The sequence below is a fragment of the Crinia signifera genome, chromosome 1, assembly GCF_055691185.1.
Source record: "Crinia signifera chromosome 1, ASM5569118v1, whole genome shotgun sequence".
NCBI classification, from domain to species: Eukaryota; Metazoa; Chordata; class Amphibia; order Anura; family Myobatrachidae; genus Crinia; species Crinia signifera.
Window position 1 is genome coordinate 39998487 of NC_139217.1, and position 247370 is coordinate 40245856.

General features: G+C 47.7%; 4 protein-coding genes and 2 long non-coding RNA genes across 9 annotated transcripts in view; 3 read left to right on the top strand and 3 right to left on the bottom strand.

Annotated features, from left to right (window-relative positions):
- Window positions 1-13659: 13659 nt before the first annotated feature.
- On the top strand, window positions 13660-29590 carry ANKRD53 (ankyrin repeat domain 53). The gene is made up of 7 exons (XM_083186011.1): window positions 13660-13851; window positions 15373-15543; window positions 21878-22077; window positions 25040-25204; window positions 27578-27698; window positions 27741-27791; window positions 28877-29590. Exons 1-7 carry the CDS (start codon window positions 13660-13662, stop codon window positions 29489-29491), a joined length of 1515 nt encoding a protein of 504 aa, XP_083042137.1. The 3' UTR covers window positions 29492-29590.
- A 1960-nt stretch (window positions 29591-31550) lies between these two features.
- Window positions 31551-44721, bottom strand: TEX261 (testis expressed 261). The gene is made up of 6 exons (XM_083186782.1): window positions 43927-44721; window positions 36456-36535; window positions 36169-36322; window positions 35811-35878; window positions 32770-32872; window positions 31551-31937 (listed from the first exon to the last, which is right to left on the bottom strand). Exons 1-6 carry the CDS (start codon window positions 43994-43996, stop codon window positions 31822-31824), a joined length of 591 nt encoding a protein of 196 aa, XP_083042908.1. The 5' UTR covers window positions 43997-44721; the 3' UTR covers window positions 31551-31821.
- A 132-nt stretch (window positions 44722-44853) lies between these two features.
- On the top strand, window positions 44854-75155 carry LOC146080094 (uncharacterized). Its single transcript, XR_014474827.1, has 5 exons — window positions 44854-44968; window positions 59999-60131; window positions 62383-62570; window positions 69335-69484; window positions 71207-75155. It is a non-coding gene; the product is annotated as an uncharacterized LOC146080094 (long non-coding RNA).
- LOC146080139 (uncharacterized) lies at window positions 71555-202233 on the bottom strand. Of its 3 annotated transcripts, none has more exons than XR_014474837.1 (3): window positions 201305-202233; window positions 127180-127691; window positions 71555-73838 (listed from the first exon to the last, which is right to left on the bottom strand). It is a non-coding gene; the product is annotated as an uncharacterized LOC146080139 (long non-coding RNA). The 3 variants fall into 3 exon arrangements; XR_014474830.1 differs by having other exon boundaries at window positions 127180-127695; XR_014474834.1 differs by lacking the exon at window positions 201305-202233 and adding an exon at window positions 137772-138240 and having other exon boundaries at window positions 127180-127695.
- A 1094-nt stretch (window positions 202234-203327) lies between these two features.
- Window positions 203328-223540, top strand: NAGK (N-acetylglucosamine kinase). Of its 2 annotated transcripts, none has more exons than XM_083187415.1 (10): window positions 203328-203476; window positions 207812-207896; window positions 209389-209487; window positions 213829-213970; window positions 214053-214163; window positions 216600-216712; window positions 216972-217059; window positions 217669-217766; window positions 222524-222602; window positions 222764-223540. In XM_083187415.1, the coding sequence occupies exons 1-10, from the start codon at window positions 203418-203420 to the stop codon at window positions 222952-222954; spliced, it is 1065 nt and encodes a 354-aa protein (XP_083043541.1). In that variant the 5' UTR covers window positions 203328-203417; the 3' UTR covers window positions 222955-223540. The 2 variants fall into 2 exon arrangements, with proteins under 2 accessions (XP_083043541.1, XP_083043628.1); XM_083187502.1 differs by lacking the exon at window positions 203328-203476 and adding an exon at window positions 203514-204425.
- Window positions 223541-235179: 11639 nt separating this feature from the next.
- The window catches only part of PAIP2B (poly(A) binding protein interacting protein 2B), a 13220-nt gene continuing 1029 nt past the window's right edge, over window positions 235180-247370 (bottom strand). The window contains exons 2-4 of the mRNA XM_083187627.1: window positions 240620-240771; window positions 237688-237864; window positions 235180-236452 (exon numbers count right to left, since the gene is read on the bottom strand). Coding sequence (XP_083043753.1) covers window positions 236396-236452; window positions 237688-237864; window positions 240620-240763 — 378 coding nt within the window. The 5' untranslated portion in view covers window positions 240764-240771 and the 3' untranslated portion in view covers window positions 235180-236395. The remainder of the gene's footprint in view (window positions 236453-237687; window positions 237865-240619; window positions 240772-247370) is intronic.

The following is a 247370-nucleotide window of genomic DNA, read 5'->3' on the forward strand; positions in this document are numbered from 1 at the left end:
AGCCCTGGGGCCAGATACACTAAGCTTCAAAAGTGATAAAATGGAGGGTGATAAACAACCAACCAATCAGCTCCTAACTGGGAATACTTAGGAATACCAATTCCAACTACTGAATCATAATATTGGTAGCTATAACTCAGTGAGAGAGAGTTATACTACAATATTAATACCAATAAAATACAATCTTAGCAATTTTTGACTCAGTGAGAGAGAGTCATATTGCTATTGCTAAATATCCTTGCTTGCCATCATTCACACATAAAAGTGAACACAAAAAGGGCAAACAGCCCAGATCATGCATTAATATACGTAGCAAATAGCTCAGTGAGAGAGAGCTATTTTGCACTTGTATTTACACACAAAATAATACCATACGATTAATAGTGATATCCCTTATATATTGCAATAATGGCTCTGTGAGAGAGGGTCATACTGCAAGATACTTAATTTGGAGGAATTAAAACCTCAGTATCACAAACGGTAGCAGGTACAGCCCCAAAGGGGCATATCAGCCTAGAGGGTGCAGTTATTTGAGTAGCCAATAAGCTCAGTGAGAGAGAGCTATATTGCACTCGAAACCTGCACAGAGAAAAGTGGTATAAAAAGTGGATATTTATGTGATTAATCCAATAAAAACACTCAAGGGAATTTAACCCCAATGTACGGTTTAGATTGGACTATCATATGACCAACTTAATAAAAGTACGGTACAGTGGCAACCTACTGGGAAAAGGGAATTTAACCCCAATAATCAAAAACAGTAGTAGGTGCAACTCAGTGAGAGTGAGTAGCATCGGTGAGAGAGAACCACAATATCCAAGTTTAAATCGAGGGAATTCAACCCCAGCATTGCAATATTAGTGAATGCAACTCAGTGAGAGTGAGAGGCATCACAATACTCAAATATTGGAGTCACTATAATCCACATATAAAATAATCCTCCAAAGGGCATCATAACGCAGATGGGAAAAACACAAAACAGTATACCAGGGTTGCCGACCCTCCCGGAATTTGCGGGAGTCTCCCGAAAATCGGGTCCTTCCTCCCGGCCCCCGGAAGGGTGGGCAACCCTCCCGGAATCAGGGGGACCCCCACTGAGCCCACCGATCGCGGCATTTATATGCCGCAATCCGCGGGTCTCAGGGGAGGGGGCGGAGCTAAAACGGCACAATCGTGACGTTTTAGCCCCGCCCCCTCCTTGGATATCAGTTATTTAGGCTATTTCCCATAATGGGGGCAGGGCTTAATGACGTCACGGTTAAGCCCCGCCCCAAAAAATCGTAATGAAAGCTTCCTCTCCGGGCTTCTCCCGGAGAGGATTTTATGAATGTCGGCAACCCTGCAGTATACGGCTCAGTGAGAGAGAGCTGGACTGTATATAAACCTGCATATAAAGAAACTACCGTATGGAAAAAATTTTGTGTGACCAATGTAATTATATGATACTAAATCTGCATTCTTTTGAAGTCAAAGATAAATCTCTCTGGAAATAAAGAGTATACTAAAGGATACATAATCAGATGGTAGTTAATCACCTGAATAACAAAAATAAAAAGGAGACCAGGAATACAGCAATAAAACTGTCTGGGAAATAACACTCCGATTAAGACAATATTAAATCCTTAAAAAATCACTCCCAGTATTTACAAAACCCTGTGAGAGGGGGTTAGTCTCCAACAGGTAATACACTGAACATCTCCTCTGTACTGCAGAGCATTACATCTATTGTGTGGGATTGATTTGTACTTCTAGGTAATACACTGAACATCTCCTCTGTACTGCAGAGCATTACATCTATTGTGTGGGATTGATTTGTACTTCTAGGTAATACACTGAACATCTCCTCTGTGTACTTTACAACAGTACCTAGCATGTGTGTAGGGAGGAATTTATTTTTATTCTAGGTGATATATAGAATCCTGGAATGCTAGTTTTGTTTTTCTAAGCCACTTTTATTGCTATGTGTTGTAGGGGGTGGGGACTAAACGAGTGGATTCCAATTATTGGGAATTGGGAACTCATGCATTGTTAGAGTAGTTAAGTAGTCATTGCATACGGCTGTGGCCGGATAGGCTGTGGGCCGATTTTATCTGTGGGCCTAGATTGAAGTGGGCCGTTATTAAAGTGGGAAAACTGATTCATAACTACAGCGTTATACCAGCGTTAACCGAAGTGAAACTGAAGGACAAAACAACAACGGAGAAAACCAAAGTCTACTTTGAGTGAGTTAAATACATTCACACTACTCCGGCCTGCTTGATCTGGCAATTCAACCATAACATCAGCATTTTACATTTGCAAACAACTTTTACTATCACTGTTAAAGCTTGTACTTGCACTGTCTGTTTGGAAAATGACCAGCTGTACCTCTAATGACCTCACCTCTCCTGCTCTTCCATTGATAGTAGGTGTCCTCTTTCTCTATACATCCTCTCTGGGTGAGCTTATGTGCTCACTCAACTTCCACTATCACATCTATGCTGATAACAGTGAAATCTACCTCTCCTCTCATGATCTCTCTCCCTCTATCCTCACTCATATCTCTAACTGTCTCTCTGCTGTCTACTCTTGGATGACCCAGCGCTTTTTTAGACTTAAAATATCAAAGACTAAGCTGTCATCTTCCCACCCTCCTGCATAAAACCTGACCATCGCTTATCCTTACCTACTGTTTATGCTCACTTCTTTACCTTCTGTGTCACCCCTGTCTGTCTATCCCTCCCCTTTAGAATGTAAGCTCTCACGAGCAGGGTCCTCTCTCCTCATGTGCCTTTCTTAGAATATATAAACCTCTGCCACCCTGATGATTGCTTCAGTGTCCTGTCCCCTGATGCAACTATCTATATTAACCATGTACTTGTCCTAAACTGTCTTGTACTGTAATTAGGTATGTGTTTTTGATTATAACTATGCTCTGTAAAGCGCTGCGGAATCTGTGTGCGCTATATAAGAAACTGTTAATAAATAAATAAATAAATAGGAGGCCAAAACCTCATGAAAAGGATTTACAAAACCCTGTGAGAGGGGGCTAGTAAACCTAGGAGGTATAAACCCTATGGAAAAAGGGTGATATATCAGAAAAAAGAACCTAACTCAGACACAACGTCTTTTTGTAAGCCAGCAAAAGGGGAACTCTTTTAAATCCCTATATTCACCATCCCTACTTTTTCGTGTAATAGCACATTACACTATATGTTGTATGTTTGTATGTGCATTTGAAAATTTCACAAGCAACTAGGGGAGACCACCACACGGATTCTATATGTTAAAAAATCCTGACAGGTTGTTCATCTCCCTTTTTTACCCTGAACAAAATTAATAAAGTTTAAAGTTTTAAAAAATAGAATATTTCTATTCCTTTTTGAAATATTCTTCTCTTAAGGTGTGCATCCACAGTGCAATTCTTTCTCTTTTTGAACCTGTACTCCAAACCTATTGCCCGGATAGCACCCGCTGCCTAATAAACAACATTTAAAGGCCAGCCCCTAAATAAGATTCAGGGGATATTCTCAAATTTAAGTGTGTGCGGACTCCTAATTCCCCTTCCCCTACCCCCCCTATTGCATACCTATCTGACATGTCACAGACTGTGTTTGAAAAATGTGAGGTAGGAGGTAGGAGCTCATCGGATGGTTGTTTCCTAGCAGGGCGCCCAGTTTCACTACGTACGGTACGGTAGTGAAATCGCATCGCATTTTTCTATGTAATTTATTCACTGCTACCCCCCCCTCCCCCCACCGCAAAATCACATGCGATTGTATAGGGTGCGATGCCGTTTTCTTTACTATACAGTTGTATCAGATGCAATGAGATTGAGGCACCCCCCCCCCCAGTATCCACGCCACCCCGAAGCGTGGCGAGCGCAGCGAGTAACGCGTCCTCCCGACTTTTTCATACCCCCACTATCCACGTCGGCGAGGAGTTGATTTTATATATTGACTGATTTTGCGAGCATAGCGAGCCCAGCGAGCGGACATGGATTACATTACATGTAATTCGTGTCCCCTCGCTGGGCTCGCTATGCTCGCAAAATCAATCAATATATAAAAACAACTCCTCGCCGACGTGGATAGTGGGGGTATGAAAAAGTCGGGAGGACGCGTTACTCGCTGCGCTCGCCACGCTTCGGGGTGGCGTGGATACTGGGGGGGGGGGGTGCCTCAATCTCATTGCATCTGATACAACTGTATAGTAAGGAAAACGGCATTGCACCCTATACAATCGCACCGCCCGGGAGGAAAAGATAGCAGTGAATACATTACATAGGAAAATCGCATCGCACGCAAAAATGGCATGCGATGCGATTATCTTACGCAGAATCGCCCGCTAAGCTATTTGCTTAGTGGGCTCCCTGCTAGGAAACAAGTACCGGTTTCCTGCTCCTGTCAGGCTTTACAGGGCCCCATTTTGTGACACTTCCTTAGAACTTTCCCAGTAGTTGCTTGGGAACTATGTCCGCCGATGAGGTAAAACCCATTAGCAGTAAATACCAGGAGCAGGGTATATTTTGACACAAATCCTGTCACAGAGCACACTCATGCTGATTGCATCTGCACTTAAGATGATACATACATCGGGTCGGAAGCGCTGACATTATGGATGGATAAACATCCACCAATCAATCAATAGCAGATGTAGGGAACGGGCCATTTATCCGCCGTCCCTGTTGAATTGTGCGCACAGTAATAGCTGCTGATCAGGATGAATATCCATCAGAATGCCTGCACTCCGGATCTTGTCAATAATAAAGAAATTGCTCATTCGGTGCCTGCGATGATTAAAGGTTATGAAGGTTTAAATGTCACCAGCTTGTCACCAGGTAGACGTAGCTGGATATTAGTAAGGGGGATGTAAATGGGGGCTGCGAAGGTGAGAAGGTCATCTGAGGAGACCGAAGCTCTGGGGTTTTACTCTGTTCAAAACTAAGTTTAGGCCACTTTATCCACAGTTAGAGGGCCAGATGCACAAAACGTCAACAGTGATAAAATGGAGAGTGATAAACAACCAACCAATCAGCTCCTGCCTGACATTTTTCAAACACAGTCTGTAACATGGCAGGTAGGAGCTGATTGGCTGGCTGTTTATCACTCTCCATTTTATCACATTTGAAGCTTAGTGCATCTGGCCCCTAGTCCTGGCTCCTATTGGTGAATGTAATAATATCATACCCTCCAACTGTACCGAATTTGCCAGTACAGTACCGTTTTTGAACGGTCTGTACCGGCAAATTAAAACTGTACAGAATGTACCGATTTTTTTATCAGCTCCTGTCTGACATTTTTCAAACACAAACTGTGACATGGCAGGTAGGAGCTGAATGCCTATGCAGACATTCTGTTATTCTTAGCTTAGAACTAGCTCTAACCCTCATTGCAGCCTAACCCTAACTTCATATGTTGACATTGTGACTACCAACATTAACAATGTCTTGGTCAGTATTGTGTATATCGATTATCGACATGTTATCTGTGGACATTATAAACATATCAACATTCAGAATATGCTGCTGGTTACTATGGGGGCCGGGTGCCACGCAGATGGGGGGGAAGGGAACGGGCGCCCTGCCGCTTACCTGCTCATGGGGGGGGGGGGGCTGATGCGGCGTCCGCTGCTGAGTCCGGGGGGGAGCTTGAAGCAGCCGTTGCCACTGCAGGGTCGGGGGGGGGGGGGCTTGAATCTTGTCCGGGGGGGAGGATGTGGCCGCCGCTGCTGAGTAGAGGGGGAGCTTGAAGCGGCTGCCACCGCAGAGTCCGGGGATGTGTGGGTTCTGCTCATATGGTTTCAAGTGGGGGGGGGGGACAGCTGCTCCCATGTTACCCTCCAGTGGCCAGTGCCCTAGGCAAATACCTAAGGCTACACAACACTTTTGTTGGTAAGCTGCTCAATCAGAGGTGTGTCAGTCAGGTGCCAAAAGGGAGGGGTAATTCTGTCTAGGAAAAAACATTTGGTATCCCAATTGCACACTGAGTGAAACATAACTACATAATAATCAGATAACATACCTAAGGCTGCCTAGTGGTGGCACCGGCCCTGACAATGGGGGGTATTCAATCCTGCCCGAAATTTTTGTCAGGCGAAAAAATTGCCAAGATTCACCTTTTCAGTATTCAATCACAGGCATTTTGGCCCTTATTTTGGTACATTTTCACCCATGCCTTTTCACCTTTTTTTGTGTGGGGGCAAAAACGGCCGCAAAAATGGGAGAAAATGGCTGCAAATTTGCCAAAACCACGTGAATTCAGCACTGGGATTGAAAATATGAATAGAAAACGGTCAAAAACAGGAGTTTTTCACCTGCTATAAAATTTCAGCCAGGATTGAATACCCCCTTTGTGTTACAGCACCTGTTTCCTGTGCACCAGCCTTCCTACAGTCACTGCGTCCCTCTGTGCATTGTTGCAGAGCTGTGTACTTATAGTTTTAAATCCATTAAGTGCTTACTACCTGGTTGCTCGGAGACTGTGTTTGTGTGATTGCCGGCTGTGTACAGCCTGTCCTTTAGCTCCCAGTGTCTGCCCTGGCTGCATTAACCCTGCGTAATGTACCACCGCCCACAACCTGTGACAAGACCCACCACAATCATGCCCCAGAGGTAAGCGAGTGATAAATATTGTTAACTAGGTTGTCAGACACCAAATGATTGGGCAGTCTATTAACTGACTGTCTGACTGTCCACGGTTGGGTTTTTGTTTTTACCTGTTAAAGGTGCTGAACATATTTCAAATGCGGTTGCAAAGTGGCCATGGCACGCAAATCGGTCAATGCTTTCTTACTAGGGATGGGTAATCATATGATGTTTCATCGGTAAGGTAACATCGGATTTATGGTTCCAATGTTCGATGTTTAACCCTGCAATGTTAAGGATCCAATGTTTCATCAACATCGCTAGATTTCTCCCCCGATGTTTTTCTCAATCTTCCAATGTTTTTTCTTTTGTGTGTCAATGTGTGCTGCTTTCAATGCTTTGCAGCCAGCTCACTCTCTCCTTGATTTATATTCATTAAAAACTTAAGAGACTGATAAAAAAAACATTAACAAACATGACAGTATCACTGCTGGCTGGGCTTTCATATGTGTGTGTGGCTGTGTGCTGCTGCTGCTGTGGGTGGTAGCTGACAGTGAAAGACAGTCTGGCCAGCCATTCAGCAGCAGCACACAGGACAGCCCCACCCCTGCCTCACTGCAACTGGTGCTGTTAGTGAGTCACTGTCGCTGTCTGCTGTGGTGGTTCTAGCACAGGTCTGGTTTGCATATCAGTGCTGATATACAGACCACACTGTGCTAGAAGCAGTACAGCAGACAGCGACACTCCATGCAGGGAAGAGGAATTGCATGGGTTTTCAAAGATAGTGGGTGCTAGAATGAACTGTATAATATGATAGTCACTGGTAGTGACATTGTGGTGAACTCCCTTCATATTTATTTATTTATTAATAGTTTCTTATATAGTGCAGCATATTCACTTGCGCTTTACAATAGGAGACAGTGATACAACAAACTGGGTATTTACAGTCAGTCAAAGGTATGAGGGCCCTGCTCGCAAGCTTACAATCTATCAATTGATTTATTATTATGCAGCAAGCATATCACAGCACCTTACAAAGGGCCTGATTCAGTTGTGGATGCAGACATTTGCACCGTTTATTTCTTTGAAATGCAATGTCAGTCACACTGCACATGTGCAGTGATTTATTAGTAACAGCGGACGCAGATACTGAGTGACAGGTACAGTAGTTTCTATTTGAGGGAGGGGATGGGGGCTGGTTTGTCAAATGCAGACGTGTTTCAAACCTTAATTTGCAGTTGCACTGGCTCCAGCGTCTTTGTTCTGATGGTTATTCTGAGCAACAATGTAGTATGTTCTATGTTGCACTGTGTGTACAGTTTTTTTGCTATTTTCTATGATCAACATAAGTTATTAGCCTGTTGCTACAGTTAAAAATCTAGGTAAAAATAGCAGATTGTGAGTTTTTGAGTGTTTTTTTTCCTTCCGTAACAAATTTGATTTACCACAAAACATGAATCATATATCCATTGTTAGTGTATAAACTGTAAGCCACCAACAAGATAAACTTAATAGAGGGGTTATTTATCATTTCAGAAGCTTATTAGTGTATTATATGCTTTAGTAACCAGTTTATTTAAAAAAATATCGAAACATCGGTTAACATCGGGTTCACAGTACCAATGTTTAGGTCTAAATGATGTTTTGCAACCAATGTTGAAAAACATCATTTGACCAATGTTTTCTTTCGATGTCCCATCCCTATTTCTTACTGCGCATGCGTCGGAGCCGCAGTGACTGAATTGCGATGGTGTTTGCACCAAGGAATTAGCTGCAAAGTGAGTGTCAGGAAGACGGTGTTTGCAGTGGGAACGGGGAGTGGGCGAGTAATGGACGGCCAGATGCCATCTTCTGGGCGTGCATACATTAGCAGTTGTGATCTTAATTGCTACTGGAATCTCCTCTGCATCCAAGAGTAGCTCAGTATGTCAAACACTGTAACAAGGAGACCATCCCCATTGGACCATCGCGACTGGTGTCATTTCCATAGCTGTGCTGCCTGATCGGCAGCGATGGGTAGCATGGTATACACTCGGGGAGAACGCAGGGAATTAGAAGGAGATCCTACTTTAGGTTTCTGAAAAGTGACCTGAATCTGTTCAGCTTGGTAAACTGCGAAGTTCATCTAAAACACCACGTTCCACACGTCCGAACCCCACCCCCTACCCCCACCCCGCCACCTAATCCCCTCGGTACCATGCGAGGGGATGTGTAATGAAAACTCATCAACCTTGTATGCCTCCGCTGCAGGAGAAATCATTTGGAGGTCTCCGCCTTCGCAAATAGAAGTCCCTGACTGGCCGAAAATGGGGCCAAACTCTCATTATTGAGAGAGAACTAGAATCACCCCCTAGATGAATTGTTTGTGTCTATATTAGATAACGCAATGATTTGGCGGAAAATGATGTGACCACGCCAGGTAACCGGTTAAAGAATATTGCTTGACACAAATAATGTATATTCTGGTCCCAAAGAACCAGCCAGTTGGTCGGCATATTGGCCGGTCCGATCCAGCCTAAGCTACGGTAATTCTTTTGTCATTTTCTCCCACTTACATTTAAAACAATACCGGTCCCACATTTTTTTTTAACCCGTTATTCTGCAATTAGCCAAATTTAAACACAGTAATGATGTCTAATTATTGAACCAATTAAGCCAATTGAAACTTGAAAAAAATAGTCATGGGGGGGTTTATCCACTGGGTTCTGCAACAGGCGGGTCATTAAGAGCTGATCGCTATTGTGTGAATTTGCAAGGCGATGGATTATTGAACAAATGCTTATGCATACAGATTGCAGTGTGCCTGCGCAAGGCCAAACGGAGTCAGAAATCAGATATTAATTTTTCCGCCGTCCTCTCGCAACCTGACTGACAGGAAGCTGCCGTTTGTGGGTAGTAACCGTCCGTTCTCTGAGAGTGTTGTGAACAACGCAGGCAGGTGAGGATGTGTGACACTTGCACAGACTGGGAAAGTCAGTCAGCGGTGAGTCAGTTAGATTTGCAGATGGCCGCCGACCGGTGAGATTTTCCCAAGCTATTTGCAGACTTGCACAGGGCGGGTTGTCACTTTGGTTCTAATTCTGGTTGGCTTGCTAAGCAGTGGTAGTTCGCCTTGTAACGCTGTTATCATCTTCGCAGTTCACACACGTGTTTTCTTAGCCACAGCCAGGTTACTTCATATGGAGAGTTACCAGTGCGACCTCCCTGTGACCTCTGTAATCCCTCGGCTGCCTCAGGCTCTGTGTGGGGGATTACAGGGAATATATGGTAATGAGGGGCACAGTGTACGTCATACAGGGAATTCCATTAACCCAGGATTACCTAATGCTCATGGGCAAAAACACCAGCCCGGACCCCCACGGCTGTATTGTTCCTCAATTTGTGTTTTCTGATCAGAATGGATTGTTAGCTCTTCAGGCGGTGCCATGAATGCTCAGTCCTGCATTTACCAGAACCACTGTGTATGGATTATCCCAGTTACTCGCTGCACAGTCAGGGTGCCACCAGCAGTAACACATAAATACAATGGGCCGGATTTATAGCAATACACTAATGTCGCCATACGTGCAATTTTGAACTCAGAGGATGTGCAAAAATATGCGAATGTACCAACCGGTGGGACTTGTACAGAGGCGCCCACCAGATCTTCCACAGCTGTTGCCACTGCATACATTCATGTTACATCTGCCCCACCTGCAGTGCATGGTTTTGTCCATTAGCAAACCAAATGTGCTTTGCAAAAAAACCTGAATCCCCCCCATAGTGTGCAAATGGATTGAGGTGTCCGTGGTTGAAATGGGGGTTTCTGGGGAGGTCACCATGCATCTGTAGGGAGGGTCAGAAGGTAGCATGGCGCCCAGTAAGATCTATTGATGTAAAATGAATGGTTATCCGTCTAGTGTGGAGAGAGAGTATCTAGGGGAAGCCCAACATCTCTTGGAAAGTTGGGTCAATGGATAGACTGTGTCTAGTTAGTCACTCAATAGGTCCATGCTTTATAGTCGACATGTAATAGGTCGACATGGTCAAAAGTTTGATGGGTAAAAGGTTGACTGTTTTGAAGGTCAACGGGACCAGGGCCTTGAGAGGTGATGTAACTTATTTAACCCTGCACCCCAACCCCCCGCCACCCCACACACACACACACACACACACACACTCTCCCCTGACCTGCAAACTATAAATATGTGCCCTATCTATCATACTTTATAAAAGGTCGGTGGTGTCATAAGGAATGGGCATAGTCACACAATAGTACCCCAAATCAAATGACACCACATAGTAGCACAATCATATTCACACAGTACACCACATTTAGTGCCCCTGATTCATATTTCCCCAAAAAGTAGTGCCTCTTATTCACATTGTGACACACAGTTGTGCCCTTTATTCATGTTACACTCCACAGTGGCATTCTTTATAAATGAATGCCACACAGCAGTGTCACTTCTACACAATGTACTAGTAGTGTACCCTTACACATAATCTCCACTTTACACAAAATGTCCACAGTAATAGTTCCCCTTACACATAATGCCCACAGTAGTGCCCCTTATACACATATCTGCCTCTGTCACTCCAGTAGCTCACTGCCCTCCAGCAGCTTCATGACTGTGCACCTGCAGCAGCTTCCCCTTTTCTCTGTGTCCCCTGTCACCTTGTTTTCAGAATGCACAGAGCCTGCTCCTCAAAGTGGCTCAGCGGTGGTGACAGTATGACATAACATATGCAGCACCTGGATAGATGGATGTGCATACAGTGAGGCGCCATCAGGCAGCATGGTTCTGAGAAAACGTGTGAAATGCAGATATAAACGTGTTATCGACCGTGTTGCTAGAGCTAATAATGCTTAAATACACCGATAATTTCCCAAATGTTTATGGTAGCTGCTACTGCGGCATATAGGGTTAGGCGGAAAGGCACCACAGTGTTCGGTTGTGTCATCTCTCCCACTGTCCTTGTGCCACTGTGTTAGATGAAGAGCCGTGAGGTAAATGGCGAATATCGAAGCATGCCTTCCAATCGTCCCGATGACAGCGGGACAGTCCCCCTATTTGGACACTGTGCCGATGACCCTCCCATGGGTGGCAATGTCCAGCGGGCGGGGGCAGTTGGGGGGATCTGGAGATCACTGCTGCTCACTGCTCAGGCCAATTAATCAAAGAGAATGGATGACCATGATATGTAAAAACATCGATGGTCATCCATTGAATAGATATACACTATCGATGGTAAGTTTCACTTTTGCCATCAATGGCAAACATCGATGGCCATCCCTAGACGGCACCGCTTCACTCCAGGGAGGGACGGAGCTGGGGGCTGACCAGACGCTAGGGGAGTGCCGAGAAAATGATAAAAAAATGGGGGTCGCTGTGTGAGGCCATGGCCATCTACCCGAAGCCACGCCCACCTGCCCCTTAGCTCTGCCCCTTCGACACGGCAGTACAAAAGTTAGGAGGTATGTCAAAGCCAGATTTACACACACACATTATATATATATATATATATATATATATATACTCCAAATGAAGGCACTCCACACGATTCAATGCAGTTAAGATGCTGTATTTCAGATGCTCATTTCGCCAAGTACAAGCACTTTCAGAGCCTCCGCTCCGTCATCAGGGCAATGGCAACAGCGTTTTCACACAAAGCATAGACAACAGTGTATCCCCAACATGCCCCACCAGATAAAACACATTTATACGTTACCGCCATCTCCTCTCCTCCCTGCACGGCGCCGGCGTCTGCTTACCGGAAGTCTCAGACCCGAACTTCCGGTTTCGGGGGCGGGTGTTCTGGACGCACCTGCTTGTGCGTTCCAGCAACATTAGTTCCGCGTTCCACCGGCCTTCCTGGTCTCACAGAACTCCCTGGATAGGCCAAATCGACGGGCATTGCTGCAGGAGTACAGGCAGGCAAAGCGGAGTATCTGTAACACATATAAATGAAGACAATATAAATGACAAAAGTAAACATTAATAAATCAAATTAATAACATGAAAAATAAAAAATAATAAACTAATAAAAAAGTTTACAAAATCAATTTATGAACAGGCTGTCACAGTTGTAAGAGTACTTATACCAAACTGTTCCAATTAATTTTATCATTAATGCCATATGGTTTAATGGTGTTAAGACGCAATATCCACTGTGTCTCTCTAATCAACAGGGCCCTTGCCCTGTCACCACCCCTCAGACTCAGGGGGATATGATCAATGATAAAGTACTTAAGGGACTCTAGCTTGTGTCCCTGTTCTAAGAAATGTCGTGGAACCGGCTGGTCCACCACTTTACCCTTCAGTGTACTGCCTATAGCCGATCTATGTGCGGCCATCCTCTCCTTAAACTTCCTTGTGGTCTGTCCCACATAAAGTAGGCCACAGGGACAAATTATAATGTACACCACAAAAGAGGAATTACATGTCAACACAGATCGGATATCATATGTTTTTTCATGATGGGGATGTTTAAAAAATTTTACAAGGCACCATAAATTTACAGGTGGCACAGTCATAACAACTGTAGCAACCTGGAGGTTTCCTATACACATTGGGGTGTGGGGGTGGATCACTCTCAGTTACATCGGCCTTCATTAGTCTGTCCCTAAGGTTGCGCCCCCGGGTATAGGCCAACAGTGGCCTCTTGTTGATCAATGCAGGGAGATCTCTATCTGTGGCCACTATAGGCCATAATGCCTTAGTGGCCCGTCTAATGATTGGACTAGTTAGAGAGAATTCATTAACCCAAGGAATGACATCGGGCTTTTCCTTCTTTTTAGGTTTGAAAAGCTCCTCTCGCTGCATTGTGAGGACACGATCCTTTTGAGATAGGAGATTTTGCATCTCATAACCCCTATCACTGAATTTCTTTATCATTTTGTCCAGTTCATTGGGCAGGCACTCAGCTTCACTTGTGATGCGTGCCACTCGCATCATTTGTGATAGCGGTAAGCTTTTTTTGAGTGACGGTGGGTGGTGACTCGTTGCTCTAAGTAAAGTATTTCTATCAGTCGCTTTAGAGAATACACTAGTGCAAATTTTTCCATCTTTAACTGAAATGGATACATCAAGGAAGTTGGCTTGGGTCATACTATGACTGAATGTGAACTTGATATAAGGGCTAACCGCATTAATCTGGTTCATACAGTTGATGAAGGACTCCTCCCCACCCGCCCACACCAGGAACACATCATCTATGTATCTGGTGTACATGACGATGTGTTCACTAATGTGGGCGGGCGCAAAGAAGAGATCCTCCTCCACCTCAAACATGTATATGTTAGCGTAAGAGGGGGCCACGGAAGATCCCATGGCACACCCTCTACGCTGCACATAAAACATGCCGTCAAACAGGAAATAATTGCGACACAAAGTAAGCTCCAGAAGCTTAAGAAACAATGTATGATCAAACAAGGCAGGATCAAGATTCTTAAGTAGAAAATTTTTCATAGCCCTGAGGCCCCCCTCATGCAGGATGGACGTGTACAAACTGCACACATCCAAGCAGCAGAGAAGGGCCCCAGGGGGAAGCACGACCAACTCTTCCAATTTTTTTAGGAAGGTGGTAGTGTCCTTAAGAAACGTTTTTTGCAGAGGCAGCAACGGCTGCAGGATGCTGTCCAACAATTGTGAAACTGGCTGCAGTAAAGAATTACAGGCGGAGATTATAGGCCTCCCGGGCGGTTTAATTGGATCTTTGTGCAACTTAGGCAACGTATAGATCACCGGGACCACAGGGTATTGCACCTGTAATGCTTTCAGGACCTTTTTTGGGATCAACAGTTCACGACATGCGGTTTCCAAGATATTAAACAGTTCCTGTTGATAGCCAGATGTTGGGTCTCGACTCAAGCGTGAATATACCTCCACATCTGCAAGCTGATTGGAAATCTCCGATTTGTAATCCGACTTAAATTATAGGAATTATAAAAAAATGACTATGGGTGGTCAGGTGTATGGAAATAAAATACAAATTTAATTGTAATATTAATAAAACATTAAAAACATGTATTATTCGAGTAAAAAAAGACATTCAAGTCAATAGTCACACTTAATTTCCACAATGCTGGGATATGAAAAGCCTCACAGGCAGTATTGTGCGTGGATCCGTGAGGTGGGCCAAATTATTGTCATCCACCCTTTTTTATAAAAGGGACTCAGGAAATAAGGTAGTCCAGAAGTCCTCATCCACTGGTGATGCCGGGCCTTTTAGGAGTTGGCGTACCTCCAGAAAAACAATCTTGTGTCTCGGGGTGGATTTTGTGGACCAGTATTAATCCTGAGGAGAGGTGTCCTGTTGTAGGAGGACCGTGCGATGGTTAGGCAAAATTTGGAAAATCCCACAGGGTTGGAAGCAAATGGATCCTCTGGCCAGGGTGCAGGTGATACCTGACGTCAGTAGGGGTGAAGCACCTTACGCGTTTCGCTGCTTTCTGCAGCTTTCTCATAGACCATATTTATAATATATTCTTTGTATTTTCATATAATGTTTTCAGTCAGAACTCTGGAGAATACTGGAGTATGACAGGAAAGGCTCCGCCTGCTGTCTCCCCTCACCACGAGTCACTGCCTCCCTTATCCTACTTGCTAGTACTACCACATGAAATATACACGAACTGGCTAACGCTGTTAAAATTCTAATGCTGATTCACTGTAGGTTGTTCTTGCTCCACCCACTTCATTTTCTGCTGATGTGCGTATCCTCAAAACCACCCCAAACACACCACAACAAATACCACTTTACTTTTTAATGTCACTTTTATTATTATTAATAACATAATTGTCAGCATTTACTGTATACAATAGTTTCAGTGTATTTCCTACAGAAGGATTGCAGCAGACCCACAGACGGGGGAAGCACAGAGGACCACTTCAGGCACGGCGAATGACCAGCTCATGGCAGCCTCTGTTGGGAATATGGCCTGGCTGGCGCTTTCTATTAAGACAGCTGAGTCGCAGATGAAGATGGACGGAGAGGTGAGGGGGGTGTCACAGCTCATCTGCCTGCAGCACATTAAATAATTACCAGGAGCCCGGCTGCAGGCAGACAGAGCGGTGAGGGGGTGTTACATTACATTATATAATAACCAGGAGACCGGCTGCAGGCAGACAGAGAGGTGAGTGGGTGTCACAGTACATTATATGATAACAGGAGCCTGGCTGCAGGCAGAGAGGTGAGGGGGTGTCACAGTACATTATATAATAACCAGGAGACCGGCTGCAGACAGGCAGGCGGAGAGGTGAGGGGGTGTCACAGTACATTATATAATAACAAGGAGACCGGCTGCAGGCAGGCAGAGAGGTGAGGGGGTGTCACAGTACATTATATGATAACCAGGAGACCGGCTGCGGGCAGGCAGAGAGGTGAGGGGGTGTCACAGTACATTATATAATAACCAGGAAACCGGATGCAGGCAGGCAGAGAGGTGAGGGGGTGTCACAGTACATTATATGATAACCAGGAGACTGGCTGCGGGCAGGCAGAGAGGTGAGGGGGTGTCACAGTACATTATATAACAACCAGGAGACAGGCTGCGGGCAGGCAAAGAGGTGAGGGGGTGTCACAGTACATTATATAATAATTACCAGGAGACCGGCTGTGGCAAGGCAAGGAGGTGAGGGGGTGTCACAGTACATTATATAATAACCAGGCGACCGGCTGCAGGCAGGCAGAGAGGTGAGGGGGTGTCACAGTACATTATATAATAACCAGGAGACCGGATGCAGGCAGGCAGAGAGGTGAGGGGGTGTCACAGTACATTATATGATAACCAGGAGACTGGCTGCGGGCAGGCAGAGAGGTGAGAGGGTGTCACAGTACATTATATAACAACCAGGAGACAGGCTGCGGGCAGGCAGAGAGGTGAGGGGGTGTCACAGTACATTATATAATAATTACCAGGAGACCGGCTGTGGCAAGGCAAGGAGGTGAGGGGGTGTCACAGTACATTATATAATAACCAGGCGACCGGCTGCAGGCAGGCAGAGAGGTGAGGGGGTGTCACAGTACATTATATAATAACCAGGAGACCGGATGCAGCCAGGCAGAGGTGAGGGGATGTCACAGTACATTATATAATAACCAGGAGACCGGCTGCAGGCAGGCAGAGAGGTGAGGGGGTGTCACAGTACATTATATAATAACCAGGAGACCGGCTGCGGGCCGGCAGAGAGGTGAGGGGTGTCACAGTACATTATATAATAACCAGGAGACTGGCTGTGGCAAGGCAGGGAGGTGAGGGGGTGTCACAGTACATTATATAATAACCAGGCGACCGACTGCAGGCAGGCAGAGAGGTGAGGGGGTGTCACAGTACATTATATAATAACCAGGAGACCGGATGCAGCCAGGCAGAGGTGAGGGGATGTCACAGTACATTATATAATAACCAGGAGACCGGATGCAGCCAGGCAGAGGTGAGGGGATGTCACAGTACATTATATAATAACCAGGAGACCGGCTGCAGTCAGGCAGAGAGGTGAGGGGGTGTCACAGTACATTATATAATAACCAGGAGACCGGTTGCAGACAGGCAGGGAGGTGATGGGGTGTCACAGTACATTATATAATAACCAGGAGACCGGCTGCAGCCAGGCAGAGGTGAGGGGATGTCACAGTACATTATATAATAACCAGGAGACCGGCTGCAGCCAGGCAGAGGTGAGGGGATGTCACAGTACATTATATAATAACCAGGAGACCGGCTGCAGGCAGGCAGATAGGTGAGGGGGTGTCACAGTACATTATATGATAACCAGGAGACCGGCTGCAGGCAGACAGAGAGGTGAGGGGGTGTCACAGTACATTATATAATAATTACCAGGAGACCGGCTGCAGGCAGGCAGAGAGGTGAGGGGGTGTCACAGTACATTATATGATAACCATATATGATAACCAGGAGACCGGCTGCAGGCAGGCAGAGAGGTGAGGGGGTGTCACAGTACATTATATAATAACCAGGAGACCGGCTGCAGGCAGGCAGAGAGGTGAGGGGGTGTCACAGTACATTATATAATAACCAGGAGACCGGCTACAGGCAGGCAGAGAGGTGAGGGGGTGTCACAGTACATTATATGATAACCAGGAGACCGGCTGAAGGCAGGCAGAGAGGTGAGGGGGTGTCACAGTACATTATATAATAATTACCAGGAGACCGGCTGTGGCAAGGCAGAGAGGTGAGGGGGTGTCACAGTACATTATATAATAACTTTTTTTATTCTACGTGTACTCCAATTGGGAACGGCGAAGGCCCGACATTTGGCGAGCGGAGTGAGCAATACGAGGGGATGCAGTACACTTGTACATGGTCCACGTGCTCAGGCGTCGACATTGACACCTAAAAAAAACTCCACACGTCTGGCTTTTCCATGTCAACCTTTTGCCATTGTCGACCGTGGGCATGTCAATCTTTTTGGAGTCGACCTACTTTCCCCCTTGCAGAACATTACATGATAACTAGGCGGCCAGCGCAGCCTCCAGGGTCTACGCCTAACACTGTGGGATAAATGCCGTAAAGTCACGATAATCCGCTCTGCCCACCCCGGTAATCTGCTGCCATCTGCTTTCCCTACATTATATGATTTCACATTTACCAGACACAATGCTGATTGGCAGAAGCTTTCTGGAGTTTATTTAGCTATGGAGAGGATGTATTCCTGTCCAGCCGATTTACTGCACTATATTATAGTACTGATGTGTTATTGGGTGCTGACATCACAATAGGTAGTACTATAGAATGGTGGTGGCAACAACAAGCAGGGGGCCCAGTGTATCTGGGGGCCCAGTGTATCTGGGGGCCCTGCAGTGATCACAATGTGCTGTTTGCATATGACACTTATCTCTGCACAATTAGTGACACCTTGGCAGCAGTGCATTAAATAGATCGAGTCACCAGAATGATGGTTCCGGTATCTCACCCCTCCGGCGACCTCTGACCTGGCCGTACTGGGTCTGCCTTAAACTGATGCGAGACTACTCCTGGCAGGTGCGCTGCGTATCCTGAAGATTTCATGGAGCCACAATATCTCATTCAGGAACATGAGGGAACAGACGTCAGAAAGCAGGGGCAGGTCTGGCAAGGAACACGTAGCACCCTCCTCACCAGTGGCGGAACATGTGGGTTATGGGCCCTGGTGCAAAAATATAATTTGGGCGCCCTTTCAGCACCCCAACCAAAGTTCACGATATGAAACATGGCAGAGGGTGACAGGTGGAGGCAGAGGGTGACAGGGAGAGGCAGAGGCTGACAGGGAGAGGCAGAGGGTGACAGGGAGAGGCAGAGGGTGACAGGGAGAGGCAGAGGGTGACAGGTGGAGGCAGAGGGTGACAGGTGGAGGCAGAGGGTGACAGGTGGAGGCAGAGGGTGACAGGGAGAGGCAGAGGGTGACAGGTGGAGGCAGAGGGTGACAGGGAGAGGTAGAGGGTGACAGGTGGAGGCAGAGGGTGACAGGGAGAGGCAGAGGGTGACAGGTGGAGGCAGAGAGTGACAGGTGGAGGCAGAGGGTGACAGGTGGAGGCCGAGGGTGACAGGTGGAGGCCGAGGGTGACAGGTGGAGGCAGAGGGTGACAGGTGGAGGCAAAGGGTGACAGGGTGAGGCAGATGGTGACAGGTGGAGGCAGAGGGTGACAGGGTGAGGCAGAGGGTGACAGGTGGAGGCAGAGGGTGACAGGTGGAGGCAGAGGGTGACAGGGTGAGGCAGAGGGTGACAGGTGGAGGCAGAGGGTGACAGGTGGAGGCAGAGGGTGACAGGTGGAGGCAGAGGGTGACAGGTGGAGGCAGAGGGTGACAGGGTGAGGCAGATGTTGACAGGTGGAGGCAGAGGGTGACAGGGAGAAGCAGAGGGTGACAGGTGGAGGCAGAAGGTGACAGGGAAAGGCAGAGGGTGACAGGTGGAGGCAGAGGGTGACAGGTGGTGGCAGAGGGTGACAGGTGGAGGCAAAGGGTGACAGGGTGAGGCAGATGGTGACAGGTGGAGGCAGAGGGTGACAGGGTGAGGCAAATGGTGACAGGTGGAGGCAGATGGTGACAGGTGGAGTCAGAGGGTGACAGGGTGAAGCAGAGGGTGACAGGTGGATGCAGAAGGTGACAGGTGGAGGCAGAAGGTGACAGGTGGAGGCAGAAGGTGACAGGGAAAGGCAGAGGGTGACAGAAGGAGGCAGAGGGTGACAGGGAGAGGCAGAGGGTGACAGTGAGAGGCAGAGGGTGACAGGGAGAGGCAGATGGTGACAGGGAGAGGCAGATGGTGACAGGTGGAAGCAGAGGGTGACAGGGAGAGGCAGAGAATGACAGGGAGAGGCAGAGGGTGACAGGGAGAGGCAGAGGGTGACAGGGAGAAGCAGAGGGTGACAGGGAGAGGCAGGGGTGACAGTCTTCTGCAGCACAGAACAGGGCCCTGCTCACAAGAGCTTCCATTCTAAAAAGGGAGGGTGGTGCAGTGGTGGTACTGCTAGCAGGCGGTGCCATCTCCACAGGCCAAAGGTGTCACTGGTGTAATCTCAGTGGTCAGACCTTTATCCCTTTCATGTCTAATGCAGCCCACACACGCACCGATTCCAGCGTGCGTTGTGGGCTTAACTAGCACACACAGCATCGCATCGTATGCCTTGTGCATACGATGTGCATGCGATGCGATGCTGTGCTAGAAAAAGCTAGTACAAAAAGTATGTGCAGCACATACTTTTTGTACTGTACGATGAGGTGCCGCGGGAGCGCGCACCCCATCGTACAGCATCGCACTGCCGGCATCGGCGCGTGTGTGGGCTGCATAACATTTAGTCAGGCTCAACAGCCCTAGCGCTAGTAGCAGATCCGGTGGTGAGACACTTTAAAATAAGAACATTATCATCATTCAACATTCAATGTAGATCATTTTTTTATAAAAATTAAATTTTAAAAATGTAAACATTTAAACCAGACTGTGTGAAATGCAAGAGATTTGTATAGAATTGGTAATACGCCCTGAAAACACATGAAGGGGGTCACCACCGCTTGATACCGTTTTTCTCAGAATTTCTCTCCATTACCACAGACAGCACAGCTTGTCCTGCTACCCAGTAATAGAAAAGCAGGGTACATGCTGCACAATATGCTCTGTGAGTAGTATTAACGATTTCCCTTGAACTTCGAGGGTGAGGGCAGCAAGCCATGCGAGGGGACGCAGTGTGCTTTTTTTATTGTCCATGTCAACTGTGTCGACATTCAGGTCGTCCTTACTCTTGTCGACCCTATGACCCAAGCCCCTCATTAACGACCCACCGCTCATGGTTAACTATATTAAGAATACACACTGGATGATATTACAAACGATATAGCTCCAGAGGGCCAAATGGGTGATATTGTGTAATATAACAAGTGTGCTCAGCTTAAGGCAGCAGCAGCGTAAAGCATTCCGCTAAGAATTCCGGTTTCCATTGTCTTCTAAGCAGGTTGCACACACATACAGTACCTCACCCATTCTCCACACACCATTCCCTAGTCTATCCTCCAGTTATACGCCCCACTACACTAGATTGTAAACTCTCACGGGCAGGGCCCTCCGCCCTCATGTTTCTCACCCTGGGGCAGATGTACTAAGCCTTGTGAAGTGATCAAAAGGAAGGTGATAATGCAGCAGCCAATCAGTTCCTAACTGTTATTTTTCAAACTATCAGTAGCTGATTGTCTTCTGTGTTATCCCTTCCTCTTTATCACCTCACAGGCTTAATGCATCTGCCACCTTGGGAGATGGGAGTTCTATGTCACATGGGATGTTGTTAATTGACAACCAATCAGATACTATGTATAATCTTCTAGAAAGTGCTAAATATATAAATAGTAGATTCTAATTTGTTGCCCATAGCAACATCCCATGTGAAGCAGATCTCCCATCTTAGTAAATGTCCCCCGATGTCTCTAGTGCACTCCTCCTCAGTCAGTGATTCTGATCCCTACCATTGCCAGGCAGGTTATGATGTCATGGTGTGATATTTGCCCCCTGTACTATATGAAGTTATACAGTACTAGTAGGCCCGCTCAAAGCAAATGCTTCGATAGCTAGTGTGCTACCCTGTGATTGCCTCTGTTCGCGCATGCGTGAGAGAGAAAGAGATGTAGTTTCACTAGCTGCCAGCCAATGGCAGGGTTTTGGAGACACAGAAACGGACACTAGACATATATATAGATGATTTTATATTGGCATATTTATTATAACTTCTCCGTGTGTGGCGTGACAGACCTGTACAGGTGCATTATATATAATAATAATAATAGTGTTGTTAAATCGACCCAGAGAGATTGACGCCACTGAGGGATGCTTCTGTGTTTGTGGGCAGGGATTTACAGCTTTGCACATGGCCGCTCTTCACGGCCACCTCCAGTGCTTACAGCTGCTCATTCAGGGCTACAACATGGACGTGAACTTGCCCAGCAGACTCGGACTGAGACCTCTGCACTTGGTTTTAAGTAGAAAGAATGGCGACCGGACGCTGGCGTGTGTGCGGTATTTATTACTGCAAGGAGCAGATGTGAACGCGTAAGTCATGCCATAGATATCGTCTACATTGCCAAATATGTACCGCACTCTGAGGAGGGAATGCTGAGACTGGGAGCAGGAGTGCTTATACTGGGAGGGGAAGTGACAGCAGACTGGGAGCAGGAGTGCTTATACTGGGAGAGGAAGTGACAGCAGACTGGGAGCAGGAGTGCTTATACTGGGAGAGGAAGTGACAGCAGACTGGGAGCAGGAGTGCTTATACTGGGAGGGGAAGTGACAGCAGACTGGGAGCAGGAGTGCTTATACTGGGAGGGGAAGTGGCAGCAGACTGGGAGCAGGAGTGCTTATACTGGGAGGGAAAGTGGCAGCAGACTGGGAGCAGGAGTGCTTATACTGAGAGGGGAAGTGGCAGCAGACTGGGAGCAGGAGTGCTTATACTGGGAGGGGAAGTGACAGCAGACTGGGAGCAGGAGTGCTTATACTGGGAGTGGAAGTGGCAGCAGGAGTGCTTATACTGGGAGGGAAAGTGACAGCAGACTGGGAGCAGGGTGCTGGGACTGGGAGGGGAATGACAGCAGACTGGGAGCAGGGTGCTGGGACTGGGAGGGGAAGTGACAGCAGACTGGGAGCAGGAGTGCTTATACTGGGAGGGGAAGTGACAGCAGACTGGGAACAGGAGTGCTTATACTGGGAGGGGAAGTGACAGCAGACTGGGAGCAGGAGTGCTTATACTGGGAGTGGAAGTGGCAGCAGACTGGGAGCAGGAGTGCTTATACTGGGAGGGGAAGTGGCAGCAGACTGGGAGCAGGAGTGCTTGTACTGGAAGGCGAAGAGGCAGCAGACTGGGAGCAGGAGTGCTTATACTGGGAGGGGAAGTGACAGCAGACTGGGAGCAGGAGTGCTTATACTGGGAGGGGAAGTGACAGCAGACTGGGAGCAGGAGTGCTTATACTGGGAGGGGAAGTGACAGCAGACTGGGAGCAGGAGTGCTTATACTGGGAGGGGAAGTGACAGCAGACTGGGAGCAGGAGTGCTTATACTGGGAGGGGAAGTGACAGCAGACTGGGAGCAGGAGTGCTTATACTGGGAGGGGAAGTGACAGCAGACTGGGAGCAGGAGTGCTTATACTGGGAGGGGAAGTGACAGCAGACTGGGAGCAGGAGTGCTTATACTGGGAGGGGAAGTGACAGCAGACTGGGAGCAGGAGTGCTTATACTGGGAGGGGAAGTGACAGCAGACTGGGAGCAGGAGTGCTTATACTGGGAGAGGAAGTGACAGCAGACTGGGAGCAGGAGTGCTTATACTGGGAGGGGAAGTGACAGCAGACTGGGAGCAGGAGTGCTTATACTGGGAGGGGAAGTGGCAGCAGACTGGGAGCAGGAGTGTTTATACTGGGAGGGGAAGTGACAGCAGACTGGGAGCAGGAGTGCTTATACTGGGAGGGGAATGACAGCAGACTGGGAGCAGGAGTGCTTATACTGGGAGGGGAAGTGGCAGCAGACTGGGAGCAGGAGTGCTTATACTGGGAGGGGAATGACAGGAGACTGGGAGCAGGGTGCTAGGACTGTGAATGACAGCAGACTGGGAGCTGGGACTGGGAGCAGGGATGCTTGGATTAGATGAAAAAGTGACAGTAGGCTGGGAGCAGGGACGTTGGGACTAGGAGCAGAGATTTTAGGACTGTGAGTGGGAAGGGACAACAGCCTGGAAGCAAGGATCAGGACACTGGAGAATAGACTGGGAGCAGAGGTGCTGGGACTGAGGGCCTTATTCTATTTGACTCTTTCTGACAAAATCCTTCTTAAGCCCTGTACACACGCTTAGATTTTTGCCTGTTTTCGATTCGATTTTGCTTATAGAAGCAAAATCAAATCGAATCCTAATCGAAATCGTATGGTTTTTGTGTCACTTTTGATCTGCTTTCGATTCGATGCGCGCTCCCGTTTTCACCAAATCGAACACAAAAATCTTCTATGCAGCCAAGGAAATCTCAATTCGATCCAGTAAATAGAATGAGTACATTGTGCCTACATTGTGAAATCCAAATCGAATCGAATGCAAAAGTACAGATCTAATGCTAAATCTAATGGGAAGATCCAATGCCAGATCTAATAGAAAATCGAATCTAACATCAAATCTAAAGCAAATCTAAGCATGTATACAGGGCTTTAGATGGACAAAACCATGTGCACTACACGTGGGGCAGATGTAAAATATGCAGAGAGAATTAGATTTCGGTGAGTTATTTTGTTTCTGTGCAGGGTAAATACTGGCTGCTTTATTGTTACACTGCAATATAGATCTCACTTTGAAGTAAAACCCCACCCAAATCTAATTCTCTCTGCACAAGTAACATCTGCCCCCCTGCAGTGCACATGGTTTTGTCGATCTAAGAAGGATTTTGTCAGAAAGAGCGAACTAGAATAGGGCCCTGAGAGAGGAAGGAAGATGTGCTCTGAACAGGGAGGAACAAAGGTGCTGGATGAGGGAGAGGACAGACTGGTAGTAACACCAGGGCCAGATGTATCAAGCTCCAAAAAGTGATAAAATGGAGAGTGATAAATAGCCAGCCAATCAGCTCCTCCCTGCCATGATACAGGCTGTGTTCGTAAAATGACAGATAGGAGCTGATTGGCTGGTTGTTTATCACTCTCTATTGTACCACTTTTTGAAGCTTGATACACCTGGTCCTGAGTCACTCCCATGAGGTTTCCCTGCTGCAGATTCTCCATGGGTCGGAGGAGCATGTGATGTCCTCCTCCAATCACAGCTCAGCACATGCTCCTCTCATCCTTCAGAGTCTCAAGGCATTTACCCAATAGAGTACAGGTTCTCACACTTGTCCTCAGAGCCCCACACAGTTCATGTTTTCCAGGCACTGAGAAGACAGGTCCTGACTGAATTATAACTCTCCCTTGTGTGTTATAGGTATCTACCCCAGCTCACCCCACACTGTACTTTTGTTAAACCACAAAAAAAAACATTAATTGTATTTAATTAGACAGTGCAAGAGCAACATGACCGCCCTTCACAAAGCCGCCGCTGAGGGTCTGGAGGATTGCATGGTGGTCTTGGTGGAAGCCGGAGCAGATGTCCACGCTAAGGATTCCGAGGGCAACAAACCCATTGACTTATGCAAAGTCTGGTGCAACCGCTCCTGTGCCAGGTGGGTGTTGAGCGCAGACTAGCCTGACTGACACTTGTAGCCTAGGATCAGCTTTAGGACAAAAAGCTGAGACTGCAGTCTGTTAAGCTGCTGTGACCTCACCTGGTCTGTGTCAGAATCCTAGTAGTTCAGCTAAATAATACAAAGACACATAATCAATGTATAATATAGTTAATAATAAGGTACTCTTTACCTAGCACGGCGCCCATCGCGACCATCGCATGCACTAAAAAACGGGTGCGATGCGATGCCCGCGATGGCCGCGATTTCCCATAGGGACCAATGTTAAAAATCAGATTGGTCGCGATTTTAGTGTTAAAAGTCAGATTGGTCGCGATTTTTACATAGGAATCAATGTTAAATGGGCCACAGAGCCCTAATAGTCCCCCTGAAGTGTGAAATGGCCCCCACAATTTTTAACGCCACCCCACGATCAACGTGAACCCGAAGCGTGGCGAGCGCAGCGAGCCCGCGAGGGGCGGCGGTACGCGTCCTCCGACCTTTTCATACCCCCACTATCCACGTCGGCGTGGAGTTGAGAATAGAATAGTGTGGCGAGCGCAGCGAGCCACCGAGCCCGAAGCGTGGCGAGCGCAGCGAGCCCCGCAAAGGGAACGCGGATACCTTCACAGGTAAACGCGTCCCCTCGCGGGCTTCACAGGTGTCCGCGTCGCCACGGACACCTGTGAAGCCCGTGAGGGGACGCGTATAACTGTGAAGGTATCCGCGTGCGCTCGCCACGCTTCGGGCTCGGTGGCTCGCCACACTATTCTATTCTCAACTCCACGCCGACGTGGATAGTGGGGGTATGAAAAGGTCGGAGGACGCGTACCGCTGCGCTCGCCACGCTTCGGGTTCACGTTGATCGTGGGGTGGCGTTAAAAATTGTGGGGGCCATTTCACACTTCAGGGGGACTATTAGGGCTCTGTGGCCCATTTAACATTGTTTCCTATGTAAAAATCGCGGGCATTGAGCCAATTAACGCTAAAATCGCGACCAATCTGACTTTTAACATTGATCCCTATGGGAAAATCGCGGGCATCGCGTCGCACCCGTTTTTTATTTACCCGCGATGCCCGCGATTTTTTACCCCCGACGCCCGCGATTGTAATCGCGGGCGCCGTGCTAGGTAAAGAGTACCAATAATAATGTAGCCCTCTGGTCCTCCTGGTATACTAATTGAAAAAAAAAAAAAAAAGACCCACCCAGAATAGTGGCACCCAGCACGTATTTCCACAAGATGGATGCTACACTACTACTATAGAGCATGTGCTGCTCTGTCAGGGTGGAACACCACTGCTGGAGTGGCGAAGAGCAAGCTGGGCCCAGGAGGGCATAAAGGAGGGGTTTTGCCGCCATAACAGGAAATAGATAGAAGAGCTGCAATACAGGTAAAATAACACCTGTAGCGGCTGGGCCGCAGTGTAAGGCAGCACATTCCCTATACTGGCCAAGTTCGGAATACTCTGTGGCGGGACTTCACGCATGTGAAATGGGGCCTTATGTCCACTAGCCAACCCCACCTGTAAATGACATTTTGTGGGTGTGACCATGTGGCACATTGGGGGCAGTCCTGTCAGGCTGCTCTCAGCCTTTCCCGGCACTGTATGGATGCCCATACACAGAATAAATGGCGCCAGCATCACCGTTCCCACAGCCATTCCGCATCAAAATAGGAGTCACTTAGTACATGATGCTGCAATTTAAATCCGCAACTTGGGCATCTCAATACTGAGGAATTGGCATATTTAGCCACAGCCACTGTGTACAGGATGGCACCGAGATAACATTAACAAACAACTCTTTTGTTCTCGATCCCTTAGCAGAACATAATGTAGAAGTAACTAATGAGAAGCAGCTTAAACTGTAGACTGTACTACAGTTCTAGGGGAGTGTAGCTTATAGGTGTCGGGGAGGGGGAAGGAGAGTGTAGCAGATGGGTGTCCGGGAGGGGGAAAGGGAGTGTAGCAGCTTAAAATGTAGACTGTACTACAGTTCTAGTGGAGCACGAAGGAGAATGGAGATTGGTTTTGGGGTGCAGAAAGGATAGTGTAGCAGATGGGTGTCAGGGAGGGGGAAGGAGAGTGTAGCAGATGGGTGTCAGGAAGGGGGAAGGGGAGTGTAGTAGATTGGTGTCAGGGTGCAGGAAGTGGCAGTGGATTAGAGCAGTGGGGAATGGAAGATATTTTCCAAAATTGGCAATACAGTCCACTGACGGTGAAGCACAGCTCACGAAATGGGAGTTGGGAGCCAGCTCAGCTCACAAAATGGCCGCGGGTTGTGCGGCAAATAGAAAAAAAAATGGTTAAGTAATGCTGAAATTCTAAGTTCACCTCTCAGGAAGTAAAACAAACCATAAGCTTTGTTTCCAGGTACCTCAGCCACGTCATGTGGAAGAGAGACAAGAAGAATTTTGCTCAGGAAATGAAAAAGGTGGAAATACTGAAGAGAACCATACAGGAGAAAGAGAAAGATGGCTCCTTCAGCACGAAGGTGAGAGTTTATGTAAGCTTCATCTTCTATTGTCCGTTACAGAAAAACACAAAAAGGAAACTAAGAGAACAGATTACAATATCCCCACCACAGGTATTGGGGGTAATAATCCCTGACACCGTGACCTGTGGAATACGTACAAAGCTATACAGGTTACATACAGAAGCACATACTGTACTTCCACACTAACTGACAGTGGAAGAATGGATACATTCCAGGACAAGGGTGGGCATGTCCCACGCATGCACAGGGCCAGCAACAGAAATCGTGGGGCCCAATACATCCATGTTTTTGGGGCTCCCTATCCATCCCGGGAAGTAATGGCTCCCTTGTATCTTTCCCAGCTTCACCCCGCACCTGTCTTTCCAGAACCATCCCTTTCCCTCTGGCCTCCCTCCATCCCCTCATCTCACCGGTCTCCCAGCTTCTCCTCCTCCCTGTGACTCTTAACCCCATTATCCTCTGTCTCTCCAACACACCCCCCCCCCCCACAGTGCTTCCCCATGCAACTTCATCTCCAGCCTTTCTAAACCACCACCAGACCTGTATGTCTCCCTAGTATACACAACTCCTGCTACATGCTTCTAGATTCTGCTGCTTCATCTTCAGTTCTCACACAGCTCAGCTCTACTGCTGTCTAGCAGCATATGACCTGCGTACTGAGGGACCGATTCAGCCCTAATCGCAGGGCTGCAAGTTCACAGCCCTGGTGATTATAAGAAGGCCGGGCATCAGTGAGCACCCGTTGCAGCCACAGGGTGCACAAGCAGCACAGAATATGGAGATGTGACAGGGAAAGTGATGTGATGTTAGGAGGGGAAGGGAGGCAATAGGAAGCCATAGACTGAACATTATATAGTGGAAGCAGTAGGGACCCCAGCAGCACAGAGTATCAGGCGATGACTGACGGGTCAGTGAGGACAGGGGCAGTGACATGATGTGAGGATTGGAACGGAGGCAGCAGGAAGCCACAGACAGAGACAATGCAAGGAGGTGAATGGAGGCCAGGTGGAGCTTCTAGTTAGGTGCTGGAAGAGCACAGAGCAGTGATGTGAGGCTCATATGAAGCAGGTATGGGAGTCTGTGGTGTCCAATCCACCATAGAATGAATCAAAGATCAAGCATGCGTTTATTAGGTCTTATTATTTGCACATTTGTAAATGCATCTGTCTTTATAGAAGTTGCAGAAACCCCTCAGGATTGGTCAGGAGCTGCATGTCTGCCACTCTGGGAACAGCAACAGAAATACAGCATCTTCCAACACCGGCAACATCAGAGATGACGGAACCAAACCCAAGTCTAGGAGGAAAGTCCCATCACAAAGCACAGAGAGAGAACATTCCCATCCGGAACAGTCCTGTAGCTGGAACCCGAGCACCAACCCTTCCACATCACCCATCACAGATATCTACCGGATTAACACGCTGCGGCTGGGCACACACCCAGATGGCGCCAATGTAGACTTCAGCTCCAGCGTTTTGCTCACCAAAGATGATCAGGAACATCCACAAATCCGGACAAATGCAGGAGAAATCCTCTCTAAGCCAAAACTGCCCTACGAGACCATCCAGAGGAGTCTGTTCCCTACGAGGGGGCCACAGGACAGGATCCACATGCCACAGGAGTTCAGGGCCCGCCACGTGTTTGATGTGCAGAGAAAGCAGCAGCCGCTGGAGGGGCAAAGGCTTGACTCCGAAATCGCTTTTCACCTGCGGCAGAACCTGGACACAAAGATCTGTGAGTGGCAGAGGCACCGCCACCAGTCACCTGGGCTTACAGAACCAGCGCTGTAGGTGGCAGATGTCACCCCCACATGCCACGCCAATACGAAGGGGATCTCACATAAGCTTGGAGGCTGACATTTTATATGCAGAATATGTATACATACACACACACACACACACACACACACACACACACACTACAATATAGTCCGGAAGGAACTATCCAATAATCATCATATAAAACTGTAAATATAAACAATCACATTGTAGTGAAAGCGGCCTGTGCGTGTATTACCTCAGAGCAGCCCTTCCCAGGCCGCCATGTTTAGTTATTAATTAAGTGGTGTCTACAGAGTAGACTATAACAAGGCCTACTTAATAAAGTATTGCTATATGACCTTATTTACTGTAACCCATAGCAACCAGGCCGATACTAGCTTTGTTCATTGATCATTGTTCTATATTAAAGCAATGTTCTTCTCAAATGTGATCGGTTAAACCACCATGTTATTAACGAAGCCAGAAATATCAGCAAAATATTCACCCGCCCAATCTGTGTTCAGACCACAGAGCCTGGCACATAATACACCGCAGTGACCAAAGGTGCCTATAGATGGAAGGATTTGAAGGACATGCATTGCATTGCAACCTGCAGCTGTCAAAATGGATAGTTACAGGAGGCGGAAGGGACCTCTCATACATTATCCAGCATGACTGGCGTGCTATTTTTAGATAGTAGCACCGATATAGATGAATGCCGTCCCCTTCATACATGGGGGAGAAGCGTTCTCAGTGCACATAACGTACCACTTCTCCCCTATATTGACATATCATACATCTCCCCCATGGGAGGGACAGAACCTGTTAGAGATTTATCAAGGTGGGGATTATTACGCTCCTATTTTTATTGTTTGAGACTGGACAAACTCCTAAAATAATTACTGTTGACACCTATACTTTGGGAGTGATTTATACAGTATGTACAGATTCGTTCACTCATCTTTGCTGTAGTCACGCCAAACCGCCCCTCTTGGCAGACTAGATCAGGCGAGAGTGTTCTAGCGCCAGGTGTTTTTGCCTCATTCTTTTACGAAAATGGGCCTTAGTCGCAATGTGACTAAACACACGCAGGACACTTGTATATCTGTGTGCTACTGAATCTGTGCACAAAGTGCTGCAATGTAACAGGCACGCATTTTTTTTCCAGTGCAAGTTCTGCCCTGCTCTGTGTAGACTCAGTCGCACATTGCGTTGAAACTAAAGCTGTGTACACACGATGCGATATATTGCTCGGTGTCTCCTGTTCATCAGCGACCAGAGATGGTCACTGATGAACAGGAAACTCGGCCGGGGGAGCTGCAGAGGGAAACAGCTCCTGCGACCATTAGGAGGCTGAACACGGGAGCGTGCACCCGCAAAGATACCGAAAATGCCCAATGTTTGCACAGGACCTGGCGGCTCACTCAGACGCCACATGGCGTAATGAGGCTAGATGTAGGAGGACACATCGGTCTGTCAATACAAACACATTTCCCTTACCCCTGAATTCTACATAATTTCACTCACCGCTGGCATAAAGTGTATCAAGCACAGAAGTATCTCCGTACAGCTCTCAAAACCAACACATCAACCAAAATATTTGTTTTCTCAGGTTCATTTCCAAGCTGGCTCCCGGAACGTATAAAACTTTAGATAAAAAACATATTTACAGCCTTCTTTCAGATGGTCCTTCCCCAAACACGATGACTCTGCCCATGAGACGTATGTACTAAGAAATAGGGATTTTATTTCACAGGAGAACTGGCTAGTACAGCAGATTGACAATTATTGGCAAAGTCCAATTCGCACCATGCTGAGAACACTAAAACTACACATTTGTTTTTCTCATTTCGGCGGAGCGGAGGGATAATAAATCGGTGATGCGCTGAAAATGGAGAGGACCCCCGAAAAATCTATTGGCACTAAATTCTTCAAAAAAAGAACTAGAGCTTGCGATCTATATCCTGTAGAATCTGATATATTTCATTGCACTTAGTATTCCTATGATTAGATTCTCTGGTAAGTTCACTCACTGGTTATGGTCTAAAAAGCACGTTTTGTTTTGTTCTGAGATATTGCAGCGATAGAGGCAGCAAATCGGCACCCGGTTCCGACCCTGGTTACAGGTGGCAACGCCACCTGTTCTCGCTGCCAGTCCCGTTCAGCCCAGGTCCTCATCCTATCGCAGCTTAGGCATTCTGGATGACGATCCTTTGGACAATAAAGCTCTTCTGTCAATGTCTGAAAGACCACTAGTGGCCCCCACGCATACCCCAGCTCTCGTCCGCTTGCTCCGTCTCGTGATTCAGCATGGCTGCCAGGTGCAGGTCGGTGGCAAATGATCCCGGCAACCGTTGAGCTCAGTACATCTTCTGCCGGCTGGGTAGGATGGCCTCTTTGATGAAGGAGAAGATGACGAGTATTCCTGAGCGTTTCCCTCGCTTGCCCTTCGTAAAATAGTTTGACACCACGTCATCTGTTGGTGAGACAGGGAACAATTACACTTCTAGCCAGAAAGCAACCGTGCATTACTCATAACACAACCTTTTATAGGTTACACTCAATGGACGAAGGAAACTGGTGCGAGCACAGGTCTATGCGAAAAACATTTCCTATATTGGGGTTCCTACGATGCTCTAAAGAACATTCCCACCACTCTGGATGCACTCAATCCCATCGATGCGGGATCATACTCCCTATGTAACCCCACACAGTCGATGGTGGTGATGTCAATAAAACCTAAGTAGCCCCCAACCATCACTGGCTAAGCTATCGATAATTTATTAACATTGGTTTTTATCAGTCATCCACTGATGGTTCAGTTGTTGTTGGCCATCGAAGGTCTGTCTCAACAACTACAGATATGGGAGCTGGACAATGCTTAGAAGAGGAGGACTGGATTTGCACACACAAATGAAATGAATATGGGCCTTCCTGTACAAGTGATGTCTCACAAGTGACCTGGGGAACCAATGGGCACTCCAGAGATTCACTATAAAACTACTTGAATGCTGTGGGGATTGTAGCACAATGTGGTTTGTATTTCAGCACGGATGTACAGACCAGACATGTGCTAGAAGCATCACAGCAGAGAGCGACACCTCAGGCAGAGAAGAGGAACTGCATGGGTGTTTAAAAGAGGCCAGGTGCTAGAATGACCCCTAAAGTACATGCACATGAAGCGGGCAGTGTGGTGGTCTCATGTACAGTAACAAGCCCATAATTCATGTTGAAGGAAACAGAACACTGTAAAACAAAGATATCCCACCCATCCCCCTTTCCCCCCGATAAGTAAATGCAACTCTTACCGCCATGTTGGACTGTGGATGGCAGCACGTTCTCCCCCGCCGACAGCGAGACAAAGAAAGCGAATGGGATGAGCCAGAGGCAGAATGTGAAGTAGGCCAGGACCTGCAGACAGACACACAGCTGTTACCTGCCAGCTACACACGACTGGTGAACAAACAGGTACAATAGGAAGCAACACTAACCATCGCCTACTAGGATACATTGGTCAGACAGTGACAGCAATGTTCTGATTGGCTCAGACGCACACTTGTACCTTTGAGCACACAACGCGTCCAATAAGACGCACAACATGATACAGCCATCATTCTTGTCACCAGATGCCATCATCAACCAACAGGTTACAGAACCAGACTGTATTTATAACACGCTCATTGGGGGAGATGGCCACAGTCACTGTACGTGCAGCCAGCCCAGCTGGTCTCCGGACGGCTAGTAATCTCAGCCATGATTATGGGAATGGTGTTCAGACCAATTATTGCAATAAGTGTCCTTGACGGATTACAACTAAATCTCCTGTTGAGCTATGTGCGTCTGGAGAAAGAGGATTGTGATAATGCAGAGGGGTTATATATACTATGTACACAGACGCACGCTTTTATGCAGTGTCCTTATACACAGGGGGACTGTAGCTTCAGGAGGTATACATGGCTTCCCTGCTGTTATACACCGGGGCCACAACTGGACATTAGCTGAGAGATATATACATGATATATACACATGCACAACTCCCTTGCCACGCCTACAACAGCCATGACATATAGCTCCCTTGCCACCCCGAAACACCAGCAATGATGAATAGCTCCCATGCCACGCTCATACACCAGCCACGATATATACTATAGCTCACTTGCATCTCCCATACACCAGCCATGACATATAGTTCCCCAGCCAAGCCTATTCACCAGCCATGACCTATAGCTCCCTAACCTCCCCCGCACACCACCTTCTGTCGTAGCTAGAAATTAAATGCTTGTAATGTCTTTATGTAATATGTAATGTCTCCCTCCCCCCTTTTCATCCCTGCTTGATGCTGCACTGTAATCCACAAAAAATTCCTAGTCTGCGCAAGCACACATGGCCAATAAAGTTGATTCTATTCTCTATTCTATGACATATAGCTCCCTAGACACGCCCATACACGACCCATGACATATAGCTCCCTTGCCACACCCATACACCAGCCATGACATATAGCTCCCTTGCCTCACCCATACACCAGCCATGACATATAGCTCCCTAGACACGCCCATAAACCACCCATGACACATAGCTCCCAAGACACGCCCATAAACCACCCATGACATATAGCTCCCTGGCCACGCCCATACACCAGCCATGACATATAGCTCCCTAGACACGCCCATACACCACCCTTGCCACATAGCTCCCTTGCCACCCCCAAACACCAGCCATGACATATAGCTCCCCTGCCACGCCCATACACCAGCCATGACATATAGCTCCCCTGCCACCCCCAAACACCAGCCATGACATATAGCTCCCCTGCCACGCCCATACACCAGCCATGACATATAGCTTCCTAGACAAGCCCATACACCACCCATGACATATAGCTCCCTTGCCACCCCAAACACCAGCCATTACATATTGTTCCCTTGCCACCCCCAAACACCACCTATGACATATAGCTCCCTTGCCATGCCCATACACCAGCAATGACAAATATCTCCCTATACACGCCCATACACCACCCATGACATATAGCTCCCTTGCCTCGCCCATACACCTGCCACGATATATAGCTCCCTAGACACGCCCATACACCACCCATGACATATAGCTCCCTAGACACGGCCATACACCACCCGTAACATATAGCTCCCTATACACGCCCATACACCACCCATGACATATAGCTCCCTTGCCTCGCCCATACACCCGCCATGATATATAGCTCCCTTGCCACACCCATACACCACCCATGACATATAGCTCCCTAGACACGCCCATACACCACCCATGACATATAGCTCCCTTGCCACCCCCAAACACCAGCCATGACATATAGCTCCCTTGCCACACCCATACACCACCCATGACATATAGCTCCCTAGACACGCCCATACACCACCCATGACATATAGCTCCCTTGCCAACCCCAAACACCAGCCATGACATATAGCTCCCTTGCCATGCCCATACACCAGCCATGACATATCTCCCTATACACACCCATACACCACCCATGACATATAGCTCCCTTGCCTCGCCTATACACCCGCCATGATATATAGCTCCCTAGACACGCCCATACACCACCCATGACATATAGCTCCCTAGACACGCCCATACACCACCCACCACCCGTAACATATAGCTCCCTATACACGCCCATACATCACCCATGACATATAGCTCCCTTGCCTCACCCATACACCCGCCATGATATATAGCTCCCTTGCCACACCCATACACCACCCATGACATATAGCTCCCTAGACACACCCATATACCAACCATGACATATAGCTCCCTTGCCACACCCATACACCAGCCATGATATATAGCTCCCTTGCCATGCCCATACACCAGCCATGATATATAGCTCCCTTGCCACGCCAATACACAAGCCATGATATATAGCTCCCTTGCCATGCCCATACACCAGCCATGATATATAGCTCCCTTGACACGCCAATACACAAGCCATGATATATAGCTCCCTTGCCATGCCCATACACCAGCCATGATATATAGCTCCCTTGACACGCCAATACACAAGCCATGATATATAGCTCCCTTGCCACGCCAATACACAAGCCATGATATATAGCTCCCTTGCCACGCCAATACACCAGCCATGACATATAGCTCCCTTACCACACTGGCCCTCTCACTACAAAACTAGAAAATCCCTGAACGCTGCTAACATTTATGTGATTGATGTTCATGTTACCGCTGTCCCTTACATGTGACCTCTACACAGCGACTGCCACAATGTTATGGGCTAAACTCATTAATTAGAATTCTGTAAGGGAAGTGTACGTGGGCGTTGTGGTGCCCGGCTGGGCGTACATACCTCTGAGAATGGGTAATATTCTTCTGCAAAGTGCTGGAAAGCCAAGTAATGATTCAGCACCACAAGAGCTGGAAGAGAGAGACAGCAGATCATGTACCAATGAGACTGTGTGTAATCACTATATCTGTGCTTAGAGCTCTCCTGGAGAGAGTCGGGCAGAACGGGTTACCGCATCGCTGGTGTGTCCCTAATCCGACCAACTGTGCTCACACACGGGGCGGCACAGCCCATCATGCCTGCAGAGGAGGTAGGGGAACACCCCTTGTATAATACACTCAAATGGCACCGGCTCACTTCTATCGCATGGGGCAATAGCCGGGAATCAGAGGAATACCTCCGGGTCGCAGGCTGCACTCACCGCAGGAGAGAATGAAGTTGGGAGAGGTCAGCATGATGAACGGGAAGGTCTGCAATAGCCCGAAGTATACCACATTGGTGAAGAGTCCAACGCCGATCATAACCCCGGGGAACCTCTCAAACAGGTACAGACCGACCAGCACAGCTGTAGAAAACTAGAAACAAGGAGTAAACGCACGCTGTAGGTGGCGACACAAATCTGACCAATCACAGAGAAGCACATACATAATTCCTGCTCTCTTCTCTATGCACCGAGCACAATGATGGTGGGGGCATGTGTGAACTTACCCAGATCATGTACTTAATGATCCTACTGGTGGCCACCGTATACTCCTCTATTAGCTCGGCTAAGTAGTACAGGCCAGCGGCTGCAAAGAGAAGAGACGGGATTATGATCAGTGATACAATATATGCTGATAATACACACAAGGCATTCATAAACTGCAGCATATTACACCAAGCATGGGGTATCTGGGCCCATGTCTGCTGGCTGCACCGATAGGAGGGTGGATAGGGCTTATATACATTGGCTTGGACCGTGTGAGGTCAGTAGGGCGGTTATCCTGTGACTGGTGTGGGGAACAAGCCAGTGTTCATTCTAGCACCCAGGCCCTATCACAACACCTGCAGTTTCTCTTTCCTGCCAGGGGTGTCACTCTCTGCTCACATTGATGCTGCAGGACTTACGCCCAATTACATCCCCGCCACCTATGGGGGACATATTATGTGATATCTCTCACCATGAAACTTACTGTACTGAACAAAAGAGAACACTACAAGCTATGGTCCAGCAAGTCTAGAAGATGATGAGTTTGTCAGACTCTAATGAACTAGGATATGGTTATGATGCATTTCATGGCACTACAACTCAATGGAGGGGACATGGTCACTGTGCGGCCGCCTTTATCCGAGAACATCCATCAATGCGGACAGCGCATAAAAGCCACCGTACGCACAACATAGGGGTAGATGTATGAAGCAGTGAAAGGGAGGAGAAGTGGCCCATTGCAACCAATCAGCTGCACTGTATAATTTTATATTATGCAAATTATAGATGTTACTTCAGTGCTGATTGGTTGGCATGGGCTAGACTATGTAAAGAGTAAGGGGTCATATGGTCCCTGCGGTGCTTAACCCTCAGGCTGCTCACCATGGTTATACAACTAGGTTTTCTAGGATAGACGAGAGTAAAGTCTACATTGCACTAAAAGACACAATGGACGATTCATGTAGATTTCCAAATGTCTCTTAGGGTTAAATGTACAGTATGAAGCTTGGAGAAGTGGTATCTATCCCCAGAAAGGTCGTTGTGTACAAGGTGATAAGGCTCCAGCCAATCAGCTTCTGTCAATTTACATATTGGAGCCGATTGGCTGGTGCCTTATCATCTTGCACATAATGTTCTTCATGGGGGATACACACCACTTCTCCAAGCTTCATACCTTTACCCCTCAGTCACCTGATGAGTGGCTCTACTACATGAGGACAAACATCCAGCCTGCATCTACAAGTGGAGGCTACACAGCAAGTAAATGAAGGTGCATCTCTGCGTACAGACAAGAGTGTGCTAGAAAGCAGAGCGGACAGTGACACCCCAGGCAGGAAAGAGGAACTGCACGTGTTTTGAAGGCTGCTATAATGAACACTACAACCCTATGTGGTAACTCCTATAAGCCAGACACAGTGGGTGACCTTTACGATAATGGTTTCTCACCATTACGATAATGGTTTCTGTTGAGACGGTGTCTGGACTGCACACCCTAGCTGCTTATAATGGGATTTGCTACCCGAGAATTAAGGGACCCATACACTTCAATGATGTCTGACCCTGAAGTCAGATGCAATTTCCCTTAAACTCCCCCCTGGACCTTGCCGGGAGTGATTCCATCCGATTTATAAACAGTATTTAATAAAGGTTAAGAAAATACACACCACACCCGTTTAGTTTAAATGCTTTTTTTTTTTAATAGGAATTTTATTTTTTAAAAGAACTGTTCAATATTCTGCCAACATGGCAAATGGCTGCGCAATTTAAATTCTTGCCACCAACATGGCATGTACAAAACACAAAATACGTTATAAAAGTACTTAAAAAGTTGTATAATTACATTGAGGAGGATATTTAATCCTGGGTCACGACTGTCGGGCTGGCCCGACAGCCGTGACCCTGTCCCGTTCTCAGCTGGCTCGACGGTGAATTGGCAGGTGGGATTTAATGCCCCGCCTGTTGAACGTCAAAAAGGTGGCATGGTCGCGAGGTATGGCCGTGGATCGGCAAAGTCCGGCCGGGAGCTCGACAATCCACGGCCGGGCAAGTTCTGCCGAGATCCCTGTTCAATGCTGTTGGGAAAGACAGCATTGAATAGGGCCCCACCGCTATTTCCCCCATCGGGAATAGCGGCGGGTGATTGAATACCCCCCATGAATGTGTTGCCAACAACTTGGTGTATACAAAAGACACAAAGTTATAAAAAAAAAATACTTTAACCTTTTGTTTTAGATAGCTGTGCAATTACAATTTTTAAATGTGTCGCCACCAACATGGCATATACAAAACTGCAAAAAGGGGAATGGGTAAAAACTGGAACGGGCCAGAACCCCGCAACACCGGACTTCATCAATCTCTATCATTCCTGAGCTTGTAGTGTCCGGTGCGGGGGAGGGGGCCTGTTACACCTGTCACCACAATATAATAAGTTTAAAAACTACCCAACAAACGGCAAGGTAGGGTAGGAACCAAACATTGTAAGGGTTTCACCTCTATGGCGCAGGGCACCCCCAAACCACTACACAAATAATGATTAGCAGTGAGGTATCAGAGTGTTAGGTAAGTGACAGTAAGTGGTAAATGGGTGTGTGCAATGTTAGGGACCTACCAGATGAGGTTACCTTGACGTTTGGTGGGTAGTCTCCTAATATTGGCCAATTTTATGCCAAAAACCTCATGTTTGATACAGAATTATTACATTTAATGCAATGGCTGTACGGCGCAGCTGCTCTCATTTCCATGTAATGAGAATGGTTTCTATGCAAGTTATTTATAATATTTCCTGTTTGTCTGGTTTTAAAGATTTCAAATCACTGTAGAAGTTCAATGAGGTTGTAGCTATGAAAGCACAGGGGCCTCGGGTTATATAATCTATACCAGCACTCACTGAACAAGCTCAGGTTACGAAGGCTGCATGCTGGTAGGTACAGTATGCAGCAGGCCAGTAAGGTAGAACAAGCCGGTAAGAACAGTATGCTGCACGCCTTTAGGTACAGTAAGCTGCAGGCCGGTCGGTACAGTAAGTCAGTACAGTAAGCCGCAGGCCGGTAGGTACAGTAAGTCAGTAGGTACAGTAAGCTGTAGGCCGGTCGGTACAGCAAGTAAGTACAGTAAGCCGCAGGCCGGTAGGTACAGTAAGCTGTAGGCCGGTCGGTACAGTAAGTCAGTACAGTAAGCCGCAGGCCGGTAGGTACAGTAAGTCAGTAGGTACAGTAAGCTGTAGGCCGGTCGGTACAGCAAGTCAGTACAGTAAGCCGCAGGCCGGTAGGTACAGTAAGCTGTAGGCCGGTCAGTACAGTAAGCCGCAGGCCGGTAGGTACAGTAAGTCAGTACGTACAGTAAGCCATAGGCCGGTCGGTACAGTAAGCCAGTACAGTAAGCCGCAGGCCGGTAGGTACAGTAAGCCAGTAGGTACAGTAAGCCGTAGGCCGGTCGGTACAGTAAGCTGCAGGACAGAAGGTACAGTAAGCCGTAGGCCAGTCGGTACAATAAGCTGCAGGCCAGTAGGTACACTAAGCCGTAGGCCGGTCGGTTCAGTAAGCCAGTAGGTACAGTAAGCCGCAGGCCAGTAGGTACAGTAAGCCAGTACAGTAAGCTGCAGGCCAGAAGGTACATTGAACTGTAGGCCGGTCGGTACAGTAAGCCAGTAGGTACAGTAAGCTGCAGGCAAGTAGGTAAATACAGCAAGCCGCAGGCAGGTACAGTAAGCCAGTAGGTACAGTAAGCCGCAGACCGGTAGGTACAGTAAGCAGTAGGCTGGTCTGTACAGTAAGCCAGCACAGTAAGCCATAGGCCGGTCAGTACAGTAAGCCAGTAGGTACAGTAAGCCGCAGGCTGGTAGGTACAGTAAGTCAGTACAGTAAGCCGCAGGCAGGTACAGTAAGTCAATAGGTTCAGTAAGCCGCAGGCCGGCAGGTACAGTAAGTCAGTAGGTTCAGTAAGCCGCAGGCCGGTAGGTACAGTAAGTCAGTAGGTTCAGTAAGCCGCAGGCCGGTAGGTACAGTAAGTCAGTAGGTTCAGTAAGCCGCAGGCCGGTAGGTACAGTAAGCCGCAGGCCGGTAGGTACAATAAGCTGCAGGCCAGTAGGTACACTAAGCCGTAGGCCGGTCGGTTCAGTAAGCCAGTAGGTACAGTAAGCCGTGGCCAGTAGGTACAGTAAGCCAGTACAGTAAGCTGCAGGCCAGAAGGTACATTGAACTGTAGGCCGGTCGGTACAGTAAGCCAGTAGGTACAGTAAGCTGCAGGCAAGTAGGTAAATACAGCAAGCCGCAGGCAGGTACAGTAAGCCAGTAGGTACAGTAAGCCGCAGACCGGTAGGTACAGTAAGCAGTAGGCTGGTCTGTACAGTAAGCCAGCACAGTAAGCCATAGGCCGGTCAGTACAGTAAGCCAGTAGGTACAGTAAGCCGCAGGCTGGTAGGTACAGTAAGTCAGTACAGTAAGCCGCAGGTACAGTAAGTCAATAGGTTCAGTAAGCCGCAGGCCGGCAGGTACAGTAAGTCAGTAGGTTCAGTAAGCCGCAGGCCGGTAGGTACAGTAAGTCAGTAGGTTCAGTAAGCCGCAGGCCGGTAGGTACAGTAAGTCAGTAGGTTCAGTAAGCCGCAGGCCGGTAGGTACAATAAGCTGCAGGCCGGTAGGTACAGTAAGCCGCATGCCAGTAGGTACAGTAAGACGCATGCCAGTAGGTACAGTAAGACGCATGCCAGTAGGTACAGTAAGACGCATGCCAGTAGGTACAGTAAGACGCATGCCAGTAGGTACAGTATGCTGCATGCCGAGGAACACCAAGAAAGCATTTTATACACATTTCACCAGCAACCAAAGCAAATTTTTTTTCTGGGGTGTAATAGGTCTCTATAACAAAAGAATTATTAGTGACGCATTTCAGGGACCTCCTGTCCTCACCCTCTTCAAATACAATAAAGTATATGATCTATCGGAAGCCTCAGCACAGGCCAAGGTCAGCAGTGTGTACCCCTGTACTACTTTTGATTTTTCAGACAATACAAAAGAAGAAGGAGCCGGCTGTCTGCTGTGTGCTCTCCAGCAGTGACCATTATTGATGACATCACAGGCTTGCCACTCCCATAATGCAGTCATTTGCCACCACCTTTATTCATGAAAAGGCACTACATACACTAGGGCTGGGGTAGCCAACCCTAGTCCTCGAGAGCTACCAACAGTGCAGGTTTTGCAGGTCTCCTCACAGAATCACAAGTGAGCTAATAAGCTCCACCTGTGGATCTATTAAAATGTGTCAGTGATTAATGATTGCAGCTGTGCAGCAGCTAGGTTGTCTGGAAAATGTGAACTGTTGGTAGCTCTGGAGGGCTAGGGTTGGCTACCACTGCACTAGGGCAATGAAATTGCAGCAGATTTCCTTTAAGTCCCCAGCAGCTTCCCGGGAGTCTGCATGTCAGATTTTGTAATGGAATGTTTATTTCGCATCAGATATATTGCATGCAATTTATCTTACTGCATACACTTGTACCATACAATTTATCTGATGGGCTGTACTACAGGGTACTATGGGTGCTAGCCTAAATAGGGCTATATAAAGCTATGTAGAAGAGGCTAGTAGCTACCCTACCTAAATAAATTATGGTTATTACATTGAGGGGGATATTCAATACTGGGTCATGACTATCAGGATGGCTGGTAATTCAGAAGAAAATATGACTGGAAAATACTCCTCATTTTCCAGGCGCATTTGGCTGAAGCCTGCATGGGTCACTCAGATCGGTCCGATCAGTGCAGGCTTTTCTGAGTAATAAAATAGAAAAATAAAGAATTTAAAAGACCTGGACATAGTTACAGAAATACAGAGGTAAACAATGCAGAGGTCCCCTTGTATTTCTATAACCAGCACCAGGCTCTTGGCCCGGTCCTGGTTCCCAAAATACAGGGGACAGAAGGAGTAGGGGACCCCCGTATTTCAGAAACCAGCACCGGGCTCAAACAGCCAGCAGTGTCATGCCACAGCTGGGGGACACTTTTTACATAAGGTCCCTCGGCTAAAGCATGATCACCCTGGCTGGCCAGGCAGGGTCCCTGTGGGAGTGGGTCCCCCCTCCAAGGGAACCCACCACCCCTAGGCTGTGGGTGGTGTGCTGATGCCATTGTAATAAAAATATAAAAGCATTGGTGGACAGTGGAAGCAGCAGCCTTATGAGGATTTTCTCCTTTGTCTAAGGCTGCTGATGCCGCCACTGGGTGGACGGAGGTGCGTCCACTGAGCAGAGAGGGAGGAGGCTGGACTCGGAGGAGACCTCGTGGTAGCAATGGCTCACACGGAGGTCTGATGACCTATGATGGATTTCACCTGTTGCAAGTGCGACCTAGGAGGTGCAATGCAATAGGCATGGGAACACGCATTACATCACACCTCTTGTCATGTACATGCAATCTGGGCACTGTACATGCGAATTATCACTGAAATCGCATTTAAATATTGCCCAAATTGCATGTATATCGCCCTAGAGTATACGGCCTAAAGTAAATAAATGCTTTTTTTTTTTTTTTTTTAAAGCCACTAATAGCATAAGCCATCAACACCAGCAAGTCCAAGATACTGGCAGCAGACATGAGAATGTTGCTATGGGTGTAATGTCGACAATATACATACATGAAATTTTAGAACAGTAAAAAGCTGCTTTTGTTCTTATTCGGACACAAACGTTGATATTCTGTAAATGACGACATTTAGCAGGTGTTGACAATTTAACCATGTCTACCTAGTGTTCGGAAACATTGTGACAGAATACAAATACAAAGCCTATTAAAATGCTGCCAATAGCAATGCATATAAAATACCAGAAGACATAGGACATGTAATTAAGCAACTGTAAAACATACTAAAACACTATTCCTAATTATTAATGTAAGAGAAGTAAATAATGCAATCCTAATAAAATAACTCTGTGACGCCACCATTAGAAGGGCCCAGGCAGCAGTAACAATACTCCCCGACAACATGTCAGGAATAGGAAGACTCTTACAATGAAGTAGCAATGTCCTCTATCGCATTTTGCACCCAAATTGGCAGAAACCTGAACCAGTGCTGTAGGAACATCTGCAATACATGCATGACCAGAACACACCAACTACCTCTGTGAGGATAATTTGCAGACTGAGGGGTAGATGTATTAAGCTCGTGAAGTGATAAACTGTCTGGTTTTTATCACCGGCCAATCAGCTCCTACCTGTGAAGTTACAGGCCTGGTTTGAAAAATGACAGGTAGGAGTTGATTGGCTGGTGATAAAAACCAGACACTATCACTTCACCAAGCTTAATAAATCTACCCCTGAATGCCCAGATCAGTACACAGATTTCATATGCCAGTGTGTCTGGGTAAGTAACAGTGCCACAGCGGCGGCCTGGGGAAAGTCTAGTTCCCTGTGATATCAGTACTTGTGTAGTGAACTCTTATCTGCAGCGGATAGCCACGATTACATGTCTCACAGTGCAATAACGTGTACGGGGAGAACTCACCTATTGCCAAGGTGACAAAGGCCACCTGTATGAGCAGAGACAGCCAGCTGAGTACATAGATGAACCACATCTTCCCGGGCACAGGCTGCACACCTCTGGCTCAATACTCTAAGACCCCTCTCCCTACAATATGGGCTGACCGCAAAATTGTTCCCCTTATTCTGGGACCCTCGCCCTCACTGCTCTCTATGGGACACCCCAGTCACTGATCCCTTCTCTATGGGAGACCCCCTCACTGCTCCCTACTCTATGGGACACTACCCTCACTGATCCCTACTCTATGGGTCACCCCCTTCACTGCTCCCTACTCTCCAATGCCCCATTCACTGCTACTTACTCTCTGGAGACCCACCTCAATGCTGTCTGGGAGACACCTCACCTCCCCCCTTCTTTCTCAGAGATCCTCTCACTGCTCCCTACTTACTATATGCAGGACCCCTCACTGCTCCCTTCTTACTATATGCAGGACCCCTCACTGCTCCCTATAGATCCCACAGTTACCCCCCAGCCTCCTCCTGCCTGTGGTCCCCAGCTGCAATTACTACAAGAATTTGCTTCTCACGTGTCTGCCTCACTATGTTACTCACACACCCCGGGTCTCCCGTATGTCACCCCCGCACACAGGTCCTGGTGCCCCTCTCTATACCCGGGGAGCCCTTAATGCCACTCTCACCCCCGGTGCCTCCCAGGTTCTCTCTCCAGCAGGACAGCTGGGCACTAAACTCCTCCAGGAACCATAGAGAGGAGGCGCGACAGTACTTCCGAAGTGCAACTTCCGTACATAGAGCTGCACGGAAGCTCTAAAAAGGCTTTACTGTTCATGACGGCCGCCATCTTTGATGTGGGCAAAACCTGGCTGTGCATATAATGCGGCCCTGTGATTGGCTGGCTTGTTGTCATGGAAGCAGTAGCTTGCCAACTAGGCAGCAAGTTGTCCTAGCTCCACTCCCTCCCTCAATGTTTGCTGTAATGGCGCCAAATGCGTTCATAAGCCATAATGTATTAGAGGACTACAGGAAGCCTGACTGTTCAGTGTAATGCTGTAGGTACCAAGCATAGTTGCCAAGTCAGCTTGAAACAAGCGGATTTGGGCTTGTTTTTTTCGTGAGTTGCTTATTTTTTTGGAGGGTAGCTTGTTGCTTGTTTTGGGGCTTATAATTTTTTTTTAGTAGCTTGTTTTGGGCTTGTTTTATTTTGGGCTTGGTGTTGTTTTTCTCTGTACTTCAGTTATTCAGCACAGAGATAAGGGACAAACACAGGTGAGAACTAGGCTATAGAAATGGTAATGACTCCCATTATCTATGTTGCTGTTTGTGTGTATGCAGTAGGGATAATCTGATTTTAACAATGATGCTTGTAGTAAGATTGTTCTATTTTTTTCTTAAGATGTCCACACATGGTACAATTTAACGGGTGCGATGTGCGCTCCCGCGCACATTGCACAGCACAAAAAGCATGTGCTCACTAGATTGCATTGCATCTCATTGCGTTTCTGTCCTCGCTGGCTTTTACTGTGCATGACAGCATTACACAGATGGGGATGCGCATGCGCAGCAATCATGCAGACAGCTAGACTAGTGGATCTCGTTCTCAGCTGCAACTGCAATTAACATAAAAAATGTTGCATACGGGGAAGACGAAGGCGGGAATGCCACGAACAGGCTGCGAAAGCAACGCGAGCAGACCGCTACAGCAATGCGGTAAATAGTACATCCCGCCCCATGTATGGTAAATATTTCTCAGTGCGTACAAAGGACAATGTTCACTTGAGATTTTTCTTTAGAGAAAAAATGAAAGTAAAATATCTCATATTGGGGCAGTAGTATGAAGGCGCGCTATGGGGAAGAAGGGGGAATCAGCGCATGTTATGTGCACTGATACCGCTTCTCCCCCATGTAAGAAAGAGCCGGTGTGGACAGGCCGATATGTAAGGTAAATGTATGAATGGTCCACAGAGCTGACTGTTCTGCCCCCTGCCGCTATCCGCTTCAACAGCTGCAGGGTGACGAAGCCCTATACCCAAAACAGCGACATTACTGTCCCTGCTGCTGGCTTCGGGCTGCGCTGGGATCTCACGTGAGTAGCGAGATCTTGCGCATGCCCTGGGCATGCGTTCAAGGGGACATCGCCAGAGGGGGGAGTTTGTGCTCCCCCGCTTCGGCAGACAAGATGTTAATAGATCCTTGTCGATGTCCCTTCGTGCTTTACCTCATTAATGAGGTGAAGCATGTAGTGTTATAGTATTCTTTAAAAACCAGTTTTGTGCTGATAAAATATTGTAAAGACATTACAATGTAGCTTGTATAAATAATACGTAAAATATCTATCTGTAATCAAATGTATGTTGGGCTTGTTTTGGGGCTTTTTAGGATTAGGTTGGGCTTGTTTTTTAGTCATCAGTTGCTTGTTTTACATTTCAGAGTTGGCAACACTGGTACCAAGCCTTCAGGGTATATCTGTGTAGTTGCCTAACCTCCTGCATTGTGCAGGAGTCTCCCTGAAATATTAGTAATCTTACTGAAGACTCCAGCAATCTCCCATTTCACCTATCTTATATTATGCAGCTGTTATATTTTGGGGGAAAAAATACATCTGAAATACAGGTTTGCCTCCGAGAGAGGGGCGCTGCTAAAAGGGTGGGAACGGAGGCGGAGCTTCAACACTGTCATTTGTGTGGGGGCGTGGCCATTGCGAATGTGTCATCGTGATGCCCCCTGCATTACAATGCCGATATTTTAGGCATTGCACCGGGGGGGGGGGAGGGGCCACAATGACACGATTTTGCGTTATTACATACCTCCCAACTGTCACGATTACAGCGGGACAGTCCCGATTTTCGGGTCCTGTCCCGCTGTCCCACACGCGGCAGGCATTGTCCCGCTGCGGGGGATGGCAGTTGGGAGACCCCCCAATCTAATAGAATAGACGCTATGCGCACAGCGTCTATTCTCGTATAAAAATGAGGTCGCGGCTAATTAGCACAAGCCGCGCCCTCATTTGCATATGCCCCACCCCCTTGGGGTGTCCCTATTTCCCCAACACAGAAGTTGGGAGGTATGTTATTAGGTCCTGCCGAGGGGGGAATTGTGGTAGTCTAGGGGGATTGCAGGGGACTTGCCCACTTACCAGACCGATCTCTGAGAGCCTCCCGACTATTCTGGGAGGGTAGGCTACACTGCTGAAACTGCCGCTATCCGGGAGGGTTGCCCACCTTTCCGGGGGGCCGGGAGGGAGACCCGATTTTCGGGAGTCTCCCGGCCATTCCGGGAGGGTATGCAACCCTGATTCCAATGGAATCATTAGTGACATTTCCCTGCATTGGTTATAAAGCACAATGATCCCTGTGGCTATACGCATTTCAAATATGGTTTCCAATGGCCACTTAAATGTAACCACTTGTAAAACACAATACATGAACAAGCCCTGACACGTATCAGTGTCTTTTCTTCAACAATTACAGTAGACCTCACCTTACTAAAGACCCCCATATACACTAGGCAATTTGCCTGCAATTTCAGCTGTTTTCCTGTGAATGCGGCAATCGATTGCAGCAAAAGATCTCAAATTGCAGGTGAATGGCAGCAGATTCAATGCAATGGCTGGCTCTATACCAGCGGTTCCCAACCTTTTTTTCCTCTCCTGTACCCCCTGATTAGGCTTTTCATTAATGAGTACCCCTCCTCTCAGTTTGAAATATCCACAGTACTTATAAGTGTAGTGGCAGTGAGTGGTATGTGTGTGTACTTATGCGCATCGTAGTAGTAGTGTGCGGTCAGCTATTGGGTCCCTCTGTGCCTGGCAGCTGGTTCTCGCTAACATCTGTTGGATTAATGCCGCTGCTTCCTCCACCTGTGTCAGTGCATGGGAGATGATTGCTGATGTCTGAGGGCAGTGTGGGTAGCTCCCAGTGGATTACAGGTCGATCGGAAGCACGAGACGATGCTGATGACACTGCCGATGGAACCGGAAGTGACGCAATGTGGTTCATCTCCATGGCAATGGGATACTTCAGGAGACATCTTCTTCTTCCACCATTACCAATATTATTATTAAAGTACCCTCACCTGGTCTGCAGTGTACCCCCAGGGGTACTCACAGCCTAGGTTGGGGACCACTGCTCTATACAATAGGTGGAGGAAAACCATATGCCATCTCCACTGGTGGCATTTTTATTTATAAAGCGCCACAAGTGGTACGCACCGCCGTACATACAGCACACATTACAACAGTACAGGGTACACAAATAAACATAACAGCAACAGAACTAAAACAGAGAACAAGTAACAATTAGCAGCACAATTCATTGTATACAATACAGACAGAATTTGTTTTTTTCGATCCCCCTCCCAATGGGTACTGAAAATCTGTGTGATAGTTTAAACACACAGTTTCAGAAATCCATATGGAAAGGGACAGAAAGAGCCAAAAAATCGGGCGCACAGATACTCAAAAGTAATCAACAGTATTCAATTGTAATTAATAAAGTATTGCTTGCTGCTCTCAACTAAGGCAATCTGTAACCTTAATAATATTACAACTAATAAGAGTTCTTTTTTTCTTTAGTTGTACACAATACAGCTGAGATGCAGGTGTAGATGGTAGATGAGTAAGAGAGCGGAGATGTAGGGAAGCGAGTGAGAAGAGATGCGGGTATAGGTGGTAGGTGAGAGAGCTGAGATGTAGGGAAGTGAGTGAGAAGAGATGCGGGTATAGATGGTAGGTGAGTAAGAGAGCTGAGATGTAGGGAAGTGAATGAGAATAGATGAGGGTATAGATGGTAGGTGAGTAAGAGAGCTGAGATGTAGGGAAGTGAGTGAGAAGAGATGCAGGTATAGATGGTAGGTGAGTAAGAGAGCTGAGATGTAGAGAAGTGAGTGAGAAGAGATGCGGGTATAGATGATAGGTGAGTAAGAGAGCTGAGAAGTGGGGAAGTGAGTGAGAAGAGATGCGGGTATAGATGGTAGGTGAGTAAGAGAGCTGAGATGTAGGGAAGTGAATGAGAATAGATGCTGGTATAGATGGTAGGTGAGTAAGAGAGCTGAGATGTAGGGAAGTGAGTGAGAAGAGATGCAGGTATAGATGGTAGGTGTGTAAGAGAGCTGAGATGTAGGGAAGTGAATGAGAATAGATGCGGGTATAGATGGTAGGTGAGTAAGAGAGATGTGATGTAGGGGAGTGAGTGAGAAGATGATGTGGTTATAGATGGTAGGTGAGTAAGAGAGCTGAGATGTAGGGAAGTGAGAAGAGATGCAGGTATAGATGGTAGGTGAGTAAGAGAGCTGAGATATAGGGAAGTGAGTGAGAAGAGATGTAGGTATAGATGGTAGGTGAGTAAGAGAGCTGAGAAGTGGGGAAGTGAGTGAGAAGAGATGCGGGTATAGATGGTAGTTGAGTAAGAGAGCTGAGATGTAGGGAAGTGAATGAGAATAGATGCTGGTATAGATGGTAGGTGAGTAAGAGAGCTGAGATGTAGGGAAGTGAGTGAGAAGAGATGCAGGTATAGATGGTAGGTGAGTAAGAGAGCTGAGATATAGGGAAGTGAGTGAGAAGAGATGTAGGTATAGATGGTAGGTGTGTAAGAGAGCTGAGATGTAGGGAAGCGAATGAGAATAGATGCGGGTATAGATGGTAGGTGAGTAAGAGGGCGGAGATGTAGGGAAGTGAGTGAGACGAGATGCGGGTATAGATGGTAGGTGAGTAAGAGAGCTGAGATGTAGGGAAGTGAATGAGAATAGATGCGGGTATAGATGGTAGGTGAGTAAGAGAGCTGAGATGTAGGAAAGTGAGTGAGAAGAGATGCAGGTATAGATGGTAGGTGAATAAGAGAGCTAAGATGTAGGGAAATTAGTGAGAAGAGATGTGGGTATAGATGGTAGGTGAGTAAGAGAGCTGAGAAGTGGGGAAGGGAGTGAGAAGAGATGAGGGTATAGATGGTAGGTGAGTAAGAGAGCTGAGATGTAGGGAAGGGAGTGAGAAGAGATGAGGGTATAGATGGTAGGTGAGTAAGAGAGCTGAGATGTAGGGAATGAGTGAGAAGAGATGCGGGTGTAGATGGTAGGTGAGTAAGAGAGCTGAGATGTAGGGAAGTGAGTGAGAAGAGATGCAGGTATAGATGGTAGGTGAGTAAGAGAGCTGAGATGTAGGGAAGTGAGTGAGAAGAGATGCAGGTTTAGATGCTAGGTGAGTAAGAGAGCTGAGATGTAGGGAAGTGAGTGAGAAGAGATGCGGGTGTAGATGGTAGGTGAGTAAGAGAGCTGAGATGTAGATAAGTGAGTGAGAAGAGATGTGGGTATAGATGGTAGGTGAGTAAGAGCTGAGGTATAGGGAAGTGAGTTAGAAGAGATGCGGGTTTAGATGGTAGGTGAGTAAGAGAGCTGAGATGTAGGGAAGTGAGTGAGAAGAGATGCGAGTATAGATGCTAGGGGAGTAAGAGATCTGAGATGTAGGGAAGTGAGTGAGAAGAGATGCGGGCATAGATGGCAGGCGAGTAAGAGCTGAGATGTAGGGAAGTGAGTGAGAAGAGATGCGGGTGTAGATTGTAGGTGAGTAAGAGAAGTGAGATGTAGGGAAGTGAGTGAGAAGAGATGAGGGTATAGATGGTAGGTGAGTAAGAGAGCTGAGACGCAGGGAAGTGAGTGAGAAGAGATGAGGGTATAGATGGCAGGTGAGTAAGAGCTGAGATGTAGGGAAGTGAGTGAGAAGAGATGTGGGTATAGATGGTAGGTGAGTAAGAGAGCTGAGATGTAGGGAAGCGAGTGAGAAGAGATGCGGGTATAGATGGCAGGTGAGTAAGAGCTGAGATGTAGGGAAGTGAGTGAGAAGAGATGTGGGTATAGATGGTAGGTGAGTAAGAGAGCTGAGATGTAGGGAAGCGAGTGAGAAGAGATGCGGATATAGATGGCAGGTGAGTAAGAGCTGAGATGTAGATAAGTGAGTGAGAAGAGATGTGGGTATAGATGGTAGGTGAGTAAGAGAGCTGAGATGTAGGGAAGCGAGTGAGAAGAGATGCGGTATAGATGGTAGGTGAGTAAGAGAGCGGAGATGTAGGGAAGCGAGTGAGAAGAGATGCGGTATAGATGGTAGTTGAGTAAGAGAGCTGAGATGTAGGGAAGTGAGTGAGAAGAGATGCGGGCATAGATGGCAGGCGAGTAAGAGCTGAGATGTAGGGAAGTGAGTGAGAAGAGATGCGGGTGTAGATTGTAGGTGAGTAAGAGAAGTGAGATGTAGGGAAGTGAGTGAGAAGAGATGAGGGTATAGATGGTAGGTGAGTAAGAGAGCTGAGATGTAGGGAAGCGAGTGAGAAGAGATGCGGGTATAGATGGCAGGTGAGTAAGAGCTGAGATGTAGGGAAGTGAGTGAGAAGAGATGTGGGTATAGATGGTAGGTGAGTAAGAGAGCTGAGACGCAGGGAGGTGAGTGAGAAGAGATGAGGGTATAGATGGCAGGTGAGTAAGAGCTGAGATGTAGGGAAGTGAGTGAGAAGAGATGTGGGTATAGATGGTAGGTGAGTAAGAGAGCTGAGATGTAGGGAAACGAGTGAGAAGAGATTCAGGTATAGATGGTAGGTGAGTAAGAGAGCTGAGATGTAGGGAAGTGAGTGAGAAGTGATGCAGGTATAGATGGTAGGTGAGTAAGAGAGCTGAGATGTAGGGAAGTGAGTGAGAAGAGATGCAGGTATAGATGGTAGGTGAGTAAGAGAGCTGAGATGTAGGGAAGTGAGTGAGAAGAGATGCAGGTTTAGATGGTAGGTGAGTAAGAGAGCTGAGATGTAGGGAAGGGAGTGAGAAGAGATGAGGGTATAGATGGTAGGTGAGTAAGAGAACTGAGATGTAGGGAAGTGAGTGAGAAGAGATGCGGGTGTAGATGGTAGGTGAGTAAGAGAGCTGAGATGTAGATAAGTGAGTGAGAAGAGATGTGGGTATAGATGGTAGGTGAGTAAGAGCTGAGGTATAGGGAAGTGAGTTAGAAGAGATGCGGGTTTAGATGGTAGGTGAGTAAGAGAGCTGAGATGTAGGGAAGTGAGTGAGAAGAGATGCGAGTATAGATGCTAGGGGAGTAAGAGAGCTGAGATGTAGGGAAGTGAGTGAGAAGAGATGCGGGCATAGATGGCAGGCGAGTAAGAGCTGAGATGTAGGGAAGTGAGTGAAAAGAGATGCGGGTGTAGATGGTAGGTGAGTAAGAGAAGTGAGATGTAGGGAAGTGAGTAAGAAGAGATGAGGGTATAGATGGTAGGTGAGTAAGAGAGCTGAGACGCAGGGAAGTGAGTGAGAAGAGATGAGGGTATAGATGGCAGGTGAGTAAGAGCTGAGATGTAGGGAAGTGAGTGAGAAGAGATGCGGGTATAGATGGCAGGTGAGTAAGTGCTGAGATGTAGGGAAGGGAGTGAGAAGAGATGTGGGTATAGATGGTAGGTGAGTAAGAGAGCTGAGATGTAGGGAAGCGAGTGAGAAGAGATGCGGGTATAGATGGCAGGTGAGTAAGAGCTGAGATGTAGATAAGTGAGTGAGAAGAGATGTGGGTATAGATGGTAGGTGAGTAAGAGAGCGGAGACAGGGCCGTCTTTTCGTATGCTATAGCTGAGGATCCCCTTTTTCCAGGGATACCAGGATTTTGAAAATTGGGCCTGGGGAACTGGAGATATAAACCTTCAAAGCAGCAGTCCACATCCGACCTGTTAATTGCAATTCCCAGTCATATTTCTCAGGTTCTCTCTGACTTAGAGTTTTTCTGAGAGTATATTCCAAAACCTGGGACTCTCCCCTTTCTGTCGACATTAGCATCTTGTCGCTACCATGCCCAGAACCAGAGATATCAGCCTTCCAGCAGCCAGTCCCTGCTCCAGCTCCAAACGTCTGGTGTACAGTTTTATATTTTTGTCAATGGATTGCTCTGGCTCCTGATCTCTGATCCCCAAGTCCCCAGCACCTCCTGAAAGTTGGGACTCTAAGTTTTTATACTATTGAAGGCTAAGAAATCTATTTCCAGATAATGGCGATATCTGCAGTCAAACAAGCTGCCCTTCCACCGGAAAATGACGAATATTAAGCCCACTCCATTATCCCACCCTCCCCTGCGTATAAAACACCCCTACCTCCCTGGAAGTCATTTACAAGGGACCCTTCATTCAGCTCAGTGCCCCCTTCCACACGTTAGTGTTCTCCCTCCCACCACCTGTGCAGTAAAGGAGTAATTAGCAGAAGTTACTGCTCCAGGTCCTACATGTTGAGTGGAAGATAGAGCACCCCCTGCCACCCGTGGGACATCAAAGCTGCTGCTGATAGCACCCCCCACCCCTAGGAGGGGAGAATGGGTAAGGCCAGGGCCCCAGTGCATTGCTTTGCCCAGGGGCCCACACTGCTGTTAAGACGGCCCTGAGCGGAGATGTAGGGAAGCGAGTGAGAAGAGATGCGGTATAGATGGTAGGTGAGTAAGAGAGCTGAGATGCAGGTAAGGTGCAGGTAAGGAGACCTAAAGGCGAGAAGTGAGCATGGCAGGGATGGTCAGGACATAAGGCAGCAGGTAGAGAGAATTGACAAAGTAGTCCTCTACCTCCTCCTATCCTCCTCTCCCCCCTCCGCCTGCACCCTTGACCCCTAACCATTCTGCACTGTGACCCATGCCACAACACACCCTGCTAGGGGGCAGAAAGCATGCAGAGCAGTACTATTTTTCTGGAAAAACAGGTCCAGGAACTCCGGGTCTGGGGGTGGATCAATTAAATAAAAATAGAGAAAGAGAGAGACATGTATATATTGTATTTAGAAACAAATGCACTCACAGGGGTCTTTAAAATAAAACTTATCTTATGGAAAGTTTAGCCCAGAACAGGTTCAGGAACCCAGTTGCTGATGAGGTCATATTTATGTAGATGTTCAGGAACTGAGTTCCTGCTGGTTCCTGCTGAAAAATAGCACTGATGCAGAGTGAATAGGTATAGCACAGGATCGAGGAACAATGGCTCCTGTACAATAGTCTAGCTCAGATAGTGTCAAAATGATGAGAAGAAAAATAAATATAGAGTTAGGGTAAGAAGTGTGAGAAGCAGGTGTAGAGGGACATATACAGTATACAGTGCAGAATGTGTATTTCAGCACACCCCACCCAAATTTAACTCTCTTTGCACAGGTTACATCTGCCCCACCTGCAGTGCACATGGTTTTGCCCATTTTCCATACAAATTTGTACTGAGCTCAGATCTGAATAAGGCCCATTGTCACAACTGAGGTATTTTATATTATGAATTTGACAATGGTTTCCCTGAGTAACCTTGTCCACATACAGTATGTGGGTAACCTCAAGTGTTGATGCAGAGACCAGAGCCCCGAAGGCGTGACCAATGATGGAGGAGGCAGAAATAAAATCAACTCGGGATTGCCAGAGAGAGGAAACAGTAATAACTGTAATGCTGAATTCACACCTGCTTTGACCCGTTTTTTTTTTAATGTTTCTTAAAATGGGTCAGAGCAAATTAAACCCCATTCACATTGAACCCATTTTCACCCATTCACTGGTACTTGCCAGCGCTGTCTGGGCAGCGGGGTCCATGCATTGCTGGGGAAGCAGCGGGGTCCAATTGGCGAGTGTGCGGTGGGATCCCTGCAGCGTATAGGAAATCTGCGGCGGATGGGAACTAGTAGCGCTACCCTGCCCATTTGCCAAAGGGACCCCGCTGCAAGGACAGCGCTGGCAAGTACCAGGGGAGGGGGGAGACTGATGGAATTGGTAGGAGGTGGAATTGGCAACGTTGATGACCATCGATGATTGGAGATCAATGGGACTGAAGCTAGAAATCAATGTTAGAGATTGATAATATCGCTAGTAACAATTGATGTTTGATAATCGATGTTGGATATCGATGTTAACAATCGATGGTGACAGTCGATGGTAACTATCGATGGTGATAGTCTATGGCAACTATCGACGGTTACAGACGATGGCAACTATCGATAGTTACAGGTGATGACAACTATCGATGGTGGCAATCGATTGTAACTATCGATGGTGGCAGTCGATGACAATTATCGATGGTTGCAGCCGATGGAAACTATCGATGGTGGCAGTCGATGGCAACTATAGATGGTTACAGGCGATGGCAACTATCGATGGTTACAGGTGATGACAACTATCGATGGTGGCAATCGATGGTAACTATCTATAGTGGCAATCGATGGTAACTATCGATGGTTACACGTGATTGCAACTATCGATGGTTACAGGTGATGACTACTATTGATGGTGACAATCGATGGTAACTATCGATGGTGGCAGTCGATGGCAATTATAGATGGTGGCAATCGATGACAACTATCGATGGTGGCCGTCGGTGACAACTATCGATGGTGACAGTCTATGACAACTCTCGATGGCGACAGTCTTTGGCAACTATCAATGGTGACTGCAGATGGCAACTGTCTATTTCGATTATCTGTGGTGACAGTCTATGGCGACTATAGATGTTGACAGTCTATAGAGACAATAGATGGTGAGTCTATGGTGACTATCGATGGTGGCAAGTGATGGCAACTATCGATGGTGATAAGCGATGGCAACTATCGATGGTGATAAGCAATGGTGATAAGCGATATCGATAGGCGATGGCAACTATCGATGGTGATAGGCAATGGCAACAGTCAACTGCAACTACCGATGGCAATTGTCGATGGTGACAGTCGATGGCAATTGTCGATGGCAATTATCGATGGTGACAGTCGATGGCAACTATCGATAATGACAGTCTATGGTAACTATCGATGGTGACCATCTATGGCATCTATCGATGGTGACAGTTTATGGCAACTATCGATGGTAACTATCGATGGTGAAAGTCTTTGTCAACTATCGATGGCGACAGTCTATGGCAACTATCGATGGCGACAGTCTATGTCGATTATCTTGTGGTGACAGTCTATGGCGACTATAGATGTTGACAGTCTATAGAGACAATAGATGGTGAGTCTATGGTGACTATCGATGATGACAAGCGATGGACACTATCGATGGTGACAAGCGATGGTGATAAGCGATGGCAACTATCGATGGTGATAAGCTATGGCAATTATCGATATTGGTAGGCGTTGGCAACTATCGATGGTGATAGGCGATGGCAATTATCGATGGTGACAGTCTTTTGCAACTATCGATGGTGATATTCTATGGCAACTATAGATGGTAATAGTCTATATCAACTATCAATGGTGACAATCTAGCAACTATCAATGATAGAAACATAGAATTTGACGGCAGATAAGAACCATTTGGCCCATCTAGTCTGCCCCTTTTTTTACCCTTCAGGTAATCTCAACCCTTTTTAATCCTTATTTCTTTGTAAGGATAATGATGACAGTCTAGCAGCTATCGATGGGGACAGACTATGGCAACTATCGATGGGGACAGACTATGGCAACTATCGATGGTGACAGTCAATAGGGTACTATTATGTTAGTTGGGCGCCCACTAAGCTATTTGCTTTGTTTTACGTGGCCGCTCGCCATGCTTCGGGCTCGGTGGCTCGCTGCACTCGCCACACTATATAAAATCAACTCCATGCCGACATGGATAGTGGGGGTATGAGCGTAGTAACTATAGTGGGCGCCCAACTAACATAAGTACCGTCTATAGCAACTATCGATGGCAACTTTCGATGGTGACTGTTGATGGCAACTATCGATGGTGACAGTCTAGCAACTATCGATGGTGACAGTCTAGCAACTATCAATGATGACAGTCTAGCAACTATCGATGGGGACAGACTATGGCAACTATCGATGGTGACAGTCAATAGCAACCTTCTATGGCAATTGTCGATGGTGACTGTTGATGGCAACTATTGATGGTGGCAGAGTATGGTAACTATCGATGGCAACTATTGATAGCAACTATCGATGGTGGCAGTCGATGGTAACTATCAATTGTGACAGGCGATGGTGGCAGTCGATGGCAACTATCGATGGTGACAGTCGACGGCAACTATTGATGGTGACAGTCGACGGCAACTATCGATGGTGACAGTCGACAGCAACTATCAATCTTAATAGAATGTGGTAACTATCGATGGCAACTATCGACGGTGACAGTCTATGACAACTATGGATGGTGACAGACTATGGCAACTATCGACTGCAACTGTCGATGGTGACAGTCTATGGCAACTATCAATGGTGATAGGGTACTTGTGTATTATCTGGGCGCCTGATATTTTCATCGGGTCAGGAAAATCGCATCAATCGCATCGCATGCAACCAAATCGCATGCGATGCGATGGACGCGATTTTCCATAGGAATCAATGTTAAATGGTCCCAAATGGTCCCTGAGACCATTAGGGTCAATGTGAAATGCCCCCCAGGCACAGAGCCCGAAGCGTGGCGAGCGGACGCGCATTACTTCACTGGTATTACGCGTCCGCTCGCCACGCTTCGGGCTCGCTGCGCTCGCCACACTATATAAAATCAACTCCACGTCGACGTGGATAGTGGGGGTATGAAAAGGTCGGAGGACGCGTACCGCCGTCCTTCGCGGGCTCGCTGCGCTCGCCACGATTTGGGTTGGCGTTGATGGTGGGGTGGTGTTAACAATGAGAGGGCATACAAACAATGGGGGGGCCTGGGGGGCATTTCACATTGACCCTAATGGTCTCAGGGACAATTTGGGACCATTTAACATTGATTCCTATGGAAAATCGCGTCAATCGCATAGCATGCGATTTGGTTGCATGCGATGCGATTGACGTGATTTTATTGCGGGAAATCGCGTTGATCGCATCACATTGCATGCAAGTCATGCAATTAACAATATCGGGCGCCCAGATAATACACAAGTACCGGTGATAGTCTAGGGAAACTATCGATGGTGATAGTCTATGGAATCTATCGATGGTGATAGTCCATGGCAACTATTGATGACAAATATCGATGGTGATAGTCTAGGGCAACTATCCATTGTGATAGTCCATGTCAACTATCAATGGTGACAGTGCATGGCATCAGAAACAGGAAGTCAGGGATTGGTTGGAAACAACCATGTGACCGAATCCAAGATGGCCGCGCCCATACATGGGAATGGAGAGAACTTACCAAACCAAAGTTTGTATGCAGTGTGGCTGCGGCCTACAGTAATGGCATACTTGCCTACCTGACCCCCCCCCCCACCACCATGCCGGATGACGTGAAATGCCGCGATCGCGTTATTTTAGCTCCACCCCCTCTCCGCGGACGTGCTATTTCAGGTAATTACACCAGCGTTCAAGGGGGGAGCGGGGGCTATTGCCGCAAAGCGGGAGACTTGCCCACCTTCCGGGACCGGGAGAAGGACCCGATTTCCAGGGAGGCTCCTGGCCTTTTCCGGGAGGGTAGGCAAGCCTGAATCATACATTACCAGGGAAGTCCAGGAACAGAGCATTTTCTCCCTCATGGAGAGGGTCAGGTAGGCAAGCATGAGTAATGGCTGAGGACAGTGCTGTATAGAACAGGGTGAAGCAGACACAACAAAGTCAGGAGAGAGTGCTACAGTATGGCAGTGAGCGCTACAGTATGACATGCAGACCAGACACTGGATGGTTAACAGCATGTGTATCAGTATTCACCCTCCTGGGTGTGCAATGCAGAGCAAGCCTGGAGAGACACTTGAGAGGTAGGAATAGCATTTGTTTTACCTAGATCGTGGCAGCCATGTTGTCTGCTCTTGACCATTGGTATGGGCCAGTCCTGGAGAAAAGGAGAGCAATAAAATAAGTACTGACCAATCAGCTCTGCTTTAAGATGATAAAAGCTGATTGGTTGTAATTTATCTCTCTTCATTTCATCTTTCTCCAAGCTGTAATACATCTCCCCCAATAAGTTTCTATAACACCAATAAAGGTTGTGCACTGAGGTCTACTGGTAGTACGTTGTGGAAGGGGAGCTGGGCAGGAGCATTGAGGATAGATTGTAGGGGAGGGAGGTGTTTGTCAGGGAGGCCAGATAAGAGAAGATTACAGTGAGTAGACCAATCTGGAGACCAGTGAGTGGATGAGGGTCTTTGTAGCTTCAGGGTTGAGAAAGGGTCTGATCCTTGAAATATGTTTAGAGATGGAAACAGCAGGACTGTGAGAGAGGGTGAATATGTGGTTTAATGGAGAGGGAGGAATCAAGAATAACTCCAAGGCAGCACACGTGGGGCTCGGGGAGATAATTATGCTGTTAATAGATAGTAAAATTGTGAAAGATGAGGATGGGAAGATGATCAACTCTTGTCAGGGCTCAGGTCTCTGGTGTTCCCGGCTGTGGCAGCAGTGAGCCAGTGGTGGGTTGTGGGAACAGGAACACAGGAGGTCTCAGATAAGGGTAGTTCATATACCACTGGGCACTGCAAGCACAGCTAGGTGGGGGAGTTGACGAGACTCTGATGAGAGGCGCAGAGCCTAACACCACCGACGGTTTTCACCAGGGACCTCCGCAAGGAGGTTTGGTCTCCGATGCATTCGGTGGCGAGGTTGCGGCCCTCTGACCGAGTTCCCCTAACTGGCCAATCACGGGAGATGGTAAGTGATGAGTGCTTGTGTACTTAAGACAATGGTACTTGGGACTTGGACCAAATTAACTAGGAACTGCTGTTGGTTTGAATATATAGATTTGGAGCAGGAGAGAAGTGTCGACGGCCTGGGAGCCATAGATGCTGGTCAAAGGGCCTGGGCGACGGAGGGATGTCGATGGCCTGGAAGCCGTAGGGATATCAACTATGGAGTCGATGATGGTTATGGCTTTGGGAGCCAATAGCAATCTCTGCTGAGGGATGCTGCAATGCTCTGACCTCTTTCCCTGGGAGCTGTAGGTGTTAAGCAGCTTGGAAGGGACCCCCAGTGACACAGAGACGCCTTGATGTACGGCCTGGGGGCTTAGCCCTATATCTGCAGATATATGTAACCAAGATCTCTGTATTATTTGATTATTATGTAGATATTTCTCACTCCGTGTGCAATTGGGATACAAAATGTTTTTTTTCCTAACCAGAATTACCCCTCCCTTTTGGCACCTGAGTGACATCACAATCTGATTGAGCAGCTTACCATCAAATGTGTTGTGTGGTTTGAATATATAGATTGCATCAGCTTTGGAGCAGGAGAGAAGTGTCGACAGCCTGGGAGACAGAGATGCTGGTCGAAGGGCCTGGGAGACGGAGGGATGTCGACGGCCTGGGAGCCGGAGGGATGTCAACTATGGAGTCGATGATGGTAATGTCTTTGGGAGCCAATAGCAATTTCTGCTGAGGGATGCTGCAATGCTCTGACCTCTTTCCCTGGGAGCTGTAGGTGTTAAGCAGCTTGGAAGGTAACCTAGCAGGTGGAGGGTTAACCAGGGAACTTTAGATAACGGCAGCAGCAGATTACTCAGGTGTAACACAGGAACTCTGGAACAGAGAACCTGGAGCCTTAAGCCCCATACACACGGGGGAGATATATTGCTCAGTGTCTCCTTTTCATCAGTGACCAGAGATGGTCGCTGATGAAAGGGAACCTCTGCCAGCGGTGCCGTAGTGGTAATCAGGTGGTCACAGGAGCAAGCTCCTGCGACCAGCGATTAGAACGGGGCTGAAAACGGGAGAGCACACCCGGCGATTTTATCGCCGGTGCACACTTCCATCACTGGCAATATGGTCGCCAGCGACCATATTTCCAGCGATTTTAGCCCCTATCGCCCCCGTGTGTACACAGCTTAAGACCACTGACTTCTGGAGGTACTCCGATCAGACTAGTTCAGTGGTTCCCAACCCTGGTCCTCAAGTACCCCAACCTCTGATTGAGCTGCTTACCAACAAATGTGGGTACTTGTGTATTATCAGGGCGCCCACGATTTACATTGTAGGGCATTGTACAATTAAATATCGGTCGTATCGCATCACATGTGATCATATCGCATGCGATGCGACCCGATTTTTTATTGTACAGCCACCCTGATGGGTGATTACTATATTAAATGCCCCCCCATTGTTAACGCCACCCCCACTATCAACGCCAACCCGAAGCCTGACGAGCGCAGCGAGCCCGCGAGGGGCGGCGGTACACGTCCTCCGTCGGCGTGGAGTTGATTTTATATAGTGTGGGGAACGCAGCGAGCCACCGCCAAGTGTGGCGAGCGGAAGCGGATTACTTCACATGTATTCCGCGTCCCCTCGCTGCCCTCGCCACACTATCTAAAATCAAATCCACGCCGACGTGGATAGTGGGGGTATGAAAAGGTCGGAGGACGCGTACTGCCGCCCCTTGCGGGCTCGCTGCGCTCGCCACGCTTCGGGTTGGCGTTGATAGTGGGGGTGGCTTTAACAATTGGGGGGGGGGGCATTTAACATAGGAATCAGCCATCAGGGTGCCTGTACAATGTAAAATAGGCTATGATCGCATCGCATCACATCGCATGCCATTATAATGGCATGCGATGCAACGCGATATAAAAATTGTACAGTCGGCCCTGAAAACCTCAAATCGCATCCCATCGCATACCTTAATTAGTGGTATGCGATGCGATGGGTGCCCTGATAATACACAAGTACCCAAATGTGTTGTGTAGTTGAGAGAGGCATAGATGGGCCAGCATTAGGAGGGATTGCTGACTCCTGAGTGCCATTGGAGAAGCCAGGGGTAGCTCCAGGTAAGCTGGCTCTCAGCTGTTGTAAGCCATTATCATGTGGCCTTAAGGTGCGTACACACGGGGGCGATTTTGTGTAATATCGCGGGAAATATGGTCGCTTAGCGACCATATTGCCTGCGATGGGAGTGCGCGCTCCCGTTTTTACCCCTGTAGTGATCGCTGGTCGCAGGAACATGCTCCTGCGACCAGCTGATTTCCACTGCCGGGCTCCCCCCGGCAGTTTCTTTTTCATCAGCGACCATCACTGATGAAAAGGAGAAACTGAGCAATATATCTCCCCTGTGTGTACGGGGCTTTACACTGAGCTATTAAGCCCAGACATATATGTTACTGCTAATGGGATGGGTTTGGAAGTGTGATGCCCCCTGTGTTGGTATGGCTGGTCTGCTCCAGGTTGGCACACCCTAACACTTTATTAACACTTATGTTTTCCCTATCACATTGTATATATTTTGTATTATTTTACAATACATAGCACTTATGTGCTTCTTATTAACCCTTACTAACTTTCAATTGTGTGCTGCCGTGGAGTAGTCAGCCTGTGCCGGCATGTTGGGGGCCCACACCGCAGACCCATACCCAATATTAGGGTCCCCCAGTGACACAGAGATGCCTTGATGTACGGCTCCGGCGCTTAGCCCTATATCTGCAGATATATGCAACCAAGATCTCTGTATTATCTGATTATTATGTGTATATTTCTCACTCAATGTGCAATTGGGATACAACATTTTTTTTTTCCTAACCAGAATTACCCCTCCCTTTTGGCACCTGAGTGACATCACAATCTGATTGAGCAGCTTACCATCAAATGTGTTGTGTGGTTTGAATATATAGATTGCATCAGCTTTGGAGCAGGAGAGAAGTGTCGACAGCCTGGGAGACAGAGATGCTGGTCGAAGGGCCTGGGAGACGGAGGGATGTCGACGGCCTGGGAGCCAGAGATGCTGGTCGAAGGGCCTGGGAGACGGAGGGATGTCGACGGCCTGGGAGCCGGAGGGATGTCAACTATGGAGTCGATGATGGTAATGTCTTTGGGAGCCAATAGCAATTTCTGCTGAGGGATGCTGGAATGCTCTGACCTCTTTCCCTGGGAGCTGTAGGTGTTAAGCAGCTTGGAAGGTAACCTAGCAGGTGGAGGGTTAACCAGGGAACTTTAGATAACGGCAGCAGCAGATTACTCAGGTGTAACACAGGAACTCTGGAACAGAGAACCTGGAGCCTTAAGCCCCATACACACGGGGGAGATATATTGCTCAGTGTCTCCTTTTCATCAGTGACCAGAGATGGTCGCTGATGAAAGGGAACCTCTGCCAGCGGTGCCGTAGTGGTAATCAGGTGGTCACAGGAGCAAGCTCCTGCAACCAGCGATTAGAACGGGGCTGAAAACGGGAGAGCACACCCGGCGATTTTATCGCCGGTGCACACTTCCATCACTGGCAATATGGTCGCCAGCGACCATATTTCCAGCGATTTTAGCCCCTATCGCCCCCGTGTGTACACAGCTTAAGACCACTGACTTCTGGAGGTACTCCGATCAGACTAGTTCAGTGGTTCCCAACCCTGGTCCTCAAGTACCCCAACAGTGCACGTTTTCCAGGTCACCCGGCAGGTGCACAGATTATTCAGGCACATTTTAAAAGATCCACAGGTGGAGCTAATTATGTCAATGATTCTGTGTGACCTGCAAAACGTGCACTGTTGGGGGTACTTGAGGACCAGGGTTGGGAACCACTGGACTAGTTGTTCAAGGCGAGGGAGAAGGGCCAGAGGCCTCACCTATATCCCCCCTGCCTGTCTGTGATTGGTTGCAAGTTACAGCATCAATCAACTCCAGGAAGTACCTGTGCACACCTTGATCACAGGTCAGAGTATCAAGGCCACAGGAAAACTATTGGAAGATTCTGCCATGTGACTACAGGTGGGACCAGCTTGGGATCAGTGTGGGATGCTGACTAGGCCCCAGGGAAATGCCATGCAGATCTTGCCACGGGGAACACTTGGGGACAGCGCAGTACAGGTACTTGCACCTCACAACGCACCAGCATGCGGGTAAGGGTCGCAGATGTGAATGCGCGCCGTAATTTCTGACAGGTTAGGTTCAAGAAAGCACTAGAAAGATATAGCGGAGATACAGTTGGAAATACAAGTGAGGAGAGAGTAAGATACTGTAGAAACAGGTGTTTGAACATTGGGATGAGATGAGGTTTAGAGACAGAGGGGCACATTTATCAAGATCGCATTTACAATGCGATCTGGGCGGAATATTACCGCCCAGGATCGCATTGTAAATTGCAATCATATCACCGGGATGTATTACCTGTCAGGGCGCAGGGACAGGGCTCCGAAAGGAGCCCGTCCCTGCGATGCCTGGTGCCGGAAGCCGGGGGGTCTGCGCATGCGCGGTTACGTGCTGACCCCCGCCACCCCGCTGACCGCACTGCCGCTCAGGATGGCGATAGCCCAGGGCTGCGAAGCCGGGCTGCCCGATGTTGATACATTGTGCAGCTTCGCATCCCCCATAGAAACCTATGGGGGATGCGGACGGCGGCGCTGCAGGGAGGATCGCAGCAGGGATCGGAGATTCCTGCTGCGGTCCCCCTTTAATACATTTCAGTGCTACTTAATATTTGCGGTTAACCCCCGAAAACGAATGTTTTCGGGGATTTAGCCGCAAATATTGCTTGACAAATGGGCCCCAGAAAGAGCAGCAGAAATTTGAAATGTAGGAAGTCAGCTTTGAATGACAGCTCAATGATGGTGCATATTTTACCCTTATTTGCATATTCTAAATGACTGTGTCCCCGGGGACTCGTTCTGGTTAACCAGATAGGAAGTGTTTCGTGGCATTGGCAGCCCAGTAGATGGAGTAGCCAAGGAGATAGGGAGCAGTTGAGCACAGAGCCCCGGTCATGGAGAGACCTGCTGTGGCTGCTGGGGACATGCAGACTTGCGACTGCCGGGGTCATGGAGACCTGCAGCAGTGGCCGGGGACATGCGGAGTAGTGGCTTCTGGCACCCGGGAGATGGGGAGCAGCCGCTTCCTGGGAGGGGAGAGCGGCAAGGGTGATAGGGAGCAGCAGCTTCTAACAGCTGGGAGAGGAGCGGCTGGGCACATGAGGAGCAGCGGCTGCCCATGCCCAGGAAATGAGACCTGTAGGAGACACCAGGGAGATGGAGAGCAGGACAACCAGGAAGACATATAGAGGATTCTACCAGGCCACTCAGGTTGTATTACATGGATAAACATGGACCCTTGTGCAGTTCCCCCTACTTCCATCCAGTGGGGGGGGGGGGGGGTGTTGTCAGTTGCAGCCAAAGCAAGAGACAGAAAGATATTCATAAGAAGCTGGTATTTCCGCTCCAGGGTAGAGGGAAGCCTACAGCCCTCAGTGATGAGATCTGACAGCCTCCATGATCAGCAGCAGCTTGTCAAGAGTTGCTCAACTGGGCAGCCCCACCCCCGCCTGCTGAACACCTGTCCCCCGCCCACCTCCTGTCACCCCATCACCTCACCTCTCGCAACCGTCATTTCACCTCCTCTCCTCTTGTCCCATCACCTCTGTAGTCCCGTCACCTCACCTCCTCTCTCAACCATCTCTCACCCATCTCCTCCCATTGGGGTGGGTGTGCGTTTGACCGCGCAGCGTTTACCTGTTCGCTAGACTGTGAACATATGCAGCCTAAGGAACAGGTCTGAATCAGGCCTGTAATTCCTTGTCACATTTGGCTCCGAACATGGGGCCCACATTGCTGGATATTGCAAAACCGCAGGAACCCAACACAGAGATCCTGGTAAGACAGATGAACTGGCAAAAAAAAGAAATCTGGTAACACATTGTGCAGCTGGTTTGGGACAGGGACATCAAGCTCAGATTCAGCTGCTGCATGAGGAAGAGCTGAGAAAAGGTGGGCCGGAGCGGCATCAATTACCACAGCTCACACCAGCTGGTGACATTGAGGCATTCCTTTACATGTTTGAGCGCACCGCCATGTGTTTACAATGGTCCATGTTTGACAGGGGAGGCACAGAGAGTATATGTGGACATGACTGTGGCTGAGGCACGCTCCTACCCGGGCAGTAAGAGACTATAGTCAGCAGGATCGGAGTGACGGGCTCCAGCAAGCCCAAGAATCTCATGACTGGCGGCTGGATGCCTCTGAGGATTCAACTTGCCAAACTACAGTAGCTCGGCTGGCTAGGTCTTGGTTGCAGCCAGATACATATTCTGCAGTGCAAATTGTGGAAATAGTCACACTGGACCAGGCTATGTGGGTGCTAGACCGCACGGTGCAGCACTGTGCGCTTCAGAGTTGGCAGTGATGTAGTAATACTGTAGTTAGACATGATGGGTGGAGTCTACTACTGTCTACTGTATTATACAGCCTGCAGAAAGATTTTAAAGTTACCAAAAAGGTTGTGGCAAATACCAGTCACACTTTTAGTACATAAAGACCCCCTACGACCTGCCCGCCTTCACTAGCGCCGAACTAATAGATGAGTGTAATATGAAATGGGAGTTATTTGCCTCACCATGCCAGGGCTGCCATCAGAAATTTTGGGGCCCGAGACTCATTTCCAGTCCGTCCGTCCCCCCCCCCCCCCCCCCCCGCCTCTCCTCACTTGACTTACCGTAACCCGACTCCTGCTCCTTCATCTCCTCTTCCGGTGTGAGCTGCAGCCTGGAGGTCCCGGAGCGCAGGCTTCTTCAACTCAGGATGCCGGTGGCCAATTAAAATGCAGCACCGGCTGGTGAGCCAATCAGAGCTCCGCTACCAGCAGCCACTCTGATTGGCTGCTGGTACGTGAGCTCTGATTGGCTCAAAAGTCGGTGCAGCATTTTAATTGGCCACCGGCATCCTCAGTTGGAGAAGCCTGCGCTTCGGGACCTGCTTTGTTCGGCGCACTGAGCGCAGCACAGCGGAGGCAGTCAAAGTGGTTGCAGTGGGCAAAATGAGCTGCCCGGGCCCTTCCAGAGGCTGGGGCCTGGGACAGCTGTACCCACAGCAACCCCCTATTGGCGGCCCTGCACCATGCATTCATTCTGGGTGTTCATTAGGGATTGATAGTAAAATAGACAGAAGGCTACCAGATGGAAACCACCAGATGGGTGACAGTGAATAGACAGGGTCAAAAGATTGACGGGTAGTTGGTCAAAATTGACTCAGGTTAACATGATCAGATGATTGACAGATCATTTTTTGTTAGCCTAAACCCTAATACTAAACCCTAGTGCCTAACCCCAACCATCCCCTATAGCAGCCTAAACCTAACCCTCCCCAAGTGCCTTACTCTAACCCTAAAGATCATGAAAAAGCCAAGCATCAAGTTGTTTGTGTGTCGCCCATTTTAATGTTTCCTGTTGCCCTATATCAATGTTGACAATGACCTGCTGACCTTTTGGCCCTGTCATCCTTTTGACTCTGTCCTCCATCTAAGTTTAACCTATTGACTGTCAATATTATCCTGTCGACCAACCATCTGAATATCATTCCAATATTCCTAAAAGCTCATGCATTTTTTTCAATACTAATATTAATTTTTATTGTGTTTATGGTTCAGTGAATACCTGAGTGTATGTACTCTTGCCGAAAACCTGTCTTATAATCTACAGGGGTAGATATAGCCACACCTTATTATGCCTCCATATGGGTGCTACATGACACAGAAGGGATCCTGCTATGTAGGGGCAGAAGTTTATACCAGGCACCCGAAGGCGAAAGAGACAGAAATGCTCTCCCTAGCCCAGTACAGCTGGGGAAACAAAGGAAGAGCAATGTGCCAGTAATACTGGCACGTTCCATCCATTTTTCTCCAGGCTCTTTGTGCAGTCTCTCCAGCCAGCCCCTTTATGTTTCTCCAGCCAGCCCCTTTCTGTCTTGCCAACCAGACCCCTTCCATCTCTCAAGCAGACCCCTTTCTATCTCACCAGCCAACTCCCCTTGGTTTCAACAGCCAGCTCCATTATAACTGTTCAACCAGCTCCCTTTTATATCTACAGCCCCTTTCTGTCTCTTCATCCAACATCAACATGTCTAACTCTTGGGACTCACCAACCAGCAGCCTTATGTCAGTGGCAAACGCAGGATTTTCAGAAGGGGGTTTCCAGAGGGGTGGAGCAAAGCACGGAGATGGACACTTAGGTGACCCAGTATATGCCGGGTCAGTTAAAGTATTATAGATAGACCAAATGTATATAAATAATAATAATAATAATAATACACACACACACACACACACATACATATATATATATATATATATATATACATACATACATAACAGCAGTGTAGACCCCTGGGCATAGCAATATATTGGGGCCCCTACGGATCCTCCAGCGGTAGGGGTGGGGGAAGCTTTGATGTCCCGCGGGTGGTAGGGGGTATTATATCAACCACTCAGCATGTAGGGCCTGGATCAGTAATTTCCACTAATTTCCCCTTTACTGCACAGATGGTGGGAGAAGGGGGCATTGGACTGAATGAAGGGGCCCTGATACATAACTTCCAGGGTGGTAGAGGATGTTTAATATGCAGAGGAGGGGTGTATAGTGGAGTGGGCTTATTATTCATAATTTTCTGGTGGGAGGACAGCTTGCTTGACTGCAGATATCTCCAGTTTGCAGAAACAGATTTCTTAGATTTTAATGGAATTAAAATCTAGAGAATCCCACCTACCAAATGGTATTGGGGACTAGGGGATAGGAATTCAGGAGGCAGAGCAATCTGCCAATGAGTATATAAAACTACATACCAGGTGTGTGGAGCTGGAGCAGTAACCAGCTGCTGGAAGGCTGATATCTCTAGTTCTGGGAACAGTAGAGACAAGCTGCTAGTGTCCCTCAAAGAGGGAGAGTCCTAGCTTTTGGAATATATCCTCAGAAAAACTCTAAGTCAGAAAGAACCTGAAATATCTGACTGGGAAGAGCAATTAACAGGCTTGGATGGGGACCACTGTTTTGAAGTCAGACATCTCCAGTTCCCAAGGGCCGATTTTAAAAATTCTTATACCCATGGAAAGAGGGGACCCTCAGCTTTCAGCCTCGGGCCCTTAGACTCCTGGGAGGGTTTCTGGGTACTCAGAAACCCCCCTGCGTGCGCTACTGTATGTCTCTCCAGCCATCCTGCTTCTGCCTCTCCATCCAGCCCCCTTCTGTGTCTTCAGCCAGCATCCATCTGTGTAACTCTTGGGACTCATCAACCATCCCCCTTCTTCCTCTCCAGCCATCCCCCTTCTTCCTCTCCAGCCAGCCCCCTTCTGTCTCTTCAGCCAGCACCCATCTGTGTAACTCTTGGGACTCATCAACCACCCCCTTCTGTCTCTCCAGCCATCCCCCTTCTTCCTCTCCAGCCAGCCCCCTTCTGTCTCTTCAGCCAGCACCCATCTGTGAAACTCTTGGGACTCACCAACCAGCAGCCTTCTAACTCTTCTGATTCACCAACCAGCCCCCTTCTGCCTCTTCAGTCAGCACCCACCTGTCTAACTCTTGGGACTCACCAACCAGCAGTGGTCTGCCTCTCCAGCCAACAGGCTTCTGCCCCTCCAGGCAGCCCCCCATCTGTCTATTCAGCTCTTGTCCTTTCTGCCTGCTTCTCTTATGTCTTCTGTATAGACATATGAATATCCTTACAATTAAGTAATGATCAAATAGGGTTGAGGTTGCCAAAAAGTGAAAAGGGGCAGACAAGATGGGCCAAACGGTTCTTACCTGCCATCATATTCGATGTTTCCATTCCTTGCTAGATCCTCGGTTATCTCCTGTGTCAATACATTTTATTATTGTACCAGGCATAAGCTGGCGTGTGGCTGGCCAGAAACCACAGATTGATACATCTCCTCCACTGCTGCTTTGGCTGAGCCCTCGTAGAAGAGCAGAAGGGTACATCATCTCAAGTGACTTCCACATAACCTACTGCCAGCTTCCAATATAATGAAGAGGTGAGTCCAGCAGTATAAACTGAACCAGTGGCATGTCCATAAGTCTGAGTGATAGAGTAACACCTTCAGAAAAATGGAGTCCCCCCCAAAGCTGAATGTTTTGACCTGAATCTCCATATTTCATTACGGTGATTGCAGAGCCTATGTGATTTTTATTTAAACAGTGTGATGACATACCAGATGCACCCCAGATCTAGGAGAGGTGAGCGCAGGAGATCAACATATTTTGTTTATTGTACTAATTTTTGAATTTAAGGTTTTAGTGATCACATCTCATGCACCCCAGTGTAAGCCCCTTTAATACAACTTGTGTCAGGGAGTCTCCCAAAAAACGTATCCACCTCCCGGCCCCCCGGAAAGGTGGGAAACCCTCCCGGATTCAGGGGGACCCCACTGCGCCCCCCGGATCGCAGCAATTAAATGCTGCAATCCACGAGTCTCAGAGGAGGGGGCGGAGCTAAAAATGCCACAGTCATGGCATTTTAGCCCCGCCCCCTCCACGGAGATCCGTGAAATAGGCTATTTACATCCTGGGGGCAGGGCTTAATGACGCCACGCTCAAGCCCCGCCCCCCGAACGGCTGCTGAAAGTCTCCTCTCTGGGCTTCTCCCATAGAGGAGAATCTAAAAGTCGGCAACCCTGATCTAATGTGACAGATTAGCACCAGTCACCACTGATTAGTACCAGCTATACCCCTATTTATACTGTATTTTTCAACATACCCTGTACGTTACCTTGTAATTTGTTTTTTGTTTGCTATGTATGGCGCTGCGGACATTTTGCGGCGCCTTATAAATAAATGTACTACTACTACTACTACTACTGATGACATGAAATGTAATTAAAGTTTTTCTAGGTTTTTTCATTAATAGTGTGCTGTTATTCTGGAATATATATATATATATATATATATATATATATATATATATATATATACATATATATGCGATAAACTCAACAACTACTCAACCGATTTCGATGGGGTTTTCACTGAAATGTTCCTTGAGATCCTCAGAGTAACATGTTCATTGGCTAACTAGAAAACAAAATAAAAAATGAGGTGAGGACATCTTGTGGCCAAAAAGTAGAATGTCGACCAATATTAGGTTGACAGGCATTGGGTCGACCACCGACGGTCCAAGAAGTGAAAAACCCATGTCAACCTTTTGACTGTTGACCTAGCCATTGTCAACCTAATGTTAGACCCAATGAATGTCAACCTTATATGTGTTGACCTAACAACCGTATACAGACATTTACGTGAGGGCTTTTCCCAAGTCTATCTCTGGTAGAGAACATGAACCATTGCAACAATTGGAAGCTTGGGTGGAGGCACTTACAGATCTCAGTACTCTATACTAGAGATGTGCAGGCTCTGATTTACTCTGATTTCAAAGCAGGATCTTATTGGCTATCCCAAATCACATGACAGTTGTTGACAGTTGATAACCAATAAGATCCTGCTTTGAAATCAGAGTAAATCAGAGCCTGCACATCTCTATACTATTGTCCTGGGAGCAATGGTTATATACAAATCCCATGGAAAAATATTACATACTGTATTTTATTTACAAAAAATGTTATCCTTAAATAAATTACACACCCTATACTTTGGTTATAGGTTGTTTGGGGAGTTGGAACGTATATCTGTACTGTTTTTTTAGATGTTAGTGGATGTAGCAAATATGGGCGATCTTTAATGTGGCTTAATTTAATCCACAGGTTCTCAAAATCGCTCCTCAGAACCCCACACAGTTCATATTCTCCAGACCGCCTGTGGATTTTTAAAACGTGTAAAATGGTGATACACAGTGTACCGGTTTGAGAACTACTGATTTAACCAAAATCTAAATGTTAGATATATTTTTTATCTTTCAAATAGTCCATCTGTTCATGGGGTCGATTCAATTCAAAGCAATATAAATAGTGCAGGGAAGGAAGTTCCGGAGCTATTCAATTGTCCTCAACCGCGTGTTTAGTCATGAGATGCGGCAATGTCCGACTTTATTGCCTGCCGCAATGCTATTTGAACCGCACTAAAGGCAGAAAACAGCATCATGGCAGTAGTTTAGTTAGATTTCTGACAATTGAATAGCTCAGAGACTTCCTTCATGGTGCTATTTATATAGATTTAAATTGAATTGCCCCTCTTGAATCTAATTAAAATATCATAATAAATTAACCAAAATTATAAAATCCTTCATGGACACTATCCAAATGTCATATTGATTAAGTTTATCCTATATGCCATAACATTCATGAACGTTATATAATACCAAGCATTATCTACATGTCATTTCATCTAAGAACTTTATTCAATACATTAAATTTTCCATGGAGTTATGCACATATTATCATCAATGTTATATGTTAAATGTTATAAATCCATGGATGTTATCAATATGCCATAATATCCCAAAACTTTATCTAATACATTATATCATCAATATACTATATCTAAATGTCTTATCCCCCCACGATATTTATCCAAATGTCTTATTATCAATGAACTTTATTAAATTGTCATATCGTTCAAGAACTTTATCTAATTGTCATATTGTTTAAGAACTTTATCGAAATGTCATATCATCCAAATGTCTTATCAATCATAGAAGTTAAACAAATGTTATATCATCGATGATAGTTATCAAAATGTCTTATTATCCTTGAAAGTTATTTAGATGTTATATCATAAATGGAAGATATTTAAATGTTTTATCTCCCATGGTAATTATCCAGATGTCTTATCACTCAGTAGTTATCCAGATGTCTTATCATCCATGGAAGTTATCCAGATGTTACATCACCCATGGAATTATCCAAATATCTTATCACCTGTGGTAGTTATCCAGATGCTTTATCACCCATGGAATTATCCAAAAATCTTATCATGCCATATCATCCTTGGTAGTTATCCAAATGTTGTCTCACCCATGGTAGTTATCCAGATGTCTTATCATCCATGGAAGTTATCCAAATATCTTATCAACTGTGGTAGCTATCCAGATGTCTTATCATCCATGGAAGTTATCCAGATGTCTTATCATCCATGGAAGTTATCCAAATATCTTATCAACTGTGGTAGCTATCCAGATGTCTTATCATCCATGGAAGTTATCCAAATATCTTATCAACTGTGGTAGCTATCCAGATGTATTATCATCCATGGTAGTTATCCAGATATCTTATCACCCATGGAAGTTATCCAGATATCTTATAAACTTGGGTAGTTATCCAGATGTCTTATCACCCATGGAAGTTATCCAGATGTCTTATCACCCATGGAAGTTATCCAGGTGTCTTATCACCCATGGAAGTTATCCAGATGTCTTATCACACATGGAAGTTATCCAGATGTCTTATCATCCATGGAAGTTATCCAGATGTCTTATCATCCATGGAAGTTATCCAGATGTCTTATCACACATGGAAGTTATCCAGATATCTTATCAACTGTGGAAGTTATCCAGATGTCTTATCACCCATGGAAGTTATCCAGATGTCTTATCACACATGGAAGTTATCCAGATGTCTTATCACCCATGGAAGTTATCCAGATATCTTATAAACTGTGGTAGTTATCCAGATGTCTTATCACCCATGGAAGTTATCCAGATGTCTTATCATCCATGGTAGTTATCCAGATATCTTATCATCCATGGTAGTTATCCAGATATCTTATCACCCATGGAAGTTATCCAGATATCTTATAAACTGTGGTAGTTATCCAGATGTCTTATCACCCATGGAAGTTATCCAGATGTATTATCACCCATGGAAGTTATACAGATGTCTTATCACCCATGGAAGTTATCCAGATGTCTTATCACACATGGAAGTTATCCAGATGTCTTATCACACATGGAAGTTATCCAGATGTCTTATCACACATGGAAGTTATCCAGATGTCTTATCACACATGGAAGTTATCAGATATCTTATCAACTGTGGAAGTTATCCAGATATCTTATCACACATGGAAGTTATCCCAGTGTTTTATAATCCATGGAAGTTATCCAAATAGCAGTTATCCACGAACCTCATCCAGATGTCATATCACCCACAATCTTTATCCAAATGCCATATCACCTAAGAACATTACCTAGATGTCAAATCATCCAAGAACTTCATACAAAGCGTTGATGTATCAAGCGTTGAAAAGAGTGGACAATGCTGTGCCCATTTGTTCCTCTACTTTATCCAATGTTTGTAGAGTTTATGTTGTTGCCCATTGTCGTATGTGCTTTAACCAGTATGCCTGCTTCATGCAAGGTTCATCCATAGTTTCTTCCTTTGAATCAATCTTGTTGTCTTCCCCGAGGTCATTAGACATGTTCTTCACTGTGGTATCATCCTAGAAAATAAAATAAAAAATGAGTTACAGACGGTTAACATATATAATTGTTATAAATATACAAAATATTGTGTGGTAGGCTGTGTACAGAATAGCTGATGTTGTAGCTGATTATAAATCCTTGCAATAGAAGAGAAAGAGACAATATCGATACCAGAGTATAAGGCAGGGTAATATGAAAGCGAGTAGCTCAGAATTGGCCACAGACACATAGAGGCGCCTATTAAAGACCCACTATCCCCTCAATCTCATCTACTATATTGGTGAGTCAGTTTATCTCGTGGTTCCTAGGCACACATATTCTAATGGGAAGATACATGGTGACTTATTGCTTCTTTATGCAGTAAATTGTCTTCATTATAATGGCAGTAAAAAGTATTGATGATCGATATTTTGCTCAAAAACGAACACACCCAAACTTTGGGTTCCGGGTTGAATCGATCTGGTCATAGCTTGTTTCAGATTGCATGTAAGTCCCCCCCTGGATGCAGGCACAATTTCACACTGGAAATTAATTATATTAATTATACAGTAGGAACAAAAACAGGTCCAAATGACACGCTGTCAGCTGTTTTTATGAATTTTAATGGAAATCCAGATTCACATCCCTAAGGGGCCCATTTACTATTGAATATTTAGCCGCAAATATTAAGTATCCCCCGAATATAGGACGGAGGGACCGCAGCAGGATTTCACAAAATCAAACAGAAAAATCTACTGTGCAGCCAAGGAAATATGAAATTCGATCTGGTAAATCCAATGTGTACAATGTACCATGAATGTAAATCGAATTCGATATTGAATGCAAAAGTACAGATATAATGCCAAATCGAATGGAAAGATCTAATGACCTATCTAATAGAAAATCGAATCTAACATCGAATCAAAAGCAAATCGATGTGTGCGTACAGGGCTTGAGTCTGATATGAAAACTCAGCCCCTCTGGACTCAGTATCCGGATGGCTGACAGGCAATGTCCAGGTCAACAGTCAATAATCTGATGTGCTCAAAGTCGAAATTAACATAAGGTCAACACAATCAAAAAGTTGACATGGTCATGGTCAACACAAGAAAAGGTCGACATGAGTTTTTCCTGATTTTTTTTGGTTCATTATTCAAACTTTTTCATATTTTACCATCCAAGTGTTCTGAGCAAAGCGGTAGCGGAGCCGGAGCATGGTGGGGAAAGTGCACCAGGCGCCAACTCGAGAAGTTCATGTAGACCTTGTGTCGACCTTTGGTCAATGCCGACCCTGTGCATGTCAACCTTTTGCTGTCGACCGTGGCGTAACTAAGTTTTGGGCGCCCCCCCCACCGCCCCGCCAAGCACCCCCAATCCCCCGCCTCCCCGCCGCCCATGCAAACCCCCCCCCCCCCCCAATCCCCTGCAGCCTTACCTATCGCGCTGGCCCCGGCGGCTCCGTTCTTCTTCTGCTGAGGACCACCACAAAATGGCCGCCCCCATACAGCAGACAGTTAAAAGAGAACTGTGTGCTATACGGGGGCGGCCATTTTGTGGTGGTCCTCAGCAGAAGAACGGAGCCGCCGGGACCAGCGAGATAGGTAAGTCTGCATGGGAATGGGGGGGGGAGGGGGGTGTAACTATAGCACCGCCGCCCCCGCGCCCCCACATGCACAGCGCCCCCCTGTGGTAGAGGGGGCTGTGGTGCTATAGTTACGCAGCTGGCTGTCGACCTACTGACTGTCAACGTAGACATTGTCTGTGAGCTATACCACACCCTTTGGACACACTGGAATGTCAGGCCACATATAAGAACAATGTGTCCTCCTGCAGTGGGTTTCTGTACCATAGGATATATTATATATTTTCTTTTAACCCCTTGTGACGCTTGTGACACTGATGCCTCGGATTATACACTAGTTTTATTTACAAAATAAAGTCATTAGTTTCTGTCACTTGCGTCAGTGGGTGTGAGGGAAATGGTGAGACGTCTATAGCAGCTCCTGACCCCTCGTTCCCCTCACACTCACACACTATAGCCGCTCAGTCATAGATAATGCTACAAGACACAAAGAGCCCCGCTGCTGGAGGAGACAGCAATACAGATACAATTAGGGCGTCTTGTTCAAATAGTGTCAAAAATGCAGAAGAAAGAGTGTGAAATGTACAGAGGAGAATGATGATTGTGTCACATCTCCAGCTTAGGACCAGGACGGTATCACAAGGTGAAAATGCACTAGGTAGTGTAAGGATAACATTGTCTTATCCTCAGGTACACGTTACATGGTATCTACATACATAACATTGTCTTATACTCAGATACACGTTACATGGTATCTACATACATAACATTGCCTGATGCTCAGATACACGTTACATGGTATCTACATACATAGCATTGTCTTATCCTCAGATACACGTTACATGGTATGTACATACATAACATTGTCTTATCCTCAGATACACGTTACATGGTATGTACATACATACATACATAACATTGCCTGATGCTCAGATACACGTTACATGGTATCTACATGCATAACATTGTCTGACCCTCAGATACACGTTACATGGTATCTACATGCATAACATTGTCTGACCCTCAGATACACGTTACATGGTATCTACATACATAACATTGTCTGATACTCAGATACACGTTACATGGTATGTACATACATAACATTGCCTGACCCTCAGATACACGTTACATGGTATCTACATACATAACACTGTCTGATCCTCAGATACACGTTACATGGTATCTACATACATAACATTCTCTGATCCTCAGATACACGTTACGTGGTATCTACATACATAACATTGCCTGATCCTCAGATACACGTTACATGGTATGTACATACATAACATTGCCTGACCCTCAGATACACGTTACATGGTATCTACATACATAACATTCTCTGATCCTCAGATACACGTTACGTGGTATCTACATACATAACATTGCCTGATCCTCAGATACACGTTACATGGTATGTACATACATAACATTGCCTGACGCTCAGATACACAATACACGTTACACTGTATCAACATACATAACATTGTCTGACCCTCAGATACACGATACACGTTACATGGTACATTTGCAGGATTTTTGTCGGGCAGCACCCACCCTATGGAATGCCCTTCCACGCACACTAAGGGTGCATACACACTGTACAATTTTTTTGACCAATTTGGTTGAAAGACATTTCCATTGAACCCAGTGTCCTGGACTAAAGATGTTGACGAAATATATTGACGACAGACGAAAGAAGAAAGATCTAGCTACAGTTTATAGGCTCTTTTTGAAAGATATTCAAATTGAGCTGCACGCACAGTTGACGAACAATCTTGATGAACAACTGGCGGGTATGCGCATCATCATTCATCGTTTGTTTGTTGACAATATCTTTTGTCAATATCTTTCGTCCAGGACACTGGGTTCAATGGAAATGTCTTTCAACCAAATTGGTCAAAAAAAATTGTACAGTGTGTATGCACCTTTAGACTCTCCTCTAGCCTCCAAACTTTCAAGCGTTCCCTGAAAACTCACCTCTTCAGGCAAGCATATCATATTCAGGAACACCCATTACCTCCAGTAGCATTCATATCTGATTGCATCAGGACTGTCCTGTAATCTGGTGGGACGGCCATGCTATGGAATCCTATCCTTATGTATCCCTCCTATTACCCTTATAGATTGTAAGCTTGCGAGCAGGGCCCTCCTACCTCCATGTTGGTTTGTTTCTACCCAGTTTGTTTAATCACTGTTGTTTCCAATTGTAAAGCGCAACGGAATCTGCTGCGCTACATAAGAAACTGTAAATAAAATAAAATAATCTGTGTTATTTAATAAAGATTATTCTAACTAAAGAGATCTGAAGTTAAGTGCATGGATGTGGTATAAAGAGGAGTTTTTTCAAGGGCATACACCTTAATTTCCTAGTGAAAAAATGGGGATGGGGGGTGCTTATTTTTTGTCTGGCACAGGGCACCATAAAGTCTAGTTATGGCTCTGATGCCAGACCACATGCATGTGGTGCTCAGGGATGCCCACAGGGGGGTGCTGTGGGTACAGCTGGAAGGGCCCGGGCAGCTCATTTTACCCACGGTGCCACCCCCCTACCTCTCCTCGGCCAGGCAGGCACTCACACCACACAGGGCAGCCTGCAGAGCGCCGAGCCCAGAACACAGAGGGGGAGCGATGTTTTCTTTCTGAGCATAATGTTTTCTGTGCATGTGCAGGTTCCCTGGGCAAACGGACTCAGCCTTACATAGTCACTGGCCCGTTCGCACGGGGCATTGCCGGAAGGGGGCCCAGGTGTCTCCCATGGGAATACCCATGAAAATTCTGGGTGTTCCCATGGGTATTTGGGCGGGAGGAGGTGTGCCGGGGGCGGACAGCTGATGTCACATGATGTCAGCCATCTGCCCTGTCTTCAGGGGAATGGCCCCACTGACTTATATTTGCGTGGCCTGAAGAAATCATTCGATGGTCCGCGACCATCGAATGATTTCATCGCCAGCTGGACATGCAAGTGGGTGTGTCTTCCAGACATATGCCCTCACATTGTTGCGGGGAGCGGCGATTCGGTAGGCAGCAGGGCAGGCCCTCCGGGATTCGGTAAACTACGAGCTTCGCGGCAGTGGCGTAACTACATTTTGGGCGCCCCCCCGACGTTAAAGGGAGGGCGCCCAGCCACTCACCCCGCCCGCCGCACCAACCCCCGCAGTCTAGATTCAGATCCGATATATAAGTGGGTACCTGGGGGAGCGGCAGGCGAGGACCGCAGGCGGCGCAGATGGAGACCGGGGGCGCGGCGAATAGGAAGAAATCCTATTCATAAGACCGGGTGGCCGCTGATTGGCTGAGCTCTCAGCCAATCAGCGGCCGCCCGGTCTTTTGAATAAGATTTCTTTATATTCTCCCGCCGCGCCCCCGGTCTCCATCTGCGCCGCCTGCCGCTCCCCCAGGTAGCCGTCAATGCAGGTGGGGGGGACGCTGCTAGGCGGCTGGGGGACACAGAGGCGGCAATTACTTACAGCTGAGCCGGGCAGGGGGAGCCGGGATCTGTCACTGTCAGTACGGAAGGAAAAAAAAAAAACCCATACAATGAATCGGCAGCCTGTGATTGGCTGAGCGCTCTCTCAGCCAGTCAGCAATTGGCTGAGAGAGCGCTCAGCAGCCAATCACAGGCTGCCCATTCATTGTATGGGCTTTTTTTTCCTTCTTCAGTACAGACATCTCCCGGCTTCCCCTGCCCGGCTTAGCTGTAAGTAATTGCCGCAGCTGTGTCACCCGCAGCGTCCGTCCCCCCAGCCGCCTCGCAGCGTCCCCCCCACCTGCACAGGTAAAGACTGGGGATGGTGTGGCGGGCGGCGGGGTGTAACGTAACTGCAGCCCCCGGCGCCCGCACATGCATAGCGCCCCCCCGCGGTCGCGGGGGCTGCGGTGCTATAGTTACGCCCCTGCTTCGCAGCTTACGGTGTCAACCAGAATCAGGGCCATAGATTGTAAGCTCCATTTCACTTAGGAGCCGATTCAGACCCGTTTGTTCCGGGCCTGGTGCAGAGAAGGGCTGTTTGGCGCAATAGAATCCATAATATATGAGGACACATCTGTACATGGACATTATCTGAACAGAATAATGTACAGCATGAATAATATAATACCCATTTCTCACTTACATCTAAACTCCAGGTTATTGAACATGAACGAGCAACCACCCGGCACTTTTTATATACAACCCTGGTAGCTCTCAAGATTTTATCCACTAAGGACCTGGGAGAGCTGCAGTGGAAACGTGTAACCTAGGTCGTTCGTTTCTGATGCAAGGCGGAGATGTCACAGCACAAGTGCCACACCAATTTGCAGGGTGAATGGCACTAATCTGGCAATAACAAAGATCAGTGTCATCATGTTCTGCCAGGACCTTCCCACGAGATCATGTTCTGCCAGGACCTTCCCATGTGATCATGTTTGCCATGACCTTCCCATGTGATCATGTCTGCCAGGACCTTCCCATGGGATCATGTCTGCCAGGACCTTCCCACGAGATCATGTTCTGCCAGGACCTTCCCATGTGATCATGTCTGCCAGGACCTTCCCATGGGATCATGTCTGCCAGGACCTTCCCATGGGATCATGTCTGCCAGGACCTTCCCATGTGATCATGTCTGCCAGGATCTTCCCATGGGATCATGTCTGCCAGGACCTTCCCACGTGATCTTGTTCTGCCAGGACCTTCCCACGTGATCTTGTTCTGCCAGGACCTTCCCACGTGATCATGTCTGCCAGGACCTTCCCACGTGATCATGTCTGCCAGGACCTTCCCACGTGATCATGTCTGCCAGGACCTTCCCACGTGATCATATCTGCCAGGACCTTCCCATGTGATCATGTTCTGCCAGGACCTTCCCATGTGATCATGTTCTGCCAGGACCTTCCCACGTGATCATGTTCTGCCAGGACCTTCCCACATGATCACGTCTGCCAGGACCTTCCCACGTGAACATGTTCTGCCAGGACCTTCCAATGTGATCATATCTGCCAGGACCTTCCCATGAAGAACTTATATTGAACTTTTTATAGCATGGTTCCTTCCTACAGTTGTTTCCCAACCCCAAGACGCACGCACAGTCCAGATACAGTATCCATGCTTGAGCACAGATGGATAAATCCAAATAGCTGAGGTACTAATTAAGTCACATGTGCCCATGTATGACGATCCTTAAAACATGGACTGTCAGTGCGCCTTGAGGACCATGGCTGGGAACCCTTGTTTTACATGATCCGGTCCCATACAGCCAGCAGAATTGATTTGTATCCAGGCCTCAGACTGTCTGCGGCAATATAGTTGGATCTGGGATTTCTCCTCTCGTGAAGGAAGTTCATCAGGTCACAGTGCAGAACAATCATCCCGGGAGGGCATCATTTACATTAATTCTCACCATCTACTCTGCATGACCAACTCAGTTTCCATTTCTGTCTGTCAAGCAGATGTGTGCCAGCGCTGACCTCATTACAGTGCCCGCAGCGACCACGATGCACTGAAATATAAGAAGCAAATGAGAATATTGGCTTTTAACCCCTGCACGACCAGCCTGAACTATACGCCTGGCACCGCAGCTTGGATTAGGTCATGTGTGACTCTGAGCTAATGATATGCAGCGTCAGCAATATGCTTTGGCCTCTAACGGGGATCATGTTTGATGGAAGAAACCGTAATACTACATACAATGAAGTAGGTGAGAACTGTGTTTATCCCAGATATGTACAGTATTAGAAGAGGATTCTATTTCATTGTAGGGATGACCATCGATGGATGCCATCGAACGCAATAGTGCAACTGCACATCGACAGTGTGAAAATATGCAATGGATGACCATCGATGTTTTTACCTATCAATGGTCATGAAATATTTTGACTGATTCACGGTTCTGGGGGGAGGAGCTATGCTCACTGTCCTAGCACTTTGAAAAAAACAAAAGCAAAACACTCGGTTTTTCTGTGCCATCGATGGAGGGAAACCATCTGGCTCTCACCCGTCGATGGCAAAAGTATCAACGTCGGCCATAAACCATCAAACCATCATTCATTTTATTGAAGACTGTGTGGAATATTTATTAAAACTTACAGTAGGCCTTCAAAAAAAAAAAAAAAAAAGATTCCTTATAACTGCAAACAGCAATGACGCCGGATCTTCATTCACCTAAATGTATCATTTCTCAGTGGTCAGGACAGGACAGTGATAAGAGCCTGTCCCAGCAATCAGCAAGGTGTAAAAGTGATCGCATATGCTGACCGCCACTGTGTTATGGCGCATCTGCTGACATCCGTTGGTGCATGTGCAAGCAGGCGGGACCTGGAAAGGAGGGATTCTTTGGATCCCTATGTCTGTATAATGTATTTACCTCTTATTGCTTACAAGCTAATATTTTTTTTACAAAAATAAGCAGTTAAAAAAAATCCTGGTACTTGTGTAGTTTGACGGCGCCCATCGCATCGCATACCATAAGGCATACAATGGTATGCGATGCGACGCGATATTGTACAATGCCATACAATTTTAAAATTGTATGACATTGTATATGGCATACAATGCCATACAATGCGATGCGATTAAACATTGTATAAGCACCCTAATGGTTGCTTACAATGTTAAATGCACCCCCCCGCCACCCCCCCCCCCCCCCACTATAAACGTGAACCCAAAGCATGGCGAGCGCAGCGAGCCCGCGAGGGGCGGCGGTACGCGTCCTCCAACCTTTTCATAACCCCACTATCCACGTCAGCGTGGAGTTGAGAATAGAAAGTGTGGCGAGCGCAGCGAGCCACCGAGCCCGAAGCGTGGCGAGTGGACGCGGATACCTGTGAAGGCCGCGAGGGGACTCCGATACCTGTGAAGGTATCCGCGTCCGCTCGCCACGCTTCGGGTTTGGTGGCTCGCTGCGCTCGCCACACTTTCTATTCTCAACTCCACGCCGACGTGGATAGTTGGGGTATGAAAAGGTCGGAGGACGCGTACTGCTGCCCCTCACGGGCTCGCTGCGCTCGCCATGCTTCGGGTTCACGTTTATAGTGGGGGGGTGGCGTGGGGGTGCATTTAACATTGTAAGCACCCATTACGGTGCTTAAAAGCACCCTTTATGGTGCTTATACAATCTTTCATCGTATAGGGGGCAAAAATCGCGTAGCATCGCATGCCATCGGGTGCATGGCATACGATGCGATGCGATTAAAACATTGCGCGATGGAAATCGGGGGAGCCACCAAAATACACAAGTACCAAAATCCTTTATGGTGAGATTAGCTGCAAGCAGCTGCCGCCGCCCAGGCGATTAATCGACAGACTGCACATGTGTACGTATCGTAATATGCATGGGTGAGGCCATCCTGCAATAAAATCGACTTTTTTCTGCGAGCAGGCAAAAAACCATTCGACCCTCGTTTGACTTTTTCGCCTGTATGCCCACATAGGAATGGATGTGTCAGTGCACATTCGCACAGCGGCAGGCATTCACTCGCCCGGTGAGTGGCATTTAGCCACTTGGTAAGCAGCCAAGCTGAATCACCCCCATAGTTGCCTATCCTCTCACACCTGCCATAAATCTAATCCTCTGGATTCTTCCAATTCTGCCAGGGGTGCCATTAGGGCCGCCATCAGGGGAGTCTGGGGGTACTTGAGTCCCGGGCCCGGACAGAAATGGGGCCCGAAACCAATTGGCAGTGTAGAACCAGTGCTGCACTTTCTAAGCTCACAATCTCCCACTTCATGGTAAGGCTCCTGTCTCTTCCTCCTGGCAGCTGCTCTCTGGTCCATTGCAATGTTTGAGGGCTCAGATCCACACATACTGTAAATGCGGTAGAAGAAGCTGGTACACTGGGCATGTGCAGCAGCTCTGCTCTGTCCCTTACACTGCATGATGTGGTGGCAGCTCTATTGATCATATTATATACCAGTGCTATTGTCATATTTTAAGGCACTTGCCAAGAGGAGGGGGGTTCGGGCAACCAGAACCGTTTGCCTATGTGATTGGTAACAGGAGAGGGTTACCATTACCACTGATGGTTACATTGTTATTGGCATGACGCCCGCTGTTATTGGCATGACGACCGCAGTTGCCATCTTCCATTGGGAACAATAGCTGTTCTGTTGTCGCCATGTCTAAATGATAACAGATTGCAATTATATATTAAGAACAAAAAAAAACAATGTTAAATTAATGATGTAAAGGGGTTAATGAGAAAATAGGGATGACATAAAAGGATTTAATAATGCAGGATGAGGGTAAATGTCTGCATTTCAAAATTCTGTCAAAGTTCTGCACTCGTCTATTTTGTCCTGACTGTCAGATATTATAAAGCAGCATATGCCCTCTAGTGCCAGAGAGAGGTATTGCGGTTCTTTCCCATGACCTATAATTTGCCAAAGATGTAACGGATGTCTGAATGTTACTTATTATTTATGTATTAGGGGTTTTACCAGGGAGAAATCCATTGATAGTCACTTCTCATTGTATAACTTGCCCGTGATACATCATAATATGAAATCCTTAAGCACAAATCAGGTCATCAAAATCACCACAGATAATGGTGCAACATGGCAGCATAGAGGTAAGCACTGCTAACTCACAGCAATCATGGGGCCAGTTTCCTTCTTGTGTCATATTTGCATGTTTCCCATATATTCCCTGCAGTCCAAACAGAGTGATAGGGTTATTGGTTTCTGACAGCATAGATGATAATGTATATTTATTAATATTTCCTAGGGCCGAGTTTCCCAAACTCCACCATTGCAGTCTAGGTTTTCAGGATATCCATGCTTCAATCCAGATAGTTAAAGCAAATTCACTGATGTACTAATTAAAGTAAGTCCATCCTTAAAACCTGGACTGATACATAATACAGCAAATGATGACAGTCCCCATTAATCTCAATGACAAATGCAATGTGACTCACTTTACCAAATTCAGCTTTGTAAGTATGGTGAAGAGGTATTGCCTGATCTGGGGAGGCCAATCCCCAAATCGGTGGGAACCCGGGATTTTGGCATAAAATCGCCATGATTCTGTAATTAATCAGTGCAAGCACAATTGAACAGTGGCAGTTTTTACCTATTGGGATTGCCACCCCTCCCCCCAATCCCCCCCACCCCGGTAAAATATGTCACTGTGCCAGGGTTGACTACTTTTAAAGTCTCATCTCCGGGAGAAGCCCGAAGAGGAGCAGCACTTCGGGGGGCGGGGACTGATGTAGACGTCATCAAGCTCCGCCCCCAGTACTGCAAATCCCACAATTTGCAGGTCTTCGAGGAGGGGGCAGGGCTAAATGACGCAATTTGCAACTTTAGCCCAACCCCCTGAAAAGCTGCAAATTACTGGAAATTAACGCTGCCGCGGGCAGGGGTACCGAGAGGGGGGGGAGCAGGTACAATTTACCTGGGCCTGTCAGGGGGGCCGTGGTCTGGACACACAGTTTTTTGGTGGCGAGAGTGCGCCAGAGTCAGCTGTTCAGCGGCGGCATTGGTAGTGCGGATGTGGGCGGACTTGGGCTGGCGTGGGGGCAACAGCATCACAGAGGTCCTTCTGAGCGTTGTTCGGCTCTCCGACTCCAGGGCCTGCTGAGAGCTAGCCACGTGACTTTGGAGTTCACCGTGGCTCGGCGGCAGGAGTATACTTCGGGTAGGTAGTCCCTGGGTACTGGGAGCAGCTGGGTCAGAGAAAGGCCACCTCCCACCGCTCCCCATCCCAGCCGTCATCAGCAGCAGCAGGTGCCGGTGCCATGTCTCCAGCCCAGCAGTCCAGACCTGGTTCCCCATCCAAGTCCAGGTCACTGTGTTCCAAGGTGGAAGGTGGGTGGCTTGTTGCTCTATGTCTGCTGCCTTCCTGCATGCTGCTGGGGCTGAGATCCAACTCTGGAAGTCAGCATATAACCCCTGGCAGAGCATGAACTGTAACTCCATGGCAACGATCATGTTAATCCCTGGCAAAGCATGTAATCCATGGCAGAGCATGTATACATACCCTACAACATGACCCATTCCATTAGGTACAAAATTCTCTATTCCTGGACTTCCCTGCCAGCGGCAGTTACAGAGGTTGGACTCCAGCACAGTCCAAAATTCAAAGAGAGGGAGTCACATCAACTGCCAGTGAGTCCAGGATAGTGATGTTCAGTGTCATAACTATTGGGCCGCAGCCCCCGCGGTGTTTCTCCCCCAGCTCCCCACTCCTTGTGGGTGCAGCGGGGAGCTGGCAGGGGGGTCCGTGCGGCGCGGGGATACCACTACCTGAGGTCAGGAAGAGGCTGGACTCTGGAGGTCCCTGCGGCTCTGAGAGTATGACGTTGCCCGGGTCCCTGCAGTGAAATGGAAATAACGCCCTACCGCCGTGCAGCGGCGCGGGAAGCGCTTCTGACTTTTAAAACACTGGGCGCATGCTGATTGGCTCAGCCAATCAGTGTGCGACCAGTGTTTTCAAAGTTAGAAGCGCTTCCCGCGCCACCGGGCGGTGGAGATAGTGCATTATTTCCACTTCACTGCAGGGACTCCGGCAACATCATACTCAGCGCCGGGGGGGGGCGAAATTGTCCCAGGGGGGGGGGTTTAGTGTCGGCGGCAAAATTGTCCCGGCGGGGGAGAGCAAAAGTTTTTGTTATACTGCTGGTGATGATGTTTGAGGTGGCAGTTGGTGTGGCTCCCCTTTTTGAATATTGGACTGTGCTGCAGCCCCAACTCTGTAACTGCCACTGGCAGGGAAGTCCAGGAACAGAGCATTTTATACCTAATGGAATGGGCCATGTTGGAGGGTATGTGTAAATCATTTGCAAAGAGCATGTTAACTCCGGGCAGAGCATGTAACCCTTTGCAAAGAGCATGTAACCCCTGGCAGTGCAGGTTTATCCCATGGCAAAGAGCATGTTAACCCCGGGCAGAGCATGTTACTCCGGGCAGAGCAAGTAACCTCTGGCAGAGCAAGTTAATTTCATGGCAAAGAGCATGTTAACCCTTGGCAGAGAATGTTACCCACTGGCAGAGCAGGTTAATCCCATGGCAACGAGCATGTTAACCCCCTAATATGCAATGAGCATTACAGTGTGTGGCATAACGTGTAATGAGCATTATGGCATGTGGTATAATATGTAATGGGTGTGTGACATGTGTAATAGGCATTACAGGGTACATCTTTGTCCGTGTATCCATCTTGGAAGCAGCGGCGTAACAACAGGTCCGCAGAGTGTGCGGGGAGCTCTGTCCATGGGGGCCCCAGGAAATAGTTGTACCGGGGCCCAGGATTTCATCCTTGTAAGTGAAAGTCAGTTGAGACTGACTTTTATTTGCAAGGGCCGGGGAAATCATTCGATGGTCGGCAACCATCAAATGATTTATCCTGCTAGCGGAGGCGTGTGAGGGGGTGTGTTCTCGTACACACCCCCTCGCATGGTACTGAGGGGAATCGGTGGTGGGGGCGGGCAGTACTAGCAGGGCACAGCAATATCAGTATCGCAGCAATGCGCGTGCCCATGCGTATGCATTCCTGGAAGTAGACACGTCCATATTGGTTTTCTGGGTATCTGGATGATAGGTCGACAGTCAATGGGTTGACAACAAAATGTCGACATGCAAAAGGTTGACATTGACAAGTGTATGGGTCATTGAGCCGACCCAATTTAGGTTGACATGCATTGGGTAAAGAAGGGCTTAGGTTAACTGATGAAATAGGTCAACATGGCTAATGTCGACAGGGTTGGAAGTTTGTCAAAAGCATTAGGTACAAAATAGGAAAGTCGACAGTCAAAAAGTCGACGTGTTTTTCACTTTTTTTGGCAAAGTGTACCGTGTCCCCTCGACTTTTTGACTGTCGACCTTCCCATTGTCAACATAATGCTTGTGTTGACCTTCCAACCCTGTCAGTCTAAGCCCTTTTGACCTTCAGTGGTCGACCCAATGGGGGAAATTTACTAAGAATACGAATACGATATTTCATATTTGTATTCTCAATACGAATGAATACGAATGCATACGGCTGTTGTAGCATACGGACCCGGAGCCCCGGACCACGGACACGTGACCCGGGGACTTAACTACGGGCTCAAGATAGGTAAGTATGAGCATACCTCCCAACTTTCCTGTCGCCGGACCCGGGACACTGGCCTAATTTAGGGGCGTGGCCTATACGCGCGGCTCTCTCGCGAGGCCACGCCCCCATTTTGCCGCTATGGGGGCATGACCCAGAGGCTCTGTGAGCCTCTAGCCATTCCCCCAGCCCCCTGGCTGCGGGAATAGATGATGTGCGCATGCGCACAGCGTTTATGCCCCGCTGCTTAGCAGCCGACAGGGGGGACTCCCAACAGCCCCCCTCACCGCGGGACACTGCCGCCCGCGGGTAGGACAGCGGGACAGGCCCTAATAATCGGGACTGTCCCGCTAAAATAGGGACTGTTGGGAGGTATGGTATGAGTATGTGTGGGCTTTGGATGAAATAAAGTTTTATTTTTTAATGGGTGTCAGTGTGTTTATTGTAGAGCGGGTCCGGATCCCCGAGATCCGACAGATCCGAATATCGGGGATCCGGGCCAGATCCGAGCCGGCTCGGGAGTTCCCGCCTGAATTCCGGACCAATAACGAGGCCGAACGTCATCATCGCGCTGTCGGATTCTCGCGGGAGCGGGATCTTATAAAAGATGCACGCGCGCCCCGCCATCTTCACTCCAATCTTGGAGAGGGAAGAGGGTGGTTGGGAAGCTCCGTGTGCTCCGTGCTGTGCTCTGTGCCATGTGCTCCGTGACCTGAACTGTGCCCTCACTGCCCTGTGCTGTACTCCGTGCCATGTGCTCCGTGCTGTGCTGTGCTCCGTGACCTGCCCTCACTGCCCTGTGTTGTAGACTTGAGAGTCAGTGACTGTTTATAGGCCTGAGCCCTGTAGTGTGATTTAACTAACTAGGTGCTGCAGTGCTCACACGCAGGGGCTGCAGTGTCCACTGTCCAGGGGCTGTCCTGTGGCCCGTGCCCTGTTGTGATTTATTTAGCCCTAAGCCCTGTGTTGTGATTTATTTAGCCCTGAACCCTGTGTTTTTTTTGTGATTTAACTAACTAACTCAGTGCTGCAGTGCTCACACACAGGGGCTGCAGTGCTGCTGAGTAGTACACTGTGTACAGGGGCAGCATTAATACAAGGGGCTGTGTCCAGTGTGACGGCCTATATCTTATCCATTGTCCAGTGTCACGAGTCACTCACGACATATATCCTGTGTCCTGTCCTGTGTGCCGACTGACGACATATCCTGTGTCCAGTGTGACGACATATATCCTGTGTCCAGTGTGACGACATATATCCTGTGTCCAGTGTGACGACATATATCCTGTGTCCAGTGTGACGACATATATCCAGTCTCCAGTGTGACGACATATATCCTGTGTCCAGCGTGACATATATCCATTGTCCAGTGTGAAGACATATATCCTGTGTCCAGCGTGACATATATCCATTGTCCAGTGTGACAACATATATCCATTGTCCAGTGTGACGACATATATCCAGTGTCCAGTGTGACAACATATATCCTGTGTCCAGTGTGACGACATATATCCTGTGTCCAGTGTGACGACATATATCCAGTCTCCAGTGTGTACTACTACAGATTTAATTGCTCCTTGGCTGCACATGCCAAACTGCAAAATCAATCCACATTGGGCTCTTGGTACTTGTGTGGAGGTTCTAACAGAGGAGCGCAGCTACAAGGGAGGGGGGGGGGTTATTAAACTGCCACCCTGTCTGCCCCTGTAGTGCTGCTCTGCTTCCAACATGTGCCAGGTTGGAAGTGTAAGGTCCACATGTATGTGATGCCCACTGCTGTCGCCTAGCTTAGTCATCCAGCTACCTCGGGATAACCTTATGGCCCTACTACAGTATATGAAAACGATTTTGTGAGCTGTGAAGTGATCAAAATTGTCTAGAAATGAGTGGAAACTAATGTTATTGAGCTCAATAACACTTTAGGGGCAAAAACAGGCCCGAAAACTATTATTTTAGCAATTTTTAGCATTTTTCCAAATAAATCCAGATCCAAAACCAAAACCCGCAAGGGTGGTTTTGCCAAAACCAATCCAGATCCAAAACACGAAGGGAGATCCAGATCCAAAACCAAAACCCGAAAAAGTGGCCGCCGCACATCTCTAGTTTATTGTACTATTTCTATTACTGTGGAACTACAAGTGCCAGCGGGCCTTTTAATGCCGCGCATGCTGGGACTTACGGTTCTCCAAGTCCCAGAATTCGGGGGAGGCTTGCTGGGACTCATAGTTCCACAGTTTTAGACAATGGTTAATTCTATTTTTTACACTTCAATCAGCCCGGTGCCCACAGCCAGGGGTACCGGGGACAGCACCAGGTTTCAGCCTGGCCAGGTAAGTCCTGGAGGGGGGGGACCCCTTTATTGTAAATGCCAAAAATACGAATACACCAAACAAAAAAGTATTTTACTATGAAAATACGATTTTTTATTATGAATTCACCTTAGTAAATTTCCCCCAATATCTCTAAAATTGCGCTATATTCCAATGGTGGTCGCTTCCAACACTAAGTCCTCTACTAGTAAGGACCAAACAAGACCTACAATACCAATAGTGTTTTCTTAGCGCCCTATAGACTTATTACAATAAGCAATTCACATGGAAAAATACATTTATTCACATACAAAACATTTATTAAAAATCTGATAAAAGATCAGTAAAAATCAGTAATTCCTTTTACACGGCTCCTTTTGGCTGGAGTAATTCACAGTGTGCAACAGTTGTTTAGTAGTTACCCCACGCGTTTCTTTTCAACAAGAAACTTCATCAGGGGAAAACAATTGCTCTTCAGATCAATATATATGCATATATGTAGGGGAGTATTAGTCCTCCTTACCTCCTAACTAGAATTTTATAGGTTCAAAATTGTCTCTCTCCTCCCATTGTGAACATCGATAGTACGGCTTGTTCTAATTCTCCAATAGTAAAATATTTATTACTCCTTAGTGTGGCAATCTCTATGTTTGCTGGTCTCCTGATAAGGCAGGCCTTCATAGAATATGGGAGAATTATTAGAACTTCATAGTTATAAGTGGACAATCTCTTTACGTGAGAAGAATAATGTTCTCCTAGAGAAAGTCGTTCTGTAAAACCGTATTCACTCATTCATGGAATGGATTTAATCTCCAACTCCTCTATTCACCAGTAGTATGTGTGCTCTCCATGGTGTCCAGCTAACAGGTGTGCTTGCCTGCAATCAGCCCCTGCCTGTACAAATGCCTCAGCAAATGTGAAACTCGCGGTGGGCACATCTAAGTGCGCCCACCCAGTTGTGACGTTAGGCAGGACGGAGCGGGCATTGTATATGAAAAACACCCTACCCATTCTTCCTGTAGATATATCTGCAGATCAGTTGATCTACTAGTGTTTACCCAGCTTAACCCCTTGAGATGTAGGTTTTGCTGGGGCAGGACAAACAGCAAAACCCACCACAGAGTCTGGGCCACCCCCCTCCTGCTGCTCCCCCTCCCCCTCATCTCTGCTCCGCCGCCGTTCGCCGGAGCTCCAGTGCCCTGCCGCTGCCCTAGCTGCCGATCATAATAGGTGGCAGGCTCGGGATGTTTGGGTGGCTCGGGAGGACTCAGGTCCCCGAAATCCCGAGCCGCGCTGACCATCTCCGAGCCTGCCGCCTGCCAATTACTAGAACTAATGGCGCCGGTGCTGAGAGGTGAGGGGGATTGATGGGAGGGGACAGCAGAGCGGCCACTGGGTGTGTGTGTGGGGGGGTAACCGGGACAGGTGATACGCCAGTGGTGCACACCTTGACACCACTGGCACACAACTTCATTCTAGTGGTATGCCCGGAAATTTTCCGGGACAGCCCGCTGGGGCAGCGCAGCTGAGCCTGGACAATTTCCGGGCATACCACTCAAGTGGTTAAGGCTGGAAACAAAGAGGTTGTGGCCCACAGCACCAAGCCCTTATATAAAGTCCAGCACAGACACACCTCTGCCACACTATAGGCCGGCTAAATCATGTGATCATCCTACATGCCAGCCCCCTTCCTAGAGGTTTAAATGACCTAATTTCTTACAGCAATAATTCGGTTTCTCTTCCTTTTAAACCGGGTTCATGGGAAGTTCATTCAGGGAAAATGAGGATTATGAGAAACAGCTTTTCCATAGATTAAAACGGGGACTGTGCTGAGAAAGCAGGGACACATGGATATGCCGTGATAGGTCTCGTGACATCTATCCACCCGGGGACCACAGGCTCTGGCCATAAACCAGCTGTGAGTCTGACGTAAACGTCCCATACATTTACCATATCACATCCATAAATTAACGTCCCACTCGTGTCGCATTAAATTCTATAGCGACGTTATCAGGCTGCCAGTGCACCGGGGAAGTGGCAACAGAGTAAGGGCTAGCCCCTCCCCCGGATTGCCTTATACACATTAGACCGCATTAGCAGATCTGACACCCACATAACCGTCACCGCACCTTAATAAAAGGCGACTGGGGCTGGCTGCAGTAAGTACACTGTCAGCATTTATTAGACCGCAGCGCACGTATCATAGCGAAGGAAAGGGGGGGTACACTGGCATTGCCCGGGACCTGGCATGATCTTGGATCTTATTTTGAGGTCTTATTATAACTAGTTCCAGAAACAGGAAGGAATCAGAGCAATACGAACAGGAATGAATTAGTATGACGCCCTCATCCTTGGAATGTGGAAGCTGCTACACCATCAGGCACCAGCCTATACCCGTAGGCCAGAGCTGGCACCTTCTCTCCATAGAACAATAGAAGCAGTTGGCAGAGAAAGCCACAGGTGGCTGTGCCGGGCGCAGAAGGGTTAACCCGTGGCAGCGATGTTTTTTTCATGAGCTACCTTAAAAGGAATCGGTGCCCAGGGAGGCAAGCTGTGTCTTTGTAAGTGCGCTGATGTCTCAGCTCCAGTACATTCTCTCTGGCAATGCGCGGCTCTGAAGCGATGCAGTGCTAATGTATAGTGGCACATTCTGTGACTCAAAGTCACAGGCTGACCCGGCTGGGCTCAGTGACCGTGAGCTGAACTCTGCTGCTCCAGCCCGCGCCTGCGCACACCCTCTGCCCGCCCTGCCAGCCCCCCTCAGCTCCATGGGCAGTACTCGCCCCGCCGCAGAACTTTACAAAAGGTGAGGTCTTGTGGGTGCAGGGGCTGAGGAATCCCTTGTGTGTCCCTCACATTGCTCAGGATCCAGCACAACAAGAGCATCACTCTGAGGAATGGGATGATCATTGGGTCTACAGCAAGTTGGTCGACAATCATTAGGTCAACACCATTAGGTCTACATGGTTCTAGGTCGACATGTGTTTAGATTGACAGGTCATTAGATCGACACAAGCATTAGTTCGACATGGTCTAGGTCGACAGTCAAAAGGTCGACATGGGGGTTTTCACTGTTTATTGACCCGAATGTCGACACAGTCAACATGGTTACTGGTTAAAGTGCACCGCATCCCCTCGCATGTTTCGCTGCGCTCGCAATCCCTGCCCCTATTTATTACACTTACCCCCTTTGGAACCCAGCACCAGATCTGCAGAAATCACGGGAAAATTATCTGGTCGCTATTTTCTTTTTTCCCCTGTGCTCTTAGAGAAATCACTGGGAACATAAAATTCCGCCATACAGTACATGCCTATCTTCCACAAAGGGCAAAACATGTCTACCCTCCTGGGACGGGCAAAACATGCCTACCTACCAGGATGGGGAACTCATGCCTACCCTCCCGGGATGGGAAAATCCTTCCACCCGGAAGCCTTATAGGGTGGCACCGCTAGCCACCCAGAAAAGTGGACAAGTCATCCAGCTAAAATCCTCCACCCAGCCGGCCATTTATTGAGGTCCGGTGACTGGTGGCGTGATTTGCGCTGAATTGTGCCATCTAAGCCACACCCCTCGCTGCATAGTGTTTGTAATATCGGACGCCACATGCCATGCGGTCCCCTATGGTGTGTTCCCTATATCCCATGCCGCCCCCCCCCCACAAACGCACAGCTCACTACTGCGTCGACAGCTCTGCCAGAGGGCAGTATTCAATGCGAAAAATTCGCCGTGTTTTATGGAGAGTTTGTGCTTTTCTCGCCTTGGATGGAGACTTTTGCTCTCCAAAAGCGAGCAACCCTATTCAATGTGAAATATTCGCCGTCTTTTTAAGTAATTTTCGCCGTCTCTCTCCGTGTAGAAATTCTCCATCTTTTGATGGAGAGCAGGAATGTGAACTTTTAAACTAAAAGGGTGTTTTTTTTAATTTTGGTGTCAAAAAATCAGGTTTTTTTTTCTGTGGAGGGCCATGTTATTTTTATTCATGTGCCTATAGCACATGAATATATATTTAATTTTAAAAAAAATATTTTTTTACATTTTTTTTTTTTCTTTTTTTTACACAGTGCAGCCAGCAGGGGGCCAGAGCGCTCGAGCCGCTCATTAGATATTCATATATTCACTGCACCCGAAGCACGTTCGGGTACAGTGAATACTGGGTCCCCCGCTGGCTATAGAGGGGGGCAGCCTGTGCTGCCTGGGTCCCAGGGGGGGCCCCTACCCTCACATATGTTCTGTGGCATCCAGGGAGACTTTAATCTCCCTGGATGCCACGTCCCTGTCAGCTCCCTGCTGCGGACGCTCGTCCGCTGCAGGGGTTAAGACTCGCCGCGAGTGGCGGCGAGTCTTATAAACATTGAATAGTGGCAGCAGGAGAGGCAACGAGCCCTCCGGAACACGGAGAGTGCACGGCGAGCAAAAAAAAATGCTCGCCGTGCACGGAGAATATTACCATTGAATACTGCCCAGAGAGTCAGCACTAACGCAATCTTGCCCATCTCACAAGGGTACTGTACCCTACACTTTTAGCCTCCCTAAATGCCCCTAAAATTTGAGTTCTGGACTGTAAATAGACTTGAGCCAGGAACGGGTTCCACTCAGAACCCCAAAGTGGATATGTAGGTTGACAGGGCTAAGATCAAAAGGATTGGAAGGTCGACACAAGCGTTAGGCCGACTAAGGCAAGGTCGATAGTCTAAAGGTCAACATGAGTTTTTCCCATTTTTTTGAGCCGACATGTGCCGACAGACGGTATTTCATGTCCTACCATCCACTACAGCATTGTGGGAGAATAAAATAGTGTGCCGAGTGCAGTGAGCCAATGTATGCGGTACACTTTGACCACATGCATGTCGACTATGTCGGCATTAGGGACAAAAACCACGAAACACTCATGTTGACCTTTTGACTGTTGACCTTGCCATTGACGACCTAATGCTTGTGTCAACCTTTCAACCCTGTCAACCTTAGCCAGGTCGAACTATTTCAGGTGTCAACCAAAGGCCTGTCGACCTAAACTGGTTTGACCCAATGGCCGATACCTATTCTGAACTGGTGGCACTAGCAGCTGTCCTACAGGAGGAGTGACAGTAGGGGCCAGATGTACTAAGCTTGAAAAGTGATAAAAAGGAGAGAGATAAACCACCAGCCAATCAACTCCTACCTGCCATGTCACAGGCTGTGTTTGAAAAATGTCAGGCAGGAGCTGATTGGCTGGCTGTTTACCACTCTCCGTTTTATCACTTTTCAGGCTTAGTGCATCTGGCCCCTAGGTGAGATAGATGGGGCGCAGAGCCTCCGTCGCTGGCCGAGGGGCCCGGGTTGCTGGAAGTAGGGCACGATCATTAGATACTAGTGCTCGGTCATGTGGGTTAATGAGAGCCAAGCAATGGAGAGGATTTAAGAATCATTTTATGGGTCAGAGATTTGCTGAGCGTCTCAGTGAGGATCAGGCTCTGGAATCGCTGCCTGGCAGCAGGAACGCACCCAGACATAATTCCTACTCCTCAAAGTCCTTTCACTGTTACTTCTAATTGCTTTATTATCCTTAATTATGTCCACTGAAATGATTACATCCAGATCCCGGCCTTCCAGAAAGACGAGGGGAGACGTATACTAGGCTGGCTCCTCTACGCGGTCTCCCCATCCACAATGGAGGTGTTAAGTGATGACAAGTCAGCTCCAATTATGCTCCTGGTCAACATAAGACATCTAATAGCCAGTCTGACTGGCAGCTTATATAACCAATAGCCTTGGGCAGGGTAGAAGGCCCTGCACCCCCTGTCCCAGTCTGTCCCTGCACAGCTACTGTATCTTTTCATACACATTAGTCAGGGACTGTACCCACAGCCAGGGCTCATACACATTAGTCAGTGACTGTACCCACAGCCAGGGCTCATACACGTCACTCAGTGACTGTACCCACAGCCAGGGCTCATACACGTTACTCAGTGACTGTACCCACAGCCAGGGCTCATACACGTTACTCAGTGACTGTACCCACAGCCAGGGCTCATACACGTTACTCAGTGACTGTACCCACAGCCAGGGCTTATACACATTAGTCAGTGACTGTACCCACAGCCAGGGCTCATACACGTTACTCAGTGACTGTACCCACAGCCAGGGCTCTTACACATTAGTCAGTGACTGTACCCACAGCCAGGGCTCACACACATTAGTCAGTGACTGTACCCACAGCCAGGGCTCATACACGTTACTCAGTGACTGTACCCACAGCCAGGGCTCATACACGTTACTCAGTGACTGTACCCACAGCCAGGGCTCATACACGTTACTCAGTGACTGTACCCACAGCCAGGGCTCATACACGTTAGTCAGTGACTGTACCCACAGCCAGGGCTCATACACGTTACTCAGTGACTGTACCCACAGCCAGGGCTCTTACACATTAGTCAGTGACTGTACCCACAGCCAGGGCTCACACACATTAGTCAGTGACTGTACCCACAGCCAGGGCTCATACACGTTACTCAGTGACTGTACCCACAGCCAGGGCTCATACACATTAGTCAGTGACTGTACCCACAGCCAGGGCTCATACACATTATATAAGTGGTGTCTGTGTCCCCCAGGGTACCTGAACAGGTAATAAACCAGGGCTACCTCAGCAACCTGAGCCACCAAATATTATACCAGCACACACTGTGCCCCACATTATATACCAGCAGCCTCTGTGCCCCACATTATATACCAGCACACACTGTGCCCCACATTATATACCAACAGCCTCTGTGCCCCAGGTAATGTACCAGCAGCCTCTGTGTCCCACATTATATACCAGCAGCCTCTGTGTCCCACATTATATACCAGCAGCCTCTGTGTCCCACATTATATACCAGCAGCCTCTGTGCCCCAGGTAATGTACCAGCAGCCTCTGTGTCCCACATTATATACCAGCAGCCTCTGTGTCCCACATTATATACCAGCAGCCTCTGTGTCCCACATTATATACCAGCAGCCTCTGTGCCCCAGGTAATGTACCAGCAGCCTCTGTGCCCCAGGTTATATACCAGCAGCCTCTGTGCCCCAGGTAATGTACCAGCAGCCTCTGTGCCCCAGGTGATATACCAGCTGCCTCTGTGCCCCAGATAATATACCAGCACCCTCTGTGCCCAAGGTGATATACCAGCAGCCTCTGTGCCCCACGTTATATAACAGCAGCCACTGTGCCCCAGGTGATATACCAGCAGCCTCTGTGCCAACAGAAGACCCTGCTCCTGCTTAGCCCAGGAAATCACCTTTGTTCATGTGATAATACAATGCATGATGCCTGGTATTTCGGGCATGTGGCTGTACCCAGCATTTGTCCCACAGAGCACCATCACTCAAACAGGATAATGGGCCATCACCAGGATGGTGCCTCACCTCCAGAGCCACCCTTGACCACTATTACAAGAAGGTGGTGAGTGGCTGAGCCATGCTCTTCTCCCAGCAGCTTTAGCTGAGGCAGTCTTGCCTACTCTCCTGGGGTGACTCGAATATTAGCTAGTGATCTCAGCCAACCAAAAATGTATTCAAGTCTCCTGGAAGGCCCATGTCCATCCAGCACTGTCCACTTCCCAAGTGGGCGGTCTGGGAAGCCAATGACATGATGCGTCATTGTAGCCCCGACCAATTTGCAGTGCTAACTATCCAATTAACTCATCCCTTCAGTGGCGTAACTATAGCTCCGCAGCCCCCGCGGTGGCGGGGGGGCGCAGAGAAATTGGGGGCGCCGCCGGGGGGGCTGCAGGGTTATAGTTACCCGCGGTCTGCATCTCGCCCGGCTCTCTGTCGGGACCTTCCTGACGTCACGGTCCCGGCCGGCTCCTGCTGCAATGAAAACTGACAATTAGAAAATGACTGCCCCCATACTGCAGACAGTTTTCTGTCTGCAGTATGGGGGCAGCCATTTTCTAGAGTCTGTTTTCATTGTAGCAGCAGGAGCCGGCCGGGACCGTGACGTCAGAAGGTCCCGACAGAGAGCCGGGCGAGACGCAGACCGCAGGTAAGAAGGGGGGGCAGGTTAGGTGGGGGGCGCCGAATAAACGTGCGGCGGGGGGGGGGGCGATAAATAGTTAGTTACGCCCCTGCATCCCTTCCTTACCCTGTCCCAGATTTCAGATGGGGCAAGATGGTAGTTGCTTAATTGTAGTGGGCTAAAGGACCTTCCACGCCCAGGGGGAGGAGCAAGGCTGGGGGCTTGCTCCTTCAGTATCCCCGCCACCACTGGTTGTCTTTAGTAACCAGGTAGTGAGCGAAGCGTAGTGGAGCGAGCCACCGCACCCGAAGCGTGGCAAGCGATGCAAGACATAACAGCCTGGTCAGAAACTGCCAAACATCTTCCATTTATAAAGTCAGGTAGTTTGGGCTCTCGCAGCCTGCAGAGACTGTAAACATAAGATGTAAGAGAAGCTGGGAAGTGTAAAGGTCTGCTTGTAGGAAAAATTAAACAGCAATATAATGTATTTATTCCCACATAGTATAGGAAATATGCACATATGTAATGGGATCAGGGAGCCAAGATACAGAGTCAGGCAGCACCCACGCCGATTGCCACCCACCACCCAACCCGGGGACAGCTTCCGCCATGATATGATTGGAGCAGGGCACCGGCGCCCGGGGGGAAGACACAGAGGTCTCAGCAGTGCAGCGCGCCAGCTGGATCTGTACAAACACTAATTTGCTCATAGTAAGTTAAATCCATGAAAATACAGAGCCGTCACCCTTCATTAACCAATGTACATCACTTCTGCTGTGCAGCCATTAACCCCTGCACCGTCACCAGAGCCACCGTCAGATTACATCTGGCTTAGTTTTATTTTCATCTCTTACATATTTGTCGTGTGTAATTTGTCTGTGTGTCCGGGATACGTTCGGACACTGTTGGACCGATTTGGACGAAACCAACGCGAGGTGGCTTGATTGTGTGCAGATTGGGTTCACGGCCCCTATAACCCCAATTCCGACCCTATGGGTCCTAAAAAAAGATCAGCCACTACACAAAGTGTGTCAGGAAAGCAAGGTATGGCAAAATTGCATAACATAGAAGGGGTAGAGGACATGGGGGGCTGATAGAGGGGGGCCCGGGGTACAGTATCCCCTGCGTCCCTTCCTTAATATGGAATGCAGATTGTCCAATCATTCACCCTCTGAGTAAAGCTGGCCATTCACCTAAAGATTTATTGTCCAATCTGGCTGGTTGGAAAAAAAATCTGGTAATATCTGAATGATCGTTTTTGTATAGCATTTCGAAGCAAATGGTCAACTGTCATTTGCTCCCATAAACAACCAGATTTTGGTTCCAACTAGGGTGGCCAATCCCGGGATCGGGATTGGCGGGATTCTGGGACTTTGCCCCAAAAACACCGGGATTTCAATCTAGGGATTGGAGCTGCCCGAATGTTCCGATGCCCGGCCTGCGGCTCTGACTGTCAGAGGTCATGCTGTGCAGGCTGAACAGTCGCTCCGCCCGCCCACAGCAACACTGCACATCGCTCCCCAGCCAGACACCCACCGCCCGCCCGGCACCCAGGCACACATCCAGCAGTTGATGCACTTTCAACTCTCCCCGGCCTAGCTCCCAGACGCCCCGTCTGCCTCACAGGCGGCTCCCACCCTCACCCGGGCAAGATAAATATGCGGGTGACTGGGGCATTTTTTTATTTGGAAAGTCAATCCTGGGATCCTGGGAATCCCGGAATTGAGCATTTTTCAATCCCCAATTCCAGGATTGAAAAAATTCCCCCAGATTGGCTTCCCTAGTTCCAACCAGCCAGATCAGACGTTAAATGTTTAGGTGTATGGCCATCTTAACTCTGTGGTCTTGCAGCTGTGACATGCCCCTGAGGTTGTTGCAACACACCTGTGTTTAAGTATCCACTCCCCTGTTACCACCCACAAGTGTTCCATGGCTGTCACCCTGCAAATAGATCATTAGTGTCCTCATTGTACATATTTATAGTGAAGGATAATGGTTTCCGTCATCGATGTCCAGCATAAACGAATAGTTTCAATTTTTGTTTTTTTCCCCAAGAGGCTGGGGAAGGAGCGTAGCCCTGCCCCTGATACCTGTGAAGCCCCACCCCCCATGTTTTATTGGCATACATGGCGATCAGTAAAAATAATGGATGACCATCAATAGTTAAAAACATCAATGGTCATCCATTGCATAGTTTTACACTATCAATGGCCAGTTGCACTAATGCCATCAATGGCAATGATAGCCATCCCTAGCCACGGCAGTACAACAGGGGGCGTGGTCTCAAGATAGCTGGGCAGTGCAGAGGGGTGGAGGTACAATGTCTGGATTATTGGCATTATAGAGCAAAGGGTGGAGGGGATGCAGTTGAAATCACGGCGGTCGGAATCCCGGCGTTCAAAATACCGATGCCGGAATCCCGACCGCCGAAATCCTGACACTTTCTCCCTCCGTGGGTGTCCATGACACCCATAGAGGGAGAATAAATTAGTGTGCCAAGCGTAGCGAGGCACTGGGCCCGCTGCGTGGCGAGCGCAGCGAGCCCGCAAGGAGGGGTGATCCACGTCCCCCCCCCCCTTGTCGGGATTTCGGTGGTCGGGATTCCGGCGTCGGGATTTTGAATGCCGGGATTCCAACCGCCAGGATTCCAACCGCCGGGATTTCATACCGATCCCGGGTGGAGCCAGGATTGTACAATCCAGCCAAACATGCTATTGCCCTGCCCACTTTAAGTAAGGGGAAAAAGTGAGGGTTTAAGTGTTACGTGTGGCTGACGTGGGGTTCTCCTTGTGGTAAATTCCAGGAGACTTACCCTCTTTTCCGGGAGCCCGGGAATGCCACCCGATCTTCATGAGCCTCCCGTCCATTCTGGGAGAGTAGGCAAGTATCGTTTTTATCCCATGTCACAAAGGCTACTGGCAGTAGGAGCGGTACCGGTGATAGTTCGCACGTGCAAAGCATGTACCACCGCTGGCCTCCAAAAAAGTCAAAATATATTCCTTGCCAAAACCTTTGGACATTACTCTTTAACAAAAGAGAGATTTTAATTGGCCCAATCTTTGCTATCACGTGTACTAAGCTGAAGTTGTCAGAGATCTGCAGAACTTTTTCCGAAGACGGCGGCAGTGGCGGTGAAAATGTTCAGCCTGGAGACTGGCTGTAATTTAGTATTCATCCTCCCTCTAACGCGAGCTGACATGCAAGTTGCATTTGGTACCTTACACATAAGTGATCTGAACTGCCTGCTATTTTAGTTGATGATAATTTGGTCTGTGTTTGGCTACGGTTCATGGTTCGGTCAACTTTTCCTGATATTATATTCCCGTTAGTTCCATAAAGGTTTTGCTGTCAGCTCGGCTCAGTGTTCATTTGCTCATGAACTGTGAATGCACTGCGGCTTGGGACTGGTCCGCGTGAACTGCACAGATCTCTCCAATGGTTAGGGGACTGGAAAAGCAGAGAAGGAGGAGGACGGGGGTGGGGTGGGGGGGCATGGGGAGAAGATAGGGCGCATTGAGGAGGGGGGCTGAGAGCTTGCTCCTTCCTTGAAGCAACAACAAATGAACGAGAGAAATAAGTCGCTGAGATAATACACCAAACGACAAATGATAATTACATGGAGATGAGTACAGATGGGGGGAGAAGGGGAGGGGCGCGTGGCATAGATCTGATGACCCATTCGGGCACTTGCCACGCTTCTATTTATAATATTGCACATTCCTATTTCCTGCTAAACACCAATTGTTGCATAAGACAGTAGAGGCCTCCTACGATGAGAGCGGTTGTCCTTGGTCAGATCTTCACTTGTATTGCAGTTCATAAATATAATTCAGGGTTCACAAACTAAGGGAACAGTCACTTTTGAGCTTGGATTTATGGATTAATGGGGCAGATGTATTAAGCCATAACAAGAGATAAATGCCAGGGTGATAAGGAGAGATAAACGACCAGCCAATCACCTGCTAACTGCCATGTTACAGCCTGTGTTCGAAAAAAGTCAGTTAGGAGCCGATTGGCTGGACGTTTATCTCTCCTTATCACCCTTGCATTTATCTCTTGTTATGGCTTAATACATCTGCCCCATTGTAACTAGAGGTCCATCTGTGCCAAGAGTGGTCTTTATGGGTTATTTGATATTATTTTCATCTCGTACAGGAAAATCTTTCTGAGCTACAGATTTTATACCTTTTACAGTCGCACTTTGTAACCAAATTAACTGGTGGGACCGCATAGACCATCCCCAATCTATGCCCTCTCCTCTATATTCCCTATTCCTTACCACAATCTCACCCTGAGCCATACTCATCCCTGCCCACTGTCCAGCTCTTCTGGATTCTCTACCCCCTGCCCTTCTCAGCAGCGTAGACCATTCCGTCCTCACTCTATACCCCAGTTTAACTCTGATCCAAGCCCAAGTCCTTGTCTGCTCCATATCTCAGACCTTCCACAAGCCTACACCAGTTCTTCCTCATTCCTTACCCCAGTCCTTCCCCACACCATACCACAGTCCATCCCCACAGCATACCACAGTCCTTCCTCACAGCATACCACAGTCCTTCCCCGCAGCACACCACAGTCCTTCCTCACAGCATACCACAGTCCTTCCCCGCAGCATACCACAGTCCTTCCTCACAGCATACCACAGTCCTTCCTCATAGCATACCTCAGTCCTTCCCCACAGCATACCATAGTCTATCCCCCCAGCATACCACAGTCCATTCCCACAGCATACCACAGTCCTTCCCCACAACATACCATAGTCCATCTTCCCAGCATACCACAGTCCATTCCTATAGCATACCACAGTCCTTCCTCACAGCATACCACAGTTCTTCCACACAGCATATCACAGACCTTCTGCTACAGCATACTACAGTCTATCCTCACAGCATACCACAGTTCATCCTCACAGAATACCACAGTCCTTCCCTGCAGCATACCACAGTCCTTCCTCACAGCATACCACAGTCCTTCCCCACAGCATACCACAGTCCATCCTCCCAGCATACCACAGTCCATTCCCACAGCATACCACAGTCCTTCCTCACAGCATACCACAGTTCTTCCACACAGCATATCATAGACCTTCTGCCACAGCATACCACAGTCCTTCCTCACAGCATACCACAGCCCTTCACTACAGAAAACCACAGTCCATCCCCACAGCACACCACAGCCCTTCCTCACAGCATACCACAATTCTTCCACACAGCATATCACAGACCTTCTGCCACAGCATACTACAGTCCCTCCTCACAGCATACCACAGTCCTTCATCACAGAATAACGCAGACCTTCTGCCACAGCATACCACAGTCATTCCTTACAGCATACCACAGCCCTTCACTACAGAAAACCACAGTCCATCCCCACAGCACACCACAGCCCTTCCTCACAGCATACCACATACCTTCCTTGCAGCATAACATAGACCTTCTCCCACAGCATACCACAGTCCTTCCTCAAAGCATACCACAGACCTTCCTCACAGCATACCGCAGACCTTTTGACACAGCATATTACAGTCCTTCACTACAGCAAACCACAGTCCATTCCCACATCATACCACAGTCCACCCCCACAGCAAACCACAGACCTTCTGCAACAGCATACCACAGACCTTCCACCACAGCATATGACAGTCCTTTCCCACGGTGTAGCATAGACCTTCCCCACAGCATGCCACAGTCCTCCCCCCCAGCATAGCACAGTCTGATTTTACTTAATTCCCATAAGTTGTCTGACCCACAGCCATGTCTTTTTCCCATTCGATACCTCTGTCTTATCCCACTCTATACCCCAATCATACTAAATTCTGACCACACTCCTCACCTCCTCTCCTGGAGTAATGTTTATAGCAGAGTTTGGCCAATCTGACCTATGTATCAGCTTTCTGCTCCATTCCTTAGAATTCTAAATGTCTTAAAGCTTGAAGGAGATGTTATAACTCATGTTAGCAAACATGGCCCCAAGCACGTTGCACAGTGGAAAGCTGACAGAGCCATTCACACTTCAGAGGCACTGACATTACAGAGTTACCGCCGGGCCTTCAGGGCACATAGAAACCTGCAACGATGGGAGTCACCTTTATGGGTGACTGGGCCATTCCTGACGCCATTATAGTGACATTTCCATCATGTCAGTGTTCTATGTTGTACGTCAAAGAAAAAGGTTATGTGGAGGACTGTGAAGATCTAGCTAGATGTACAGAATGTATGCATTAATCAGAGATTCAGAGCACCTGGAATGAAATGACACCACCATAATATACTGTAGGGTTGCCATAATGTCCCTACAACCCAAGACACACATGGATTATGGTTCCGTGGCTGACTACATTGAAGTATTTCACCTGGTTTTAATCATCCATAGAACCTGATTAAATCACATATGTATAAAGTGATATTATGGGAACTCTACCATAATAACATAGACAAAGACTCAACGACCCTCCATAGAATACATAGATCATTTTGGCAAATCTTTAATGGGTGCAGCGCAGGCTCCTCCGTCCACAATGCACACCCTGAACCCATGGGAAAATGGCAGAGCGGCCATTTTTCCGGTGATTAGCACATAAGCAGTAGAGATTAGTCACCAGGAACATGGCGGGCACCACAGGGCCAGATTATAATGGGGGCACAAGGGGTCAGTGCCCCTGGGCCCCCCTCTAGCTAGGGGCCCCTTGTGGTTGGCATGTATTTTTCAAAAAAGGTTTTCAGCTAAAGGTTTTGTGCAGGGGAGTGGGGGTAGTGCTGCAGCTTCACCTATCTGCCTACGTGACAATGTTTAATGGTGCTGAGCATCGGGAGCCAAGGCATACTGATTGCACAAGTGTGCAGTGCATTACTGGGAGTTACTTTGCACCAGAGGGCAGAGGCTGAGACGTTTGTGCTGAGCTCTGATTGGTGGAGCTCATTACATGCTTCTCAGGCCCATGGAGAACAGCAGCAGCAGCAGCAGCCTAGTCATGGGAGGGTTTTTAATCAGAGGCAGCACTGGGACAAACACAGACTTTTCATGTGGTATGTATGTATGTATGTATGTATGTATGCATGCATGCATGTGTGTGTGTGTGTGTATATATATATATATACACTATATATATATATATATATATATATATATATATATATATATATATATAAATAGATACGTGGTTATCGGCACAACTAGATACACATGACAACTGCCCGGGTGCTGCACTCAAATGAATGGTCCTATCCTTGAAAACTGAGTAAAATCTGAAATGTTGGAGCTGATTGCGTCTGCATAGTCATTTTTGTGAAGTCCAAAGGAGTGCCACTTACCACACATCTCTCTCTCTCTCTCTCTATCTATAATATATATCTATCTATATTTACTGTATATATATCCCCTGCAGCTACCCATTGACCAAGTTTATACTGCCTTTACTCTGTGTTTTGACAGTGTAATATTCTCCTATGCAGTTTGCGGCCAGTAATGACAAGTGCAAGGGGGCCCCCCTGTCTAAAGTGCCCCGGGCCCCCCGAAGGCTTAATCTGGCACTGGGGCACCATGATTCCACTGCACCGCAGAGAGAAGGGGGCCCACATGGAGTTCCCTTCTCTAAAACTGCCCCTGTTACATTATCACAGTGACCACAATATAATACAGAGAGCATCACAATGACTGCCATATAATGCTGAGAACATCACAGTGACCACCACATAATACAGAGATCATCACAATGATTGCCCTATAATACAGCGACATCACAGTGATTACCCTATAATACAGCGACATCACAGTGATTACCATATAGTACAGAGATCATCACAATGACTGCCATATAATACAGAGATCATCACAGTGATTGCCCTATAATACAGCGACCATCACAGTGATTACCATATAGTACAGAGAGCATCACAGTGACTGCCCTGTAATACATAGAGCCTCACAATGATTGCCATATAATACAGAGAGCATCACAGTGACCACCACATAATACAGAGAGCATCACAGCGATTGTTATGTAATACAGAGAACATCACAGTGACCACCACATAATACAGAGAGCATCACAATGACTGCCATATAATGCAGAGAGCATCACAGTGACGGGTGTGGTATAACACACCGACAGTCGGGATTCCGACAGTCATTAGCCTGATGCCGGAATCTCGACTGCACAGTGAGGGGAGCGCAATGAAGCCCCTTGCGGGCTCGCCACCTATTTTATTCTCCCTCTATGGGGATCGTGGACCCCCACGAGGGAGCAGTCGGGGATCCGACGTCGGAGTAATGACTGTCGGAATGCCGACTGTCTGTGATCGTCCGGCACCCGACAGTGACCACCACATAATACAGAGAGCATCACAGTGACCGCCATATAATACAGAGAGCATCACAGTGACCGCCATATAATACAGAGAGCATCACAGTGACCGCCATATAATACAGAGAGCATCACAGTGATTGCCCTATAATACAGATAGCATCACAGTGATTGTTATGTAATACAGAGAACATCACAGTGACCACCACATAATACAGAGAGCATCACAGTGATTGCCCTATAATACAGATAGCATCACAGTGACTGCCCTGTAATAAAGAGAGCATCACAGTGACCACCACATAATACAGAGAGCATCACAGTGATTGCTATGCAATACAGAGAACATCACAGTGACCACCACATAATACAGAGAGCATCACAATGACTGCCATATAATACAGAGAGCATCACAGTGACCACCACATAATACAGAGACCATCACAGTGACTGCCCTATAATACAGAGTGCATCACAGTGACTGCCCTATAATAAAGAGTGCATCACAGTGACTGCTAAATAATACAGAGAGCATCACAGTAATTGCCATATAAAACAGAGAGCATCACAGTGATCCTTATAGTACAGAGAGCATCACAGTGATTACCATATAGCACAGAGAGCATCACAGTGACTGCCATATAATACAGAGAGCATCACAGTGACTGTCATATAATACAGAGAGCATCACAGTGACCACCACATAATACCATACCTTCCAACATCTGAAGGGCAAAAATCGGTACACATTAAGAAAGGGGGCGTGGCCTCATGGAAAGGAGGCTTGGCATCACAAATAGGGGCGTGGTATTACACATTATACCACACATTGTAATGCCCATTACATATTTTAGTAAACGCTGTAATGCCAATTACACATAAGGCCACAAACATAGGCATAGGGAGTGCAAGCAGCCAAAGATGGCGCCCAGAGCGGCATAGGGGGGCGGGGCTGTTGCGGACGGAGGTCCGGACGGCGGGAAGCTAGGGGGGGCAGGCAGGTATGCCTGACCCCCTTTTCACACCTGGCACGCTGGCCAGCCAGTCAGGGGGAGCGGGGGGAGCCCGGCCGGGAAGGGGTTAAATGCCAGAGCCGGCGGGGGAGGCAGCATTCCTCCACAGAGCACGGCCGGGCAGCAGATCCCACCCACCCATCCCACTTTGCAAGGAGTTAGAGGCCAGGACAGGAGCAGGCATTGCAGGGGTATTACAGTTAGCTTAGGGATATGGGACCGTGCAGTGTGTTATTATGGGACATGTGAGGGTGTAATAAGTAATGGTGTGTTTTTTCTTTTGGTTTGTTAAAAAAAAAAAAAAAAATTTATGAATACAATGTTACTCAAAAAAATAAATATATGTATAAAAAGAAATTAATGAGGGTCAACAAGCATGTAGGAATACAAATGTGTTTAGGCGGGCGGTTGGTAACCACTGGTGAGGGGACGTATTTGTAACAATTATGCAATTCTGTCACAGTTGAATGGTTAATGTATGTCGCAGGGCGGGAAGAAGCGGTGCGCAAGGCATCGGGACAGGAGGAGCCAGCTGAGGTTCGCAGATTCACCCTCGGTCGGGCCGCACGCCAGGCTCTAGCTGTCGACGGCAGGCCGTCCGGCTGCGCGCCAGGCAGGGGGTGATCTGCAGGGGCTGGCCCACAGGGGGGGGCGTAGCCAAGGGCCTACAGCGTAGGCAGGGGGCACACCCCCACATCATAAATCAATGAAGGTCATTGATGGGTAGCTTGCAATACAGAGAGCATCACAGTGACCACCACATAATACAGAGAGCATCACAGTGACCACCACATAATACAGAGAGCATCACAGTGACCACCACATAATACAGAGAGCATCACAGTGACCACCACATAATACAGAGAGCATCACAATGACTGCCATATAATGCAGAGAACATCACAGTCACCACCACATAATACAGAAAGAATCAGAGTGATTGCTATGTTATACAGAGAACATCACAGTGACCACCACATAATACAGAGAGCATCACAGTGACCACCACATAATACAGAGAACATCACAGTGACCACCACATAATACAGAGAGCATCACAGTGACCACCACATAATACAGAGAGCATCACAATGACTGCCATATAATGCAGAGAACATCACAGTGACCACCACATAATACAGAGAGCATCACAGTGATTGCTATGTAATACCGAGAACATCACAGTGACCACCACATAATACAGAGAGCATCAGAGTGATTGCTATGTTATACAGAGAACATCACAGTGACCACCACATAATACAGAGAGCATCAGAGTGACCACCACATAATACAGAGAGCATCACAATGACTGCCATATAATGCAGAGAACATCACAGGGACCACCATACAATATGTGACTAATATATCATTCTGAGAGCATTGAGTGGCCACAATACAATGTCATACAAGCCATATAATATGGAGAGCATCACAGTGACCGCCATATCTTGCAAAGAACATTGTAATCTGATAATTTCCAGCCCTGACTGTCCAGTTTTGACCTTTTATGGTATGGCAGAGGGAGCCCATGGTGTCCATCCTGCTGCTAAGGCGGAAGCCCCCAGCTGGTCCCATATGGTGCTGGTTATGGTATAGTACATTTTGCTGTACTACACTATGCTGCCAGTTCCTGATGTTTTCGTTGGCTTAGAAACTGACTGTTAGTAAATCTCTGGATTCTAAACACATTGACACATGGGGTCCATGAACAATGTCGCACTAAGACATGGGGTTCCAGAACACTGGCACACCAACACATTGGGTCTCAGAGCAATGGAACATTTACACATGGCATCCCAGAACATTGGCACAATGAAACATGCGGACCTGTACAATGTCACACTAACACAAGGGGTCTCGGAACAATGTCACACTGATGCATGGGGTCCCATACAATGGGTCACTAACACAATGGGTCCCATGACAATGGAACATTTATACATGGGATCCAATACCAATAGCACACTGACACATGGGGGCCTCTTATCAATGGCACACTGACACATGGGGGCATTAACACGTGGAGTCCAGAACAATGTCACACTGACACATGAGTTCCCAGGACAATGGCACAATGAGACATGGGGTCTCAGAACATTGTCAAACTGACACATGGGATCCGATAACAATGGCACACTGACACATGGGATCCGATAACAATGGCACACTGACACAAGGGATCCGATAACAATGGCACACTGACACATGGGATCTGATAACAATGGCACACTGACACACTGGGTCCCAGGACAATGTCGGGATCCCGACAGTCATTTCCTCGACTTCGGGATCCCGACTGTCAAAACGCTGACAGCTAGGTGCCTGCTATTTTCCCTCGTGGGGGTCCACGACTCCCATAGAGGGAGAAAAGAATAGGTGGCCACCGTGCCCGCAAGGGGATTTTTTGTGCTCACCATGCTGTCTGAGTCCGGGCAGTCGGGATCCCATCGTCGGGCTAATGACTGTCGGGATCAGGACTGTCGGAACCCTATACCACACTCAATAACACAAGGGGTCCTGTAACAATGACACACCGACAAATGGGCCCCATGACAATGTCACAATGACACATGGGGTCCCGAGACAATGTCACACTGACAACTATGTTCAGGAGACAATGAAGCAATGCTTCTTAGGGTCCCAGAACAAATACACAATAGCATTTGGGGTTGCAGCACAATCTCACCCTTACACCTGGGGTGTCAGAATAATGGCACACTGACATTTGGGGTCCCAGTACAATGACACACTGACACTTGGGGCCCGTAATAATAGCTTACTGTCAGATAAAGTCCTTGAATCACAGACTGCTAAGTGCCACAATCTTAACTAAAAGAAAACCAAACAACATATACACAATATCTATCTATCCATCCATCCATCCTAAGGAAGTGCAGCCATACCCTATTCTACTCTCGCTGCCATTTGAGCCCCCTCCAGTTCTAGTAAGACTGTACATATCCTGGTGCACACTGGTCTGTGACATTAGCCCACAGAGACAGAGAACCGGGCACAGGTCATCACTGTGTTTTCTGGAGACGGTCACTGTGAGGCATTCAGCTGTGGTGCCTCGTGACCAGGCAGCTGTAAGAACCCCACACTTAATCCAGTATGACACTTAGGACAGGCGGCTGCCATCTTGTCTGCGCTCTCTAACCCCAGGCTTACCGCTTAGTGTCTCCCGAGCTTCTCAAATTAGAAAAGTAAACCTTTTCTTTTTAATACTGCTGATTAAATACATCAGCCTCTGGGATACTTGGATGGTACGCTGTGTAGACTAAGCAGAAAATGTCAAGTTATTGATGTGCGGCTATGGGGGCAATGTGCAGGGCTGGACTGGCCATCAGGCAAATGCCAGAAGGGCTGATAGCATGTTGGCTTGGGCTGGTCACATAGGGTTGGCATGTTGCCAATAGGAACCAATCAGATTCTGGGCCAGATTCTCTAAGATTAAAAAGTGATAAAATGGAGAGTGATAAACAGCCAGCCAATCAGCTCCTACCTGCCATGTGACAGACTGTGTTTGAAAAATGTCAGACAGCAGCTGATTGGCTGGCTGTTTATCACTCTCCATTTTATCACTTTTGAAGCTTAGAGAATCTGGCCCTCTATCTTTTATCTTCTAGAAGGTGCTAAATAAATAAGTAGAATGTTATTGGTTGCTATGGGCAACAACATCCCATTCTCAATAGGAATTGTATCTTAGTAAATATACCCCTAAGGGCCTGGTTCAGAGTTGATTGCAAAAGCCAAACCTTTCTCTAATGGAAAAAAAACATTCTGCACTGCAGGTGGGGCAGAAGTAACAGGTGATGGGAGAGTTAGATGTGACCCGGGCAGGGCCGCCACTAGAAATGTTGGGGCCCGGGACTGACCTACAGTCCGGGCCCCCAGCGGCACAGCGCCATATCCCCGTCCGCCCCCACGCGCCTACCAGCACAGCGCGTCCCCCTACCCCTTCCCCATTACTTACCATCACCCGTGTCGTGGCATCACCCTCTGGCTCCTTCAGCCTCCACGGTCAGGTTCGGAGCACACATTGCAGAGTGCAGCCTGCAGAGCACTGAGCCCATCTGTGTCCTAGGCTTGACGCTCTGCAGGCAGCACTGTGTATTGTGCATGCCTGGGGGTCCGCCGGCACCGGGTGGGGGAGGCAGTGTGCGGGTGTGGGGGGGGGTGGCACAGCTGTCCCCATCCAGAGGCCGGGACCCAGTACAGCTGTACCCAGGGCACCCCCCTGTTGGCGGCCCTGGTCCTGTTCACTGCTATGGAGGAGGCAGCAGTGTCACTTCAGTGCTGCCTCCTCCCCCACACCCACATGACGCACCGTCGCTCCTCCCACCCCCGGCTCGCTGACAGCCACAGCTAGCAACCCAGCATTTGTGATCCTGGCATTTGCGATTTGCGACCCGCAAAGGTTCCCGGCATTTTGGAACCTTAAGCTGATTTGGATTGCCCTTTAAAAAGTACAATAACTTTAGAAATACTCCTCAGTGGACATTGGGACATATGACGTCTTATAGAGTGGAGCAACTTTGTTAATGGACCCGTGAATAAGACAGCAGGTAATGGCCAATAATATAACAGTTATGTAAGGGTACCTTCTGCTGTTGCCACGTGCAAGCATTAATGACGGTGACGAACAAAAAAAGCTTTCATTGCCCCCAGACACTGACATTGACGTCTCCGCTCCCAGCACAACACATCCTATTATCCTAGTAGACCTCTATACGCTCTCAGAGATCATACATACCAAAGGTCACGACCCCACAATATTTATCAGCGTTCCGCAAAGTTCTTCGTCTTGACTCGGGGCCCTAGAACTGTACCGCTGTTCCTCGTGAGATAAATGGCAACATTTGACTTTAAAACCCGGCGAGTTCAAGTTTTTCCATCTAATGATCTTTGTCATTTTACTCTTTTACCAGAAAACGTGTTCAGCACTTAAAGAAACGCGTCAGCAGCCTCCCGGCTTGGCAATGAAGTGACCTAAATGGATTCCCAGCTGAGGGTTTTAGGATCATTCTAGGGATGAATTATTTATCGCGCTGAGGCGAGTTCCTGAGCACTTAAAGTTAACTCTTCGAGGGGGCGCAGATTTACCCACAATATGATTCAGAAAAAGAAACATACAGAGGACTTGCTTACCGGATTGTCAATTGGTGTTCCGAAACATCTTATTTAGTACCGTTAAGGGTGAATTTTGTTCCGTCCCCAGGCTTCCCAATAGACTGCATTAAAGGTCGTTTTGTGTGTTTGCTTGTTGTTCTTTTTAATAGGATTCCAATGCGGAACAAAGAGAAAGATTCAGAGCATTCTTCTGACGCTCCAGGCCGGCCCTTACCGCTTCTACATGCGTCAAAACACAGATACACTGTGGCAGGAAGTATATTGGGCTCCGGTGCTGTATCCACAGTCTACAGCAGCGTATAGTGTTACTTATATGTAACTGGGAACAGGATATTCCCCAACGGATTTCTACTGTTAGCAGGGCCTTTGAGACAAAGGGTGGACCCGGGTTAGATAGAGGGGGCATGCCCTTAATAAATGGAAAATGCTGAACAGCTGCTCCATGGCCCTGCGGGCACCTTACACGAAACCGTGCAGAAAACAAATATATATATACAGTATATACTGTATTTGTGCAGAGCAGTAGATAAGAATTACTTGGCCCATGTAGTCTGCCACTAGGTGGAGCCACAATATGCCTAAAAGGGACAGATTGGCATTAGCAGAGGTACCCCTTTCACACCAGCCTAAGGCCCTTATTCTGGTTCATTTTCAGCGGCCGCAAATTTGCACAGGGACCGATGTTCTGTGTACGCGCATTCACAGCAGCATTTCTGCGCATGTGTATACGCTGTGTGTGTGCAAACTCTGCAAAAAGTCTGTTCGCTGGGTGAGCAGGGGGTGGAGAGGGGTGCCGGGCTGGGCCATTAGCATATGTGAAACACCCCCCCCCCCCACGTTTCATGGGTGATCCCATGAAAACGCCGGGCGTGCACATGCTAATGTGTCCGTGAACCACCCTTACATATATGTGCGCCTTTGCCATCATTCGATTGTCGGCGACCATCGAAAGATGGGGGAGGTTCCCACTGGCATGCAAATGGATGTTCATGTAAAACAAGCCTTGCGAATGAATCCCGCTTGCGAATGGGTGTTGCCGGCTAACCATTTGCAATTCACATTACGGTGACTCGCAAGGATGTGATTTCGCATCCGAGCGAGTCAATCAGAATTAAATCCTGGGTCGGGCTTGGGAATAACCCCGCAACTAGCGCTGGTGTGAAAGGTCCCGGGATTTGAAGCCTGCTAGCTAGCAGGGCTACTCCTGTGACCCCCCGCCCCCGCCCCGCACTGCCCGTCACATACCCCACCGCCTGCCAGACTATCTCTCCCCCCTCAAACCAGAAAATGCAGGGACTAGGCTGGTGTGGAAGGGGCCAATCCAGGAATGTCCCTGCATGATCCTGGGACCATATTCCCGGGTAAATCCCTGTATTTTCTGGTGTGAAAGGGGTATAAGACAATGCTGATATGGTGCAAGGTGCCATGCAACACCTACTGTAATACCTGCAGATGGTTCACTGGGGCTTTAAGTGAGCCTAAAATCAGGACACAGTATGCCGGCACTGGTAGTCGCAGCAGAGATGTCCTTATAGAGAACTATTGAGAGCCACTGAAACCTATGGAAAATATATTAAGAGATATCGACAGTACAAGTACAACCCCAAAACTATAAAGAGAGGGAGCCATTTTGTGAGAGAATCTTAAATGAATTAAAGATCAGTTTGGGACTGATTGGTCACATCTGTCAAGTGCTGAAGATAACTGTGCGATTGGATGGGAGATGTTTATTGTTTCTTATCACTAGAAAATCAACGTTAGTCTTCTCTGGATTCAAGAAAGACCAGCAATAGGTTTAGGACCTTATTCTGATTGACTCCGCCCGCTGTACCGGACACCCCCCCCCCCTCGCACGCAGTAACACCATCCGGTGATGTCAGCTGCCGCCCCCTGCATGTCTGCCACGGCCTCATTAGCCTGGGAATGCCCAGCGTTCTCGTGGGGATGCCCATGGAACGCTGGGCATTCCCATATGCTAATGGAGCTGGCTGGCGCCACCACCCTCCTCCGCCCCTGCTCGGCGTGTAGGGTGCGTGCACCCAGCGAACCAAGAGTTTGCCGTGGGTGCACGTACCCTGTGTCTGCACATGCGCAGAAACGCGCACACAAAACATTGGTCCTCCATGCGACCAAATTAATTAATTTGACTTTGTGTATTTCAAGGTTTCTGTTATAGCACAGTGTCCACTTTTCAAAGAGTACTACAAAAACAGAACTTTGTGAATGACAGATCAGTTGGGGTTTTCTATTTCACTCTGTGTATTTATTGTGTGTTTATTTTGAAGCATTTGAGAAACTGCAATTTCCCTGGTTATATCTGAAGCCATGCTAAGATCTGAGTTATTCTCATTGATAATTATTGAGAGCTATTGCCAGGGTCGGATTAAGGTCTGTAGGGGCCCTGGACAACAAAATTGTTGTGCCCCCCCCTCCCCCGGACGGAGGCAGGTGGTACCTGGGCCAGGCAGCGGGGATCCAGGCAGAGGGGTCCGTGCAGTGCTGAGGAGGCAGCGGGGTCCCTGCGGAGGATGGGCTTTCTACTAGTTCCCATCCGCCGCAGGGACCCGCCCACTGACTTCCCATCCACCGCAGGGACCCCGCCACTGACTGCCCAGCCTCCACAGGGACCCCCTGCCCACCCCGCGCTGACCGACCCCACTGCCTGCAGACAGCACCAGCAGCTCAGTGCTCCCCGCAGAGCCCGGTGGCGCCGGCTCCTCCAAGCCACTGCGAGGTCTGCTGCAGTGTAGTTACGCCACACCTTATAACTGTATTGCATACTACAGTATCTGTCATTTTTCAAACCCAGCCTGTAATATGACAGGTAGGAGCTGATTGGCTGGTTGTTCATCACTCTCCACTTTATCACTTTTTGAAGTTTGATACATCTGGCCCAATGACTTGCTCTAGATATGCGCCCTCCTACACCCATTTAGTAAATATACTTGATTTGACTGTTTAAGAAGGCTGCCATGTTGTCATTTTACTATGTATAGCAGTGGTTCTTAAACACAGTCCTCAAGGCACCCCAACACTCCATGTTTTAAGGATATCCCTGCTTGTGCACAGATGGTATAATCATACTGACTGAGGTACTAATTAAGCCACAATTAAGCCAGGAATGGATAGTCTTATAACTTGGACTGTTCCGGTGGAATATGGTCACTAGATCAACCGTATAAAGGTTGACCAATGAAGGTCAACAGGACTTACAGACGGAGCCACTCTCATTAGAGCGTCTCCTGGCGATTCTATCGCCATGCGCTGTCCTCAACCAGAGTCCGACATAATGTGGCGTGCGCGCACGAAGTGCTCACGAGCCCCATTCTGTCAGAAGCCCCTGTAGCTGTCTCCTGCCGCTGTCCGTCTCCCCCGCTCGCTGCCTGCTCCCTGTCTGTCTCCCTGAAGCAGAGATGGGCAGGGAACCACCCAGTCCCCACTCCCCGCCACCTTGCTGATAGGAAGCGCAAGCGAGGGAGCCACTCGTGCATCCCCGTCTGCCGGCCACGCCCCCGCCATCCTCCGCCAGTGCAATGGATATGTCGCGCTGGTGGGCTGGCTGAGGCTGGCTCCATCTGTAGGTTGACACATGACATAAGGTCAACAGGTCCAGAAATTCGACACAAGCATTAGGTCGAAAGTGGGAAGGTCGTGAGTTTTTCACATTTTTTTATCAAAAACAGGCGGTATGTCATACCCTACCATCCACTAGGGTGTGGAAGGAGAATAGAATCATGGCGAGTGCAGCGAGCCTCGCAAGGGGATACGTTAAAAGACACATCAACCTACTGACTGTCAACCTTCCCATTGTCGACCTTCCAAACCCTGTTGACCTATTTCTTGAGTCGATCTAAGCCCTTTCAACCTTAAGTTGTCAACCTTCATAGTGTCGACCCTATGACCCATACCCTATCTGGTGCCTGTGGTCAGGAACCATCTACATATAACTTATCCGAGCCAACACCAAAACCCTAGGTGCCACACAACGTAGGTGCCTCCATAGCATGACCAAACTATGGCCCTCCAGCTATTGTGAAACTACACTTCCCAGCATGCCTTGCCATTGTTTTAGCATTCCCTAATAGCAAAACTGTGCCAAGGTATGATTGGGGTATCATTTTCTAGGATGCAATAATAAAATGATAGAAGAAATCTGATTGGTTGCTATTGACAACATCACCGCTTCATTTTTAGAACATTTAGTTAAGTTCAGTGGTGGAACTTGTGAGTGGTGGGCCCAAGTGTAAACAACAATTCTGCCCATGCTCTCCCCCAACCCAAGTTCCCAATAGGCCACAGCAGTGGGTAACAGAGTAAAGCAGGGGGAGACACAGTAATAGTATGACATAGAGAGGCAGAGGGTGACAATGGAAGGCAATGAGAGGCAGAGGGTGACAATGGAAGGCAATGAGAGGCAGAGGGTGACAATGGAAGACAATGAGAGGCAGAGGGTGACAATGGAAGGCAATGAGAGGCAAAGGGTGACAATGAGAGTCAGAGGGTGACAATGGAAGGCAATGAGAGGCAGATGGTGACAATGGAAGGCAATGAGAGGCAGAGGGTGACAATGGAAGGCAATGAGAGTCAGAGGGTGACAATGAGAGTCAGAGGGTGACAATGAGAGGCAGAGGGTGACAATGAGAGTCAGAGGGTGACAATGGAAGGCAATGAGAGGCAGATGGTGACAATGGAAGGCAATGAGAGGCAGATGGTGACAATGGAAGGCAATGAGAGGCAGAGGGTGACAATGAGAGTCAGAGGGTGACAATGAGAGGCAGAGGGTGACAATGAGAGTCAGAGGGTGACAATGGAAGGCAATGAGAGTCAGAGGGTGACAATGAGAGTCAGAGGGTGACAATGAGAGGCAGAGGGTGACAATGAGAGTCAGAGGGTGACAATGGAAGGCAATGAGAGTCAGAGGGTGACAATGAGAGTCAGAGGGTGACAATGAGAGGCAGAGGGTGACAATGAGAGTCAGAGGGTGACAATGGAAGGCAATGAGAGGCAGATGGTGACAATGGAAGGCAATGAGAGGCAGAGGGTGACAATGAGAGTCAGAGGGTGACAATGAGAGGCAGAGGGTGACAATGAGAGTCAGAGGGTGACAATGGAAGCCAATGAGAGGCAGATGGTGACAATGGAAGGTAATGGAAGGCAGGACAATGGCAGGCAGAGGGTGACAGTGGAAGGCAATGAGAGGCAGAGGGTAACAGTGGAAGGCAATGAGAGGCAGAGGTTGACAGTGGAAGGCAATGAGAGGCAGAGGGTGACAATGAAAGGCAATAAGAGGCAGAGGGTGACCCCCACTATCCACGTCGGCGTGGAGTTGATTTTAGATAGTGTGGGGAGCGCAGCGAGCCACCGAGCCCAAAGCATGGCGAGGGGATGCGGATAACTTTACATGTATTCTGCGCTATCTAAGATCAACTCCACGCCGAGGTGGATAGTAAGGGTATAAAAAGGTTGGAGGATGCGTTCTGCCACCGCTCGTCACGCTTCGGGTGGCGTGGATACTGGGGTTGACGCTAAACAATGGCGTAGGTGCAGGTGCTTACAATTGTAAGCACCAATCACATCACATACTATGCACACATCACATCACATCTTATTGTAAGCACCCATCACATCTCATTGTAAGCACTCATCACATCTCATGGCATGGGTGCTTGTACAATCAAATATCACATCGCATTCCACACATCGCATGGTAAAAACGTACCATGTGATGCAATGACATGCGATTTCACTATGTTTGCGTACGTAAGAAATCAGGGTGTACTGCTAGGAAACAAGTACCTTAATTTTTAATAGACATATACCAATTACAAAAATACACACTGTTAAAAATAAGAAAAATAAAAATTGTTAAAAATAGAGGCAATTAACTGGCATTCAAACTAGACAGATATTCAAATTGAGAGGCAGAACTCTGAGGTTTTGGGCCTTATTCTAGTTCACTCTTTCTGACAAAATCCTTCTTAGATGGACAAAACCATGTGCACTGCAGGTGGGGCAGATGTAAAATGTGCAGAGAGAATTAGATTTGGGTGAGTTATTTTTTTTCTGTGCAGGGTTAATACTGGCTGCTTTATTGTTACACTGCAATATAGATCTCACTTTGAAGTAAAACCCCACCCAAATCTAATTCTCTCTACCCAAGTGACATCTGCCCCACCTGCAGTGCACATGGGCCTTATTTTGGTTCACTCTTTCTGACAAAATCCTTCTTAGATGGACAAAACCATGTGCACTGCAGGGGGGCACATGTTACTTGTGCAGAGAGAGTTAGATTTGGGTGGGGTTTTACTTCAAAGTGAGATCTATATTGCAGTGTAAAAAGAAAGCAGTCTGTATTTACCCTGCACAGAAACAAAATAACTCACCCAAATCTAATTCTCTCTGCACATTTTACATTTGCCCCCCTGCAGTGCACATGGTTTTGTCCATCTAAGAAGGATTTTGTCAGAAAGAGTGAACTAAGATAAGGCCCTTTATGTGGACCCGATGGTCCAATTGTGTATTTTGATTATCACAATGTGGATGTCCACATCCGTGGAGTGTAGTCCAAGGGCCCTTTAAATAAATAGGTAACTCATACAGAGCAAAGTTCAATTTTTTGCTCACTTACATGTGTGTGGATAAATGTCCCCTTTTCAGCAGTTAGTGTGCCTAACTCACCATTGTTCTAGGGGAGCAGCAGAATTATGGCAGCTAGGGTTACTACCTTCCACCCAGGATAACACCGGACCATCCAGTAAGTAAGACTGGAGTCCGGAGGGGTGGCAGTCCTGACATTGTATATTCCGGGAACGCCACCCCTCCTCCGGACTCTGAACACAGGTCTGAATTACCGGACTGTCTGGAGTAATCGGCAGCCCACACTCATGTCTATTAGAGAACACCAGCTAAACCTATTGGACATGGACAGCTCTGCCACCGACCAGCACATCTCCATTTACTATAGAAACTTACACCTTCATTATACCTGTCACTCCCAGCGTTTTTTCAGGCACACCTGTGATTTTTCTTGGCATTCCCATGAAATGGCCTATTACCACCCCCAGACGCCTACTTAATGTCAATCTCCTTGCGTACAGCCAGCCATCAAAAAAAGTAGCAGGATTTTATTGCAGGACAGCCTTGTGTGCAGTCTATCGATTATCGACTGCCGTACAAATTCGCTGCCGTGCGATCAGGTCTGAATTACTCGCCTTGTGTGAGTGACACTTTTGGGGGTATTGTGTAAGTGGCACTATTGCGCTGGTGGCATTATATGTATAAGCAGGAGTATTGGGGGCTTTATGGAGTGTTTGGCATTTTGCATAAGGGGCATTATGCTGTGTGTCATAATGTGTAAGGTGCATTATAGTTTGTGGCATGTTGTGTAAGGGGCATTACAGTGTGTGGCATGTTGTGTAAGGGGCATTACAGTGCGTGGCATGTTGTGTAAGGGGCATTACAGTGTGTGGCATGTTGTGTAAGGGACATTACAGTGTGTGGCATGTTGTGTAAGGGGCTTTACAATGTGTGGCATGTTGTGTAAGGGGTATTACAGTGTGTGGCATGTTGTGTAAAGGACATTACAGTGTGTGGCATAATGTTTAAGGGGCTTTACAATGTGTGGCATAATGTGTAATGGGCATTACGGTTTGTGGAACAATGGGCCTGATTCAGAGTCATTCACCGGGCTGTGAATTGGCAGCCCGAGCAATTATTGAACCACTGCTCGTGCGCACGGTACGCAGTGCACATGCGCGAGCCATCCATCCGAAAGCTGGCTGTTCGCAGGGTGCCCGAGAAAGTGCAGGCATTCCCTGGAAGTTGGGAGGGAGGACTGCTGATGTCATCAGTGGCCTCCTTCTTCCCATGGCCTTCACAACACCGAGTGAGTCTAGACTTACTAGGCACTTACGAGCGGGGGAAAATCATTCGATGGTGAGTTATTTTCCCCCCTAATGCTTGTGACGGCCTTCTAACCATGTCAACCTTAGCCATGTTGACCTATTTCAGGTGTCGACCTTAGCCATGTGGACCTTCTGTGGTCGACCCAATGCATATTGACCTAATATGGGTCAGCCCAATGACCCATACACCCCAGCACATACCCAATGGATTATGTAGAAATCCAATGTTTGTGGTCTTGCTATATTGATCGGTAACCGTTGCCCTGATGGCGAGATATCGGCACATAGAAGTCCTGATAGCTCGCAGTCCGGGTATTCAACAAATCTGGTTCACTCGCCGTTTGCCTCCTCTTCTGTTCCTTGAAGCAAGGGGGAAATGGCGAGTGTGTCCATTAAAATGGCGAGGCTCACCACAAGATGCAGCACTTGCGGCAAACCTCGCCGTTTTAGGGGATCTTCACCGGCCTCACCTGGCGAAGATTCGGCCCTTGCATGGAATACGGCGAGGATGGTTTTTTTTCCAGTGAGGAATCCTCCATGTACAAACCGCCTCGCCAGCAGCATTAAATAACGCTCATTGCCTGATAGTTGAAAACAATACATGGTTATATCATATTTATAGAAATATTCATCCAAAACAAAAATGTTCTAAACATTCAATAATCTGAGTTTTCTTCATACTTAGAACGGTATTCTTATTGACTAAATTTGACCGATTTTAATGCTTAGGGGTCTGTTCATTATAATAAAACAATTATCAGTGTTAATTAAGTTGTGAACTCGCTGCAAGTTCAACGAGATCTTTGGAGGCATTCATCATGTCTCATTAACTTTAGTACCTCTTCCGAAAAACTGCTCTTCCTGTGGAGCCCCTAATTTAAAATATAGCTATATTAAAGAAGCCCTCTCCTTACCGCACCTGATAACAGAGCTGCGAATTTGCAGGCCGGGCGATAAACTTTATACTACGCATGCATACCGCCCATAGTACGGAGGCCGTCCTGCGATAAAATCCTGCTTCTTTTTTTGATTACTGGCCATATGCAAGTTAATTAACCACTTGAGTGGTATGCCTGAAAATTTTCCAGGCTCAGCTGCACTGCCGCAGCCGGCTGTCCCGGAATATTTCCACCATATTGAAGGTGTGCGCCAGTGGTGCCTCCAGCTTTGCACCACTACCGCATCACCTGTCTGCCCCCCCACCACCACCACCCCCACCACCTCCTCTCCCTCCCCTCCCTTCGCTCCCCCTCAACTCCACTCCGGCGATCCTGCACCGGAGCTCACATACCGCTGCCCCCGCCGCCATTAGTTGCAGGGAGCAGGTGGCAGGCATGGGGATGTTCGATGTGGCTTGGGGGGACTCAGAAGTTTGGGTGCCTTTTCAGTCTGAATCAGTCTGTTTCTATCGCACTGGCCGAGTAAGTCTTGAGCTACGCACAGACTGCGCACTAGAAAACCATTCAATTGTGAGTGACTGCGAATGGATTTGCAGCTAATTGCAGTCCTGCAAAGTCTGGCTGAGTGGCGTATACCTGATTGCAGGGCTCTTCAAAGTAAGAGCTGTGCAATCAGGTCTGAATAACCCCCAATGTTCCCAAAGGGATCTGAAAAGATCCTTCTGCTGCACAATCTGCCATGCACTGTAAATGTAGCTTGTGTAGAGATATATAGGTACTCCAGTGCTGCCGAGAGGTCTGCCGGGCCCCGGTAACATTTTGGGGGTGTGGCCTAATCACAGAAGGCATGACCACGCCCCCTTAGAGAAAAATAGTGACAAAAAAATGTTTTATTTTGTTTTACAGCTGCCAAGCAGGGGGACAGCAAACCTCTCAACCAGGGGAAATCCAGGGGCAAGTGGGATTAGAGGGATCACAATCCCCCCTGCTCTATAGTTTCTGCAGCACAGCACACTACAGAGTGTGCTGTGCGGATAACATGAGCGTATCATATCCTGCCCAGGAGGGGGAATGACCAGGGCCCCCGCCAGACCCTTCCATCAAGCCGGGGCCCGGGTAATTAGTATCCCTCCTCCTCTCAGCGGCCATGGTGATCTCACCTATGTTATTAGTTTCATGAATTGCTCTGCTACTGAAAATTACCAATATTAAGGTATGGTTTATAGAAAAAAATGCATTGGAAAGTTGGAGAAGCACCATAGACACAAATGCTGAAGACACTGTACTTAGTTTTACGTGTACGGTACGTACTGCTCCGTGGCACCTGATTGGTTTCCATTAAATTCAATAAATCTGAAATTTACCGAAAAGAACCTTTAGTAAATAGTATAATGTTATTATAGCTCATAGGGTCAAGCCAACTTAGATCAACATTCAATAGGTCAACACCAATCGGTTGACAGGCCATAGGCTGACTGCTTGAAAAGGTCGACACTCAACAAGGCATAGGTCGACAGGGTCGAAAGGTCAACAGAAAAAAGGTCGACGTGAGTTTTTCACATTTCTATGTCTATGTCAACTCACTTCAACATGAACACCGTATAAGCGCACTGCATCCCCTTTTGGGGACGATATTATATCTACCGCTATGTCCACGGGTATAGTTAAGAATGAAAAAACACCTGTTTTGAAAACAAACGTGAAAAACTGATGACGATCTTTTTCATGTCAACCTTTTCCCTTGTCGAGCTATTGCTGGTGTCGACCTTTTGGCCATGTCAACCTAAGCCATGTCTACATTTTAAGGTCGGGCACTTTCACACCGCCACCAGCTCCGCTGTAATTACCTTGGCCTGGGTGCCCAGCTTACACAGATGGTCACTCTGGTAGGTAGATACTTGTGAATAATGAAGCGTCACTCCAGGTACTTAAAGGATGTAAAAATGTACTGTATGTCAACAGTGTGTCGGGCCGGGGACCGTCATCAGGAGAATGGATGACCTGATGACGGGCCCTGGCCCGAAACACTGTTGACATACAGTACATTTTTACATCCTTTAAGTACCTGGAGTGACGCTTCATTATTCACAAGTATATATATATATATATATATATATATATATATATATATATATAAATGGGGGTGCGGCACTCCTTAAGGCTGAATGTCCCAACAGGGGAAAGGGGTTAAATTCCCTTTGGCGGTGCCCTCCAACTGTATGACCACCTGGGGGGTCCAGTAAACACAGGGTGTAGGGGGGGCGGCGGCACTCGCACAACAAAAAGAAAAACACGGAGGCGTGGATATACCAACGTTTCGTGGCTGTGTTGCCACTTTATCAAGGTGCCTAAGATTCTTAGGCACCTTGATAAAGTGGCAACACAGCCACGAAACGTTGGTATATCCACGCCTCCGTGTTTTTCTTTTTGTTGTGCGAGTGCCGCCGCCCCCCCTACACCATATATATATATATATATATATATATATATATATATGGAGATTGGGTCCTGGCACTCATCCAAATGGTATACTGTACATAAACTTCGGTGCCACTCAATCCCAATGGACGATATATATAGAATAGAGCAGAAGGCACTCACAAGAATTTTTAGAACTGCACAGCGGCAGATACAAGTAATAATGGAAAAGCAGACACAAGTGATGTGAGTCAACGTTTCGGCTAGTGGCCCTTTATCAAGACATGATAAAGGGCCACTAGCCCGAATATATATACATGCGGCTACCGTGCATAGTTGCCCAGTCAGCTTATAACAAGCGGATTTGGGCTTGTTATTTTTGTGAGTTGCTTATTTGTTTTGAGGGTTTCTTGTTTTTGGGCTTATAATATGTTTAGTAGCTTGTTTTGGGCTTGGTGTTTTGTTTTGTTTTTGTAATTCAGTCATTCAGCACAAAGATAAGGGACAAACACATACAGGTTTTTATCTATTCTTGGACAGCGAATCCATTTTTATCTGTATGACAGACCCTCTGACATCGAAGGATGTCGTCATAGCGTCATAAGAAGTTTTTTTAAAAACTCTATGCATACCTTCCAAAGCTCAGAGTCTATTACGCCTGAGGAAGTCGTTCATCGACGAAACGCGTTGGGTCTCGACTCACCGGAAATCTCTGTATTACCAACGTATCATTAGTACTGTTAATAGTGTCTGACATCGATTATGTCATCCATGTTTTAAATAAAATTATTTTACAAATTGTAAGAATCTGTACCCACTGTTGAATATCACACTAAGGTGGAGGTTCTCATATAGGCCCTTATTCTGATCGGTGCGGATATTCCCGCTTGCGTACGGCCCGCCGATGTTTATCGTCTGCGCATGTGCAGAGGTCAATCTGCGCACGTGCAGGCGATTTCGCCGCATGGATTCTTTATACGCCGCACAGGGGGCGTAGAGGGGCGTGAGGGGCTACTTAGCCTCATTACCCTATGCATACGCCCCCCGTTTCATGGGCGTTCCCATGCAAACGCGGGGCGTATGCATGGTAATGAGGCCGTGACGCGTGGGTACGGGGCGGGCATCTGACATCGCCGGATGTCAGCTGCCCGCCCCCATACATGATTTCACACGGACAAGTGTCCGTGTGGTCTTGTGTTGCGGGACCTGGTGGAGCGTGCGGCCCTGCATTCGATGTTCGACGACCATCGAATGCAGGGGCAGCTCCCAAGACGGAGGAGGCGTATCCCCGTCCAATTTCATGCGGATCGCCACATATCCGCGTACGGACGGCAGGTGGCGATCCGTATGGAAGGCGGGGATTCGCCTGCACGGTTGCGGCCGCATATTCTGATCGGGCCGCACCGATCAGAATAAGGGCCATAGTGCTCTCTATATCCATTTCTTGTGCACATATCCATTGATGTTGTCCTCCACTAACAGGGAGGTCTTATAGAGTAGCTGCTGACAACAGCGCAAACAAAGGTCTTTCTCTCACATATATATATCTATAAAGAGAGAGAGAGAGAGTTTGCGGCACGGCACTCCTCCTGTCGGTCAGCTGCACCGGTGCCCCTCCACAGTTTGGTAGATATAGGCTGGAATAAGGATGGCTCTCAGGAGTCGGTGTGAAACGTACTGTATTTAGGTGCAGAGAACCCCTTTGTCAAGGTGCTAGTGAGAAGTCACTGAAGTCGGGTTTGTTCTGCCGAGATCCCCTGTTAAATGCTGTCGGGGAAGGCAATCAGCGATCGTTGCGTTGAGTAGTTTGGGTTGTCTATTGTTGTTTTGTTATTGCTTTCATTGGCTTGTGCAAACAATAAGAGCTAAGCCAGCAAAACCAAAGAATCATCACGTTACCCGAAAATCACTTTAATGTCATTGACAATAAAATTTGTGCTGATCAGTATATTAATTAGTTCCTGCAGAAGCGCCTAAATTGTTTTTTAGAATTCTAACTACTGTGCACCTGCTGTAACTTAATAACGCTTCTAGATGGATGGAAAAGGACAAGCTGTAGTTTTATTTATACATTGTCTATGTGTAGGTTCCGCAATGTATAATAAGTTGCATTGATATTAATATTATTTATTTATTTTTGTATTCAACCAATAGGTTGCTTCTATGTTCTTTAACTTCTGATATTTCTGGTATGTCAGTGATATTTTGGCCTTGTTTATCTTAGATTATTCCATTTACATTTATTTTTGATTATTATTACTATTATTATTATTATTACTATTATCGTTATCTTTTGAAGCTTCATTATCTTTTGAAGCTTCCTACCTTTTGACCAAGGCTCCACACTTCCCAATCTGACCTTGTTATACATCCAACTGTACTAACTTTATATTTATCCATTATCTTTTGTTTTAGCGCTATGCTTTCTATCCGCTTTGTAGGCCGTTTTGTTTCCAACCTTCCAACCTAGACCACAAACTGGTGATCATCAGAGAGATGAATGGTGACCACTTTCCTATCTCCAGTGCTGACTTGACACTGGAGATAGGAAAGTGGTCACCATTCACCACCTATTAGATGTTATACAGTATAACATATTACTGAAACAACCACCCATTAGCGAATGAAACATACAGTAAAGCTGATGTTAAGGCTTTTTCTCAAAACACTTGATATTAATTTTAAAAAATCACTACAAATAATGGTAGTAGTCAATAACTTTTGACAAATGGCATAAACATATCATCTATAACAATGCATGAACCATAGAACGTAACCGCATCTAATAAAGGAGTACAATATACCTCCGGCTAACTCTTCATGCAAACATTAAAATAAGTCCATCTATCAACCATTTTCCTACATTTCAATTACACTAAAATGGCATCTGGAGAGAGATAAAGTGAATAGAGATAAATTACTCGCCGGGTGAAGGTTTTCTCGCTGGGTGAAGGCCGGATAGGATGTTATTGTTTATTCCTAGTCTAAATAGTGCTATAAATGCAACAAAAAATGCAGCTTTTATTCATAGGAATACACCCAGTGTCACTTATCTATCCTTACGCCTACATCACTAGTTCGCAGCATTTTACGTTTTCCACACCCGGTTTACACTTTATTCTGCTACCGATTTTCTGGTGACCCAAATTATTCTAGCTTTATTTTGATGACACCCTGTTCATCTTCCTCTATTTAATTTACAGAGGTCTTGTTTTTTTTTTTAAGATTTATATCTATTTTGGATATCTCTTACTAATTGCAAAATAAATAATAATTATTAATAATAATAAAGAACAAAGATAAAATTAAACAAAAACATATTTCTGTATTTTAACAGTTCCTTGTCTACCAATTCCTCAATTTATATTTTTTTGTTTTGGGTAGCTGTTGAAACTGAATTAAGAACAGTATGAAAACTAAGCGCTATAAAATACCATTAAGGCATATAGGAACAGAGTTACATAAACTGCGTTAGTTTGTGTTGCCATTCGCCTTATATTGACTGTTCCATAGTCAATTCGGCAACTTTTAAAAAATTTGGGTTTAGACATTGAAACTTGATGGAAAAAAAACTCCATAATTGTAAAAAAAAAAAAAAAAATGGAATTAAATTTAAAGATTTTTGCGGTTTTAATCCCTCACAGTTTTATGATCACTTTTGTCATTTTGAATGCGGCCATTTTAGGAATGCGCGTGGGGTTAAACTTTTTTTTATTTTTTATTAAAGTATGGCATAACTACTGTAGCGCAATTTTTTATTCTGCTGAACACTTGGAAGTTATGCTGGAATAAGAAGTTGTACTAAATTAATCATGCATGAAATTCAACTTACTGTGAGTTTCCCCATTGAACGCTCACCCACAGGAAGTAAGCAACAGATAAGCACACTGTATTTGTGTGTCCAGGTTTTGTAAATTCAATGTACCCAACTGATACATGTAAAGATAATAAATTGACTCCTAGAAATAAAATGCATATCCTGTTTGGCCAAAAATTGTATTTCCATTGGAACATGCTGTGGTTGTAGCGATATCTTTTACATTTGCATTCCAGAGGATAAACAAACGTCACATTTTTGTTTGTACTGTAAAGGTTTCCCGGACTCATTCCTTGCACGAAGGACACTGGGACATACAGTAGCCAGGGTTCCGCATTTTTACCACCATGTGAAAAAAACGCCAAAAAACAGACACTAAAATTAATTGTAATCCAAGGTGTCATAAAGTAATGTCTTCATCTGTTAATCCATGTAAAAGTTTTTGGTGTAAATGTTAGACATTTACGGTCACAAGAGTTCCCACAGAAGGACCTCTCCCGATAAATCCCGGAAGTCAACTGAGGAGACTGGCTTGTAAGCAGATGTAGTTATAGAGGGCAAGTGAGAGAGAGAGAGGGAGAGAGAGAGGGAAAGAGAGAGAGTCAGAACAAGGGAGGCCGGATAAATATTCGACAACCATCAACTTTTTACAGGAAACTGAGAAAATACATGTTTTCTTTGTAGCATATAATATTTAGCAGCAAGGTAGAAATATGACTTGTAGACTATTTGCGGAATAATTTTACATTTTATGCGTCCTGTATTTAGGGTGACCAACTCATCCCTTTAATTCGGGACACATATTAATTACACAGGTTCTGTGGCTGGCTTTCACCTGGTTTTAAACTGCCACACTTCAAGACTCCATTTCACCTGGTTTTAAACTGCCACAGAACCTGTGTAATTAATATGTGTCCCGGATTAAAGGGATGAGTTGGTCACCCTACATGTATTACATAACATATGTCATTTTCCATCTACTTGCAATGGGAATAAAACATTCCTTTTAATTATGTTCTTAGCTGTAATATCATCGCCAACATAGGCTATTAGTATACAGTTTTCTAAAAGGTTCCTAGACATATTAGGACTAGGTAGACTTGACGTTCCCTGTGATGTACTTTTTTATGGCATTTTTTATTATTATTATTTATTTATTTATTTGCAGTTTCTTATATAGCGCAGCAGATTCCATTACAATGTCTTATATAGCGCAGCAGATTTCGTTACAGTGTCTTATATAGCGCAGCAGATTCCGTTACAGTGTCTTATATAGCGCAGCAGATTCCGTTACAGTGTCTTATATAGCGCAGCAGATTCCGTTACAGTGTCTTATATAGCGCAGCAGATTCCGTTACAGTGTCTTATATAGCGCAGTAGATTCCGTTACAGTGTCTTATATAACGCAGCAGATTCCGTTACAGTGTCTTATATAGTACAGCAGATTTTGTTACAGTGTCTCATATAGCGCAGCAGATGTGTTACAGTGTCTTATATAGCGCAGCAGATGCATTACAGTGTCTTATATAGCGCAGCAGATTGCGTTACAGTTTCTTATATAGCGCAGCAGATTCTGTTGCACTTTACAGTTGTAGACAGTGGTAAAACAAACTGGGTAACAACAGACAGACTTGGCGGTAAAAGGGCCCTGCTGCAAGCTTACAATCTATTATAATACATATTTTATCTCTTCATTCACGCCATAAAGGCCAGAAAGTAAAGTCAATTCTTTAGTATATAAATTAAATGTGTTTGATGGGATAACAATGATAATTCACTATTGTACCATTTGTGGAATGTACACAATGTATACAATAATACACTGAGATTATTATAAGACGGCACTAATGAAAGTAACTCTTTATAACAGGGTAAAGTATAACTAGTGTCTCATTATGGGGGAGATTTTCAAACATTAGAGAGAGGAAACGTACCAAACCAATCAACTCCTGACAGTTTTAAGCATATTTGGAAAATGACAGTTAGGGGTTCATTGGTTGGCATTTAATCTCTTTCCGCTTTATCTCTTTCCATGATTTGACATAGAAGAGTAGCTGTAGCACAGATCTAATGAATACCAACAAAGAAAAAAAAGTTTACAGTCTTATCCTTGTCATCGTGTAAGATAATTATATTAGAAGGTCTGGAACGCCGCTCGCGTATACAGTATATAACGGCAAGAGCTGCGCTTCTCAAACCCCGTCCTCGGGATGCACTACCAGTGCATGTTTTCCAGGTCTCCTCACGGAAGTTCAAATTCAATAATTATAGCCACCTGTAGATTTCTTAAATTAGTCATTCCAGGATACACCTGTGCGCCAGCAAGGACATACGGAAAACATGCGATGTTAGTGTGTGGGCACACTAACACATTCATCATCTTTGAGTGTGAGAGATGTGCAAAATGATACCCTAAAAATGCCAGAGTCGCTCTCATTTGTTATATAAATTCAAATAAAAACCGTTTTGTAATGAAAGATTCTATTTCCTATATGAACAGACAGATGAATCAAAATGTTTGCTTGGCAGTTTTCACACCTAGTTGAACAAATTCCCTTGGCACTCAACGGGTTAATTATTCACCAACACCGTCGTCCGGCAGTGATCTATATTAGGAACAGTTCAGTCATCTAGTGACATTGGCTAAAGTTGTGACGCGACATAACTATTTCCAAGTCATCAACTGAGCAGATTCATGCAGTTAGGAAAAGGTGGAACCATATTATTTACAGGCCACAAGTGTACAGAACGATAGAACATTCTAAACGCTTTCATTCAACCCCTCTAAACTTATACAGCGCGCAATCGGCCTGTGCGCTACTTTCAGCAGCTGATTCCCTATCCCAAACTTTCCGAACAAGCGCCAAAGCTATCGGACAGGCATGACCATGTTCTTTATAGTCAACGATCATCTTGTAGTCAGGACACAAATGCTTATAATAGAAATACTTATTTGAGAGTCGGAGCATTATGACAAAGTTCCCTCATAAGTCTAAACTTTACCAGCCATAACGGATCAGAGATTTAAAAGGCCCTCACAGCACTCCAGTGTCCTCAGTCAGTTTAAAGCAGGATGCACCCTAACGAGTATAATCTCTTTAAGTGCACTAAGGTTCAATTAGAAAACATGTATCAAGGCATGTTGAATTGTCATCTCATCTGATCATCTCCCGGAAGAGAAACAGCTTCAGGGAAGGAGGGTAATAATAGAGATATAGGAACATTGCTGAGACACAGTGATGTTGAGCAGATACATCTCTAAGATCTCCAACAAATCTGTTACAACACGGTTTAATTTAGCTTAATATTTCCACAAAGTCTAGTAAATGAATACAGATACTGCAGATGGCATGAGATTCTTCTGAGGCTTATTTTAAATTGTATCGACATGGTTTGGGCAGTGGTACGCATTGCTAGCATGCAGCCCTGAGGTGGTGAGCTTGGTTCATGACCAAGGCACTATCTTGGTGGAGTTTGTATGTTCTCTCCATGTTAGTATGTGTCAGATTCTCTGGGGCAGGGACTTAAATATTTTGTGGAAAGAGTTGCGTATTATACAGTACGATCGATACATAAATAACTGGTAATAAATTAGCTGTTGTTTATTTATGCTATTGAGCAAAGATCGGACGGTCCACTCAAGATCGGCGGTGACAGACCAAGCGATACGTATGATTTCAAAAGTATGCTACCAAATAACTCATTAATTAAACACAAAAAGTTTGGTGGCAATTTTTTCCCATTGAAAAAAAAAAAATTAAAGAACTTTTCAAAAATGATAATTCGAATTGTCTGCAATTTCAGCAATAGGCATTAGACAAAAAGTTTTAGCCAACCACCATTATTTTCGAGGCATTTGTGTATGGTTTCTGTACTGTATGTACGGTGTTTTGTCTGACATTTATGCTAAATTGTTCTTAAACTGGAAAGTTATGGCTTGTAAAAAAAGGCAACAGTTTTAGGAAATTCTCCTAATATTTGTATCTGTCAATCCTCATCAAGGGTCTAGTAAAAAGCCAAATAAATGTTTCCCAAGAATTAATAGTTTTGTTAGCAAAAATATAAAATATTATGCTCTAAAATCAAATGTATATTCTAATTTTTTTGTATTACTATTTTTTCCCAAATAATAGATCTCTACAACTCTATTTCCAGCACCCTTTTTGTTTGTCATAACCTTAGAGTTTTCATTAAAGTCATTCATGACATAACAAGGTTCAAAATAAAAATATAAATAAATAATATTTGAAGTACAATTAGCATAACATAATATTCTAATTTGTGCTTAATATATAGAGCCATAAAAATGTAATGCTAAAAAATAAAATAGTCTCATTGAAAAGGGTAAATAGAGATATTGCTGATGCATACTCTTCTGAAGCGGTAATTACTTAATTGCGCCTTTTTCACTTCTACACTTTTAAAAATTGTGACTGATCTGCTCTCTGAGTGTCCTAGAGATTTTTTAATTATTTTTTATTTATTTTTGCCAATTTTCCATATGAAACAAAGAAAACACATACAAGTGAAAGACAAATTATAAAAAAAAAAAAATCTGAATCAATTTAATGGTAAATTGGAGACCATTAATGATATTGTTAAAAACAAAAAACCTGAAAGCATTTGTAAGTGTGGGCATCTGAATGTGGTTACATAGCCTTGTAAACTTCAGGCGGATTATCCAAATATTCAACTTTGTTATTGTAAATTGTGTTTGCTCTACCATTTTTTCGGCCTAAAAAATTTAAAAGAAGGGAAGCGACATTCAACAGGCTGTACTACCGTAATTCTCAACAACACAACTGAGATTTTTAATCAAATAAATCAGGTGCTACAGGCGTTCACCCTAATTAAGAAACACTTACAGTATAGTCATAAATTACACTTGTGAGCATATTTATGCAGGTAATAAAATAAATCCATTTATTTTCCAAATTCTTCTTCTTCTTCTTCTTCTTCTTATTATTATTATTATTATTATTATTATTATTAATAATAATAATAATAATAATAATCATAAAAAAATTAATAGCAGCTGGATTATTATTATTTATTAATGTGGTAATTACTAAAGTCTCAGCTATGTGAAAGTATAGATATCAGTAAAGTGAAGACCCAACAATTGCGGTAGAATTCATATTCGACTATCAAAGCACTAAAACAATCACGAGAAACAAACAATACAAAACTGTGTATAATGAACCAAAATTAAGTAAATGCATCATATTTAAACAAAAAACAGCTGGGACATTGTTTATGTCACTCACCACAAGAAAAAAAGAGACAGTTCAGACGCATTATGGTGGCGTTGGCCCCTTTCCGTAGAGTTTACAATGTGTCTCCAAAGTCTACATTCTAGTCTAATAGAAGAGACCAATATATCATTGGATCTGGCTAAATGAGTGATGCTCCAAAGGCAGCCTACCAGCGTGCTCCTATAGTTGGATATCCAATCTTGTACAGAGTTGAGTCTTATTTATTCACCAATAGAAAATTTCTTTGGGCTAGAACCTCCTACTGGCATTCATTATCTCATGGTGCCTTGTCATTATTACTCGAGCTGAACTTTACATGACCCGAAGTACCGCAAAGTACTAAGATAAGCCAACCAGTCCCAACTAGCACGTTACTGTCTTATATGATATATATGATATAAGGCTGGCAGACGGCACTTTACCTACATGTGTACCTTTGTACAATTTTCTGTATTTGCAATGAGGTTTTTGAATTAAATTTTAAATTACGTAAGTTTTGGTTATTGATCTACACATCCATGTTGTCTCACTGTTCCTGAAAAATCTGTTATACAACATTCTTTACTGATTCTACTGATATGTACTACGCTCTACTTTTTGCAGGTCTGCAAAATAAATAGGTAAATACATTTAATTATACTGGTCTGTCGCATTTCTGAAGTAGACAATTTTAAGTTTTTATTGTGTGTTCTACAATGCGTTTATCGGAAGTGTACTGTCAGTTTATTTTATCCTGAAAATGTTAGAAATATATAATTATATCAAAGAGAAAAAGTTGGCAAGGGCTTTACTGCAATCCAAAAGAAAAAAGTAGTGCACCCCCTCCACCACTCAATGTTTTTTCCATAAGATAAAATTATGACTTTGATGTGTTATTTTTCAACAACCTGTGCACTTATCAAACTTCTGAAAACCTGCATCACATGGCACCTAAACACAGAGGTGTTATCATTGTGAAGTAATTTGCTTCACAGATAAATTACTTAGTTGATTTTATCTACTTATATGTATCTCTCTCTCTCTCTGGGCGGGATGTACTAAAGGGAAAATGCGGTAAAACGGGGGTTTTACCGCATTTTCCTATGTACCATTACCCATCAGCCCTGTCTCCGCCGGGCAGGGTATCGCCACCTCTGGGTGGAGATACCCTATAGAAGCCTATGGGCTTCTATTGCCGCCCGCTGCCTGCCGTCCGTGCGACCCCCCCTCCTGTCCTCCATTGATTTCCTCCTCCCCCAGCAGGTGTCACAGCCGGGAGGACATCCGGCTGCAGGGGGGAGGAGGAGACGCCGGGGACACTGACAGCCGCCGGGATGTAAAGGAGACCCCCGCACACCACATTACAGGTATCGCGGGGGTCTCCGTCACCGCACCCTGATGTTAGCCACATATGTTAGTACATATGCTGTAGCATCGTGGCGGCTGGGCGGCAAGGGGCGGTGATGTATATTAATACATCCAGCCCTCTCTCTCTCATACCCCTTTTCCATCTGCAATCCGGATCGCACCAGGAATTTTTTACCCGGCTACAACCTGGGTGCGACCCGGCTTGCAAACCCATTCACACTAGAGTCCCCACCCGGCATAATGCCGGGCGGGTGATGTCATCGGGATGTGGGGTCAGGGAGGCGCTGGGAGATGAAAGCATCTCCCAGCGTCGGCTTTTGCACTGTACTGAATGGGACCCGGGTCGCATCGACCCTGGTTACCTGTTTACACTACACAGTTACCCAGGTTGAACACGTGTTCAACCCTGGTCGCTACCTGGGTAGAAATGACGGGTCTCGCGATCTGGGTTATTTCTACAGGGAGCGTTCCCACCTGCCTAAAATCCTGAGTTTTGCACGTTCCCGTGCAAAAACCCGGGATATTTAGGCTAGTAGAAAAGGGGTATCTCTCTCTCTCTCTCTCTCTCTCTCTCTCTGGTTTTGACAACAAATGTTTTGATTGTTTGATAAAAACCTGTAGAGTGCCGCTGCTTGTTTGGAACCGAATACTATATATATATATATATATATATATATATATATATATATATATATATATATATATATATATATATATATAGAGAGAGAGAGAGAGAGGCGTCACGGCTGCTGGCGGCACTCAAGGAGGTCTTTGCAATATAAAGAAGAAGCTGGAGCCATGAACAGCTGCGTTTCTAACAGTTTCGGTAGTTTATTCCTTCATCAGAGAACAGTTCTCTGCATATCTTCCTTTGGAAGGCACCGGGGGCTGCTGTCCTTTGTACCTTTGAGTGCTAGTTACACACCTTTGGATAGATATATATACACACACACACACACACACACACACACAATGCAGGTATCCTGAGACCTATGGCCTGCAAGAAGGAGGCGGCACTCAGCAGGCTTTGGTATTTAAACCATATTTATAAAGTGCATAAACAGCACCATTTGTTGACGTTTCAAGACTTGTTCAGTCTTTTCATCAGGACGTTGGCTGAAAAGTGCAAAAGTGATGTGCACTTTTCAGCCAACGTCCTGATGAAAAGACGGAACAAGTCTTGAAACTTCGACAAATTATGCTGTTTATATGAAGTATTGCACTTTATATATATATAATTTTTTTTAGATATGAAGTTTTATATATATATATTTTAGATTTTATTTGTACATGATGAAGTAATGCTCAATAGTGAGTTGCATTTATACGTCTAAGTTCCCTTGTTTTTCTAAACGGAGATATATTTGACAATAAACACACTTATAACATTGTGCATTTACCATTTACTATATTGTCATTTAACCTGAACATTTTTGATTTGTAACTATGTAATTTCATTTTTATTTTTTAAAAACGGTGTATACGGTTGGGCAATATTAAAAGATGTCAGGGATATAAAATAATTCATTTTTTAATTATAGAGAAGCATCAAAACTTGTCAAAGTTGAACCTGACATAGACTTTTGCGGTATGTTATTCAATGCCACATTTAAGATTATAATATGGGTTTTCCATGTCTAGTTGAATACAAATAGTTGTCCTGTAAGAACTGGTATTGATTGAAAACTTGTGAAATACACATAAAGGGGGAAATTTACTAAGATGTGAGTTGTATTTTACATGTGATGTTGCTATGCGCAACCAATCAGATAATACTTTTCTTTTTTTTATGCACATTCTAGAAGATAATAGACAAGATCTTATTGGTTGCCTATAGCAACATCCCATGTGAAATACATCTCACGTGTTAGTAAATTTCCCCAAAAGTGTCCAATGACGTTAGGGCTTGCTCCCGTTTAGCCAGGTACATAAGTATGGAGAAGTTTAGTTCTATGTCCTGGAAAGTCTCAGAGGTGGAGTAAAAGGAGCAGAAAATGTGTAACCTTAGTCTGGAACCCACCATAGAGATTACCGTCCCCCAGCATTTGTTCAGGTTTATCCTCGGAGAAAGTAAGTTCTTAGTAACTGACAGAATCTTCGATCCCAGTGTTCCTCTGGTTGTTGCATGGGCAATAGGCCCATACTGATTACAGTCCCTTACCCATATCACCTAATACCTAGCAAACATAACATGGTATACAGCTTTCTGTCTACTTAAAGATGACAGAAGTGCCTGTCCTGCAATGACTTAATCTCCCTCATCCTAAGAATCCAGAGAGACGCATGGGCGATGTTACTTATACTGCACACACAGCAAAAAACTCCCACAAAAGGATAAATGCTGTATGAACTGGATGTCCTTTAGGGTTAGTTGGCAGACCAGGCAAATTGATATCCCTTGTCACCTCTGGACTCTGGGCGCTTCACTGTATGCCACATAAAACCTGGCGCAAGGACAATTACACAACAACGCCATGCCTGTGCCTCACCCTGTGGTAACTGCTCTGAGGGTGTAGAGAAAGGATCTGGTTCCATGGACTTGGGCCCGGTTCACATATTATTTTTGTTTTGCTTTCCTTTTTTCAAAATTTTAGGAAAAACTTTATTAGTCAGTAGCCACAGTCATTATATAAAACGCATTATTATATAGTTCAAGCATTTGGCTGCAGGTAAGTGATCATCTCTACCCTAACTGATTTAGGGATGTATGCACTTTGGAGAGAGATAAAGTGGACGGCGTTAAAGTACCAACCAGCTATCTCCTAACTGTCATTTTTTTTTCAAACGCAGCCTGTAACATGAAAGGTAGGAGTTGATTGGCTGGTACTTTATCTATGCCCAGCTTTATCTCTCCCCAAGGCTTAGTCAACAAACAGATCCCTTGTGCAAAATAATTGGCACTTAAAGGGTTAAAAATGTATTTGCACTGAATTGGCCAAGTAAGTTTCAGTATATAAATAGGCAACCCTCGTGCGTCACACCCTAGTGCGCACGGTCAATTATGACCAATGTGAAGTTTACATTTTCCGCAAAGTAATGAAAAAACAAACCAGCTTGCAGCATTTATCAATATCTATAATGGATCACGTAGATGGCCAAGCAAAACATACTCTCTGCTACCGTATGGCGCATAAATATTATCATTATTTTTGTTGTTGTTTTGCAAAATAATAAATTGTTGAATTTATAAACACTATAATCCAGTGGTTCCCAGACCATGGAGTACTCTGGATCACTTGCAGGGGTGCCCCGGGTTGGTGGTCCAGGACCAACTCAAACATATATATGTTTAATGTAATAGGCAAAACCATTAATTGCGGCTTCCAACCGTAGCATATGCGGACAAACAAGTGAATCTTATTCCTCACCACATAACTGAGCCTAGGTAGGACATATAAAAACAATTTACTTCATTAATTTTTTTCAGAATTTCTAAATAAAAAACATTTGGCTTAAGAGGCGCGGTGAAAAAATTCTGAAACTCTTGGGTGCCGTTAATCAAAAAAGTTTGGGAACCTCTGCTTTAAACATACAATTGGGACAAAGCCTTTCTAGATTGTCTGGACCCGCGCCATCAGATTTAAAGTTGACGGAATCAGATGACAAGCTTTGAACAAAGTTCGAAAGATTCTACGCCAAAAAAAGCTAGACTGACCGTAACATAACCTGTAGTAATACATTACGTATGTTAATGTTGCCCTAAAAAAAATGACTGTAATTAAATGATTCTGCAGGGAAGGAAGAAAAAACTTTTTAGAGAAAGTTTTTAAGATATGATCGCAGTTTTGCAATTACAATACGGCGCGTGTGAAAAATATTATTCTGTAAATTTTCCCGCAGACAAATTATCGTTCAATGGTTCCGTGACAAGTTGCTAGAATCATTTAGAACATGAAAAAGCCGGACCGCACAGGAATCGGGTCATGTGACGATGACAGTAACAGGAACATGGAAAATGATTATTATTTTGGAGAATATTTCCATATGAGAAAATCCGCAACTTACCGAGACAGGAGCGCGATATATTTGATGGGATATCCAGTATTGTACAGTGCGTTCCCAGTTTGCCTGCCCAGACAGAGAGCTCATGGAAGTTTAGATGTGAGGGGTCTGAGAAGATCCTAGTGGAGTATCACTGGCCAGACATTGTGGTGCCAGCGAGCTAATGAGGCTCTGTATGGCATTTCCCTGGTGTCACTCCCTCCCACTGCTGGTGTAACCCTTGATGGAACAGTCTTCTCCCAGTTTACTTGAAGAGGGATGGAAGCTGACAGCACAGAAAGTCCATCATGGCTTCTCACTATGTCAGGGCAGTGGTTAATGCGTCGCCATGTGCAATGCGCTGCGGAGATGGAGGATTATTGGATTATGTGTTATTGGAGTCTGCAGCGTTCTCGCAATATCGTCCAGATCCCCTTTATCGCCCTCTGTTTATTTTACTCACAAATGAATACTTGATTCTGAGTCGCACAGAGACGCGGCCGTGGAAACGTCTTATGACGCGGCTTCGCCTGCGACTAATGCTATTGCCACAGACAATTACTTTAAAACTGAGACGCCCACTTGCACCATCAGATGAAGACCTATGGCAATTGCAGTTTCTCTGTTTGAAGTTGGACTCCTGGGTGATGGCTTCTGCATCTTCGGATGCAGCTCCTCTCAGTTACACCCCTCTGATACGCCTGCATTTGCCTAACCATCTCCTGGGTATGGTATAATTGACCGACAGTTGGTTTGTCCGATGGTCGTTTCTCTGACATTGGAATCCTGACTGTCAGGAGCCCAAAAGGGGGTGAGCGCATTTAAGCCCACTGCTGGCTCACTGTGCTTGCCACGCTGCGGGCTCGGTGGTAAGCTGCATTCGCCACCTAATCTATTCTCCCGTATGGGGGTCGTGGACCCCCATGAGGGAAAACAGCCCAAAGTCAGGATTCCAACTGTTGGGCTACTCACAGTTGGGATTCCGATGTCGGAGAAACGGCCGTCAGAATCCCGACTGTCGGTGACTCCTCCGGCACCTCCACCCTCCCTGCTACCTCCCAGGTGCGCCCACTACTACAAGTCACACTTCCTGTGTCAATATTCATTCTGCATCTTTGTGCAGTTACATTCAGAACACATGTGCAGCATAGTACTTTCTGCATGACATTGGCTGAACATCAGCGCTGCGCAATATTTGCGTGCCACACAGCCCTAAATGTATTGCTTGGGTTTTAAATTAGCCAGGTGTGTTGGTGTGTTGGTAGCTGCTCACCTATAAAAGCATAGTGTGCTGTGAGCTTCAGACCAGATAGCATGCCTGGAATCAAACATTGATGTGATAGCAATGTGTATTGTAGCCATTTTCAGCGATAGTGTTAGAACCTGCAGAACAGTGCGGTCCCGTGAAGGGGGCTGCAGGCTTAAATGCATTGATCAATTCATGAACCAAATCTCCACTATTTATTATCAGTTAATTTAGTGTGTGCAGAGCCCCTGCAATGTCTGTTTAAACAATGTGGTCACAAGCCATAGGGCACCCCAAAACTAGGAAAGGTGAGTGCCGATGATAAGTGTATATATTATAAATATATATATATATATATATACTAGGTGATTCATCGCGCCCTACGCTCTTCACACCGTCGTAAGGGTCTGCGCCCCCTTAATTTGTGAACATTTGTATATGAGAAAGATGGTTAGAATTGTATGAAAGATGCCTGTATTGCAACTTGAGTTATAGGTAAAATGTGTTACATAGAGAGCATATGATGTGGAAGGGGTGTGTATTGTTTTGTTTAATTAAAAAGCGGTTACAGAGTAAGATGTACATTGATAGTGTGGAGGGTACAGTGACATTTGTGTGTGTGGGGTGTGTGTGTGCATGTTGTTTAGGTGTGTGTGTGCAATAGTATAGTAGGGTGTTTTTGAGTCAGCGGCTCCCCACTGGCGGAGGTCACGACACAGGAAAACAGGAGGAGGGTAGGAGATACTGTGCAGCTTCTGCCAGTGGGTGAGGGTCCAGCGTGGCAGCACAGGAGTACAGGATGGTGGCCCTGAGTCAGTGTCTCCTCCTACTGGGTGGGAGTTAGGGTGCATGAGAGCAGGAGGCTGGGCTATAAGGCATGATAGGGGCATGTGGGCAAAACAGCGTCAGCGACTCCCCAGTGGTGGAAGTTACGGTTCAGGAGAGCAGGAAGCTGGATAGTGATAGGGGTGTGTGAGTATACGGGGAACTAAAGAGGGGCTTAGGGGTGCCATGAATTGCGGAAGGGGCGCGGGGGTGCCGTGAATCAAGGGAGGGAGGGGGCGCAGGTGTCCGCGAATCGCGGGAGAGGGTGGGGGTCCGCAAAGCGTGGGAGGGGGCGTGTATCGCGCGAGGGGGGGTTGCCAATTGCGGGAGGGGATTGCACGGGGGTGACGTGAATCGTGGGAGGGGGCGTGAATCGTGGGAGGGGGGGTGCGCGGGGGGCGATGAATCACCTAGTTGGTTATATATTCTTGTAGAAGGATGGTAGGATGTTGCTGTCATTCAGAATGCATTTACATAAACAGTAATAGTAGCAGTAAAAGATCTGACTTAAAACACCTACAGTAAAACAGAACAGGTGTTATATATTATACAAAGATTGGTTGATGATGTCTAGGTTGACGTGCACATAGTTGTCACTGGAAAAAAATTGCCACAAGAAAAAATCAACACAGAAAGGTCAACACATGTAAATGTGACACTTCATTGGTGTCCATGTCGACACATGAGAATGAATATGAAAACATTCAAAAAAAGAAAAAATAAATCTTCAAAAACTCAGGTCAACCTTTTTCATTGTCGACCATAGCCGTCTCAGTGTTTTGCATGTGCCATTTAATCCTGGGGTTGCCGTGAATCGCGCGCGCTGGGGGGGGGATGGAGGTGAGGGGTGTCCGCGAATCACGGGAGGAGGGGTCGTGGGTGGATGCCGCGAATTGCGGGATGGGGGGTTGTGGGGGGTGGGTGACGCGAATCGCGGGAGGGGGGACGCGTGGGGGGGGTACCTCGAATCGCGGGAGGGGGTCGCTGGGGTGCCGCAAATCGCCACAAGAAAAAAATCAACACAGAAAGGTCAACACATTAATTGTTGACATAAGTGTGGCACTTCATTGGTGTCCATGTCAACATTTGAGAATGAATATGAAAACATTCAAAAAAAGAAAAATAAATCTTCAAAAACTCATGTCAACCTTTTTCATCGTCGACCATAGCCGTGTCAGTGTTTTGCATGTGCCATTTGATCCTGGGGATGCTGTGAATTGCGGGGGGGGTGTGTGCCATGAATTGCGGGAGGGGGGGTCGCGGGGGTTGCATTGAATCGCGGGAGGGGGGTCGCGGGGCCGGGGGGTTTGCCGCGAATCACGGGAGGGGGGGGGTCAGGGGGAGTGCCGGGAATTTTGGGAGGGGGGGTTCGGAGGGTGGGGGGAGTATGCGAATCATGGGAGTGGCCCTGCGAATTGCGGGAGGGGGGGTCGCGGGGGGGCGTGAATCGCGGGGGGGTTTGCCGCGAATCGCGGGAGGGGGGGTGGCGGGGGTGCCGCGAATCGTGGGAGGGGGGTCATGGGGGGTCGCTAATCGCGGGGGGTGCCGCAAATCGCGGGAGGGGGTCTCGGGGGGGTGCCGTGAATCGCGGGAGGGGGGTCGCGGGGGGTGGGGTGCCCCGAATTGCCGGAGGGGGGGTCGCGGGGGCTGGGGTTGCCGCAAATCGTGGGGGGGTGCCGTGAATTGCGGTAGGGGGGTTTCACGCGGGTGGGAGGAGTGCGCGAATCGTGGGAGGGGCCCTGCGAATTGCGGGAGGGGGGGTCGCGGGGGGGCGTGAATCACGGGGGGGTTTGCCGCGAATTGCGGGAGGGGGGGTGGCGGGGGGTGCCGCGAATCGTGGGAGGGGGGGTCGCGGGGGGGTCACAAATCGCGGGGGTGGGGCAAATCGCGGGAGGGGGTCGGGGGGTGCCGTGAATCGCGGGAGGGGGGTCGCGGGGGGGGGTGGCGGGGACGCTCACCTTGCTGTGTAACATGGAGAGGCAGAGGGTGTCTGGCACTGTGGGCTCACTGGGCTGGTTCTCTGTCATGTGAGTCAGTCATGTGAGTCAGAGGCTCCACCCAGAGTTAGAGAGTCACACACACTTTCAGTGACAGATTTAGCCAATTATATAAGAGATAAAATCGCCTGTCAGCAAATGTGAGTTTTGACTCCTTGACAGCGGAGCAATGTTTCGCGACAGCCCATGCCCATAAACATTTATGCGCATGTGCAGTCTCTTGGTGCGAGCGGGCAAGGAGGGGGGTGGCGGCAATGGATAGGACCCATGGGAAAGCCCAGTGTTTCATGGGCAAATGCGCTGGGTGTGGGGGGGGGGGGGGCGGGCAGCTGACGTCAGCGGATGCCAGCTGCCCATCCTCTACCCGTACAGGGAGCCCACAGATCTAAGACACCATACAGGTGTCTTATATCTTGGAGCGCTTCCAAAATCATTTGACTGTCGGCGACCATTGAACGATTTCAATGGACATCCAACCGCATGCGTGCAGGGTTATTCGGCGTGCGAGCAGGGGCGGACAATCGTACGGGCGGCACAAAGATGAGACACAGCTTTGCGCATCCACCGGAATCACCCCCATTGACTGGGCCATTTTCTACTAAGCCTGTGCCTTTGCACATCAGATTAGCGTTTTAAGGTCCATACACACTGGGTGACTATGCCCAGCGTGTATGGACAGCGATGATGTCAATCATCACTGTGTGGAAAGCCGCTCAGTGCATACACACTGAGCAGCTTTCCCCAAGCCCGGCGCCGACGGAGGGGAGAGGACGGCGTTGCATAGCGCAGAGCTATACAAAGCCGCCCTCAACGCCGCTCATCTGCTGGTAATACCAGCAGATGAGCGGCTTTCCCAGCGATGATGCGGGAGCGCTCAGCAGCGCTCACCGCTCATCGCTGGGGCATACACAGCGGGGGAGCGCTGATCAGCATCAGCGTGGAGCTCCCCCTCTGTGTCCTAGGCTTGGCGCTCTGCAGGCTGCACTGTGCTGCATGCCTGAGTGAGGAGCCGCCGGGTGAGGAGAAAAAGTGAGTGTGCGGGCAACAAGGGAAGGTGCCCGTGCCGCTGTCATGTGAAAGAGGCTGTGCAGTGTGCCTGACTGAGGTGAGGAGCCGCCAAGGCCGAGTGACTGAGGAGAAACAGTGAGTGTGGGGGCAGCAAGGGTGCACTGTGCAGGAGGTTGACGCAGTGTCGCTGTCACTGCTTGCGGAGGAGGGAGAGCAGCTGCTGTGGACTCTACTATTAAAGCCGGGCATGCAAGAAGGGTAGAGATCTGCGGCAAGGCAACAATGCTGGACACCTGCTAGGTCTCTGTCCCTACTTCCCCTCCTAGTCCCTGTGTCCCCCCAGTCCTTGTCCCCCTGGTTCCTGTGTCCCCCTAGTCTTTGTTCCTGCACGCCCCCCCCCTCTTTTGTTCCTGCAGCCCCCCCATCGCCCCCCCCAGTCCTTCATCTTCCCCCGGTCACTGTCCCTGCGTCATCCCCCAGTCCTTATCCCTGCGTCATTCAGCGGTCCCTGTCCCCCCCCCCCCCGGGTCCCTGTGTCCCCTCCGGTCCCTGCATCCCCCGTTCCCCGTCCCTTCATCCCCCCTGTCCCTGTATCCCCCCTGCCTTGATCCCTGCCTCCCCACGGTCCCTGTGTCCCCAAATTATATGTAGAGTTTGGCTCAATCCATGTGGCAAAACGTGAATTTTTTTTTTAGATCCATGTAGCATAACATAAATTTTATCTCAATCTGGATGGCATGATGTGAATTTTGGATCAATCTGGGTGGAATGATGTTCATTTTGGATCAATCTGGGTGGCATAACATGAATTTCGGCTCAGTCCGGGCTGCATGATGTGAATTTTGGCTCAATCTGGGTGGCATGATGTGAATTTTGGCTCAATCTGGGTGGCATGATGTGAATTTTGGCTCAATCTGGGTGGCATGATGTGAATTTTGGCTCAATCTGGGTGGCATGATGTGAATTTTGGCTCAATCCGGGTGGCATGACGTGAATTTTGGCTCAATCCGGGTGGCATAACGTGAATTTCGGCTCAGTCGTGGCATGACGTGAATTTTGGCACTTCATTTTGGCATAAAGGTGCCCATACACAGAGCGATCCTGTTTTGCGAGGCGATAAGCGGTCCCCCACATCGCAAAGCACAAAAGGTATGCTGCATGTACTTTTTGAACTAGATCGCACCACATCTCATCTATTTCAAAACAACGCTGCTTTAGCACATCGCATATGTTTTTAACTAGATGCAAAGCGCTCTAGTTCAACGGAGCACATCGGTCCATGTACAGGCACCTTAACATGAATTTTTGCTCCATCTGGGTGGTATAATGTGATTTTTGGCTAAATCCTTTAGAATTTTGGGTCATTGTGTATCGCATAATGTTTAAGGGGCAAGTATTATGCGGTCTACTATTGTGTTGCATAATGTGTATGAGAGGTATATGGTGTGGCACACTACACTCAAGAACATGCCCCTTTAAAGTGTGCATACCTCAAGCATGTCTCTATTATAAGATATGGGAGGGCGCAAATTTATAGTTTGCAGGAGGGTGCCCAACACCCTGCACAGCATAAAAGGGCTATGTGGAAGGACATCACCCAGGCGGTGAGCGCTGTAAGTCACCACAAGCGCCTGGTCAGAAACGTCAAGAAGAGGTTCAACGACATAAAGAGACACCTCAAAAGTAAAATGGCCATGGAGTTGGAGGAGGCCACCAAGACTGGCGGAGGAAGCCCCACCACTGTCTGCTACACGTCCTATGAGGTCAAGCTAAAAAGAATCATACCCCTGAGGTCTTGCCACTCCAACTCAGAACGTGGGAATCTGATGTATGTCCGCCAGAACTTCTTTAAAGCAAGTAACACTTGAGTAAAATGCTTAGAGAAAGTGGGTTGTGATACCCCCAAGGACCATGAGGTCACAGACTGAGTGGAGCCTGTGGCCAAATAGTAGAGGGTACACATTCATTTCTGCAGCCCAGACAATGCATAGTTGCCTCCCCCGAAAGGGTCCAAATCATCTCTCACCTGCTCATATAAGTCCAACAGGTTATTGCTGTTCAGCCTAAACATCCCCACAACCTGTTGATCCGAGAGGGAGTCCAGGTACAGCCGAGCACGATACATAGGTGGGGTACGCAGTAGTCGGGGGGCTACCTGGATCTGATGCGCAGCTTCCTCCCTCCTGCGCAGCTCCTCCAAATGGGCCACATCACAAATCAGCAACTCCAAACCACTCTGCAAAATCTCCATGTCTCAAACCCTCACAGGTGTCCTTAATGATGTTGGGGTATATGTAGGGGTGTTTCTGAGTGAAATTAAGGCCACCTGTGTTGAAATTAACCATTTGTGCACTTGACCAAAGTGAGTTCTGGGCCAAATCGCCCAACAGAACCTGGTCTGAAAAAAGTGCGATTATTTGACACCTTAAAAGTGCGATTTACGAAAACGCATCCCATTAAATATGTGATTTGTATACTTTTCTGTACGAATACATCTGGATGCGATAAAAGTGCGATTTTTTTTCAACACTTTCAGTACGCATGAGTTATCGCACAGAATATGTGATATCCGGCCATTAGCGCATCCTATTAAATATGCGATTTCAAGGAAAAATGCGATGTCGCCATTTTTTTTACTAATAATCGCCAAAAAACACATCTCATCCCATAGAATGTCACCCATTATATCATAAGGTGCATGCTCAGCAAAATATATGCAAAGTGTTTCTGTTATACGCCATGCAAAGCACACACATACGTATATTGCATATGCATGCAATTGCTCAAAAATGCTGTTATTCACTTTTTAAAATACTATTTTGAATTTGGAGAAATTCCTGTATAGCAGAACCACATGGAGACTGTTATGGCTGTAGAGGCAGCGAAGGCCATGAACATGCTGGGACAGGGTTGTCTACCCTTCCGGACTGGCTGGGAGGGTCCCGGAAATAGGGTCCCCCTCCCGGGCCCCTGGAAAGGTGGGTAAACCTCCCAGATTCCACCAGGCCTACTCACCTCATCCCGTCCTTTAACTACCCAGACCCAGTGTTTAAATGCCAGCTTTTCGGGAGGGGCAGGGCTAAAAATGATATCATGTTAGTCCCGACCCCTCCTCGGAAACCCGCAAATCCCGGTATTTGTGGGTCTAGGGGAGGGGCTTGATGGCGCAGATATCAGGCCCCGCCCCCAACGTTCTGCTGACAGTCTCCTCTCCTGCATTCTCCCAGAGAGGAGACTGTCAATGGAGGCAACCCTGTGCTGGGATATTATTATTATTTTATTTATAAGGCACCACAAGTGTTTCACAGCACCGTACAAAGGAAGAGTACAGGGAGAGAAAACTTAACATTACAGTAAATAAATAAATAAACAAAAATAGAGTACAGGTAAAATGAATGCCACAGTTCAATACACATTACAGCTTAAATGTGAGCAGTGAGGACTTGACCAATGTGCTACTAGGGGCTGGTGGCCAAAGATGGAGATGAGTATATGGACAATGATGGTCGCTGAGTGCAGTGACGGAGTAGTAATACTACTAGTTCCACTCAGCCGCAGGGACCCCGCCGCTGACTTCCCATCCGCCGCAGGGACCCCGCCACTGACTTCCCATCCGCCGCAGGGACCACGCCGCTGAATTCACATCCACCGCAGGGACCACGCTGCCTTAATCCCCGCGCTGCCCAGGTACCAGGAGGTTGGGGGACCTGCCTCCGCCCGGGGAGAGGGGTGGGCACAGACCTTTTGATGTCCGGGGCCATCACAGACCTTAATCCGGCCCTGGCTGAGTTTTTGAGTATGGGAGAGCTGTGAGTGAAATGTGAAGAGGGCTTTGACAACAGGAGGGAAGAGGGCCCTGCTCTGAAGAGCTTACAATCTATTAAGAAGGGGAGACAGACAGATTACATGAAGTGCAAGCAGGTGGGAGGTGGCTTGATAGCCGGATGGCAGAGATAGTCAAGGCATGTGGCAAGGGGCAGAGGGCAAGCCTCAGGACTAAGTTATGCAGTGGAAGGGTATGCTTTGATGAATAGGTGAGTTTTCAGTGCCTATTGGAGTCTAATGGAGCGAGGGAGTGCGTTCCACTGAAGGGGTGCAGCACGGGCAAAGTCCTGAACTGTGGAGTGGGAAGCAGTGATCAGGGTGGAGGAGAGATGACAGTCGTTGGCCGACCATAGAGGGCAGGAGGGAGTATGAATGGAGATGAGGTTGGAGATGTATGGAGCAGTAGAATTAGAGATGGCCCTGTATGTGAGTGTGAAGAACATGAAGAGGATTCTGTAGGGGAATGGGAGCCAGTGCAGATTTTGTTGAAGGCGAGTGCAAGAAGTGGACCCGCAGGAGAGGAAGATGAGCCTGGCTGCGAAGTTAAGGACGAATTGGAGAGGAGCCAGTTGGGAGTGAATAAGGCCAGTGAGGAGAACGTTTCAGTAGTCGAGCCGTGAGATGACCAGTGATTGGATACATGTATTGGCTCGGCAAGGGCAGACACATGGAGCGTCCAGTGTTTGCTGAGACAGACCAACAACCCCTGATTACAGTGGTGTATCTAATGTGGTGTACATGGGCCCCTAGGAGCAGAGTTAACCACACTGCAGGCATTCCTGCGCAATAGGCAGTGTGAAGGTCTCCAGAAAAAATGCACGATGGCCATTTTACAAGTATTTTGCACATGATCAGAAGGGAACATCTCTGGGAAAATGGTTACTGCACCATTTTCCTGAAGACCTGTGTACCACCTAGTGACTGTAACTACTGCTGCTGGCTAATGAGGAGGGGATCTGAACAGAGACTGCTGCACATGGACCCCCTCATCTCTTAACTTGCCTGTGCTTCATTAACATTCTCCACAGACCACTTTATACTGCCTCAGCATAAATTCATCATTTTATGCTCAAGCTCCAAAGATGCTATCATAGATGTTATGTACAAACATGGAAATGACCTCCATGTTCTGACACCATGGGCCTTAGTCTAGTTCTCTCTTAGAGGCAAATTCCTTCTCAGAGGGACAAAACCATGTGCACTGCAGGTGGGGCAGATACACTACATGGAAGAAAGTCATTGGACACCACATGTCAACGGAAACCATGCGTTTATTTACAATCAATAGGGGGTAAGTCCACCTTTTGCAGAAATAACAGCAGCTATTCATCGTGGTAAACTTTCCACAAGTTTGTGTAGCACATAGTGGGATATTGTGCCATTCCTCCTGCAGTACAGTCACCAACTGTGGTAGTGTAGAAGGAAGAGGCGATCTCGACCGCAACCTGCACTCAAGTTCGTAACACAGATGTTCTATGGGGTTCAAATCAGGGCTTTGCGCAGGCCACGCTAGTCGGGTGACGTGATTTTCGTCATACCACTCCATAGCCCTCGAAACATGACACGTCGCATTGTCGTTCTGGAACACACAATTGTCGTTCCCATAGAAACGCCACAACGTAGGTAACATGGAGTTATCCAGAATATCTCGGTAGGTCATGTTCCCATGCACCTGTATGAGTGGGCCCACACCATGCCAGCAGAAACCCCAGAACATGATGCCTCCACCCCCAAATTTTACTGTTGGCACTACACATTCGGGTAACAGGCGTTCTCCAGGCAATCGCCATACCCACACTCTCCCTTCTGATCGAAACAATGTGAAGCGCGATTCATCGCTCCATAGGACTTGTTTCCATTGCTCCACCGTCCAGTTTTTCCGCTCCTTATACCAACGAAGTCTCTGTCGTGTATTGGTTTTTGTGATCAGAGGCTTGTGAGCCGCAGCTCGACCATGATAACCGAGTGCGTTTCCTGTCCGTCATTTTATCAGGAAATGATCTGCTACGATGCTTTTTTTCCATATGTATACATGTAGGAAGAGTCCATAGTCACTTTGGGCCTAATTCTGGTTAGGTCAGTGAAACGTACATACGGTCCGTTTCACCGTACGTTTCCCATACGCGGACGGTGAGCGTAAGTCCACCCACAGTACAGCCGCATACGGACGGTCACAAACACCGACAATGGGGAGTGGCGTACACTTGAGCGTACGCCACCGTATACGGACGGGTCTCCTCTTAGACACCGTTAACTGGCGTACAACAAAGCGTACGCCACCGTATACGGACGGGTCTCGTCCGTTTTCACACCGACATCTTCCGTATATCTGAGCGTACGCCACAGTGCAGGTATGGGTCTCGCCTTTTTTCAATGGGAAACTCAGCGTGTGTCACCGATCGTGAGAGTGAGCGTACATCCGTGCACGGTGACATACCCTTCACATATATGGCACTGCAAATCTTGCCTTTCAACTATAAAAAAGTTTTCCCTCACTAACACTATCTCTAGCCTATTTTAATTACATTCATTTATCTCTTCCTTTTATATAGCTTCGGCTTCCTATCACTAATTATTAACACTTAGTATATCACTGGCATGCCGCACTGGGCTTCCCAGCTTATGATGGTTTTTGGGGTGCCGCACCCTGCACCTAGATATAGCGCTAGGGACCCCCAATATACAGAGAAGCCTTGACGCGGCTTGGGGGCATAGCATACACCTGCGCAGGTATATGTAACCAATATCTCTGAATTCTATTATCATGTAGTGTTTTAGATTGGTTACTAGCATTGCTCAGTGTGTTGAGGGAAAAAATGTCTTGTTTTACTTACCCAGTAATTAACCCCTCCCTCATGCACCTGGGTAATGTTACTGAACTAATTGAGCATCTACCACTATCTGTAACTATAATTAAGACAATTAATTATTCTAACTGTTATTCAATAATTGTTTTCTATTAACTCAATTGTCTACCTTAATAAACACCCTAATAAAACAACATTTTAACCCTCATTACATGTATATTTATTATGTTCTAATGTTGCATTTTAATCACTATCTATGTGTCCCCACATTGCTGTTACTTTTAAATAATTTTATGTTGGTGTTACAGTTAAAAAGTTGACACATGTCGACTTCTGTGAATTGAGTGTCCTGCTTTTTAAAGTATATAAAAACACTTACTGAATGGGTGTAGATGGTTATAAAATAACTACCTTGACATATATAAGCAGGTCTTAGAATGAATCTTACCTAAAATTAAACCAACCTTTACATGTAGAGAAGTGTAGAAAGATAAGGTTCCAATGTGTTTGAGGGCTGTGTGTGGCTTGCAGGTAGTGAAATAATGGTTTGGACTTAACAGGCTGCAGCATTGCTTATTACATTCAGGTGTATGTGTTTGACTAGTAATCAGCAGACCCAGGCGTCGGCTCTAATACAGTATCTCTAGGGGTGGTCTGGAGCTATCTTTGGCGTCTGCCTGTTTTTGGTGCACACCCCCGTGTACGCCCATGTTTACGCCCAGTTTTCCTCAGTATTCCGGCAGCTCCCCTAAAAACGCCCCCATGCCTCCCACAATGACCGTACTCTTGCGGACAGGTTTTTCTGCACGGAGAGACCCGTCCGTGAGCGGTGTGAGGTCGCCGCACATGCGCATTGCGAAAGCTACGCATGCGCAGATGGAAAAAAAAACAGATCCGCCCGTATACGGTCCCACCGTACCAAGCAGAATAAGGCCCTTTGTCAGGAAGATTCCATTATTTCAGAGTTAAACCAGGGTGTCCAATGACTTTCTTCCACATAGTGTATAACATGTGCAGTTAGAATTAGATTTGGGTGGGATTTTCTTCAAAGTGAGATCTATATTGCAGTGTAGAAATAAAGCAGCCAGTATTTTCCCTGAATAGAAACAATAAAACACCCAAATCTAATTCTATCTGCACCGGTTACATCTGCCCCCCTGCAGTGCACATGATTTTGTCCATCAGAAAAGGAATGTTCCTCCATATCACATGCTCACCTACTGAAATCAGATGTTCCTGATGCTTCTAGTGATCTGGATGTTACATAGGAGCTGCCTCTGCAGCCATTGCTCAGCATTTTGCAGCTAGTAAAGACACACTTCTGTAGCTCTCCAGAATCCTGAGGTGATTTGCATAGAGAACACTTTACAGATGCATTCTCCATCCCTTATAGTCCAATTTCATGCTGCATCTTTCATCATTTATGGTATAAAGGATTGACAGTCAATAGGTTGACATCATATGGTCGACATGCACAGTGATGACATACACAAAAGGTCTATGCAAGCAAAAGTATGACATGGAAATGGCTGACATGAAAAGGTCAACATTAGTTTTTCATGTTTTTTGTGTCAAATTAGTGTACTATTTTCCCTCACTGCACCTGTTGGTAACCGCCACCCTGCCGAAAGCACGCCCCTGCAGTGTATGTGGATGCAGTGTATGTGGATGCAGTGTACGTGGATGGCGTGAATGTGTATAGCGTGAATGTGGATAGCGTGAATGTGGATGGAGTGTATGTGGATGGAGTGTACATGGATGGAGTGTATGTGGATGCAGTGTATGTGGATGCAGTGTATGTGGATGGAGTGTACATGGATGGAGTGTATGTGGATGGAGTGTATGTGGATGCAGTGTATGTGGATGCAGTGTATGTGGATGGAGTGTACATGGATGGAGTGTATGTGGATGGAGTGTATGTGGATGCAGTGTATGTGGATGCAGTGTATGTGGATGGAGTGTACATGGATGGCGTGAATGTGGATGCAGTGTATGTGGATGCAGTGTATGTGGATGGAGTGTACGAGGATGCAGTGTACGCGGATGGAGTGCATGTGGATGGAGTGCATGTGGATGGAGTGCATGTGGATGGAGTGCATGTGGATGGAGTGCATGTGGATGGAGTGTATGTGGATGCAGTGTATGTGGATGGAGTGTATGTGGATGGAGTGTACGAGGATGCAGTGTACGTGGATGGAGTGTATGTGGATGGAGTGTATGTGGATGCAGTGTATGTGGATGGAGTGTACATGGATGGAGTGTATGTGGATGGAGTGTACGAGGATGCAGTGTACGCGGATGGAGTGCATGTGGATGGAGTGCATGTGGATGGAGTGCATGTGGATGGAGTGCATGTGGATGGAGTGTATGTGGATGGAGTGTATGTGGATGCAGTGTATGTGGATGCAGTGTAAGTGGATGCATTGTATGTGGGTGCAGTGTACGTGGACGGTGTGAATGTGTATAGCGTGAATGTGGATAGCGTGAATGTGGATGGAGCGTATGTGGATGGAGTGTATGTGGATGGAGTGTACGAGGATGCAGTGTACGCGGATGGAGTGTATGTGGATGGAGTGTACGTGGATGGAGTGTATGTGGATGCAGTGTATGTGGATGGAGTGTACATGGATGCGGTGTATGTGGATGCAGTGTATGCGGATGCAGTGTACATGGATGGCGTGAATGTGGATGCAGTGTATGTGGATGCAGTGTATGTGGATGCAGTGTACATGGATGGCGTGAATGTGGATGCAGTGTATGTGGATGCAGTGTATGTGGATGCAGTGTATGTGGATGGAGTGTATGTGGATGGAGTGCATGTGGATGCAGTGTATGTGGATGGAGTGCATGTGGATGGAGTGTATGTGGATGGAGTGTATGTGGATGCAGTGTATGTGGATGCAATGTACGTGGATGCAGTGTACGTGGATGGTGTGAATGTGGATGCAGTGTATGTGGATGCAGTGTACGTGGATGGTGTGAATGTGGATGCAGTGTATGTGGATGCAGTGTATGCGGATGGAGCGTATGTGGACAGAGTGTATGTGGATGGAGTGTATGTGGATGGAGTGTACATGGATGGCGTGAATGTGGATGCAGCGTATGTGGATGGAGTGTATGTGGATGGAGTGTATGTGGATGCAGTGTATGTGGATGCAGTGTATGTGGATGCAGTGTATGTGGATGCAGTGTACATGGATGGCGTGAATGTGGATGGCGTGAATGTGGATGCAGTGTATGTGGATGCAGTGTATGTGGATGCAGTGTATGTGGATGGAGTGCATGTGGATGGAGTGTATGTGGATGGAGTGTATGTGGATGCAGTGTATGTGGATGCAATGTACGTGGATGCAGTGTACGTGGATGGTGTGAATGTGGATGCAGTGTATGTGGATGCAGTGTACGTGGATGGTGTGAATGTGGATGCAGTGTATGTGGATGCAGTGTATGCGGATGGAGTGTATGTGGATGGAGTGTACATGGATGGCGTGAATGTGGATGCAGTGTATGTGGATGGAGTGTATGTGGATGCAGTGTATGTGGATGCAGTGTACATGGATGGCGTGAATGTGGATGCAGTGTATGTGGATGCAGTGTACATGGATGGTGTGAATGTGGATGCAGTGTATGTGGATGCAGTGTATGCGGATGGAGTGTATGTGGATGGAGTGTACATGGATGGCGTGAATGTGGATGCAGTGTATGTGGATGGAGTGTATGTGGATGCAGTGTACGTGGATGCAGTGTACATGGATGGCGTGAATGTGGATGCAGTGTATGTGGATGCAGTGTATGTGGATGGAGTGTATGTGGATGCAATGTACGTGGATGCAGTGTACGTGGATGGTGTGAATGTGGATGCAGTGTATGTGGATGCAGTGTACGTGGATGGTGTGAATGTGGATGCAGTGTATGTGGATGCAGTGTATGCGGATGGAGTGTATGTGGATGGAGTGTACATGGATGGCGTGAATGTGGATGCAGTGTATGTGGATGGAGTGTATGTGGATGCAGTGTACGTGGATGCAGTGTACATGGATGGCGTGAATGTGGATGCAGTGTATGTGGATGCAGTTAGGGAGGTCAATCCCGTGATTCCGGGATTAGCAACCCCATTAGTTTTCCCTCAAAGCCGGGCAGCGCTGAGCACCAGAGTATGGCTCAGACGCTACCCGGCTGACTGTTCATTACCCCCGGTGCTGCTGTCGGGAGTTGTGAGGGACAGTGTGCTGTGCCGACGGCGCCCAGGCTGCGCAGCGTGACCCCTGACATCACGTCATGCTGCGCAGCCCGGCCGCTGCTCTGCCTGTCGTGCTGACCCGGGCAGACCCCCGCTGTTATGCCCCCTGCCTTCCGCCCACCCGCTGGAGATAGATGCTGCCTGTGCGCTGTCACCGCCACTGCCGCCGTAAGTGACAAGGCAGAGACTATGGGCACGGGGATGATGTGCGGGGTGCAGCACTTTATATTGACATCTGGGATTGCCCGTTTTTTTTTTTATTAGGGAGGCCAAACCCGGGATCCCGGGATTGAGCATTTTTCAATACCGAATCCCGGGATTGAAAAAATGCCCCGGGATTGGCATCCCTAGATGCAGTGTATGTGGATGCAGTGTATGTGGATGGAGTGTATGTGGATGCAGTGTAGCAGTCTCCCATCCGTTCCAGAAATTTAGGCAAGTATGATCCATACCACAGGTTCTCAAAGTCGGTCTTCAGTACCCCACACACTGCATGTTTTGCAGGTCTCCTCACAGAATCAAGTGAAATAATTAGCACCACTCAGATTTTAAAATGTCAGTCAGTAATGAGAGCACCTGTCGGTTCACCTGGAAAACACGAACTGTGCGGAGTCCAGGTGACCAACTTTGAGAATCACTGATCTATACCCTCCAAAACCAGACATATCGGGATACTTTTAGCCTATAATGCTTGGGTTAATGCACCGTTGTTTATGGTTGCACTAAACTCCCACGAAGGTAAAGCTGACTTCTGCATTAAGGTGGCCCAATGAGCAGTCCGTTCCCTCAGTATGGTGTAGAAACATATGACCTTCCATGCAGCAGGATGAATGACAAGGCATCCAACTTGACCTATCCTTCGAGCGCTTTTTACTTACTTTATTAGAGGACAAGTTAGCGGTTATTATCAGCTAATGCTTTTAATCTGAGCTTCTTATACATCCATTTCTAAACTAATGGATATCCAATTATACAGGAAGCCACCATTTTTTTATTTTTTTTTTGATATTTTAATTACTATGATTTTATTTTCTTTTTCTTTTCTTTTTTAAAGGAATACAAATCGCGGGCGCAATTAGCAGCAACACAGACAGATGCTGCATTAGTTACTCTTCGCCTTTTATGTCGCTCCCCCCCCCCCGGTTTTGCGTTATTCGTATTGAAAAGGTGGTTTCGCATTAAAACCGTTGTCAATTTTGGCCATTAAGTTGTCATCTACATTTAAAGGGCTGATTGAAATGTTTGTCCTGGAGGTAGGGAACAGCTGCAGCCTCAAATCATAGTCTGCCACGGCAGACAAAGGACAAGACTGGAACTGACAAGAAGCTAATATTGTTTAAGCAACACGATGTTTTCATTACATTCATTAGGACTGCCTAATGGAAAAGCAAATTGACACTCATTGCGGGGGGAAAGAAATTAAAACCAATTAAAAATATTTGCGGCCAAAGCATTAGTGCCAAGGGGACAGGCTTTTTTTTTTTTTGTAGAGCTTGTGGGTACTTAATCATTTTATATAGATATTATCCCTTTGTTTGGGTGAAAACAAAAACACTGAGAAGCTCTTGCTTTTAACAGGGCGATGGACTAACGCGTGTTTTCAGTTCATTTGGTGACATTTTGACATGAAAAGTGCAGATTTCTCCCCGGTTCTTTGTTTCGAGGCCCCTATTCCCTCAGCACTCTAAATGTCGCGTTTGTGGAAAAAAAGTGCGGCATTGAAGCAAATGCCACGGGGTTATAAATAATAGCTATTTTGGGGGGGGGGGGGGTATATAGATGCATTTATTCCATTCTCTAGAAAATTTTAACACTGCATTATTCAAAGAAGTTAGCCCTGTTCTGTGAATACGGTCACATGGAGAATGGGAAATAACTTCACACATCTTTGGCACTTTGCGGTTCTTTTTTGTGGGAAAAGAATGCTAGAATGAAAGAAAAGGACCATTTATGAAACGAAAAGTCCACAGGCTTACGTGTGCGTGAGAGATGACCTATCCGCCAGGTGCATGGGAGATGACCTATCCGCCAGGTGCATGGGAGATGACCTATCCGCCAGGTGCATGGGAGATGACCTATCTGCCAGGTGCATGGGAGATGACCTATCTGCCAGGTGCATGGGAGATGACCTTTCTGCCAGGTGCATGGGAGATGATCTATCCGATTCGGTATGAAATGCCGGCGGCCGAAATCCCGAATTGCCGAAATGTTGACAAGGGAGGGCCGTGGATCGCCACCCCCCCCCCTTGCAGGCCTAGTGCCTCGCTACCCATGGCACACTATTTTATTCTCCATCTATGGGTGTCGATGGACAAAGTGCCGGCATTCCGGCGGACGGGATTTCGGCGTCGGGACTTCATCCGTTGGGATTCCGACCGCCGGCATATTGACCGCATCCCCTACCAGGGGGTGGTATGTAGGCAAGGGGTGGCATGCAGGCAGGGGATGGTATGCAGGCATGGGGTGGTATGCAAGCAAGAGGTGGTATGCAGGCAGGAGCTGGTATGCCGGCAGGACGTAGTATGCAGGCAGGAGGTAGTATGCAGGCAGGAGGTGGTATGCAGGCAGGGGGTGGTATGCAGGCAGGGGGTGGTATGCAGGCAGGAGCTGGTATGCAGGCAGGGGGTGGTATACAGGCAGGGGGTGGTATGCAGGCAGGAGCTGGTATGCAGGCAGGAGCTGGTATGCAGGCAGGAGGTGGTATGCAGGAAGGGGGAGGTATGCAGGCAGGGGGTGGTATATAGGCAGAAGGTAGTATGTAGGCAGGGGGTGGTATACAGGCAGAAGGTAGTATGTAGGCAGGAGCTGGTATACAGAGAAAAGAACGGGGAGACTCACACTAGGTGAGTCAAGCAGCGCTCAGGTCAATGAAATAATACCAAAAATTTGAAAAGGTATAACAATTTTTACTGTTTCTTTAAAAACACATGTAAGTACAATACACAAATAAAAACAATGTCATAATGGCATAATGAATGAAAAGGGGGGGAAATAAAGTAAACTGGAATGAATGTAAAAATACAAATTATTAAGAAAAAAAGTCCCGCCTCAATGGACACAAAAGAATGTACTGTGTCGACACTTTTTGGAGAAATAACAGGTAAGTGCACGTTACCAACAGTGAGTAGTAGATCCTTTAGATGTGGATAATACTGGGGGTCCTCTCAATGTTTGCGGTTATATTAGATGCCGCTGGAGGTAGTCGCTTGATGTAAACCAGACCTTTTATTGTTGGGGTGAGAGACTGATGTATTGGCTCAAATCACCGAAGGTTGTCTGGAGCGATTTCACCCAGATTGGATTTCCAGCAATGGGATGAAGAAGTGGCTTCCGTGCTTAGTAGCAATCCATACTGGTGTAGATGGTGTTGACCAGTGGTTTATCATGCACGGTGTCCGCCAAAAAACGAATATCCAATTGGGATGAGAAATGAAGATAGTGTCCAGGTCTGACAAGGTGTCACAATTGTGTCCAGAGGTGGGGGGCAATCATCTAACGCGTTTCACTGCGTCCTGCAGCTTTATCAAAGGTGTCACTTTGATAAAGCTGCAGGACGCAGTGAAACGCGTTAGATGATTGCCCCCCACCTCTGGACACAATTGTGACACCTTGTCAGACCTGGACACTATCTTCATTTCTCATCCCAATGGGATATTCGTTTTTTGGCGGACACCGTGCATGATAAACCACTGGTCAACACCATCTACACCAGTATGGATTGCTACTAAGCACGGAAGCCACTTCTTCATCCCATTGCTGGAAATCCAATCTGGGTGAAATCGCTCCAGACAACCTTCGGTGATTTGAGCCAATACATCAGTCTCTCACCCCAACAATAAAAGGTCTGGTTTACATCAAGCGACTACCTCCAGCGGCATCTAATATAACCGCAAACATCGAGAGGACCCCCAGTATTATCCACATCTAAAGGATCTACTACTCACTGTTGGTAACGTGCACTTACCTGTTATTTCTCCAAAAAGTGTTGACACAGTACATTCTTTTGTGTCCATTGAGGCGGGACTTTTTTTCTTAATAATTTGTATTTTTACATTCATTCCAGTTTACTTTATTTCCCCCCCTTTTCATTCATTATGCCATTATGACATTGTTTTTATTTGTGTATTGTACTTACATGTGTTTTTAAAGAAACAGTAAAAATTGTTATACCTTTTCAAATTGTTGGTATTATTTCATTGACCTGAGCGCTGCTTGACTCACCTAGTGTGAGTCTCCCCGTTCTTTTCTCTGTATTCTCAAGTGGGGAGTGACTACCCCCACAACTAAGCAGCTGCTCTAATCAGAGATCCAGCCCACTGCAAGGCGCCTGACTATTCCTAGTGAATACAATTTTTTAGGAGCTGGTATACAGGCAGAAGGTAGTATGTAGGCAGGGGGTGGTATCCAGGCAGAAGGTAGTATGTAGGCAGGAGGTGGTATCCAGGCAGAAGGTAGTATGTAGGCAGGGGGTTGTATCCAGGCAGAAGGTAGTATGTAGGCAGGAGGTGGTATCCAGGCAGAAGGTAGTATGTAGGCAGGGGGTGGTATGCAGGCAGGGGATGGTATGCAGGCAGAAGGTGGTATGTAGGCACGGGGGTGGTATTCAGGCAGAAGGTAGTATGTAGGCAGGAGGCGGTATACAGGCAGAAGGTAGTATGTAGGCAGGAGGGTGGTATTCAGGCAGAAGGTAGTATGTAGGCAGGGGGTGGTATGCAGGCAGGGGATGGTATGCAGGCATAAGGTGGTTTGTAGGCAGGGGGGTGGTATACAGGCAGGGGGTGGTATACAGGCAGGACCTGCACCTCCTCTTGTATTGCTATGGATCGTATATGCTAAGCTACTGTGTGCAGCGAATCATAAGTGTTCCTGACTAAATCAGGCCCTTAATACAGATATTAATATTGATGTTTCTTGCGCTTGATTTTATTCTTGCACTTGCGTGATTGGTATGCGGACTCATGTATTGACTCTAGGTCGACAGTCGTAAAATCGACAACTATTGGTCGCAGTCAAAAGGTCGACAGGATCAAAAGGTTGAAAGCAATTAACAAAATTTTGTGCCAACATGTGCCAACAGGCGGTATTTCATACCCTACCATCCACTACGGCATGGAGGGAGAATATAATAGTGTGCCAAGCACAGCTAGGCTCCGAGCCCGAAGCATCAAGAGGCCCCAAGCCATGCAAGGGGACGCGGTACACTTAGACGGTGTTCATGTCAACCGACAGTATGTCGACATAGACACCCAAAAAAACATGAAAAACTCATGCTGACATTTTACACGTCGGCCTTTTCAATGTCAACCTTTTGACCCTGTCAACCTTTTAGCTGTCGACATTTGGACTTTGACGACCTTTTGACTGTTGAACTTTTGACCGTGTCGACCTTTTGCCTGTGGACCTTTTGACCCTGTTGACTTTTTGACTGTCGACCGTTAGTGGTCGACCATATGTCTGTAGACCTAGGCATTGTAGATTTAATATACCATAACCGCGTGATTAGTGCAGCTGATAAAATAATGTATGCAATCCAGCACCTGCACACTACAGCCGGAGTCACTGTGGAACAGCACTTATCACTTGCAGCACTGTGATATCTGCAGCACTGTGATTTCTGCAGCACTGTGATATCTGCAGCACTGTGATTTCTGCAGCACTGTGATATCTGCAGCACTGTAATTTCTAGAGCACTGTGATATCTGCAGCACTGTGATATCTGCAGCACTGTGATTTCTGCAGCACTGTGGTTTCTGCAGCACTGTGATATCTGCAGCACTGTGATATCTGCAGCACTGTGATTTCTGCAGCACTGTGATATCTGGAGCACTGTGATTTCTGGAGCACTGTGATATCTGGAGCACTGTGATATCTGCAGCACTGTGATATCTGGAGCACTGTGATATCTGCAGCACTGTGATATCTGGAGCACTGTGATATCTGCAGCACTGTGATATCTGGAGCACTGTGATTTCTGCAGCACTGTGATTTCTGGAGCACTGTGATATCTGGAGCACTGTGATATCTGGAGCACTGTGATTTCTGCAGCACTGTGATATCTGGAGCACTGTGATATCTGGAGCACTGTGATATCTGCAGCACTGTGATATCTGCAGCACTGTGATTTCTGCAACACTGTTATATCTGCAGCACTGTGATTTCTGCAGCACTGTGATTTCTGCAGCACTGTGATTTCTGCAGCACTGTGATATCTGGAGCACTGTGATAGCTAGAGCACTGTGATTTCTGCAGCACTGTGATATCTGCAGCACTGTAATTTCTGGAGCACTGTGATATCTGGAGCACTGTGATATCTAGAGCACTGTGATATCTAGAGCACTGTGATTTCTGCAGCACTGTGATATCTGCAGCACTGTGATTTCTGCAACACTGTTATATCTGCAGCACTGTGATTTCTGGAGCACTGTGATTTCTGCACCACTGTGATATCTGCAGCACTGTGATTTCTGCCGCACTGTGATATCTGGAGCACTGTGATAGCTAGAGCACTGTGATTTCTGCAGCACTGTGATATCTGCAGCACTGTGATATCTGCAGCACTGTAATTTCTGGAGCACTGTGATATCTGGAGCACTGTGATATCTAGAGCACTGTGATATCTAGAGCACTGTGATATCTGCAGCACTGTAATTTCTGGAGCACTGTGATATCTGGAGCACTGTGATATCTAGAGCACTGTGATATCTAGAGCACTGTGATATCTGGAGCACTGTGATATCTGCAGCACTGTGATATCTGGAGCACTGTGATATCTGCAGCACTGTGATATCTGCAGCACTGTGATATCTGCAGCACTGTGATATCTGGAGCACTGTGATATCTAGAGCACTGTGATTTCTGCAGCACTGTGATATCTGCAGCACTGTGATATCTGGAGCACTGTGATATCTGCAGCACTGTGATATCTGGAGCACTGTGATATCTGGAGCACTGTGATTTCTGGAGCAGTGTGATATCTGGAGCACTGTGATATCTGCAGCACTGTGATATCTGGAGCACTGTGATATCTGCAGCACTGTGATATCTGGAGCACTGTGATTTCTGCAGCACTGTGATTTCTGCAGCACTGTGATATCTGCAGCACTGTGATTTCTGCAGCACTGTGATATCTGGAGCACTGTGATAGCTAGAGCACTGTGATTTCTGCAGCACTGTGATATCTGCAGCACTGTGATATCTGCAGCACTGTAATTTCTGGAGCACTGTGATATCTGGAGCACTGTGATATCTGCAGCACTGTGATATCTGCAGCACTGTGATATCTGCAGCACTGTGATATCTGGAGCACTGTGATATCTAGAGCACTGTGATTTCTGCAGCACTGTGATATCTGCAGCACTGTGATATCTGCAGCACTGTGATTTCTGCAGCACTGTGATATCTGGAGCACTGTGATATCTGCAGCACTGTGATTTCTGAAGCACTGTGATTTCTGGAGCACTGTGATATCTGAAGCACTGTGATATCTGCAGCACTGTGATTTCTGCAGCACTGTGATATCTGGAGCACTGTGATATCTGGAGCACTGTGATATCTGCAGCACTGTGATTTCTGCAGCACTGTGATATCTGCAGCACTGTGATATCCGCAGCACTGTGATATCTGCAGCACTGTGATATCTGCAGCACTGTAATTTCTGGAGCACTGTGATATCTGGAGCACTGTGATATCTAGAGCACTGTGATATCTAGAGCACTGTGATATCTAGAGCACTGTGATTTCTGCAGCACTGTGATATCTGGAGCACTGTGATATCTGCAGCACTGTGATATCTGCAGCACTGTGATATCTGCAGCACTGTGATATCTGCAGCACTGTGATATCTGGAGCACAGTGATATCTAGAGCACTGTGATTTCTGCAGCACTGTGATATCTGCAGCACTGTGATATCTGCAGCACTGTAATTTCTGGAGCACTGTGATATCTGGAGCACTGTGATTTCTGCAGCACTGTGATATCTGCAGCACTGTGATATCTGCAGCACTGTGATATCTGCAGCACTGTAATTTCTGGATCACTGAGATATCTGGAGCACTGTGATATCTGCAGCACTGTGATTTCTGGAGCACTGTGATTTCTGCAGCACTGTGATATCTGGAGCACTGTGATATCTGCAGCACTGTGATTTCTGGAGCACTGTGATATCTGGAGCACTGTGATATCTGCAGCACTGTGATTTCTGGAGCACTGTGATATCTGGAGCACTGTGATATCTGCAGCACTGTGATATCTGGAGCACTGTGATATCTGCAGCACTGTGATATCTGGAGCACTGTGATATCTGGAGCACTGTGATTTCTGGAGCACTGTGATATCTGGAGCACTGTGATATCTGCAGCACTGTGATATCTGGAGCACTGTGATATCTGCAGCACTGTAATTTCTGGATCACTGTGATATCTGGAGCACTGTGATATCTGCAGCACTGTGATTTCTGGAGCACTGTGATTTCTGCAGCACTGTGATTTCTGGAGCACTGTGATATCTGCAGCACTGTGATTTCTGGAGCACTGTGATATCTGCAGCACTGTGATATCTGGAGCACTGTGATATCGGGAGCACTGTGATATCTGCAGCACTGTGATATCTGGAGCACTGTGATATCTGCAGCACTGTGATATCTGGAGCACTGTGATATCTGGAGCACTGTGATTTCTGGAGCACTGTGATATCTGGAGCACTGTGATATCTGCAGCACTGTGATATCTGGAGCACTGTGATATCTGGAGCACTGTGATTTCTGCAGCACTGTGATATCTGCAGCACTGCGATTTCTGCAGCACTGTGATATCTGCAGCACTGTGATTTCTGGAGCACTGTGATTTCTGCAGCACTGTGATTTCTGCAGCACTGTGATATCTGGAGCACTGTGATAGCTAGAGCACTGTGATTTCTGCAGCACTGTGATATCTGCAGCACTGTGATATCTGCAGCACTGTAATTTCTGGAGCACTGTGATATCTGGAGCACTGTGATATCTGGAGCACTGTGATTTCTGCAGCACTGTGATATCTGCAGCACTGTAATTTCTGGATCACTGTGATATCTGGAGCACTGTGATATCTGCAGCACTGTGATTTCTGGAGCACTGTGATTTCTGCAGCACTGTGATATCTGGAGCACTGTGATATCTGCAGCACTGTGATTTCTGGAGCACTGTGATATCTGCAGCACTGTGATATCTGCAGCACTGTGATATCTGGAGCACTGTGATATCTGGAGCACTGTGATATCTGCAGCACTGTGATATCTGGAGCACTGTGATATCTGCAGCACTGTGATATCTGGAGCACTGTGATATCTGGAGCACTGTGATTTCTGGAGCACTGTGATATCTGGAGCACTGTGATATCTGCAGCACTGTGATATCTGGAGCACTGTGATATCTGCAGCACTGTGATATCTGGAGCACTGTGATTTCTGCAGCACTGTGATTTCTGGAGCACTGTGATATCTGGAGCACTGTGATATCTGCAGCACTGTGATTTCTGGAGCACTGTGATATCTGGAACACTGTGATATCTGGAGCACTGTGATACCTGGAGCACTGTGATTTCTGCAGCACTGTGATTTCTGGAGCACTGTGATATCTGCAGCACTGTGATTTTCGCCAGAAATCCTTCCCTCCCGTCTCCACCGACTTCTTTGGCGCCTGACGTCGCGTAAGCACCGTATGCCAGTTTGCGGGTGCGTGGTGATATCACCCGTGCACCCGCGCACCTCCACAAAGGACTGCTGGGACCAGGCTTCAGCAGAAACGTCAAACCTACCGAAGCGTGGCGAGCGCAGCGGATTACTTTACATGTATTCAGCGTTGGATTTTGCTTGCAGCTCCTTCAGTCGAAATATGATCAACGTGCTGTCGTATTTGAGGAGCGGGGACTTCCAGGACCCATGTATTTGCGCTCCAGCTTCCCACTGGTTAGGGTGCTGCTAGGAGGTCGAGGGGGCTGCTTTTAGTCTATGGAAGTCCTACTTATTTACGCACCAATCAGGGCAGTGTACGGTACAGCATAGTGAAATATTCAGTAGCGACTTGTAGATTTCAGACTGAAAATACTGAAACAGCCAGAAGCCCCCAACAAGCTAAGCACAGGAAAATGCTGCCCAGTGATTGTGAACGTTGGCAGCTAATCTGCATAATCAACCTTGTAATCTGGTGTTTGCGAAAGAGTAAATAAGAAACAAGATATCGGTGAAGGCCAGTATCGGACTGAGGCATGAAGGGCCCACCAGGAATGATGTTATAGGGCCCACTTTAGGGGTGTGGCCAGCTGCCACAGAAGTTTGGCAAACCTTTTAGTAAATAGTATAGAAAAGTATAGTAAATACTGCTTGTGCATGCACGATAATATACCCCATTAATAACAGAAGATAAACCAATGTCCTGTGCAGTATAATGTATAATTCATGTGCACATGCTGGAACCTATAATTGGAGGTGGGGCCCCCAGACAGTGGGGCCCACCAGGGGTTTCCCCTGTACCCCTGTGGGCCAGTCCGGCACTGGTGAAGGCTGGTTCTGGGATATAGGATCGACCATGTTTAGGTGGACAATACCATGATCAACCACTAGTGGTCTAAGACGTCTAGATAGACAGTGACGCAAGATCAACGCCCGTGATTGACCGACGGGAACCTGGTGGACAGTAGTACGTTTTTCATGTTTTTATGGTGCCGAATGTCACAGGGGTCCGTGTAGACCAGGCATGTCAAACTCGTGGCCCCAGCCGCCTACTTTTGTGGCTCACAGTGCTTGTACCTGCGAAAAATTCTCCTGGGAACGGGCTTCAAGGGCAGCTGGTGGGGCTTGACGTTTCTGCTGAAGCCTGGTCCCAGCAGTCCTTTGCGGAGGTACGCGGGTGCACAGGCGACGTCACCACGCACCCGTGCACTAGCGTACAACGCTTACACGACGTCAGGCGCCAAAGTAGTCGGTGGAGGCGGGCATTCGGCCATAGGGAGGGAAGGATTTTTGGCGGCAGAGGGGCTGGTATCTTGGCAGAAGGCAGAGGGGTGGACGGCGCTGGTGTCTTGCGGCTGAAGGCAGAGGGGCGGACGGCGCAGGTGTCTTGCTGCTGAAGGCAGAGGGGGCGGACGGCACTTCAAAATAGTAAGACATACTACAGGTGGGGTGAGGTGGGGTGGGGTGTGGTTGGGTGGTCGGTTGGGGGGGGGGGTGAAGAAGAGGATCAGGGTCTGTTGATCCCACCTGACCCTGTGGGCAAGCTATGCCCACGTGTTTTCTATGAATAATTTTAAAAAAAGGTAACACTCGGTGACCCTCATTGGTGGGCATAGCTTGCTTTTGTGGCCCTCCAGTTGTTGTGGAACTACATGTCCCAGCATGCCCTGATATTGTTTTAGCAATCCATTATATAAAATCTGTGGCAGGGCATGCTGGAACATGTAGTTCCACAACAGCTTTTGGCTTGTAATTTATGGTGCGTTAGGTGTCATCTGACATTCCCTCTGTCACAATGTGGATTTTTACTCATTCCCTGTGTCACAATGTGAATTTTCAGCTTATTCCCTGTGTCAGAATGTGAATTTGAAGGCTAAATAGAAACTGATATATAATATAATATAGTTTTTTTAATAACCCTTTGAAAATTGTATATAGGACTCTTATTTTTTTTCTTGCGGCCCACACAAGGCTTACACGCAGATTTATCTTCAGATCTGGCTGGCTGGAACAAAAACCTGGTTATGGATGAGAGCAAATGACAGTTGACCATTTGCTTGGAAATGCTGGAAAACTGACAAAGTGTCACTCATCCATAACCATGGTTTTATTCCAACCAGCCAGATCTGCAGATAAATCTTACTAGTGTATGGGCACCTTTAGACCTTGATTATTCGGCCCAGTTGGCATTTTGAGTTTGACATGCCTGCTGCAGACACTGGGTATGTACACAGCATACCCCCGTATGGCTTGCCATGCTTGGTGCCTCCCTATGATCGGCACACTATTATAATCTAACTCTATGTCCACTTGGATATTAAAGTATGAACCAAGTGGACCTGCACGAATTTAAAAAAAAACAGGCAGGGGCGGATTGGCCCATCGGGAAACCGGGCCATTTCCCGGAGGGCCGGCCCAAAACTCATCAAAAAGGGGCCGGCAGCGCTCGCCCCTGGGCTGGCTCGGCTGCGGGCAGCGGCCACATAAAAAATGTCCGCGGGAGGGCTGCTGCGCATGCACGCACATCACCTCCAAGGCTCATAGCTCCCCCCGCTGCCTGATTGAAGATCCCCGCCGTCCGCCTCTATCACCGCCCAGCCGTGTACAGATGCCGGGAGGAAGCCGCCCCAGGTGAGCCGTTCCCCCCCCCCCCCCCCCCCCCGGGCGCGCATCACCATCTGAAGCGGAGACGGACAGGTTCCCGTCGCCCTGCCGCCCGGAAACTGAGACGCGCGTGCGCGTGAGACGCAAGCGCATCTCAGTCAGATGGAGCGCCGGGCTGCTGGCGGATCTCCAGCGGAGACAGTCTGGCGATGCGCCAGCAAAAGGGAGCCCGGCTCCATCTGTAGGTTATTGAAACGTCAACACATTTGACATATGCTTGTTATGATACTATAAAGATTCTTTATTACCATACCTAAATCCCCTGGAGTGGGATTATTTCGTCCCCCCCCCTCCCTACCTGAATCCTCCGCCATCCCACATCCTATGCCACGCTGCGTCTCCCCTCTGTCACCCTACATCCTATGCCACCCTGCGTCCCCCCTCCCATGCGCCTATTCTGCAGCCTGAGGGGCTGGGGACATAGCCAGCAGTTCAGAGAGCCACTAGCCATGCCCCCATAGCTGTGAAAATGGGGCGTGGCCTTGTTGAAATAGGCCACACCCCCATATCACTAGGCAACGCCTCCCAAAAAATCGGGCGCGTCTCTTGTGCGCAACAGGTCTCCCCCCCCAGGCTGCTTCAACATATTTCCCCGCCTGCTTTTAATTCCCAATCCGCCCCTGTTAACAGGCGTCGATCTCCCGTTACTGTCTAGCTAGATGCTGTCGACCAAGTTTAGGCTTCTAACTAGACCACTGTAGATCATGGCATGATTGATCCACCGTCCGGATACGGGGAAGGCTTGACCTTGGTGATGTACAGAGACAGATTTAAGATTATTTTATTTGGCCTCCAGACCTTACATGAGTCTGTTGAACCTGGTCAAGGTCATGACCTTGTTGGCCAAAGCACCCTATCCCTTCTACAATATCGCCTCAAATGGGACAGTAAATCCCCATGATGCACCCATCATCCCAGAAGACCCCGCCCATCTTCCTGACATAGTTATTGATTGATGTATTGATGTATGATGCCTCATATTATGGCAAGTTGCTATTCCCCGTATCGGGGGGGCTTTCATTCCTTGTCATAGTGATTTGATTTCAATCTGCAATATGTTTGTAGCGTTTTCCAAGTTGTGTAGGATAGAACACAATGCGAGGGGATTTTGTGTGCAAACAACACAATGCAGTGCGGATCAGAGGCATTGTCAGCAATTCAAGTGGGGATGTCGGCTTTAGGGCTAATGATTGGGAAGAAAATTGCAAATCACCCGCTCTATTGTCATCACTCCCACCCACACTCCACAATTACATACGGGGAAAAAATCCTTTTACAGCTCTGTTTTCTGTTTGACATTACAGAGTACTTTGTGTCGATCGGTGACAAGAATTCACAAATACATTTTAACAAATTGAAATGTGTAAAATGTCAAGTGGGTTCAAATATTTCTTCTATAGCTACTGTTTTTTTACATAATACTTTAACTAAGCGTATAAAGCAGCCGTACTGGGTAATCCTCAAAGGAGCACGGCTGAGAAACTCACAAAGCATATCGGATAGACGGTAACGCACTCAGGGGGAGATATACCAAGCCTTGGTAAGGAGAAGAAGAAAATGCGCTTACAAACAATCAGCTTCTAACTGCCATTTCAAAGACTATGCTAAAAGACAGCTGAAAGCTGATTGGCTGCTTTGCTGAACTTCTCCATTTTATTTCTCTCTAAAGGGGCTTACACACGGAGCGATTTTGTGCTATTTTCTACACACAGATCTCTCAGTGTGTATGCCCGTGTGATTAATTATCTCCTGCTAACTAATGCTGGGTACACACCAGCATGAACCTGCTTGTGAGCGGGTCGTCACAGGAACTCACGAACTGAAGGAGCCGCCGACCCGCACAAAAAAAACCCTGATGTGATCGCGATCCGATCGCGACCAGCACCCACTAAAATGGTCGTTCTCAGAAAAGATCTAACGACCCGCGTTCATGATCACATCAAAAGGGCAGCGAAATGGCCCAAAACATGACCAATTTACATACAATCGGTCGAGATTGTATCTAAATTGACTCGTTTTGGGCCATATCGTCCTGGTGTGTACCCCGAATTATTCAGTGCATGCAGTCAAAATCTAGTCAAATTGCTTAGCAAGTGACTGCAAATCTCTCTGTGTGTACAGAATGAGAGATACTGATCGCAATCTCTCATTCTGAAGCACTACCCGGCCTTTTTTTGCTTAAGCAAAATTGCTTAGCACAAATGCATGTGTATGTGCTCCCCATGGGAGATCTGGACACCAGGACATTGCCTATCCTAAATAGCTTAGCAAAGTTGCTTAGCACACATCTCTATGGCCCTTATTCTGATCGGTGCGGATATTCCCGCATTCTTACGGTGCGGTCCGCACGCCACGGTGTTTTGCCGCGTGCGGCCATCGTCCGTAGAAACGCCCACGTGTCCTCCGCATTCGGACGGACTCACTCTTTAAGAACAGGGCGTGTTTACGGACGACATACAAAGCATGCGTGTGCGGGAGAAACACTCCGATTCGGCACGGTATTACAGAGTATTACAGAGTATGCTCGGGAATACCGCATCCGAACGGGAGCCAAGCGGTGCTACCGCACGTAAGCGGAGTATTTACGCCAAACAACCCACTATGAAGTATCTTCTGCTATACATCACATGACCCACTTATTCAATTACCTATCCTCATAAAAAACTGCTTATTTGGAATTGGAATCAATTAGATTCCAATATATCCTTACAAGCATGCCTAACACATGCATTGCACACATTAACCCTTACAGCAATGTAAGTGCAATGGTTTGTATTAAAGCACTGACAAGCGTCCTATTAGTGAGTAATGAGTAAAGGAGTAGATTCTATTGGGTTCAGGTGTTAATGGTTGTAGTCATTAGGCGTACGTTCGCCTAGCGCATGAACGAGTGGTGTCCGCAAAGCAATAGTACACTTGTGGACACCGCACATTTCTGCCCTTTTTGATCGCGTGCATTCGGAGTGGTTTCCGAATGTACGCCCCCCAACATAAGTGTACTCCCCCGTGTCCGCCCATGTTTCCTCCCCGTTTTGCCCACTTTGAAACTACGCCCATGTGTCATTCCGCATGACGCCCATAATACGCCCCTATTTCCCGAATGATAGCGGTGAACAGTTCTGGACGGGATCTGGCCGAACTGGTACCGAGTCAAGGCGTGGCACATGCGCGTTGCGTTCTCCACGCATGCGCAGACGCCGTAAACACGCGATCCGAAAGTATGCGGTAAAGTCCGCGTCAATCAGAATAAGGGCCTATGTGTGTATGCCCCTTAAGACTTCATACGTCCGCCATCCCCCCAAAAAAGCTATGTTGTTTGCACTGAAACAAAATTGTCCATGCACCCATACACGGTGACCTCATCTAACGTACACGGTGACCTCATCTAACGTACACGGTGACCTCATCTAACATACACTGTGATCTCGTCTAACATACACGGTGACCTCATCTAACATACACGGTGACCTCGTCTAACATACACGGTGACCTCGTCTAACATACACGGTGACCTCATCTAACATACACGTGACCTCATCTAACGTACACGGTGACCTCATCTAAAGTACATGGTGACCTCATCTAACATACACTGTGATCTCTTCTAACATACACGGTGACCTCATCTAACATACACGGTGACCTCGTCTAACATACACGGTGACCTCATCTAAAGTACACGGTGACCTCATCTAAAGTACATGGTGACCTCATCTAACATACACTGTGATCTCGTCTAACATACACGGTGACCTCATCTAACATACACGGTGACCTCGTCTAACATACACGGTGACCTCGTCTAACATACACGGTGACCTCGTCTAACATACACGGTGACCTCATCTAACATACACGTGACCTCGTCGAACATGGTGACCTCGTCTAACATACACGTGACCTCGTCTATCATACACGGTGACCGCGTCTAACATACACGGTGACCTCGTCTAACATACACAGTGAACTTGTCTAACATACATGGTGACCTCGTCTAACATACACGTGACCTCGTCTATCATACACGGTGACCGCGTCTAACATACACGGTGACCTCGTCTAACATACACAGTGAACTTGTCTAACATACATGGTGACCGCGTCTAACATACACGGTGACCTCATCTAACATACACGTGACCACATCTAACATACACGGTGACCACGTCTAACATACACGGTGACCACATCTAACATACACGGTGACCGCGTCTAACATACACGGTGACCTCGTCTAACATACACTGTGACCTCGTCTAACATACACGGTGACCTCATCTAACATACACGGTGACCTCGTCTAACATACACGGTGACCTCATCTAACATACACGTGACCTCGTCGAACATACACGTGACCTCGTCGAACATACACGGTGACCACGTCTAACATACATGGTGACCTCGTCTAACATACACGTGACCTCGTCTATCATACACGGTGACCGCGTCTAACATACACGGTGACCTCGTCTAACATACACAGTGAACTTGTCTAACATACATGGTGACCGCGTCTAACATACACGGTGACCTCATCTAACATACACGTGACCACATCTAACATACACGGTGACCACGTCTAACATACACGGTGACCACATCTAACATACACGGTGACCGCGTCTAACATACACGGTGACCTCGTCTAACATACACTGTGACCTCGTCTAACGTACATGGTGACCTCGTCTAACGTACACGGTGACCTTGTCTAACATACACGGTGACCTTGTCTAACATACACGGTGACCTCATCTAACATACATGTAACCTCGTCTAACATACACAGTGACCTCGTCTAACATACACGTGACCTCGTCTAACATACACGGTGACAATGTCTAACATACACGGTGACAATGTCTAACATACACGGTGACCTGGTCTAATATACATGGTGACCTGGTCTAACATACACGGTGTGGCTTTTAAAGTGCATGGTGAATCTACATTTGTTATCGTGCATGGTGAATTTGCATCTGGGATTTGTGCATGGTGAGTCTGCCTCTGGTATCGTGCATGGTGAGTCCGCATCTTGATATTGCATGGTGAGTCTACATCTGGGATCGTGCATGGTGAGTCTGCATCTAAGGTTTTGCATGGTGAGTCTGCATCTAAGGTCATGCATGGTGAGTCTGTATCTGTGATCGTGCATGGTGAGTCTACATCTGGGATTGTGCATACTAAGTCTGCATCTGGCATTGTGCATGGCAAGTCTGCATCTGGGATCATACATGGCGAGTCTGCAGCTGGTATTGTGCATGGTGAGTCTGCACCTGACATCATGCATGGTGAATCTGCATCTGGGATTGTGCATGGTGAGTCTGCATCTGGGATTGTGCATGGTAAATTTACATCTGGGGGGCGTGGTGAGTCTACATCTGGGATTGTGCATGGTGAGTCTACATCTGGGATTGTGCATGGTGAGTCTGCATCTGGCATTGTGCATGGTGGGTCTGCATCTGGGATTGTGCATGGCGAGTCTGCAGCTGGGATTGTGCATGTTGAGCCTACACCTGACATCGTGCATGGTGAATCTGCATCTGGGATCATGCATGGTGATTTTTAATAAAATTTAACTTTTAATAATTCTATTAAAATTGTATTAGATATACAGACAGACAACATCAAACATTGAATATAAACAGTTGAGTCATTTGCGGAAGCTGCTGCTGACTCTCTCAACCTCTTTGAGAGAGTCAGCAGCAGCTTCCGCAATCTTTACAACTGTGAGTGTCACTAATCCTTTGTGCATAGCTATATCTGACACCCTTTCCCTAGCGGTTACCTTCGCAATTAAATACCAAGCCTTGGTTCTGTATCACTTAACTGTCACTATAAGCAGCAACTACAAAATTACAAATGTATATAACATATTAATTTAGCAAATACTGCTTATGTCATATTTGAAAATATCCGGACTGCACCAGAGTAGAACAATTTCTCCCTGGTTCTATAATCTGTGAATTATATTTCGCTATCCAACTTCCTTACCACAAAGATAGGCACAACAAATTTTGACTCAGACTCAGGCTGATATTAAAATACAGCCGTAATTACCTGATCTTTGTTGTCTCCTATCAGATAACCCTTGTGGTCTATACAAACAGTTGAATACAAATGTATTCTATAAAATGACTCAACTGTTTATCTTCAATGTTTGATGTTGTCTGTCTGTGTGTCTAATACAATTTTAATATAATTATTAAAAGTTTAATTTTATTGAAAATTTATTTGACAAATATTTTGACAATTTAGAGAGTGCGCCCACACAAAAGAGAGTACTTTTTCTTCTCTATTTTCGATATATTACTCTTACTCTCAGGGGAGCACCGCCACGTCACCATTTATCAATTAGCTGGTTGTTGGACCTAAATTACTGTGGTAACCACTTTCTTAACTGGATTCAGAAATAAAACCTTATCCATAACTTTCCAGTGTCACTTGTGCTCAGGTTCTATCCCCTCCCAGATCCCCTTTTCCCACCCCTTTCCCATTGAAAATATCATGCATGGTGAGTCTTCATCTGGGATCAAGCATGGTGAGCTGGGATAATGCATGGCGATCATGCATGGCAAGTCTACATCTGGGATCCTGAAAGCTAAGTCTGCCTCTGGCCTTGTGCATGGTGAGTCTGCATCTGGGATCGGGAATGGCGAGTCTGCATCTGGGATCCTGAAAGCTAAGTCTGCCTCTGGCCTTGTGCATGGTGAGTCTGCATCTGGGATCGGGAATGGCGAGTCTGCATCTGGGATTGTGTCTACATCTGGCATCGTGCATGGTGAGTTTGCTTCTGGGATCGTTCATGGTGAGTCTGCATCTGGGATCATGCATGGCGAGTGTGTATCTGTGATCATGCATGGTGAGTCTGCATCTGGGATCAAGCATGGTGAGCTGGGATAATGCATGGCGATCATGCATGGCAAGTCTACATCTGGGATCCTGAAAGCTAAGTCTGCCTCTGGCCTTGTGCATGGTGAGTCTGCATCTGGGATCGGGAATGGCGAGTCTGCATCTGGGATCCTGAAAGCTAAGTCTGCCTCTGGCCTTGTGCATGGTGAGTCTGCATCTGGGATCGGGAATGGCGAGTCTGCATCTGGGATTGTGTCTACATCTGGCATCGTGCATGGTGAGTTTGCTTCTGGGATCGTTCATGGTGAGTCTGCATCTGGGATCATGCATGGCGAGTGTGCATCTGTGATCATGCATGGTGAGTCTGCATCTGGGATCGTGCATATTGAGTTTGCATCTGAGATTGGGCATGGTGAGTCTGCATCTGCGATCGTGCATTGCGAGCCTACATCTGGGATCATACAGGGCGAGTCTACATCTGGGATCCAGCATGGTATGTCTAGGATCATGCATGGTGAATCTATATCTGGGATCATGCATACTCAGTTTACATATGGGATAATGCATGGTGAGTCTACATCTGGGATCCTACAAGGTGAGTCTTCATCTGGGATCGTACAGGGTGAGCCTACATCTGGGATCCTACATGGTGAGTCTACATCTGGCATTGTGCATGGTGAGTGCATCTGTAATCGTGCATGGTGAGTCTTTATTTGGGAACATGCGTGCTGAGTCTGCATCTGGAATCATGCATAATGAGTCTACATCTGGAATAATGCATGGCGAGTCTGCATATGGGATCGTGCAAGGCGAGTCTACATCTGGCATTGTGCATGGTGAGTCTAAATCTGCAATTGTGCATGGTGAGTCTACATCTGGGATCTTGCATGGTAAATCTACATCTGGGTAGTACATGGTGAGTTTGTATTTGGGGTCATGCATGGTGAGCAGCGACGGACTGGGCCGCCAAATCGGCCCTAGCATGTGCATGCTCACAATCTTTGACGCGCATGTGCACACGTGAGGCACGCATAGGCATGTGCCACGAATGCGTGCGCTGCCTCTCTCGGCTTGCAGAAGAGAGGGGAGCAGCAGCATGTGATGCCTCCCTCTCTCCTGGACTCCAGCGGCGCAGAGACAGTTGCAGGACCCGCCGTGAGTCCAGCAGCTCTCTCTGTGCACCAATTGGGAGGCGGAGCCTCCACCTTGCAGCAAGAAATCGGCCCACCTGGCCATCGGCCCCTCTGGCATCTGCCAAAAGTGCCTGATGGCCTGTCCGGCCCTAATGTTGAGTCTACATCTGGGATTGTGCATGCTAAGTCTGCGTCTGAGATCATGCATGGTGAGTCTACATCTGGGATCTTGCATGGAGAGTCTACATCTGGGATCTTGCATGGAGAGTCTACATCTGGGATTGTGCATGGGGAGTCTGCATCTGGGTTCAGCATGGAGAGTCTACATCTGGGATTGTGCATGATGAGTCTGCATCTGGGATCATGCATGGTGAGTGTGCATATGAGATCGTGCATGGTGAGTCTACATCAGGGAACGTGCATGGTGAATCTGCATCTGGGATTGGGAATGGAGAGTCTACAACTGGGATCTTGCATGGAGAGTCTACATATGGAATCTTGCATGGCGAGTCTGTATCTGGGAATCATGTATGATGAGTCTATATTTGGAATTGTGCATGGTGAGTCTACATCTGGGTTCTTGCATGGTAAGTCTACATCTGGGATTGTACATGCTGAGTCTACATCTGCGATCGTGCATGGAGTGTCTACATCTGGGATCGTGCATGGAGTGTCTACCTCTGGGATCGTGCATGGTGTCTACCTCTGGGATCATGCATGGAGTGTCTACCTCTGGGATTGTGCATGGTGAGTCTATCTGGGATTGTGCATGGAGTGTCTACCTCTGGGATCGTGCATAGAGTGTCTACCTCTGGGATCGTGCATGGAGTGTCTACCTCTGGGATTGTGCATGGAGTGTCTACCTCTGGGATTGTGCATGGAATGTCTACCTCTGGGATTGTGCATGGTGAGTCTATCTGGGATTGTGCATGGAGTGTCTACCTCTGGGATCGTGCATGGAGTGTCTACCTCTGGGATCGTGCATGGAGTGTCTACCTCTGGGATTGTGCATGGAATGTCTACCTCTGGGATCGTGCATGGTGAGTCTACATCTGGGATCGTGCATGGAGTGTCTACCTCTGGGATCGTGCATGGTGAGTCTACATCTGGGATCATGCATGGAGTGTCTACCTCTGGGATTGTGCATGGTGAGTCTATCTGGGATTGTGCATGGAGTGTCTACCTCTGGGATCGTGCATGGAGTGTCTACCTCTGGGATCGTGCATGGAGTGTCTACCTCTGGGATTGTGCATGGAATGTCTACCTCTGGGATCGTGCATGGTGAGTCTACATCTGGGATCGTGCATGGAGTGTCTACCTCTGTGATTGTGCATGGAATGTCTACCTCTAGGATCGTGCATGGTAAATCTACACCTGAGATCATGTTACATGGCAATTTTAAACCCTGGCAGAGGCAGCCAGCTGGCACACTGATTGATAAAGGCTGTGGTGTGAGTAACATTTGTATGCCTCCCTATACAGTACAGCAGGACAGGCCAACCTGTGGCTCTCCAGATGTTGTGAAACTACAAATCCCAGCATGCCTTGCCGCAGTTTTAACACTCCCCTATAGCCAAACTGTGGCAAGGTATGATGGGATTTGTAGTTTGACAACATCTGGAGAGCCACAGGTTGGCCAGGCCTGCAGTACAGTGTGTACTGCAGAGCATTACCTTGCCGTAGCTAGGTCCTGCACTGCGCAGCGGGCTGTGAGCCACTGCCTGCCACAGGGAATTATTTCTTTATTGCATTTGCCTTTAATCTAATCCTTTCCAGAGCTGTACGGAAACATTATATTATGGAGTGCAGTATATCCTGTCTCTGCAGATGGCACCATATGCTGGTAATGCAAGGACAGCCTGAATCTATGTATTCCTTAAGTAATTAATCTGTCTGCTTATATAACTAGGCAGTGGTTTTCTGTGTGACCTTTGCGTTACCCCCCTGGTGATCCTATTGCATATAAAGGATTGTTCTAAGCCCGTCTATGGAAGTGCTGGGGTTAACGTCCGCCAGTCATTCCAACTTTACTGACAATTTCCCTTGAGCTCAGAACCAACCTCACTGAGCAGAACAAGATTTTGCATGGTTCCACATCAGCAACATATCGATGCTCCTGTACACACTAGAACAACCTTCAAGCCAATGCGCGCCATTCGCCGAGACAGGGACGCTTGAGCATAAAACATGCAATTGCTGCAAATGGGACGGTTGAGCGTCTCACACGCAGGCGCGTCCCATTCTCTGCGAGCGGCACACCAAGATGGAAGGACATGGCGTGCCTGCAGGGTTAACAAAGGTGGCTCCATCTGTATCCACAAATACCATGCTGGGGGATCCGCACAGACACAAAACCCATCCTGTGTACAGTATATACATAACTGGTTCTTAGATGTCGCTCGCAGCCCCCTCTCGTTTTGGGTGGCATAGTGGGTGTGGCACTACTTGGCACCATTGTTAAAAACAGGGTGTTTTGCCATTATTTTGTAGGCTCTACATTGTTTCATGCAGACTTATTGGACCTTGGTGTCAGGATCCATATGATTGGCAGGAGTATGCTTCAGCTTATGCAGGCTGACCAGCAGGGGCGGATTGGGACTGGATTTGGGCCCGGGGGCGGGGTGTGGCCATATGTAAAGCGCGGGGTGCGGTGGGTGTAGGTGGTATGTAATGGTGGGGTGCGGCGTTATGTAATGCGCGCGGGGGTGGTGTTATGCAATGCGTGCGGGGGGGCGGCGGCTCACCTGCTGGTGCTTCTTACAGCGAGGTGCTGAGCTGCAGCTTGAAGGCCCTGGGAGGTGCTGCAGCCTCCCGCAGCCATTTTGGATTTGGGCAAAGTGCCATTTTTTAAAGAGTTTTGGGCCGGCCCACAGAGAAATGGCCCGGTTTCTCGGTGAGCCAATCCGCCCCTGCTGATCAGTGTCCAAAAACATCATAAATCGCAACCGATCATTGCAATGGTGATCTCACGCGCAGCACTCTGGGTAACTAATGATTTTTCTTTCACCTTTAGGTGCCTCCGGCGTTAATTTGTATTTTAGTTCCTTCTAGACATGAATTAGGCCCTGAATGCTCTGGTCTCCAGCAATGGGTGGATTAGTTTCAAACACTGAGGGAGGTATTCAATTAGTGGCTATTTGCTGGTAAAATCTATGCAGCACGGGGAAAGGCTATTCAATTAGATAGCATTTTCTGTGCCTAGAAACCACGATTGTGCACGGAAACCCCCTGATTCCACGTAAACTGCGCAATCAATAGATTGTTCCTGTGTACAAATCCCTGAACCATTTTTACACTGACTTTACCTGGCAGCTTATGAAGCTGCGAGGTTCTGCCTGACATCAGGCATTCATTGCTCTGGTGAGACAAATGGGGCGCATGGGGCGGCAGGCCGAGGGATTTGCCCATGGGAATACCCAGCATTTCATGGGCATTCCCATGAAAATGCTGGGCCTTCCCTTGGATATTCCCCGATGGTGCGGGGGTTGGGTTGCCTGCCCACTTCCCACACAGGGCGCCTACAGATCAGAGACACCACAGAGGTATCTCAGATCTGCGAGCGCTGGAGAAATCATTTGTTGGTTGCCAACCCACACTGAGGGCTCTATGGTCTCCCGCACTGAGTGCTCTCTGGTCTCCTGCACTGAGTGCTCTCTGGTCACCCACACTGAGTGCCCTCTGGTCTCCTGCACTGAGGGCTCTCTGGTCTCCTGCACTGAGTGCTGTCTGAGTGCTCTCTGGTCTCCTATACAGAGTGCTCTCTGGTCTCCTGCACAGATTGTTCTTTGGTCTCCTGCACTGAGTGCTTCTCTCTGGTCTCCTGCACTGAGTGCTGTCTGGTCTCCTGCGCTGAGTGCTCTCTGGTCTCCTGCGCTGAGTGCTCTCTGGTCTCCTGCACTGAGTGCTCTCTGGTCTCCTGCACTGAGTGCTCTCTGGTCTCCTGCACTGAGTCCTCCCTGGTCTCCTGCACCGATTGTTCTCTGGTCTCCTGCACTGAGTGCTTCTCTCTGGTCTCCTGCACTGAGTGCTGTCTGGTCTCCTGCGCTGAGTGCTGTCTGGTCTCCTGCACTGAGTGCTCTCTGGTCTCCTGCACTGAGTGCTCCTTGGTCTCCTGCACTGAGTCCTCCCTGGTCTCCTGCACCGATTGTTCTCTGGTCTCCTGCACTGAGTGCTTCTCTCTGGTCTCCTGCACTGAGTGCTGTCTGGTCTCCTGCGCTGAGTGCTGTCTGGTCTCCTGCACTGAGTGCTCTCTGGTCTCCTGCACTGAGTGCTCTCTGGTCTCCTGCACTGAGGGCTCTCTGGTCTCCCGCACTGAGTGCTCTCTGGTCTCCCGCACTGAGTGCTCTCTGGTCTCCCACACTGAGTGCCCTCTGGTCTCCCACACTGAGTGCCCTCTGGTCTCCTGCACTGAGGGCTCTCTGGTCTCCTGCACTGAGTGCTATCTGAGTACTGTCTGGTCTCCTGCACTGAGGGCTCTCTGGTCTCCTATACTGAGTGCTCTCTGGTCTCCTGCACAGATTGTTCTCTGGTCTCCTGCCCTCTGTGCTTCTCTCTGGTCTCCTGCACTGAGTGCTGTCTGGTCTCCTGCGCTAAGTGCTGTCTGGTCTCCTGCGCTGAGTGCTCTCTGGTCTCCTGCACTGAGTGCTCTCTGGTCTCCTGCACTGAGTGCTCTCTGGTCTCCTGCACTGAGTCCTCCCTGGTCTCCTGCACCGATTGTTCTCTGGTCTCCTGCACTGAGTGCTTCTCTCTGGTCTCCTGCACTGAGTGCTGTCTGGTCTCCTGCGCTGAGTGCTGTCTGGTCTCCTGCACTGAGTGCTCTCTGGTCTCCTGCACTGAGTGCTCTCTGGTCTCCTGCACTGAGTCCTCCCTGGTCTCCTGCACCGATTGTTCTCTGGTCTCCTGCACTGAGTGCTTCTCTCTGGTCTCCTGCACTGAGTGCTGTCTGGTCTCCTGCGCTGAGTGCTGTCTGGTCTCCTGCACTGAGTGCTCTCTGGTCTCCTGCACTGAGTGCTCTCTGGTCTCCTGCACTGAGGGCTCTCTGGTCTCCCGCACTGAGTGCTCTCTGGTCTCCCGCACTGAGTGCTCTCTGGTCTCCCGCACTGAGTGCTCTCTGGTCTCCCACACTGAGTGCCCTCTGGTCTCCCACACTGAGTGCCCTCTGGTCTCCTGCACTGAGGGCTCTCTGGTCTCCTATACTGAGTGCTCTCTGGTCTCCTGCACAGATTGTTCTCTGGTCTCCTGCCCTCTGTGCTTCTCTCTGGTCTCCTGCACTGAGTGCTGTCTGGTCTCCTGCGCTGAGTGCTCTCTGGTCTCCTGCACTGAGTGCTCTCTGGTCTCCTGCACTGAGTGCTCTCTGGTCTCCTGCACTGAGTGCTCTCTGGTCTCCTGCACTGAGTGCTCTCTGGTCTCCTGCACTGAGTCCTCCCTGGTCTCCTGCACCGATTGTTCTCTGGTCTCCTGCACTGAGTGCTTCTCTCTGGTCTCCTGCACTGAGTGCTGTCTGGTCTCCTGCGCTGAGTGCTGTCTGGTCTCCTGCACTGAGTGCTCTCTGGTCTCCTGCACTGAGTGCTCCCTTGTCTCCTGCACTGAGTCCTCCCTGGTCTCCTGCATTGAGTGCTCTCTGGTCTCCTGCACTGAGTGTTGTCTGGTCTCCTGCACTGAGTGCTGTCTGGTCTCCTGCACTGAGTGCTGTCTGGTCTCCTGCACTGAGTGCTGTCTGGTCTCCTGCACTGAGTGCTCTCTGGTCTCCTGCAGTGAGTGCTCCCTGGTCTCCTGCACTGAGTGCTGTCTGGTCTCCTGCACTGAGTGCTGTCTGGTCTCCTGCACTGAGTGCTGTCTGGTCTCCTGCACTGAGTGCTCTCTGGTCTCCTGCACTGAGTGTTGTCTGGTCTCCTGCACTGAGTGCTGTCTGGTCTCCTACACCAAGTGCTTCCTGGTCTCCTGCACTGAGTGCTGTCTGGTCTCCTGCACTGAGTGTTGTCTGGTCTCCTGCATTGAGTGCTCTCTGGTCTCCTGCAGTGATTGCTCTCTCATCCAGACCTCCCGTAATCACCCCTACTGCTGTGACCTCCTATATCCTACACCACCCTCATCCCACTACTTACAGATAGCGTTCTGCAGCTGCCTCTATAGAGGCGACTGTTCTGCATGCGATAGAATCAGTGGCATACACAGAGAGATGCATCAGGCTATCTGCCTTTTATATGGGGTGATATGTAGGAAATACGAGCACTCTTCCCCTCCTCTGTTAGAGATTTGGGGTAACAGTCTCTGTGTGCTGGTGACTTGCTCTGAGAGGCCACATTGCTACAGATGATTATCCGCACAGTGACCATGGCTGGAGGAGATTTCTGTTCACATTACGCACGGTGGCAGCCTCGGTGGAGCTGGGGAAGTGTTGGCAGCGGAGTCAGCTCAGGTTACAGCATGATTCTGCTTGGCCTCACGTAACCACAATCACAATAGGCTGAGCGACCCAGTGTCCCTCGACATCACTTAATGTGCTGCACGAAGGCCATCAAGACATGCCGGCCCATCTGCTCCTTCCTCTTCATTCCGGTCCCGGCCATCAAGGAGAGTTGGGGTGAAGTTGATGCCGGGTCATCCTAGCTCCCAAACTTCCATCCCGTCCTGCAGTGCCACACGCTCATAGAGGGACGTAGCTCAGACCTCTGCACGGATTGGTTGTTCTGCAGCCGACTCCGTGCTGGAACTGATATCTTTGTGCCGTGACCTTGCTGTGCCCTGATTCTGATATTATAAGGCGGCGGGCTGATGAGATTAGCACAGGCAGCCCTCCCTGTCTCTACCCACCGATAACGTTACTGCTATGTGATGACGGTACACACAGGCCCTAACCCATGTTTGTACACAACGGCTGATGCCTATGCAACCAATCAGTTATTAGCAACCCATGTGCTGCAATCGCTGGGCGCATGTGCCAAGGTTCCGCTTCCAGCCCCGCGCGCACTTGGTCACAGAGTGATTAACAGGAGTTTAAGGGCAGTGATTATGAAGACACAGAGGGGTAATGGGCATTTGGGGGTGTTTATCCTCTGATAGCTGCGTGATCATACATGACGTCACTACTGCGGTGGACAGTCTGCGACTCTTAGACCAAACCTTAGCTTTGATGTTCTCCGTGATTGCGTACAGTCCAGGGTTGCCTACCGTTGGGCTGCCCTCTCCATGAGAGGGAAGCCATTTCTTTTGAGGCCAGGGCAGCTGACGGGGTAAGAAAGGGGCAGGACAGGGGCGGTGCTAAAAAGGTATGACGTGTTTGGGGGCATGGCCAGCATGATCGTGTCCTTGTAGCCACGCCCCCACCGTGCAATTGTGGTATTTCAGGCATTGCACAGCAGGGGGTGGGGCTACAATGACACGCTATGCGTGGTTTGGTCCCACGGACCCCCAGCTGTGGGGGGAGGGTCACAGAGGATGGGCATAATTCCGGGAGGCTTGCCTACCTTTCCGTGGGGCAGGGAGGAGCCAAAGTTTTAGCATTCCCTAATTGCAAAACTGTGGCAAGGCATGATGGGACTTGTAGTTTCAAAACAGCTGTAGGGCCATAGTTTGCACATGCCTGTTCTAAGCTATCAGGGTGCCAAAACCATTAGCCGTTAATGCATACTTGCCGACTTTGGCATACTCCTTTCCGGGAGAAGACCGGAGAGGAGTGAAAGGGGGCGGGTAGAGGCTTCATTTTGGGGGCGGGGCACGGGTGATGTCATCAAGCCCCGCCCCCATGACAGACTCAAGCCTCAATTTGCGGGTCCGTGGGTGGGGGGGAGGGGCTAAAAATGCAGCGAATTGTGTCATTTAGCCCCGCCCCCTCCCCGCGGACCCGCGAAAGTCATAGTTTTTAGACCGCGGGGAGAGGGGGAGCCGGGGCTGTAGGGAAATGCGGGATTTGCTGGACCCTCCCGGCCATTCCGGGAGGGTAGGCAAGTATGCGTCAATGTTTCATATATAGCATATAAAATGATACCTGCTGAGGCAAAGTGCGATTCTGTTCTGGATCACTACAGAGGACAAGCATCTGCAGTAAAGGTGCAGTCAGTGAAGCGATGGTGGCATCGATGCGATCGCAGTCCAAACCGCTGATCCAGGCCATCTCACAAATTGGGTCTAAAGGTGCCCACACACTAGAAAGATCTGCGATCTTAAGATGTGCACATAAATTAGCCTTGAAATCTTTTTGTCCGTCCTGGACAAAAGATTTCAGGCAAGCGCACAGGCAAAGATTTCTCTTATGATCCCATGTGCGTTCCTATGATCTTTTGTTAACTCTTCTGATCTTTCATGCAGCATGCAAGATCAGAAGATTTAGCAAAAGATCCGCGGGAGCGCACATCAGACCGATATCGAACGATTTATTGTCCAAAAAATTGTTCTAGTGTGTGGGCACCTTTACAGAAGCTAAAGAAAATGACATTGGGAACCTAGTGTTTCTGTATGTTCCCTGTGACTACACTATCGGCTGTGTGCAGCTAAAGATAGTGCGGGAGACAGCACCTGGGCTACATCCACAGGCCCACACTGCCCCCAAGTGGCCGCATTGGGATGAGCATCCAACATTATCAAATATATTTCAAAGTATTTCAATACTGACTCACTTAGGCAGTCAGTTTATTTTAAATGTGACCCAACAAACTGACTGCCCAATTTACTTTAAAAAGGCCCATACACACTAGAAGATATGAAAGACGAAAGACATTGGTGAACAATTCCCCTTAGGTTGATCATGACAGACATTGTGCATCCTCACTGAACGATTTTATGAAATTTATTGGCTAAAATCATCTGGGACACTTCAGTGACTGTACATTATAAATAATGGGCTGGTCTGAAACCCTGAAATTTAAATAAAGTGCTGGCAAAATACAGCATACATGTATGGCAGCATGCAAAATACAGCGTATATGTACACTATATTATATTTTATATATATATATATATATATATATATATATATATATATAAGTTTGATAGATGCGGCACTTCACTGAACAAATCTTATGTAGCAAACAAACCGGTGCCCGCCGACAGGGATATCCAAGGATATTTAAACAGCATCTGGTGCGCAGCGGCACTCGAATAAAAGACACAGACTGCAGGGGTATTCCCAACGTTTCAAGACCTTTCGGTCCCTTTATCAGGGTCCCTTTATCTTCTGCACCTTGATAAAGGGACCGAAAGGTCTTGAAACGTTGGGAATACCCCTGCAGTCTGTGTCTTTTATTCGAGTGCCGCTGCGCACCAGATGCTATATATATAGAGAGAGAGAGAGAGAGAGAGAGCGAGAGAGAGAGAGATACCTTAAAGAGAAGAGCTGCACTCATCTTGCATTCTCTGAAAGACACCTCTGCGTCTCCGATCCGCACTTCCCCCCCACCCCATCATCAATTAACACCTGCAACCTGCTGACCGTCACACGCACCGCCGTAGCCAGGGGACGGAACCAGGAATCATGCTGTGAGGTAAGGTGGCAGCTAGTCTGGGAAATGTTAGTAATGACTACAGCTGTGCACCAGCTACAGAAGCCCCTTTCTGAACGATATTGATGACAATATCTTCTAGTGTTTCTGTGCAGGGTAAATACTGGCTGCTATATTCTTACACTGCAATTTAGATTCCAGTTTGAACACACCTCACCCAAATCTATCTCTCTCTGCACGTTACATCTGCCCCACCTGCAGTGCAAATGGGGCCTGATTCAGCATCATTCGGTAAGTATCGGCCTCTCACTGCTTAGCAAACGAATGCCACACGCCCCTCTGCCGCCCAGCTAATATATGCGGTGGCATGCGAATGGCTGTGTACGCTCACCTCCATTTGCATGCAAGCGTACAGGGGAAAAAATCATTTGATGGTTGCCAAACATCGAATAATTTTTCCCTGGGCGGGCACTGATGTCATGTGACGGCATACAGCCTCAAGCTATCCAACTATCCTGTCCTGCTGATGCACACAGCTCCAGCTATCCAGCCCTGCTGATGCATACAGTCTCAAGCTATCCAGCTATCCTGTCCTGCTGATGCACACAGCTCCAGCTATCCTGCCCTGCTGATGCATACAGCCTCAAGCTATCCAACTATCCTGTCCTGCTGATGCATACAGTCTCAAGCTATCCAGCTATCCTGTCCTGCTGATGCATACAGCCTCAAGCTATCCAGCTATCCTGCCCTGCTGATACATACAGTCTCAAGCTATCCAGCTATCCTGTCCTGCTGATACATACAGTCTCAAGCTATCCAGCTATCCTATCCTGCTGATGCATACAGCCTCAAGCTATCCAGCTATCCTTCCCTGCTGATACATACAGTCTCAAGCTGTCCAGCTATCCTGCCCTGCTGATACATACAGTCTCAAGCTATCCAGCTATCCTGTCCTGCTGATGCATACAGTCTCAAGCTATCCAGCTATCCTGTCCTGCTGATGCATACAGCCTCAAGCTATCCAGCTATCCTGTCCTGCTGATGCATACAGCCTCAAGCTATCCAGCTATCCTGTCCTGCTGATGCATACAGCCTCAAGCTATCCAGCTATCCTGTCCTGCTGATGCATACAGCCTCAAGCTATCCTGCCCTGCTGATACATACAGTCTCAAGCTATCCAGCTATCCTGTCCTGCTGATACATACAGTCTCAAGCTATCCAGCTATCCTATCCTGCTGATGCATACAGCCTCAAGCTATCCAGCTATCCTGCCCAGCTGATACATACAGTCTCAAGCTGTCCAGCTATCCTGCCCTGCTGATACATACAGTCTCAAGCTATCCAGCTATCCTGTCCTGCTGATGCATACAGTCTCAAGCTATCCAGCTATCCTGTCCTGCTGATGCATACAGCCTCAAGCTATCCAGCTATCCTGTCCTGCTGATGCATACAGCCTCAAGCTATCCAGCTATCCTGTCCTGCTGATGCATACAGCCTCAAGCTATCCAGCTATCCTGTCCTGCTGATGCATACAGCCTCAAGCTATCCTGCTATCCTATAGTGTTGTAATCCAGCATCAAGTAATCCTGCTCTGTTGATAAACAGCTTCCAGTCTTCCTGCAGTGCTGGTGCCCCCAGCTCAAGTCATCTGGAAATCCTGCTCTGCTGATATCCAGCTTCACATCTTCCAGTCTTCCTGCAGTGCTGGCATCCTCAGCTACAAGTCATCTGGAAATCCTGCTCTGCTGATATCCAGCTTCACATCTTCCAGTCTTCCTGCAGTGCTGGCATCCTCAGCTACAAGTCATCTGGAAATCCTGGTCTGCTGATATCAAGCCTCACGTCTTCCAGATACTCTGCCCTGCTGGTATTCCCAGCTTCATGTAATATAGTCATAGACTCCTCCCCTGTCCGGTCTTATGAACAAGAGCGATATTAAACCTGCTAGCTTCTGTTACCGCTACTCCAGCTCACTGACAGCTCCTCCTAGCCCGGGTTCACAACTGACCTTACCCGGGGCAAGACCCTGTGCAAATGTGTTCCCACCGTGGCCTTGCACATGCGTATCATCGCCCATATGCATGCACTGAATCACCCCCATAGTTTTGTCCATTTGCAATCAAGGGGGCCCCCTTTTCAGAAAACACATCCTCTCACATGGTGCCCCGTGATCAGGTCTGAATTAGGCCCAAAGAACCAACATATTAGCTCCTGGCGTGTTACCAGCTGTGTTAGAAGATGATTGATTGGTACTTTGTCCCTGTCCACTTTATCTCTCGCCGAGTATTGATACATCTCCGCCATCCTACTGGCTGCATCCTACTGGCTGGGGGAGATGTGTCAAAGCTTGTGATCAGCTTCTATCTTTCATTTTCTTGTCCGCCAGCTTATTGGCCGTCAGTAAATAGTCAGCAAACTGGCCACTTCTGTGCCGCGCTGGCAGGAATACCGGATTATTACAGCGTACGCTGCCTCAGGCAGAGAGATGTTCCCATTAACCCATGATTAGTAGAGAATAATTCATGCCCCAATTAACTACCTGGTACACCTGCCAACTCACTTATCATTTAGATGAATTAAAGGAGCAGAATAAAAAAAACATTCATTAAGCTGATTAAACATAAGATCACTTAAAATACAGTTCTAATGCTCGCTGCGGAATAATTCATGTTCAATTGATTTACGGGAGATACTGTAAGTAACGGAGCTGAAGGGTAGTGTACAGTAAGCTGGATCTGGGAGGCTTTGCTGGGGTCTTTGGGCTCTAGACCATGCGTGTCCAAATGGCCCTCCAGCTGTTGAGAACTATGCATCCCAGCATGCCTTGCCATAATTTTAGCATTCCCTAATAACAAAACTGTGGCAAGGCATGATGGGACATGCAGTTTCAAAACAGATGGAAGGCCGGTAGTTTGGACATGCCTGCTCTAGACTCTTCAGATATCACCCCTTGTCACATACAGCTAGACAGCCCAGCGTCCCCGGCTCTCCTCACCTGCCCAATGCCAGGAGCATTATGTGCTTCTATACGGAGATTCCTGCTGTGGATACCAATGGTGTTTAATTCGGACCCTAATTGTGGTGACAGTAGGCATATCCAGGGCTATTTTTCTGCAGGCTCCAGCAGGAACTGTGGCCCTTATTCTAGTTCACTCTTTCTGACAAAAAATTTCTTAGATGGACAAAACCATGTGCACTGCAGGTGAGGCAGGTGTAAAACCCATCCAAATCTAATTATCTCTGCACAAGTAACACCTGCCTCACCTGCAGTGCACATGGTTTTGTCCATCTAAGAAATATTTTGTCAGAAAGAGTGAACTAGAATAAGGGCCACAGTTCCTGCTGGAGCCTGCAGAAAAATAGCCCTGGGCATATCCATAATATTGTACATATGGGAGAGGGGCTCTAGTGCCCTCTATGGGGGAGCGGGGCTATACGGCTCTCTATGTGGTAGCGGGGATATACGGCTCTCTATGTGGGAGCGGGGATATACTACCCTCTATGTGGGAGCGGGGATATACTACCCTCTATGTGGGAGCGGGGATATACGGATCTCTATGTGGGAGCGGGGATATACGGCTCTCTATGTGGGAGCGAGGATATACTACCCTCTATGTGGGAGCGGGGATATACTACCCTCTATGTGGGAGCGGGGATATACGGATCTCTATGTGGGAGCGGGGATATACGGCTATCTGTGTGGGAGCGGGGATATACGGCTCTCTATATGGGAGCGGGGATATACTGCTCTCTATGTGGGAGCGGGGATATATACGGCTCTCTATGTGGTAGCGGGGATGTACGGCTCTCTATGTGGGAGCGGGGATATACGGCTCTCTATGTGGGAGCGAGTATATACTACCCTCTATGTGGGAGCGTGGATATACGGCTCTCTATATGGGAGCGGGGATATACTGCTCTCTATGTGGTAGCGGGGATATACGGCTCTCTATGTGGGAGCGGGGATATACGGCTCTCTATGTGGGAGCGGGGATATACGGCTCTCTATGTGGGAGCGGGGATATACGGCTCTCTATGTGGGAGCGGGGATATACGGCTCTCTATGTGGGAGCGAGTATATACTACCCTCTATGTGGGAGCGGGGATATACGGCTCTCTATGTGGGAGCGAGTATATACTACCCTCTATGTGGGAGCGGGGATATACAGCTCTCTATGTGGGAGCGGGGATATACGGCTCTCTATGTGGGAGCGGGGATATACGGCTCTCTATGTGGGAGCGGGGATATACGGCTCTCTATGTGGGAGCGGGGATATACGGCTCTCTATGTGGTAGCGGGGATATACGGCTCTCTATGTGGGAGCGGGGATATACGGCTCTCTATGTGGGAGCGGGGATATACTACCCTCTATGTGGGAGCGGGGATATACTGCTCTCTATGTGGGAGCGGGGATATACGGCTCTCTATGTGGGAGCGGGGATATACGGCTCTCTAAATGGGGGAGGGGATATACGGCTCTCTGTGTGGGAGTGGGGATATACGCTATCTGTGTGGGAGCGGGGATATACAGCTCTCTATGTGGGAGCGGGGATATACGGCTATCTGTGTGGGAGCGGGGATATACGGCTATCTGTGTGGGAGCGGGGATATACGGCTATCTGTGTGGGAGCGGGGATATACGGCTCTCTGTGTGGGAGCGGGGATATACGGCTCTCTGTGTGGGAGCGGGGATATACGGCTCTCTGTGTGGGAGCGGGGATATACGGCTATCTGTGTGGGAGCGGGGATATACGCTATCTGTGTAGGAGCGGGGATATACGGCTCTCTGTGTGGGAGCGGGGATATACGGCTATCTATGTGGGAGCGGGGATATACGGCTCTCTATGTGGGAGCGAGTATATACTACCCTCTATGTGGGAGCGGGGATATACTAATCTCTGTGTGAGAGCGGGGATATACGGCTCTCTGTGTGGGAGCGGGGATATACGGCTCTCTATGTGGGAGCGGGGATATACGGCTCTCTATGTGGGAGCGAGTATATACTACCCTCTATGTGGGAGCGGGGATATACGGCTCTCTATATGGGAGCGGGGATATACTGCTCTCTATGTGGTAGCGGGGATATACGGCTCTCTATGTGGTAGCGGGGATATACGGCTCTCTATGTGGGAGCGGGGATATACGGCTATCTATGTGGGAGCGAGTATATACTACCCTCTATGTGGGAGCGGGGATATACTGCTCTCTATGTGGGAGCGGGGATATACGGCTCTCTATGTGGGAGCGGGGATATACGGCTCTCTATGTGGGAGCGGGGATATACGGCTCTCTATGTGGGAGCGGGGATATACGGCTCTCTGTGTGGTAGCGGGGATATACGGCTCTCTGTGTGGGAGCGGGGATATATGGCTATCTGTGTGGGAGCGGGGATATACGGCTATCTGTGTGGGAGCGGGGATATACGGCTCTCTGTGTGGGAGCGGGGCTATACGGCTCTCTGTGTGGGAGCGGGGATATACGGCTCTCTGTGTGGGAGCGGGGATATACGGCTATCTGTGTGGGAGCGGGGATATACGGCTATCTGTGTGGGAGCGGGGATATACGCTATCTGTGTGGGAGCGGGGATATACGGCTATCTGTGTGGGAGCGGGGATATACTGCTCTCTGTGTGGGAGCGGGGATATACGGCTATCTGTGTGGGAGCGGGGATATACGGCTATCTGTGTGGGAGCGGGGATATACGGCTCTCTGTGTGGGAGCTGGGATATACAGCTCTCTGTGTGGGAGCTGGGATATACGGCTCTCTGTGTGGGAGCTGGGATATACAGCTCTCTGTGTGGGAGCGGGGATATACGGCTCTCTGTGTGGGAGCTGGGATATACAGCTCTCTGTGTGGGAGCGGGGATATACGGCTCTCTGTGTGGGAGCGGGGATATACGCTATCTGTGTGGGAGCGGGGATATACGGCTCTCTATGCGGGAGCGGGGATATACGGCTCTCTATGTGGGAGCGAGTATATACTACCCTCTATGTGGGAGCGGGGATATACGGCTCTCTATGTGGGAGCGGGGATATACTGCTCTCTATGTGGGAGCGGGGATATACGGCTCTCTATGTGGGAGCGGGGATATACGGCTCTCTATGTGGGAGCGGGGATATACTGCTCTCTATGTGGGAGCGGGGATATACGGCTCTCTATGTGGGAGCGGGGATATACGGCTCTCTATGTGGGAGCGGGGATATACGGCTCTATGTGGGAGCGGGGATATACTGATCTCTATGTGGGAGCGGGGATATACGGCTCTCTGTGTGGGAGCGGGGATATACGGCTCTCTGTGTGGGAGCGGGGATATACGGCTCTCTGTGTGGGAGCGGGGATATACGCTATCTGTGTGGGAGCGGGGATATACGGCTCTCTATGTGGGAGCGGGGATATACGGCTCTCTGTGTGGGAGCGGGGATATACGGCTATCTGTGTGGGAGCGGGGATATACGGCTATCTGTGTGGGAGCGGGGATATACGGCTATCTGTGTGGGAGCGGGGATATACGGCTATCTGTGTGGGAGCGGGGATATACGGCTCTCTGTGTGGGAGCGGGGATATACGGCTATCTGTGTGGGAGCGGGGATATACGGCTATCTGTGTGGGAGCGGGGATATACGGCTATCTGTGTGGGAGCGGGGATATACGGCTCTCTGTGTGGGAGCGGGGATATACAGCTCTCTGTGTGGGAGCAGGGATATATGGCTCTCTATGTGGGAGAGGGGATGTGGGTGCAGTTGGAAACTCGCAGCCATGAACCCTGAAGACGATGAAGGTCAAGGAAACAAGGGTAATCTGTGATGCCACTGTACTGAGCCACCCCTGGCAGAGCTATATCCAGCCCTCACCCCACACTAGGAAGCAGCCTCTGTAAACTAAAGTGTGCACCCTGTGATGTCCTGGGCGTGTAGGTCGACTTCTGTTCTGTTCAAGGAGTGTGGATGGAAGTTGGATGCCTGTTTTGGATGGATCTTTTGCACTCAGCATATTTGGGTCCATGTCCTGATGCTAATGATCTGTGTTGTGGCATCAGGGGGTGGGGGCATTAAATGTGCAGGCATATTCTGGCCTTAACATAAGCAAGGCAGCTGTGTCCATATAGAGAAGTGGTCTGGATACTTCCATCTAAATATCAGATGCAATCTGTGCAGCGTATGATGGCCGGCTGACGTGGCTGAAGATAGGGGTAGTGGTGGGAGGAGAGGAGGCAGGAATTAAAGTGGGGGAGAACTGGGTGGAACAGAGTTCCACCCCCTGTAATGGGAGGGTAAACTCAGTTCCACCTCAACCACAGCTCTGCATACTAGTTCCAACAGAAAGACCTGTGCCAGAGGCTTCCTTTTCTGGCACGACGTATGTGATGTCCTGCCATCACCACTGCTAAAGTGAAGAAGATAGGAGAGGAAGCTGCTGGAGGGACGGAGACATATGTGTATAAAGGGCGCTTAATGTGGACATTTTGTGTAGCGATACTACTGTGGGTATTATGTGTTAGGGAAACTACTGTGTGGCATACATGCATAAGGGGAACTACTGCATGTCATAACATGAATAAGGGGCACTACTTACTTTGTGCTGTGACATGAATCAGGGTCACTACATGTGATGTAATGTGAATATGATTGTGCTACTGTGTGGCATAATTTTAATGGTGGGTACTATTGTGTGACCAATGTCCATTTATAATAAAGTATGGGAGGTAGGGCACGCATTTTATAGTTTGCAGTGGGTGCTGAAAGCCCTGACAGTGGCCGGGGCTTGGCCTACTGGAAAAAACTGTGAAAAACCTAATTTTCATCCTTTTAACTGTCGACCTAGCCCATGTCGACCTAATGCTTGTGTCGACCTAATGACCTGTCAACCTAGACCCATGTTGACCTTTCTGCATGTTGACCTAATGGTGTCGACCCAATGCTGCTCGACCTAATGCCCATATACCTGCAGTAATAGCACTATTATGGTAATGCAGCAGGGGGCGCCACGCCTCCTACTTACATTGGTGATACAAGCTGGATCGTAGGACGCAGCATTGGTCACATGGGACATTATCAACTGGCTGCGTGACCAATCAGGTTGCGCAAGCCAATTACCACCAATACAATAAAGAGGCTTGGAAATCATGCTCTGATGGAGATCCTGGCCCTGTCCGCCCCCCATAATGGCGGCAACTAAGGTCAACGCCTACTGATGCCACCCTGCATGCTACGTCGCACAGCGGTACTGCATGTGCGCAGTGCGGGCCCGGCACATGCGGTGGCCTACAAAAGGCTCAGATCAAGTCTATAGTTACTACAAATCACCCCCCATCCTGAGCCCCGATGGCCACTTCCACGCAGTGCGCAGGAATAATTCATGTTCTGTATTAATGCTTTATAGCACCTGCGTCTCCTGATGATCTCATCAGGCACATTCTACCCACTTAAGAATTAAGTTGATTAAGCGCCACATATTTGGGGGAGAATATCTGAAATTAAATTACTCTTAATCTTCCCCGCTGCCATGATTGTAATATCACCCTTATTACCATTTACCTCCTGCAAGAAAAAAATAAAAAAGACCCATTTTCTGTGTCTAGTAGACCCTTATGTTAATTCATCTTTTAAAATGTATAATACATGTTTAATTATGGGTCCTCTGTACAGGTGCAAGGTGCCGGGATGGGGGAATCTAATCAGTGGAAATGTGGAGGTTTTATTTATTTTAATTTTGATACCGTATCAATAAAATATGAGATTAGTGCGACTGTCTAACCCGTCACCTGCGCATTGCGGCGTTCCGCATATTAACTCCTTGTAATGTGATACAATGAGCAGGCGGCCAGGCTGCGTATAAGGGGCCTCCTGTGACACGTTCACTGCAGAGGATCAATTTGCCGAACAAAGACTAAAAATCCGGTGATGTAGGAGAGTAAAGACCATAAATGGCATCAGAGGAATCCCGGGGACTTGCCAAAAAATGAAGGTAAGCCCCCAGCAGAGTCATTAAAAAGCAGCAGCTGCATTCTCCTGCGCAGATATTAGCAGCCGCCATTGCCCGCTGGGCCTGGTGGTCCACATGTGGTTGGAGGTGCTATTGCTGCTGCTTACATGGTGCAATAATGTGGTCCTGCAGCAGGGGGTGTCTGATATAAGAAGGCGCCTCCTCAAGCTTGCCCACCCTCCCGGAATTGCCGGGAGGTCTACCAAAAATCGTGTCCCCCTCCCGGCCCCCTGGGAAGGTCGGCAATCCTCCCCCATTTGTCAGGCAACCCTGCACCCCCCTTCTGTGCCGTGGGTCTGCGGCAAGGGGTGAGACTAAAAAGACGCAAATCGCGTCATTTTGCATAATTTTATCCCCGCCCCCTACTCGCGGACCCATGAATCGCGGCGTTTACATGGATTGAGTCATCAGCCCCATCCCCGCCCCCCGACCTGGAGATCCGGCTGTCCTCTCCGGGCTATTTTAAAAGTCGGCAAGAATGCGCTTCCTGCATGCATGTACCTCTTTTACACCAGGGGTATTCTGGTTAATTCGCTCAAATGCAAATTTGCATCCTTGCGAGTGACCCAGATCCCGCCTTGCGGATGGTGGTACGCCGGCCCATCATTCGCAAGGCTGCGAATGGCTGTTTTACATAAACATCCATTCGCATGCCACTGGGACCCTGGGATCGGAAGATGTGGGAGGTGCACGCATGTTCATTAGTAGCCTCTGCTGCCATCTTGGTTTACAGAATGTAGTTTCCCTTAGAGCAACATGGAGTATGCTTGGTAGCTTCTCCACTTTCAAGAGTATCAAGATCTTAAAGATTTGAGAGGATTTTTGGAGCAGGTGACCATGGCAGACCCAGGGCCGGCAACAGAAATCTTGGGGCCCTGTACAATGATATTTCTGGGGCCCCTCACCTAATCCCAAATCCACACAACGCTCTGCTGCATGAGCCTTAACCTTTCACTGCTCCAGATCCTGCTTTCAGGTGTGGACTTCTCTCGTTCTTAGTCCTGCTGGCTTGGCTCCTTCTGCTGCTTCCTGCTGGCTCCGGCTGCTGCTGCCTCCGGCTGCTGCTGCTTCTTCCTGCTGGCTCCAGCTGCTGCTGCTTCCTGCTGGCTTCGGCTGCTGCTGCCTCCTGTTGGCTCCGGCTGCTGCTGCTTCCTGCTGCTGTTGCCTCCTTCTGGCTCCGGCTGCTGCTGCTTCCTGCTGTCTCCGGCTGCTGCTGCTTCCTGCTGGCTCCGGCTGCTGCTGCTTCCTGCTGGCTCCGGCTGCTGCTGCCTCCTGCTGGCTCCGGCTGCTGCTGGCCTGTCACTTTCACAAAAGAATGCTGAGCACTATGAGCAGGCAGGGCAGGTCTTTCGCAGAGTGCGGAACAGACGACCTGTGCAGTAAAAGTACAGGAGCCAGAGACTGAGGCCACAGCACCAGCGGTGGGTAAGGCTGTGTGCCTGCGGCACCAGGCTGTGTGCGCACACAGAGTAGATGGCTCTGGGGCCCGTCATACTTGTCCCCCCCCCCCCCCTGTCGTCTGCCCTGGGCAGACCAATCAGCTTCTTGTTGGCATTTGTCAAATACAATGTATAACATTATAGGTACAAGCTGATTGGTTGCTATGGGCGACACACCCACTCATTAGGAGGATACATACATCTACCCCCTAAGGGACTGACTAATATTTAGGGGATGATTTGCATTGTTATCCCCAGGGCGGGATGTACTAACGGGAAAATGCGGTAAAACACGCGTTTTACCGCATTTTCCTATGTATCAATACCCGTCCGCCCCGTTTTCGCAAGGGAGGGTATCGCCACCCTCTGGTATCGCCGCCCGCCGTCCGCGCGCCCACCCCCTCCCGTCCTCCTGTGATCATCTCCTCCCCCTGGTGTCACAGCCGGCAGGACATCCGGCTTCAGGGGGGAGGAGGAGACACAGGGGGACGCTGGCAGCCGCCGGGAGGTGACGGAGACCCCCGCAGCCCACATCACAGGTATCGCGGGGGTCTCCGTTACCGCAGCCCGATGCTGGCCGCATATGTTAGTACATATGCGGTAGCATCGCGGCGGCTGCCGTGCGAAGGGCGGAGATGTATGTTGATACATCCCGCCCCCAGTCTTATACACAACTTTACACAAAAACATGTCTGCCTCCATCCTTACAGATGGGATGAACCTAGGGGAGTATACTGTGTATTTGTTATCCCCACATTAATGTTGGGACATGGACAGGCGGAGGGCCCCAGTGCTGACACCAGCATTCCTGGTCACCATCCAGCATGATCAGACCCCAGCATCAGGCACTGATGTAGAATTACACAATGTGTCCTTATTGCACTCCCCCCCCCCCCCCCCCCAACCACATGGACATACTGGGGTTAATATCTGAGCACGAGCAATTAACCAGAGATGAGAAATCAGAACAAAAGGAAAACAATAAGAAGCGAGAAGAGCTCCATTGATTTTGCAGCCAGTGGTTTTAGCAGGAGCAGAGAGGTCAGTTATCACCCGTGTTACCATCTCTCACTCTGGTACTCACCGGGGCGGCTGATAAAAGGTATTGAGTGTTGGGACTTCCCCCCAGAGGGCCTGAACCACAGAGCGGAGCTATGTCCGTGTTATCTCCATTAATAATGCACTTCTGGCCCTTTGACATCGTGCCGGTCAGCTGTGCAACCATTCACTGAACCTGAACTTCTAGGGCCAATTAGTAGAACAGATACAGGGGGGGCTACGTACTAAGTGGAGAGTGATAAACTACCAGCCATTCTGCTCCTAACTGCCATTTTATTTTCAAACACAGCCGGTAACATGACAGTTCGGAGCTGATTGGCTGATAGTTTATTTCCCTCCACTTTATCACTTTGTGAAGCTTAATATATCTGACCCATAAAGACGTCGATTTACAAAGCCCTGGAGGGAGATAAAGTACCAGCCATTCAGCTCCTGTCATTTTTGCAGTAACATCCGCAGCCCCTCTCCGCCACACGTCGCCGGCTATTGCATAGATAATGATGGCATATGCACTAACATATGCGATTATTATCGCAACGCTCTTGCATTAAGAGTTGGCCTTTGTCATGTGCCAGGCAATGTGTGAGCGGGTCCCCGGCGGCTCTCTCTCCCCCCCCCCCCCCCCCTGCTCAGGTGGCTGCAGGGGCTGTCAGGCTCTGCCTCCTCCTCCCTGCACCTGGAATGGAGGTGCAGGGAGGAGGAGGTCACTGGCCCGGGCAGGCCAGCCAGAGGCTGTCTGGACAGAGGTAGGAAGGGGAGGGGGGGCAGTGGGGGTCGCGAAACAAAGCCCATAGGCTTATATGGGGTTATTCCAGCTCCCCCACGGCAAAGCCACACAGTGGGGCTTTAACGCATATAAAAATGTGGTAAAAGCCCAGAAAACTGTTTTTTTACCGCATTGTTTGTTTTAGTGCATCCCGTCCACAGCCTGTAACATGGCAGTTAATAGCTGATTGGCTGGCATTTTATCTCTGTCCATTTTATCTCTCTCCGAGGCTTAGTACTCAGGGGTTTATTTAGACCTGAACGCACGGCTGCAGATCTACAGGCTGGGTGAATATTGATAGACTGCGAGTCTGTCCTGGGAGTTTTCTGGGAGTGTCAGAGAAAGCACAGGTGGGCCCAGGCATTTTCATGGAGGGCGTGTGACGTCAGCTCCGGCCCTGACTGCTTCTATGACAGTAAGTCCTGGGCTACGCACAGACCGCACACACCGGAACAATCATTATAGGGTGAGCGGATTGTGGATGGATTTGCAGCGAATTGCCAGTGCAGGTAATATTCGCAGGCCGCGCTAAGCCATCCGCAGGCTGCACAGGGCGGGATTTCCCACTGGCCGGGCGGCTGATAGATGTCGCGGGGCTCTGCAATTTAGCAGCTGTGCGATCAGGTGAGTTGTTTGCTGTTATTTTTCAAATATAGGGCCAGAGGCACTAAGATTCAAAAAGTGATAAAATGGCCAACAACCAGCCAATCAGCTCCATGTCACAGGCTAAGTTTGAAAAAGGTCAGGCAGCAGTTGATTGGCTGGTTGTTTATCACTCTCCATTTTATCACTTTTGAAGCTTAGTGCATCTGGCCCATAGCCTGTATCATGGCAGTTAGTGGATTTGCTGGTACTTTATCTCATCCAATAGGCATTTGTAATAGGGTCCGAGTCATAGCTGCCTACCCTCCTGCATTCTGCAGGAGACTCCCTGAAATAGCAGCATTCTCCCTCTCTCCCTCATTAGTCTAGCAATCTCCCTCATGTCACCTAGCCCACATTACACTGTTACATCATAGTTACCTCCCCTCCTGCATTCTGCAGGAGACTCCCTGATATATCAGCAATCTCCCTCTCTCCCTAATTAGTCTAGCAATCTCCCTCATGTCACCTAGTCCACATTACACTGTTACATCATAGTTACCTCCCCTCCTGCATACTGCAGGAGACTCCCTGACATAGTAGCAATCTCCCTCTCTCCCTCATTAGTCTAGCAATCTCCCTCATGTCACCTAGCCTACATTACAATGTTACATCATAGTTCCCTCCCCTCCTGCATTCTGCAGGAGACTCCCTGAAATAGCAGCATTCTCCCTCTCTCCCTCATTAGTCTAGCAATCTCCCTCATGTCACCTAGTCCACATTACACTGTTACATCAGTTACCTCTCCTCCTGCATTCTGCAGGAGACTCCCTGACATAGCAGCAATCTCCCTCTCTCCCTCATTAGTCTAGCTATCTCCCTCATGTCACCTAGCCTACATTACAATGTTACATCATAGTTACCTCCCCTCCTGCATTCTGCAGGAGACTCCCTGAAATAGCAGCATTCTCCCTCTCTCCCTCATTAGTCTAGCAATCTCCCTCATGTCACCTAGCCCACATTACACTGTTACATCATAGTTACCTCCCCTCCTGCATTCTGCAGGAGACTCCCTGAAATAGCAGCATTCTCCCTCTCTCCCTCATTAGTCTAGCAATCTCCCTCATGTCACCTAGCCTACATTACACTGTTACATCATAGTTACCTCCCCTCCTGCATTCTGCAGGAGACTCCCTGATATATCAGCAATCTCCCTCTCTCCCTAATTAGTCTAGCAATCTCCCTCATGTCACCTAGTCCACATTACACTGTTACATCATAGTTACCTCCCCTCCTGCATACTGCAGGAGACTCCCTGACATAGTAGCAATCTCCCTCTCTCCCTCATTAGTCTAGCAATTTCCCTCATGTCACCTAGCCCACATTACACTGTTACATCATAGTTATCTCCCCTCCTGCATTCTGCAGGAGACTCCCTGATATATCAGCAATCTCCCTCTCTCCCTAATTAGTCTAGCAATCTCCCTCATGTCACCTAGTCCACATTACACTGTTACATCATAGTTACCTCCCCTCCTGCATACTGCAGGAGACTCCCTGACATAGTAGCAATCTCCCTCTCTCCCTCATTAGTCTAGCAATTTCCCTCATGTCACCTAGCCCACATTACACTGTTACATCATAGTTACCTCCCCTCCTGCATTCTGCAGGAGACTCCCTGACATAGCAGCAATCTCCCTCTCTCCCTAATTAGTCTAGCAATCTCCCTCATGTCACCTAGTCCACATTACACTGTTACATCATAGTTACCTCCCCTCCTGCATACTGCAGGAGACTCCCTGACATAGCAGCAATCTCCTTCTCTCCCTCATTAATCTAGCAATCTCCCTCATGTCACCTAGTCCACATTACACTGTTACATCATAGTTACTTCCCCTCCTGCATTCTGCAGGAGACTCCCTGACATAGCAGCAATCTCCCTCTCTCCCTCATTAGTCTAGCAATCTCCCTCATGTCACCTAGTCCACATTACACTGTTACATCATAGTTACCTCCCCTCCTGCATTCTGCAGGAGACTCTCTGAAATAGCAGCAATCTCCCTCTCTCCCTCATTAGTCTAGCAATCTCCCTCATGTCACCTAGCCTACATTACAATGTTACATCATAGTTCCCTCCCCTCCTGCATTCTGCAGGAGACTCCCTGAAATAGCAGCATTCTCCCTCTCTCCCTCATTAGTCTAGCAATCTCCCTCATGTCACCTAGTCCACATTACACTGTTACATCAGTTACCTCTCCTCCTGCATTCTGCAGGAGACTCCCTGACATAGCAGCAATCTCCCTCTCTCCCTCATTAGTCTAGCTATCTCCCTCATGTCACCTAGCCTACATTACAATGTTACATCATAGTTACCTCCCCTCCTGCATTCTGCAGGAGACTCCCTGAAATAGCAGCATTCTCCCTCTCTCCCTCATTAGTCTAGCAATCTCCCTCATGTCACCTAGCCCACATTACACTGTTACATCATAGTTACCTCCCCTCCTGCATTCTGCAGGAGACTCCCTGATATATCAGCAATCTCCCTCTCTCCCTCATTAGTCTAGCAATTTCCCTCATGTCACCTAGCCCACATTACACTGTTACATCATAGTTACCTCCCCTCCTGCATTCTGCAGGAGACTCCCTGACATAGCAGCAATCTCCCTCTCTCCCTAATTAGTCTAGCAATCTCCCTCATGTCACCTAGTCCACATTACACTGTTACATCATAGTTACCTCCCCTCCTGCATACTGCAGGAGACTCCCTGACATAGTAGCAATCTCCCTCTCTCCCTCATTAGTCTAGCAATTTCCCTCATGTCACCTAGCCCACATTACACTGTTACATCATAGTTACCTCCCCTCCTGCATTCTGCAGGAGACTCCCTGACATAGCAGCAATCTCCCTCTCTCCCTAATTAGTCTAGCAATCTCCCTCATGTCACCTAGTCCACATTACACTGTTACATCATAGTTACCTCCCCTCCTGCATACTGCAGGAGACTCCCTGACATAGCAGCAATCTCCTTCTCTCCCTCATTAATCTAGCAATCTCCCTCATGTCACCTAGTCCACATTACACTGTTACATCATAGTTACCTCCCCTCCTGCATTCTGCAGGAGACTCCCTGACATAGCAGCAATCTCCCTCTCTCCCTCATTAGTCTAGCAATCTCCCTCATGTCACCTAGTCCACATTACACTGTTACATCATAGTTACCTCCCCTCCTGCATTCTGCAGGAGACTCTCTGAAATAGCAGCAATCTCCCTCTCTCCCTCATTAGTCTAGCAATCTCCCTCATGTCACCTAGCCTACATTACAATGTTACATCATAGTTCCCTCCCCTCCTGCATTCTGCAGGAGACTCCCTGAAATAGCAGCATTCTCCCTCTCTCCCTCATTAGTCTAGCAATCTCCCTCATGTCACCTAGTCCACATTACACTGTTACATCAGTTACCTCTCCTCCTGCATTCTGCAGGAGACTCCCTGACATAGCAGCAATCTCCCTCTCTCCCTCATTAGTCTAGCTATCTCCCTCATGTCACCTAGCCTACATTACAATGTTACATCATAGTTACCTCCCCTCCTGCATTCTGCAGGAGACTCCCTGAAATAGCAGCAATCTCCCTCTCTCCCTCATTAGTCTAGCAATCTCCCTCATGTCACCTAGCCTACATTACAATGTTACATCATAGTTCCCTCCCCTCCTGCATTCTGCAGGGGACTCCCTGAAATAGCAGCATTCTCCCTCTCTCCCTCATTAGTCTAGCAATCTCCCTCATGTCACCTAGTCCACATTACACTGTTACATCAGTTACCTCTCCTCCTGCATTCTGCAGGAGACTCCCTGACATAGCAGCAATCTCCCTCTCTCCCTCATTAGTCTAGCTATCTCCCTCATGTCACCTAGCCTACATTACAATGTTACATCATAGTTACCTACCCTCCTGCATTCTGCAGGAGACTCCCTGAAATAGCAGCAATCTCCCTCTCTCCCTCATTAGTCTAGCAATCTCCCTCATGTCACCTAGACCGCATTACACTGTTACACCATAGTTACCTACCCTCCTGCATTCTGCAGGAGACTCCCTGAAATAGCAGCAATCTCCCTCTCTCCCTCATTAGTCTAGCAATCTCCATCATGTCACCTAGCCCACATTACACTGTTACATTTTTTGGGGAAAAAAGGAATGAGAGACAGATACATTTACATTGAATCATCAGCACCATTTCCCAGCACTTTACCAAGTATAGTATCTCTTACTAAACGCTTTGGGGCTCATCTATATATGGCTATAAATAATTTTACAAGATTCCTCTCAGATGTAGCAGTACACACCCACGCTTCTAGGTGCCACGTTCACAATCTCTTTTCACAATCTCTCCATATATGGAACTAGACACGCCCCCCTCTATGAGGGTGCTTTGCAAAATTATACTACGAACTATAATCTCCCTGAAACTTGTTTTCAAAAGTAGGCAAGTATGGTCCGAGGTTGCCGTAGGTGCGGGATGCCGAAGGATCTCAGATGTTTTTTTAATGCGTCAATCATTTACAAGGCAAAAACAACCTGGTTTTGTATTTGGAAATGATTGCTGCTTTAAAAAAACATTTGCGTTCTCCCCTCCCCCAGTCTTAGTGCAAAGACCCCAGAGTCTCCGTTTGAGATGTATCAAACCGTATAGAGAAATAAAGTGGCTAGAGAGAAAGTACCAGCCAATTAAAATATGTTATGTTTTAGGCTGTTCCAAAAATGTCAGCTATAAGCTGATTGGATGTCACTGTTTCTCTCTCTATTGTCTGATGCATCGATGGAAACAGAGAAGGTGATTCAACAGCTGGGTTGCCGACTTTTGGTCTGCCCTCTCTGGGAGAGGGCAGCCAGCACCAGGAGGTAGGGGGCAGGGCTGACCGCTGTGATGGAAAAGGGGCGGGGCCAGAAGCAGATCTAAAAAACATGTCATTTGAGCAGAATACACTCACCGCTGCTTGTGCCACTTGTCCTGCTGCCGCTGCTCCTGCTCTCCATACTGCACGGCACTGTGTAATCAGTAGCTGCTCTATGCTGCATCCAGCGCTGCTCACAGGGCCCCGCTGTGGCTTCATTTACATAATAGGTCATGATTCAGCTTGCAGGCTGAAAACCCGAGAGGATCCTGGGTATTTCCGTGAGACCGGGAGAATAGGGAAAAAACCAGGAGACTCCCGCAAAATCCGGGACGGTATTGTTCAAATGGTGGGGGTTATGCGAATGCACATAAGTAAGGGAGGGAAGGGGGGTGGACGGACACTGAGGAACACCCAGCATTTTTTGGGCATCCCCATGAAAATGCTGGGCGTTCCCATGGCTACGCCGGCCTGCCTGGGGCAGGCGGCTGAGGTCACATGACGTCAGCCCCGGCCCTGTCTTCCTCCCGACAGCGGCAAATATAAATCAGTTGAGACTGACTTATATTTGCAACGGCAGGAGTAATCATTCCAGGGGCTGCGGCCATCGAATGGTTTGTCCTGCAGCTGTGGCATGCGAGGGGAAATGGCGGCAGCAGCAGGGGGTGGGGATTCAGCAGGGTGGGGGCACAGGTGCTCGGTAAGTTGCGAGCTGATTAGAATCTAAATGGGCAAGGTCGACAGTCAAAAGGTCGATTGGATGCTTTTCACTGTTTTTTTTAGCTGACGTGCTGACAGGAGGTATTATATGCCCTACCATCCACTACGGTGTGGTGGGAGAATAAAATAGTGTGCCGAGCGCAGCAAAGCACCGTGCCCGAAGCATGGCAAGACATGAGTGCCCATGTTGACTGTCGACATTCGTGTAAAAAAAATCTGTGAAGAACCCCATATCGACCTATGGCAAGTCGCCAATGTCGACCTAATGACCGTCTATCCAAAGATCCATACTTGCCTACCTGACCCTCTCCATGAGGGAGAAAATGCTCTGTTCCTGGACTTCCCTGGTGATGTATGATTGCCATCACCTGTGGTGAAACACCTTTACCTAGCTCCCCACAGGTAGGGATGGCCATCGACACATCTTCCATCGATGGTTCCCATCCATGGCAGTTTATCCCGGAACCATCGATGGCTATAAACCATTCTATCGGCAGCCATCGATGGTTCCCACCATCGTCTACTTGCACATGCGCAGAGGAAGAACGGGGCGGCCGCCCCCGCTGGGAGGTGCGCGCATGTGCAATAGAACTATACCTGACGCGCTGGGTAATAAGGTTTCTGCTGCGCACATGCCCCCGGGCTGGGTGCGTGCGCGGCGCACGCATGCGCAGGAGAAACCTTATTATCCAGCGCATCAGGTATAGTTCTATCGCGCAGGCGCGCACCTCCTGGCGGCGGCCCCCCCGGGCCCGTTCTTCCTCTGCGCATGCGCAAGTAGACGATGGTGGGAACCATAAACCGGCCGGCTGGCTCCTGCTCCGACAAGGACTCGGAGAGGGTAGTATAGCCGGGCAGCTTGCCAGCAGCCAGAAAAAAATCGCCATCAGATGCCATCCATCGATGGTATCAAACTATTCGACCATCGCCTATCGATGCCCAAAACATCGAGCACTAGGTCCCGACCATCGATGTTTTGGGAACATCGATAGTCGATGGCCATCACAGGTGATGGCAATCATACATTACCAGGGAAGTCCAGGAACAGAGCATTTTCTCCCTCATGGAGAGGGTCAGGTAGGCAAGTATGAAAGATCCATACCCCATGATGTATATTGGGTACTGTAACTGGCGAGACGCAGGCTGTATACGGAGTACCTGAAGGTACAGGGGGAGAGGCAGGCTGTATATTATTGAGGTACAGGGGAGATGCAGGCTGTATATGGAGGTACAGGGGAGATGCAGATGTTTATGGGGGCACAGGGTTGATGCAGGGTGTATATATTAGATCTAGTAGATATGCAGTCTGTGTATGGAGGTACAGGGAGAGGTGCAGGCTGTACAGGTGGAAGTGATACTGTGTATAGGAGACTGAGCTGTGGAGGAGGCTCAGCACAGCTGCTGGCCTGCAACTCATACACACGCTGACTCCGTCCAGTCCTTACACATGTGACAGTACATCCGGGTTGGATCAGCTGACCGCTGTCACATGACTGAGGCCGGGCTGATGACACTGAACATGCCGGGGGTGTATGGTGGGGTGGAAGGGTAAGAGCAGTTGTGTGTATATCCCATCATTATACTGTTTGGGACACATGGTGCCTCTGTGTGCCTTACATGGTGCGCCCCTGTGCTGTGTATTGTGTGTATGACTATGTACCATTATACTGTGTGTCCCCGTATTGTGTGTGCCTTACATGGTGCGCCCCTGTGCTGTGTATTGTGTGTATGTACCATTATACTGTGTGTCCCCGTATTGTGTGTGCCTTACATGGTGCGCCCCTGTGCTGTGTATTGTGTGTATGACTATGTACCATTATACTGTGTGTCCCCGTATTGTGTGTGCCTTACATGGTGCGCCCCTGTGCTGTGTATTGTGTGTATGTACCATTATACTGTGTGTCCCCGTATTGTGTGTGCCTTACATGGTGCGCCCCTGTGCTGTGTATTGTGTGTATGACTATGTACCATTATACTGTGTGTCCCCGTATTGTGTGTGCCTTACATGGTGCGCCCCTGTGCTGTGTATTGTGTGTATGTACCATTATACTGTGTGTCCCCGTATTGTGTGTGCCTTACATGGTGCGCACCTGTGCTGTGTATTGTGTGTATGTACCATTATACTGTGTGGTGTGTGTGTGTGTGTGTGTGTGTGTGTGTGTGTGTGTGTGTGTGTGTACCTTACATATTGCGCCCCTGTGCTGTGTATTATTTGTGTACCATTATACTGTGTGTGTTCCTCTATTGTGTGTGTCTCTATGCTGTGTAGTGTGTGTGTGTGTGTGTGTGTGTGTGTGTGTGTGTGTGTGTGTGTGTGTGTGTGTGTGTAGTGTACTACTGTGTATTTTTGTGCATTGCGATGATTGCGTGTTCCGTTGTGATCTGAATAATCCCGGCGTCTGCTGACGTGTACTTCTGTAGCCCTGACCACTAGATGGCGCTGGCAGCCCTTGGGCAGCAGATATATGTCCTCAGCATAACTACATTATTGTTGCAGGTAAAATAATTGTCCATGCAATCACAAATGCAGCAGTAAAGCTGGGTACACACTAGTTGGTATATCACAAGTGGGTGAACTGTCATTCACCAGCGGATGTACTGTCAGTCGGCGGATCGCCCATCACACAGCATGATGCGGTGATATATCGAGCATTGGGTGTGTTGCGCAGCCAATGCGATAAAATCTGTGAATGACGCCGTTCACAGATACATCGCTCGTACACATTTCAAAGCTGAATACACACTAGTAGATATATCTACAGACAGATCGGGCAGTGTGTTCTCCATACACGCTACCCAATCCGTTCGGACTATGCTCGGCACACTATTTTATTCTCCTGTCGGCACATGTTGGCTCAAAAAACAGTGAAAAACCCCATGTCAACCTTTTTGACTGTTGACCTGACCCTGTCGACCTAATGACCGTGTCAACCTAACCCATGTTGACCTAGACTTATGTCGACCTAATGGTGTAGACCTAATGACTGTCTAACAACTTGCTGGTGACTCAATGACCGTATCCCCTTTAGTTATAGCAGGCATCTGCTGTGTATCACAGCTCATGCGATATATATCTGTGATCGATGCCGTTCACAGATATACCGCTCGTACACACTGGCTGATGGTGCACCGATATATCGGCCGTTCAATTGAACAGCCGATATATCGGCCAGTGTGTATGTACCTAAATAAAGGTACAGATAAGGGTAATAGTCCATGTAAGGAGACATAAGGGTGAAGCACAATTTTTCCTAAATGAGAGACCTTTGGTTTCTTATCATAACACCTGTCTATATTAGTAAGGTGATGTCTTCCTACTGCAGTATGAAAACCAGGAAAAAAGTGATGTATTATGCTTAGTGTGCACTTGGCGATATACAGGGCCGTCTTTTCGTATGGGCTTAATGGGCACTTGCCCAGGGGCCCCAGGTGTATAATGTAGCTTTCACATCACATAAAACATTTTGAAACGTTTTGAAAAACTGTAATTTTAAATGGTATTTTAAACGGGTCTAGTGTTCATATTGCAGCAGATTACCATTTAAAAATACCGTTTAAGTACAATTCACATCACCAGTCAAGCCGTTTAACCTCTGAACACGTTTCTACCCACAGCTTATTTCCTGGTTCAGGGAAGGGACACACGACAAGAGACAGCCTATCACAGTGCTCTAACCTTTATTTTTTACTAAATACCATTTCAGTGCCATTCAGACAGCACAAAAAACGGCTCTGAATTGGCTTTAAAACGGGTAGGACTCTGCTTTTTAAACGTGTTGAAATACCAGTTAACTTTAAATGGTATTTCAACTATGACACTTTCACACTGCAGCCTTAAACGTTTTAAAGGGCAAAAAAACGGCAATATACCGTTTTAAAAGTGTGATGTGAAAGCTACATCACACTGCAGCCTTAAACGTTTTAAAAGGCAAAAAACCGGCAATATACTGTTTTAAAAGTGTGATGTGAAAGCTACATAAGGGTCCTATTTTGATAGCTGGTGATCCCCTTTTTCTAGGGATACCAGAATTTTGAAAATCGGCCCTGGGGAACTGGAGATATCCAACTTCAAAGCAGCAGTCCACACCTGACCTGTTAATTTCAATTCGAAGTCATTTTTTTCAGGTTCTCTCTGACTAAAGGTGCCCACAGACGCATCGATCCCAGCGTGCGTTCTGTGCTTAACTAGCACACATAGCATCGCATCGTATGCCTTGTGCATGCGATGCGATGCTATGCGATAAAAAGCTAGTACAAAAAGCTAGTACAAAAAGTATGTGCAGCACATAATTTTTGTACTGTGCGATGAGGTGCCGTGGGAGCGCGCACCCCATCGCAGAGCATCGCACCGCCGGGATCGGTGCGTGTGTGGGCACCTTAGAGTTTTTCTGAGTTTTTTTTTTTTTTAGTTTTTATATTCCAAAGACTGGGACTCTCCCCTTTCTGTTGACACTAGCAGCTTGTTCCTATCATGCCCAGAACCAGAGATATCAGCCTTCCAGCCGGTCCCTGCTCCAGCTCCAAACGTCTGGTGTACAGTTTTATATTTTTGTCAATGGATTGCTCTGGCTCCTGATCTCTGATCCCCAAGTCCCCAGCACCTCCTGAAAGTTGGGACTCTAGGTTTTTATACTATTGAAGGCTAAGTAATCTATTTCCAGATAATGGCGATATCTGCAGTAAAACAAGCTGCCCTTCCACCGGAAAATGCTGAATATTAAGCCCACTCCATTATCCAACCCTCCACTGCGTATAAAACACCCCCTACCTCCCTGGAAGTCATTTACAAGGGACCCTTCATTCAGCTCAGTGCCCCCTTCCACATGTTAGTGTTCTCCCTCCCACCACCTGTGCAGTAAAGGAGTAATTAGCAGAAGTTACTGCTCCAGGTCCTACATGTTGAATAGAAGATAGAGTCCCCCCTGCCACCCGTGGGACATCAAAGCTGCTGCTGATAGCACCCCCACCCCTAGGAGGGGAGAATGGCTAAGGGCCCCAGTGCATTGCTTTGCCCAGGGGCCCACACTGCTGTTAAGACTGTCCTGGCGATATAGTGTTAATGATATGGACAATATCGTTAACGATATATATAATGTGTATACTAATTGTCATTGAGGACATGTCATCTGTACATACATACTATCTAACGATGCATGTACAGAGGCGGCGTGTGATGACACGGACCGATATTGTTAATGATATTGGTCAGTGTGTATTCATTATATAATTATCCCACTCCTCCACCGATATAGTTAGCAATATCGGCAGTGCCAGAAATAGCCCAGTGTGTACCCAGCAAAACATCAATCCAGAGTTACCCAAAGTTCACCATTCCAGGTTTTAAGGCTTTCCATGGTTGATCGCATGAGGTTGAATTAGTACCGCAGTTAAAGCAAGGCGATCCATACATCCTGGACTGTAATGGCGCAGTTTGGCCAACTCTGAGTCAATCATTAGGATTGTTAGACTTTCTCAGAGATATGGTAAGGAGAAGTCAGGAACTGAATTAATTTCCAAGTATACAGAGTCACTTAAGGAAGATGATACTCACTGCATTCCTCATTCTTAACATACCCAAGTAATCTACTCTATATAAGGTAAGCTGTCTGCAAGGAAATTATTGCAAGTAGCCAATTCCCCTACCCTGTCATCCATTTTTCTGGGCCAGATGCACCAAGCTTCAAAAAGTGGAGAGTGATAAACAGCCGGCCAATCGGTTCCCAACTCTCATTTTTCAAACCCAGTTTGTATCATGGCAGTCAGGCACTGATTGGCTGGCTGTTAATCACTCTCCGCTTTATCACTTTTTGAAGCTTGGTGCATCCGGCCCTCTGTGCTCTCAGTACCATTATAATATATTAATTTACCCTGTATTTTCCACAGAGGAGGCACACACTCCAAAGCCATCCTGATCTCAGATGATGGGCGTGTCCTGTGCGAGACAGAAGGGCCCTGCACCAATCACTGGGTGAGACATCAGAAGTGCTCTGTCCTGGTATTAATAGTATAGAATAGGATCATATGTAGTGTTCATTCTAGCACCCTGAACCTTGTTAAATCCTTGCTGTTCCTCGTTCCTGCCTGGGGTGTCGCACTCTGTTGTTACAACCACAGTCTGGTTTGTATCTAAGCATTGAGATACAAACCAGACTGTGCTAGACTCTGCCATGCATGTGCTGTTGTCCTGTCACTCGTGGTTTGGGTACTTCATGTGTGGCATCAACATGTAATTTATAGCTGGAGCAGTGCTGCTTACCCCACGGAAGGTTTAATATTCTCTGGTGACTGTTCTATGAGAGATGCATTGTGTACGACAGACATAGGGTTCCCTATAGAGGTGTACAATAGGGATCATGTAGTCAGTGCAATATAGTACCTCAGCTGCTGTCGGCTGCTACACCACCCCTGCGCCCAGAGAGGGTTTTATTCCTGAAGAGGGCCTGATACTAAGGGGGTTATTTTGGTTCACTCTTTCTGACGAAATCCTTCTTAGATGGACAAAACCATGTGCACTGCAGGTGGGGCAGATGTCACTTGTGCAGAGAGAGTTAGATTTGGGTGGGGTTTTACTTCAAAGTGAGATCTATATTGCAGTGTAAAAATAAAGTAATCAGTATTTTCCCTGCACAGAAACAAAATAACTCGCCCAAATCTAATTCTCTCTGCACATTTTACATATGCCCCACCTGCAGTGCACATGGTTTTGTCCATCTAAGAAGGATTTTGTCAGAAAGAATGAACCAAAATAACCCCCTTAGTCACACACTATGCTAATGATGGTGTAGGTGCGCATCTACTGAAAACTCCCTAGCGAATGTGTTACACAGAGCGTATGTCCTAAGGTGCTGTTATGACCGAGACAGTAGGTATCAGGAAGGTGGCAGTAAAGTGATGTTTTTTTTTCGGGGAGATGACTGGAAGGTTCACTCAAAAATTGTGACGTAAGAGAGTGTTGCGGGCGTGTTAATGCAAGTGGCTGCATTCGCATATGCACAACCGCAGGCATAGGAAGCCGCGGTCAGACTGAGCGTCTGCTCCTGCCATATGGCTTGTGCAATTCTTTACGGTGCTATCGGTGGTGTTACAGTGTGCACGGCACTAAAGTCAGTCCTTGCACCTTCGGCGGCACAGATGCACACAAGAAAAGGAGTGTGCAGTCGTATGCATAAGCCCACAGACAGGCAGCGGCCCAAAGATGATGCGTTTGGCCACGCAGCATGGAGAACATCTCTCTCACCTCAGACATGCATTGCTTTTTGCTTTCTGTAGGAATTAGAGTGCGGGAACTCTGAGGGGAGAGCAGGAGACTTGTGTAATGAAGCAATGGCCGACATGGCCTTCTTCAACCAGCTAAGCCAAAAGCTGAAGCCACCATGTTGGACAAGGTGCATAAATGAGGCAAGTGTGCGTTTGTTTGCACTCAGCAGGTGACCGCCATGTTTTATCCCATATATCTCCAGTTGGTCGGCACAGACAAGTGTCTGGAAGCGATTAACTCCATGGTGACAGACGCTAAGGAGAAAGCCGGGCTGGACCCTCAGATTCCCATCAGATGCCTGGTAAGCGAGGGGTACGGAACGTCACCCTTACCCTGTAATCGCCTTGTTCATATAATGTCAGTGGCAGGAATCGGGCTTACTTTCCCCATCACTACGTTAAATGTGTTTATGCATGCCGCGATCGTGCCCATGCTATTAGGACAGAATGGATGGTGTATTGGTTAGCATCACTACCTTACAGCAGGGGTTCTCAAACTCGGTCCTCAGGACCCCCCACAGTTCACGTCTTCCAGGTCTCTCAGCAGGTGCACTTATACATTTGAAATGATGCACAGGTGGATCTAATTATTTTCCTTGTGATTTCTGTGAGGAGACCTGCAAAACGTGCACTGTGTGGGGTCTTGAGGACCGATTTTGAGAACCTTTGCCTTACAGCATTGAATTTGATTCCCACCATGATCCCTATCTATGTAGAGTATGTATATTCTATACTAGGTGATTCATTGCGCCCTACGGGCGCTCTTCACACCGTCGTAAGGGGCTGCACCCCCTTAATTTGTGAACGTTTGTATATGAGAAATATGGTTAGAATTGTATGAAAGATGCCCTGTATTGCAACTTAGGTGTCCGCGAATCGCGGGAGGGGTGGGCGCGGAGGGTGCCGCGAATTGCAGGAAGGGGGGTCGCGGGGGGTGCTGCGAATTGCAGGAGGGGGGGTTGTGGGGGGGTGGATGCTGCGAATCGCGGGAGGGGAGGGATTGCAGAGAATCGCGGGAGGGGGGTCGCGGGGTGGGTTGCCGCAAATCGCGGGAGGGGGGTTACGGGGGCGGGGGTTGCGGCGAATCATGGTAGGGGGGGTCGCGGGGGGTGTGCCATAAATCACGGGAGGGGGGGTCACGGGGTGGGGTGCCGAGAATCGCGGGGGGGTGTGTGTGTGCTGTGAATCGCGGGAGTGGGGGTTGCGGGGGGGTGGGGGGGTGTGACGCGAATCGCCACAAGAAAAAATCAACACAGAAAGGTCAACACATGTAAATGTTGACATAAGTGTGGCACTTCATTGGTGTCCATGTCGACACATAAGAATGAATATGAAAACATTCAAAAAATGGAAAAAAAAACCTTCAAAAACTCATGTCAACCTTTTTCATTGTCGACCATAGCCATGTCAGTGTTTTCCATGTGCAATTTAATTCTGGAGCTGCCGCGAATCGCGGGGGGGGTGCCGCGAATTGCGGGAGGGGGGGGTCGCGTGGGTGGGTGCCGCGAATCGCGGGAGGGGGGGTTACGGGGCGGGGGTTGCGGCGAATCATCAAAGGGGGGGTCGCGGGGGTGTGCCGTGAATCACGGGAGGGGGGGTCACGGGGTGGGGTGCCGAGAATCGCGGGGGAGGTGTGTGTGTGCCGTGAATCGCGGGAGTGGGGGTTGTGGGGGTGGGGGGGGGGGGGTGACGCAAATCGCCACAAGAAAAAATCAACACAGAAAGGTCAACACATGTAAATGTTGACATAAGTGTGGCACTTCATTGGTGTCCATGTCGACACATGAGAATGAATATGAAAATATTCAAAAAATGAAAAAAAAAACTTCAAAAACTCATGTCAACCTTTTTCATTGTCGACCATAGCCATGTCAGTGTTTTCCATGTGCAATTTAATTCTGGAGCTGCCGCGAATCACGGGGGGTGCCGCGAATTGCGGGAGGGGGGGGTCGCGGGGTTGGGTGCCGCGAATCGCGGGAGGGCGGGGTTCACAGGGGTTCCGGTGGGGGGTTGCCGCGAATTGTGGGGGGTCACGGGGGGTGCCGCGAATCGCGGGAGGGGGGGTTGCGGGGGGGTGTGACGCGAATCGCCACAAGAAAAAATCAACACAGAAAGGTCAACACATGTAAATGTTGACATAAGTGTGCCACTTCATTGGTGTCCATGTTGACACATGACAATGAATATGAAAACATTCAAAAAATGAAATAAATCTTCAAAAACTCATGTCAACCTTTTTCATTGTTGACCATAGCTGTGCCAGTGTTTTGCGTGTGCCATTTAATCCTGGGGCTGCCGCGAATCGCGGGGGGTGCCGTGATTTGCGGGAGGGGGGGGGGTTGCGGGGGGTGGGTGCCGCGAATCGCGGGAGAGCGGGGTTCATGGGGGTTCCGGTGGGGGGTTGCCGCGAATTGCGGGAGGGGGGGGGGTCGCGGGGGGGTGCCGGGGTGCCGCGAATCGCCGGAGGGGGGGTTGCGGGGGGTGTGACGCGAATCGCCACAAGAAAAAAATCAACACAGAAAGGTCAACACATGTAAATGTTGACATAAGTGTGGCACTTCATTGGTGTCCATGTCGACACATGAGAATGAATATGAAAATATTCAAAAAATGACAAAAAAACTTCAAAAACTCATGTCAACCTTTTTCATTGTCGACCATAGCCATGTCAGTGTTTTCCATGTGCAATTTAATTCTGGAGCTGCCGCGAATCACGGGGGGTTGCCGCGAATTGCGGGAGGTGAGGGGTCACGGGGGGTGCCGCGAATCGCGGGAGGGGGGGTTGCGGGGGGTGTGACGCGAATCGCCACAAGAAAAAATCAACACAGAAAGGTCAACACATGTAAATGTTGACATAAGTGTGCCACTTCATTGGTGTCCATGTCGACACATGACAATGAATATGAAAAAATTAAAAAAATTAAAAATAAATCTTCAAAAACTCATGTCAACCTTTTTCATTGTCGACCATAGCCATGTCAGTGTTTTGCATGTGCCATTTAATCCTGGGGCTGCTGCGAATTGCGGGGGGGGTGCCGCGAATCGCGGGAGGGGGGTCGCAGGGGGGGTGCCGCCAATCGTGCAAGGGGGGGTCGCGGGGAGGTTCTTTTTGCCGCGAATCGCGGGAGGGAGGTCGCGGGGGAGGGTTTGCCGCGATTCGCGGGAGGGGGGGGTTGCGGGGTGGTGGTTATGCCGCGAATTGCGGGAGGGGTCGTGGGGGGGTTCTTTTTGCAGCGAATAGCGGGAGGGGGGGTCGCGGGGGTGTTTTTGCTGCAAATCGCGGTAGGGGGGTCGCGGGGGAGCGGGTATTTTTGCCGCAAATCGCGGGAGGGGGGCGCTCACCTGGTGGCTGTGGAGTAGCAGTGCTGGGCAACATGGGAAGGCAGTGGGTGTCTGGCACTGTCTGTGGGCTCACTGGGCTGGTTCTCTGTCACATACCTCCCAACATGACCCTCTCCAGGAGGGACACAATGCTCTGTTTCTAGACTTCCCCTTAATGTATGATTGCCATCACCTGTTTTAAACAGGTTAATTTCTCAGAAAGGTGTTCAGCACAGATGAAGGCAATCACACATTAAGAGGAAAGTCCAGGAACAGAGCGTTATAGACACAGACACCCACTTTGAGTGACAGATGTAGCCAAATATATAGGAGATAATATTTCACCCAAAGCAGAACTCATGGCCAGTAATGTTCTCCTTGAATTTTATTGGATGTTTACGGGGTTGATGACTGTTAAGGTGCGTACACACGTACAGATTTTTCTGTCTGATCTATCTGGTGGGAACAAAAACCTGGAAATGTATGGGAGCAAATGACAATCAAAAAATTGTTCCCAAACGCCTGAAAACAGACAGTGATCAGTCAGACAAATTGTTTAAATCATTTTCATAGAAAAAAATGATCAAGCATATATTTCTTTCTGTTTTCCTGCATTTGGGTGAAAATTTTTTGATTGTCATATGCGCCCATACATTTCCATGTTTTTGGTCCTACCAGATAGATCAGACAGAAAATCTGTACATGTGTACGCACCATGAGACTTATCATCCCAAAATGATTCTGGCCAATAAGTGCTAGAATGGAGCTGAGAAAAACCCAAAAGCAGGACAGTGGGACCAACTCCGGACACCGCCTTATACAGGACAGTATTTCAAAATCTTATAAAAGCCGAATGCGAACCGGCCCCTCATCAGTAACGGAGCCCTCTGCAGACCTTACGGTGCCCATGAAATGCTCTGTACCTCAGTGTTGGCTCCTCTGTACAAGTTTTAACAAGAAAGCATGGCTCCCTTAATTTGGGGATTTCAGTCATGATCTTGTATTATATACCAGTGCTATAATGTGTCGGGCATCTGGAGAAGGGATGACGAGACGGTTAGGTACGTTGGATTTAGGTTTTGTGGGGTAGATGTATGAAGCAGTGATAAAGTGCCTGGTACTTTATTACCGGCCAATCAGCTCCTGACTGTCCCTTTTTAAACCTTAACAGTCAAGAGCTGATTGGCCGGTGATAAAGTACCAGGCACTTTATCACTTCTCCTCCCTTATCACTGCTTCATACATCTACCCCTGAGTTCTGGTGCACCCCTGTAACTGTATGGTCAGTGCAGCGATGATTCTTCCTCTGCTTCCCATTGCAGGGGATGTCCCTAAGCGGCGGTGATGAGAAAGAGGCCATTGATAAACTCATTGCAGAGATGAAACAGCGGTTTCCCCAACTCAGTGACAACTACTATATCTGCAATGATACTATAGGAGCGATGGCTAGCGCCACAAAGCTGGGTAAACCCCCTGCCACGCCCCCACACTCCAAACATGTTCTATTGGCTGGTCTCATCATTATTGTGTGTTCCGTTTCTCCCAGGGGGAGTGGTGCTCATCTCAGGGACCGGATCCAACTGCAAATTGGTGAACCCAGATGGCTCTGTGGTCGGCTGCGGGGGCTGGGGTCATCTGATGGGAGATGAGGGATCGGGTGAGTACGCTCTGTCCTCTAGGGTAAGAAGCATTTCCTGTCTGTGAATCCTCTGCCTGGACACCCAAAAAAGTTGAAAAACGTGTATCAGACTTTTCCTGTGTTCACCGTTGCCATGTCCACCTTTTCCTTGTGTCAACCTTTTCAATGCGTCGACCCATTAGCCGTTGAGCAATAGTGGTCGACCTATTGACTGTCTATCTAGACCGGAACCGTTGCTTGGCCTTTTATCTTCATTGACGCTTTTTCTCCTCCATTGGGACAACTAGGACACCAACTTTGAACCATCGCAGTTGTCTGTCCTCAATCACCTACTACACCAGCGTTGTGTTGTCACTCCTAGAGATTAGCCCAGCGGTTCCCAAACTGTGTGCCATGGCACCCTGGGGTTCCTCGGGACACTTGCAGGGGTGCCTTGGATTGGAACCAATTTAAACTATTTATGGTCAATATAATAGGCAAATCTATTGTTTGGCTTCCAATCTTGTCCCTTACCACATAGTTGTATCTAATGTATGAACACAATTTACTTTAATATATTTGAAAAATGTCTCCATAAAAAAAATTTGGCCTAGAATTTTTTAAAAAAATGGATCAAATTCTGATACTCTAGGGAGCCGTGATTCAAAAAAAAGTTTGGGAACCCCTGGATCAGCTTTTTCATTCACTTACAGTATTTTGTATAGGAAGTGACTGTCATACTCCTTGTTTTTCTCCACATTAGTCATAACCCAGGTATCTACAGTGATGCTTGGAAGCTTGTGAACCCTTCAGAATTTTCTGTATTTCTGCTGAAAATTGGCCTAAAACTAAAAGATTTTCACACAAGTCTTAAAAGTGGATAAAGAACCGACTCAACCAAATGAGATCACAGAACAGTAGCTTTTTATACTGAGCCTCCTCCGATTCCGCCCTTGTTCTTTATCTGTTCTAATCTCCATGATTGTCCTCCTTCGAGGCTGGCTGATGCTCGTAGTTAAGCCTAAACTTAATTGGCCTTTGGTCACGTCCTCCAACAGCTGATGCCTAACCATATTCACATACCCTCCAACATGACCCATTCCATTAGGGATAAAATGCTCTGTTCCTGGACTTCCCTGCCAGTGGCAGTTACAGAGGTGGGACTCCAGCACAGTCCAATATTCAAAGAGGGTGGGTCACATCAACTACCAGTGAGCCCAGGACAGTGATGTTTGGGGTGGCAGTAGGTGTGGCTCCCCTTTTTGAATATTGGACTGTGCTGCAGCCCCAACTCTGCAACTGCCACTGGCAGGGAAGTCCAGAAACAGAGCATTTTGTACCTAATGGAATGGGCCATGTTGGAGGGTAAACAAGGAGTGCAGTTGCTATCGATGGTTGCCATTGACGGTGATACTGCAACCAGCCATCGATGGTAATAAACTAAGTGACGGATGACCATCCCTAGTTTTGGCTATTGATAGTCATCCATATTCTTCGACTGACTGGCCTGTGGGCCAGTCTGAATGTGTAGGCGGGGCTTCAGGGTTGTAAAAAAAAAACCATTGGTTCTACATTGCTACCAATGGAGAGAAACCATCTGGTTCTCCCCCATCGATGGCAAAAGTATTCAACATCTGCCATAAACCATGATTTGTAATCATCGATGGTCAATGGCCATCCCTACCATAAACTGTAATAGAGGACTACTGGAGTATTGTGATTCAGATTATGTTTTCCTTAATCCTGGTGTTCACTAACCACCCATAATGCTGATTGGAAGTTATAGCTGTCTCGGTATATACAGTGTAATCATGGCACACTATGAAGACTCTGTAGACCTCCCCACAGATGACAACGGCGGCAGCAGATCTTGTTCCTAAATGCCTGTTTTACCTTTCTCCAAATGGACAGGTTGAGGGCTGACTCCCAGATGTTGTCTGGTATGTTTCCACTACCCGGCTACATTGTCTCCAGACATGGCGGCTTACAGCAGTTACTCCAGACGTTTTCATTCAGTAACCTGTGACTAGTCTTCACCCTTCTCCTTGCCCAGTGTGCCAGTATTGCACATGGCACAGTGTGCAAAGAGCACAGGAAGTCCGTGTATATGGGCGAGATGAATCAAGCATCAAAAAGTGATAAAATGGAGAGCGATAAACAGCCAGCCAATCAGCTCCTAACTGCCATGTTACGGGCTGGGTTTGAAAAATGACAGGTAGAAGCTGATTGACTGGCTGTTTATCACTCTCCATTGTATCACTTTTTAAGCTTTTTAAGTGGAGACTGATGTCACCAGGAAAATGATCCATTGGACCTTCTGTGTGTGTGTAATTATAGGAAATGTCATTTTCTAACTGTACCATTAGGTCTATGGCTATTTTGTACTTGCAAAAGATGAAATATATGTAAATGTGTCACATGATATAAAATAGATTATATCATGTGACACATTTGATCTTTAATCTCTGCTTGCAGCATACTGGATGGCGCATCGGGCCATGAAGATCGTGTTTGATGCCATTGACCATCTCGTGGAGCCACCTTACGACATCAGCTGTGTGCAGACGGCCATGTTCAACTATTTCAAGGTAAAATTGTATCTTTACTATCGTCCAGATTATCATTCGCGGTGGCCGTGTGTCCTACATGTATATAGCTTGTTCCCTAAATCTCTCCTGGACCGTTGGCACTGACCATGACCTCACCTGCGGCGTGCGAGCTACATAGAGTCCCGTGTCTCTCTGTACAAGGATCAACAGTGTTTCTAGGTTGTGCCTGGTAACATACTGACCAGTTTATACTTTATGGCGGCTCCCTGTAATTGACAAGTGTTATTGCTCGTTGCAGGTGTCTGATTGTTTGGGTATTCTCCCCCATCTGTACCGGAACTTCTCGAAGTCCAAAATAGCAGGATTCTGTATGAGTCTAGCAGAAGGTACCACTCTGCTTCATTTACTGTAATAACTGTTGTACAACTACACCTCCCAGCATGCCCTGTACGACTTTCCACAAACCCTAATAGCAAAATGATGGCAAGGCATGCTGGGATGTGTAGTTTCATAACAGCTGGAAAGAAATTTGTTATAAAACGTAGTTTGTCCCATTATGACCACAGTAGCAAACATTAAACAACTTTCTGGGCAAATGTGTGTATCTACAAGGCCACATGGTTCCCTGCACATACAGATATAATTATATTAATGCTCTGCAGTTTGTAATGCTCTGCAAATTGTCAAGAGACAACAAAGCCGTTGATTGTTTAAACCATTTTAAGTTCTGCAATGTGCAATCACAATGGTGTTTGTGACACTGGCAGCAGGACAACAAATTGTCCCCATTGTCCTGGCTTCCTGGGCCTATTTTTAAGCAGACTGTAAGTTGTCAAAGCCCCTCCCTCCTCTGTGACCCTTCCCATATGCCTTAATATGGACTACATTTGTCACCTGTTTGTATGATAAAAGCAGGTACACTTGTAGCACTAGTGTCAGGTTTAGGTAACGGTGTTATAGACACGGAACTGTGCTCACCTCCATTGTACTTTCAGGCGCTAACCAGGGGGACGAGCTGTGCCAATCAGTATTCCGTAGCGCCGGTGACATTCTCGCTCGCCACATTGTGGCTGTACTGCCGAAGGTGGACGAGGTGAGGGAACATCTGGTATAAACTGTGGCATTTACCTGGGTTACGTCTGTCATTAGTGCAGACAGAGAAGCTTTTATTTTTGGTGGTCACAGAGATTATTCCAGTGTATATATGTTTATGTTCCTGTAACTGTACAAGGCAGTGTGCACTTACTGCATCTATACAAGGTCACAGTCTACAGTAGGGAATAACGTTGGCAGCAGAGGTGCCTGGCTCCAACACACGGCAGGGAACCTAGTTCTCCCACCAGACACTAGAAGGCAGCCTACTGTACAATGCCCAGGACACACAGTCCCAGACCTTGCTGAAAATAGGCGCAGGTCAGGTGCACTGCCCAGATCTGCAGTCAGTGACCTGCGGGAGGCTAAGCGGGTGGTGTACATGCTGCTGGGTGTGCAGGGTGTAGTGTGGCTAGAGATAGGGGTAGGATCACACCTGCTGCTGCTGGCTGCTATGAAATGGCCATATCTGCTAACTGCGGCTGAACAGAACGCACAGCATCCCCCACAATCAGGCTGTGCTGTGCATGGTTTGTGCAGGAGCGGTGTGCCCTTAGGTCTGTCCTAGGCTGGGAGCTGGCTGCACTGAGGATTCAGGAATAACTCTCCTGGTGCTGCAGCTCTCCCTGGCACCAACCTCCACTCATAGCACAGCCTCATCCTGCACTGCTAAACGGCCGTAGAAAAAGCCTTACTAGTGCTGGGGTGCACAGATAAGGGGAGAGGGAGGGACAGACTGAGGGTCGCATTTATCAAACAATATTTGCAGCTAATTTTGGGGGTTAGCCGCAAATATTAAGTATCACCCTAATGTACCAAAGGGGGACTGCAGCAGGAATCTCCGATCCCTGCTGCGATCCCCTCCTGTACCGCTGTCGTCCTCCTCCCCCATAGGTTTCTATGGGGGATGCGAAGCAGCTCAATGTATCAACATCGGGCTACAGATTGCACTGCCGCCGGGGCAGTCAGCACTAACCGCACATGCGCAGACCCCGCAGCTTCCTGCTCAGCACATCGCAGGGATGGTCTCCTTACGGAGCCCTGTCTCTGCGCTTGTGGGATTATACATCCCAGCGCTAGTATCGCATTTTACATTCCGCCCAGATCACATTGTAAATGCGATACATGATAAATGGGCCCCTTAACCTGTTCAGTAGAAGATTCCCGGCAGAAACAGATGATCAAGGAGTCAGGTTCTAAGGCTATCTATACCCGAGCACACATGGTTAAATTAAAATTCGGGTTATCTGAGGTACTAATTGATCTACGTGTGCGCAAGTATGGATGACCTGGCCTGTTAGGATGAACTAAGACCAAGTTTGGGTGGGAACCTCTGACCTCAACAATCATTGGCGGTTTGTGGGGCTAGAGAGCAACAGATTATACTCACGATAATGCCTTTTCTTCGGAGTACTTCATGGCAGCCATTACATTGGGTTCATCTCTCTCTCCCAATTACACAGGTAGTTTTTTTCCCCAAGATGTAGCTCCTCCTCTTCCTCTTCCTATATAGCTGAGCACCTCCCCATCATCCATAGTCTTTGAATGTCTCCGCCCCGATCCTAGGGAAAAGACACAGACAGGGAGGGCTAAAAACTATGGGCTGCCGTAAAGTACTCCAAAGAAAAGGCATTATCGTGAGTATAATCCGTTGCTTTCTTCTTCATACTTCATAGCAGCCATTACATTGGGATGTACCAAAGCAGTAGGGAGGGTTATACAATACCTCAAGCCAAAGCTTGTCTCAACGCTTCACTTCCAAACCGGGTCTCCGAAACATCCAGAGCATAATGCTTGGAGAAGGTGTGCAGCGATGACCAAGTGGCCGTCTGGCATATTTCTCTGGCCGAAACCTTTGCCTCTCTCGCCCATGAAACCGCCATTGCCCTTGTTGAATGTGCTTTAATGCCTTCAGGAACCATACACCCTACTTTCTTGTAGGTGAACAAAATTACTTCTCTGAGCCATCTCGAAATAGTTTGTTTTGCCGGAACAAATCCTTTCTTTGCTCCTTGTGGAATTACAAATAAGGCTTCAGTCTGCTAAAACTGGCAGACCTATCTAAATAAATTTTGATGGCCCTGACGACATCCAGAGTATGTAAGTTCTCTTCCTTCCTGTTCGAAGGATTTGGGCAAAAGCACGGTAGCACAATCTCTTCATTCAAATGAAAAGACGATACAACCTTGGGCAGAAATGAGGGCTTAGTCTTAAGAACCACCCTGTCCGGAAACATCTTCAGATATTGATCTTTCATGCACAAGGCTTGTAGGTCACCCACTCTTCTGGCTGACGTAACTACCACTGGGAAGAAGTTTTAAACTGACTCAATCCAATGGCTCAAAAGGAGCCAACATTAATCCATTTAGAACTAAATGAAGGTCCCATTGGGGAACCATAGACCTAATTCTCGGTCAAATTCTTTTAAGAGCCTGGCAAAATCTCTTCACCAGACTATGTTCCGCAAGTCTTCTATCCAGTAATGCACTACCGAAATATGTACTTTCAGCGTGGATACCGCTAATCCTTTGTTGAAACCGTCTTCGCTGAAGAATTTTATTGCTTGCCAGACTGCTCTTAGCCTCCCTGTGATTGGATGAGAAATCCGCTTCTTGAGATGACCATACCCCTTGACAGGTCTTGCCTAGGCCGTGTGCCCCCCAGCCTATGGCACTGGCGTCTGAGGTGATCACCTCGTATCGGGGACTCTCCAGCAACAATTTTCTTGCCTTCAACTGTTAGCTTTCCACCATGCATGGGAATGCCTTATTGCATTTGGAAGCTTTATTTTTCATTCCAGGGAGATTTGTCTCTTTGTGTAACCTAAGAGGAACCACTGCAACTCCACCTTGCTAAGGGAATGACATCTACTGCGAAGGCCATCATGCCTAGCAAGCTCATTGATGTTTTTAATAACACCTAAGGTGCTGTCATGGATTAAGGTAATTAGTTGTTGAATTTTTTCGCATCTTGTTTCGGACAACGATATCTGGAAGGACACTGTATCTATCAATATTCCTAAGAATTGAATTTCTTGTGTAGGAACAAGTCGACTCTTTTCCCAATTTACCAACCACCCGTGGTCTTGAAGGAATTTGATGGTATAATCTAATGCTGCAATCACCTCGCTTTCTGACTAAGCCGAAATCAGGATGTCGTCCAAATACGCCCATGTCATGATCTTTCGCTTTCTTAATTTCTCTACCAATACCACGAGGACCTTGGTAAAAACCCGTGGAGACGAGGTGAGGCCGAATGGCAGGCAAGTGAATTGGTAGTGCCCTTCTCCTATGCAGAACCTCAGGTACTTCCTGTCGTTGAGTGCAATGGGAATATGGAAGTAAGCATCTTTCAGATCGATTGCCACCAAATAGTCGTTCCTTCTGAGACCCATCAGGATAGACTTGGTCATTTCCATGTGAAATTTTATTTTTCTTATTCGAGTATGGTTCTGAAACCTCCAGAGATTTTGCTTATAACAAACAGACGGTAGTAAAAACCTAACCCATGTTCTGCATCTGGGACTTCTTGCAATGAGGCGCACCAGATTCTAAGTGCTCTAGAAAGAGAGGCTATGGCCACTCCTGAGGTAGAAATATGTAATCTTTTCAAGGCGCTTTCCATTTTCTTCTCCATTGCCTCTTTTAAGGACGCCCCATCCTCTAAAGGTATAGTCCTCCGTGTAGTAAAGTCAGAAACAGCTGCATCAATCTTTGGGATGCTACACCGCTTTAAAAAGTCCTCATCCTCAATGGGAAACATCTTATCAACTCTCTTAAATGATTCCACTCTTTTACCCACATTAAGCCACTCTTTTGACAATATGTCCTTGACGACTTCATGCACGGGAAAACATCTGCCTTTCTTTGATCTATCTTCAAACAAGGCATCAAATTCTGTTTTTACAGGCTGCTTGTAATTCAGAGTTTTGTAGAGGTTTTTCAAAACCATCTCCACCAATTCTAGGTTAAACAATCGTTCATCCTCCAAAACTTCACCTGACTCAGCACTAGAATCACCAGAGCCGCCTTTATCAGAATAAACTTCTACTGATCCACATTCTTCCTCTCTATCCAAACTGGTCTGTGACCTGGACCTTTTAGTACTCAGAAACTCATCTATGGTCACAAAATTATTTTTCATCCAGCTCATCAATTCAGTCATTTGAGATGACACACTAGGGCCTGACTCTCCTTTCTTAATGTAATCCTGGCTCAAAACCTCTTCTCCAACAAACAATTTATCACAAGCTGGACAACTTTTGGCGTTCTTTTTCTTGAATGTCTTGTTTTTGGGTGCTGAGGGCACACTACAAAATGAAAAAGAAACTTCTAACTAACTATCGAAAAAACAGCAGAAATTTAAGAAAACCAGTCCTCAAAAGAGGACTTACCTGGGCAGCGGTACATTTTGCTTTGGAGAGGCTTCTTCCCTGTTTAGGATCCAGCACAGCACTCCAGCACCCGTTACACCGGCCAGGCGCTTAAATACTGGTGCTTCCGGTATCTGGAACACACACGGCCTGCTCCTGGAATGCAATGAACCCAATGTAATGGCTGCCATGAAGTATGAAGAAGAAATTAGATATTTAAGTAATGTTTATAAAATGAATGTACGCACTTTGATCATTGGGGGAGGAGCACTGAGGACACCTTTGTTTCGTTGGTTTGATAGTTATGCCGCTAGTGGTGGGGTGGTATAGACTCGGTAGGTCCGTGTCCACGTCTTTGCCTAATGTGTTCTTACTTCCTTGTCTAGGTCCTTTTCCAGGGGGAGCTGGGTCTTCCGGTATTGGCTGAGGGATCCGTGTGGAATAGCTGGGATCTTTTAAAAGATGGTGAGCTAGCTATGAATGGTTGCCAAAATGTTAGTAAACTTACCATAAAATAAAGTGTATACTTTTTGCCTGTCAGTAAGAATACACCACTAAAGTTTTACAACATCTGCTTAGACCTCACTCTCCCTTTCCCTGCCCGCCCTTCTGTTTCTCCTGTCTAGGATTCATCGAGGTCCTGGGTAAGGCTCGGAGCAGCCCGCATGGCCGCGGTCTATCCCGGTTCAGTCTTCTGAAGCTCAAGCGGTCATCCGCCGTGGGTGGAGCCATCCTGGGGGCCAAGAGTATAGGGCATGAGGTGGCTCTCTGCTACCAGGACAACGTCAATGTCTTCTACACCCACTCGTTTACATAGATGCTGCGGGAGGACTAGGCCCAGCCTCATGTATACAGAATGGTGCAGTAACACAACGTCGGGGTGCTGTCCCACATCACTCTTTGCCTTACGACATTTACCAGGCGCATCCTGGTAACTGTAATGGCTGCCACAGCTTGAGAGACCCTCTTATTTGTACATTAGGGGTTAGTAGGTAATTTGTTATGTAAGGGATCAGGCATAAAGGTTAGTAGAACAGATTGTATAGTAACCAGGCATGAGCCAATCAGATCGCGGAATCTCTCGTCATCCCAATTACTGCCTTGTCCTGTCCTCTTGGGACCACTATCAGGCTGTGACTCCGTTATTACATAGGATGGATACATGCCGGTTTATATCGGGAACTCCGAGTATTCTCATCCCTCAGTCACAGGGAAACAATTGTTTACAGTCATTGTGTGGCCTAGAATTCAATCATGTCTTTGTTATTATAAATAAACTATGTTCCATCTATTTGTCTTTCTACTCTCCCAAGTGCTCACGAAAAAAAAGGGTTTTGTAATAATTTTGTCTTGATCGAGACTAATAAAAATGAAACACAATAAAAGTGTATTTCTTTGGCATACATGCGGCACACTTTCTGAAGATCCTTTGTACAGCGCTACATTATGTGGTGGCATCGTCTGATAAGCTGGAGCTCTGGGTTGTGAAGGCAGCTGTGTACGTCTCCTTCAGCTAGAGACTTCCCCGATAAGAACGGATTAATATCTCACCTGGCCGTCTCGGTAAGGCCGAGTACCCGCTGCAGTTACGGCAAGCACTGGTCAGCAGGCAGGTGAGATGCATTTAATTCTCACTACTAAGCTGTGCGCTCCCATGTCATAGCTGTACTCAGGAGACCTCTCTGTTTCCCAATGATACATGGGGGCAGATGTATTAATCTGCCACTAACACTTGTTAAATAATGGGTCCCGATTCTCCTGCATAGCGTGGGGAAGCGGGCACCCGTTACTGCCTCATGTATTAACACTCCCCCGTGCGCCGATAAGGAGAGCCGTTATGCCCACCGTTAACTGCTCTCCTTATCGGCGCCCCCTCAGGCCTGTGCATTTGAATAAAAAGGTCCTTCTCACCCCCCAGCCGGCTGTCTGGGCATGCGCAAGATCTCGCTATTACCGCAAAATCTCCTGCGCAGCCCGGAGCCAGCAGCAGGGCTAGAGTTGGCCCTGCAGTGGGGATAGAACAACACTAGCCCTTAGCTGGCGAAGTGGGTGCTAATTACTGGGGGGGATTGCAGGGGACAGCCCTGCAGAGCGTTACTCGGCGGGCTGTCCCTAGCGCACGCCAGGTGCGCCGTTCATACATGTGAACAATTGTAATCCCCCCCCCCCCGCCGGTTTTTGTAACCTTGGCGATTTTTGACTAGTTATCACCTGCCAAAATTGCATCTTGTATACACCCCTTTAATAATCAGTAGTACTAGACCTCTGGAGACCCTGCTCACCTAAAGGCCCCCATCTATCAGGAATCATCAAAAATAAAAGTCATTTCAAGCTGATGTGATGTTGTCTGGATTTTTGTAATCAGGAATTTTTAACATGAATAGTTTCCCCGACGGATGGGCGATCATCATTGGTTGGTAGATCAGCACTTCTGGCAGGGTGGACGGTGGCGCTGTTTGACGTGGAGACACCCTTGGGGTCAACAGAAGTGAGTTCTGTCCCTCACCACATAACTAACCCTAAGGAAGACATAAAGACTACTAACTTAATTGTAACTTTTTTTCTACATTTCCCAACAGGAAACTTTTGGCGTAACGATGCCGTGATTCAAAAAAACTTGTTGACCTTTTGACCCGGTGGTCAACCCAATGCATAGGACTGTATATCCTATTGACCAGTTATACAGAATCTATAAGGATAACCATTTCAGTTTTGATAATCGGTTTAATAAATCGCTCAGGAGCAAAGTTGTGAGAATTTTAGTTGTTAAATCAGGATCTCTTCCTTTGCCCAGCGGCACAGATGCTGGTGTTGGCACTCCGTATACATAAGGTGTTCTACACCTCTGACATTGAATGCTCATTGGTTGCAACACTCGCCTCTATAGGCGTCTCCTACACCTGCGTGTCACTAATCTAACACCTGACAGACAGCAGCCACACCGTGAGGAGAGGGAGTATTACAAAACACTTCATTATCAAGTTCTGAGAAGCTGTACTAGAATGCTTAGAACTTGCCCTTGAACAACAGGTTTAGGTGTGTGACCTTGCATGGTGCACACAGGAGTCCAGAACATAGCTAGTAATGACACTGCCCCCCCCCCCCTCTCTCCCCCTGCTGCCAGTCATAGTTCCACACCCAGCAGCACAGACCGGGGATCTGGCCAAACAGTGACTACATCCACACATTACTGTCCTACGTAGCGACTGCACGCAAGAACGGCCCCAGGGGGCCAATGGAGGGTGTGCTGTTCTGAGCGCAGTGTCTGGGCATGCCACACAGCCCCGTGGGAAATAACACTTCTATCCCTATAAACCAATCACTTCCCTTCATTAATACGGAGGGTTTAGACATGAAAGCTGACCAGCGGGATTTTTCCTTCATTATATGCAGAAGTGTATTCAGTATTTTAATTGATTTCCTTACGTAAGACAAAAATAAAATTGAGCTTTTAACTACTTAAGATAAATCCCCATCCCTATCCCATAAGACACAGAGCTAAATTTAAGTATGTTTCAAACTTGTAAAAACGTAAACACATTCCACTATCATGGGGGGAGGGGTGGGGTGGCGGGGGAGGGGTGCGAGAGAGCTGGGAATAAAAGCTCATAACAGCATTGGCATCTGTACACATGCTCTCTAGCAGAGGTCCCGGGTAGGGATGGCCATTGATGTTTAGAAAGCATCGATGGTTTCCCACCATCGATATCAAGCTTAAATGAATAGTTGTGTTTTGCTATTTCCTCGGACAAGGAGCCCAGGACACCCGTGAATCCCTGCCCCCGTATTCTGATTGGCCCACAGGCCAATCAGTCAAAGACAATGGATGACCATCGATAAGGAAAAAACATTGATGGTCATTCATTGCATAGTTCTGCACCATCGACAACGATGGCCATCCCTAGTACCAGGGTTATAGGTTAGGAATGTCAGCAATGCCTCCAGCTTCCACATGCAGCCGGGGGTTCAGTAACCGGTGGCGGTGTGCATGCCCCAGCCTCGAAAACTGCCCTCATAGGGGATTGGATCACCAGGAAAAACCCCGCTGTATAGCTTCCATGGTAAGCAACATAGACCCAGGCCACCTTACCAGTAGCAGCCCTGCTGTATAGCTCCCATGGTTAGGTACATCCTATTAGGGTGGGGCTGGGGGGGGGGGGGGGGGAGTAGCAGGAGTTGACTGTGACTTGTATCTCACACACCCAGGCAACCTCACCAGTAGCAACCCTGCTATATAGCTCCCATGGTTAGGTACATCCTATTGGGGGGGGTAGCAGGTGACTGTGGTTTGTATCTCACACAGCCAGGCTGCCGCACCAGTAGCAGCCCTGCTGTATAGCTCCCATGGTTAGGTACATCCTATTGGGGTGGGGTGGGGCTGGGGGGAGTAGCAGGAGGTGACTGTGGTTTGTATCTCACACACCCAGGCCGCCTCACCAGTAGCAGCCCTGCTATATAGCTCCCATGGTTAGGTACATCCTATTAGAGGAAGTAGCAGGAGGGGACTGTGACTTGTATCTCACACACCCAGGCCGCCTCACCAGTAGCAGCCCTGCTATATAGCTCCCATGGTTAGGTACATCCTATTGGGGTGGGGGGTAGCAGGTGACTGTGGCTTGTATCTCACAGACCCAGGCCGCCTCATCAGTAGCAGCCCTGCTATATCGCTCCCATGGTTAGGTACATCATAGTAGGGGAAGTAGCAGAAGGAGGTGACTGTGACTTGTATCTCACAGACCCAGGCTGCCTCATCAGTAGCAGCCCTGCTGTATCGCTCCCATGGTTAGGTACATCATAGTAGGGGAAGTAGCAGAAGGAGGTGACTGTGACTTGTATCTCACAGACCCAGGCCACCTCACCAGTAGCAGCCCTGCTGTATCGCTCCCATGGTTAGGCACATCCTATTAGGGGAAGTAGCAGGAGGTGACTGTGACTTGTATCTCACAGACCCAGGCCACCTCACCAGTAGCAGCCCTGCTATATAGCTCCCATGGTTAGGTACATCCTATTGGGGCGGGGGGTAGCAGGTGACTGTGGCTTGTATCTCACAGACCCAGGCCGCCTCACCAGTAGCAGCCCTGCTGTATCGCTCCCATGGTTAGGTACATCCTATTAGGGTAAGTAGCAGAAGGAGGTGACTGTGACTTGTATCTCACAGACCCAGGCCACCTCACCAGTAGCAGCCCTGCTGTATCGCTCCCATGGTTAGGTACATCCTATTGGGGTGGGGGGTAGTAGGTGACTGTGGCTTGTATCTCACAGACCCAGGCCGCCTCATCAGTAGCAGCCCTGCTATATCGCTCCCATGGTTAGGTACATCATAGTAGGGGAAGTAGCAGAAGGAGGTGACTGTGACTTGTATCTCACAGACCCAGGCTGCCTCATCAGTAGCAGCCCTGCTGTATCGCTCCCATGGTTAGGTACATCATAGTAGGGGAAGTAGCAGAAGGAGGTGACTGTGACTTGTATCTCACAGACCCAGGCCACCTCACCAGTAGCAGCCCTGCTGTATCGCTCCCATGGTTAGGCACATCCTATTAGGGGAAGTAGCAGGAGGTGACTGTGACTTGTATCTCACAGACCCAGGCCACCTCACCAGTAGCAGCCCTGCTATATAGCTCCCATGGTTAGGTACATCCTATTGGGGCGGGGGGTAGCAGGTGACTGTGGCTTGTATCTCACAGACCCAGGCCGCCTCACCAGTAGCAGCCCTGCTGTATCGCTCCCATGGTTAGGTACATCCTATTAGGGTAAGTAGCAGAAGGAGGTGACTGTGGCCACCTCACCAGTAGCAGCCCTGCTGTATCGCTCCCATGGTTAGGTACATCATAGTAGGGGAAGTAGCAGAAGGAGGTGACTGTGACTTGTATCTCACAGACCCAGGCCACCTCACCAGTAGCAGCCCTGCTGTATAGCTCCCATGGTTAGGTACATCCTATTGGGGCGGGGGGTAGCAGGTGACTGTGACTTGTATCTCACAGACCCAGGCCGCCTCACCAGTAGCAGCCCTGCTGTATAGCTCCCATGGTTAGGTACATCCTATTGGGGCGGGAGCAGGTGACTGTGGCTTGTATCTCACAGACCCAGGCCGCCTCATCAGTAGCAGCCCTGCTGTATCGCTCCCATGGTTAGGCACATCCTATTAGGGGAAGTAGCAGGAGGTGACTGTGACTTGTATCTCACAGACCCAGGCCGCCTCTGGGTCCCCGACTGATGTCAGACCACAAACAGCAGATTATAGGATATATAAGGAGTCTGTTTGTTTATCTGTCTCTTCCAATAAGATTTTTTCTAGGAAAGGTTATAAGCCTGGACAGTGCAATGAATGATTACTGTACTGTAGGATAGTCACCATGTCTGATGCAATGCATACCTAGCAGATGTCGTGTCATGATCAAGTATTTCCTCTCTTCCCATTATCGCAGATTTGTCACACAATTAAGTGATGAACAATACTGGCCCGACACGTGAGGCACTTACAAGACCAGCATGATTATTATTACCAGTTATTTATATAGCGCACACATATTCCGCAGCGTTGTACAGAGAATAGTTGAACATTCACATCAGTCCCTGCCCCAGTGGAGCTTATAATCTATATTCCCTACCACATGTACACGCACACACAGACATTCTAGGGTTAATTTGTTAGGAGCCAATTAACCTACCAGTATATTTTTTGGACTGTGGGAGGAAACCGGAGTACCCGGGGGAAACCCACGCAATAGGGTAGGGCATTGCATGTGATGTGTACGTTACATATTTAAATGATATATTGTAGTCTAGTCCAAAAAGCACAGTGTATACAGTGCAAATCGCATAGCACACATTGTATAGCGCAAACCGTACCTACAGATGGAGCCGCTCCCTACCATTCCGCCAGCTCGCCATATAGGAAAAGCTGGCGGGTGGCACGCACCCTATTCCTGGAGCATGGCGCTAGTCGCCCCAGGTCCCCGTCCAAAGAGAGCCACGCCACCTGTAGCACACATCTCACTGTGTGTTCGGTATTTTTATTACTGTAGGAACGAGCTACGACCACTAGGTGGCAGGGCATCAGAACACATTACTGTAGCTGGTATTAGTGAGGATTATTAGTGTCTAGAATAGACAGACAGGGGTGTGAATCGTTAGGCTGACAGTCAAACATCATTGGTTGACAGGCCGAAAATCAACATGGGAAAATGTGGACATGAGGGGGGGTGTTATGTCTCAGTTGACCTGGACACTATTATTGTACGGCTGTGCTTGCCATACTTCGGGCACTATTAGACCCCTACAACATTGCAAAAAATAACCGGGTCAACCCAGGTCTCTGCGCGATCTGAAAAGGCCTTTTTAAATTCCCGGGCCCAGCAACTCGGCATTCCAGGCTGCTGTGTGAACTGGTAACCCGGTGTGAGTGACCCCGGTCCCGTTCACACTATGGAGGAGGCAGTGCTTGGAGACAGCATCCGTTGATGCACTGCCCCTCCGCTTATTGCGGAGGGGCAAATGCCAGGTCATTCCCGGGAAGAACCAGTGTTCAGATCTCGGGTGCAATCCAGTGAAAGAGGTATAATATTCTCCCTCTATGCCCACTGAAATGGTAACGTATACAAAGTCGGTACAAAAAGAAAAAACTCACGTCAACATTTTTCATGTGTCCACCCTTTGCCTGTCAACCAATAGTGGTCAGCACAATGATCGAATTACATGAGTCAATAGGTCAACCCCAACATGTAATAGGTCAACAGTCAAAGGGTCAACATAAGAAAGGTCAAGAGGGTTTTTTTTTTTCCCTCTTTTTTAGTTGTCAATGTCGACAAGGTCCCCCAATTAGTGTAACCCAAGGCTCGCTTTACTCGCCCTGCTAGTATATTCTCCCTCTATGGAGACATGGATGGTGAAGAAAGAACAAGCCGGTTTAAACATAAAAAAATCCTGTAAAACTTGTCATGGGTCTACCTTTATCCCGGTCAACCTTTTAGGATAGACCTATTGACTATCAGGAAACTGCAGATTTATCACCCAAAACCAGGTGAGTCTGTAGATCCCATTAGAGGCTGTGCAGTCAGTAAGTGTATGGGTCAGGGCTGTATATAAAAGGGCTTAGGGTCACTTGCAAAAGCAAATTCTCTCACTAATGGACAAAACCATGTGCACTGCAGGTGGGGCAGATGTAACATGTGCAGAGACAGTTAGATTTAGGTGGGGATTGTACTTCAAACTGAAATCTATATCGCAGTGTAAAAATAAAGCAGCCAGTATTTACCCTGCACAGAAACAAAATAACTATCTGGTTTTGTCCATTAGAGAGCAAACTTGCTTTTTCAAGTGAACCAGAATCAGGCATTTTGTTCGAGTCTTACTTGATAATGAGAAGTCAGGGAAAGCACCGGTAATATTATAGACCATGCAGACTATACACAGCACCCAGCCATAGAACACTGCAACAATAGCTCTTACCCACTCGCTCACTGCCTGCATATCATCCGATACAACACAAATACACAATGAGAGGTCTGAGATTTCCAAATACTATTTATATTAACATTGGAACTGGGCAGCAACTGGGAGCAGATTATTTTTGACTCATGTCCTGAAGATCCGCAAGTCTTGTTTAGGTTGGTGTTAGACCAGCCACTGAGACCACTTTCACCAACGTAAGCCTAGGTTACTTCTGTAGCAGGTCACCAGCTCTGGACCCTTTTCTGCGGAGGGTTGGTCATTGAGATTAACCAACAATAAATGGTCAGGTCTGTGCCCATGCAAACTAAGGGCAACACAGGTCTTTACCATCAGACCCATCCATCGAAGTTAAAAAGATTTATCATCAATGGTTGTGTCAGCTCTAAGTTCCAGCACAAGAAGGGGTAGGAGACATGGGCTGGAGTACAGTTCTGTGATGCTTGCTGGGTACGTTATCTCCAGCTGGCGCATGAGACTTCTCAGAAGAGGGCATGAAGGGTGCGGTACTAGCATCAGATCTGAGCGGGCGTCCACTCAGATCTTGCCATACTAGGACACAAATCGGCACGCAATGTGACTTCAGACAAAATACAATAAGCCAGTGGTTCCCAAACTGGGTGCCTTGGGAGACTTGCATGAGGCACCCTGGCTTGGTGGTCTATGACCAATTTAAATTATTTATCAATCTAATTGGACAAATTGTGGACAATTACCATCCATTACCACCTAACTAACCTTAACCCCTTCAGTGGTATACCCGGAAAGGCGAGCCCGCACACTAGCACAGGCAGTGCAACTCAGCCCAAAAAATGGATAGGATTCACTTCTGTTTGTCCCATTAGATTGCCACTGATTGATAGGTGTGCACCACCTCTCCGGGCGCCCTCCCACAGTGGTTGCTCCCCCTCGCCCCTCCGGCGATCATACGCCAAAGCTCCCCTGCCACCACCCCACAGCCATTAGTTGCATTGAGCAGGTGGCAGGCTCGGGGATGTTTGGGGTGGCTCAGGGGAGACTCTGGAGTTTGGGCGCCCAAGTCCTAATGAGCCGCCCCGAAACCTGCCACCTGCTAACTGTCTGCTGTGAATGGCAGCTGGGGCAGCTCCGGCGCATGATCGGCAGAGCAGAGATGAGGGGGGTGGAGGGGTTCCTTACCTTCTGTGGTGGGTTTTGCTGGGGCAGGACAAACCTGTCCTGGTAGGTTTGTCCTGCCCCAGCATTGCCCACCACTCAAGGGGTTAATGGTAAAATAGAACACAATTTACTTCTTCATTTTACATTTTTTCCTTATGTTCTCGATTACACATCTTTGGCCTAGGGGTGTTGTGAAGTAAATTCTGATCTCAAAGGCGCCTTGTTTACAAAAAACAAACACCCCTGCAATAAGCCCTACAGGAGCGAGGTTGGTATTGTGATCTGCTAGATGAAAACCACCCAAATCCTAGAAGCTACACCCAACACTATTCAGCCCTTTAAACCTTCAATACAACAAATGGTGCGCAGCTCCACACTGCCCCCTAGCAGTGTAACACAATGAAGAAGTTATAGCGAACCCAATCACTAACACACATAGAAATCACATACAACCTGGACTGCAATATATAGCCCTCAGTTCTGGGGCTCAGTAATAGCTCACACTGCCTGTACATTGCTGACCCAGCCCTTGCTCGCAGCGGTGTGATAAAGCACAGGGAGCACAGCCGGAGGGGCCTGTTACTGGAATATTAAGTGCCAATTGCAGCAGAGTCATCTACAAGATAAGGATAATGACAACGCCAGACACGTGTGATCCGAGGTTCTCTGCAGGGCTATTCCCAGCACACAACCAGTCAGCTCGGAGAGAGGGTGTCAACAGCCTGCACACACAGCCACAATACCACAATGTAATGACCCCAAGGTCTCCTTAGTGCCGAGCAATTTCAGTTGAAAATATAAGATCTGGCTACATATACTCATCTCATTGTGGAGGCGGGATACGGTCGACAGTCATTAGGTCAACATAGGTCTAGGTAGACAGTCAAATGGTCGACATGGGGTTTTTCACTGTTTGTTGAGCCAACAGGCGGTATTTTATGACCTACCATCCACTAAGGTGCGGTGGGAGAATAAAATAGTGTGCCGAGCGCAGCGTGCCACGCGGTGCACTTAATCCTGTGTCCATGTTGAATGTGTCAACATCCGGTTAAAAAAAGACAGTGAAAAACCCCATGTCAACCTTTTGGCTGTCGACCTAGACCCATGTCAACCTTGCAGTATGTCAACCTAGTGGTGTCGACCTAATGACTGTCCATCATAAGATCCATACCCGTGGAGGCTAGTGGGGATGTAGGGAACAGAAGACTGGTGTTGGGGTGGGTGATCCTCACCCTGGCAGCTAGACATCTGGCACTTACGCCTCCAGGGGAGTCCCCCACTGTTCTAGGTAACCCTGCTCGCTCCCCCTCCTTCCCACACACATACTGTACATTATGGAATAACATTCATGTCTGAACAGAAGCACACATTCACAAGATCGCTCAATGAACCTGGCACTGTTACGTAACATATGGCAGAGGCCATTCCACCTATACTTCTTACTGGTGCAGAACAGCAACAGCCCAATGCAATAGAATCTGCCTCTTCTCAGACATCTCTCTGAATTCCTGAGACTTCTAGATAAGAGCCATCACCAGCCCATTACCCCAACATCCCCACCCCAGAGTCCACTGTGACTGCTACTGTGCAGCTCTGACCAGTGTAAAGTCAAGTACACATTAGGCAACACTGCAAGCATGCCATGAAGTGCCTGGAACTCCCTGACACAATACAGTGCATACACACTAACCAATGTTACACACGATAAGAGTTCAGTGGCCACATCCAGTACAGCTGCTGCTGACTATAGTAAGCACCTTAGAGCAGGGCCACCCTCCCTCCTGTTCTCACAGCACCCTTCTTGCATTTCAGTTACAGCTCTCTTCTCACCCTACCATCTATAACCGCATCTCTTCTCACTCACTTCCCTACATCTCAGCTCTCTTACTCACCTGCAATCTATACCTGCATCTCTTCTCACACTTCCCTACATCTCCGCTCTTACTCGCCTGCCATCTACACCAGCATCTCTTCTCACTCACTTCCCTACATCTCAGCTCTCTTACTCGCCTACCATCTATACCCGCATCTCTTCTCTCTCACCTCCCTACATCTCAGCTCTCTTACTCACCTACCATCTATACCTGCATCTCTACTCACTCACTTCCCTACATCTCAGCTCTTACTCACCTACCATCTATACCCACATCTCTTCTCACTCACTTCCCTACATCTCCGCTCTTACTCACCAGCAATCTATACCCGCATCTCTTCTCACTCCCCTAAATCTCAGCTCTCTTACTCACCTGCAATCTATACCCGCATCTCTTCTCACTCACTTCCCTACATTTCAGCTCTTACTCACCTACCATCTATACCTACATCTCTTCTCACTCACTTCCCTACATCTCAGCTCTCTTACTCACCTACCATCTATACCCGCATCTCTTCTCACTCACTTCCCTATATCTCAGCTCTCTTACTCACCTACCATCTATACCGGCATCTCTTCTCACTCGCTTCCCTATATCTCAGCTGTATTGTGTGCCAAGATTTGTGCTGTTAATTGTGCTCGGTTTTTGATCTTCTGTCACTGTTATGTCTAGTTCTGTATACCCTGTACTGTTCTAATGTGTTCTATATGTACGGCGCTGCGTACCACTTGTGGCGTCTTATAAATAAAAATATAATAATAATAGTCAGGATTGAGCCTCATGTACAGATGACAGATATAACATAGCTCAGAATGACCCATCCAGCAGCAAAGAGGAGGCTGCTCCAGATGCTGGGGTGCACAGAGGGCACTTTGTGGACGCCCACTGGCTGAGTAACACAGGAACAGCAAGTTCCTCCATGACAAATAATCACAACCCCCTGGCCCAGACAGGGTGTCAGAAAACCCATCTGGTCACACCCTGCAGCATGTGTGTGTAATGGTCACACTTACAGCCAGTGCCATCACAGCCGTTAGCGGGAGACCTCATACGGAGTATATTTTCTTTTATCCTTCCTTCGTAAAACAACTGGAATATTTCCAAATCCAACCGAACCCCCCCCCCCCCCCTCTAGTAAAGTTATTACCAGTAAAATAAACCCTTGAATTTAGATTGCTTTGCCAGGATCGACAGAATTCAAGAAAAAAAAAAACCCCACTCTACCCTTGGTGACCACAGCATAGAGCCCTCCAGCTGCTGTAGAACTATAGGTACTTGTGTACTTTCACGGCACCATGTGTCCCCTTGCTACACTCGCAGACGCTACGCTATCTAAAATCAACTCCATGCCAACGTGTATAGTGGGGGTACGAACTATCCAAGTTGGCATGGAGTTTACAGCCCCGCAGCTGGACACAGACACACGGCGCAATGCTGGCGCCGTGAAACTACACAAGTACCGAACTATATGTCCCAGCATGCCCTAATAGCAAAACTGTGGCAGGCCATGATTGCAGATTTAGAGGTCTGTGAACATCCCACTTACCCGCTTCCCAATCGCATACCAAATAGTCAGACACATACAATGATCAGGCTGCTTTATTATTTGTTTTTTTGTCTGTGGCTTCCATATCACTTAATAAAAACAATACGACTGCTGAGGCAGTTTTAAAAGATAGCTTATTCGTGTCTCTTTACAGGCTCTGTACATTACAATCACTGCGGATGGATCGCCTGTGCAATAAAGGCTACGTGGGTCCTGGTGTAGGACCGGAAAACTGATGTTAGAATGTAGTGTGGAGCCTAGCTCGAGGAAAGCTCAGTCTACGGTGCTCTTACGGCGGACAAGCCAGAAGGTCTGGCCTGCCGGCAATACTGGAGACCGTTAAGGGTCTCAGAATATGACCTGATTTCAACATGGCGCAGCCATGGTTGGGTGGGGGAGGGCCCTGTAACTGTGCCCCCAAATCACTATGCATCAGCCAAGACGTGTAGCGTTAGTGTTTTCACTTCATACTAATGGACGCTAATGAGAAGCAAAAAGGCTGAGTGCTCAACTGCGGCATAATTACAGAGGGTAGCCGGACCGGGTGCCTAGGTTTCGGTGATGTCTGCTGTCCGCGGTACTGAAAAAGCATGGAGGATATGTATCAGAAACAAGAATGAGACAGGACACTTATTTGGATGATGCAGAATTGGCCGCCATTGGGGACTTGTGCTCCTGAGCGAAGCTGAAAGCGGGTTTAGTAAATAAGTCCGGAAAAAAAAAAACCCTTGCGCATTTAAGCTGAATGCGTGACCTCCGAATGGCACTGAAATGAACATAGGAGAGATTTCCCCTAAATCACGTCGGAAATCCAGAAATCCATCTCCGCACTGCGGCTGCTCCGTCTTCCATGATAGAACGGGGCAATGGTCGGGAAAAAGGGGAGGGGGGGGGGGGCAGGGAGTTAAATAAAATAAAAGCACTATGATTTAATCTACGAATCTTCCACATTGTTCGGATTGAACACAACAGCACGTGGTCTTGATGAAGATTGCACCCACCATTTAAAGAAAAAAAAACTGTCAAAGTCCAACAAGCATACCACCAAAATATATGCTGTAAGAGGGAGGGACCCGCGAGACGCCTGAAGAATAACAATCCCACATATAACGAACTCGAGTCACTAGTCACCGCCTCCCCCCACCGCCAACCCCCCTCCCCCCACCCACATCTCCGTTGTGCAGCTTTGTCCTGAAGATTTAAGGAAACAGTCTTTTTTTTGTTTTGTTTTTTTAAAAAGTTGCCTGTAATGTTCAATACTTCACTCCTGGTACAAACTCCTTGGCGTCGGGATTCAGGTTGCTTTTGCTCTGAAAGGGAAAAGGAAAATAAAAGTGAAAAGGAAAATAAAAAAAAATAAAAAGTGTCCAACTCAGTGAGACCACTGGGCACTATGAAACGGGCGTAAGAAAAACCAGAGGGAAAACTGCACAGCTCTCTAAGCAGAAGTGTGTTATATCTATGGGAAGGGGGGGGGGGGTCCCTCAACTCCAGACAGGAGAACAAGTGAGCAGCAGCCTCCTTACTGTCCAGAACGCGGAACACCTGCCGCAGCGCCAAGAGTGTTATATCTATGGGAAGTGGGGGTCCCTCAACTCCAGACAGGAGAACAAGTGAGCAGCAGCCTCCTTACTGTCCAGAACGCGGAACACCTGCCGCAGCGCCAAGAGTGTTATATCTATGGGAAGGGGGGGTCCCTCAACTCCAGACAGGAGAACAAGTGAGCAGCAGCCTCCTTACTGTCCAGAACGCGGAACACCTGCCGCAGCGCCAAGAGTGTTATATCTATGGGAAGGGGGGGTCCCTCAACTCCAGACAGGAGAACAAGTGAGCAGCAGCCTCCTTACTGTCCAGAACGCGGAACACCTGCCGCAGCGCCAGAAAGCAGATTATCGAATGGTTAGTGTGTAACAAAGTGGGGAAAGGAGAAACTTATTTAAGAATAGGTTTAAAAGACTTAAACAAAGCAAGAAGTATAACTCCAGTCCGTGTGGGTCATGCATATAAGATTAAATGGCTATCAATGGTTATCCTCAGATGGAGGAAGTCAAACTGGCTGCGTCTCCTATAAGATAATAAAATCAGGATATTAGACTGTATCCAGCCACCAAACTTGAATATACAACTTATACTATAGGGTTAGGAGTTAAGGGTGACTATGCCCAGCGTGTATGGACAGCGATGATCATTGGGAGGAAAGCCGCTCAGTGCATATACACTAAGCGGCTTCCCCCCGGCCCAGTACGACGGAGGGGGCTGGACGGCTTTGCATAGTGCAGCGCTATGCAAAGCCGCTCTCCTGCTGGTATTACCAGCAGATGAGCGGCTTTCCCAGCAATGATGCGGGAGCGCACAGCAGCACTCACCGCTGGGCCATACACACTGGGCGGCTTTGAGCTGAAAGCCACTCATACATGCTGTTTTGAGCGGCTTTCAGTTTAACGTCACCCAGTGTGTATGGGCCTTAAGTGTGCACAATACCTATAATGCATTAGGCTATAAGCAATCACTAACATGCACAAGACAGTTAAGAGACCCAACATACCAAGATGTCCTCTGTACAGTGACTTTCAGTGACTGACAGGCCATTTAACTGTTGCTGCAACTGCCCCACCCCCTGCGGCAAATCCCGGGAAGGGATGAACCAATCTTTGTCTTCTTCGTCCAACATCTCCTGGAAACAGCGGTCGAGAAAATCCTGTTCTTGTAACTCCTCCTCCACCTATACGACAATGACAAGCATAGAGGCGGCGCCATTAAAACATTAGTGAAGCAGAGTATTCTAAAGCCCCCCCATACGCTTATAAGATTCTGGGTGATAAGTGCCGTAATCGTATGTGAATCCTCAGAGCCAGAGATGGAACTGGCTGCACGTAGGATTGGTCAGACCCCACTGCTCTTGCTGAGATGGCATACGTATGCGATGCTGCGGCTTCCCAGTCACATGCGAGGCTGCATTGGATACCCCAGCTTCATGTATGGGAACCTTTATTTCTGTGCAGCATTCTTATTCCCAAACCAGAGACCTGCAGAAAGTCAGGAGCATCTAAGGCAGGCATGTCCAAACTGTGGCCATCCAGCTGTGGTGAAACTACACATCCCAGCATGCCTTGCCACAGTTTTAGCATTCCCAAGTAGAAAAACTGTGGCAAGGCATGATGGGACTTGTGGTTTCACCACAGCTGGAGGGCCATAGTTTGGAAATGCCTGATCTAAGGTTTCAGCACCCAGGGCTCATAACAGTTCATGTTTCCCAGATTCCCTGGTACATGCACAGGAGTATTCCTTAATATTACATTTTAAAAGATCCGCAGGCAGCCTGGAAAACATGAACTGTTAGGAGTAAGTTAAAATCCAGTTCTGTTTGCTATGTAACGTGGATCCAATTACACCTATATTGATGCATGTAGGGCTCTATATATATATATATATATATATATATATATATATATATATATATATATATATATATATATATATATATATATATATATATATATATATATATATATATATATATATATATATATATATATATATATATATATATATATATATATATATATATAACTTGTTTATTGACACATGATTGGAACAGAGATTTCTGGACAATTGTGATTAAAGGGGCCTACAAACGGGGAGATGAGTCTGAGCGGCGCAAGATCACACCGATCGCACCGCACACAGTGCTGCAAAGCGATGTGCCGCTGAGCCATCTGTCGGGGCCAGTGTTCTCCGTGAGACTTACCCAGCCTGCCAGATATTAATTGCCGGGGCAATACCGATGCGCATTACTATCTCTATGTACCTACACACAGAAAATGTCCCATCGTTGCTCTAAGCGATCACTTAGAAAATGTCCAGGAATCGCTACATGTGTAGGCCCCATAAGTCTATTTCATTTTCCATTTGAATTTACAGAACAAATGTGAGAGACGCTGGCATTGTTAGCAGATTATTTGCGCATCTCAGACATGTTGGCACTCAAAGGGTTAACCTGGTTTTTGGACACTTTTAGACTAAAACTTAGAATACCTTAGATACCCTGTTACCATATGCGGTACCCAATAGGAAGGCTTTATCCAAACATTACAATTTCCTAAGAAATATCATTGATAATGGGGAAGCGTCAGGAGAATGTCTAACGGACTGAAAAACTTTCCCAATGCCTATATTAGAAATGCCGCTAGTGTGTATACAGAATTATTCTTAAACACATTTCATTAGACTTCTCTCTCCCCATTACAATGCTTTTGTATGGGAACCATTGATCATTCCTCTTGCTGGATCAGTCACCAGCGGACATTTGTCACTGTTTATGATCATGCCCTCGGTATTTCTGGCATTTAGGGATTTACCCGTTTTCGGTAGTTAGCTGCAAATATTAAGTATCCCCCAAATGTATTAAAGGGGGAACAAAGCAGGAATCGCCGATCCCCCCTGAAGCACCCCCAGTCGTCTCCCCTATAGGTTTCTATGGGGGATGCAAAGCTGCCCAGTGTATCATCGGGCAGCAGCGCATCACATACCTGGGATACCGCCATTCTGGGATGGCAATAGCCCACTGTAGCCTATGGGTTACACGCCACACTGCGGTCAGTGCAGAACCACGCATGCGCAGACCACCCCCCACCCCCCTTCTGGGTCAGCGCTTCGCAGGGACGCGAGCCCTGTCCCTGCACCCTCGGGGATGATACATCCCGCCGGAGTGATCGCATTTTACAATGTGATCCTGGGCGGTAGCATTCCACCCAGATCCAATGGTAATATTCCAATGATAAATGGGCCCCTAAATCCGCAGGTATGCAGAGGCTAAACTTATAAATCCCATTTACACCGGAATGGGCGATTCTGGGAAATTGTAACCAATACCAATGATATAAAGCCTTTGAGTGCCAAGTGTATTTGTCAAAATTGCCAAGAAAACATTTTTATTCACACTGAACTGTAATGTCACCTTACATAGGAAATATAATTTATTTTACACAACATTTTTTATTTGAATGTATGACAAATGTGATCGACGACGGCATTTTTTAGCCGATATTTTGCACATCGATCACAGATGTTTGTACGCAAAGGGTTACAGTTAAAAACCCTCTTACTAGCCCTTAGTGCAGCCGGACGGAACACGATTCTACAAAGCCAGATTCACAGCGCACCCCCACACACGCCGCTATTTATGACCAAACCCAACTTAATCTATAGGATGGATTGGACGGAAACATTGTATAAAGAAAAAAAAAAAAGTTACTTGTCATATGGGAATTCTGCAGTGTGCTCGAATATGGCCACTGGGGGCAGTGTTCTGTTGGAGGTTATAGATATTACATTGGTAGAATCCACTCACGACTAAACCCAACTAAAAGGTGGTTGTGTTTACTGCACAGACACGTATTTCAGTCAACCACAAGGTGTCTGGGCCGGATCCCATCACCACATACAGAGATTACAGGACGTCTGTCCAGGACAATTACCTGTCTGTTGAAATCCTCTTCGTTTTCCATCCACATGTATTCGGCAAAGGGATTGCTATCATTCTCATTGTGGCCGTTTACCACCTGCTCATCCTTGGATTTGTTGTTGGACGTGGAATTCCCGAGGTTCGAGCCGTTCATCATGGCAGTATCTAGCAGGGAGAGAGAACCACATAGCACCACGGTGAGAGACTGTAAGCAGGCAGCAGGTTGGGAGAGAAGAGACGGAGGAACCTGTCCAATGGCAAAGTATCCAAACAGTCCAGGATTGGCATTCTAGTGCAGTTACAGTTATTTATTAACAGTTTCTTATATAGCGCACACATATTCCGCAGCACTGTACAGAGAATATTTGAACATTCACATCAGTCCCTGCCCCAGTGGAGCTTACAATCTATATTCCCTACCACATATACATGCACACAGACATTGTAGGGTTAATTTGTTGGGAGCCAATTAGCCTACCAGTATATTTTTGGCTTGTGGGAGGAAACCGGAGTACCCGGAGGAAACCCACACAGGCACGGGGAGAATATACAAAATCCAGTGTTAGAGCCATGTTGAGAATCTAACCCATGACCTCAGTACTGAAGGGCAGTGATGCTAACCATTACACCACCCGTGATGCCCCTGTTATCAATTTCACTGGGATACTAATTAGGTCACCTGTGTTTTGTAGCCATAAGACCTGGACTGGCAGTGCCATGAGATACTCGGCAAGCTCCACAACAGACAATGCCTCTGAGCATACTGGGGCATTTATCTGGGCGACAATCTAGGGCTAGGGGCATGCAGTCATCTGACAATTATCCGTATACAAGTTGAATGATTTCTGTAACATAAGATACTATGTGCAGACTCACACAGCCTCCTGAAATGAGTCGATCAGCCACATGACAGCCCTGTGTGCCTACCATGCTACTGCACACTTACAAGCAGAGCCCCACACCGCCTCCTGATTACCACTTCCTGGCAATGGCAAATCAATGCACAGTCTGCTGCATCCATGCTTGTGATATGACAACTGCACACACTGCAGACTATGGCGTCCTCCACATGGCTGGAAGTAAATAGGGGAACAGAACTCATGGTCTAGCACAAAGCAAAGCCCGGATGCTGGGGGGGGGGGAATAGGTCCTCACACACTACAGTTACTGGGAGTCTGACTTTAGCGTCCCGAATGCTCTAGGTTTTTTGTATGTTCCACAAACTCCGATGTTTGAAGCAGATTCTGAGCTCGTTGGTGCCCTGCTGTGGGTGTGTGATGTGCAGGGCATATGGTCATTAGGTCAAACTCATGTCAACTTTGACTGCCGACCTTCCCATTGTCAACCTAATATTTTTGTCGACCTTCCATCTCTGTCAACCTTAGCCACATCGATCTATTTCATGTGTCGACTCAAGCGATGTCAACCTTGAGTGGTCGAGCCAATGCATGTTGACCTACTGATCCATACCTATGTGCAGAAGCACCTGCGAAAAGGCTTCCTCACACCATCCTGGAGTGTACAAACATCACAATCTACAATTCAGCCCTACGCACCAGAGGCTTCCGTTCAGATAACTGCCCCCAGAGGGAGAGACAGGCCAGGTAGTTGCACAGCAGAGCCAACACCAGCAAGGCGGTGTAAGGCATTATTAATAGACCCATGTAGAAACGGACTGAGTAGTCATTGCCACTTTAGGGAGAATCTTTTTTCTCTGGCGACATAAGGCAACAAGACGTCCTCTCTGTAAGGAGAAGACGGCACTGGCAGCAGTCAGCCATCAGACTGGACTAAATGGAAACACCCACCGACTGGCACTGCACGCGCAGGTTAGGGGCCAACCACTCAGCTCAGTGTTACAGGAGTCTCGCTGTACTGAAGCGCGTGTGTCAGAGGGAAGAAACACCCCGTGCTGCGATTAGCTCTGAGACACTTGCATTGCACCACAAGCAGATGTTGCTCCATTCCCCACAGAAGTGAGCAGCTGAGGAAGTGGCAGAACGGTCGGAAACCTTCATCCTGTTTACACTTAGTGCAGGAACAGAGGCAACACATACAGCAGCTGCCTAAGCAACCACAGCCTCCTCGTGTGCCGGGGTGACTCACCGACAGTCGTTTCTCTGACATCAGAATCCCAACTATAAGGATCCCAACCTAAACAGGCTATTTTCCCTCGTGGGGTCCACGACCCCATAGAGGGAGAAAAAGGTAGCAAACCCGAGCTTCAATGTGTTTGCCCCTGTCAGGCTCCAGACCTGTCTGAGTTATACCATAGCCCCTCACTGACAGGCCTCATGATATTCACACTAAGCCAGGGATCGAGAACAGTCAGCCCTCCAGCTGTTGAGCTACACATCCCAGCAATATGGTTAGCAGGGCACGCTGGGATGTATAGTTCAACTACAGCTGGAGGACCAAAGGCTCCCCATCTCTGCTCTAAGGAGCGGACACGGACGGGAGTAGGGCATAGAGCCAGTAACTTTGAATCATTGCAAAATCATGTTACGTTTCTGGTTTGTGCAGCTTATAAATATGCAAATAGATTTAGATGAGGGGGCGTGTCTGAACCGAAACCTAAATAGTGGTGTTAAAAATAAAAACCTGCCCAGTACTTGTGGGCTACATGCAAAATATAAGAGTACTTGCACCCCTCGTATTGTAACATTGTTTGTTCCAGATAAAAAATAAAAAAGGATAGGTGCCATTGCGAGCAGGAAACAATGGTATGGGGGGGGGGGGGGTGTCATAGAAAGGCAAATGTGGGAAAGAGGGATCTGCTTGTGAGAACTTACAGTATAGGGTAGTATCAGACAGACAGGGGCACGGGGCAGTGAGCAAGGAGCATTGAGCTAGGATGGAGTTCTATTTCAGATAGGATGTTGCAATAGGCAACCAGATTCTCTTTACTTAGCACCTTCTAGAAGATGATAGATAGAATCTGATTGGTTGCCCATAGCAACATCCCAACTGAAACAGAACTCCCATCTAAAGGCCCCCATACACAATGCCAATGGTTCTCAAACCTGAGCCCCAACATTTTCCAGGTCACCCGACAGGTGCATTCATTACTGGCTGACACATTTAAAAAGAGCCAAATATGTCACTTGTGATTCTGTGAGGAGACCTGCAAAACATGCACTGTGTAAGGTCCTGAGGGACGACTTTGAGAACCTGTGCACTATGCGATTTCTCCCCTCTGTCGCATCCAATGCCCCTTGAGCCACTGGGACCTTCCTGGGTGGCAGGATTGCATGCGGTACTGTAGGCAGAAGTGATGGCATGCATTTGGAGCGAAGAGGGCAGGTGGTAGGGTAATGAGAGAAGGTCAGATGTAAATAGGAGAGGACTGGGTGAGGGCCTGGGTTACAGGGTAGTTTGATCGGGTAACCTGGGCCCTCTCCAAGCACCAACAGGGAGGAGCACCGGCTATAGCCCGAGTCCAGTCTGTGGTGTGAGCGTGGGTGAGGCCGCTGTGACAGCTTGAAATCCAGTGATCTGAGCTGTACCCGAGATTTCTGTCTGAAAGTGCTGGGACATCCAGGAGGAAGCATAGAGAAAGTAGTAGATATGGGTGAGGAGGGGGGGGGGGGGGGGGGCGCAGGATGATCTTAGTCATTAGTGTGGAGAATAATGAGCTGTGTTTCCCAAACTTACTACACACAGCCGTTAACAGTCCAGGTTTTGAAGTTTTCTATACTTGAGCACAGGTGCCTTAATTAGAACCTTGGTCTTCCTGATTTAACCAGATATATACTTAAAACCTGGACAGTGAAAGGGCTTTGTGGACAGAGTTTGAGAACCATTATTACAGAGGGAGAATCTGAGGGGTACAGGAACAGAAACTTGGGGGACACCTACTGTTAGTGGAAGTGGGTGACATAATACATCATCAAAAGGGAATATTTATTCATTTGAGGTTTTGGTACATGTGTACTTTCACGGCGCCAGCATGGCGCTGCGCATCTGTGCCCCCTTGCGGGGCTCGCTGCGCTCGCCCATGCTACGGGCTCGGTGGCTCGCTGCGCTATCTAAAATCAACTCCATGCCAACGTGGATAGTGGGGGTACGAATTATCCACGTTGGCATGGAGTTTACAGCCCCGCACAGATGCACGGTGCCGTGAAACTACACAAGTACCGAGGTTTTTCATAAAAGCCATTTTCAAATCCACGAGTGTTTTGTATTATAGTCCTTTTAAATCATGCAACCTGGCCCATCAGTTAGTCCGCATATACCTAATTATATTTTCTATTAAGAGTAGTGGTTGCCAAATTAGGGTACTTGAAAATAATATTGGTAATGGTGGAAAAAGTCTCCCAATGCCATGAAAATGACCGTTGCAGCACTTCCGGCTCTGTCTGCACCATCATCAGCAACTCCTCATGCTTTTGCCCGACCATTAATCCACTGGGAGCTACCCACGCTGCCCTCGGACACCAGCAGCCATCTGCCCTGCACTGACACGGGTGGAGGAAGCAGCAGCATTAATTCTACAGGTGTTAGCAGGAACCCCGGAGGCAGGACACAGCCAGCAGCCAGACACAGAGGCATACTGCTTACTACCGCTTCACTCATAAGTACTGTGGGTATTTCAAATTGAGAGGAGGGATACTTATAAATGAAAAGCCTAATCGATGGGTACGGGAGAGAAAAAAAAGCCACAGCTGTTTAATACACTATATTACAAGAACGATTAGGATCACTGTTGGATTTAGGATACATTAATAGTGTTCACTCTAGCAGCCTGCTCATTGTAGTTCCTCCTTCCTGCCTGGGGTGTCGCCGTCTGCTGTGGTACCGTACTTCAAGAACAGTGTTTTGTATCTCAGATTGTGTTGTAGCAACACCACAGCAGACAGCGACACCACAGGCAGAAAGGAGGAACTGCAATGATTTTTCAAGGAGCAGGGTGCTAGAAGACTACATTAACGTACAAGTTGTCCCAAAAACACAAAGAAAATTAGTCAATGTGTAGAGCAGGGACCGGAAACTGGCGGACCGCGGTCCATCTCCGGACCGCAGCCACCAGATCTCCGGACCGCGCTCTTTGCTGTAATGACAGGGGAAGTGAGACATGATGTCTCCTTCCCCTGACGCGGCTCCCCCACGCACCCCACGTGAGCCGCGGCTGACGACGCGCACCACGTGAGCCGGTGCTGACGTCGATGCCGCGGCCGACGCGTTCAGGGGCAGACGGCGCGCATTGCAAGCCCGCCTCGCGTCGCTACTGAGCAGGGGCTGCCACCGTTTCCCCGTGTCCCCAGACTGGACCTGGTCTGAGGGAGGGAGAGAGGAAGGTGCAGGCAACGGAGCCGGGAGGCACTTTTAAGTGCATTTGCGGGTTGTGGCCTGCACGCTCCCCATGTACTGAGTTCATAAAAGGTGAGCAGATGTTTTTTTTAATGTATATTGCCAGTATTCAAACTAGTGGTGTGGCTGCTACTTTGGCAAGACTAGAAGCAGCCTGTGTTGTCCTGTTATTATACAGAGGGAGCAGTCTGTGGTGTCCTGTAATTATTATACAGGGGGAGCAGTCTGTGTGTGTCTGGTAATTATTATACAGGGGGAGCAGTCTGTGTGTCCTGTAATTATTATACAGGGGGAGCAGTCTGAGGTGTCCTATTACTATTATACAGGGGGAGCAGCCTGTGGTGTCCTATTATCTTTGGTATGCAGGGGGAGCAGCCTGTGGTATCCTATTATCTTTAATATACAGGGGGAGCAGGAAGGTTTCCCAGCCCTCAGCCCCCCCACCCCTACCTCACCACTGATGAGCAAATGTTTGAAAATAGAGGGTTTTTTTTTGGTCTGGTAGCGAGTTGCGATCATAGTTAAAATTCCTTTTAAGAAATGCAGTATGTTACTACTAAGCAGTTGTACATTACAAAGTAAGTAATAATTAGTATACGTTTCTGCATCAAAATAAAAACTAATTACATTCAAAATATCTCATTGTGTGATTTTGTGGACCTCGAACAAAATAATTTCAAACTTCCAGACTCCATCAAAAATTACTTGCCTACCCATGGTGTAGAGTAACACTAGCTACAACATTTGAGGTGTCACAAACAAGTTATTTTGAATAAGATTTGGTTTTTTTTGGATCATTTTTTGTTAAGTCACTGCACTGTATGTAGTGAAAGCACAAATTTAGGGTTTTAAACCCATTTAGTTAAAACCAATGTCATAATACAACAAATTGACAATATAAAATTTAAACCCCAAAAAATGTGTAAATGAAGCTGCCCAAAGTATATATTTTTAACATTTTTTAAAGTTTTTAACCAGAGCAAAGAGAATTTGTTAAAAGTGGTTGTTTTACATGTAGCTTCTACAGAAGGCTAGACCATTTCCAAAACACTCAGGGCCTATAGACAAGAATTACTAGCCAGAAATATAAAGGTACCCATTGGGGAACGATCACACACCCAAGACAGAGTACTGTAATCCAGACAGTGTACTAGGAAAACCATCACAATATTCGGTACTTATGTAGTATCTGGGCGTCCGATTTAGAAATTGGATCGGATCGCATGCGACCAAATCGTATGCGATGGTCAAGATTTTTCCATAGGATTCAATGTTAAAATGGTCTGAGTCCATTTTAACATAGAATTCAATGGAAAAAGGGGTCCTTTTCCTTTCCCCACTATCCAAGTGGGCATGGAGTTGGATATAAACCTGTGGCGAGCGTAGCGAGCCACCGAGCCCGAAGCGTGGCGAGCCCCGCGAGGGGACACAGAATACTTTTTAAGAAATATGCA

What these genes read in the sequence shown, in the direction of transcription:
- ANKRD53 (XM_083186011.1), top strand. Translation starts at nt 13,660, where the DNA reads ATGACTGAATGTGAACTTGATATAAGGGCTAACCGCATTAATCTGGTT. An exon ending in TCAAACATGTATATGTTAGC is followed by an intron (nt 13,852 to 15,372) that starts GTAAGAGGGGGC and finishes TGTATACAATAG; the next exon opens with TTTCAGTGTATTTCCTACAG. An exon ending in CAAGGAGCAGATGTGAACGC is followed by an intron (nt 22,078 to 25,039) that starts GTAAGTCATGCC and finishes GTATTTAATTAG; the next exon opens with ACAGTGCAAGAGCAACATGA.
- TEX261 (XM_083186782.1), bottom strand. Translation starts at nt 43,996, where the DNA reads ATGTGGTTCATCTATGTACTCAGCTGGCTGTCTCTGCTCATACAGGTG. An exon ending in CTTTGTCACCTTGGCAATAG is followed by an intron (nt 36,536 to 43,926) that starts GTGAGTTCTCCC and finishes TTCTCTTTGCAG; the next exon opens with CCGCTGGCCTGTACTACTTA. An exon ending in ATCCACAGTCCAACATGGCG is followed by an intron (nt 31,938 to 32,769) that starts GTAAGAGTTGCA and finishes TCTCACCAACAG; the next exon opens with ATGACGTGGTGTCAAACTAT.
- NAGK (XM_083187415.1), top strand. Translation starts at nt 203,418, where the DNA reads ATGACTGAGGCCGGGCTGATGACACTGAACATGCCGGGGGTGTATGGT. An exon ending in GTGTATGGTGGGGTGGAAGG is followed by an intron (nt 203,477 to 207,811) that starts GTAAGAGCAGTT and finishes TATTTTCCACAG; the next exon opens with AGGAGGCACACACTCCAAAG. An exon ending in GGCTAGCGCCACAAAGCTGG is followed by an intron (nt 213,971 to 214,052) that starts GTAAACCCCCTG and finishes CGTTTCTCCCAG; the next exon opens with GGGGAGTGGTGCTCATCTCA.